At 46.7% G+C, this 251,713-nt stretch overlaps 3 protein-coding genes across 8 annotated transcripts; 1 reads left to right on the top strand and 2 right to left on the bottom strand.

Annotated features, from left to right (window-relative positions):
• Positions 1 to 9,654: 9,654 nt before the first annotated feature.
• LOC119172339 (transcription factor 4) lies at positions 9,655 to 170,274 on the bottom strand. 5 transcript variants are annotated; one of them, XM_037423393.2, is made up of 19 exons: positions 170,135 to 170,274; positions 169,204 to 169,268; positions 165,699 to 165,810; positions 158,758 to 158,783; positions 149,870 to 149,902; positions 46,164 to 46,254; positions 45,030 to 45,172; positions 43,258 to 43,653; positions 41,024 to 41,105; positions 37,291 to 37,370; positions 33,261 to 33,458; positions 32,460 to 32,544; positions 31,937 to 32,099; positions 31,071 to 31,133; positions 30,642 to 30,722; positions 29,484 to 29,629; positions 17,732 to 17,889; positions 16,505 to 16,577; positions 9,655 to 9,774 (listed from the first exon to the last, which is right to left on the bottom strand). In XM_037423393.2, the coding sequence occupies exons 1-18, from the start codon at positions 170,214 to 170,216 to the stop codon at positions 16,524 to 16,526; spliced, it is 2,058 nt and encodes a 685-aa protein (XP_037279290.2). In that variant the 5' UTR covers positions 170,217 to 170,274; the 3' UTR covers positions 9,655 to 9,774; positions 16,505 to 16,523. The 5 variants fall into 5 exon arrangements, with proteins under 5 accessions (XP_037279290.2, XP_037279293.2, XP_037279292.2 ...); XM_037423396.2 differs by having other exon boundaries at positions 17,744 to 17,889; XM_037423395.2 differs by having other exon boundaries at positions 31,943 to 32,099.
• A 585-nt stretch (positions 170,275 to 170,859) lies between these two features.
• Positions 170,860 to 183,245, top strand: ND-19 (NADH dehydrogenase [ubiquinone] 1 alpha subcomplex subunit 8). The gene is made up of 3 exons (XM_037423392.2): positions 170,860 to 171,064; positions 174,315 to 174,490; positions 182,925 to 183,245. Exons 1-3 carry the CDS (start codon positions 170,936 to 170,938, stop codon positions 183,139 to 183,141), a joined length of 522 nt encoding a protein of 173 aa, XP_037279289.2. The 5' UTR covers positions 170,860 to 170,935; the 3' UTR covers positions 183,142 to 183,245.
• An 8,368-nt stretch (positions 183,246 to 191,613) lies between these two features.
• LOC119172337 (angiotensin-converting enzyme-like) lies at positions 191,614 to 250,596 on the bottom strand. Of its 2 annotated transcripts, XM_075893614.1 has the most exons (16): positions 250,436 to 250,596; positions 250,304 to 250,361; positions 219,982 to 220,152; positions 217,954 to 218,112; positions 217,753 to 217,840; positions 213,881 to 214,024; positions 210,344 to 210,532; positions 207,512 to 207,603; positions 206,698 to 206,867; positions 205,160 to 205,284; positions 203,781 to 203,876; positions 202,388 to 202,529; positions 201,261 to 201,359; positions 199,912 to 200,043; positions 194,816 to 194,982; positions 192,605 to 193,020 (listed from the first exon to the last, which is right to left on the bottom strand). In XM_075893614.1, the coding sequence occupies exons 1-16, from the start codon at positions 250,579 to 250,581 to the stop codon at positions 192,908 to 192,910; spliced, it is 2,091 nt and encodes a 696-aa protein (XP_075749729.1). In that variant the 5' UTR covers positions 250,582 to 250,596; the 3' UTR covers positions 192,605 to 192,907. The 2 variants fall into 2 exon arrangements, with proteins under 2 accessions (XP_037279288.2, XP_075749729.1); XM_037423391.2 differs by lacking the exons at positions 250,304 to 250,361; positions 250,436 to 250,596 and adding an exon at positions 250,126 to 250,297 and having other exon boundaries at positions 191,614 to 193,020.
• Between the last annotated feature and the right edge of the window lie 1,117 nt (positions 250,597 to 251,713).

Below are 251,713 nucleotides of genomic sequence, written 5' to 3'. Positions count from 1 at the left end.
AGCTATGTCTTTTAAAAACATAGTTTTTAAGAAATAGATGACGTATAAATAAGCATGAACTAAAAAAATGATTTAATTTTTTTTTCAAGCTCAACTCGTATCTCGTGGATTAGGACATGTAGAGTTCAGGCAATAGTAGCTTCGTGCAAATAGTGGCATCTTGCATTTCGGATTTTGAGCTTGCAATAGTCCTATACTGTTCCATGCTACCCAAGACACCTTATATTTGTGTGACCACCCAATGATATTGCACGCATTTCTGCACAATTTAGGAGCTCGTGTGCGTTGCAAATTGACGTAACTTAGCCAGACATGATGTCGTTTGGTGCACGCCAAGCACATATCGACATTTGAACTCCCTCGCCTCACATTAACGTTCTCAAGAAACGAGTAACTTATTCTGGAAAGCTTGTTACGACTTTTGTACTAAGACCCATACTCGAAAATGTTTTGTGCATTAGAAAGGAAAGGTCATGGAAAGGCCATTAGAAAGGCCATGGATTGACCTTAATATTAGTTAGTCTTCCAAAATAAATGCCATAAGTAATAAAAATACTTCACTAGAAAATCTGCAAACCTTGGTGTCCGAAGCACTAGGCGAAAAATACTGCTTTATTGCTCATGCTGAATTCCAATGGCAGAGTCTGAGCAGCCGATAGTTACTGCAAACGTGCACTCGACTCTGGCGTAGAAGCGAAGCCTCCCAATCAGCAGTTGGACACCATCCGTGCTGCCGGAGCAAGCAAGGTGGAAGCAGAAGTCCTTGAGTTGCCCAGAATACCTTTCGTGTAGTTATCCCATTCCTCTAATTCCACTGGCGTATCCTGATGAATTACAGCTCGTTCGCGGTAGTTTCAGTGTCCCTGTCACTACCCAATGAAACCGCTCGAGCGGGGACCGGAGCTTTCAGAGTAGTTGCTGCTGAGCAGAGGAAGCAATTTCGCATGATATGATTGCCAAAACAAGAGACAGCAGCAGCACCCCCAAGTGGGCGAACAAGTTTAAGAGAGTACATCTCGCCGAGTTTTGGTCCACCCTGCAGATTTCGGCGGAGCAACTTTTTCTGCTCCTCGGAGCGACTCCCGCTCTCAGTGCACTCAGAGTCTCTCATTGGAACACTCGACTCCCGCCATGACTGTGCCATTGGAACACGCACTTGCTCCAAAAAGAGCAGGAAAACTTGCTCCGACTACGCCATTGGATTTATATATCGGAGTGCTTACAGCACGAGTTCGGAGACTTTTCTCATGGCATAAGAAATGGGCACCTTAGCTTAGTTGTGGGATACGAGGTACATTCCATATGTAAAGAGATATACTCATTAAGTTTGCAAATTGAATGTAGCCACTGAGTACCGAAATTTGTTACTGACACATTAAAAAGTTGGTAGTGATTACTATGCTTAAACAACTCACTATTGCGATTAGTCAAGCCACTTAAATGATAATCACTTTGCATTGGTTATCTGGGAATGGCACCCCCGTTGACTTTGCCACCAGAAACCTGCTAGAAGGAAAACTGATGGCATAATTTCTAAGTTCTGCAATAAAACTTCACTCGAGCATAATGTGCAACAATAAGTTGTCTTTTTATATTTTGGCCTTATTGGCTCAATAATTTTTCCCAAAATTTGCTCAAAATTTTTGGCTTCCTTAGATTAAAGTACAATTCACTTTTGTAGATAATGCAGGCCTTGGCAGACTATCAAAAAATTATGATCATGCGAATTGGTGCCGGAATCACACGCTGCATACCAAATGTTTTTTTGAAGCAGGGCCGATACTTTCGGGGCGGAGTACCAACAGAAATTTGTACTTTTTTGATTTGCAGTGAAGCTTATGACCCACTTGTGAAAGATTTAATTGTTGTTTGCTTCATTGCATGATGGTTAATTGTTTTGAGACAGTCGTATAGCGAACAGTTTTAGCTTCAAACAGCACCAAGAAAGGCATGACCAAGCATATTATAGAAAACACAGCAACATGTTCATGTGGCTTTATGCCAAATTCTGCAACGTGTGCACGTGAGAGCCACGTTTACAATTGTGGCAGAAAGCATGTGCAATGTGTATGACAGCACATACAAACTGGTGCTTGATTGCTTCTTTACACTGAATGTGAGTGAATGTTGATATTGTGAGGTACTACTCAGTTTCGCATAGAGCTGTGCGACATACACCTGAAAGTTGATTTTAAATGTTTTTTAGGCTGTATTTTCAGTAAACATTTTGAAGAAACATGCATGTTCACATTGACGTGCCCTACCAGTAAACTCGAATTTGAAATTTTGGGTCAATGCTACTTTAAAAGCACGTACGTGTCATGCAAGCAGAAAGAATACAACCACCACACTCTTTTTTTACGAAAAATGGCACTTTTTTTCTTTACTCTGGATGACTGGACAAAGTGTCAGCAGAGGACAACTCAAAGTGTATGTGCAAATGGTCAGCCTGAAAAAAACTCAGGAGTCAAAACAAACAGTGGGTACACATCCAACATAAATGCGCACATGGGACAACTTCGGTATACATCGATGGCCACGCTAACTCAAAGCCAATGCAGGGACAAAACTGCACTTTAAAAAATTATAATAAAAAAGCAGGCAAAAAAAGCAGGAATACTGTGTACAATAAAACTGATAACAAAAGATGATAAAAAAAGACCGATAACTTTTTCAAGTATGAAGAACACCACAGAGCAACAAAACAAAACAATGTGTTTGTAGTAGACAACAGCACAAGATACTTGGTGGTGTACGCGCATGATTCGATGTAGCTTCGATAAATTACACGATCGCAAAGTACAGAACAGAACGCCGAGCCCTATTTAAAAAGCAAATGCATCCAGTAACCAGAACATCATTTCTAATTTCTTTCTCGAATGCACTGTGGCCGAGATGCTGCACGTGCCCAATAATTGCAATAACAAAAAATGATACACCATCACGTGTTGACATGAATGTGCACATACAGCAAGTTGCCGAGAAAAGAAGACAATTTAAGGGTAAAGTGGGGAAGATGGGGTAGGGCTGCCTTAATTAAATAACTGGAAGTACATTAGCAGTGACACGATTGAACATAACTCCATCATTGAGGAAGTGCAGTGGTTCTGCATTTGGTTTTCATCCACTCTTGCAGCTTTAACAAGGCACAGGCTAGGTTTTCTTTTGTCTATGTTGCCACAATTTGAAAAGTGCCACGGCAAGATGTTCTGAATATTGCCGCAAAACGTGACGATATAAATGCCTCCACCAGCTGCACCCTCTTAAGAGGACAACAAGGAAGCTCTGCAGGCCCCCAAAACAACACAACAAGCAGGTTGAACAGTTAAGTACTCAGAATCAAACTCGGCGATGCATTTAGGTTGTTCCGCCAAAAGCCATACATAAGTGACACAAGTACATTCGACTGCTCGAAAAACAAGCAGTCGGAACATGCATTCGCGTTCTCTTTGGCATTGTAAAATTACCGAGAGTGGTGTCCCACGCAGGGAAAAAAAAAGAAAAGCAAAACAACACATGCTGTCAACTTGGTACCGAATACATCTGAAGCTGTGAAGCAGCAACCATGTGCGAGGGAAACACTGCCCCACCCCGTGGAACTGTGGTTGTTGAAATGTGTCAAAGAATGTTTACAACCCTGTTTTTGGTGAAATTCGGCACTGTCAAGTTATAGCAGCGAGACGGCATGCGCCAAAAGGGTGGATGCAGCACTGTCATTGGCATTTGTGTAGTAGAACGTGGCTGTGGTGGCATTTTTTTTTCAATAAAAAGGCCTTATTCAACATGATTCCGCAAGTGCTTTGGCCACAAAAGACAATGGCAACCTCAAACGCTTCCGATAACCAGCTTCTGTCATAGCCCTAGTGAATAGAGAAACGATATTTCGAGGCTTGCATGTGCTATAACTAAGATATTGGTTAAGGTGGTAGTGAGAAAAGCTTGAAACGCACGCAGGAAGCAACCACGATAAAGACGAGTCTAGTACGATCAACTGTAAAACTCTTGCATTGTCCCAGCGATCCGTCCCTCACCACTCGTACGACACATGGCAGACAAAGCTTGCCTAGCGGATTGGAGGGGCCTATGATGGTAACGTTGGAAAGGCGAACCACTTGAACAACTACTGTTATACACAAATGCCAATCATTTCGCGAAGGACAGAATAGTTCCCCCGCTCATAAAGTGAGTATTACAGATGGTCCAGAGAGAGTTGATTACTTTCCTTTAAATAGGCGGAACGAAATAATGCTCTCGTTTAATTGTATCGACTGGCCAACATGGATGCAAAGAGGCATACAAGATGATAGCAGCGTACTGGTTGATCTTAAGGTCTTGGTCAGAATGAAAACATTGAAGCTTAGCTCACGAGCACCTCTTGCAGCGAATGTTAACTCATTGATTTTGCACCAAAGTCAGCAGAATAATAGAGATGGAACTTATTTTCAGCAGTTGACACTTCTGACTGTTCAGATGCTACCGTAAACCATACCATCATACCATCACAAAAAAAAAAAAAAAAGAGCGAAGCACGCCTTAGTGGATGTTTACGGATACTCTTGTCTAGCCCAAATTTTCTTCTTATTAGTGTGCGCAAAGAAGCACACAACTATTTCATTACCATGCATAAAAAGGCACAGAAAATTTTATTATGTTATACAACCCGCTAAAGCGCCGTGAGATATGCGTGGCTTGGCTGCTAAACACCACAACCGAGCCATTACGGCAGTACGTCGCTTTAATATTTAGTAAATAGTGCAAAATTTCATTTAATACTTAGCCATGCTGTTTGCTATAAGATGAACAAGCAACACAGCTTTCCAATAAAGTCCTCCACTGTAAGTTACCAGCTGCATTTATCGCACCTTTATAACACGATCATCAATGCGGAAGCCCCAAGTAATGCCTACATTGACTGCGAATTCCGTCGTGAAGAAAGCCTGAAAATGCTATCAGCAAGGTGAAAAAATGTGCGCAGCTACAGGAACTAGAAGCCAGAGAGCCAGCACACACAACTTCGAACATTCTAGAAAGTCATGCATTCAACAACATAACTGCCAGATAGGCCATGCCACATAGCTACTCAAAGTAGCCACTCGCCAGTTACAGGATGTGCTCCAATTCACACCATGCGTGCAGACTGTCCGAGTCAGAACCTTAAAATTGAAGCCTCAGAACTGAACTAATCCTCGACTATTCAAACAAGTTACAGAGTAACAAATGTCACTACACAAGGGTAAACAAAGGAAGACAATTTCGAGGGCTTGTTTTTTCTTTCTTTTATACAAGCTTAGCGAAAACCAAGAGAGAACGAATGCAAGAAAGGAATAGGAGATTGTACTGTCTGAAGTGTACCGTAGTAATTATGTAAGGGTGTCTCTCATTAGGTTACAGTGCCAAATTTTCGGCAGTTCCTCGCTCAACATGCGCATGTGTTCTGATAACATAACCTTACGGTTGAGACAAGCTTCAGTCACTCGCTAATGCAGTGCGATTGAACATCGCAAAAAGTCACAGTATCCCTGTCAAAAGCTATTTCCAATTGTCCCTGTTCAGGGATCTCACTTTTAAGGATATGCTTAATGCATTGTGCAAGTAACTTACTACAGGTGCAGCTTAACTACTTGTATAATTGAAAGAAAGAATGTTTCAAAAGAACTCTCCAATGTCAGATTAGCGAAATAACAGCTCCTCAGCACAAACTCTCGAAAGCTTTTGTTGCCTTTATCCGCCAGACATGAATTCGATGTGACTACACGGTACATGAAAGAATAAGTGTTTTTTTAGTGACTAAATTAATACTTGCATAGTTTTTACAAAATTGCAGGCAAAGTATGAATAACAGCATCTACTGGAAAAAAAATAAGCCTTTCATGGCGGTTGCATTGATGAGTCAAGCGGATAAGCAAGCTTGACTTTGGAGCAGTTTCGCCAGGCATAGGTTCAGCCAATAGGCATTTTGCAAATCGCTCTTAATTTTCCACCTTATAAAACCCTGTGTAATGTCCAACTTCTTTTTGGCAACTCCACAGTGGGTGCGGAAAAAAAAAAGCTCTCCTATGTTATTGGTGTAACCCTCAGCATGGTAGAAGGAAGAATATTAAAAGAACCGTCAATGAGAAATTTTTACCTTCATCACGAGATATATATATATATATAACATATATATCTATAAATGCTGAAAAAAAAAAGCGCTATGCACAATACATAAATGCAACATTCGGAAATAGCTACTTGTACAACGTATGGGCTACCACCAAATGGTAGGAACACAAAAACACTACAGTTCAATGGTAATAATCACCATCGAAACGGGAGGGGGAAAGAAAAAGACACTCTTCAAAGAAGTATTTTTGCACATTTACAGCTGAAGACGATTTGGACACAGTCCTCGACAGCCAGAAAGTACAACAGAAGAATGGTGCAACAAATGTTTACACCAACGTGAGTGCCTTGACAGATGCCTGTCGCACGTGCATGGGAAGCCGCAATTGTTTCAGAATGTCGTAAAAGCAACACCGCTTCACCTCGATGGTATGGATCCAGCCTCATTCTGTGGCCACTTTTTCTTTCAGACCTTACTTGCAGCTGTGCAGCCAGAAGCTACACCGGCAGTGCAGCCGCTGGCAGTGACAATTTCATGTCACACATGTTTTAACAAAGCGAGTCGGGTGCGTTCTAATCTGCTGGTGGGTGTCTGACTGATATGCTTGAAAACTAAACAAGGCTGCAGTGCCTGTGACAAGCCTACCTGGTTCAGTGGTTTGAACTTGAAAGCGAGACTACAGCGCATATCTTTAGTTGTTTGCTATTAACCCTTCTGTGCTGGCACTTTGGAGCTATCTCCTTCAAGTATTCTTGTTGCACGGGTTTCAACGATTGCACAGCGTTAGTTACAAGCTATATCTGTGAGTAGGTAACGATTGCAGCTAACAATCCATATGATTTTCCTTGAAACCTTGTTCTACTGCACTCAGGCAGATGGCAGCTTATCCCCGCCTTAGATAAGAACAAGGCCGGCACAATCCCAGTCCGTCAAATGACGCAGTCTCAACTATAAGCTAGTGTCAACTGTCTTGTGTAGATTGGGGTGGAAGTCGCTGAAAAGCCAAGCCAAAACCGTCCCAACATACGAGACAGAAGCCAAGCTTTGAGACAATTATGACTGCCCATGAACGAGACAGCAGAAAGCAATGCAGGAAAAAAAAAAAAAAAGCTCAGCAGTGCAGCATCCAGACCTAAATTGTGTCGACAATAAATGCAACAGAGTGGGGAGGAAAGGCAAGGGGTGTGTGCGAGGGAGGGCAACGAGTTGTCAAGTGAAAAACAAAAAACAAACAAAAGACATCAAACACTGCCTTCAGCAAAGTGCCAAAACAGAAATCGCCATCCTTTCTATCGTTGCCCGTTTTTCAAGCATCTTCATGATCGCCAAACACTAAGCCAACACCCAAAAAAGCCTCCCGTCAAAAGTTTATACAGTAATATAGAAATGACAATGAAGAAGAAACAGATGATTCTATACATTTTTTTTTCGAGTGTCTGCGTGTATAATATATAATATATATATATTTATATTTCTTTATGTATATAACCTCGTTCGCACACACATGCACACGTCCATGAAGAGACGCATAGGCTCACAAAACAAAAGCACTCAAAAAAGGACGACAGTCATGCCACATTTCAAATTTTCCTCCTCAGAAAATGCAAAGAAGAGCGAGAAAATGAAAAAAAAAAAAATGCAGTGAGCAAAAGAGAAGCAAAATAAACGAAGCAATTGATTCCCGCAAGAATAAATTACAACAGGAGACGTAAAAATGAGACACTAAAACGAGATGGCCGTGTCACTCTGAAAACATGAAAAGTTCGTAGCAGGCAAATGGAAAGAGGAAAAATTTTTAAAAATACACAAATAATGCTATGGCTTGTCCATAAATGAATTACCCTTTGCTGAATTCTGAGACACTGGCACTGCGGATGGCGGCGGCGACATCTTTTGACTCTTTGTCAATCCACAGTCGAATATACTAGAGTTGTGCTGCAAGAGCAAAATTTTGGGTGTAGGGTAACCCTCCGCAATCACACAATACAGTTGAACCACTATATATAAGAGGCATGCTCTGTGCAGCCATTCCTGTCTTTTATGAGAGATGTATTTCATAAGCAGGGTACCTCGTGTGCGTTTTCTTAACATCCTGTATTTTGTTGTATAGTGTCTCTTATAAAGGGGTTCGACTGGAGGGGGGGTGAGCACATTTCGAAAATTTATGATGTAGTGAAAAAAAATATATAAATAAAGGCTATTCCTTTGTGCAAAGGCACCTTCACGGCAGTGCTTGAAAGTCATCCAGAAGAGCTATCTTTGCTGCAACCTGTAGGTATCATTCAGAGAAAATTCTCTTTGAACCTTTGCCGAGGGCACGGGTCATACATGAGAAAACAAGGTATAGATTACGGGTAAACATGATGACATTACCATGCCACAATGTGCTTTGCCCCTCACCAAGTCGCCCCTCAACTTCAGGTTTCAAATTTAGACATAATGGGTCGATCTACAAATGTTTAAATACAGCGGTCACTGCGCTGACCGGATGAGCGCGGAGCACGAGCGGTGGCAGCTGTTTGTCATCCTCATCAGGCACACACGTTTACGGTCCCACAAGATTGGCAATATGTGCTTAGCAATATACTCAAACCCCTCGATTATTTAAGATGTTTGCTCATGTGTATTGCAGAACTGTGGGCGTGTTAACAAGTAGAGTTTAAAAAGAAAACGGTAGAAAAGAAAGAATATTTTACGGGCTTGTTCTTTTTTATTATGCAGAACAAAAAGATTGCAGGTATGGTCCATGTCTACGGCAAATTATATGTTCGTTCGCTTTACTTTTGACATATTTCTATCGTAATTACTCCAAAATTATATCCCCCCATACTATTCTTGGCATTAATATCCATTAGTTCTCATTATTTCATCTGATCATTGTAATGTGTCACGTAAAAGGGTAATACAAGTATGGACAAGTAAGAAAGCCTCAAGCAAAGTAACAAGAAAGGTGCCTCAACGAGCTTTTCACAAGGAGGAAACAATTACAAAGGTGCGCTTCTGTTGAGCCACGTTGACAGGAGCCATCCGACGCTCCGTTGCCATTTCGCTTTAAATAGAGCACTGTCCGCCATTCTACAACAACATGTACATGGAGAGATGAAGAAAGAGAAGACGAAAGAAACAAAAAGCCATAATCGTAGTTCTAAAATCTCGCCGCCGTTGTTGCTTCTTCCTCCTCCGCCAAACATTGAAATGCATTGATCGGTGATGAGAGATGCGTTATGGTATGTATACAGGTTGCAACAGCAAAGTCCCGTCTCCCCTTGTCCAAAGAGAAAAAACCAAAAAGCACAAAGCGGCTCAAAAAGAGTCCCAGTGGCAATTAGGCCGAACCTGCGTCTCTGTGCGTTTTTTTTTTTTTTTTTGTGGGGGCAGCGGGCGTGATGAACTATGAGGGCACAAGGACCGCATCGTGTAAGAGTGAACAAGAAGAACACAATCGACTTAAAAACGCTGAGGAGGATGCAACGGGTGTCGACGAGAGAACGGTGGTGCTGGTCGGAGAGGGAAGAACGGTGGCCACTTTCCTCTTCGGCTGCTGCGGAGTAATGCGTGCCCTGTCTTACTCTTTTTTTTTTTTTTCTTGCTCGTTCATCCTAGTGGAAGCTGGAAGATATCCCTCCTTCAATAACGAAGAACTTGTGTTGGCGAACGGGTCTGGCAGAACCCTGGAAAACGAGATACGGGAAGAGAGGCGCTTCAGAACCAGACATCCGTTACAATATTGAGAACACTTACAAAACATAACACTGCAGAGTGTTTGCTTGTCCCAATGTTAGTTGAATGTTCAATCTTAATTCATTGTGGTTCACATAATCTGCAAATTCCCCTGCCGTGGTCTCAGTCTTCAAAGGATCGTTAGGTAGATCACAGGCTACCTTGACCAAGCCTTACTTATAATGGCAATAAATGTTGTTAAAACGCGTTAAGGGGAGACGCGGGTCGAAAAGTCGCGTTTTTTTTCCAAATTTCACCTTTTCTGTTTTTTGTTGCTTTATCATCTTTATACATTATATTTTGACATCTGAAAATATCACAGCGAAATAAGCATCAGAAGTCAGTGAAAAACGCGTCTGAGTGAGCGGCAGTGACGCGCGGCATCACGAAATTTACACAAAACGGGCTGCTGTTCGCGTGCTCGCGGGGCCGCGAAGAGAGCTGTCCGCCATATTGCGGCCGCTGGCTCGTGTAGAGTTGTCCTTACTCTCCACGATCCCGGTTCTTGAAGTCTCGTACGTTCACGAAAAATCTAAAAAAAAAGCAACAAAAACAGTCTTTTCCCGCCGTTTCAAACCGCGCGCCACTAACGCAGGGCCGCCATTGGCTGACAGCACCCGTGTTTTCTTGCCGTAGTTCGCTTCACTGTTTTCCGGAGTTATTTTTCGCTGTTTTCGTGCGATGGCAAGCCCGAAAAAGGCCGTTGCCGACCATCGGAAATACAGAAGTAAGAACAAGTTCAGAGGGAAGCGGCGGAGGACGTACAAGAAAGCCACCGCCAACGAAAATGTCCGCGACGGGCCAGCGGCCGGTAGGCCTAACATCGACCACGGCAACGTCGACCATGGCAACTGCGACGACGAGATCAACGCTGCAGTGAATTTTGTGAGTGCATCGCAGAAAAAGATCGCGTTATTCGAAAACGACGTCAGGCCGAATGCCGATCGTGCCGAAAGCGTAGTGCTGTGCGAGTTGGGTGCATTGACGGCCGTCGTCGCAGGCGCGGCATGCCCCGTTTGTCACGAGAGTAAACTCGCAGTTCGGGCACCGAATAAAAAGCGGAAAGGCCTTTCGGCGTTTCTGGAGCTACACTGAGAGAATGCGGAGTGCTCGGAGAGCATCCTTTCGTCCGCGTACTCGTCGAAGCGGGTCGCGTCAGATGGCGGCCGCGGTGCAAGCAGAAGCTACGACAGCGGGAGTTCGCGTGACGCCTTTGCCGTGAACCTGAAAGTGGTGCTTGCAGCGCGTGCCGTCGGTATCGGGCATGAGCAACTTTCACGATTTTGTGCAGTAGTTGGATTGCCAAACCCTATGCACCATAAGACCTTCCATGCTATCGGCAAAAAGATTCACAGTGCGGCAGTGAAGGCTGTCTGTGAAAACATGCAAAGGGCACGCAGCGTCACCAAAGAGGTGGCTGGTAACAGTGACGTGCCAGTCATGTTTGACGGCACATGGCAAAAAAGAGGCCACAAAAGCCACAATGGTGTGGGAACTGTAGTGTCCTTGGACACTGGTTTGTGCCTGGACTATGAAGTGCTTTCCAACTTCTGCCTGGCGTGCAGTTTGCATAACGACATGGGAGGCGATGAAGAAACATGGCAGGCGTTTCATCATCCCGTTTGTGAGAAGAATTGCGACTGTTCTTCGCATACCATGGAGGCCGAAGCTGCAGTGCGCATTTGGCAGAGGACTGTGGACTATGAGACACCCCTGCGGTTCACCATCTTCCTAAGCGATGGAGACAGCAAGGCCTACAACGGGGTCTGTGATGCCAACGTGTACCCTGACACTCCAATTGAAAAAGAGGAGTGCACCAACCACGTGGCGAAACGTCTGGGCACCGGCCTGCGGAAGCTGCCAACGCCACTTCCACGAGGGGAGAAGCTGAAGGACACCACCATCCAGAAGCTTCAAACTTACTTTCAGGTGGCCATTGTGAACAATCGGGGAAATGTCCACAAGATGTACACTGCCATATGGGCCTCATGTTTGCACTCGTGCTCAACAGACGGTGCTGGAAGTCACAAGTTCTGTCCTGCAGGCCCAGACTCGTGGTGCAAGCACCGACGTGCTGAGGCGCAGGGCCAGCCTGCACCGTGCCACACCCCCCTCCTGACCAAGGCCCAGGGTTTGGCAGTCCTCCCAATCTACAAGCGTCTCACAGATGCGAAGCTGCTTGCCCGGTGCCTCCACGGCAAGACACAGAACGCGGCCGAGTCCCTGAACAGCAAAATATGGCTGCTGTGTCCAAAGACCCGGTTTGCTTCCCGGACTGCTGTGGAAACAGCCACAGCCATTGCAGTCCTGTGGTTCAACCGGGGCCACGCGAGCTTTGAAAAGGTGCTGGAAGAGCTTGGGGTGCTTCCTTCGGAGGCCCTGGTTACCCTCAGCGACCGCCGAGACAGCATGCGCATGCACAAGATGAATGTGCGTCAGACCGCTGAGGCGAGGGCACACCGTCGCAGTGCAGCCAAGAGGGCCCGGGTGGAAGAGTCCTGCCGCACCAGCCGGGAAGGGAAAACCTACGGTGCTGGAGAGTTTTAGACAACTGATATTCCCTCTGGACATGTGTGTATGTGTTCAGCACAAGTTTCGTGCTACTGCGTTTTTCATTTTTGTAAATACAGACTTTCAAACTTTCAAACGCGTTTTTCTCATTTCGCAATTTTGGCCAATTTGCATTTTTTGCGGGAAGTGTTTCGGGCACTTAGAATGGTCATACGACGACGAAATTTGGCACACACATTGAGGAGAGTGCGTAGGGTGCCGATATCTACTTGAATCAGCACAACCTATCAGCTGTAAATATCTATTAATAAATTTAATGGTGGTCGAGTGGAAAAAAAAGGGTAGTTTGCTACACAGATGTTTTTTTCATAGTTTCAAAGTTGGAGCACAATTTCTAGCTAGATATCGGCACTCTATGGCTAATAGGGAGCAAAAGGAGCCATTGAACAACTCTCTGCATGAACATTTAGTATGCGCGAAAGTTCCCGGAAAACTTATCAAGTTTCACCATTACTTGAAACACAACTCCCAAACTATTGCACTTATGTAAAAACTGATTACAGATTTGGAATCAGGAGGAAAAACTGCATCAGTGGTCCAATTTCTGAAGCTCTAAGTTGAATAACAAAAAAAAAGTGCTTTCGAGGAGCGTCTCCCCTTAAGGGCAAACTTATGGCTTAGTAAGTTTAAGTTCGCAAATACCAGGATAAGAGAGTTTCTCAACTGTAAACAGGGATGTCTATAGCCACTGGCAACAGGGCAGAAATTTTGGAAGCCTAAAAACAGGACCCATTCAATGTTGATAAAATAGGGTTGTTTCACAAGGCACTTCCTACTATGACTCCATCTTATAACGACGAAACCTGTACAGGAAGAAAGCAATGCAGAAATTGTATTACGGTGGTGGTACACTCAAACCTAGACATAACGGGCCCAAATATAACAAAATATTCATTATAATGAAGTAAACAAAAAATAGTCTTGCAATAAATATAGTGCAAGGAAAATATCTTTATAACAAATTTTGGATATAAAAAAAATTACCTTTTTGTAAGACGCAACTTTGTTATAATGAGGTTTGAGAGTAGCAGGTGCCAACATGGATGGTAATGAAAAGTTGAAGAGAGCGTGTGTGGGGAAATAAAAAGTACCCTCTCTGCTTCAAAGGCATGCACATGCTGCCTGTGATGTAACACACAAATGGGAAAGCTACAAACATTTGAAATAAAGCCATATTTCGTTAATATTGTGGCATTTGCTTTAAAGGGGCCCCAAAACACTTTTAAATGCAAAGCAGCTTAGAGTCGAGCTCAATCTGGTGTGCGGCGTGACCACCCTTACAGCACATGTATGTCCACTCCCCTCTCCCTCCTCTCTACTTCCTCTTTGTCGCCTCGCAACGCCGACGCAGGGAGTGTCTGCTAACCTGTGCTCGCCCTCTCCCCCTCTCCTCTAAGCATTCCTCCGCGTGGTGTTTACATCCCCATTATGCCAGTCTCATCTTCCTCTCTCCCCTCCACTATCTCCCCCTCTCACCTCGCAACGCCAACACAGGCAGTGTCTGCTAGGGAGTTTCTTGATTGACAAAACTGACTGGTTGCGCTGCACAACTGTTCACTGGCCACTCCGTATACAGTGAAATCTCGGTATAACGAACTTCAGGGGGCCGCCGCAATTTGTTCGTTGATTTGAAAGGTCGTTATACTGAAAGCCCGAAAATTAACAATACTTATTTTCCACCGACCAAAACGACTTGGCTTTACAACTGTGGGTCCTTGAACTTCTTTTTCACGAAAAAAAAAAAAAAGCACAAATGAACACCAAAAAATGCACATTTATGTTAAAGAAGCCTGTGAATTATTATTATTATTACTTTTTTTTCTTGTGACACGTGGAGCACAAACTGTGCAGTCTGAAGGCCTCCAGTTCATCCACATTCCTGTAGTGCGATTCGGTTCTTTGTTCACAACAGCCTGCCTTTTGCCTTCCATTTGCCGAAGAATATCCACTTTCTCGCTTGGCGAAAACTGCTTCCGCTTCTTCATCGCAAGCAGAGATAAACTTATTTGTAGTAGCATCGCAGCGAGAACGCCAATTTGCTTTGCGTACGCGATAAGTAATCACCAAAAAGAGATGAACACAACTGGCAAACAAGGCCTCCTTGAGCACATGTAGAAGTGACAAAGAAAGAAAAACCCGAAGCGTCGCGGCTGTCATCGCCTCATTTGAAGGAAAAAAAAGCACTAACAAAGAAAATTCCTCGCGTTTCGTTTTCTGCTCCCACGCTGTTTCAAGTTTTCCGCCCCGCTGTTTCCAGCTCCCACTCTGCCTCCCTGACCATGCCCTCCCATGTTACCCTCGCCCCTCACCTCTGCGCTTGTACACCTGCAGCGTCAGCGTTTCAACAAAAAGAAAGAAAAGAAAGTCGCCATTTCGTCTCCCCATCCTCTGCACCGTTGCGCGTCTTCCGAGAAGGAAGGCGCCTGTTCGCTTTGTCATCTGCTCGCGTACAGCTCCAGTGGTTGCGAGACAGATTTCAGAACACAAGTTGATAGTACTGAGGCGTTAACATAACGTGGAACTAAATTAACACTCGTTATTCTGAAAAGTTTGGTATTCCGAAGTACGTAGTTGCAAAATAATTTTACATTGAAACTATAAGCAGTCGGCGCGGGATTTTTCAAACATTCGTTAATCTGAAAAGCGTTTATGCGGGGTTCGCTCTACTGAGATTTCACTGTACGTAGGCACTGGACCTTGGCGTCCAAGGTAGTGCCAGTGGAAGATTTCTTCTGTGTGTTGTTGAACAACAAAAATCCGCAGCGTGAGCGTTAACTAAAAGCGCACTGTGGGCCTCTGTGTCCAATTGAAGCCTTCTCTCTCTCATTGCCCATTAGCAGTGACTGACATGTTCCAGTAGGAAACAACGGTGGTCCATCGCTGTGTGCTTTGCGTCTCTCCAGGTTTCTCACCTATGAGACGCGGCAATGAACACCAGCGTCAACACTGCCACCAGTGTAAGTGTTAGCGCCCGCTGCTTCGCATCTACACATAGTTCCCTTTGGTGGGAGATGGTGTAAATGCTTTTCAAGTGACCGTGGAATGGATTCACTAGAAGAGTTTATTGCCTCACGGATTCAACGAAACAAAAATTTTATGAATCCATCCAATATGAGCAGAGTTGCAAAGATTTCTTGCACGCTAGTATTGCATTCTCTCTCCTCTAGTCTCGACAAAAATGCTGGAAGCTAAGCAGGGAGGGATCGCATGGGCACAGAAAGGCAGAGATGCATGGGCAAAGAAACTATCACACACGCCATGTGTGATTGAGCGTTTTCTTTCTTTTTTTTTTTTTTCATCGAATACGCGGCTCTTGCAGTGTAATCGCGCGTCCATGCACGGACAAGTCGCAGCCTCCTGCGGCAATCCCAGTAACGACCGAGCAAGCCATGTTTAAATCGGCCAATGGCTGATAGAGAGCCTTTTACGAGTGATTGTTGAGCTTCTTCTGCCATTTGTGGAGAGAAGAGAAAGCGGCTTTTAGCTGTCTTTGAAAATTTACTGTGAGTTACACGCCATGTGTGGCATATAATATTTGGCTGGCGTATTCACAGGAGCCTCTACTGATAGGCAGCGTTTTTCGACCATGCTCTAATAGTGGTGCAGGGTCCCTTCATATGAAACTTCTCATAAACAGAACAAATTTTCTTGCCGCTTCGAGTTTTATTTCCATGTAGGCGGGAGTTCGCGTACATAAAATTTATGTAAAACGCCGTGAATTCTTGCATTAGTAACCGTTAGTAACTTAGGTTACATATCAACATTGCAGCACCCGAGAAGATGTGATCGCCCGCTTCGATTCGAAGTCACGCTACTAATTATTTGCCCATTTACCTGAAGTCAATAAATAAATGGTAAAATCAGCTATTGCTTCGTCTGACCTCAAGCTGGAAATATAGCATCAATCTGATTTTACTATTCTGTGACGTCTCTCTTCTCTCAACATTCAGTACACTTCTAAGTCATGGAGAGGAGGTTGGGGTTGTCAACCTATATTTGGGTTTTATTGGTAGTGTGGTAGCTTTTGCAATGATTACATGCGCCAATTATCAATCACATATTTTATCTCACTCTTCTTGAGACTCAAGACAAACACAATAGAGTACTTGCCTGTGTAACGCTGAGAACTTCACAATTCTGAGTTGCTCGTCTCCCCATCCATGGGTTGCGAATAGTCGTTCCACTGAGAAGACAAAGGGGGAGGAGAGAGAAGAAAAGAAAACAAATGCATGATGATACTACAGCGTAAAGCTCGTGAATGAAACAATTTAATGAGCAGTTGCTTTTATTTCCACATGAACAATACACAATAGCCAAAAGAATGGACAGCACATGCTCTAGAATACAGTTAATCTCTGACAGCTTAGTCTCCGTTCTGGACAGTCGTAATGTCCCTTCGGAAATCTAATGCAAAAGCAAAGCACTGTATTACACCAGCGTCAAACTCTCATTCAATGTGCCCTGAATAAGAAAAAAATCATGAAGATTCGTGTTCATGCGAATTTCAGCTTACTTTGCGAAAACAGCACTGCTTATCTAAAGAACCATCACAGACTTTTCAGTCTAATATACACAGAAAAGCGTGGAGGATCACATTTTATCATTCTAATGAGCAGCTTCAGGCTAGACTGCTGAGGTTGCCGAGTTTTGTCTTGTCGTAAGAATGGAATTAAAGCAATGTCACGTGAGCGTTCCACAAGCAGGCAACACAAGACAAAGCACCAATACCGACTTGAACAAACTTTTAGGTTACTTGTTGGGTTAACAAATACCACTGCGTGCCATACACGTTATTTGCGGGAAGAGTACCAAGTATGTCACATCCGAGGTTCGCTGCTATGCAATACACGGGCCATTTTCAATGCTCAATTCACTTCACTTGTACCCACAGTTACACAATTGGGAATCCACTCGGATTCTACGCAAGCCACAACCCCTTTCAGAATCTTCGAGATTAAAGATCTTCTTAGCAGCTTTGCTAGAGCCTGTTTAGTACTCCAGTAACCTTTGGCATTTGTTTGTGTATGCTGGTTTTAGTCCTCAGTGTAGGCCGTGCTGCTCACAGAAAAATTATGTTTAATTAACTACCGACTCGCTCAGCTTGCCGTTCACTTGCCCAAAGAATTGCGCTCCCAATCATCTGCAGACAGTAAAAAACAAGTTCGCAAGCAAGCCAACCGTGAATGTTACGACTACGAACAAAACATTCTCTAATGGTAAAAATGTTTCGGGACCAACTACAACTCTCACCCGTAGATGCGGAATCTTGAGCTGCGCAGTGAAAAGCAGAAGAGAGAAAGAAAGAACGAGAGAGAGAGGCACGATGAGAGTACTTACTAGGGTACTTACAGGCAGCGAGCCCAGCCTCTGGTGTGCCAGTGCATCGAGCGCTTGACCCGGGTGGGCCAGGCCGTGGGCGCCCAGCTTGGCCCCCTCGTCGCTCTTTTCCTCCTCACGCCGCTTGAGGCACGCCGTCTTGGGGTTCAGGTTGCGCTCTGTACGCAAGAGCACGACAGCACTATAGCACGCACCAAGGGCGATGATGAAGTGACAGGCCACGGTTACATGACAGACCACAGTACCAATAGAGAGTTGCCTACTGAGTGAATTGATAAGATTGCACAGCCTCTACAAAGTCCCAGTGTGCCTCATTGCAGAGTACTTATGCTAACCTTAATAAGGCCACTCCGTATTACAGGATGTCCTCGTTTTGGCACTGTGTATTTATTCCGTAATGTTATACAAACTCTGCCAAGCTTCTATGCTCCTAAACACTCAATATCTTGCGCAGCTTTGCTACTCGGCCTGCTCGTCAAAGATTAGAGGCGTTCTGCATCAGTCTAGAATAAAATACCGTATTTACTCGCGTAAACCTCGCACTCGCATAATTTTCGCACCCCTCCATTGCCCCCCAAATATACAATTCTTTTTTCCTCGAGTAATTATCGCACACCCGAAAACTGCCGCAATAATGTCGTCTGCTCGTTCCAGTCATTGATGATGATAGCGCACACCATTTGGCGCCATCTCTTAAGCATCAAGCGTACTATTGCACGGTGATCCAATCCAATCCAAGCCAAGCTGAAGTGGCCAGTACGCGTTGCGGCGTGTTTTGTGTGTTGTGTCGGTAATCTTGGCACGTTATGGGGCGATACTGAAGCCACACGGCTGCTTCAAGTTGCAAGTGATAGATCATGCACTAAACAAGGGCAACAGGGCCGCCGGTAGGCCCTTCGGAGCCTACGAGTTTTGTGTTCGCTACTGGTGGCGGCAGCTGAAAGCCACCAAGGCGCGTAGGGCCTGCCGTGTGCCTAAAAATGGGATTGATGGTAAACTTGATTTCTTCAGAAGGGAACTGCGGACGATTTTGTTAAATAGCCATCAGCCCAATACCAACGTCCAACGCTTACTTTTTGAGGGCTCCTGTTGAGCGACAAACGCTACCGCTACGCCCGCAACGCCCAAAAGCTTTGCGTATGGCATTCTAATTCTCGACTATTTGCTTCCACTTTTTGTGTCTCAAATCTTGCCTTGTGTTGAACCTCTGCTTTTATTGTTGAGGTAAGTTCTAATTAGTACCGTAAAAACCCGCGTATAGCCCGGGGTTTTTTTCTAGATTTTAGGGTGCGAAATTTCGGCCCCGTACTATATGCGGGTCCCAAGAATTTTCGGCCCAAATTCAGTTTCGGTTTCGGCATAGCGCGGTGCTATCATCATCATCAGCTGTCTGCGCGCTTCTGCGCTAGGTAGTGTTAGCGGCGTTAGTCTTAACTGGTCAGTTGGTCAGTGGCCTTTGCTTCAACTTGGTGCCCATAATGACGGCCTCGATTTTGCTCCTGTGATTTTACGCCATGTCAGGACCGCGCAGGCAGTACTCTGCTGCTTTTAAAAGAAAAGTTATCGCTGCTGCCGAAACCATCGGCAACTGTGCCGCGGAGCGGCAGTTCGGAGTCAACGAGCGGAGCATTCGCGGTTGGCGGAAGCAGAAGGAAGCCCTCTTTGCATGCAGCGGCCAGCGAAAAAGTTTCCGCGGACCAAAAAATGGAGCATTTCCTGACGTGGAACGAGAACTCACAGACTTTGTGCGGGAGCAGCGAGCTGCACATCTCGCTGTCAACATCGAGCTGCTACAAGCGAAGGCAAGGGAGATCGCTCGAGACAAAGGCATTCAGCCGGAGGATTTCAAAGCGAGCAAGCATTGGGTGTCTCGCTTCATGCGCCGCGCTGGGTTCTCCCTACGTCGGCGTACGTCGATCTCCCAGAAGCTACCAGAGAGCTACGAAGAGCACCTCGTGGCTTTTCAAAGGTACATAATTGTGTTGCGAAAGGCAGTCCCCTTTCAGCTGGGCCAGATCGGCAACGCGGATCAGACGCCGGTCTACCTGGATATGCCCTCGGCGCTGACGGTGCATCAAAAAGGCTCCAGGCAAGTTATCGTGCGGTCGACTGGAAACGAAAAAACGCGGGTGACTGTAATGTTATCCTGCACGGCTGACGGTCGCAAGCTGCCACCCTACGTGGTGTTCAAACGAAAGACGCTGCCGAAGGGGGAGAAGTTCCCGAAAAATGTCGTCGTCCGCTGCCAGGACAAGGGGTGGATGGACGAATCGTTAGTCCTTGACTGGATAAAGTCCGTGTGGTGTCGACGGCCCGGAGCACTGCTGGGGCTCCCTTCGATGCTTGTGCTCGACGCGTTTCGGTGTCACCTGGCCGACTCCGTAAAGCGACTGCTGCGCGACTCCCGCACCGAGCTCGTCGTCATCCCGGGAGGGATGACATCACAGCTGCAGCCGCTTGATGTGTGCCTTAATAAGCCATTTAAGGACCATGTCAAGCGCCTGTACGTGGAGTGGATGAGGTCCGGAGAACCAGAAGTGACCCCTGCCGGACGGCTGAAACGGGCCTCGCCAGCGATGCTCTGCTCGTGGATAGTCGAGGCTTGGGCCTGCATTCCAGAGGCGCTCGTTTGCCGCGCCTTCAAAAAGTGCTCCATCTCCAACGCGCTTGATGGCACTGAGGATGATGTGCTGTGGGAGAACATTTCCGACAAGGGAGCTTCGGAAGAGAGTGCGTCCGACGACGAGGATGAATGAAATGTCAATAAATGCATTTTTTCCATTTTCCTCGGACTATATTCGGGTGAAAACTTTTTTTCTCACGTTTGCTATCCCCGAATTACACCCCGGACTATATGCGGGTCCGAGCTATATGCGGGTTTTTACGGTACTTCTTAAAACTTGCTGTAAGGTGCTTTTGTGAAAATTCCGTTTTGCGGCCACTTCGTTTTCTTTTTCACTCTCTGCGTTTTCGTCGAAAGTTTTCCCAGTGTAATTCTCGCAACCCCCAACTTTGCATTGGTTTTCTGGCAAAAAAAGTGCGAGGATTATGCCAGTAAATACGGTAAGTGTGTGAGAACACCATTGCTGGCTTTGCATTCCAAGGATAAAAAGCTTATCTGAAGGAATATTGCAGTTATTTTTGTTGATCTATACTGAGACCGACAACCACCCAGACCTTGGAATAAGATGACTCCACTAATGGAAATATTGTTCGTTGCATCAACTAAGACAGACCTTCATTTCTTTTTTTCGGAAGTGGTGAATTTGTATTTTCGTTTTTTCACTGAAAACTGCGAATAGCAGCCCGTGGCAACTCTGGCGGCAAAGACATGAGGAGTCTGATGTACCCGACCATGTGACTGGATTGTTTTATATGGTCAATTTTTTTTTGTTAGTATTGAAATAGTGTTCGTTTCTTTAGATTGAAAGACATTACTTCGTCAAAATTTACATTCAAGGCCTGCCTTAGTAGTATGCATTGACATGTTCCAGTTAAGAACAACAACTTCAGTTACCCCTTTTTTTGTCATCCTTATATATCAGTGGCGTTTGGAATTTTATTGCTAACGCACACTGAAACAGCACTGGCAAAATGCACGCAATTGTCTAACACACCTAAATTTAACACCGTGGGTCTGTGGTGTGAATAATGTTCTTGCTTGCATCAGCAATTTGCAAACTCCTCTTTGACTACAGTTAAACCTGCTTATAACGAACCTCCATATAACAAAGTTTTTCTCATTCCATGCCGTTGCTCCATAGAAGCACGCGTATTTGCGACCTCTATGTAACAAAGTAACAGTGCGAGACAACCTTGATATAACAAATTTTCCCCATGAACAACCGAAAAATTTCGCTCCGCATTTTGGCATTTTCCTAAGAGCATACATCATCCGCTGCTGCCCCGCCACCGCCGAACCTCGAAGCGGCGGACCTGGACCCTACGAGCCAGCTTTGCTGTCGTTCTCGCCGCTGCGCTCCCATGTGCGAGTGTGCCCCCCCCCCTCCCCACTCCAAACCAACATAAAAAAAGAACTACTTTTGCGTGTTGGCAGTGCCACGCTTTTAGTTAGCGTCAAATATTATAGAGCTGCCCTGCATATGGAGGGCGCTTTACTGATTAGTTTCCCCGGATATCCGTGTCCGTGTTGTTCGCTCTTCGTTTTCGACGCCGTGCGCGCGTGCATAGTTTCACTGCGTGCGCATTGTGTGGCCCCCGACGACATTCAGCTTTGCTTTTCTTTTTTATTATTGCGGTAGCAGTTATGTATATGGACAGTCTCAGCTGGTTTTTTGCCTCCGCCGCCATCATGCACGTATTATACATATATAAAAACTCAAGAAAGGGGGAAAAAAAGCCGCCCGCGCTCAGCTTGTCACGATGCGCGGATGTGCGCTTATCTCTCACGTGTACTGTGCCCCGCGAATGGGGGTGGGGGGTAGATTTTTGTGCGTGCTTATTTTTCGTTGGGTGGGTGGAATCGTGTGCCTTCGACTTTGACCGGTAAACGATTTAGTTTATTTGCCGGGAGCACAAAGATCACTTTGCTCGCTGGACAGGCACCATTTGCGAAAAGAGTGCGCTTTTCAAACACACCGAAGTAAGAACTGGAGCACTTGTTAGATTGCACACATATCTGTACCTGTGATTACATTTGTGCCTCATTTTTGTTTAAACAGCGCGTTTATCACTCTGTTTAAACAGAGCCGTAAATGTTGCTAGTTCCATCTCGTCCTGTGTATGCTGTTTTCTTGAGTCATTTGTGCATGAGCAGCGCGCTGCACGCTTCGATCTGCCTGGCCTTCTCAGTGTTACATTCCAAGAATTGTTATCGCATTCATTGCTTCGCCCTTACGGCGAAACTCTGACTTCCTTTGATTTCGGACAACCATGTCTACACCACCGAGGGGATGTCAGATTAGGCACTGATGAAAACTTTTCGACACCACGGTGACGCCAGATCTTTGGAGGTCGACTGGTCACGCGCTTTTGTTTTGCGCCCCGCCGCGAGTTCACAGGCTGGTAGCTTTCGCGATTAGCCGATTAGTTCTGGCAACAACACGACAGCATGTTGAACGCAATGCAATTTACGCGATAGCGAAAAATTGCAATGTTATAAGAACTAAGGCTGGCAGCCAACTCTTTTGAATCCGATATCGCGGAACTCCTACAAAACGCTAGTGTGAGCAAATACGACCGCTCTAGGGAGATGTGCTCTTTTCACACAGTCCCTGCGCCTTGAAACCGCACTGATAATCGCTGAGATAGCAAGCGTGCCAGCGATCACAACCGCCCTCGAAATCGTTCATTATTGCTGCTCGAGCGATCCCCCTTCCCCCTCCCCGCGTTGTTTCATGCTCGTTCAAGCCGGGTGGTTTACTTTTAATATGAACATTCGACGGCATGACGATAGTTATAGCGCGAGAACAAAACGACGACACAGAGACAAGAAGGACGTTTTGTTCTCGCGCTAACTGTCGTCATGCCATACCGACTAGCCCAAGCTGCCACACTTCTAAGTTACATTCGACGGCAGTTCTAACACGCGAGAGATGTCATGCAATTTCCAGGCGATAGGGGTGGGTCGACTCATTTTATCTCCGCTTCAGCAGCGCTTGCTGCTTTTACCCGCTTATGAAAGTTAGGATGCGTGGGGGCATGTTATCCATTTGCACTTGTTACGGAACTTGGCGGCGATGACGAAAACCCACTGAGAGTGTCCATATACAGTGGAACTTCGATTATACGTCCCCTGGTCCTACGACGACCCGCGTTTTACGACGAATATGCTTGGTCCCGGCAAAACCCCCAATACAACTAATGTATTGAAAACCTCAATTCTACGACACAATTTTACGCCGGCCCCGCCTCATACGACGCTTAGCTGGACTGTCCGAGAAAAAAGAAAAAAACCTACGGTGACGCACGCAGGCTACCATGCAAGCACACTGCGGCCAGATGAAAAAAAGTGGGGAAATCGAGGAATCGAGTTCGTTCCTCCGCACGTTCTAGCACACTATCCGCGCTGCCACCACAGGGCCTCTTCAATTCTTCGACCCGCTGTCGGCCATAGCTAGCCAGAGCCAACGTTGTCTAGAGCCAGCCGGAACGCATTCGTTTTGCTTAGTCGCATTGCACTGCGCACTTCCGTTGGGGCCTTTTTTTGTTTTGTTCTCTATCTTCTTTTGGGTGGTTTTGTAGCGACAGCTGTGAGCAGGTAACATGGCAGATAATTTCAAGCTCGCTTTCTAGTATGCGATAACTTTCACTAGATTTCGCGTCGGTGTACCGGAAGTGATGAACGGCGATTGTTGAGCCTGTCTACGTTTGGGACAGCCGCGGAAATCGGAACTAGCTGCTGTCTAGCTACCAGAGGGCTGGGGAGTTGTAGCCCCTCACGATTGGTCAAAGCTTGCACAGACGTACGCACTTGCAAAATTTGAATGGGCCCACTGCCTTGTTGCCTTTCAGCCATTCTTTCACGTGTTCGCCTCATCGGTTGGTTGTGCGCCGCAGCTGCTGGGTCTACGTGCAAAATTTTCAGTATTCGGACATAGGTGTGCGAGGAAGCTTTCGAATTCCTGGTTGCTAGTGCTGCGTCTCGCAATGTCACGGAACCGAAAACCACTGACGCTTGGAGAAAAGGTTTGCATAATCGAGGAGGCGGAGAAGCGGAACAGAGCAACAAAGGCCAGCATTGCCCGCGACCTGAACATTCCCGAGTCGTCACTGAAAACGATCCTTGCAAAGAAGGATAGCATCCTATTAAGGGGGGGCGCGGCAAGTAAAGTGCCGATTTTGGTCAAAATATGCGATTTTCTGATTTATTTTTTTTCGTAATCTTCAGACCTTCAACTTCCTTGTTCTAAAATATTACAGCGAAACGTGCGCTACAAATCCCGCAAATAGTGTTTTTGCCGAGGCTAGTCGCCAAAAAGTGCGAAAAAAAAGCCCCTGAAACGGTGTTGTTCACGCCGCACAAACGCGCCAAGTTGTTGACCGTGGGCCGCCATTTTGGTAGCTTTGGAAAGAGGAGAAAGCCGGCTTCCCGATGGTCGCGGTCTCGTATTTCGCCGAGTGAAAATAAAAGCGCGAGGAGCAAGTAAAAAAACGAAAACGAAGAACGGCAATTGGCTGCGCGGGTCACGTGGTAGCAGGCGCGACCTCTTACTGGTCAAAGCTGCGCCGCGCACCTTGGCAACCTTGGAAGCGCGAGCGCATCTGCGGCCGCCGTGTCGAGAATCATCCGGCGTGCGCTTCGTTTTTTGCCAGTTTGCTGTTTTTGTGATAGTTCGCGTGCTTTTTTTTACCAAGCTTTGTTACATCGGTGGTCTCTTCTGAGTGCTTGCTCATACTGCGGTGCTATGTTGCCGCAAAAAAAGTTCCGGAGCGTCCACAAGTACGGCAAGCGTCGGAAAGCTTGGAACAAAGGGCAGACGACTGCGGCTGCCGTCCCAGTCGCAGTTCCGGACGGAGCATGCTCTTCGAGCGTCACGGAGCCTCTACTCAGACCCTTCGCTGATTGTTGTGAGGCCGAGAGTGTGGAAGGTGCCACATCGTCGTATGTCAGACCGCCGGATGCCGTCGACCGTGATGGACGCTCTCGCGAACCCGATTGCGGTGGCACCGCGTCGGCAGCCGTTGCAACTCCGGGCGTGCGCGCGTCGAACATTCTATCGCGAGTTTCGGCCCAGATTCCGAGCAGTGAAGAAATCGCGCAGCGGGCGCAGACAAGGCGGGATGTTTTGGATGCCGTAGCATCGAAGTCCGCTTCAAAGCGGAAGCTCGAGCTTCTGAACGAAGGCTGCGACGAAAATGACGGCGGTAAGGACTCCACATTCTTCATTGTAAATAAGAAGATGCTGAACGGTCTGCTTTCGTCAGTAAAGTGCAACAAGTGCGACGAAGGGTCGATACGCCTCGAGACTACGCACTGCCTTGGACTCGCGGCGAGGATGGAACTTTTTTGTGACAATTGTGGCAGAGTGAACAGTGCGTGGTCGTCCCCGAGGTGCTCCAGGCAACAAAAAACGAACCCCTTTGAGGTAAACGTGCGTGCTTTGAGGGCTGTGCAGTCAGTTGGCAGAAAACAATCTGCCATAAATGACATTTTTTCTGCGATGGACATTTCGCATCGAGCACTGCACCACAAGTCCTACCAGAGACTGCAAAGGAAGTACAGCCACCCTGCCACCACATCAGCTGCCACCCGCATTGAAGCAGAAAGTGAACAGAAGGTGCATGACATTTACAAGGACCTAGGAGGAGTGCCAGGCAACATTGACGTCATTTACGACGGCACGTGGATGACGAGGGGGCACAGAAGTCATATTGGCGTGGGCTGTGTAATCGAGCTGTACACAGGCTTGGTCTTGGACCACTGTGTCCTGTCCAACTACTGCCAAGGCTGTGCTGTTGGCCCCAAGCCTGGTGACGACAACTATGAGGAGTGGCTTGAGAAACACAAGCCACAGTGCCAAAAGAACACCGATGCTAATGCAGGCCAAATGGAAGTAGAAGCAGCGAGGATCATGTTTGAAAGATCGTTTACCAAGTACAAGCTTCGATACATCAATGTGCTCTGCGACGGTGACAGCCGTACGTACCTTGCCCTCACGCAAGACAAGGTGTATGGCTACATGGTGATTAAGAAACAGGAGTGTGTGAACCATGTGAAAAAAAGAATGGGCACTTCCTTGCGCAACCTTCTTGATGAGCACAAATCCAAAGGCCGAGGACTGAGCATGGGTGGCAAAGGCCGGCTGACGCAGGGCCTGATAAAGAAGTTGACGAATTATTATGGCTGGGCCATTAAGAGCCACCCCAACGATGTTCCTGGCATGGAGAGGGCCATCATGGCCACTTATTACCATGTAACATCCACAGACCAGGATCCACACCACAACCTGTGCCCAAGTGGGACTGACTCCTGGTGCCCGCACAATCAGGCATTGGCCAAGGGAGAGCCGCTGCCGCCTCACAAACATAAACTGCCCCCTCACGTGCGAGTGGCACTGCTGCCAATCTACAAGCGCCTCTCGAACAAAGAGCTCCTTGAAAGGTGTGCGCAGGGAAAAACCCAGAATGCTGTGGAGAGTATGAACAGCCTCATTTGGTCACTCCAGTCCAAGAGCCAGTTCGCCTCCCTTCGAAGTGTGGAAAGTGCAGTTGCAGATGCAGTCTGCCGTTTCAATGGTGGCTGCAAGAGTGCGCTGCAAGAGATCACTGCTCAACTGGGCTTCAATCCAGGAGACTGCTCTTTGCGGCGAGCAGCCGAAAAAGATGCCAAAAGGGTAAAGAGGGCTCAAAAAGCGCATTGTTCCACGACAAAGAAGCGCAAAACTGGGTTGCGCTCTACAGAGGCCAAGGCCACAGCATCTCAGGATTACTGCCCAGGAGGATTCTGAGTGTTTTAGCCATGTTGTGAACTTCCAAACAAGAGTGAACTTTCAAAGTCAGTTTTCTCAACTCTTGATTTTCGCCTATGTGCCTTCGCTAGAACATCTGTCATTTTCTAACAAAGACTGATAGAGTCGTTCCGTTTTTTGCACTAGGCTCAGGAGGCCTTTAGCAGTGCAATAAAGCTTTATCTCTCTTCTTACTCATCATTTAAAATTTTTAGAACACATTTTATAATTACTGCGATGTGTGCGCAAAACAACATCCATGTTTTGGAAATTTTATTTATGGTTACAACTAGAAAAATCAACTAATAGCTTCTTTGCACAAGTTGATGCTTTGGGAACATAATAATATGAAAAAATAATTTCATTTAGCAATAATTATCTCTTTAAGTGTGAAGAGCATTAATTAGTATAATTATGCTTGTAACTCAAAAACTACAAGACGTATTTGAAAACGGTTTTCATATTTGGAATCCTCACAATCATCCACATACACACACCAAATTTCATCACAAACAGTACATTAATAAAAAAATTAGTTTTACTTGCCACGTCCCCCCTTAAATGCGGCAAAGTTCGGCCTGAACCGGAAGGCCGTGAAAGATGGCAAATATGCTGCCATGGAGACTGCCCTAGTTGAGTGGTTGCGTCATGCCCGCAGTTCAGGAATTGCCGTGGATGGCGCAATTTTGAAGGAGAAGGCGGAGACAGTTGCATTGCACTGCGGCATTGATGACTTTAAAGCCTCCAATGGCTGGTTGGATCGCTTTAAAAAATGCAGTGGAGTTGTATACAGCCGCTGCTGTGGAGAGAGCTTGTCCGTCAGCTTCGACACTGTCGAAAAGTGGACTGCATTGCTGCCGGAATCGATACGGCAATACAAGCCGTCCGAAGTGTTCAACGGGGACGAAACTGGATTATTTCACAATATGCAGCCAGAGCAGACATTAACATTATAAGAAGAGAGCTGTCACGGGGGTAAGCGAAGCAAAGAGCTATGTTTTCAACATATCTGCAGCAGCTGGACTCAAAAATGGAGGCTAAAAACAGAAAAGATTCTTCGTCTGCTTGACAATGCGCCATGCCATCCATTAGATACGTCGCATTTGATAAATGTGAAAGTTACATTGCTGCCCCCCCAACTGCACTAGCCAGCTGCAGCCACCTGACGCCTGCGTTATCAAGTGCATGAAGCAGAAATATCGGAAGTTTCTGGTGCAGCGTCGGCTGGCGGGCACGGAACGCAAGCAGTTGGATAAGAAGCTTTCTTTGCTTGATGCAGTGCACTACATTGCTAGTGCATAAAACGCAATCACGCCAGAAACCATTGTCAACTGCTTCAGGCACTGCGGCTTTAATAGAAGTGGTGCTTGTTCTACCAGTGAAGCTGCAGTGCCTGTAGACGACAAACCAGAGTTCGGCAACCTGGAGCTGCCTGGATCTTTAGCGGACTATGTTGGTGCCGACGACGAGGTTTGCAGTGCAGTGCCGCTGGATGACATTATCGAAACTGTGTGTCCTGACACTGCGAGAACTTCCGACGAGGAAGAGATGGATGACACTGCTGAAGCTAGTGCGTCCGTTCCGACGTACGTGGACGTGTTGTGCTACGTCAACAACATTCGGCGGTTTGCTTGCGCACACGACGAGATCGGCGACTTGCTGCCAGATGTCGCAGCTCTAGAAAGAAAGCTGATGCATCGTGGCTGGGCAAACTCGCAGAAAGAAATCACAGATTTTTTTTAAGGGTGAGAATAAATATTTGTTCCCACCTCCGATAAAATGCGTGGTTGTCATTTTTTAAGTAATTTAATCTACCTTCATCGGAGCAGCGTAGATTTGTGCCGCGGACTTTCTTACGCATTATGTGACAACTGTTGTGGGGCAACAACGACCATCAGTGCCTATATTCTTGGTTTTTCGATTATACGACGATTTTGCGTGGTCCCCTGAAAGTCGTATAATCGAAGTTCCACTGTAATTGCTATCGCGATATTATTGCGCTTTTTTACTGTAAAATAATTGTTTTTGGTTAGCTCTGCCTTTAGTCTCCCTATTGTTTAATTTGCGATTTTATTTTCCAAAGTTTCGTACTGAACCTGCATATAACGAAATCTTTTTTATAACGAATTTTTCTGGGGATATACAAATTTCGTTATATCCAGGTTTAACTGTATATGGTTGGTTTTGAGCGTGCAGTGATGGTTTTGGGAGGTACTTCATCGCTATGGTGGAACTCTTCATTTTGCTAGACACTGTACAATGACTACGCCAGGGTGAGGGATAACAGCCACATTACAAGCCAACCGGGGAGCTGTACAGAGCCCCGGAGACAGATGGCTCACCCCTGACTTGCTGCTCCAGGCTGGTGATGACCTCCACTGCCTGGTGTAGGATGTTCAGCTTTGTCTGGGCCTTGTCTGTCTTCAGGTGCATCATGCACATTCGGCCCAGCTCCTTGAACGCCTCGTTTATGTCCCTTACACGTATCCTGCAACACAGGGGAACATGCACGGTCAGTGCAACACTAGTCTTGTTCACCGGCACTGGTTCATAAATATGATGCAAAGCACAGTATCTCGAAACTTGAGAGAGGGCCAAGGCGATGTGGATGGAAACGTACAGTAGGCTCCGTTTAAATGAAACCTGAAGGGACCAGAAAAATATGTTTTTTTTAAAGAGGAGTGTCGTTTATCGAGAGATAAACAGGGGTACAATATTCAAGTACAAAACCAAACATATTAGGGGCAGTTGTTCCATTTAAGCAGCAATTTCATTTAAGAGAGTTTCGTTTAATAGGATTCTACTGTACGTGCGAGCGTTGACCAATCATGTGCATCAAAAATGTTTGTTAATTTAGAGAATGTGCACAAGACAGCGGCTCATCACCCTATGTGAAAACGAAAAGGTTGCTTACAAACAGAGACATACATTTAAGGGGGGAGATCCCACTTTAAAAAATGTTTTTTTTTTTTAACTTATGGGTGAATTTTGATCAAACTTCCATTGTTTACGTATTTCAACGTGCTGACTTCAAATGTGTGATTACTTTTTCTCTGCAACAAGCACTTTCTCAAAATATTGAGAATTCATGTTTTTCGCACTGGCTAATTTTGAGGCAAATTTTCTTTTGAATGCTTGTAGTGAACAAGGAAAGTGGCACAGGAAAACGATGTTTTATGGTCAGAACTTGCAATGCTAAAAGAATGAACACTCTACACTGATTTGGGTTAACGTTACAGCATGTCAAACTTTTGCAGAGTTCGCACACTATATTCGGCTAAAAATTCAAGGGCTTTTCAAGAATTTCAAGGCTGAAAACATGAAAAATTCATGAAGTGTTCGCCTCACAAATTCTATCGTCTATCAAGGTGAAAAAGCTCTCTGTGCCAGCACCGCTGCCATTCAAAGAGAAGGATGCGCATTAAAGTGCCTGTATGGCAATGATACTAATCCACTGGCAAGGCCCAAGATGTCGGTTGGTGTTGGAGAAACCCGCTCACCTTTCCCGCGCATTGTTCGCCTGTCTCCTCTCCTTTTCTCGCTCTGCCTTAACTTCTGGGGGCTCGTCCTCGTCTCCAGAGCTGCACAAATCACCAGAAAGAAGAGCTCGGCAAAAGAGGAAACAAGAGTGGCTTGCACAGCTTCATGCACAAACCAACAATTGATCGAATGACTGCTTCCTGAAATTTAACATCTCAAGTAACATGATCATGAACAAGAGACGTTAACTAAGCCTTATGTTCAACTCGAACTACATTGATAAAATAGCCCAATTTTTATTCGCAAAAATGATATGAAACATTTCCGCTGTACTTGACATGCGATTTCAAGCATACTGTTACGCAGACTACTTATTCTAACTGGAAATTAAGCGAAAGAAGAAAAAGAAAGGTGCTTGATCTTCGTCAAATATGGTACAGGCAACTTACCCGGTAAACGCATCGCCATGCCCACTGTTGCTATTGTTTCCAGGCACTGGTTGCCAGCGGCTCCTACGGACAAAATAATAACAACACTTACTAAGTATGGTGCGAATCTGATGCAGGGACATGAAAGAGAAAGTCAACCATAAATGCATTCATTAAAATACAACAGCCTGCTGTAGTATTTCAAAAGCTGCAGTGACTGCAAAAATGAAGGAATTCTTACACTACCCTCTTATATGAGGTGCATAGAAGGTTACCAAGTGAGAATGCACGCTACATGTAACACTAAGCAGTTTCAACCATCTAAATGCAAGACTGCAATAACTACAGTGCTGCTACCACTATAGACACACGAAGTGAATGCATTAGATTATTCTAAAAGGCGAATTGTAAAGAAAGCCTGAACATACCAAAATATGCAATTTATCATGTTCGTTGAATCACAAACATATAATGCCATTATGAGCTTTAGCTGATACACTTCTATCAGTGCTCATTAGAAACCCTCAGAGGCAGTTTCAAGAGTTCCACTATCATAAAAGTGAAGAAGATTTAAAGCGATTCGTCACTTGCTAGTTGTGATGCAAATAATTACTAGAGAAAAGGTTTGCACACACATGAACCGGGCTTTTCTAAATTGTAACACGGCCCCAAAACGTGCAGCTCTTGAACCCAGCAACATACGACAAGACTAGCTCTATTTTGTCTCTCATGAATTCGTTTCTTCGGACGGTGCTGCTCTGCCCTAATGTTTCCGTAACGTCCGTACTCTAGCTCACTTCTATCTTGACACGAAGCCTGAATCCGAAGTGGCCGTCTCTAACGACTGCCTCGGCTTCACAGACGCAGGGAGATTGCACAAAACTGACCGAGACCTCTTGCTGGACTTTCCTCCCCCAGAGGAAGACGTGGCAGTCGGGGTGGTCAGGCTGGCGCCCAGGGGACCCGGGGAGTTCGGGGGGCTGATCTTGGTGTGCTCCAGTTTGTCTGTCTCCTTGCATTTCTCCACCTTGATGCCCGGGCTGGTCTCCACTGCACGGATTTATACAAAAGTAAGACAGCGGACTTTGTTACTGCAAAGCGATAATTGAGCTGTTGACGACAATGCACTACTGGGGGAAAATGCATTAATTTCAAACTCCTAAAACTTAGAACGCACCGCTCGAACTCAAGTAAACCGGTGCTCCAACATTCTAACTGTGCAATGCCGCATCCCATTAGGCTATGCTGGACAGCATTCAGTATCATTCAAGAAAATCTTTGCACTGGTATGCTACGACTGCACAACAATTAACACATGCTATGTTACATTCCATACTTCTACGAATCCTTTAGTGCCAGAAACACACTGATGAATAAGACGGCTTGTTGTCAAAAGCACCAAGCACTTACTGTAATGAGCTGGGTTCTGGCTGCCGGGAGTCGTTAGAGACGTCCTGCTTCTCATGGAACTGTCGGAGAGGGCGGGCGGGCTTGCCTGCAGAGCGAAAATGAGCAATGAATGCACGCACAATAGCATATTTCCATGTGATCGTGACATTGAGGACGGCAGCAGAAATTCATTTTGCTGATCTAATGGTTTTTCCAATAAACTTGCTGGAGAAGAGCACTATCGTCAATAAACATTCATGGGTTCACGACATTTTCCTTCAGCACTTTTCCACAAAAAGCTTTAGCTTTAACGGAATACAAAAGAAAATTTGCGAAATCATTGAAGAAGCTGAATCAGCAGAAAATATGGAAGAGTGGACTGTACACGCAAACAGCTGTCCACAAAAGAAAAAAGAATAATTTGCAGGAAGTTTGCACAAAGCCAGGTGAAGCTTCGCATGGTGAAGCTGGTCAATCCTGAAGCCTTCTGGCTAACACCGGTTACTTTCTTTTGATTTTCTGTTGCAACAGCAATCATGTGGACCGTCTTGACGGGTTTTCGCCGTCATCATTGCCGTCATGTCACATACAAATTCTAAATTGATAAGAACCCTCAGTGCATCATATGTTCTACCTGCAGGTAATAGCGCGGGAGCACGAGTTGATTAACACGGCTGACGAGCCGGCCAGCCGGCCCATCTCCGTCGCTCATTTCTTTGGCACACACCAGCTCATGATTATGATAGTTTTCGTGGTCGTCCATTTTATTTCACGCTTTAACAGCTTCACCGCCAAAATAGAGGGCAAGGAATGGATGCTCACTCCGTGTGCGTCAAGGGTGGGCATGCCAGGCGAGAAGGGGTGTCCCGCCGTTAAGGAGGCCAGCAGTCCATTGGAGTGGGCACCAGGCGTGAGCCCCAGTGTGGGCCCCAGGTTGGGACCGACAGAGGCACCCTCGGCGTGATTCCGCAAGACGCTCAGTGCATCGTCCAGATGCTCCTCTATAACCCCTCGCGTTTGCTGCAAACCAAGCAATCACACACATCAGCGATGAACTAAAGAAAGTACATCAACAAGAAGCACACTGAACCAGACATACGAGACACTAAAAGATGACACAGCTTATTTGCGTGACAGTAGATGAGGGGAGCAAATGCTTTGGAATTCTGGCATTTCAGAATTCGAAATCCTGAACTGGCCACGAGGCAAGCCACAGTGAGAGACTTGGGATTAATTTTCACAAACTTTGGTTTCTTAATGTGAATCTAAATCTTGTTACTAGGGTATTCCTTATTGAAAGGAAGTTGCTTTGACTGGGGTCAAATTGCCACCTCTAGCTTGACAGTGAGACGTAGTCACCAAGCTAGTGCAGTGGAGCTGCAGCTACTCGACGTTACTGTGACTAACAGCCGCTGCTGCTTGTGTCAAAGTCATGACAATTATTTTGATTATTGTACATTATCACTGAATCTTCATTTTTGCCTCCACTCACAGCAATACTAAAAGACAACATAGAATGAAAAGCATCGTGTTTAACTAACCAATGCATGAGTGTTAGTTGAAGCCAATTCACAAGAAATAAAACAAGAAGAAGACATTGTGATACAGACACAGAAGGAAATACAGCGTTTTGACATGGAGCAACAAATCCACCAGAACACATAAAGCAGTACAAAGCATGTGTAAGCAATCAGCACTGTACAACAATATAAGCATGCAGCGTACTCTGCCGTTTGATAACAACGCAGTCACACCACCCGAATTACTTCCGACACTGAAACCACTCACGATGCCACTGTGATTGGCACAAACTTGACAACGATCAATTCGCAATGTCAAGGAAATCCAAATTGTGTCACTCGTAGATCAAACTAAATCGATTGATTGATATGTGGGGTTTAACGTCCCAAAACCACTATATGATTATGAGAGACGCCGTAGTGGAGGGCTCCGGAAATTTAGACCACCTGGGGTTCTTTAACGTGCACTCAAATCTGAGCACACAAGCCTACAACATCTCCGCCTCCATCGGAAATGCAGCCGCCGCAGCCGGGATTCGAACCCGCGCCCTGCGGGTCAGCAGCCGAGTACCTTAGCCACTAGACCACCGCGGCGGGGTATCAAACTAAATCTGAAAGCTACAATTAGTGGCAGTAAATGTGGTGGGAATTTCTTTGTTGCATTTTCATGGGTTGTGTGTGTGCACCTGATTATTACCTCATCTGGCTTGCCTGCACACCTAAAAGACTATTGGCCCTAGCATGTGTTCCTTGTTATGTTCGTGCCAATAAATACGCTCTACACCTTTCAATAAATGTTATGTTTATCCAACTACATTGATACTTTACTGGTCCAGCGTCGCTATGTGCACGCACGCCATGGCTATGCTACAGTCCTCGTGCTTGATAGCATTCTGGTTGGTAAGATGAAAAGACAAACTTTGCCAAGGACTCAAAAGATGATTCATACCAGCAATGTACAAAAATCAGCAATATCCAAGACAATCTCATACGCCTTAGAAGCAAGTTGAACCGAAGAATCAATTACTTTTAAGAAAAAAGCTCTCATTATCACTTGTACTAATGAAACATCTGGTAAACGTCCTACAATGTCATGATGTTCATGTCATGAAGCGCTGCTTACAAGAAATGTGAATAGAGTATGTCACGCACAAATAGCAGGCCACTCGTTTACTAATATGAGACAGTTCAGAGTGTCTGAGCTCCAGTCTCTTCGGGGGAGAGAGAAAAAAAAAAACAAAAACATCCATTTATCAGTGTTATGTGTACAACTCCACACTACAAAACTTCTCACATTTTCATGCCACCACAGCAACTGAGATGAACATTACTGCGATTTAAAGTGATATTTTACAATAAATTAATAATAAATACAATAAAGCAAAAATTTTACATATGCACCTGAACAAGATACAGCAATGAAAAAGATAACAGTGGCTTCCCACTGCAAACTTTCACGACTGAAAACTTTGTTTCTGGAAGCAGTGAAAAACTGAACTTATTGTTAGTCAGGCGCCCAAATTTACATTCATAACAGCGTGAAGTAACACTTCATCTATATGTGCTCATCAAGCTCTACTAGATGGCACATTGAAGGTTAATTACACACTCAAGATCAGTATCCAGGATCAGGCAAAAAATACTGCTACGTTTAACTAAAGCCGGCAAAGATGCAATAAGGTTGCTAGTAGCATGCTAATCTAATCTTTTAGGGGGGGGGGGGGGGGGGAAGGAATACACTACAGTCGGATACAGCTTAAGATGACCGCAAAAGTCTCGCTCAGATGACCGCATCGTGGAAGCCGATCACTTCTGTGGCTAAAAAAGGCAGTCCCACTCATGCACTATGCATGAGTGGGACTCCACTCCACTTTGGTGTTCTCCAAAGGCCGCCTGCTTATGATGTCGGTGTAGAGGGCACCTCCATTAGCGCAGGCCTGTGCGCATCCATCTTTGAGGGGGGGAATGCCACGTTATTCTAAAGTTGCAATGAACAATACATTTTTTCATAGGGGGAAAAAGTAATCACTGCCATGCTAGACTGCGCACGGGAGTACAAAGGCCGAAGTCACAACCTCGACTGTATTTTGCAGGACTCGTGCATGGCATGACATGCAGATTTTAGAGTTTAGTTTATTTTACCACATACTCCACATTACGTAACATAATCTATACATTCATGGCATTGACCGCTATGCGGCGGCGGTAGAATATGCGAAAGCATGGACAACTTCGACAGGAAACTGACCATAACTGCAACTCGTCAACACAATCTGGCAACAAAGCGTGTTCACGGACACCACAACACAGGGACAATGAATGCGAACTCAACGGACGCCACGGGACGACGCGGACATGCGGTTAGTTACCTCCACAGCGTCTCCCAAAAAATGAAAGTCATCATCACAAGCGTCGGCAGCCAGAGCCGTAGAATGGTGCTACGTCAGGAGGGTCAAGAGAACAGCAGTCAGGTCGTGCACGTGTTACGAAATCTTTGCAACCAACGATAAAGAGACCAAAAGACCGCACTTCTTTAGAGGCTGAAAACAACAGGGAGTACCCGCATTCACGGCAGAGTAGTGCGAAACGAGAATGCGCGGTGCACCCACCATCATCATCAGCCTGACTACACTTACTACAGGACAGAGGCTTCTCCCACGTTCCACCGATCAACCTGGTCCCGTGCTTGCTGCTGTCGCGTCATGCCCGCAAGCATCAACCAACCCAACTTTCTGTTTCATCCTCTCGTGTTTGTCTTTTATTGGAAACTATCACTCTTGATGACCAGCGGTTATCTTGCCAACGCGCTATGTGCTTTGCCCTTGCCCATTTCTTCTTGATTTCGGCTATGATGTCCTTACGACCTCTTTGTTCCCTGACCCACTCTGTTCTCTTCCTGTCCCTTAAAGTTACACCAATCATTTTCCTTTCCATTGGTTGTGCTGTCCTGTCGTCTTTGCTAGTGTGTACTTATGTGATAGTTTCAGTGGTTTTTTTGTTTCCATCAATATCTGTAATGAGTTCGAAATCAGCACTGCACAGTTATTTTATGATGTCTTTATTATCATTTTAATCCCACTGATTGCTACCTCAGAAAACTGCCCACGACACTTTTACTTTTTGGATGAGCTTCAAGAAAGTAGGCATATCTTGCATTCGGAGCTGTCAATAATTTTTGTTACATCCAGAATTGTCTGTATTTTCTAAGCATGAAACAATAACAGAATAAAAAAAAGAAAAACAAACAGACAGAGCAAACACGGGAATGCACAAAAGTGTTTGAGAATAAGCTCAAACTGGTCCGTTAACAACTACAACTGTCAACCACTTACCAGCTGGTGCATTGTAGCTTCCTGGAAACTAGACGGAGGTTGGCTTTGCTGCGCATTATTCCTCGACCACTGAGTTACCGCTGCAAGTGAGAACAAGGGCAGGCAGACGTCACTACATATTACAAAGGTGCAAGGCTCTGGCCTCCTTCCACTTTTTACCGTGAGGACACACGAAACCACCAATAGTCTTGTTAAAATTTGTTGGACTACTAGTTGGTAACTCGCCATGTTGAAAGTAGATCCTGCACAACTTGGAAATACCTTGAAACGCTCACACATTAAAACACTCTTCCACTCAAAATTTGGTAAGTGTAATAGGTGCTTTTTGAGTGGAATAGTGTGCGAATGTGCGAGTGTTTCAAGAGATTTTCCAAGTCGAGCTAGAGTTACCAACAATATATCACTGTTACGTACCCGCAAAGTTCTACAGATTTACAATGAGGGCAGTGCATACTGGCAAATGGCTAAGAGTCGAAACAAGGCGGGAAACAAATGACCTGCAAGGCAGTTGCACACACTCAGGTAGCCTCCAATCTGTGAAATAAACTACCCAAAATTAGGCAGAGCTACAACTAATTTAAAGGGACACTGAACTGAAACAGCAATTTCTTTTTTTAGATTGATTAGGTGCTTTCAGGCAACTCTAATATTTTTAGTCTTACCATCATCAGTTCATTTTTAGAAGAGAATATTAAGCTCAAAGTACCATTTTCGAACTACAGCAGAAATCTATACACGCGATGTCACAAATTTCGAAGTGTCCTCATCGTCTTTTGCTGGCATTGGCGCAATGAAAGTTCCCGAAACTTGGTATCTTGTGTCTCTGGCCCCATCAGCAGACACAGTGCTTTGTTTTTATCTGTTGGAAGCTATGCAGGTCTTAGTAAACACTGTCAAAACTTATGACTTCACGTTCGGAGCAGGAAATTCAAGGTGGCATCGCCGCCTCCATTTCATTTTCTTTTTTGTGCGTTTTCTCACTGACCGAGAATCTTCTCGTGGTGAATGCGGTGGTTTACGAATTGTGAAAGGGTAATTTAATGGTTGCAAATATTGTTCTTTTGAGTTCCTTTAATGTCACAAAGCAGAGTTGGTGCAATTCCTTTGCTTTCACCAAAGCAGGTCATGGAAACTCGGTGCTAGTTCCGATTTCAAGGAACATGGTTGCTCGTAGCGGTTGCCGGGCGTCCTAAGATCCCGTTGAACAGAGTGAGTTTGATGTGAATGTTTGCATTTAATGGCTTTCACAACTTCTTGCAAACAAAAAAACTTGATATTCCTCTGAGGAACTTCTCTTTTTGTTTATATGTGTTTTTCTTAATCCTTAATTTGTTAATTTTAAATCAGGCAAAGCGAGGGAAGCGACTGACTTGAGTTTGCAGCCCTTGCCTCCTCTCCTTCTTGCCCCCTCACTCAGCGATATTAGAAGTTAGATCACACTCAGTTATATCACTCAGTTGGCGTGCGTGCCAACTACGGGAAAGATAAAGGCAGCAAGTGGTGGCAGGCACAGAAGAGAAGCCGCAGTGAGCGACACCGAACAAGTGAACCCCGCATTTGTCGAAGATGGCTTGCTCGGGCAACACAAGCTTTCCACGGCTCTGCAGTGTGCTAACACGGTGATACCTAGTTCTGTGAAGGTTTCTCAGCATTTTCTAAAGATAACGGATGAGCACAAGTACTTTGACCCATTATTTGAGCAGGTATTGATTTTGCACGACGACATGAGTAAACCAAGTTCTCTGCAAGTCTGACTGGACTGACATAAGTGCGGTGTGGCTTGTTTGATTGGTGAAGACGGCAGCCAAGCTCCTATTGGGAAAATGCCTTTATTGAAAGGCTTGAATTCAAGTTGGCTCGGCTACATAGTTTTAGTTTTCTTACTTTAGGCGTATAGTTCAAATGATTTCAAGTAGTTATGCACTGCTACCCACTCATAAAATTCTTCTCGCCACTCTTTGATATCTTGCGAGTCTTTACTTCTAATACTAGCTGTCACTCAAATACACGTGATGGACTAAATGCTTATTAATATTACCACAGAGACGGTGGGTGGAGCCAACGTTTTCGCAAGTTCCTCACAACGCCGTTGCCCCGATGAGGATTCGTCAACTTGCCGAAACAATTTCCAGCAACGTTCTTTCTCGAAAAACTACTGATCGCTTCAAGCCTCTCCGTGCCTCTGAACTTCAGTCTCAATTGGTATCCAAGTTCTGTGTACGCCGGCATAACAAACGTGATTGGCTTAAATACGAGTTGTACTTGCAATTGTTGATAATTTTTCGCACTGGTAATAATATTCTGGGTTCAATGTTTTCCCATTATGCCCATTTATCAGTTGTAAGTTAAAGCTGGTTTTATAGATTGACACTTTCACACTACGTGTATGTGTTTTTTTATACGAAACTTGTAATAAAAATGTTCATTTTATTTGTGCCGATTGAGTTTCGTCTTATATTCAGACATCAATCAGCTCAACTTTCGCCTCTTCTGAACACACGAACAAAATTTGGGAAAAAATATTATACATTTTAGGAATGGCTGCATCGCCTAAGCAGCCAGCGGGCTTGAGCACGAGTGTATTCCGCTAGCGTGAAAAGTGGGGAAGGAGGGATTTTGTGGCCACTATCCTTTCAATTTTTCATCCTTTCCCTCCATTTTGGGATGTCACCACTAATGCATGAGAGAAATTTTTTGTTCGTGATTTATTTTTTGAGGATTCCCGGCAACCGTCAGTGATAAAAGCAGCGCTGCCGCTGTGTCTTAGCATGCGAGAGTGAATACATGAGAGGTATAAGAAGTTTCCGCCTCCTAACCAAAGCTCTCTGTGCCCTCCTTCCCATTTCCCCAGCACCACATCTGCTCGAGCGCACCCTCTACCTTTGGTCAGCTTCATTCACTGTCACAGCCAATCACGCTCCTGCTCTCTTTTCTCCCCAGCACCTGCTTTGCGCCTGCCGCAGCTTTGCCTTTCTGCTCCACATCGCTTCACCTTCTTTACGTCGCTACACTTTCTCCACCAGGCTTACCTCTCTACCTAGGCTTCCCTCTTACCCACATAGCTGCACAAATACTCCCCCTCTCGCCATGCTTTGCTCACACAGCTCAGCTAGAAAGTGCGAGGACAACAAATCCCAGGGATTTCTTTACTTCAACTTGAAACTCCTCTACGCTCGAACCTCATTCATAACTAAGTTGCATCTTACACACACAAAAAGTTTGTTATAACAAAAAATTCGTACTAAAGGTATATTTCTAACACTGTATCTATTGCAAGACTATTCTTCATTTGCTTCGTTATATCCAGGTTTGTTATATCGGGGTTTGAGTGTACTATTAAAATTTCATGGGCCAGAAGCAAGCAGTGAGTGGCTACCAATAGTACACTTTTATTTTTTAATAAGTAGACTGCAAGCACACACAATAGATACAAAACGGAAAACACACCCTGCCTTGACACAGTCAGCGGGTGCACACTTGCACCATAGTACTGCCTCTGGGCGACCTCCCACTCAATGTTACATAACCAAGGCCGTTTAATTCAAGTGTCCCTTATTTCATGTACAAGTGCTCCTCACAATAGATTACCAACTTGCCCAACACCTCGTTCTTTTAAAACGAATGGGGAGAAAGCCACCACGATGATTAAAAATGTAGTATTTCGATCAATGCACAATGCAGGCAACTATAATATCAACATGTGACATGCTGTCTAAGGTTAGGAGAGACTTACCACAGAGTGGGGGAGGTGAACTGACAGGTGTGGAAGACGTTGATGAAAAACTGCTTGCTTGGTGTTCGGCTGAATACATCTGCTAAAAGCCAGACACAAAAGGAAAACAATGATACGTGTAAGGATCGCGTCCAGCCACAAAAGAGGGACGGCATGAGCGTGCAACCAACTCAGCAACGAGGGGCCCTTCAACACTTTTTTTCCCAACTGATCATCAAATGACGTAATTAAGTAAATTAATCAGTTCCCAGATCGGCTACCTCAGAAATTTCTGTAAGCCACCAAGTAGGGGCGGAGTTGCCAGGCACTACACGCACCTGTGTCTCTCCTGCTCTTTTTGAATGTGTGAGCATGTTGAAAGCAACACAAGAAGGGGCACAACAGGGGGACAAGACGCAATATGACCTTAAATAAAGCTGGCATGCCTGCGTGTGTGAGTTGGTGAGAATTGTGGCGTTCTTCTCTGGCTTGTAAGTAGACGTTAAACTGGCATTGGTAGTTCATTCTTACATCGCTTAGTGTGTACCAAAACGTCGTTCCAGACCAACAAGATTTGACAGTACGTGAAGTTTGAGTGCACTACTAGTACAAGCGATCCCGAATATATCAGACTCGGATTTATCAAATTAATGGCTACATAGAATAGTTCAGAAGTCCCCTTGAATTTCCCTTCTAAACGTACGAGACCAGTAAATCTGTATGTCGAACTCCGGCACAGCGGGTCATCCGCTACTACTATATCGAACGATCTGCTGCGTCGAAGCCCAGAAAGTGCATTTTTACGAGAAAATATTGATCAATTTTCGGCCCTGTTCTAAGAAGTTGCAATTCCTGCGTAAACGCAGGTGACGTAAAGGTGGTGTTATTCTATCGCACTGATATGGTTCGTTGCGCGGCGCTTGCGAGCGCACCGGTATGTTTTATGCGCGATCTGCAGGTATTAATGCATTGGCGTAGTGTCTTTCGAGAAGACCAATATTAGAGGACACCAAAATGAGAATGCAAAGTGATTTGGTAATCTTGTTGCAATCTTTGCATTCTCTTTCTTGTTTGTAAGCGTGCTATGGCATGCGAGCCTTAAAAGCATGACCTTCAAGATTTACAACTCCGCGACATATTTTTGGTGATGCCAGTTTTAAAATGCATCTCTCCGAGGCTACGCTTTTTCTAGTTTTTCGGATCAAAGCTGGTGAAAGCAGCAGCTGCCAGCTATGAAGCCACACGTGACATCGATATCGCCAACATGTTGACGATAGGAACTCAGCGTTGTCTGTTGCGCCTTCTGGGCTTGTCTACTCGCCTCGTTCCTGATAGGTCTGCATTTGAAAGTTGAACTGAACGTTAACCCGCACATAGCGATAATATTTGACTGGCGTTTAGAGCGACTTAGAGGGACGTCAAGTGAAGCATCATCGTCAACTTTCCTAGCAAACCAGGTGACGACTTCGGGTGTGTCATGACTACTAACAACGTACGGTGCCTCAATGAATTCTGCGGCTTATGAGCATTTACAAGCACTATTTCGGACAGCAAGTGACTTCATCAATGCAAAGATCATGTCTGCCGTTGAAGAGGAAGTGTACCCATGTGGTTATCAATATGCCAGTGTCTTCTCTGCTGCCACTAACCAAGCTTGAGCCACGCTACAAAGCTTGCATCGGCGTTCTGCATCAATCAACACTGTTGTGGCCGAAGGAGCTTAATTCGACTATTTGAAAAGCTTCAATGATAATGAGGATGACTGGAACTTGACAGCTTGCAAGAAGCACGACAAGTTTATGGACAACTACAGTAGACTCACAGTAAAAAGGAACCCGGAGAGACTGGGAAAGAAAACTCGATTTAACAGGAGTTCCGCTTACCGAGAGTTGACCAGCGGTGCAGAACACAGGCACGAATCCAATTTGGCCAGAGGCAGCTATTTCGTTTAACAGATTTCCATTTACTGGTAGTAATTTCATGTTAAATAAAGTGCAGCAACTTGCAGTTCACACCTTGTTCTTTATTATACTGTGAGTGAATCATTATGTTGGCATTTCTAACGAATTCCGAGGCCCTAATGTAGATATTTTTGTATTTTGAATTATCAATATATTGAACTATGTCACAATCTCTTTGGAGCTCAATACTACTACCATGTACCACTACTACGACAACAACAGAAATTGAACCTTGGATGACTTGGTTGTAAAACACTGCATATAGCAAAAAACGCAAAGAGAAGGGTGACTGACCGAGGCGATCGCTTTGACCAGGGTGTCGCTCGCCTGCGAAGAGGCTGACGGAGGGTGTGTGGAGGAGTTCGCCGAGGCCGCGGCACCTGCCGTCCGAGACGAAAGGGCGTCGGGTGCCGTAGGCACCGGGGAAGAGCCCTGATTGGTGCTGCCGGCAGAGGTGCCGCTGGCGCCGGCAGCTGCCGCAGGAGTCGGTACTGACACAGGCACCACGGTGCCAGTGTTTGTGCTGCCTGCAGTGACGGCAGCCGTGCTACCACTGCCACTGCTGCCATTGTTCTGTTGCGAGGAGTAGAGCGGGGAGGCACCGGCCCCGCGGAAGCTCGACATGGGGGGCAGGGTGGTGGAGGACATTAGGCCTGCGGGTTCCTGGCCTGGAGACACAGTACCATACGCCTGCATGGAAGAAGGCACACCGTCAAAACGAACGTAACGTGCACGGTGAACCTTTAGAACAACCACCGCTGCTGTAGTCAACGAGGCTACAAGCAGTGTAGCTTTTCATTTAATGACACTTCGACGCAACGTCAGGGACACAACACAAGAATGCACTGGCAGCAAACTGCAAATGCACATATGTATACATAGGCTATTTTGTTGCATGCAACATGTCCAGAAAGGACATTTCAGAAGGTGGCAGCAATAAAAGCATGACTTTGGTCAATGTGCTCCTGCACCAAATATATAACCCTGCAGCATTATCAAGAGTTTTGTTTTGAATGCTGTATGAAGTGTGATGTCTTGCTTTTCAAGCTCATGTAAACAGAAATGAGAATGTGGAATTAGCTAATACAGAGCGAAACACTTTTAACAATGTTTGCCACAGTCGCAGTACTGTCAGTTTCGTTGCCCACTATGCCTACTAATACAGCGAAATGTCAGTGAAGAAAAAGCATTACTTGTAACACTCTCTGTTTTAAAAGATGGAGAAACCAACCAAGCCATTGTCAAACGTCTCTCATAGCAGTGTTGTGAGAGACATTTGACAATGGCTTGGTTAGTTTCCCCATCTTTCCCACTTTAACAACATTGCATACAAGAGACACAGTTACAAGGAACACCAAGTTACTAGTAATAACTTTCCTGGGTCCACACAAACAATTCTTGAATATTTAAAAGAGACACAAATTACACATGCCCACGCAATGCTTATCCACAGTCGGATGCCACTTCTGACGTGGTGGCGACTGCAAAGTGCACAGTACTTTCTGCCATTATGCTTTTATAATCGCTGTTCTGCTACACTACCACACTGACTTTACAAAAAAAATACACAGCATTGAAAACCAAGACAAGACGAAAAAATAGAGTGGACCCCAAGAGCACAGATTTGAAACTGAAATTTAAAACAAAAAAATGAGGCGGCTAACACTGACTACTAGGCAAAGCCAGAAGCCAGTAGTGAGTAGGCAGTGTGTGCAGTGCTGGCCATCTTGCATGCCAGTGGTATAGTAGTTGGTCTCCCTAGTCACCTCCATGTTTCCACGACAAAGCTGTCCTTGAATTGCCGACAGTGCCACTGACCCTGTTACCTTCCCGTGAATCTTTGCCACGTTAAAGTTATATCAAAAAGTGATGGAGTCATGCCCTTCAGTGTCTGCAAAATTTTCAGTTACAAGAGACCTTCAATACATGCCTCCCAGCTCCCTGGAGTATCTCTTGTAACGCGACTTTACCATACCACTACTGGCGCTGTTGCATAAACCAACATACATGAGCTCGAAGATCTGGGAACAAAAAAGAAAAGAAAAAGCCAGACAGCTGCCACCCACCATTGATTCGGGAGGGAGGTGCATGGAGGAGAAGGCAGACGATGTGGAGGGCAGGTGAGAGGTCTGGTTCCCCAGGTAAGAGTATGAAGGCTGCAGGTTTTGGGTTGAGGGCCAAGGGTCTCCTGCTCCTCCATGGCTCCCGTCTGCACAGCATCAATCCGAGCCATTACAAGCACAATTCCACCACTAATGCAACACTTTTTAAAGTGGATGTTCTTTGACTCTGAACTGGTCATTTCAGGCTTGGCTGAAAGATCCGGCTGGTACATCTTTTGAGAGACAAAGCTTTCATCACTTTAGTGCTGAAATTAACCTTCACCAATAAATTCAAACTTGGCTGGTCGTCATACACCCGCCTGATCACCACTGTAGTAGCGATCATGGCTGCTATCAGCCAATTTTCCAAAGGGAACGCGTTCAACGCATGCCACCCCTTGTTAAAATTACCAGTTTTCGATGTGCTGGCAGTTTTCGAAATTATGACATGAAAAAGGCATTCCAGAGACTGTCATCACAGAGATTACTAGGTTAAAATGACGAGAATTTGTAGTTGAGAAGTTCAATAACAGGAAGTTGGTGCTGGAGCCAACATTTTGACCAGCGAACTTGTCTTTTCGGCGCTGCAAAGTTGCAACCTTGAACAAACAAGTCCGCTTATGCACTCCCAGCCCGCCCTCCACCCCGTTTCCGAATTTCTCATTGCATGCTTCCAGCTTCTTTTTTGTCTTTCTAGAGCATTTGTACTTGCAGCTTTCGCAGAACCTGCACTCCTATTACAGAGATAGTTGCTCTTTGAAAGTGACGACTGCAGATATTTCCATTTTTTTTTTAGTCCTTTATTGAAAAACTTACCACCCTTGCACAGTATCATTTAATTTCTCAATAAAATTTGCAACATGATAGGCAACACAAAGACATACAGTTACTGACCAAAAAAATTTAAGCAATAGTGTTCATTTCCTTTTTTTTATTACTGTATTAAGCTTAAGAAAGGTTTCACAAACCCACTTAGAATATGCACTAAAGCATGATGCAAACAAAGTCACGTCGTAAAGTATTGCAAAGCCTCCCCAGCATTACATTTTATGCATTGGATGCTTAGTCGAGCAACAAGTAAAAAAAAAAAATGCTTACCAATGAAATAGGCCTCCCCATAAAGGCCCGGTGCTGCCTTCGGAGAGGAATATCGCGGTGAGGTTTGTTCGAAACCATCCGAATGGTAAGGCTGCAAAAAGAAAAAAGTGAAATGACGTTACACAGGTGCAAGGAATAAACAAGCATGAAAGTGGCTCTACGAGAACACTGTAAATGCAAGTCACAAGAACTATTGGAAGAAAGTGCACAAAAAACACATTCTGTTTTGCCTCATGAGGCACAGTGGTTACAGCATCTGGAAGCCTAGAGTTCAAAAGTCCCTGCAACTAAACCGTGGGCATTTTTGCTAATACCTAGCACTGATGTGCACTCCTTTGTGTTGCGCTCTGCAAGCTTGGGGCCCAACTAAAGTTTTGCTTACTCGCTCGCTGAGATCGTTAACACATTTACAAAATTAAACACATGGAAATGTGAAAGGAAGAAAAATTTCGATCGTTTATTGTACAATTTGGTGTCATATTGAGAGCATATTTCGCTTGGAGAACTAAGCAACGCGCTTGCGGCTGCACACCGACCCACTACGTCATGGAGGCAAAGTTGGAAAAGCACGCTGGAAAAGTGGTGCTGTATAAGAAATCGAAATACAAAGGAAGGCCAGTCTTGCAAAGAAAATGATAGCTGTATTTTACGAATAACTTCCCGCAACTGTCTTAGTATCATAATAACAAGAAAGAAAAACAGCCCTTATTTCAGCAAGGCAAAATGAAAAAATTATCAGTAAACTTAATCGAGTGTTGACACAAAATATTTTTGCATTTTTTTAAAGAGCAGTAGGTAATTTATGACCCATTATCAGGGTTGGAAACCACGTTCATGTGAGAGCACGACAGATTATCTATTTAGGGATGTGTTTAGAGCACCCAGTGGCAATTTTGCTTTGAAAAAGCATCGGGCCAGGCAGGAGCAGTTCTGGTAGTTAGGTAAATGCAGCTGGCCACATGAACCAGGCAAAACCACGCAAGACTGTCACGTAAGTGCTGCATGCAACGGAGTGTGCCACACCGACAGCCAGCCCAGCCAGCACATGCGAAGCCACAAACACAGTGGACATCGCGGCAGCTCAAGCACAATGCGTGCGCCAGCAGCTAGCAGACACAAATTCGCGACGCAGGTTTGTTTACGTTATCGCCACATCGATGTCGGGATCACGAGGGGCTCTGCACTCCGCTAAGCCACATGACATGCGCTTTAAAATCAATTTAAATCGATTCTACGCTATTTTCGCCCTTGATGCTTCGTATATGTTGTGTGTATCCCCCCAAGAATCTATCTCACTCATTATCTCGCCTTTGAAATTTTGTGTCTATGCTCCTTGAAGTGATATTTTTAGGTGTGGCAACAGGCGTGCGCTTGGGTTCTGTAGCTTCCACAGTGCTGTCAAGAAAAGTTGTCGCCGAGTGTACCCCACCTCAAGGTGCGCGGCTGCACGGTCATGTCACTTTTTGTACAACCCACTGGATTTTCATTCAGGGTTGTGTTTACGCAAAAACAGGAGTGGATACAAGCTTTTTCAGTTAAAGAAAAAAAAAATGATGTGAAATGGGGGCTTTTGGGAGGATTTGAAAGGTCCTCTTCTTTGACGTTGTACCTTCAGAAATTGGCGGAAAGCGTCAGTATCAGAACATGCAAAGCCTCCCTCCCCCTTTCCCCGGCTGCGCCGTTGCAAAAAAGAAATGGAAGGCCTTTTGCCTGCGCAGAAGGACAGAAAGCGAGCGGGATATCCTCGGCCGCCTAAAGACGGCGAGCCACGAGGCTGGGGGATCGGTCTCGTCCGCTCTGCAGGAGCGCGGGCAAATCGCTTGGGAAAATATACACGGGATCGGCCCGACGCTGCCGAAGCGTGGAGGGGGCAAATACGGTGTTCAAGCACCCCGGGGCGCGTTTGTATATAAACGCAGGGCGCGCGCACCTATGGCACGCGTGCATCGGCGACAGTGGGCGCCCTTTTATACGACGCCCCCGCCCCGTTCTCGCGAGATTTACGTGCACGTGCGAGAGGAGACGACCTTACGTAAGCAGTATGTCCGAGTGGGAACCTCTGCTACGAAGAAAGAAAGAACCGGGCGTCACAAACATGGACGGTTTCGCTGCAAGCACAGCGGCGAACCCAAACGAACCTCGGTGAACCGCAAACGTTTATGGGAGATCGGCACGCACCGAACTTTTTTTTTTTTTGCCGGTGGGTCCGAAATGCCTAGGCGCGTTGATGATTGATTAACATGTGGGGTTTAACGTCCCAAAACCACTATATGATTATGAGAGACGCCGTAGTGGAGGGCTCCGAAAATTTAGACCACCTGGGGTTCTTTAACGTGCACCCAAATCTGAGCACACGGGCCTACAACATTTCCGCCTCCATCGGAAATGCAGCCGCCGCAGCCGGGATTCGAACCCGCGCCCTGCGGGTCAGCAGCCGAGTACCTTAGCCACTAGACCACCGCGGCGGGGCTGCCTAGGCGCGTTGATAACTAATCTACCCCTTCTCTGGAGTAATGGTGGTGGTGAACTAATTGCGCATTAAAGCTGGCGCAAAAAATACATAACTGTCACTGATATATTCAAATCTGGAAGTTGAACTGCATAAGGTTTGTAGCGAGAGAGAAAGACGGGACGGCGGCCAACGTAGTCGTGTCGTTCTCTCGCCACTTTATTCCACCCCTGAAGCGGAGCCTCGTGGCTTTCCACGTCCGATACGCCAAGTGCGCTAGCTTGTTCTAATCCTCGCGCAGCTCGAGCTAGCATCAGCTGCGCGAGAGGCGCGGCGCGGTGATTGAGAAATGATGATGATGGTGATGATGGCACTACAGGTTCATTTGCCGATCGATGGGATGAGGGAGAGGGCAACCTCACGGGAGAACAAGGGCTCCCTCTCCTTCCCCGCCTGAACTGACAGCCCTACTCTTCATGAAAGGTCTCAGCCACAAACCGGGACGAAGATGAGATGAACGAGGAATATCAAAACGTCTTAACAAAACTGGTAACGGTATCAAAAACATATCATGCCTAGCTAGACTGGTAACCTAACACATGCTCTCCTGTAAGGTTGTTCCACAAGCAGGTAGGGGGAAGATAAAATAAATAAAAATCTGACACAGAGCACAGCAAAAGATATTCAGAAGGAAGCAGTTTCTTCACTCAGAATAAGCATTCATATCTAGAAAGGCGTCTTCGAACCGAATACAATTTAGTGCGAACTTCTCCCAATGTCCACGCGAAAACAGAAAAAAAAAAAGGCGCACTTCATATCCCGTACCGCCCAACCCCGTTTTCAAAAACTAAATTCAGCGCGGCAACCAAGCCTTCACAGCGACGCAGCATCACCCAATGTGTGCATCTCTTAGCTGCGCTGGTGCACAGAACGGCCCCGCACGACTCCGTATAGAGCGGCGGACGCTCTCTGCGAATCCAGCAGCCGATGCGGTGCCGCGTGCGAGATAGTTCACGTAAAAAGAAAAATAGAAGAGGAAGAAGACGACACTGCGAAACGCCATTGAGACAGACATGAAGGAAGAAAATACTTCCTCCGTGTATTCTTTCATCCATGAAGTCAGACACACAAACAAAAATGAAAAGGAACGAGAACAAGAAAAAAAAATAGCAGCTACACAGACCATGATGATGATACATAGGGAAAAAAAGGGGAGGGGGAATCTTTCTTACTCCCTCGCAAACTTTATCTCTATCTAGGCGCACTTAACAAAATAACGAAGTCAGAAGAACCCGATAGGCAGAGACAATCATACGAAAGATAAAAAAAACGATACGGTACTGCGGGCCGCGCGCGACAAATCCGGATGCGAGCAACGAAGCAGAACCGGAACACAACGATGAAGACTACACAAGGCTGCGGGTGCAGCAACAAACAGGGTGGGGGGGGGGGGGGGGAGGGAGAAGAACGTTGAGCGAAACGAAACTAGAGTAAAAAGGGAGCGCGGAACTAAAAACCCAGAACGAAACAACTACATCATCGCAAAGATAGAATGAAGCAAACTTCTTGAGGATACGATGTGCGAAGAACAAAGGAAAATAAAGGAGTAATAATATAAAGTCCGTCGAGATGGAGACGACGAGGCGGCGAAAAGCGAAGTGCGAGCAAGCGACGGCGACGACGACTGGGCACGAAAACGACAGCGATGATGAGCCCCGGAGTTCCGCTCCCCCCGGGGAAGGGTAACAAACAAACGAGGTCTGTGTTGTTGCCTGCCTGCGATCCGGCTATCGGCAAGCACAAGGACCAGGAGGGCACAAAGAAAGAAAGAAAGAAAGAAAGAAAGAAAGAAAGAAAGAAAGAAAGAAAGAAAGAAAGAAAGAAAGAAAGAAAGAAAGAAACGAGGAGAGCGCCGCGACTCGGGCTTCGCCAATTCATTGGGGATACTGCTCGCGGGGAGAAAATGACGTCGATCCAGGAGAGAGCGATTCAATCCGGGACACTTCCAGGGATGGTGATGGTGGTGGTAATGATACTCTGGCAAACGACGGCGAAGGAGAAAGAGGATGGAACAGCGTGGCTCGCTCGGCACGCTTCGAATCATAACGTCACGTTCCGCCGCTGAGGTCGTTTACGGTTGCGTTGCCACGGCTGCACAATAGCGGCACTACACAAAGTAGTTAGCAGCGAGAGTCAGATATATAGAATAGCCTAAAATCGCACAACTACGTTTCGGCGAGTAAAGTTTGATCCAGTACTGAGAATAATGCTTCGTCCCTAGTTTCCTCTAGCCATTTATTTTCGCACCTTCCCCCCTTCTTTAATTTGATTGATATGTGGGGTTTAACGTCCCAAAACCACCATATGATTATGAGCGACGCCGTAGTGGAGGGCTCCGGAAATTTCGACCACCTGGGGTTCTTTACCCCTTCTTTTAATTTCATGTAGGCGGCGCGTCAACGCTGGCTATCTTGGTGGTAGCCTAACCACATAGTCTTCTTTCGTGTGACAAACAACGTCGCACAGTCACCTGTAACGGAAAGGAATTCGCACAGACCAGTCTCTAGAAAGTACAGACCGCTATAATTTCACCGGGAGACGATCCCGCGACCATACGCTCCCACAAGGTCACAAAGGGAACGGCGACGGAAACCTAGAAGCCGACAAGTTGCACCAATGGCGCGCGAAAAATCGAAAAAAAAGGTCGAAAGAGAGCACTGAATTTCTTTCTGTCTCTCTCTCTCTCTCGAAGAATCAGCAAGGAAAAAAAAATCCTGCTGTCTGCAGACCGTTAGATAAAAAACGGGCGGCAAAACAAAGTAGCCAGCTCGCCTTCCGAAAAACACAGTGCATGCCTGCCTACACAGCAAACGTACGTTATCGAAAAAGAAATTAAAAAAAAAACTAAACAATGAAGGAACGGAAGCATTCGCAAAGCCCTCTCGGTGGCGGCTTGTTATGCGCCAGCCAGGGCTTTCTCGCCAGAGAAGGCCCGCTGGGAAGCTCGCCAAGAGAACGGATTCGATTTCCAATTCAGCGGGGCGGCGGAAAGGCGCGCAAAGTGCGCGGCCACCTTCCCCCCCTCTCTCTCTCCTTCACCGCACACTCGTAGCTTGCGCTTCTTCACCCTGGCAGGGCGGCTTCTCGGCAGCTCCGCGGTGGAAGACGCGGGGAGCGTCTTCACACGCACCGGATCGAACGAACGAAGCTCGCCAAGGGAAAAAAAGAAAGACCACGCGCGACTTTTTCTCCTTTTTATTTCCTCCCCTTCACGCCGCAAAGCCAGGTTCCCTTCGGGGATTTCCCCTTTCCCCACTCATCCTGACTTACCCCGTGCGGCCTCTTTTTTTTTTTTTTTTTTGTTGACGATGAAACCGAGGCGCATGTGCAACCTCGCGTTAGTAGTGTCTTGAAGAGAACGGGCCAAGACCAAAAAAATAAAAATAAAGAAAGCTATAAGCAAATGGGCAAACTCGCAAGTAGACACGATGACGTATCCTCAAGCAAAAAAGGACAAGAAAAAAAACGCACGAGCAAAGGTGTTACCATATCTACGAGAGAAAAAAAAAAGACGTTGCCCGTTCAAGTGCAGACCTTGCTCCCCACCTTCGAGTAGGGACCCTTCTTCTCCATGGGAAAAATAATAAATCGGAGAGCGCGTTTTGTATCGATGGCTTCGCCGGAAACAGCTCGGCGTGGGACTGTCGAGGAGTAGCGGCTCGTTGCAACTGAAGCGCGACCCGAATATTTCCGGGTCAGTTACGTAGCCGGGAGGGAAATTGCGCAAGCGGGTCGCATCCCAGCGCCGCCTCCTCGACAGCCGCGGCGACGAACGAAACGTGCGTCAGCGTTGGCACCGCGTGCTTTCAAGGTGAAGCATCAGCAGGGCTCAGCCCAAAAATAACGCTGAGTGCCCTATGGAACGCAAATGCACGTGATTACCAGCGGTGAACTCGTATTCCTGTCAAAACAGAATCGTAATAAGGCTCAGCAGGTTGAAAACATTACGTCATACGGGATCAACGTACACGCTGATCGACATGAAAGGAAAAACGCGGCATCAAAAAAGTTTCAGCCTTTCTATTTTATTATTTTTTCCCACGCAACGTTTTACTTTAAACGACATGCGAGGTGTCCGAGATGGCCGTCGCGGTAACACACACCAGTGATTAAGGTACTCTGCTGCAGATTGTAAAGACAAGGATTCGAACCTAGCCACGGCGGTAGCGTTTTCCACGGAGGCGCAAATACCACAGGTCCGTGTAAATCAATTTAGGTGCACGTTAAAGCCGCCCGAGTGCCACATTTTCCGGAGCTCTCCGCTACAGGGTGGCTACGAATCCTGTCGCCATTATTGACCGTAACACCCCTGAAATCATCAAGTACGTGTCGGAAGTCTAACGTGAGCAGATACGCAGGTTTCGGTAACTGCGCTGGTAGCACGGTACTATCGTGAATGTTAACCCGAACAGTAAACAAGATAACAAACTGTTATCAGTAGAGGCAGACGACACCGGTCGCTAACTTACACGGGGACGCTGCGCCCCAGTCGAGGCTCTGTAATACGAAACCCACCAGTCAATAAAATCGAGGCCCAGATTCCCCGCAAGCTATATAGGAGAACTAACAGGAACCAGAGAGAGATCTATAGAGGGCGTGTCTGTGTGCGTCGTCGACTGCGGTCTTACGCAAATGCGCGTTTCGAGACAGCGAGCGGAAGATCGGCACGGATCGGAGGAGCTTAGCGCACATCGTCCGCGGTGTAAACACAGAGCGCGCCCACACCAAGAAGAATCACAAAGACGGCGCGCCGGAGACTCGCAAAGAAGTGCCGCCCTCAAAGCCCGCGCCCGAGAGAATAATAACGCCACCGCCAGTACAGGAAAAAAAGAAGAAGAAAGAAAACAAGCAGCAAACGAGTGCGTACTATATACGCGAAAGGGTGCTGGCGGTCATCAGCATAAACTAACACCAAACTGGCTCAAAGGGAACGAAACTTCGACGTAGCCACGGTTTCCCCGAGCGGGAAAAAGAGGGAAAAAAATGAAAAAAAGGACGCGACCACTACGAACTTCGCATCGATAAAAGCGTGCAGTGCAGCGAGCTGCCGTTGCCGACCAATCACGAACCGAGTTTATTATGGGACAGCGGCCGCTCGGCGACATCGGAGATCGGTGCCATAATTTTGCGGACTTATCGGACTCCGTCCGATAGGATAGGTCTATCCTGCTGTAGGCCCTCAAACTGCGCGCTCGAACTTGGAAGACCAAAAAGTATAAATTGCAATAACTGGGAGATAACTAGAATGATTTTATAAAGGCTAACTAAATTATACATGTTGGGGTTACACGACGAACAGATGATCCCAGCCAACATCAGTCAAGACTAGCAATATTACTCATTATTTAGCCGATTGTGCTGCCGGGTGTGCTGAGCTGACTGCACGACCTTCGAGGTCAAGGAACACCGTAATTACACAAGTTTTAAACTTGACCACGACTGCAACGCGAGGGGCAAAATTTTAATGCGTCCAGAAAGAAAGAGAAAAATGGAACAACGGTATTCCACTGTAATGCGGGGATCCACTTAAGATGCCTATATTCTGGGGGGGGGGGGGGAGGAAAAAATGCGTTACGTTGGATTTCATGCGGTACTTTTTTTTTGTTCCTCGTCACAAGTCAGACATTGCCATACACCATTAAGAAACTGTCAGCAACAAAAACATAGGTGGACACGATGAGCCCTTTGAATAACGTGCATCCAGTGCGGGAGCTGCAAGATTCAAGTCTTCGCGCCGCACTGCACGCTTTTACCGCCGACGCAAACCATACAGGCCGCTGCCGCTGCTTCCCTTCGCATCGAGAAGCCGGGACCAAGAGACGGAGAATTCGGGAGGAAAACACCGCCACGGCACCACCACGCAATGACCGCGAGGCACCAACAACCGACCGCCCCCCGAAGGCCCGTGGAGCGGCACTCTTCATTCGATCCCAATCGGACCACCCCGCGAAAGAAAATAAAAAAGAAAAAGGTATTTTCGCTGCTCCTTTATGGGGATACGTTCGCTTTCTTTATTTCTTTCTTCGGGCAAACAGAGCGCGTTCTCTTTTATGCTCGAGTCGCCGACTCCCCCGATGGACGTTCCACCCCTTTTGTTCTTCCTCAATCGCCGCACTTTATCGTCGTTTTATTTTTTATTGACTGATTTCTTTGTTCTTTCATTCTTCACAATCATCCGGATTCCTTTTTTCTTTCTTAAAAGAGACTTTCCGGCGCACACGCCCTCACAGTTTGCCGAGTGTCTTTCGAGCACACTTTTCCCTTCTCGGTCACCTCGATAACTCCAAATCTTCTTGCTCTTTTTCGCATCTTATCCGGCTCTTTTGTCGAGAGCAACTGACGTATGCGGTTCTTTACTTTTTAAAGAAAACACACAAAAAGTCAAGATCGATTGTTCCGCTAAATAACACGAAAAATTGTACAATGGAGAGTGCAGCCCAATTTTTCTTTATGATCGAGACAACTAGGCTGTCAAGCTATTTCAAACAAGCAAGCAAGCAAGCGAGCAAGAAAGAAAGAAAGAAAGAAAGAAAGAAAGAAAGAAAGAAAGAAAGAAAGAAAGAAAGACGAGTCACACACGATGGTGTGGAATCGGCACGGCGCTAACATTGCTTTCTCCCCACGCCACTACACTCCCGTCTAATGGGGTAGACTATATGCTGCAACGGAAAACGAAATAAGTTCTACGAGTGTAACTAAACAATTTAATAATAATAAAGAGACGAGCAATAACACCTGCACTCGATTCATGCACCGCCTGCTACGTAATAAAAAGGCCGCATGAAATTCACACTCCTCGCGTTTTCGACACCGCATTGCATATAGCCGGCAATTTCTTTCGCATTTCCCAAGAGGGCACACGGCGTGGACAGCAGATTGTTTCACCATTTCAAAGAGGAAAAAAAAAAAAAAAAAAAAACGGGGGAGCCGCGGGGCGTTATACACCGAAAGCCAAGCGAAGGTGAAGAAAGAGATAAAATCGGAAAAGCTACACCACACACAAGTATACGGTCAGCGCCGCTCCGGTGCCGCTTGGTAATACACACACACACGGGTCATTAAAAAGCGGTTTCTTCAGGTCCAGTTGGGAGGAAGTGTGTTATACGCTCGTATATGATCGGCGACAGCCGGGTCCGATGAGGTACGAACGCGCAGATCGATACCGTGCGAACGTCCCGTCGAAACAAGCACGACCGAAAAAGAGGGACTCGGCGACGAAAAATAAAAGAAAAAATGATGCCTCGTAGATGGCAACTCCGCGCGAACGCCGAGATAAGCGGTTCATTCAGTGTACGAGTGTTTCCGAACACCTGATAAAGAGCAAATTGTTCGGGCACAGCGCGACTGACAGACAGGCCGATGACGGACCTAGTTCGCAACGAAATCGACATGGCTACATTTACAGCTGATACGGCCAGCGTAAGTAATCGTGTAACCTCGATTCCCTCCAGAAATAGAAATGTGGCTCATAATTCCGGGAAATTTATCGGGGCAATATCTATCTGCTGATCTTATCAGCTTCCGTTCCAGCAAAAAGTGCAAAGTCCAAGAAAGAAGAACATCTTCATTGCGTTACGGAATGAAGCAAGCCATTAGAAAGCAGCATGTATACCACCAGTACGCTCGTCAACGTTCAATCTATCAGGTACGCACGGGACGTGTGACGCAGAGGATGCGGCATCCATGTCATCGAACCCGGCACAGCAACCTTGCCGGCAAGGCCATCTCGACTGAAAATTGAATGCGCTTAAGCGTGCGTGTTGTGTGCATAAGAGAGAGAGAGAGAGAGAGAAACTCATACGACACGCACGCGTAGTAGCGAAGTATCGCGAGACTCCACGAAAAAAATGGGGAGCGCTACTGTAAGCCGAGTCGGATGTTCATCCATTCACGCAACACGAGCGAGTTGTCTCTTTTCTTCTTTTTTTTTTTCTGGCTCAACAAACGCGGCCAACTACCGCGCTGCCGCGGTTACACCACCAACGGGAAACGCGAGGAAAGATTCGGCACCGCTTTTTCACGAGTGAAACTCGGAAAGCACCAATACTCACGACAGTTTGCTTTTATTGTTATCAATACATTGTCGCACTTCTCCGGCGGGGTGTCTCAGTGATATCCAAAAAAGAGGAAGAGAGCTGCAAACAAGGTCGGAGAGGGTGGAAGTTGTCACGAATACAGAAGGAAGGGGGGGGGGGGTCGCCACTAAAAATAGCGGCTGCAAAAGACTCGGAATGAAGTGCAAACTAACCTTTCTGATTTTCTTCACGCAAGATTAAAGTACGAAACGTAGCGTCGCCAACGAACGGTTCGAAAAGAACATGTATGGTAGGTGTTAGTAATAAAAAAAAAACGGGGGGGAGGCTGGCGCATTTCCTTTCTCATGTGTCGTGTAACACATCGGCCTCTTGTGAGGCCGATGAAGCGCGGGGGACCGACTGAATACGGGCGAAATGGCGTAGCGCGCAATGATCAGTGCGCGGCGACACAGAACGTATGCTACGCAAGACACTCGATGATACGGAAGGAAGCGGACGCCCTCCCGACTTCCCTGGAGCTGTTCTTCATGCAAGTGAATAGATATAGCGACACGTCGAAAAAGATAGCCCCCAGGGAGGTGTATACTGGCGTTGGGGGGTGTTTTTGATACTTTACCGTCTTGAAAAGGCCGCTGCGTAGTAGGGGGAAATAGGCGCCGGCGGTTCACAAACGGCAGTACATATGGTAAGTAAGACGGTGTACACGAATACACGAGCGGAAAGCGTTGGCCTTCGAAGTATGTGCTCGGCGGTGAAAATGTGAGAACGCGTAAGTCGACACTCCGCACTCCATTATGGCGTAACGCCGTCGCTTGTATAGATACGTTAGGTCACGGCCACCATGATTTTTTTATTATTATCATTCATAGCCAAAGAGCCTGACGGTTAAATGAAGTTACGGCCCAATCGATCGCTGATGCGTTGCCGTTTCGTATGATTTCGCGATGCCAACGTTCGCGATATCGCAATCAAGCGAGGACACACGATGTACCACTGCATTCCGCTCTAATAGAGAGAACTCCAGCGTTACTACTGTCTGAAAAGGCCCAAGCACGGTCATTCAGAAGGAAGGAGGACGATGGCCAGAATTATTACATGGATCTGTCCAAACTTCATCCTTCAGGCTTGAAACTGCTCAGCGAATGGGCGAATCCAATCAGTTTTTTTTTTCATGTGCGCCAAGCCAATGCACAAGGTTTCCACACGTTGACGAGGTTTACAAGTGTCTCGTTGTGTTTAACAATAGAAGTGTCAGCGCCTGAATATCTAGAAATTCGAGGCGCACTAACAGGTATCGTAATAGCTTGATACCGAATTTTCGATGACCACGGCGAGCGCGAAACAGACGAAGCTATCCCGGTTCATACTCATGCGCAGAGAAAACCAGCTATATCTTCGGAAGTAGAACATGCACCACAAAAATCTTTAGTTGTAACCGCGGACGCCACACGAACAGTCATGTAGTTCCTGCATGGCTTCAAAGGACACCAATGTGAAACAATAAATCTATTCCCATTCTGGATAACCCGTTCTAAAAATACGAATGTCAAAAGTCTATACTGAGTATCGCAGTAAATTGCAGTGCTGTCCCTGAATGTCAGCGTGGCGTCACAGTTATTTTTCCCGAATATCACGACGTTAGGTCAGGCTCCCTCTCGGACTCAGCTGGAGAAACATTTACGTCCAGCAGGGCGCACTTAGCGGGCTTCTCCCACGTATATACATATAGGGACCGACAGGGGGAATACGAGGCGGCCGCTTCCTGGGTCTCTTGGAACCCGTTTGCTGGTCGGCAAGAAGCGAACTTTTCTTACTCCCATTTCGGAACACATCGGAAATAATCGCCAACAGTAAAGAATTATGTACGTTTAATTTACACGTCGTCAAAACTTGTGACGTCACGGCGAATTCATTCGGAAACCTACCGGCAATTTTGTTTTAGTACCTCATGTCGGCTAAGAAGAGTCCCCAAGTACGTGCGAGAAAAATACCATCCATTCAAGCGAGTTTTAGTGTCTACGGCGCCCACAGACCGGAAGTGTCCAGCAGACGCAGACAGCCTGACACGTACCGCACGCCCAAGCACTGCCACTACACTAAAGCACTTCGGCGGGTCCCACGCGACGCATTCCTTGGCACGCGTCTACGTCGGCGTTGCTCGCTGTGCAGCTAAGAGCGCGCCCCTGATGACGGCCCGATAAAATGTCGAGCCACGTCGTCGTGTCGCGGTCGTCGTTAATGTGTCGCGACGCGCTTTCAGAGTGACCATTTATAGGTAACCCAGATGCGCCCTGGAGTGGGGTGAGAAAAAGCAGTGCGTTTCGCGATGGGAACGACGCTACCACCGACACAAACACATGCATATCAAGAATGAATGATTAAAGTGGCGATTTGGGCTTGGCACATCATCCTGGTGCCCTACAGCGCAAAAGTAAATAAATAAAACAATAAACCGAACACAAATGACGACAACGTGCCCTGAACTTTTCAACGCGATTTTCGTGTCGTGTTTGTGATGGGGGTCTTGGTCATTAGCAAATATTATTTTCGTGTTCCTTTCTTTGTTTTTTGTTACGTACAGCACTCCCAGATTCAAACGCGGCACCAATTTTCTTTCTTTGGTACAACGATTGATACGGTATCCGCAATTACACGCAATAACTACGTCATATCGCTACGAATCTGGTCTCTACAGATAATGTTGGCTTTCATCTACGTGCTTAAGTAAACATTATGCCAATAGACCCATACAGAAGACGGTGGAATTGAATGTACGGGCGTTACTTAGCCCAATTGTCCTGTATCAATTCGCGAGTATTGCACATATAGTTTCCTCAAGGAAACACTTTATACTTGCTGAACAATCCTTGAAGACGATGACGAGCGAAAAAAAAAAACAATAATAAACTCGGAACGTTGCCCCGTAAACTGAGCAGCAGAGCCAGCTCATGCTGTCCTGACGACTCGGTCGACATGACAATCGGCTTCATCACAAAGATTAAAAAAAAACATAGTTCACATTCGGCTAGGAAAAGCTCGGCGCAGCAACTCCGTCACGATCGTGTATAGCGCCAAAGGTCAGACGTCAGACCAGCAAACGTCTTCCGCGATGTGACCGCGCACTCCACGCCCCAGAAGGCAGGCGGCCAACACTCAATGCAAAAAAAGTTCAGCTGGCCCGCTCCTCCTCCTCGAACGCGCGGGTAAAATGCCGCGAGCGAGCACCTGTTGTCACCAGAAGGCCGGCCGCACAATGCGGCCGTCGCCGACGCAAACGATCTCGAAGCATTGTCGAAACGAGGCAGACGACGCCGAAGCCAAGTCGAGCCAAGCCACTCGAGGCACGACTGCAATCAATCCCTCCCAGTCTCTTCTCTCATCCACCCAACGTCGAATGAGCGAGAAAGAACGAGAGCTTTAAGATAAATGGACCAAACGGTAAACGCAAATAAAAGCAACGCTGAAAACTTTCACGTGGACCAGCGTTTTTTTTTTTTTTTAACCGGTGGTCGTCTTGCCACGCTTCCAACACGGGCGTGCCACGTTGGCTCGCCGTGAGGGCTTCGCCGTCGCAGCCTGCGTACAGTAGCGGCCAGACTTAACCCTAACGACGAATACGCACGCTCGTGTTCCCGTTAATACGTTCGCTACGAGCGCCACACGAGACAACGCACACACACAGCTCAATAACTCCCAACAGTTTTGAAGTTCAAATTACAATCACGGTCCAAGCTGAACAGACGCGGACCGAGTTACAAATGACACGCACTAAGGAAAAAATATTAATAAAGCTCCGAACACTTTCGAGTTACCGCACTAAAAAAACATTTACTGTTTAGCTCACGCTTTACGCCAAGTGAGAGACAAGCTAAAAAAACAAACATCTAGTTAACCAGTATTATAATAAAAAAGGTCAACGGGCAAACGCGAGAGCTACGATGATTAAATATGTGTCTACGAGTACGCACCTTGAGAAGAAACAAGGCCTATAAGGCCCCCATAGTTAACGGCGATCGACTATGGTCCCAAGTAGGGTTTCTAGTCACCGACGCAGCGATTTCACGACGCACACAGTTTACAGATTTCAACGTGCCATGTCCGGCGGAGCGGGCTTCGCAGATGCACAAAAACAAACGAACGTTGTCGTGTCCCCGATGTCCTTTTTTTTTTTTTTTTTAGAAAATCATGGCCGTCAAGCTCGAAGGCGCACTGTATCCATCTATAACGACGTAGTGCAAGGCAGCCTGAAGAATCTATGACGATGATTAAAAGCGCCCCCAAGCGGCTTCCGCGCACGAAAGAGACACAAAAGAGTAACAGCAGCTTAGGCGAAGCGAGCAAGGAGCAGCCGAATGTATTCGAGCGATCACTTTTTTTTTTTCCTTTACTGCCGAGCAAAAGGTTAAAGAACACACGCGTGGAAAACAACTGCTAGTAAAGAAAAGGCGCCGGAGGCGAATGCGAAATAGCGCCTGGCTGCTGTTGGAATTTTTTTTCACTACACCTTTAAAGAATACGAATAGAAACAAATAACAAAAAAAGTGACCAGAATGGGAAGACGCGATTCCTCAATAAGAAGATAATGAGTCAAGAGTGCCGCTGCCTGCCTATAGCCGACAAAAAGCGAACGCAAGAACAATGTGACACACTATAAGTGTGCAAATATATACAGCTGTAAAGTACCGAAGCTAGCGAACACTTCTTTTTAAACGCTCCCACAGAGAGTAAGTTCACATATCGTCACCGTCAGAAATTTAAGTTTAGCGTCCCAAAGCGAATGCAGGCTAGGAGAAACGTCGTACGCGAAAGGCCACGTCGGATAATTTCGATCACTCGCGGGGTTCTTCTTCCTTAGCCAGCACTGTCGTCGCGAAGTATAGCCGGACCTTCGGCATTTTCGTCACCGCCGAAACCCGACCGCCGCCCCGAGACCGAAACGGCCTGTTTCGATGAGCAACCATGCGACACAGATCGAAAACCTTCGAATAGATGGCGTAAATCACTGTCGGTGAGATAATAATTAAATAGCACTGCTTTCATTGAGTTCTGTTCTAGTCTTGAGAAAGACAAGTCCGCTTGTCAATACGTCGGCTCGACACAATCCCTGCTTAGGATTTTTTTCCGCTACCTAGCGGTTCTTTTTTTTTTTTTTCAATTTCGCCATTTTAATTAGAACACTGCCCAGACTGAAGATATTTTGCCCAAAACGCAAGCGGCAAGAAGTCTGCGGACTAACTAAAATTCTCCAACGTCTGCCTACGCTTTCGAAAGACGGAAACAGCAACAGAAAACAGGAGAAAAAGCGAAGAAGAAAGATCCCAAACATTGGCAAATAGGGAAGAAATGAAAAAAAAAAACAGTTATATCGGAGCGCGACAAGGTGTCTACAAACGGGACGCCCCCGCTTTGTGCGGGAACGTTTCTGCGAGCAGGAGCCTCGCCACTGCATCATCGGACCACAAACTCTCACGGACGGATTCACTTTGAAATGCCGCATTTTGTGAAGCACGCGTAGTCACTTTTTTCCCCCCTTTGTTCATATTTCCCAATATTCGATTGTTTTGAAAGAGCAGCCGACTCTCACTATGACTTTTAGCAAGAGAGTCGGTACGAAGAAACTCGACGTCTTATTCAACCCGAAATGACAGATTTAAAATGAAACTTGTTGTCTGACGATACCCGCGGCTTAACGCCCCAAAGTCACGATATAATCATGCGGCGCGCCCCAGTTGAGTTCCCGGGAAATTTCGACAATCTGTTGTACATTACCGCACACCGACATAGCGCAGAACACGGGCTATGAATGAACCATTTCGCATGCACCGCAATTTCACCGTTGCGGCCGGCAGCGAACCCGCGACCTTCGCAACAGCGGTCCTGGAATCGTAACCACCGATCCGTCGCGAAGGACAAATATTTTTGACGAATGTTTTAGCCTTGGCGTCCTGCAACATGGCAGGCTGAAAACGGCCCCTCCCTATACGGCCTTCGAGCGTGCCCCATAATTGAACTTTCGACGCTAACGAATCGTCACCACCGGGAATCATTGCCATCATCGACCGTTAACGGAAGAAGTAGCAGCGGTACCGCGATGCGAACGCACTTTCTTCCGAGTTTCCGCGAACGACTATGCCGAAGAAATCGCCCAAGATTCGCGCCAAGTTGACGCTCTACTCTTCAAAAGAAAGGAGGAAAAGTGAGAAATGTAAAAAATAACCGAAACCCGGCGAGTGGCTCTCGAAGGAAGGGCCCAAGCTGCCGCTCGTCCTCAAAGTCATCCGTCACGGAGGCTTCCTCAGCCAGAGGCGCAGTCTATTCATTTACTTATATCTCTCGCTCCGTTCTGTTTCTTTACGCTGACACGGCGGCTGTCGAGCATCTCACGAAGCCATATCTCGCTCGCAGCGTTCCAAGCGCGGAGGAAGAGGGGGTCCACACTGCAAAGTGCATCATTGGCTCTCGATCACTTTAAATCTCGTTTGGCACCGACGGCACGCTCGCTTCACCTCATCGTCAAACGAACGTCGTTGTTTCTTTTTCTCTCTCACGCCTTTCTGTTTTCACTTCTGGAATTTTGTTTTCTCCACGCGTCTTCCTCGAAGCGCCAGCCACGCGCAGCCAGCCCGGCGTAACTGAGGCATCACTCACTGATCTCAGTCCCCCCCCCCTCCCCCCACCCATTTTATCGTTAACGCCTTCGAACCGAGAAAGAAAAGACTCGAGATGGTACGGGAAGGGGGAAGGTAGCAATGCTGGGATGCGTACCGCGTAGTAGTAAACGCATGCACGCGTACTGGCGCCCTTGCCTCGTTTTGCTGCTTGAGATAGAGCAAGGCTGCCACCACCCGCGAAGCTCCCGCTACAGCGTGGGCGGGTAGGTGTAAGCTCTGTGTCACAGAGGGTGGGAAACGGACCTTGAAAAAAAAAAAAAAGTTGGCTCCGATAGGCTTTCTTCTCTTCTTTTCGTAGACAACAGACCCGTCAACCTCTCTCTCGCCCACCTCACTCCCTGTCGGCAGACACGACTCGACCATGGGGAAATTCAGACGCCCCAGTTTTTTTTGTTGTTTTTATAACTTTTTTTCGAGGACTATGAGCACCTCAACTAAGACAACGGGCAAAGAAGAGTAAGGGCTAGGTTTGTCAGCGCGCGAACAAGGAAAAAAAAGATGAGGAAGAAGAGACGCTTCTGACGAGCAGAATCACGCGCCTGTATCGATTCTGAAAGGGGGATCTGAGGATTGCGCACCCCTCTCTTTATGTATTTAGTCTTTTTTTTTTTATTTCACAACGCTGAGGTCCCGAGGACAGCTCGAGTGATTAATGCGCGGATGAAGAGCTCCTGCATTAGGTGCCCCGCGCACTCACTGCAGAGTTCGATTTTAATATCCTATACGCGCGCGCCTCAGAGGTAATTAGATAACGAGAACAGTATATAGATAATAACTGCGATCGTATCATACGGGAGGCGTTGAAAGCAACAGCCCCTTGAGTAGAGCATGGTTGAAGATACGCAGCAATCCACCGATCGATGTAACACGCGGCGTAGCGGCAGGCTTCGGCCGAACTGCCAGCACCCGAGGCTCTTTTAACGGGGCACTAAAGAGAAAATGGCTTGATAAACTGCACTCTGAGAACTCTATAGTCATACGTTTCATTATAATAAGTTCATTTGTAGCGAAAAAAATCAAGGTCGAAGTCTCATTTTTTAAAATTTCAAGCCACTATCTCCGCGCGCGACGTAACAAACTTTAAATTGTATTTTTCGTATTTTCGCGACACTGGATCAATGAATTTTTTTTCGAAACTTCGTATGCTATACTTATGGCACCAGCAGAAGACAATGTGCTTAACCTTTGCCGTCTAGAGGATATGATTGATTGATTGATTTGTGGGGTTTAACGTCCCAAAACCACCATGATTATGAGAAACGCCGTAGTGGAGGGCTCCAGAAATTTTGACTACCTGGGGTTCTTTAACGTGCACTCAAATCTGAGCACACGGGCCTACAACATTTCTGCCTCCATCGGAAATGCAGCCGCCACAGCCGAGATTCGATCCCGCGACCTGCGGGTCAGCAGCCGAGTACCTTAGCCACTAGACCACCGTGGCGGGGCGTCTAGAGGATATGCAGGACCCAGTAGACGCCTCAAAGTTTGCTACGTCACGGTGTTGGGGGTCGGAAATCTCACAGTGGCGCCTCCACCCAAATTTCCGTAGCGTTTTCTCGCTTACGAATCGCCATGTCGTGGTAAGGGAGGCGCTTTCGGGATTGTGAAATTGCATACTTAACTAATACAAGTAAAATCGTTTTGTTCTTTAGTGTCCCTTTAAGTACACGCACAGACGACGAACCCACGGTCTTGTGGCGGCCTCACAGCAGCAGCCAGACACCACTATAGTCCCATCTTTTCGGTAAAAACGTATCGCATTGCGTGCGAGAAAAGGAAGCGGTGCGAGGGTGGGAGACCGAGTCGTAGAGGCGGCAATCACAGAAATAAGGTCGGTCGTTGTTTGTCCTTCGGGAACGCGCTATACTCGCTTCTTTCCCAGCCGCGCGCTCCCGTCCTGCGCAACAGTCTCTAACTAGAAGAAAAAAAAAACAATACACCAGAAACGGACAATCCCCGATGTACACTAAGCGGCGGCGTTTCTCCCCAATTTGCCGCACAACCTCCGACTCATCGAAGAAGAGAGAAGAAGCGAAGGAGACAGAGGAAGGGACCGGCTAGATGGCACCGACAAGCTGGCAATTTCGAAGCGGGACTGATCCCGACGCGGAGCTCGCTTGACCCCCGAGAACTGCGGCTCGGAAAACCGGGGCGGGGCGTTCGGGCTCCATTCTCCCCTGGGCGGGTGAAGCAAATGAGCTGTCGATAACCTGATACGCGCGGAACGACGGGGAGAGAAGCAGGGACGGAACAGGAAGCGCGGAAACCAGCCGCTGGGGCTGAGAACGAACGCGGGCTGGACTGAACTACTGCTATAAGCGAGCGGAGCACATACGCAAGACGACGGGGAACCGCGGCCCAAACCATTTCCTTTCCGTTTCCTCCCTTCTTCCGAGCAGGGGGTCTTCCGAGAAAACGACGAACCAGGGTGCGACTGTAGGGCCGGTGTTAGCGGGCTACGAGTTCAGCCCCCTCCACCAGACGGATGGAAAAAGAAGGAAGCCTCCCCTACTTCCCTACCAACCAGTGCCTCCGTGCCTGTCGGTTCGCTCCTGACGCTAACGCTAGGTGTCGCCTCAGTCACGGATGCTGGAACACGGCTTCTGAGTTGAGCAGCGACAAAGGGCAGGACAACGTAAACGTCATCAATGACATGCGTAAATTCTGGAATCTTGGCATTCCGTTGCAGCCTCCTAACACAGTACTCAACACCACGACAACACAATAGACTAGAGCAGGCGCAGTCACTATCATACTTGGCGTAGTCCTAGTCTTAGCAGCCGCAATAAGATGAAGAAAGCATCCTCGACATCCCATGCAGAAGCAGACAGACTACATTAGAATGGTGACTGCTCTGGAACCACAATTCCTATTTATTTATTCATACTACAGACCAACATGCGGTCCATGCAAGAGGGCCAATACAGTAACATTATAAATGCAACGCAAACGAAAACAGACACACACGAAACAGTAGATTGAAGTAATGAACGTGAGGTCGCGCGACTAACTTTGGGAAATAGAATAAATGCGCCAGTGGCTATTTAAATCTCGTCAAGTGCTTTAAGTTCGTTTTTTTTGGGCGAACGCGCGTGTCTGTCACTTTCTTTGTATGTATGTGTGTACGTTTGTAGATATATGATTTTCTGTCCCCCGCGTTCTTCCGCCTGAGTCCTAAACCACCTCCACTTCCCCGAGTCCACATGCCACACGCAGTATTTTGCATAACCTTAATGTGCGCATGCGTGAGCAGCAACCGAGCTCTGGAGCACTGCCCAACACCACACGTTGCCGCGTTTTTTGTTTTCCTTATTATCCTGTTCGTTCCTTCGCATTCCCACCTCCTTCCCCTTCAGACTTTCGGCAGTGCGATGCAGTACCTCGTCTCCAAAGCAAGTCACGATGCCTTCTTGCTTTCCACAATTCCTTCTCCCTCTATGTCTCGCTTTGTATTCGGTGACAGCCAATCACCCTCCTTTCCGCGGCTGTCCATCAGCAAGGCAGCACCGCTTTCTCCAGGACCTCACGAACACGGCGTCGAGCAGGAAAAAAAAAAGCTAGCCAGCGCCTCCTCTATGAGGCGCTGAGCTAGCCTAGACCCGGCAAAGCGCGGAAAAGGCAAGGCTCATGTCCACCCGACCATCAACAACAACAACAACAAACGCCTAAATAAAAACACACTGGAAGAACACGCGGCGGGGCATTCCAGGCACATTCCGCAGTGCCCACCCACTCCACTGCGGCCATATATGTACACACTTGATTGCCAGCAGGCTCGGGAGGAAACAACGCCGACAAAAAGAAAAAGTGTCGATGCAAAGCTGACCGAATCCGCAAAATACTCGCTTGCAGTCCACCGTCATCCCGGCAAATTCTTTCCTACGTACGCGGAGAAAGCACGACAGAAATAACAATAAAAAGGAAGCCCTCTCACCGATTCCTCGGTGCAAATAGATTATATGTGCGCGCTCACAAGGGAACGAGGTAAAAGAAGAACAACAAAAAAGAAGTCCGTAAACAAGAGAGAAGAGAAAGCACGAGATGCTGGCTTTTGCCGGAAGAAGAGTGCCGATCTTGCAAGATGACGGGAGAAGCCAGGGACGAATCGGGAAGACTCAGAGAGGATTGGGGAGGACGCGCGTTTCAGTGGTCGGTCGGGGATTTGGGGAAAATCGCGGCATAATCCACGCGCACGGGAGGCAAGCTGTCAAACAACGAACCAGGCGAGCTCCGCTAAAAGCTGGATCCCAAAAGGGCAGCAAGAAACGAAAAGCGCGTGCGCGCGCTGCCATGTTGACGGTGTCCACACTTCCCTGCGCACGGCAAAAGGAATGCGGGAGGCAAAAAAAAAAAGATCTCAATCAAGGAGGAAACGGGCGGTCGGGTAGCGACAGCGCGTGGCTGAAAAGAAGGGTCCCCCCACCTCCTCCACTCCTTCCTACACTTTCGTCTTCGCGCCGACGCAGGCTTTAATTAATAATCCCACGGACAAACAGGAGCAACGACACCACGTGCAAGGTCAGACCACGAAAGGCGACGTCGACAACCGAAGCTTTTGCAGGTGCGCGGAAAAGGGAAACGGGCGGGAGAAGTGGCTCGCTCGCTCGCTCGTCTTTTCGGGGTGGCTAGCCGGGCTGCTGCACCTGCGGCCGCAACCGACGACACGTTCGAATTCACCGCTCCAGTGCACCTCCCCCACCTCCCTCCCTCCCCCACCTCAGAATTGCCAGCAACCGCAGCGTTGTTCGGGACCATAGAGACTGTCCAGGCGGGCGATAACGAAAGGATGTTGCTATGTACAGGAAAATAAAAAAAGAAAGGATGGAGAAGACGGGGGAGAGGAGTGTGGTGCACCACGGCCTTCTCTATCCTGTAGTGTCCTCTTCGCGTCCAGCCAGGTGCGGCAAACCAAGCAACAGCAACGACAGAAAAAAAAAGCGTGTTCAGAGTCTGCCGACTCCAACCAAAGCCGTACCTTAGAAGTGTGGCAGCTTGGGCTAGTTGGTATGGCATGACGATAGTTATAGCACGAGAACAAAACGACGACACAGTGTCTTTCGTGTCCTTCTTGTCTCTGTGTCGTCGTTTTGTTCTCGCGCTATACATCGTAAAGCCGTACCGCTGTGAAGGTACCCGCATTGTGACGGAACACCCGACACTTCTGACGCAACATCGCGAACAGTGCCAGAACGCCAGGTCGTGCAGCTCCTTTGAGAGACTGAAGGGTCAGGCAACAATTCCTCTATGGCGGTGGCAGTGGTTTAACGAGACGCGTGGCACATTTATTTCAGGCGGGGAAGCCTTACTTTCGCGCTAAAATAATTCTGTTCGTATGGAAAATCAACAGCTAGCCACATTTACCAACCACAGAGGGCGAGGAAACTGAAGAGAAAACGGCGCACAGCTTCACAACAAACTTCAGTCATCACGAAAGAGCACACAAAAGGAATACGACAAGAAACAAAATAGAACGCGCGCCAAACCTCCAGTACCGACTAGACTATCTCTCAGTTCGCAGAAAATGACTAGCGAATCCCCGACAGACAACGAGCCCACGATGAATGAACCGGACAGAAGTTTCGGGCTACATTTTTTCAGCGACACTTCGGAAAGACAAAGCCCAGGAGGTACGCATAGATGGGAACTTGTTCGCTTCACTGAGAAGAGCTTAAAGATCACAAGTGCAGCCGCATTCGGCCAACAAAGGGCGCAGCCTTACTATCGCTCTTATTGCTTCGCAGAACGACGCACTCAAAACAGCACTGGCTTTCACTTTATTACAGAAATTTGAACTGCAGGCACAAAGACGGGCACTGGAACGACACCTTCAGCTGATAACGTCGAAGCGGTATGATGTAACACTATGTCTTGGCTGAAGTTCAGCGAGAAAAAATTTAGCAAACGTCGTGAAAGAAGCCGAGGGACAGGACAGATGAGACAACGCGCTCGTTAGTTGCTTCCATCTCGATCGAAATATTTCGTTTTCATTCCGGTGCCTTTGCTGTGAACCGACGAGCCGGTAAGTATTAACAAGTGAGAGAAAAAAATGACGCAACGCTAACGGCTCTTAGTGATTCGCCAATGACTCCTTTCTTCGCACAGCCCACGTAACCAGGTCCGAAGTACCACGACACCGATTCGCACACCAAGGCGGGTCCCCGGACGAAGTTGGCCGCCACGAAAAGCGTCCTTCTTGGCCGACCCCGCGCGAGGCGTGAACGGGGAAAAATAAAGCATCCCGACGAGGTGAAGTGATCGGCTAAAGAAGTGGCATGCCACCCACGCGCTTTTTCTCACTCTTTTTCTTCGCTGCTCGCAGGGTTCCACAAAAGGACGCACATTCCGCAGCACCACTCGGCGGCTTCAAAGGAGGAGGACTTTCCAATAGCACAGCGACGACAACGATGGACGCACAAGCCCTGTATTGAGAAAAAGGGAAAACTGGGGGAGGGAAAGGGGGACCGCGGCGAGTGACGACGCAGGTGCAGCTCGCGAGCCGACACGGCGTACCACGGCTGCAACCGGAGAACCCGAACGGCAAACCGACCGGTCATCGACGTATTCCCCTTTCCGACCTTCTCTCCCGCTGAGCTGTTGTCAGTGCGCCGCCACTGTCATCATCACACATAGGGGTTCCCCTTTGGCACGTACGCCCAGTCCTTCTTCGGCAGTTCCCACGTTTCCCGGCCTCCACCCTACTGACGAAGAGGACGAGTCAGCTGATGATGAAAGGGGGGAAAAGTCCTTCGTACCAGCGAATCTGACCGTATCAATAGACGCGTGGCCATGTACACACTCTAGCCATGGTGCGAAAGAATGCGGTCACGTTTTTCGCGCTGATGCGGGGAGGCACAACTACACAAGTTGGTGACCACATTCCGGGCACAAGTATCAACAAAATTGTTCGTCAATTTATTGTCTGGTTTGAGGTTGAGCCTTGCTGTTACAAGAGCGGATAAAATCAGCATAAGGTTGTCCAAGTATCAGGCGAATAAGTATACTAGCTGGCTGGATAAGGTACGCCACTGCTCGAGGAAATTTGAAATCGGTATACAACATTGAGGAAATTTGAAATTGGTATTCAACATTTAGCGCTTTTAGCGCAGCCGATACGTTAGCTAACCAAGTGGTGGAGAGCTATAGAAATGATGGAAGTACGAGCGCATTCTAGAGGGCACAAAGCATTGCAGGCCTCCAAGACCGATAAACCGGCTGGCAAACAGAAGCACAACGATAAGCTCGAAGGAAAGCCAGAGCTGCAAGCCTCTACCGTTGTGTTGCGATGATTACCGTTGCACACCAAGACTTCTCAGAGCAGACCGGCCGCTCTCTCCGGCTACTCGCCGAGACACAACAGTGCCACTATGCGGGGCCTGGTGACTACTTTTCCAAGAAGACACTGCACAATCGAACAGTGAAGCATTGCGTCACTCTGTATGCTATATGCCAAATGATAGCCACCATTAGGACATGCAAGTCTGTCAATGGCGATTACTGAACGGCGCCCGCTACATCATCACTCGTGCTTGCCGCTGCTCGCGTTTCACTTGACGACGACAGTACATACGCAAATAGTGATCCTGTACCATCTGCCTATCTCTCCTTGTCATTTACTCTTCCGCTCACACAGTTCACGTGTCAGCTGCCAGGGGTGGACAGTTACGGCGCGACAATCGAGACGACATTTTCGTTTTAGCCTTTTGTGCATACCTGCTGAAATAGACAACCACTCACTACTACTACGTTGCGCAAGGCGAAAGTTTACGCAGGGGAGAGATGCGAAGTGTAGCTCCTCCTGCTTAGAAGCGTCCCTGAGAACTCGCGCATCCCGCGAAACGATCACGAGCGACATCAAAATGGAAATGCAGAGTGCATGCAAGAGACGCAGCGCTTCTTCTCCTGTCATTCCGACACGGCAGCCTCGTTAAAACGAAGACCGTTTCCTGCCACCTCTAAACGAGCGGCGCGTGCGCGCAAGGGCTCGTAAAGCCACGCGATTTCTGTCTATTTTGCCCGCTGCCTTTTTTTTTTTCTTAAAACGAAAAAAGAGAAACGCTCCTCCTTTACGAGAGGGCGGCGCCTCTTTGACTTTTTAGCGCCACACGAGGCGAACGAGACGACGACGACGCCGCAACGATGTCGAAGCCAGCGCAACGAAGCTTCCCTTCCGTGCCTGCCCCCCTCCCCGCCTTTCACCCGGGTTCCCGCTCTCCTCGAAACACACAACGCCGCTACCACTTCCGTTCCGGCGCGCACCACTTTTCAGTCGTCGTCAGAAGGGCCGCCGCTTCCGTCCTCGCCGGTCGGATCGGATTTCACGCTCAGCGGGCGGCAAAAAGGCGACGGCCGGCGTGCAAAGCGAAACAAAAGCAAAGCGCCGTCGAAGCCAGCTGCAGCCGCACGACCAACGACGACACGAGTGGCCGTCGTTTGGCAGGCGGCAGTGTATACCGCACGCATCGTCCCGACACCTCCTCCCGGCCGGGAACATCAAACGTCGCCGGCAGAGAACGCGACGAAAAAAAATGCGACGCAGAAAGTTTGGGGAAAAAGTAATAGGAAGACCACCGAAACAGCGAGCAATTTAGAGCCGCACCAAGTTGTCACTCAGCGGAAACTGCCTGCTAACCTTCAACGTCAGGAGCTTCTCGGGGAGAACCAAAAGCCCGCCCCCTCGAGTTAATCGAACGCTTCATCATTCTCGCCCTATCGCAACTATGCTCGTCGAAGTCGGAATGCGAACCGGGGACATCGTGGAGCTCGGCAGCAAAGTATGTTTCCTCGCGCTGACATGTGCACGAGCGGTTGGGTAAGCAGTGACACGCGTATTCGTTTAGCATCACCAATGGCTTCTAAAATCGAAACGTGCAACAATGAAGAAGTACACTCCTCGATAATGTCAAGACTGACGCTTTAAACTGTCGTATATGAAGCGGCCGTCGAAAAGAAAAGCGCCGAACTTTCACGTTTATTCTTTCTGATAGCCGCGACTAACGTCATAGACAGCTCTGCATGATCGTCAGTAGAGATTTTACACGTCAATCATTACAGTGGAATACACAGTACGTTCACGTGTAAGTCATTATTGTACAAAATGTGTCGCGTCCCGCGAAACGTACTAGACCCTTCCCAATCCTGCTGCGCTTTGCCGCGCGACACCAGTGTAGTGCGGCGAACATGGCTTCCACGCGCTAGACTAAGGACGGGAAACACGGCCTTGGACTGCAACGAAAATTTCGCTAGACCGTGCGCACAGACTTAAGAGAGTAACAAATACTTTGTGCATGCGCAGAGGAACACAAATGCAGAGAGAAAAGAGAAGCGTATAAGAGCCGGGTACTCGTAGCACCAACACCGAGCTGAAAGTTAGATGAGACGGCCGACACGAACCCCTTTCGACAGCCAAGCAACAACAACAAAAAAAAAAAAACCGGGCGGCACGTCGCTTCATAAACCGCACAGGCAAAGCGGCGTCATATACATGGCTGCGTAGCGTGTTCTTGCACGCTCTCACCCCTGATCCGCCTCTCCTCAGCCTAAATGCAAAGCATCGAAGTGAGAGAGAGAGAGAGAGACCACGGGTGAGAGTAGCATTGCGAGGATAGGCCGACTTGGAAAATAAAATATAAAAAACACACATACGCAAACCACGGGAAGCCAGGCATCGTGGCGGGGGGAAAAGGCAATAGCGATACAGAAAAGCATCCACTGGTGGCACCAGGCTGTCTGGCACAACCGAGACCCGCTGTTATTGCTGCCGACGAGGCCTTCCCAGCTTTGTACCGCGACTGACGGCGGCGGCTTGGCTGCATTCTTCCTCCTTTTCGCGAAACGCCACAACTCAACGAAGAATGTTCGAAGAGGACCCCGGGAGGAGGGGCGGGATGCAAGGAAGGTCGACGTGACAGGGGGGTAAACAAGACACGCGAGCACGCCCCCCTGCAGCGAGAAATCGGGGAGAGAGAGGACGGGGGGGGGGGAGGAAGCGAGAGAAACCGCGTTCACCAGCCGAGGCTCTTGACGTGTTCTCTCGGGCTTAGAATACTTCTTTCTTCATTTTTGTCTGCTTAAAGGGAAAAGTACACGAATAAAAACAACGCATTGACGCGCGGAACACGAGCGTCAGGACGGCCCAAGAACCGCCGAAGAAACGCGAAGCCTGACGATCTGAACACCTCCTCTCCTATTGGGCGCTCAACCACGGCAGGCAACGATAAATACCCGCCAAGCGGAGGAGTAGAAGGAGACGCGAAATGCCAGGAAGCGATCGAGCGCCAGTAGTGGATTCGAGGAGCGCTGGGAGGGTCCGGATTCCGATCCGGGACAACCAGCAGCGTGGCCAACCTCGAGGCACAACGGCCGAGTTCCACTAGCTCAAAAAACAAAAACTGCAGGAAAATGACGCGGTAACATATTATGAACCTGCTGGAATGTGGAAAGGTAAGTAAGAGGTGGGGGAGAAAGGCGGAATTAGCTTTCCGAATAACGCGGCCGTCGAGCGAGAATACTTTTTCTTCTCTGTCTTCTCGACGGCCCTTTGACCCTTGTTCGAAAAAGGTTAATGACTGACTATGAATAGGCGATACAAAATTCGCAAAACGCTCTACACCTTGGGCGATTCCAGAGAACACTGGGAAGCTGCTTGCACTTGACGAACTTGCGGCATGTCCTATATCTGCCGGGCACTGGGTTTATCATTTCGCTGTTTGCACACCACTGCTTATGTATTCACATGCTAGACGTGATGCCAGGTCAATCTTTGCGATGGTCAAGCAAGACGCCCTGTTGTCGTTTCCGTAAGGTGGGATGTAGAGGCTAGAGCTCGCCAAGCGCGCGGAGTAGCCAGATAACACACACACACACACAGCGGTGGAATCGTTTTCCGAGCAAGCGACTTTCTCCACAGTTCCTTTGGCGGTAAATAACTCTAAATATGGGCGAAATTTCCGGAGCTTTCTACTATACGGCGGGCCACACAATCATGTGGTGGTTTTCAGAAGTAAAACCTCACGAATTCTTAATTAACGCAGAATCATGGCCGCCTCAAGTGGCCTTTCACCCCGATCGAGGCAAACGTCGGACTAAGCGTCGTCGCTTCGATGTTTCCCGTGCGAGCATCATCGCAAAAGGCGCGACGGCTGCAGCACAGCGCAGTAGTCAACAGCGGCAGCGCCCTACGGAGCTCGCCCTCCTATAAAAACGGGCGAATTACGGGCGCCACTCTTTCTCACATTTCCTTACATTTTCCCTCCGCAATAAGAAAGCATCGCTTTCTTCCCCCATTCAGGTCTTACCTTCCTTCGTGCAGAGGTCGTTACGTTGTGGGGGCTCGACCCCCGGCGACGCGGAAAAGCGCACCGCGGGGGCGGGCGGCCACGATCGCGAGCCCATGGGGCTCAACGCGAGCGGAGCGAACGCCCTCGGTTCCCGCTCGCGATTCGCTCGAGGTCACCTGACAGCAGCACTCACATGCGTTGTAAGGGTCCTGACGATCCGTTCTAAGCTGCAGAATTTCTACTGCTTCCAGAAGCTCCCCTGAGATGAAGTTCGTAAGTTCCTGACTTATCCTGAAGTCAACAGACATGCGAATACTCGCAACGATGTTCTACGCTGTAGACACTTGCCATGTTCGCCTGCTTTCTCTTCCCTTCTTTATCATTTCTTTTTAAAACCTACTCAAAAGCTAATGAATAATGACAGCAAAGAACACAATCCCCCCGTGGTAGCTTAGCAGGTTAGGTGTTCCGCTGCTCATTCCTAGGACGATGGTTCGACTCCCGGCTATGGCAGCCGCAATTAGATGTGGCTGACCACGAGATCGATTAGACGACGATATTCACACCCGTGTCGCAATTACTACAATACACTAAAGGACAGTAAAGTTAACGTCCCTTGGCTTCATTTATCTGCCGGTTTTCATTAACGTTGTACCATACATACATTGCTACATTCGTGTAAGTTCCACTGACGGCCAGCCGCTCTGTTTCACCGAGTGCGCGGCGAACACCGGAGCGTCGCTCTCTTTTTTTTCCCCCAAAAGTTCTTTCCCCGGGGCCCAAGAGTCGGTTCCCGGGTTCGCCGAGCATTGATATCGCTTTTTTTCTCCCGCCCAATCTCTCTCTCTCTCTCTCCGTGCAGCGCAGCGCTCCGGCGAAACGCGTTATTTTCGGCGCGCCCTTTACGACTTCAGCCTTTATTTATCTCCTCCTCCACGGGGCAGCCGCCACCGCTGGAACAAAGCGACGCGCGGAGACCGTTGCGCCGAGTGAACCGGAGAGACGGAAAGGAACGAAATCGGAAGACGCAGAGAGACAAAAAGAGGGGTAGGGGGCGGTGGTGGGATCCGGCGGCAATTTGGAATCGCGTCTTTTACGGTGAATAACTCTCGGGGCACGGGCGAAAAAAGAACAAAAAAAAAAGTGAAACGAGCGAGCTCAGGGGGAAGGGACGAAGAAACAATAAAGACTCCTCTCCCCGACCCCCACTCTCTCCAAGGCAAGGAGGAGGCCCCGACGCACGAGTAAAAGGGAGCACACATTCCCGCTTTATTTCTACCGATTTCACGGCTTCGCTTTATTATTATTTTTTCCTTGCCCTCGTTTCGAGCATCTCTCTAGAGCACTGCCGATGCGTCCCGTGCCGCGAGCGCCTTTTGTTTGTCGCGTTGCTGCTGCCGCCTCCTGGCGCCGACTAAAGGAAGTTTCTTCTTGCCTCCCTGGCGGAGTAATCAAAAAATAAAGATGGGAGGGAGCACAAGCTCTTCTTCTTTTCCACCCTTCTTCCATCTTCTCCTTCGAGCGCAGTGAAGCGAGCGGTAAATCCGACGCTGAGCGGCGAAATTGCGCGCACGCGGGCTGCTTGAAGCCGGTGCCAGAAGGACGCGTTTCGCTCTGCTTCCTAGCCCGCCCACTCCCCCACTTTATGCCCACCGTTCAGCAAGCGAGCACAGGCCGAGAGATACTGCGTGCCGTTCCGCGATCGTCGACGCTCGAACAAATCATTCGAACGTGATTATGTTCGCTTTCTCTTTGTTTTCTTTTTTTTAAAGTGGTAAACGAATATAAGGGGAAGGCGAAACTTACTCCCTTGCGCGAACACTCAATTCACCTGACTGATTACACGACGGGAAGCTTTTTTGTGCTTTTTTTATACTCATTTCCTTGCGGAAGAAGAACGCGTATTTCTCTTTTCCTGATAGACCAATAAATTACAAGAGAGATAGATCAGCCCAGCGAGGGGATCGAGTTCTATGAAGTTTCGCTGATACTGATCGGCCCATAGGTCGCGCGGCAAGCTTGTTATGAAGCAGAAGCGCGATGCTAAACTGACAAGCATTACATTAAATGCGTGGCGAACGGAACAACGGACACGAACTTAAAAATTGGCACATCCGTTCATTTGGCGTCCGCATGCGCCCATAACATAAAGATGCCTACTTAGTTCCTTGGTCGTACAAGATGGCATGATCGTCTCGCTCTTCTAGAACGAAAGCGTGTAATTCACAACACAACAAAAACATTGAATTTGCACACACGTTCATCAACGACGCCTCAAGTGTGCCGTAGTTGGCACTTTTGTTGATTTTTTCGCGCATTCCGGTGAAAGCTTGACATTCCTTTGGAACCCGTAAAATCTGGGTTAATTTTGATTCAGACTGCCCTTGTAGTGCATCCAATGGCGCATTCCGTGAACACAACTAACAATATATGTACAAATAAAGCAATTAAATCTCCTTTACGCAGCTCGTCAAGTGCACCAGTTATATTGCGCTAGACGTACTGAGTGCTACGATTACCGGTATGCACTGCGGCAACGGTGGCATTGTGGAACTGGCGGTAGGATCGGTCGATTGTTCGAGGTAAGTCATCTGCTAGGAGATACACAGTCTCAACTGCCAGCTGTAGTTCACACCCGATCCAGATGGCACTGACCTCCTGAATGCCATGCACTGCTCATTGAGCGGTCGGCACCTTCAAGGGTCGAGAAATCATCAAAGGGTCAACATTGAGCTGTGATGACTGGCACTGCTAAATGTGAGCAGGTTCGAGTTCGTAGACATATTTAGGCCTTCCCAAACTTCCGATTCTCAGTACGCAGCTCACACACATGAACGGGATTGAATTTTTTTTCCAAGTTACGCAACCAGATACACAATGATCGATCAGAGCATCAGTATTATCTACGTCAAAACACCTACGCCACGTCGGATGCAGTGCCAGTTCATCGTAAATGTTACTTCAGACATTCCGAAAATTCACGAACTAAAGCACAGTTCCACCTAATCAGTAAGCAAAGAAAAAAAAAAAGATGTTGCAAAGGCTAACGAAACAGCGCACACGGGACGAGGGTCTCTTCACTTTGAATTGCACGTGGGCGCCCGCCGAACCGGAAGTTATGCGAGCACGCGGGCCTGGCATGACGCAACATCCGGTTCGCAATGGACGGCACTGGTACCGCACGCGCACCCTGCAAAGCTAATGACAACGCATTGGACGGAATGGTTAAGTGCGATGGGGGTGGTGGAAGCCACAGCCGGCGGCGGGTAGGCGGCAGACGTCCGCGTTGCAACGCGACACCGGAAGCAGTGGAAACACGAGCCATCGGTAAACAGCGCGGCCTCCCTAGCCAGTCCCCCCCCTCACACTTTACAACCATTCTTGATTTCTATTTTCTCTTTCCTCCTTCCTCATCTCCCTTTAGTCTCCCATGTACTTACCAGTGAGACATAAGTGAAACAGAGAGAGAGAGGGAAAGAGAGTAAACGAGTCTCCAGCCGCGGAGCTGAAACACGTGCTCCCACGATTTAAGGACCAGACTGCCCAGGCAACCCTTACTGTCATTCACGTTCTGCCGATACTGCTTTGTTTTTTAATTCTTTCAACGGCAGCTGTGTTTAAATGCACGACACCGAAATTTCGTAACCGATGTCAGTTCATTCGAAAATACGTCACGGTCACAACGGAAGCACAACAGTGTGGACACGACGTAGTTGGGCAAAGAGCTCAATATACAGTTACTAACTGAGAAGGTTGACGGCTGGACGAGTTCGAACAAATGTGTCGACACGAACTAGAGCAGTCTGTTATCAACGCGGCAGTAAAGAGCAACAACAATTGATACGACGATAACAGAAGCATAATTCCGAAGATAGTAATATCCTTCTATCTCTCTCGAATTAAGGTATAACCAGCGGAATCAAATGAAGAAATTAAGAACTGCAGGCGACCCTCATGTACATGTCATCGTGCACAATGTAGTGATTCATAGCATCAGATACACACGCTCCCCAATAGTTCAAGCCAACTACATCACAAGAGTAACCGGTTTTTTATCAGCTGGTGAAGCGACTGCCATCGATCGAGATAGACACAGCTCAGTGATAGAAGTGACTTTTTATTTTTTTAGCATACTTTGGAGCAGGAAAAGTACTGCATCGGAGCAGACATATGTGTTTTTGAAGCAGAAAAAATGCTAGTTAGAAGAAGCTATTGATGTGTTAGAAGCCGCTATTAAATGTGCCGTACACTAGTGGGAGTTCACAGCATTGACTTCGCAACGTATAATTATTAGTATTTATGATGAAATTTATTTAGCAGACAACAATTGGTATGAATTACACGAAGCAAACAATGGCAAATTGTCAAAGATGTGCCGTGAAATGAGCTAAAGTTTAAAATACTTGTATTTGTGGCAGAAATCAAGACGAACCGGAAAAGCTGAGTGCCGCATTTGAAAGTAACCATTGTCCCACATAACTGTTGTTAAATAAGCAGTAGATAACCAGTATGAGATACAAGCAATCCTGCTCAGTTTCACATTTCACCTCACCAGTTGAGGAACAGGAAAACAACCAAATGAACTGTATGCTTAATGTGGCAGTTCTTGCTGCATAAATGGGTTCAGAGCCAATAATGCTGCACGCAAGTGGTACACTGAAAAGGTAGTTTTTTTTTTTTCGTTTCTTTAGGACTTTTGAGCCCGTCAAACCGTAAAAGTCCACTATTCTTCTCATCTAGGTGTCACATCGGAGCAGCTTGGAGCAATTATAAATAAAAATTACGGTATGAAGCAGCATTTTTATTTTGAAGCAGTTTGTAGCAATCGGAGCAGCACTCCCATCCCTGCCCAGCGAAGACGAACGGTTGCAAGGCGAGTCAGATGGGCCAAAGACTGGCTCGAAACAAAAACAGCGCACTGCACACGAGATTACAGGAGCCACCCAAAATGAAGAATCGATGCAAGAGGAAGCGGAGGAAGGCAGACTCGTCCGCGTCTTCGCAGGCAGACTGCTCAGCAGTTCACAAAGGAGCAGCGACTTGGTTGCCGGGGTGGGGTGGCTATAGCCGGTGAGAAAGAGGGGGGCGGGGGGCGGCAGCAGACACGCAACGGGGTTTCCCGGAACGGAAGCCGCTCCATCGTGGCACGGCGGCGTCCCTACTGGCGGTCACCGGGCGCCGACGACCAAGGCCCCGTTGCCGTACGCGCGTGCGCCTCGTAATCGCGAGGAGGGGTTGACGGGGCTCATCGTTTACTGGACAGGCAGTACACGAAATGCAGTACAACTTTCACCAACTGCTATTTATTGCAAGGAGTACGCTTCTTCGCTTGTGGAGCGTTCACTAGATTCCATCTTGCGGAACTTTGGTAACGCATCACCTTTCTGCAATCGCCTAAAACAACTAGGAAAGAGAAAGCCTCCTTTCTCCTAATCAGTCCATGTATTGAGGCCCCAATTCTTTTTGAAAGCTTCCTACACCTAACGTGGCTTTGTGCTGCCTCAGGTATCGACAGTCTTTAAACAAAATGCCCGATAGCGCGAGATGAACCGCTCATACTCAAGATGAAGATTCGGGCTTACTGAACCACTGCACCACAAGACGTGAATATTGAAATACCTCCGCTCCTCTGCGCGACGTAGCGCGGCGCCCCTCGCGAAGCCAGCCACTTTCGAGAAGGCACGCAAGCGGCGGCCAGGGCGTGACCACTGCCGCCCCCCTCCACGCACGAACCGACCACGATTGCGGAGAGCGCTAACAGAAAAGAGCTCGAGGCAGGCTTCGGGCGGATGGATTAGCGCCGCCGCCACGGGTCGCGTGCCGCCGGGTTCAGCTCACGGTTGCCCTCCCTCCGCCGACGTCTGGCACGGATAGCGGGGACACGGGATGAAAGAAGGCCTGCACTTGAACGACAGACCACGCTTTTTTCCCCCAGTGTGCGCCAATGTCTCACAGGCATTCGGCCGGACCGCTCCATCTTTCTCTCCTGGAGGTCGGGACCGCGCTGCTATGACGGTTAGCTGATCCGCTTAGGAACATTCGGCTGAACAGCCATGCACTACACTTTGGTGCGTCACTGGATAACGGTGAGTTATACACAGCTGGGTACGTCCGAACGCGATGGAATCCAAACAGACGGGATTTCTGTTTCAAGGATCACCTACGCAAGAAACAACTGCATATCAGCGGTAGGCGTCAAAAGTGCCCTTAAAAGCAACGTGCAACGACTTTCACGATTCTTTCTGTCCAAGATTTCACACAAGATTACAAAAACACAAGGTGACGTCACAATGACGCCCTTCCGTGACGCAATCACTTTGCGAAAAGGCAATGCCGGGGACACTGCGAAGCCGCGCTGAGCGAAAAATGTTTTTTTGTTGTTGTTGTTAGTGGGGGGGTGGGGGGGACATCGGCTGAAGACAAAAAGAACAACGCGACTTTAACCTTTGAGCCGTCTTAGATGAATGCACGAGGCACTGTACGAGTTTTATTACCTACCACATTCTTGTAAGACGCTGTAGAGCTGTAATTTAGTAACGGAGCTGCAATTCTATATCTCTTTCTCCGCCTTTCCTCTTTACAGACAAGTAAGGTGACGCAGCACTATAAGTGCTTTTACCGAAGAGGCAAATCCCCTCCTTTTTGTGCTGTTGCACTGGTGTACAAAAGATAACGTCACAGCTTCGGCCCTGCATTTTTGGTGTGTCACAGATATTAACAACAGCCCGGAGGGACTTATGGCGTCGTCCAGGGAGCCTTCAGTAAAAAGGTCTATAGCACATGGCAGCGAGCCCAACTGGCTCTCATAATTACGTCGCAGGCTTCACATCCAATAGGGTAAGACGGATTGAACCTAACCGCCTACAAATGAGGCGGCAGCCAGGTCAAGTATAGTAAGCGTATCGCTCTTGAAGTCTCTAGGCGCCTAAGCTTCCCAGCAGCCCGTTCATTACATAACGCCCCTTCTTATATAATCAGGGGTACACTTGCCAAGTACTATCTATCGACTCGCTGTAACAACGCAGTGTATACAGAGGGCGAAAAAAAAAAAAACGACTAAATATGCCGGCTGCATTCGACGACGTAGTCGCCGCAGGGGGAAATCCCCCTAGCAGCCATCGCTAGCTACCACCAACGAAGGCGCGCGCGCGGTCTCGCACCTGCTGTTATTGCGTCGCCGCGACTGCTTTTTTTGGGGCCCTATCCAAATTCCAGAAGGCGGCGACAACGCTGGAGCAGATGCTCGTATACGGGGACGGGTACAGAGAAGGGAAATATATATATATAAAGAAATTTTGAAACGAGTGGGGGTCGACCTTGGGTCGACCTCAGGGGGGGGGGGGAGGGGGGGAAAGCCGGTCGGTCCCCGTGCAGCAGCCCGACAGGTGACACCCGCGCACGTGGTCGTATGCTTAGGCGAAATCGTATCCTAATAAACCACTGGAGGCAAATCTGGCGCTAGTGTCTGTAGGAATCGCAACGGATGGCGGTGCTTCAGTCGGCGTGGTAATGACGGGTAGTAGATGGATTTCTGTGAGCGTCGTTCTTTACGGCTCTGTTAATCTACGCACGGCCTGCAGGTGCTCTCTAGCAAGACGAAGTTCAGCAAACGTTGAGCAGAACCAATCGATCCCTTTGAGCTCTATTAGGCTAGCCAATTTATATCGATTTATATCGTGTCACGGAGTTCACAACGATCCAATCTTTGATCCGAAACAAACGTCGAAGCACGAAGTTACAAGCGCCAGAAGCCACTTGTGGCTTTGTTTAGAAAAAGGCACAAGTGCATTCGACACCACAAGCACGAAAACTGGGCACGCCCACGTACCACCCATCATTCCCGTGCTGGTCAAACGACCACAGCGCCAGTGTTCCCTGTAGTAAATATGAACTCTATGCGCGAAATATACCCAGCGCTCCCTACAGTTGCTCCCGTAGCGAACTGCATATACATAGCCAACTGAAACGCGCAGGAAATGCCGAAACGTTGCCACGGATAGTGCTGGGTACTACAACCAAATCAGCGGATTCTCTGCGAGACATGTAGCCTCTTATCAAAACCGGCATAAAGGTAAAAGAGGAGACTCCATTGCCACGTCGTGACGCAACGCTTTACTCTAAAAAAAAAAAAGTTGTATTCTACCAACGAAATAAACGATCCACCGATTCACAGTCGCGATGGTAGAAAACTGCGAAATAGTGAAACACGTGAAAAGTTACGACACCCTCGCCCGAGGATGGAGAGTGTTACGGCAGTCGCATAGTTTTTTCTAAAAGCAAGTTATTCATTAAGGTCAATGCTTAATTGAGCAGCGTGGTAGCACCCTTTACTAAAATTATGCATCGAGCACGGTATGAAAAATATGTATGTGGAATACGATACAACGGTTAAGCGCGGCACCGTTACAAAACCTAATTTAGGAGGTGGATAACCATGTCGTTTCCGGTGCTCAAAGGCTGCACTGAAATACCTCTACATGCGCGAAATCGACCCTAAGGCATTGCCAGAGTCATAAAAAAAAAAGAAAACACACACGAATACGGGACGTGAAAATGCGTAGGCAGGCGATGCAGTCGGATGACTAAAGCTGGAAAATGTTCATAAGGGAAGTTGTGAACACATATTTACAATGATAATGACGATGAGCGCGCCCCTCCCGTCACATACGCCGGCACAAGCACGCCCTGACGAAAAAAAAAAAAAAAACTGCAACCGTCGATTCACGAGACTAAATCCGGTAGACGTGACGTGTCCCGCAGAGCCCCCCACGCATATGGTGGCATACACCCATGATGCAGTGTGCAGTCTCGAAAAAACATAACTTCGTAACCCGCATTACAACTCTATGGGAGAGTATAAATAGGGGCCTCGAACACAGCGCCATTGTTGCTTTTTTTTTTCTCTACTTGATCTTGCGATATTTCATACTTAAAGTTAGTGCGTACGAGCCAACACAATCGAAGACGCTAATACACGGAATTAAAGAAAGGGGCATTTTGGATTCATTTGAAACGATCAAATGAATCCAAAAGACAATTAGACCAGGGAAAGCATAGGGGACGTTAATTCTCGCATTTAAACTGAAATGTACTAATTATGACGTAAGTTGAAACGAAATAAAGCGGACCGAAAATCACCCATTCCATCGGGTGGAGTCTGAACCGACAACCTTCGAATGACGTAGGTTCGCATCGCACTTAAAGGTATAATGTCTTAAATCATTTCAATTCACAATCACTGCACTACAGTTGACAGCGATAATAACGTCGCCCATGCTTTCCCCGGCCTAATTGTCTGTCGGATTCAATATGCGACGTCGTTTTTCTTTTTGATTGCTTTTTAAAGCATCGTGCGGCAGCGACGATACCGAGCAATTAAAACGTGGTATCCGCGCGCTGGTGCGTCAACGGTGAGTCACGCGCGCGCTGGCCGCGTCGAGTTTTCCGCGAGCTTGCTTGCTTGCTCGGAACGTCGCGCACGTTTACAACGCAGGGGGGCCCCACCTCGAATGCGTTCGGAGCACTGCGCCTCGTCATGCTGCTACGCGCCCTACAGAAGTTTGTCATGAAAACCAGTGACACACGCTTCCGAGGCCCACGAAAGCGACAAGATCTCACACCCTGGCATTTCCGAAGGCGCGGTCCGACGGATTGTGCAGAAAGCCTTCTAGGAGGACACTCACAAAAATACCGTTTGAGATGAATAGGTCGAGCAATCGTTTCTCTTTTTCTTTAAATAGTGATTTACATACCAGACACTTTTTTTTCCCCTGTGCGAAGGCTGTTCTAACAAAATACAGCATGAATATATATACGGTAATGGTGCTGATGACAATGTCTTTTCTATTTATCGCTAAAGGACAGCTTTGTTTGAATAGTTAACTCATACTTTATCCGATTGTTGTAGCGTTCCTCGTTTATTATTTTTATGTATATTTCTGAATATTTGTATGCACTCTTTTGCTGTACTTGCCCGAAGTGCCTCACGAAAAGTGGGTCAAATCAGCAGATACAATCGCCTTGTGCCCCCTTCGTGGGCATTTTGGGGAAATACGCAAATAAACAAAGAAATAAAAAAAATAAAAAACACACAGAACAAATACAACTTGTTGCCTGTCAAAACTACATTTATCCTTCTGGGCAACCGCGGGTACTGGGCAACCATTTCACATTTGGTGTTCACCACTTTTTCGAGATATTTCAACATGCAAACGCTTACTGGTTGAAAGCGTCGGCCCACAATCATCGCACGCCCGATGCTGTACCGAACGGCAGAAGCTCAATACGTAGAGAGCATCGGACTCGCTATTCGAGGATTGCAGGTTCGGATCCCACAGCACAACAATTAAAAGAACTGCACAACAACTAAAAGACCAATCACTGTGTCCCACAATATGTTTGGCATTCGATTTCCCTGGATTGATCCGTTCGTGTGCAGCAAAAAGAAAGGGGACAATTTCTTCCTTTCGGAAGTGTAGTAAGAGGACAAACAGTAGACAGATTACGGCATTCAGGATCGTACGAGGCACGCGCACGAACAAACTCGGAGGTCGCGGTTTGTGCCCGAGTCGAGCACGGAAGGCGTTACGACCTCAAGAAAAAGGGGGAGTCACGCGCCGGGCGCGTGTGCTGCTTCCGGTCCTCGCGACACGCGAGCTCAGCCGTGCGAGACGGTGTCCAGCACCCCCTTCTCTGGACGGCCCCTCAGCCTAACCACGCGCTGCTTCACAGAAGGCACCACCGGACCCCCGCCACGCACGCATGCGCACACGAGAGGGAACCCCACAGGTGATGGCGGGCCAGATGCTGTTTTGAATCTCCCCGCCTCCTCCTAACCTCTTCTACGCTGGCGTGCCCCACAACAGCGGCTTTTCGAAAAGTGCCGGCGGTCCGAGCACAGGAGCCGACGCACCCCGACGGGGCTGCCGGGCAGGTGGCAATACCCCCCCCCCCCCCCCGCCCCCAATTTTCCATTCACCTACGCTTTTTGATAACCCTGCACGAAATACCAAACATGTTCAACGTGTACGTACGTCGTACACATCGATTTAAAATGTACCCCAGGCGCGTACCGTAACCGCGAAATCACCCCGGTGAAAAGTAGGAAGGAGAGCGTATACCGTTCACTTACCTCCATTCGCCTCTCGCCTATTTCGGCACGGAAAGAAACCCGCGATAGCATAAATCCTTGATGTCCCGTCAGAGCTTGTACCAGCTAATGCAGGTGACTTCACTCCTTCGCTTTTGAACGACTGAAAACACGTCGAGCGAGCCGTTTTATGTGCAACATCATCATATTGGCGTAGGTTGGTAGTTGGACTACACCATAGCGAATTAGAATATATTCTAGTGCAGTAAAATGCCACCGAAACTTTCCTTTTCTGGCACGCCCGCGCCAGAAATGGAATTCCTTTTTTCGCCCGTCACAACCCGTTGCGGCTCTCGGAGAGGCAAGGACTGCACAATGAAAGTTTCGAGATTGAAACAATAATAGAGATGAAAAAAAAGGAAATATACGTTTTCAAAAATGGTTATACAGCGAAGTATGAGTAGCGTGAACGGAATGGTTCTACAAACGCTGTCTCGAACGCGCTCAGCGCAACCACCCTCGCTGATGGGACCTCTTAGCTCGACGTTCACGCACACTTAGCTTTTGCGATTTTTTTTATAACGATAGCAATTATAAGGACTCTCTCGGCAGGATTTTGCCATCGGCGTCAGTCACCGTATATGGATACGGATCTACATGTATGTGAAAACCCAAGGAACAAAAATACTATATATAAAAAAAGTCCGACCTCTTGCTTGAGTGCGAGGCGTTAACCACCGAGCCACGAAGGAGCGCCCCCAAGGTTGAAACGGCAAGGTATTTATATAGACAACTTACCGCTGGCGACGCCCATCTCAGAGGAACTATCGTGTTTTCAGCATTACCAGCAAGATGGCGCAATGAGCGCGCGTCGCCAGATCGTCACGAAGCGGCGGCGCGCGCTCTCATCTCCCGCGTGTGCTTTGCTTAGCTGAGAGTGGCGCGGGTGGACGGACGCTCACGCGTGCGCGCGCTTGTCTCTCGCGGTGGGGAGAATCGTACGCCTTGGGCTTTCACCGGAACGATTATGTTGCAGTTACCGGGCGCACAAAGGTCACTGCACCCGCTGCAGTCTCCGTTTACGAGAAGGGCGCGCTTTTCAACACAGCGAAGTAACAACTGAGATGATTATTCGCGTGAGCAACGCGGGGCCCGTTTCGATCTGTTTGCCATTTTTCGCGCGACATTACAATTAATTGCTATCAAATTCATTGTTTCGCCTTTACGGCGAAGCTGTGGTTTTTTTTTTTTTCAGAAAGAAAGTCGGAACAATCAGAGCGGAATCAGCGGGACGACACTGCGGCAGGTGCGTGCACGAAAAAGAAGGGGAGGGAAGGGGGTAATCGAATGTAACGAACGAGGAAAAAAAAAAGTGCCGACGCTCCAGGCAGATGTGATGCAATGCACAATCGTATCGCGAGAATGAGGAAGCACTCGAACCGCAAGATGACATTGAAACACCGTGCAAGGCTTCTGCGAAATCGGCCGCAACAGGGCAGGTGTTGTACAAAACGACACTGCTCGCGGTTATTACAGCGCGAAACACAGGCGACGCCCCCCCAAGGCCGCCCGACTTCGAAGTGGTTTTTTTTTAGAGCTGCGAAAGCAGGCACGCGCGCGCCTTGGCAACTGCGAGCGGTGTGCTTGACGCAAAAGCGTGCGACACTTCTCGCTAGTCCGATAGAGCACCAACGGCGTCGCCTCTCGGCCACATGAAATGTGAACAAGTGGTACAAGGGGGATGAGATGTTACTAACTAGAATCTTTCAACTCGGCCCTGGATCCCGCACCGGTAACGTCCCTCAGACACCCCCTCCCTCCTCCTTGCACTCGTACGCAAGCAGGCAGACAGGTGCGACATGTGCTCCAAGAGTAGGAGATACGTGAACTGTGTACGTTTGTGTGAAGTAGACTTGCTTCCCCGAAGGCGAGTCGCCTGTGGTGCACTCGGAGACAAAACACCTGGCAGGCAGGCCCAATAAAAACGCGAAAAAAAAAAGACAGCGAGACGGCCATGGTAGACACACTGATATGCACGAACGGGCATATACTTGAGCAGCGCGATCTACAGAGCAGCAGAGATAAGCACGCCGGCAAGAAATCTTTCCTTCCAATGCGCTTGTGCTGTAAGCTTAAGCGCGAACACGAAAAGCACTACTGCCCGGTCATTCAGGGAACGCACATTATACACCAAACTGCACAACATTGCATCCCACCAAAACTACGTACGTATAAAATCATCACACACGGGGGAACAAATCGCAGTGGATGAGCAAAGCCACTTTGTGATTAGAAGCAGCCACCAGAGCGAGCGTAATACTGCCACTGCAAGAGATCAGAGCCGAAAGGCGCGGCCGACTCCGTGTGAATCAGCGCCTACAAGGTGGCCGCGATTGCAATAATGCGATGCCACGCACTCCGTAAGCGTACCTGGGTAATTTGTGAGCAAAGAATAACTTGCTGCAGCGTCTTTGTCATACGTGTGTTGTAGCTTTTTTATTCACTGCTCCTTTTATTTTGGAAGCTTCTTCCCGAGCAAACACGTCCAGCTGTTTCCGACAATTTTGTTCGTGTGCACTACCTGCGCACGCATACTATATATATATGGAAAGAAGTGTATACCTAAGGGCTCGTTTTTCCGTGTTATGACAGTATTAATGAGATCTAACAGACAATAATGCCAAGGAATGTATAGGGAAAGTTATTAGAACAAATGGAATGTAAATAAGAAGAAAGAAAAGTGGGTGAGAGAATAACCAGCCGTGAGCAGTGAGGAGTGCGCCATATATATATATATATATATATATATATATATATATATATATATATATATATATATATATATATATATATATATATATATATATAGGGGCACACGACGCGGCACACTCCTCACTGCCTTTCGTGTCAGGTAAAATACACATTCGCAGCTCACATTCTTCGCTCCTCTCAGAGCAGTGGGGCAAAGCACTTAGCGACGGCGAATCCGAGGTCAGCCAAGCACTCCTTCCGCAAGCCCCATCATCGCTGATATTTTCGTAGAAGACAGACTACCGAATCATTTTCCCTTCAATGGCAATAAACCTGTTCATCATTAACATATTAGGCGGTTACCACCTTCCGCCCTTGGCTGATATTATCCAGCGGTTCGTTACAAGGGACCGCTACTAACCGAAGGTTAGCCTAAAGAAGGAGGAAATGCGCTACCGTAACAGCCGGTCTTGAAGCTTACCGCGGCGCGTCGCTTCACTGCACCTCCTAATCGCTCCGATTGGTAGCAGCGCGCCATGCACGAAAATATAACATCGAACAAAAAATAACCCGGCGTACCTCCTCTTCGTGGTGTTAAGACAGGGTTGGTTTATAACGGTAGGCTTCGGCGGCGCTCCCGGTTAGCACAGCGGGCGACACCGCGAATAACAATAATACGCGCGAGAGCGCAGCACAGAGGACTCGAGATTCGGGATGAGAGACGTGCGAGTAGAACAAAGGGCGCGTGCGGCGAGCGAAGTATCGGCGCTCCATCAAGCGGAGCAAGACAAAAGGTCACCCGATATGCCGGGGGCCAGCGCGGGATACAGAGAAAGAGAGAGAGCAAAACAAGTCGGCGGCAGCGGCGAAGAGTGACGTCGCCCGCAACGCAATGAACGAGGAGGCTCCCCCGATTCGAGACCCCCGCAGAGGTCGGCCGATATTGAAAGAAGGGGGAGCAGAAGAAAGAGAGAGAGAGAAAAAAAGGACGCATTGTTTCGAGAAAACGAGACGAACGACCAGCGCGCACAGCCGAGTTGAGGTTAGTTACCGCATCCGCGCGAAAGCTAGCAGCCTTCATCTCACGTGCCGAAGGTATAGGGAAGGAATTGTAGCACGGGCAACTTTCAGCTGAAACTAAAACGAAGACGTCTTGACACGGCGTCATCACCTGGCTTGTAAGTTCTATAGTAGCTCTAGCCCACCTCGGAGAAATTAGTTTACTCCGCACGGGGCGTTGTCCTGACCCCGAATGCATGGGCGTCGGAAAAGCGGAAGGCGTGGGGGGGGGGGGGGGGAGCTGCCACTTTTCCCTGCTAAAATTTTGGTCAAGATTTTTCTATACAGTAGCAATAAGCTACATGTCTAGATTAGCAAGTTCGGGTCCCGCGTATCCGCGTGAAACAGCCTCCAGAATGGCCGGCCAACTTAGAACGTAATACGGTCATGTCACAGAACAGAAAAGCTAGCTGTGCTAAATGCAGCCCGCGTAATACACCCCCATTCCCCCCCTTGAAAGTTCTGCTAATGCCTTTGCCCATATGGCAAGCCTCCTCTTGCTTGCGTTTCCCTTGTCGAAGACTCCGCGCCGGCTACTTTATCGTGAAGAATGCTATGCCGTAAAATGTTCGCAAAGCTGGGACAACAAAACAAGCATCAAACAGTCTCAACGGTATACTCCTCAATTTGGGACGACGAACTGACGCAGGGGTGCTGCCTTTGATGGGCGACATTGGAGAAAATAAGTCCGGGCCTTCACCTCTCTTAAGCAGTTAATATTGAACTTCACAATATCAGGAAAGCGAGTGCACGCAATGTTCTGAAGACAGTGAGCAAGCGTAACACATAACGCTTCACTTAAACGCGTCTCCGGAGTACGGACGGGCGTCTCGTGCCTATCGTGTTCTTACGTAAGAAGCAGCGGCGCAGAGACAGCGAGGGAGAGATGCGACTAGAAAAAAATGGAATCACGCGGGAGGCTCGCTCCTCGGTGCGAGAGACAACGGCCCCACGTTGAAGAACAGCCAGTATGAAAAAAAGAGGGAAAGAGAGACCGGGGTCAGGCAGTGGGGCGACGCGGACCATCTGCCGCTGGCGAGAGGGCCTTGCCCCTCGATCCGTGCCACCGTTGCCCGCAGCCCGTTTCCACGCACCTCCTTCGCATGCTTTCGTGGCAGGGCTAACCGACAGAAGAGCGGAGAGACCACGTGGTAAAAGGACCGCGTTCATCATCAGCCTCTTAGTTATTATTACGACTGCTGCGGGATGGACGTCTTCCTCGACGATTTCCAATGTATTGCGCAAGCTAACTTCCATTTTATGCTTGTCAATATCATTGCTTCCATCTATCCGCACAGCCTTTTGTCCTTCTCGGCTGCGCCTCCCATACCTTGGTAATCCCATTAAAAATTTCGCCGTTCAATTGACGAAAAGTAAAAAAAGAAAAAAAAAGATTACCGATCACTCTTTTTGGTGAACCCTGCCCAGCCGCATGTATGACTACGTCTAAAGTTGCACGTTAACTCTGCTTTGGGAATCGCTATACTCCCTTAACAGAGTTGTGGGTGGCACGACTATTTAAGAGGTTCACGTGTACCTTTAAACAGACTTACACATAAGGTGGTGATAACTCGCAGAAACGAGAAACAGGTAATCTCTCTCTCTTTCTCTGATAAAAGCGTCCGCAATACGAGGCCTCCCCAGCACCATTTTTTTTAATTAATGTCAACCAGTATATCGGCTGCACTTGTTATCGCTCTGAACCATTCAGCTACCTTCTTACCATCGTTACGCCAACGACTTTCGGTTCCAACGCACGCTGCGCAGCCCTTAGGTGCCTCGTTGTTCTTGCAAACTCCTGCTTCATATGCTATAGCAGCGGACGAATGCGATCAATGCACACTTTTCGTTGCAAGGACATCGGTAATCCACCCTAAAATATATCGCAAGTGACACGGCACGGTTTTCAAGAGTAAAGAACCAAGCTGAATTAGTTAGGTGCAGTTCTACAATGCAGTGCACCTTTGACTAGGGCGACACAGCTCTCCCCTCATCTGCACGCTTGACACGAAAGACACGTGCTCGTCGCCTTCCTTCTGTGTTGCCCTTTGAGTAAAGTACAACAACAACAACAACAAAAGCAGAGGGATTCTCCCGTAGAAGCGTGGCCCAAACACTTGCGACACTCAAGTTCAGGTGTCTCGCACGTTTCGACGCTGGTGAATGCACTCCGCTCATCGATCACTGCATCCGACACACGCTTCACGAACACGTGCTATTATTTTTACTATACGCTCGTTTCATAACAGATCTATTTCTGCACCATGCTCCTTTCTATTATTACGCAGTGAGTGTACACAGAGCGGAGCCCTTCAACACGGACTCTTTGTCGTTGATACCTAAAAAGCAATCGTAAACTTTCCCAACAGGTAATGTACGGCAGTTTTTAGACGCCGCAGAACTGGGGAGATGAACTACGAAGCAGGAAGCAAGCTGGGCGGAGACCGGCTCACTTCTTAAAGGCTTTGCTAACGATTCTTTCCCACGAATGAGGCGGGGCCCGGCTCTTGGCACACCCGGCCGCACAATGAACGCGGATCGCCATATGTTTCGCGACGATACATCGGGGAATAAGTAATTGCCCACCACACGCGCTCGAGTGTGATTCCCACTCCAAGAGAGAGTTTTAACGCATGATACAATCGACGCTACCGACAGCGTCTGGCCACTGCGCAACACAGAGGCCGAACAGCGGCGATGCGTACAGTTGCGGGCGCGACGAAGGTTACAAACCTTACACAGGCAGCGCACAAACGTGCTTCAATTTATGCAGAGCTCGGTATTCAGGACACACGGCGCAACGATCGAGCGCGCATCCCGCTACCCCGACGACCATGGTGCGACCACAAACGCTCCCAAAGCTCCGTCAAAAGATCATCTCGCCGGAAATCACGTACACTCGAGTAAAGAGCTGCTCCAGACACCGCCCCGCGCTGTCTTAATTACTACAGAGCACGCGGCGACTATCCCATAAACAACGCGGATCTGTAAGTCGGCGATTTATCTTGACCGAACATGACGAATGGCCAGCCGGGTACGTAACGCACCAAGAGTCCGACGGAAAAGGAAGAGAGAGAGCACGCAAGACGCACAAAAACCGGGGCACGGAAGGCAATGCAGCTCTGTCAGTCATGACTTTTTTTGTTTTCTTTGTTCCTCTCTCCGCTTCACGAGCACTGCTCGCCTAATGGTGTGTCGGCCGAGGGGATTCAGGCGTGGGTGCTGCCCCGCACTGCATAGTGCCAGTGCACCCACACGAGTAGCGGCCGGGAAACAAAGGGAAGCCCTTGTGGCGGCAGGGTCACCCGCCCGCGCGCAGCAGGCAGATCGGAAGTCGCTAAGGGGGGGTTAGACGATGAAGAAGGACTTCGCCAACCACCAGAACGGCGGCAACGCATCGGGCACCGCCGCGATTCTGCCAGCTCGACGATGGCGACCGCGAAACGAATGCATGCTCACCGACGCGCCACTAGCCCATTTAAACAGGGCCGCGGGCAAGGGCAGGCGTTTACGGGACGGGCAACTTCTCGTGCGCGAACGGTCAGCTCTCTCTGGTATACAGGAGAGAAAGACAATGCCGCATCCGCGTATTTTAAAACAATATCTGGTTTCCTAATTATAATAAATGGCTTTAACCTCCTGAGACCGCGACATGACTGTGGGAGACGTTGTAGTGGACGCCTCCAGAAATTTCGACTGTCCGGCGTTTTTGTAAAGTGCACTGACATCGCACAGTACACGGGAGTGCAGCATTTCGCTTCCGTCGATATGCGACCGCAGCAGCCCGGGTCGAACCGACGACCTCCGTGCTTGGAGAGATCATTATTGCGCTCAAATCTTGAAGCACTGCGAAGCACACGCGAGGCACGAATCCTGCACCCACATAGCGATACCGAAAGCGCCAGTCACCGTGCGGTAAGCTGAGGGGCCCGAGAGAGGTATGTTCCGCAGCGCACAGAAGCTTTTTTTTTCCTCGGACAGCGGGAGTGTCGTGGGATAAGGAGAAAAAGGGCTGGCTGCAAGGCGACTAGCAATGGTGACAGATATAAATAACGAAACAACCAGAGAACGGTCCACGGGCGAGAAAAAAAGGACCCTGCTGAGTGCAGCAGCAGCAGCCGACGTGGGAAGCAGCAACCTACGGGCCAAGTAAAGACCATCGGCTGGCGGCCGCTTCGCCGGCGAGAACAGCCAAGAGAAGAAGCCGGAGTCGCATTTTGGCCCCAGAGTCAATTATCGATTCTCCATCTGGCGGCCATCCTCCTCCCGTTGGCCTAATGATGAGCGCTCTCTCGGCCAATCCTCTGCTCGGATGCAGCCTCTAACGACCTGTAGCCGAGCAGCTATGCCGCTACACCGCTCCACGGCCAAACCAACGGAGCCGAAAGAGAGAGAGGGGGGCGCGAACACCGACCGACCGGGGCTCGGCGACGACGAGAAAGGGTGGTTTCGCAGCGCTACTCTACCCCCATTCGTTGCAAGCTCCCCCCCCCCCCCTGCAGAACACCTACCACGCCGCGCTGCTCTTCACGCCTCTGTCTATTATAGTCGCCGAACGAAGAATAAAGAGGCGGAAGAAGAAGCGCCAGAATGGCTGCCGCAGATCTCTCACGGTGTATGCACACGGTCAATACTACAGTATATACCACCCAGACCATCGATGAAACGACCACGCGAGAGTAGTTTAGGTTAGGTCAGATTAGGTTAGCTTAGACCGGGGAAGGAATAAATCTGACCATTAAGTTTTCTAATTTCTCGCCCCTTATTAGTTTTGCACTTCGTCAACGATCTGATATTTACGCAGCTGCGGTACAACACTCGTGGCAAGCGTGATAGAAGGAATGGAAAACAACCGAAATGTTTATTTTCGTTTGGCTTTTTTTAAGCAAAACAACCAAACGAATGAGACCCTTGATATGTGTGCAGCCAATGTAATTTAATTTGATCCGTTGCCGAAATACCTGACGTTGTTACGGGTTTCCACTTCACGTTCCCTTATTTGCATTTATCAAAGCCGAGGGTTAAAACGAACTAAATACAAGACCACATGTACGGTAAGGTCACATTGAAGACGCTGTTTCTCGAATTGCAACGTGTCACGCCCGCCCACCACAAATGGGAGGAGGCACAAAAACCACCGGAAAAGAAAGACTATTCGCAGGCGTGATCACAACGTACGATGTGCTCCTCATTCCTTTTACTCTTTCACGCCATCTCGGTGGCTCTGAGCCATGCTCCCTTATGACGTGGAAAATTAAAAACGAGAGAAAAACGAAAACGTCCTCACCTCTCCCGCACCCTTTCTGCACCAAGACTACGATGAAGTGGTAACGACTGCTCTGCTGGCCTAGCGCTAATGCTCTTTACGAAGCGTGCCTCAACTAGCACCAAACCCCCCCCCCCCTCCAAAAAAAAAAAAAAAAACGGCGCCCGTGAGCGGCGGCGCCGGAACCAGGCGCGGTCGCTTCACTGCCGTCGCCACAGTCCTTGCGGGGAAGACAGACCTCGAGGGAGACAAGAGCGTACATTGCGAATCCGTTTAACCCAGTTTTTTCCGCCCGAGAGTCGATTCGGTGCGCAGGAGAAAGAAAGAAGCACACGCGCGACTGTTTCCGTAGCCAGAGCGTGGCGCGTCGGGAAGCAACACACGTTCCCTGTTGAAGATCGAGCAACCGACTCCCAGGAGGAAGCGAGCGGCGGGAAACGCACTCGAACATGACCCGAGTGCACCCTGAACTGGGATTTCAGTTCACTCGCGCGCCAATAATGTGGGCAGGAGGCCCTTAAAGAGAACGAAGGTGACGCTGTTCAGCGTTGCAACAGTTTGCTTTACAAGAAGGCGAAGCGTTTTGGAAAGAGAGTGAGAGAGCATAAGAAATTATGCATCTCCTAAGTTTCCTTTAGAGCTGCGTTCACTATTCACTACCGGCCCTGCTACCGTGGAGGACACATTTGGCAGATCATTTACTGACGGTCCTGCGGCATTTCAAAGGTGCAACTATGTAATTTAATTTGCATCGTCAAGAGTAAGTGCGATCCTATATACAGCGTTAAGTTAAGAAAGTCCTCGTAAAAATGGGTACTGACATTTTCGTGTAATATAGCTTAATTGCCGTTCATTTATCAGGCACGTGTGAGCAAGACGTCAAACAGGCACAGACGATGACACAAACGAACTATAGACGTCATTTAGAATGCTTTCGGGTGATTCTTTTTACACTGGTGGTTAAACTGGTTTAACACCAAATAATTATGAAAGACGCCGTAATAAATGGCTTCAAAACGTTATCCACTTGTGTTTCCTTTTTTTAAAGAAAAAAAGGGATCCAAGTAAACGGGACTGAAGCACATTCAGCTCAATCAAAAATATTCTCGGGTGAAACTGACAGTGTTGTGTTATAATGAGTTTTGCAGTCATTAAATTTCGACCATCGCCGAGCGATTAAAAAGGGCGGGGAAGATTGCAGAACGTAACGGCTTTAAATTTTGCCGGCTTCAAACCTGAGACAAACAGGCGCACCTTAGAAAGGGTGCTGTAGAAGACGCGCAGTTAAATTGACGCCGTGACACCATCAATACGTCGTAGTACACCAGCACCCCAAGCACAACTGGCAGCATAAGGAAATCAAAAATTGCCAAGGATATGCAGGGCCAGATAAGCACTTGATCCTCCCGACATTTTTCAACGTTGGGTTCCCCTTCGAAACTTTTACGAAAAGTGTTGCAAAAGGCAGAATTCTGGTTAGTCCGCGACAACACTCGCGAATAACAAATGGTACTGAACCAAACAATGGCGTTTCCAAACGAACAAGTCAAGAGACGCCGCGATTTCCGTATATAAGTAAAGCTCAACAAATGCGACTCGCACTCGATCAACTAAAACATATCTTTCTGCGAGGCCTGCTGATAAAGTCAAAGCGAACTTCCATCAACCTGGCGCATTGAGTCCTAAAAGCCTGTCATTAAAGAGGTGCACAGGATGTCGCACGTATGCGCGACGCCGAGCATCGAGCTGTGTTCTGAATGCGCGGAGGAGCAGCTAAGAGCTGCGGCATCGCCATTCACTCGGCCACCGAGATCTTTCCAAACGAATGCCCCCGACGACCGAGCAGGACCGTCAACAAGACAGCACCACTGTCACGCAAAAAAAAAAAAAAAAAAACTCGCGCAGCAGCCTCTCAATGAAAGCACAAGCCCTGCACCGTTATAGGCCGGCATTGCAGCAGCGACACGGCGCTTCGCCGGAGAAAGAAACGACAGTAATAAAAGAAAGTATCAACGAAGAAAAACGGCCCGCCGTCAGCGCGAACTCCCCCGAAGCATGACGCGATTTATCCCATGCACGACGGTCGCTCCCGCGAGCACCCTCCCCTCCGTATCCCTTCACATATAACAGCCGTCTATTTTCTCTTCTTACTTGGATCAACCTGCGCTAACGAATCCACGCGGCGCATGCAGCCTCCATCCCCGCGATGAGTGCCAGCTAGCTATAGCTGCAGCCATGGCGCCGGTGGATCGCCGCCATTTCCATAATGCTCCCGGGTCCCCCCGCAGAGCGTTCGGCAGAAGAGCGGACACACAAAGAAGTCATTACGGGGGCGCGCAGAGTCCGTGCCGCCTCCGGGTAGAGACGGCGCAGCACTGCGTCGCTCGTCTGTGCACCGCCGCTACTAGCAGCAGAACGGCCAGTGATCCTCGAGGAAGAAGGGTGTCGACCCTGCCTGTGTGTCTTTCTGTGTAAGTGTGAGTAGAAAAACAGCCGAAAATATATAGACGACAAAATATCGACGCTAATGCCTTATACGGGAGCTGCCACAGAAGCCAAGCTGGTGAAGTCAGCATGACAACATTGTGCGTGCGTGTGTGCGTCATTACCAATCATTGCAGTGCTAATTGCTGGCCAGCCTCGAGAGCCTGAAAGGCTGGCACCAGGCAGAGCCGATGGAAACAACCCATTACCGAGTATTTCATGGCAATTACAACACGACAAATTAACGAATTACCCAGTAATTTAGCATGCAGCGATATCAGAACTCACGTGGCTTCAAAGTTGTCGGTTCCCAGCGCATGTGACTCCGATCAGGTTTGCGTTACTAACCCACAAAATACCGCCCTATGATATGGTACACTATAAGGCGACCGAGTATGTCAAACGGCCGGCTGAAAAAAAAAAAAATCGCGCGCGATATGTGGTCTAATCGTCCCATCATTGCCGAGCAACTGTTCCTGCTCCACTGGGTCAAAGCTGCTCTGAATACGCTTTGAATCTGTGAAACTTGCTCAAAATGAAAAAAAAAAAAGAGCTTCCTCAAACTCCGCCACTGGCAATCAACATTAAAGAATCATGAATGCGATGAAATCCTTCACCGACTTTTCTGTCCGTGAACTCAAGCGTATAAGCCTGCGAAGTGCGCAGTGGCGAAACAGCACAGCAGGGGCATGGCAGAGGCTTCCCATTAAGCCAACTTGCAGATTCGCATGGCGGGCTACACAACGCACTGCAGTTGTTGAATGTGACAGATCTGGCAGTTGAATGTTACAGGTGAATGTTACAATTTCACGTCTCAACTCGCTCGAGAACCGTCTCGTCCATGCTTGAACGATGGCAGCCGTCCACGCGTGCGGATGCTAAGCACTTGACAGACAAATCAGGCGCTGGCGAGAGACTGAATGCTGCTGTAATAACAGCGCATAGTAAACTAACAAACAGTCGCTGTAACTTGCCCTACACAAACACTATCTTCAGCTTATAATAAACGGTATCAGTCGGCAAGCGCAAACGGTAGAGAGTGCGATAGAGGGCGAGTAAACACGGTAGTTGAATGTTACAGAATCTGTGTAGGAGAGCCCCGAAAAAAAAAAAGGGGGGGGGGGGACGAGAATCGGACATCATGTTGAACGCTATATGACGTTCGCAATAAACTCAATATTACGTGGATTCTACCGGCGCAAGCGCAATTACTCCGAATACGGCACTGAAAATGCAGACTACTCCTTTCTGCGCGAATATAACGGTGCACGAGTGTTACGGAGTACTCAAGATTGTCAGTGTAGGTGAGCAATGTTTTTGAAGGCACCGGGGTGCAGGCGAGACAATTAAAAAAAGAACACATAAAAAAATAAAAAGGTACCGTGCAACTGGCTGCCGAGGCAAGGCGCCTCGTATTATCGAATTCCTCAAATTAGTCAAAAAGATCCCATCTTTATCGATTACCGATCAGCAATACGACCACACTCAATGCACGCACAAAAAGCTGAGGCGACAATTAAAGCGGGTTGCCTGATATCGCAATAGTTTGGTTATTTCTTTAACGAAGCATGACAAACTTCTCCTTGCGTCTCTCTAAAAGCGTCCTAGGAGAGGCCCCTTCCCCGCTTCCTAGAAAGCACACTTCACGAAGCCTCGACGTAACGCGCGGCTTGGCTCGTTTCTAAGTTCCTGCCTCGTAAATCGTAACCGGACACGAACCCTCGACCCAGAGAGAGGGGGAAAGCAGGGCATCGCCCAAGACGAACCGCCGCGGCCTCCCGTCTTCCTCCTATAGTCCCGGAAACGCTCTCATCGCCCACGCGAGGCGAAAACGACGAACACCGGAAAGACGAAACAGTGCGCGACACAGAAGCTAAGCGAAAAGGCAAACCGATACGCACAAATCAGCTGGGTGTTCGTAGCACTCCTACGACTAAATGGGCCGTAAAGGACGCACGCTGCTAGGATTTAAGCTCCCAACACCACGATATCACTGTGAGAAGCACCAGCGCGGAGGGCTCGGGAAGTCTTGGCGACCTGCGGTTTTTTATCGTGCACCTAAATCTAAGTATGCGGGCCTCAACTACTTTAGCCACCATTACAAGTGCGGGGCCTGTAAACGAAGCATTCCTTTCGGCCCAGCGGTACTGAGAACTCTACGAAGACCGACCTTTCAAAGTGACCCTTTTAACAAGAGTATATTGAAGGTGCCCGGGGATTTCGTTTTAACTGCATTTCACAGTAGCTTAGTTTAAAAGAACGCGCCTGAGTTAGGGAAACGTGTATTTTTTTTTAATCTAGATAAGCAGCTTATTGTGCGTCAACTATACCGAAAAACATTAAAAAATATACTGGCGGCGAGCTCAACACGAGCGATGTGTTAATGCGTGATTCACTAGTCAACAATAAATAATTAAAACACTCTCGTATACATGACAAATGCATAGTAACTCTACTAAACAGAGCAAACGTACGTATACAATGGAAAAGAAAGAGAAACTATTTTCTACTGTGCATTTATGTCCTATTGTGTGAGCTCATTCCCCCCATCAGATCTCTCGGCTTTGTAAGCACATTCGAACGATCCCACGAAATAAATGCGTGTGTTCTGAATCTCCAGGTTCTGCAGTGAGCAACAGATAAACGAAAGCTTCGGAGTTCCACATGTCAAACCCAGAATATGAGGCGTGTCACATAGCAAACGAATCCAGATTAATTTTTGACCACCTAGGATCCTTTTAGGGAATCCCGAATGCGTACAAGGGTATATTCTTGCATTTCATCCCCGTCCAAATACGGCCACTGTGGCAGGCATCCGAACCGGCGTCTTCGAGCTAAACAGCGCGCCACTTGAGCCACTAAGCCTTCTCTCTCTCTCTTCTTCACGGCGACGCCGAATTGAGAGATCAAACCACGTCGCGATCGCGGTACATACACTCCCGCACTAAGCTTGCACGCCCCCTCGAGATTATATATAAAACGAAAAACTACGCTTCTTCCATTATATTCGCAAGCACCGCGGAACGCCGCCGCCCATAATGCAATCTCGGATCGGCGGCCACCGCTGTTGCGGGGTGCCAATAAATTCAGCGGGGGCCTTCCCCGTTTCACCAGGCCCGGAATAAATCAATGAGCTAACAACACGACGAGATCCTTCTTCCGACAAGGCCCCCTCTCTGCTGGCGGCGGCTGCCGATCTCGCGAGCAAACACATCGACGCCCCCGCAAAACAGCAGCGAATCTTGGAAGCGCCGCTGCACAAAGGCAGGGAGTAAGGAATAACACCATAAAGTGTGAGTTTTACGTCCCGAAACCGCGATATGATCATGACGGACGCCGCTGTGAAAAGACTCCGGAGAGCTCGACCCCCTTCCTTAATGCGCGCCTGAATCAAAGTACACGGGGCCTCTGGCATTTTCACCTAACAACGAAAATGCGCACGGCCGGGACATTTTGGTCAGCATGTCAACTAGCGGGTACTGCAGGGGAAAGAAAAGGAGAGGCTACGGTAGCACTCATCTAGAAAGCCGGACCAGGATTCGTGAAAATACATCTTACGCTAAAGATTATCCTTATATGGGAACATTTCAGCCAATCACAATGCGGAACATGCCACCGAAGCTAGCCGACCAACAGGGCGAACGCAATTACGAGAGAAATTTTGTGGGACCACAGCTAAGGGCTTATATAAGATTAGCATTTCCAGCCAACTTCGGCCAGCTTGGAGACCCACCAGGCGCTGATCGGATACGGCCGTCGCACTGCTCAGCACGTGGACGCGGGTTCGTATGAAGGCCACGGCAGTCACTTTACGATGGGGAGCAGAAATTTTAAAAAGAAGTAAACAAGAAAAAAACTATACAACCTGTGAATATAGATATGGGCGTTAGATGAGACACCAACCACGGTAAAACTGAAAGCAGCGTTTCCCAATAAGGCGTACCGGATAATCAGATTATTTCGCCTTCGCCACGTTAAAACAAAAGAAAATATGAAGAGAAAAAAAAAGAAAGAAAAATGGCCTAGAATTTATATTTTGCCCACTTTTGCGCGTCGATTCTGTTGGCCACATAAGCACTGTAACGTGACCATTTAACCAACAATAAATAAATTTAACATGACGAATCAGTTGTGCGAAGGCGTACAAGACAACGAGGGTTTCGGTTTTTTTATAAGTTTTTCGTCGTAGATACAAGTGGGGATCGCCAACACGCCCCGAGCACCTTACTAATTCCGACGCGATACGTCACCGATGGGCGGTCAAATGATGCTGCACCGCTGCCGCAGGGCGTAAATCCGCATATTTTTCTAACGCCATTTTTGACTACCACACGTCGAGTCTGAAAGCCGCTCGACTTTCTCTCCCCTTTTTAGTCCGCACTCTCATGTTACCGAAAGATATCAATTAACGATTACCCTCCTCCTAGAACAATAAACCCTTAACAGCCGCTGTCAAACGGTTAGTCTGTCACGCATCATCGCGTTTGGCACGTGCATCCGATGCCACGCCCGACTTGTCGATACCACGTAGTACAGAAAAACGGCGCGCCCGTTCAGAACAGGTGCGATCGCGCAGTCGCCGACAGGTCAACGGTCACGTGGCGGGACGAGAAGGGAACGCCATCCGCTTTATTACCGAATTTCTTTTTTTCTCGCACGGCCAAACGGAAACGCTTACGACATAGCACACACGCTCGTGCGCACATTAACACTCCGAAACTCGCATCAGCACGACATTCATGGGAGCCTGAACTATATAGCCTCCTCGTCTCCGGTGACAAAAGCTTCGTCAGGCGAGTAGGGGGAGGAGATTGCTGCAGTGTCGTTCACAACAGTGACGTCACGCAATCCAGGGGATGCACTGGGATTGCACGATTAATGAGAAGGACGTAACCCGCCGCCACACCTGTACCATCCGCTCGATCAGCGCACACGTCGTTTTACAGACTGAAGTGATCGAAGCAAACAAAACGAACGATGAAAATGCGAGGTCGACGATCTTTTTTTTTTCCCTCACCGTCCATATAAAACGAAAAGAGACAAAAACCGCCACCTGTACTTCGCTGTGTGTACGAATCATTTAAAACACGTCGTATATACACTCTAAACGTGCGGCTCACTAAGTGGACGCATAATATATGAAGGACCGTACGCTCGCCAGATACGAGCTGTCTCACAAATTAAACGCGTTTCATGTCACGTTTTTCTTTATTTCATGGGCGAAGCTCCTCTTAGTCCAACATTGGCCTGCGTCAGGCGTAATTAAGACAGAGAGACAAACAGACGAATGCTTCGTTCCACTAATCATCATTCACTCCGTGGATATGCTGCGAATTTTTTTCTCTATCTTTTGCTCTCTTTTTCTGATAGTCTCACCATACCGGCCCGATTGTCAACGGTTATCCTCAATGGAGCTCACGGCCAGTTGCCATTAGATGTCACTGCAGCGAACAAGTTAAACGATTTAAAAAAAAAAAAAGAAGGCCGAAAACGAGGCGGGTTTACGAATGACTCCCTACGCCAGGACGACAACAGAAATTTTCCAACGAACGCAAGAAAGACGCAAGCGGGTTTGAGTCAGTAGTCGACATGAGCCGGTCTACGCAAATTTACCAATCTGTTTGCGCGATTCAATCGGGCATTTGGGGTCAGTTAAACAGGAAGCTCGCATTTCCAGAAGCTCAATGACGTTTCCGGCCCCACAGTCAATATCCACACAACTAGAGTAGCTGGTACAAGGTGCTATCACCCCCCCCCCCTTTTTTCTTCTTTGATATGCGTCGATTTCCCCAGTTATAACCAATTTCCCCTGACGACTGAAGTTATTACCTTTAATGAAGTTCATCACCGCTCAAAATTCGCTTACCGTCATTCTAGCACATTTAATTTAATAATTTCAAGCTTGCAACGAGTAAACAAGACACACGAAGGCTTCAAAATTACCCAGACTGTACTCGAAAACAGTCCCCCAAACCGAAGCGCCACCGAAACAAAACGCAGGTGCACCCGCCAAACACCCTCCAGCCAGGTGTTCCAGCCCAAACATGCGCTAGATGTTTGTCGAGCGAGTTACCTGCAATGCTGCTAACCGGGCAGCAGCAGGTGTTAAGGAGTTATCAAGAGCGAGGAAGCGAGCGCATCCGGTTTTTTTGGCCCCGTATACATGCATACCTCCAGGGGCCAACGTCACACGCAATGATCAAAGCCAACGGCCGCAACGACGCATTCGGTGAGACACTAGCACAATAGACCAGGAGAATAAAAAAGAGCACTGACACAAAAATATTCCATGTTTTGTTTTATTTATTTTTTTCTAAGAATAGGTAGCTTACGACCCACTTATGACGGCTGCAAACCTCGTTTGCAGCGACGGTTATTTATTTAGAGATGTTTTTAGAGCGGCCAGTCCCAGTTTCAGTGAGCACAGAGCTAGGCAGAAGGAGTCCCCCCTCCCCCTCACACACACACAGCTTGTCACGTGACCTTGCCAAACTGTGATGTGGACGTCGAGCGCGAGCGGGGGGCGCCGCACTGACAGCCAGAAGACGCGAAGCCGCAGGCACGACGTGCACATTAAAATCGATTTTAAGTGTGTTTTACACTTTATTGGCCCTTGATATCTCGTAGCTGTCGCGTATGTCCCAACATAAATCGGCCTGACTCGTTACCTCGCCTTCGAAATTTCGTGTCAGTGCTGCTACGAAGAAATACTGAACAAAAATTGCAACTTATGAAAACAACAAAAGTTTTACCCAGAGGCCGCGTCTGTTCCGATGCGAAGAGTTAATTTCCCGTATTTTCTTCTTTAACATTTGGCTGCATTTCTGAGGGAATGTCAGCGCACGGCGGCTGCACGCAAGCTCTAGTGACGTCACAATCGTCCAGGCGCGTACAATGTGCACATGTCCCCATCCTCTTCCCTTTGTACACCTCTCCTTTCATCCCACTCTCCCCCTTCCACAAAGGCGTTTAAAGCCGAACCCCACAAGCGCGAAAACGCACAGGACAGTAACGAAACAGTGCATTCGTGCGACGAGTAGCCTGGTCGTTCTCGCGCGATCTCTCGGTTTTTTTTTTTTTTTTCAGATTAGAAAACCATCGCCCATCACCCGGAAGTGATGTACTCAAACCGTCGGAACACGATGTCCATCAGTGACGCAATGCCGGTTGTCTCCGCGTGTCTACGTTCGGCCGAGTCACGTGTGCACAGCAAATAAATAACACGGTGTTAAGGCACACGCACATAAAAAAATACTCAAAGACAATAAGAAACACATTCTTTCCCATTATGCAACAACGCAATGTATATTTTTACACTGCACGCCACTGACTACGCGGCATTTTCGGTACGAGTGGACGGCCTCACGCGAGCAACAGTGGAGTTGGCTCGCCGAAGCTGTCGCGTGAATGAGGTTTGCCTGTATGGAAACACGACTGTTCGCGCGAAAGCGGTAACATCACCTGGCTCGTTACTGTCACGTGGATTCTCGCAATTGTGGGGTTTAGCCTTCACCCCGGCCAGGAAGTACTCTTCGCATGCCGCTGCTGCTCGCAGTGGTTCTGAGAACCATGGGAGGGGGGGGGGGGGCGTTGAGACGCGGGCGACGGATAGCATTGTTGGCATGCCCGTTTCTGACGTGTTTAAAGACGCCAAACGTCAGCACTAGTTGTTCCCGGCGTGGCAGTTTGTGAAAGGCGCATTAAATTCATCGATTTCATCTAGTTTCTGCCTGAATTGGATGTGTCTATCGATTTCAGCACCCACTCTTCCAATTGACCCGAAATCTCAGTGGCAAAAATTTAGTTCAGACTCCCTTCTAAAAGTACTACTGAAATAAACTTCGAAGAGGAGATGACGTGTGGGACAGATTTCTGTGGACACACACGCACCACCTATAAGCAACGTCAACGAATAACACAGCCGGGACCACGTGTACAATCAATTTTAAGGTGCAAGTCACAGGTCCGCGCGCGAAATGGGCCTTTGCTTTTTCGTGGAACCGACTGCCACCTGCGCCACGAGTTTGTGCGACTGCCGGGATCGTTGCAAGCGCTGTCCCCCTGGCTGACCTCTTGAGCACAGAACAGGTTGGGCTAATCTCGTGAGGCGACGTGCGCGAGCATGGTTGCTGCTCTGCCACTGATGTTCCGAGAAGAAAGTTGGTTGCAAGTGACACCCTTCCTGTTTCTAATTTTTCTACCATGATAATACGCCTCTTTGTGTATTTCAGAGAGCTAGACCAGACGGGTTTCCTTCCATTTCATTTCGCTGACCTTTTTAAGGGAAAGCGCGAGCAAGCTCGCACGACAGTACAAAGGCATTGTCGCGGCAGCGCATATTTCTCTCGCGGGGGATGGGGGGGGGGGGGGGGGTGTTCGAATATTCACGTCTTCGAAGAAGTCAATAGAGAGTTTTAGCAAGCTACGAAAACAGGTTCGGAAATACGACACGGTTCCTTTCCGTACGCGCGTATAGCAACCGTGACTTTTCGTCTTATTAGTGTGTGCCACCACGGTCGTTCAGTCCGGGCGTACTTTTGCGATCTCCCCTGTTCGTCCTGTTCGCGAGGCGTACCGACAGGAAATATAAAGGAATGCGAGGGGGCAGCGACACTAAGCACGTGTCACCGTTCGACACCACCCAGCATCTTTACCAGCCGAGGGCCTAAGATGGCGGCCAAGGCGAAGTGAATGCAAACTATTCCTCAATTCCAATGGCGGAGCAAGTTTCTCTGTGCTCTTTTTCGCGGAAAGTGTGCCCTAATGACAGGGTGTAAGCGGGAGTCAAGTGTTCCAGTGAGAGAGTGTCGGAGTGGATTCAGAGCGGGAGCGACTCCGAGGGTCAGGAAAAGCTGCTCCGCCGAAATCGGTGAAGTGAACCCCCCCCCCCCCCCCACCCCCCAAGAAAAAAAAAACATTGAGTGTACCGAAAGTCGGCGTCACAGCTCCAGTTCCTGTGCGACCTGAGAAAGCTCCAGTTCCTGAGAAACGAATTGTGATCGTCGTGTTGCTGAGGCTAAAACTAATACGTATGAGCGGTAGTTAAACATGATTCGGCAGCGGAATCGAATCACTACACGCAAGGCATTCTTGGTAACTCCAGGATATTCGCTTTCCCCTTGCTTCCAGGCTTGCTCAGGCGGCGCGAATTCGGAGGTGTTGCTCAAGGCCAGAGTCGAGTGCTCGCTCAAAGAGTTAATCGACTGCTCCGACTCTGTCATTGCAGTTCAACATATGTATCGCCAAAATGAAGACCTGATATTCGTTTCGACAAGCTCGGAGACGTCGGCGCGATATTTAAAAATGACACGGCGGCCTTGCTTTTCCTCTGTATCAATAAACATACGACGGCGAAATTGACGACTTTAGATTTCACCCAGCACACTTTGTCAACGTCCCTCGTTTCACCTCAGTGAAACTTTAACGTAATAAGTACACCAACATGACGGCTTTGATGAGGTCAATGTCGCCGCTGGAACGTTTCTGGCTTATGCACACAAATAACGGAAGTGTACGCGATGTACCACCAGTGACGTCACAATGTTCACGTTTCACCGCGTTCGTACTACAACTTTGGCATTGTTTCAGTCTGTGACCGCGAATTCACGAAATACCTTTCTCACATAAGACACAGCACTGTCGTACATACGTAGTCTACACATCCACACTCACAACTGATAGACATGCGCCCGCACTAAAAACATGGCCGACAAGGAACGAATACTAGCGGTGTGCATCGGAAAAAAAGGAAGGAAACACAATGGGTTTTCGCGGGCAACCGACCGCAACGTCAGCGAGCTTCTCGGAAACGACGCAGTCGCAAACAATGGTGAAATAAGAGTCTCAGTAGTCGGCGCAACGCGTTGAGAATGCCCGGCAGCTAAAAGGAACAACGGCACAGGTATCGAGGCTGCTGTGACGACAATGGCCCGGCTTCGCTTGCCGCAACAAAAACACTGCACAAATAACGAATGACCGAAAAATAAAAATTCGGTGGTTCTAGTACCTCGAATAGAGCGTCTTTTCTCTGTCTGCGTCCTACAAAAAAAAAAACAAAAAAAAGCCGCGTACGATAGACCCGAAGACACCTAGTCGCAAAATACGCAAACGGGGTGCCGCCTCGCGTAAACGTCGGCTATTCAGACGACGTCGCCGAAGATGACTGCGGCGCGACTTCAACCCCAACAAAGGCGACGCAATCTGCACGCGAAACGCCGGTTTCTTCAAAGCATCGTGGAATCGTTTGAAAAATGCGATAGTGTTCATACAGGGCGGCCCCCTGCTTCACGCGCGACACGGTTCTACAGCAGAGGACGTGAGGTAGTAAAGCGACAAAAAAAAAAAATAACGAGCAGTAAACGCGGAGTTTCAGTGATGCTACTCCGACGTTTCAAAACTACGCGCGAGACACGACATTTTTGGGAAGGAACCGTTACAGTTTGTATACAGTAAGCCGATAACGTGTTCGGCAATCAGTGCTGTTGCGTCACCCACAGCTGGGGGTCACAAAATATGGCCCCGCATACTTTGCGAACTTCTAGTATTAGGGCTTCTAGGGCACGTCAAAGTATGAACATGTAGGACAGTGGACCTTAATCATGCGCAAAAAAAAAATCGTAACACGGCACATCACGAGGCGAGTCGTTCTTGCCGCCATTGTCGGGTAAGGAAGGCCATTAGGCAACGAAAAAAGAAGGAAAATGAAAGGTCATGCACGGTATCCTCCTCGCCCCCCAATCGTCCCCTCAATGAGCTCACCCGATAACGCGCCGTAGGAGTTTGGTGGAGTTGTGGACCAGGAGACTGGTGCTGCGCATGTTGTAGGTGTTGGTGGCCGTTGACGATGCCACCATTGCCGTTGACAAGGCCACCGTTGTCGAGGTGGTGGTGGTGCTGCTGCTGCTGGTGGTAAGCGCCGGGCGACGGCGCCATCATCAGCTGGTGTAGCTGTTGGTGCATCTGAGCGCCACCGGCTTCGAGATAGCCCTGGCTGCCGCCCCTATCGTAAGGGTACATGACGACGACGACGAGGTTGGCTCGGTAGCGCACTCGCACCACATCAAGCGCGCGCAATCACCGCGGCGTAAACATCACCACAGCGCGGCTGGACACCACAGCGCGGACGGACACCCAAGATGCGCGATCACCGATGAGAAGGTCGACAAATCTCTTCACACTTGTCGACGACGGCGAACGAAGCACTCGGGGACACTGCACCAATACTGGATACGGCCGGGAGAAATGAAAAGGCAACGACACCTTTTGACAACCGCGCAGCTTGGCCTCACCACGAGGCAGTAGAGGCGGGGGGAAATCGAGCACGTCTGCACCGCACCACGCGCTACTAGCGTTTGAGTGGAGTTTCTGCTGCTGCTGCCAGGCAAGGAGGAGTCGCTCGCTCCGACGACGTCACAGAGCACGCGGCAAGGAGGCAAAACGCTGCGGAGAAGGTGCTTTGGCCCAGCGCTGGCGCGGAAACAAAGAGAAGAGAGGAGGAGGAAAATGTCCCCCTTCTACAGCCCCCGCCCGAGCCACCTAGAAAGGAGGAAGAAATAAAAGGGGAAGGAGGAAGAGACGAAGCGTGTTTGCCGGTCGCGCTGTGGCACCCGTGCTTCGGGGAAGCCCTCTCCCCCTCCCTCTTGTTCATACTCCCGACCCGTGTGCGGCTTCGTTCGGGAGGGAGCAGCAGCGCGGTGCATTTCGGTGGTGAAGGAGGACGCGCCGGGATGAGACAGAAATACGAAGAAAAAAAACAGAATAAAAAGAGAGGAAAAAATGAAACATGTGGAGGGAGGGGGCAAAATAAAGGAAGGCGCACCGAAATCCAGGGAATAGCACGAATAGCGGGATGCAAAGGAAGACAAAAAGAAGAAAATGTCTGCCGCCGGGCCAACGAGAGTGAAACGAGACTGGGGGGGAAGCATCCGCACAGAGACGAAAATCCCTGAGCATGGAGAGAGAGCCAGAAATGCTTCGTAGGAAGGGAACAGGGTAGCGGAGGAGGGCAAAAGGCAAGCGCCACGCACGTTGCAGAGCGCAGCCTCCCGTGTTCCAACGCCTTTATAGGTCGTCGCTTTCGTTGCCTATTTTGATCTCTCGTTTTTTCTGCCTTTATTTAGCGTCCTCCCATCCCCCCTACCTAACATAATCACGCAGCTTGTGCACCCCCCCCCTCCTCTATCCATACCCCATCCTCATCCGCGCGAACCACTCTCTCTGAACCGACGCGTACGTCGCGAAGCAACCAGCGAACGAAACAGACAAACGCGAATGCGCAGCCCGCAATTAAACTAAAAAAAAAAAAAAGAAAGAAGAAACACGGCCAATTCTCGAACACGTATGTTCGAGAATTTCGGGAACACAAATACGCAGGACGAAGAAATAAATATCCGATGCGGCGCGCGGAAAGGGATACGACGAGGCCGGAGTGGGAAACGGTAATATCGACGAGGGAGTTTCTCTACGTCGCCGGCACATACACAATAAAAAAAATAATGAAGAAGAGGCGACAACGAGCGCCCGGGATTCACGAGCGAGCGTTGCGTCCCGAGGAGGGAACTCCGAGAACGGAGATGGCAGCAAAACAAAAACACCAATAACAGCTCTACGCTCTGAGAATGAGACAGGGAACAGAAAAACAAAAAAGACGAACAACACGGCAAGCCACGACGGTACCAGAGTTAAGCCCAGCCAGCGACATCGCCGTCGTCAAAGCAAGCAACAGAGGCGGCGGCGGAGGCAAGCCACGAGAGTGAAGCAGAGTTAGAGAGAGAAAGGGATCCTAAACGCGCCGACGCTGCCGTCACCATCATCGTCCTCATTTTCGTCGTCCCTCGGCTGCTGCTGCTGCATTTTCCGCGGCAATGAACTGGATCGCTGGCGCAACCCAGCGAGCGAGAAACGCAAGCACGGCACGCAACCAAGCGATCCCGAAGAGACGAAAACAAAAGTAACACCGAGGCAGCTATACCAGCGAGCGGATCCCGGGCCGGAACACAGAGCGGCCTGCAACCACCAAGAAAAAGAAAGGAGCGCGGCTGAGGCACCCGTAATTGTCTCTGGCTGTTCAGGATCGTCTTGGCCGCGTTGTAACACCATAATACACGCCGCTACAGACACCGCACTGCGGGCGCATCTTCCTTCCTTGCGATCGCTGCTCCGTCTTCCGTTCCTTCGGAAGGAAGAACGGCGGAAAGCGGCGGTTTTCGCTTTACGACTGCGTTTAAATTATCCGGCGATGCGGCCAAGAAAAGCGTATAATACGCTTTTGCGAAGAGGCTTCGAGACGATCTCTTAACGCTCGCGTTAATCTACGGGGGAATAAAAGGAACTAAGAAGCGAGCCATTCGAGCGGAAGAGCGGGCGAACGCCGCCGCCGCAGATTATCATTACGCCCAATTTCTTGTTTGTTTGCCGCGCTTATTGAGGCGTTAAACGCGGCAACTACCCGCGTTCACGCCAGAATTGAAGCCAGCACAACGAGATCGTTCAGCCAAAAAGCATCGCGGCCGACGGCGCTGGTTGCCCTCGCCAAGACGATGAAAGACACTGTGGCAGAACGCTAAGACGATAGAAGCCAGATAGAAGGATAACTAAACTACACGAAGCGATGAATTGCTGATACAAGTTAGTTTATTCTTTCTGTAGTTATACGAACAAAGCTAGTGAAAAAATGTACCAAGAAAGACGAGGCAACACACAAAAACTTTGCGGGCGCCGTTTAACAAGCTCGCGCAAGACGTCACCGGCCCCTTTAGCATTATATAGTATCTTCCAAGGCTAAAGCAATCTTTTCCCTCTCGTATTGTGCCAATTTGAAAATTTGTTATACGCATAGCGTGGTCACAAATTTTGACCATCTGTGACGTCATCACATGATGACGATATTTCTTGCACCTCTAAAGTTCATGCCGACGGTCACTTTCAGTGTTGGACGCGGCATCTAAGGCATTCCACCTTAATATGCTCGAGCCTCAGCACCAGACGACTGCGAGTCACTTCGACGCGTTCGCTAAGGTAACCCTCGCATGAATAATCAGCGCCAACACACTGTCGGCCAACGTAAATCTGGAGCCAAATCGGCAAATCGTTCTACGAAGCACAGCACGCCTTGATGGATGGGGACCACCCGGGTCTCCCCAGTGATGCGCATGTCCTGAGGCTATAAAATAGCGTGCACCGAACGTCACGCGCCCACGCAACAATAAAAGCATGTAGTCGACGCACATACTTCAGCACCTTTTTTTTGTTCCCCCCTTCCGATGGTTACGCTAAAGTGTCTATAACACCTCTCATCACGAGGTTTTTAGAGCGCGCCGAAAATCACCCTCCACCCACGCTTAATAACGCCGCCCGTTGCGTGGCGCAGCATTTTCAATAACGAAGCAACGCGCGCCCACGGGCTACTTAAACCTCGTCATCGGCCCGCCGTAATAGCACGCCTCGACTGCGTAACTATATAGAGAAGGGCTCGCTTCGTATACTTCACACCTCGCCACGATGGATATACGCAAATAAAAAATGAAAAAAAAAATGCCTCACTCCCAGAACCCGCGGCCACAAAAGCGAAGCCACGCTATAGACTCGTCGTTCTTGTGCATCACCCACGCAATCGCGAATCGGGAACTTCTAAAGAGAGCGAGAGGCGATTGCGCATGCGCCCCCCCATCTTCTAAATAAATGCAAAGCGAGCGAGCATACGCATCCGATGCGGCCGCCAGCGAGGCTCGCTTTGTCGCCACAAACGAATTCGATTCGTGGTTCTTCTACATGGCGCGCTCAAGAACGCCCACCCACCAACGCGCAATTAAGGAGGTCACTGTACGCTCGCCTGATTTGCATCCTCTTTCCGCGCGGTACACAGCGAAGGAGCTCTCTTCCACTTCATTTGGGAGCTCGAAATCGGAGCAACGTCCGCGTATACGCGATGTGTCGATGACCCTCGATTTAGAATGAAATACACATACCACCCCGCTTGCCTCCGCATTACTATTTATAAAGCGTTTCGATTAGGGACTATTGGGAATCATAGACTCTCAGAATAACTAACGTTCAGGTTTGGCGCAAAGGAGCCCGAAGGGTGCGTTTCTCTGCGCTGAACATAATGATATGTAGACTAAAGAAATACCAACTCGCCTGCAAGTCGGCTTTACTGCACCGTGGAAAATTATCAGGATAGAAATTACCTGTGGGGGAAGGGTGTTTTCTTACTTTCCCTTTGTTTATTAGTCTAAAATAGTATACCCAAGCCCAGGGGAGTGACGTACTCAACGGCGCTGGAGAACATTCGCGTTTATTTTTTAATTCCATTTTCGCTATGTTGAACACGCCCAGAGGTTCGCACTACAACCCAAATCTCTACAACGAGGTACAGTTAAGCTGCGGGAGCCATAAGGCGCGCTTCTCCGAGCCCAGTGTTACGGCTATACGCTCAGACGCTGGTCGCTGTAGAAGCCCGAGTCGGCGCACGGCAGGAACACTATGGCTTGCGACAGCACCAGAAACAAATTTTCTACAATGCGCCAATTCACGACCTCACTGCGACGGCTGTTAACGAGTGTCCGAAACAAACTGAACAGAGACTGCAGTTTCTCAAACGGTAACTAAACGACGCAAACTTATTTCAATAACCACAAGTTCAACATCATTTCGTATACACTGTCACGAAAAGGAAGCCACGAATTTGCGATTTTGCACAAGCCTGTACTGGCATAGCCACCCAATGCGGCTTTTCATCACAAGTAACCGAGTTACTGGTAACGCGTTACTTTTTAATAGCTCACAAAGGTACTGGTTACAAGTTCGGGACCGTAACGGGCAGTGCACTTACACAACAATCTTTTTTTTTTCGGTAACCCGTGGTGTCACGTTACTCGTCACTTTTAACGCGACAGCGTCAAAGAGCTCGTTTCGCAGAAATTCCGGTGTCGTGAGCGATAAATCATCATGTTGTGCGTGAACGAAAAATCGAGAAAAATGCAAATTAAACAAATAATACGAATTTCCGTGTCCGAGTGCGGAATGAACCCGGCTCGTTATTAACGTGGCAAGCGGGGCTCTATCACACAGCCACGCGTGTACAGTTGTTAATACAGTGAAAACAACTTCCTCTGCCTGAAAATGCAGTGAAAGTAACTCATGCTTAACAAACACACGCGCCCTGTATGCATACTTCGCAATACAACGTGAACTACTGCAGTAATGCGTGGTACAAACATACATTGGAATCGGGCGTCATAACATGCGACCATCCTAATGACTTCATGTTTTAATGTTAGTCGCCCACTAAGACAGGTACACACGTTACCAACGTTTATAGATACCTTGCACGTCACTGCGTCTCTTAAGATCACGTAGTGGGTGCACAGGAAGTTCGAACAAATTTCATGCACTAAGTGTTCGAAGTATGCACTAGGGGCCGGATTTCGCTATCGCGTTCAACTCTCCAAGGCGAAGCTTAAGGGTCCCACTTTTTTTTTTTCATCCACTTCTTTTCAAATGACCCCTGTGTGAGAGGAGGTTGGGCCATCGCGACACAGAGCTTGAAGCCGTGGAATTTGCCATCAGGTACTGCGCCGTGCTCCCGACAGGGTTGCAGAAATTAGGCGCCTTTTCTCATCTTCTAACCACTACCACCACCACCTCCGATTCGCCATGCGAAACTGCACGATGCTTTTCGTGGAAGTAGGTTTTTGTATAGGCTTGGGGGCAGACCGGTTTACTGCATACCAAGCGCCGAAAATGGCACAGCGTGGTGAAAGCCCACCGTATCGAATTCGCGCACGTCTTTGACTTAGAGGCCAATTACTAGAAACGCCTTCTTTGTGGAATTCCGGTTCATCGAGGAGCCTGCCCGGCCACTTGAACTGGGCCGCGAAACCTTAAATTTTGTCAGGAGCGAAAAAAAGAGAGGGGGGCGGGGTTCCCCTACCTTGACTTGTGTCCCTCCGGTTCAACTAAAGCTCATTCATATACCTCTATCACACGAGCATTAGGGCCAACAACGGTTACGGGTAAGTAGCGACACTGCAGACATGACCACAGTCAAGTCTCCTAACCATGGCTATCGCAAACAGGTGATTGCACGAGAGACTGACACGAATCCTAAAATAAATATTTTAGATTTCATTGAGTATTTTTATATATATTTTCTGCACATACCGTCCCGTAGCCCGAAGAGGAACTCGGCTTTTATTTCAAGCGCATAATTTACGAGGCCAGAAATATCGAACATATTTCAACACGCAACGACCAAGTTCATTACCCGTCGTTCTCGAAACTTCACGACAATACAACACAAATATTACCCTTACAAAGAAACACATATTGTGCATGAAATGTATGCGTAAGAGAGAGTAAATTAAGATCGTCTGAAAGTGTTAGAGAGAGAAGGCGCTAATGCGGGCCTCCACGTTTGCCTACTAACGCGCGGAGGGCGATTCCGGCGGCCACCAGTTCCGATTCCGATGATCGGAGCAGAAAAAGACCGATTTCTGTAGATTTCTCGCGAGTTCAGCGATGCTTTCTTTGCGGGTATAGCGTGGATCGTTGAATGTCAAACACTAAGAAAAATAGTTTCACCCCGTGCTACAGGGTCAGACACCATCATATATAACTCTACAGGAATCTAGGCTACTATAACATTATACTAAAGGTCCCGTACATTTGTACCAATAATTTTCGTTAAATGAGAATTAGGCTATCATCTTTCTTTTAAAGATTTAGGATGTAATCTTTGTTTTAGAGACAAGTTTATCGTCAAATATACATTTGGGATTTTAAAAAGATTGTAATTGTGGGTTGCTGCAGCAAAGACAGATTGATTAAGACTTATGATTGCAGAGTATCGGCAGAGGTACCGAATGTTTTGTTTTGCGGGAAGGAGGGGGGCGCAACGGTAAAGGTAACGCGTAACTCCTCTTTTTAGGTAACATATATAAAGGGCTCTAGCGCGTTCCTCTTTTGCTAAAAAAATAACGCGTTTAGTTACTTCTTTCGGTAACGCATAAAACACTGGTTAGAAAGCACGTCTTAGCTTACCAACAGCCCGTAGTCGCTACATGAACTAAAAATGGGTACCCACACAGATAACTTCAGTTGATGCTGTTCCGAGTCAAATGAAAGGTCTCGTCAGCGCGAACGCACCTGATGACATGTTTCCAAACGCTAGTTTCGGTTCTTACCGTACTCTAACGTCACGACATGGTATGAGCGCCTCATAACGTCTCCACGGCCACCCTGCTCTGTGGTTCCGTTCAATACAGAACAAGTGGACACCTGGTAGACGTTTTTCTGATACAGAGTCATCACAACTAACCATACTACTGGGCGGGGGTGACCAGAATTGATGCTGTAGCCTGATGTCACGCTTGTGTCCATGTCAGTAGATGCATCACGCGATAAGCGACTTCAATGTGAAAATAAAATATCCGATCAGCATTTCCTGAACCGCAAACATGCTCATAGTCATCTCTGTATACAAGTGGCATGAAGCATCTGAGCTTCGAAAAAAGAAAAAAAAAACCTGGTGTCGATATACCTGTTCGAAAGTCACTTCAGTGTTACCACTTTATCAAGGTTATAAGTGCCCCTTTTACAACGAGTCGCTGAAACAAAACCCAACCGGTTTTTATTTTTTTAATCATCCTACCTGCGACTTCCCCAAATACCCCGCGGACGTACTGCGTTCACGCGAAAAACGGTTTCAGATTCCACGCTCGCGCTATTCCGCCCTCGCTAGGCGTGAGAGAGAGAAGGGAACGGCGTCGTTCTGGTACGACCCCCATCCACACACCGGTAGAGGAAGAAGACTCGCGCAACCTCGGATGCTTGTCCGGCGAGTCTCAAAAAAAGCAGGGGGGGGGGGGGCACCGTTACGCAGCCGACGCCCGCACAGATACGCCCACCGGCCGTGTTACAGAATGGAAGCACGAACGAGGCCTTCTCTGCTATAGAGAGAAATAATGAAAGCGCCCCTCGACGACCATCCACACCCACGCGACTCCGAGAAGAAGAAGCACCGTCGGTTTTGTCGCGCCGACGATGGTCGCGGCGGTCACCGACGTCCCGAGACGCCCCGGGAGGAGTGGGCGTCCGGCACCGTCGAGCCGATTTCCCGTTCCGATAGCGGTGGAGAACATCGCGCTTGGCTTAAAATCCAGTGTGATCCCATTACGCATCTCGCGTTAGAGCTCTACTTCCATCGATTTGGAGAGTTACTAGGAAGCGACTGCGCCGCATATATTCGGCCCGGACACGATGTCAGGTAGACGCCGAACTACACACGTGCGAAACTATGTTCTAGCCAGACAGCGTTCGAGAGAAAAGTGACCCTAATTTGTCGTAGGCCGTTTAGTTGTCAATTACGAAGTACCACGCAAAACGACACGAACGGTGCCTGGTGAATTGTCAACGCCCCTGCTCACCGCACTATGTTTAATCTTGGCCTCTGCGTTATTGCGAGAAAAAGACACATTTTTCACGCCAAACTTGGGGATGTTTTCGGAAACTTTTTTTCATGTGCATGGGTGACTTCCTCCTGGAAATAACTATGGAGTTTATTTAAACAAGTCGGTCGGGCCATCGACAATGACTAAACACAACGTCAAAGAGCGCCTATTACGATGTTTGAAAAGAAATCAGCGTTAAGTTGCAACTATAAACAAATATGAATATATGACATCAGGACGATTAAAGTGAGCGCCGGCGATAATTTGTGGCGAAAAACGTTTTTTTTTTCCCGCTCGCATTTTCTTTCACAGACTACACGCAGAAAACAGGTATACAAGAGCGCTGGTACGTCATTATCGGGACTGGCTCCCCATGTGGAAGTAGTGGGGGGGGGGGGGGGAGCACCGGTAGATCCAACTTTCCTCCTAAAACGCACCTGCGCGCATTGCGGCGGGCGTCGCAGAGCGCTAGAGAGGCTCACGCTGCGGTTCAGCAAGCACTTTGTATGCGACGACCCAACGTCAACCTCTTCGTATTTTGCTTTCGCCGGTCATGTTTTTTTGTTATTATTATTATTTCTCCACCGAGGCCGGGAACAGCGAAAGAGAGAGGCGCGCGCCACAGATGATGGTTCGGCGCACCACGGGCAAGCATCCAGCTACGCGGGGACATGACGCAGGTGGATTTCATCTTCTACTTTTTTCTTTTTTTTTTTTACAGCGAAAGCTGTTATATGAGATCAGAAAGCGGGCCGCGTGCAGCGCCGTAGTTGCCCGCCGCCAGTGTCTGTAACCACTACCGCACGAAATAAGAGAAAAAAAAGTAAATAAAAACACCAAGGACACCGTGGGATTCGAAACCAGATCCCCTGCGTGCAAGTCAAGTATTTACCACTGAGCCACGCCGGAGCTTGGGACTCCTTTACAAACTGGCCTTAGGCAGGCAGGCTTCATGTCGGGAAAGGAATCGCGTTAGTATAAGTAACAAAGTGTTTTAGAACAGCAAAAACACTAATTAGGCGTCACACAATGCGACTTGCGCAACGAGTGGATCGTCGGATGCTCCCGGAACATTCACAAAAGCTTCATACTATTCACATATTAACTGTTGTACATACCAACCGTGGGGGATTGCGGTGATTACAAACGCTGCTGGCATAATTCTTCATCGTCGGCAGCCACAACACACACACACACAAAAAAAAAACTTACACAAAGTTGCTTGTTGTTCCCACGATAGGTGGATGGATTGATATGGCTGTACCCTTTTGATCGGGCGGTGGCTAACGCCACCAAGCCGTAAACACTTAGTGAACTAAAAACTATATTTTTTGTTCTTTAAATAGTGAGGTTGAGGACTCGTACTTTGCAGTGAAGGGTTTAATTTTCACTCGTGCCTTGACTTCAGCCACCAATCAGATAACCTCCTTCTAGTTGATTGTACCCGCTTAAAGCCTATTGTGCCCTCCCTGTCTCGAAACTCCTGTGCTTTCAAGAACTTTCCGCCATCATCCTGAACTATAGGGTGAAGCCCTTTAGAGAACAGTATCAAGTGTTCGGCAGTTTCTTCTTCCTCTCCATACGCACTGCATACTGTGTCTACCCCTTCGTATTTGGCCCGATATGTCTTGGTTCGCAGTACTCTAGTGCTGGCCTCAAACAGTAGAGAACTACCTTGAGTATTATCATAAATCTTTTCCTTGGCAATTTCCTGCTTAAAAGTGCGATAGATCTCTAGTGCGTACATCTTAATCATGCCAATTCTCCACAGATCAGTCTAAGCTTCCTTCACCTTCTTCTTAACCAATAATTATTTTTGGTTTGGCCCTTTGCTGTTTCCTAATTATTTACCAGTGAATTTTCTGGTTCGCTTCCTCTATTTTGTATGGACATTCTTCATGTGCAAGTAGCTGAATACCTTCCTAGCCCAACGCTCCTCCCCCATTTCCCTCAAGCGCTTCTCAAATTTTATCTTGCTGCTAGCTTCCCTGCCCTTAAATTATGTCCATCCCATATCACCTTGTACTCCCTGATTTGGTGTATTCCTTGAGCTCCTAAGGCAAGCCTACCTACTCCACGTTGCTTAATTTCCAATCTTGCTTGAACGTCTGATCTCCTGCATAAGACCGCATTGCCGAACGTCAGACCAGGAACCATGACCCCTTTCCATATTCCTCTCACAACATAATACCTATTGCAATTTTACAGTGCCCTGTTTTTCATTACTACTGCATTCCTGTTACCTTTATTCATCACGTATATTTCGTGCTCCCTTAAGTACTCGGTCCCATTGCTTATCCATACGCCCAGATATTTGTATTTATCTGTTATCTCTAGCGTGATTTCCTGTATTCTAAGCGCACTACCTTCATTATCATTAAAAATCAAGACTGCTGATTTTTCCTTACTGAATCAGAAATCCAACATATCTCCCTCATTACCGCAGATGTCCATCAATCTCCGCAAATCTTCCTTGTTGTCGGCCATTAGCACTATATCATCTGCGTACATCAATGCTGGTAGTGCCTGTTCAATGAGTTTTCCTTGTTTGACGAAAGAGAGGTTGAAGCCCAGTCCAGTTCCCAGTCCACTTCCTAGTACACTTCCCACTGCTGGACAAGAGCGCCACTCCTGCAGTTCGGTCGTGGGGGAACAATACACGAAGCGTGATAATTTTGCTGTGCGCTTTGAAAAGCTGCTTCTACACATTCGCTAGAATGAACCTACAGTAGAATGTCGAGGTTCACCACCTGCACATTCCAGTAAGCAACACCTTCACTGGAATGTGGAAGGGCGAATGTTTTTGAGCTAGAAAAGCAGTCTCGAAACAAGTGCCCGCTTGAAAAAAAAAAAAAAAAAGACGCTCCTGCGGAAAAGCCGCCTTACAGGTGTTTTCAAAGCGTGCGCGAAGGAACCCTCTGACGTGGATGTCCAGACAATGTAGCCGGTCTACGAGGGGACATTGGCCGGCTTTCGCGACCGTCTAGATTCGTCTCGGCGCGAAGATAAAGGAAAGACAGGGAGGTTCGCCAGACAAAGATTCCAGTTTGCTACCCTGTAGTACTAGTGAGCGAAAGTGAGTCCAAGGGGAGCGACGAAAACCGTATTGTTCAGTGTGCAGATCAAAAGTGACATGTTTCTTTCACAGAAATGACTAACCATATAGCGAGCCAGGGCGCATGCCGTCCCTATCTTCGGTTACGCTAACTTTTTTACTGCGAAGCGCGCACGCCGAATCGACGTACCGATGTGGCGAAGCACAAAAACAAACACATTAACTACGGCTCGTTTCGTTGTCGCACGCGCGCGAGACACTCAAGTATGCTTGTCTAAACAAGAAAATGGAGAGCCATCTCCGACATTACTTCCAACACGAAAAAAAAAAAAAAAAATTGGCCCCGTATCTGCATGTTACACTGCAAATGTCGTCGAAAGACGTTAGTCTTGCGTCTCGAGAGAGTGAACAAAACGTTTAGTTTATGCTCTCCGCAAGAGAATCGGTGAATGGTATTCTGATGTCGCTGCTTCAGTGTGCCTCGAGCGTGCAGCGGAGGCGAACGAGCGCATCGAGTCACGTCACACTTTAAGAGTCACGTGTGCGCTATCTGGCAGTTATCTTGGAACACGAAGCGCGCGGCGTGCGAGCCCATATCTTGGAGGCGATAAGGTGTAGAACGCAAGGCGGCGGGTAGGTGCCACCACCGTTTCGTCATAGCAAAGCGTTCGAAACACTTTGCCTTTTTGAGCATCGTGTTGCACTGCCAGCGCAGCGCGATAAACGGTACAGTCGTTAGAATTACGTATGTGTGCCTTCTCTAGTATAACGTCACACATATAGAACACATCGACGTGTTGTTATGGTGCCTCAGATATGCGAAATAATTGCTTTAGAATTGACAATCGCACAAGTATGAACACCAAAACTTGAGCAATATTGGTGGGTGCTGCGGATGGGGTCCGCCGTTTGGGGTACCGTTAAGGACGGTACCCCAACAAATATACAGACAGGCAAACCAAAATTTTTTGCGTCGAAGGTCCCCAAGAAAAACTATCGTCTTTAAAAATACGCGCGAGACCCGTCTCCCATCGTGATGAAGCGCTAGCGTGTCGAACTCGCAATCTAAAAGTCGTGGGTTCCAGTCTCACTCACGACCATCTTATCTTTATTTTAAAGAGGTTTTTTTTTTCTTTTTGTGGCAGCGCTCGTTATTTTTAGCCATCATTACGACCTGCACGTCATAAAAACTGTGAAAATAAATTTTGAATCCAAGTTTAACCCAATTTTTTTTTATTTCTTTACTTTTTGCGAGGCATACTACTACACGTTTCGGTAGGGTTATGTTATTCTATTAAGGTAGTGCTATGACCCTCGCTGGGGGCATTACTATACTGTGCCTCAGCAGGGGTGATTTACTCTGCCAAACAGAGCTACATATGGAACAAGACTATACTACCCAAATAGAGTGCTCAACACTCTCTTGGTTCACTAACCGCTGAACAACCGCTACAGTCTTCTACGACAGCACCGGCAACGAAGATTTCGTGGCTCATTTGCAAACTGCCGCGTGAATGTGTGCTGCAACAATATAGGCGCACTTTCGTTACCTTTGCTTTTTATTATCTTGCAATGGCTTCATCGGCGTTCGCTAACCAATTTCGGTAAGCGCATATGACGCCCGCTAGCGATAATTTCTCAACGTGTATAACCACCATACTTCACCCGCATACAACTAGCACTTACTGACTCTTTGCTATCGTGGCGCACTGTTGGCTTCTTATAATGGCAACGAATTCTCCATTAAAACGGCAACAAATTCTCCATTAAATCTCGCTTGAGCTGCGTATAATTTCTTTTTAGTAATAAGCCTTTGCCGACGAAACATCGCTCCATAGGCTCCGTGCGGAAATTCTTCCGGGGAGAATCCGCAAACTAGAACAGGTCAAGGGTAAACGCATTCGAAAGAGATCTGTCTGGCGTCGTTTAGCATATCCAAACGACACCTGGAAGTATTAGCCTGTTCAACGGGGACCCTGCCGAGTGTGCATGTACACGGTCTCCGGAACCAACGGAGGAAACAACGCAGCAACAACAAGAACGGGAAGAACGACGCTGGTCAGGGTTTCGCTATAGCTTCAGAGGCAGCCGATCAGTCACCCCCTGAAGAAGAGACCGAATGGGTCTCGAAACATAGGGCCCGATTTTAATTTTAATATCTAAACCTACAGTGACTGAAGAGCTTGCTTTATTCGTATAGAACAGGCTACGCGACTGCACAGAGTGACGAAAACACTACGCTTATCCTTCCGTATATGAACGAGTTGTCTGTATACCGGTATTGTCGAGAACATGACGAAGAGCTGAACGAAAAATAATAAGAAAACACGAAGGATTAACAACTCGCAATCACGTTAACCCTATACTGCCTCGCTATAACTCGGCGGGGACAAATCAGAGTGACCGCGCGTCCGTGGAGGATGACGTAAGCCTTCTGAATGCAGCAGCGGCGCCGCACCCCTAACGAAACTGCCGAGGGAAACGTTTCGTACAAAAACCGGGACCGGACCGGGGTGCCACGTAGTAGAGGAATAAACAATAACTCGAATGGACAGATTGGGTAAGAAGAGGGAGACGCAAATGCGTAGAGCAGCCAGGACGAGTGGAACACTTAGAGCGAGAGCGAAAAACCGCGCTACTATACGGCGCGGTGTCACTACGAACGCGGTGGTGTGTCACGTGTAGGAGAGGGGTATTATACGGGGGGGGGGGGGGGGGCAGAGCCCTAGTTCGGGCCTCAGACTAGAATTACGCACCACGGGAGGGGCCATTCAGACCTGCCATCCATAGATGTCTATATTAAAGAACGCGCGGAAGGGAACGCTTCAGCTCGCATAAAAGCGAAAGCCGACGCTTTCTCTCTCTCTTTTTTTTTCTTTTCTTGCTTACGCAGGGACCGCGGCCTTTAACTACACGTCAGTGCGTGCGTGCATTTGTACGTATGCAATCCACCAACTCTCTCTCCCTCTCTCTCTCTCTCTCACGCACACGCTAAAACACACCGCGAAGCGAATGACGCCGAGGCGAACGACAGAGGGGGTGCCAGAGCAGCGTTCACGCTGTCGGCGAACATATCTAGGAGGGAGGCAGACAAGGGGCCGAAATAACGAGGGGGCCATTCTGCGCAGCTCCCCGGAAAGAAAAACTGGCGAGCCGCAGACACGCACCGCACACGCCGACGAGACATCAAAAAGCGCGCGCTCGCATAAACGGCGCCCCCGCGCGAGATCACAAGCGCGCGTCGCTAAAGAAAGAAGGAAATAAAAGAAAAGAGCCGCACCAGAAAGCTCGCCGCTTCAACGAGCGCGGGGCCCAAAACCGGGTCGGAACTCCGGCGCGCTTTACGGGCCGAGAGAAAGAAGGCCATCATGAACTGCGAGAACACCCCCTCGCCCAGCCCTCACGACTGCAAAGTACGATGCCCGGCGGCGGGAAACAAGCGAAAAAGCCGAGCGAGCGAAGCAAAATCCCCCGACGAGCTCTTCACTCGCGGCGAGGTCAATCCCTGCCGCGTTCGTGCACTCGTAGAACAGAAGAGGGGGGGAAAAAAGAAAGCCATAGTGCAGTGGTGCTTATACGCCCCCACCACACACCGGCGCCGCACTTCTCTTCGATACCACTACGCCCATGAAATCACGCTTTCTCATTGAAAAATATCGAATCACGCCGGGCCTTCTAGACGCACGCACACACGCGGCCGGGGAGCATTGGTGGGGGAGTCTTCTCGCCTTGCCTAGACGAGCAGAATGCTCGTGGAAATTAGGGAAAGGAGAATGAAAAAATAGCTATCTCTCCCTCTCTCTCTATCTATACGAACGAGGCTCAATATGAGAAGGGCGAGGCTTTTTTCCCCCGCTATTTATACCGCCGCAGCCGAGCACGAGGCGGAGGGGGGGGGGGGGAAGGGAGGGGTGATCGAAAACTGCGCGGAATTAAATAAAGCGAGGGCGGGTGGTGACTACCACCGCCACCAAAGGTGGGGGAGATGAGAGGGAGCGGGGGGGAACGTCGCGATTGAAAGAGGGGATCAGAAAACAAGGGGAGCCAGCCCAACGATGCCCCATACAAAGGTGCCGCCTGCAAAGAGCAGCCTGTAACTGGTGTGCGTGCCCCAATAGTGAACAAAAAGTGAGAAAGAGAGAGGCTGGGGATAGAGAAGGATAAACGAAACGAGGAAGTGAGCGCGGAAACTGCCGCATCCGCGGTGGCCGTGCGATTACGCGACGCGCCCGACTCCCTCCCCGGCGCACATACATGCGTGCAGCAGCAACGACGAACAATGACACAAAACCGCGCCATAGGACGAGAGGGTGGACTCGCGTAGATTAAGCGACTCCCTCGCCCCTGCATTTCAGCCATCTCTCTCTCGGTGTTCCACACCAAGGGAAACTTCCAACATGAAGCCAGAAAGCGGGAAGGAGAGGGCGAGACAGGCCACCTGTTCCAGGATCGAAAAGCGGAAGGCAGGGGAGAGTTATCATTGGCTGGCGCCACGTGTATCGTGGATCATCGCTCTTGGTGTAAAGCACCACTGCTTCCTAACGAAAAAAAAAAAAAGGGGGGGGGGGGGGGGGGGGCTTCGCGCTACGCAACCTCCGTGTGGAGGTACACAAGGTACTACACCAGTTTTGAATGCCGCGATGGATTGTACGACTTGTATTAGAGACACGTAAATGTACGTTTGGTATGCTGTGGTGCGTAATAAGGCGACTCATGGAAACACAAGTTCTCGCACTGCAGAGCTTTCAATCACTGGTTCAATTAGCAGTAGTACTTATGTGTGTCTCTTCTCAAGCGTTGCCCTGTTTGCCAAGTTCGCGTTAGCAAGATCATTTAGTTGAATCTTTTTTCATCATGATTATTATCTATATCATACACAAGGAGATGTCGGAAACGTGAGGCGCCGGCTACTCTTTTGCCCTTGAGTATTGAGCATACAACTTTACTTTATATAAAACTTTATATAAACATGTCCGACTCTTCAAGATACGTCTGCGTGCTGCTCAATAAAAAAAAATTACAACACGGTCACTTCCTTCCGCATTCTTCACACAACGTCGATTCTCCCAAGGTACGTTGGATCTGGCGTTTTTTTTTTTTTGCGCGTGGCGAGAAAACACGAGTACTCTTTAGCAAAGTAACAAAACGTAATTACGCTTAAGTCACAAAAAAACTGAAGCAAGAAGCCGCGGGCCGCTGCCGATAGTTACGTGGGACACGTGTTCGAGACCTCTGATGTAGGAGGACTCGTCCACTATACATGAACTCGTTGCGGATGTATGGCAAAGTCGAATTGAACTACCCACAGCATTTGCATGCATCGAAACTCCGTTACGACACTTGCTCGATCTAACACGCCATCGTTCGCATCCAGATGGGGACTGTCCATCAGACCCAAAGTTTGCATTGTTCGCGTATAAAACACAGCTCTGTCAGTCAGCGGAGATCGGTTCGAGGCCAACTTAGAGAAAGAACTTTCTCGTTATTTGTCCGACGGCATTGGCAAACGGCGCCCGCACTGAAGTGAGCTGTCGCCGCACAGCAACAAAGTTGATGCGATGCAGTGTATACAAGCTTAGAGCGGCACCCCGCCCCGAGCAGGTTCGCTTCCAATTTTTTTCAAAAGGCGCGCGAGACAAAAGAGCCGCTATACGGTTTAACAGCCTTCCATCATAAGCGTGGCCGAGCGTCCACAGTTTTTGAGAGCACCTCCGCCCTTGCAGGGTGAAAGAACATTTATCAACGTCCACCCTCGACAAGCGCTGCACTGCACTGCAGGCCGCGTCCTCGTTTCGGCAGATTCATATCTGCGTCGTCATCATCGCCGCAGTGGCGCTCGGAGCACGCCCATACATGCAGATCGAGGAAGAAGAGCAGTCCCGCTACACACAAGGCCTTCCGCAAAAGTAACTTTCCACCACCTCCCACGCTTCTGGACAACGAAGGAAGAATAAAGGACGATTTCACGCGCAGCCACTCTCTCCCGGTGGGGCCGGCATTAATTACGCGTTCAGCCCACGCCTCCGAGCACGCGTTGCAAAGGAACCAGTCGCAGTGGCCTCTGCAGCCCGCTTCGCCGAGGCGAAACTTTTTTTTTTCATCACCATAACAACAGCTATGAAGAAGCAAACAAAAGTTGGTTGTCCTCGTTCGCAACTATAGCAAGCATCGTTTAGTGGACAAATAAGTCAAGGTACTAATTGAAAGAACTGCCCGCCATGTTGACTGTAGTCGCCGGAGACATCATTCCGCGAAAAGAAGCACTTTTATTTCTTATGGCTACTAGTTAACGTTGTTGCTGTTTTCATTTTTTAAATCTAATCAGCATGCACTATAGATGGTTTACACTGGCGCCACTTATAGAGCCACGTAGGGGCACCAACATGGCGATATATATATATGCATTGGCGGACCATTGATTTCACGTAACTTCATGGACGCAGAGAACACGAATCCGACGTGGCAGCTGAGATGACGTTAAGGTCGCATAATCACGTGGCAATTGACCTGCTCCAGTGTGATAACGACGTCGCTATATATATATATATATATATATATATATATATATATATATATATATATATATATATATATATATGTGCAACTGACTACCTGAGACTTTCGTGCTTCTTTTGGCTGAACGATCATCGTTTCATTGGATTATAGTACTAAGCCATTCGTCTCTCTCTCTCTCACGCCTCCATTCTAATCTTTAGCTCACCTTTTTATTTTCCTTTTTTTTCCAGAGCTTGGATGTCCTTCAATCATACTGTTTCTCTGTCTGCATTTCATTCATTACCACCCTCTTCCTTCCTGACGGCCACCAACCGTTCCTCAGGTGCACACGTTTTCGAGTTACAGATATAGAGCGCGACGTCCTATAGTGACACCCGTAACTTGTGGTCTTTGCTATGCCGATTCATATTTCTTTCAAACAAACTTAGCCACGCGTGTTTCCTCCCGAGTCAGAAAAGAATAACTACAGTAACACCTAGGGTTTCACGTTCCAAAACCACGATATGATCGAGAGGGACGCCGTGTAGTGGAGGACTCCGGAAATTTGACCACCTCGTGGTCTTTAACGCGCCCTGCCTTCGCACAGTGAGTACACAGACGGCCAAAACTTTAACTATTGTGCGGAGCGGCCACTTTCTCTTTTTTTGTCTCTCAGCGCCATATTATGGAACCAAGTTACAAAAAAAATATATATTGCTTCGTGGACATGTGCTTTGTGGGCATACACTTGGCCTCACCTTTTGTGAAGCTTAATTCAATCGTATGGCAAAGATAAGATACGCAGAACATTGATTGATTGATTTGTGGGGTTTAACGTCCCAAAACCACCATTTGATTATGAGAGACGCCGTAGTGGAGGGCTCGGGAAATTTCGACCACCTGGGGTTCTTTAACGTGCACCCAAATCTGAGTACACGGGCCTACAACATTTCCGCCTCCATCGGAAATGCAGCCGCCACAGCCGGGATTTGATCCCGCGACCTGCGGGTCAGCAGCCGAGTACCTTAGCCACTAGACCACCGTGGCGGGGCAAGATACGCAGAACAAACAGCCACTTATGCACGGTTGCTGATTATTTGGCCGACTGTACACGGTCGTCTAGCGTCCGGCCTCCATCGAAATTAGACCACAGCGTCCGGCATCCAACCCTCGTTTCAAGAGAGGCAGGACGCAAACAATGCGTCAGTGTAAGACTTCATTCTATGATATTCCTTACAAAAGTCTGCGTAATTCTGTTTATTATTTATTTATTGTTTATCTACCGTTTTCAACAGACCCTCTGTTGGCGTGCAACCGAGTACCATGTGCGATATCTTAAAGGAAAGGGCATTCGAAACAAAGGACATTTCACTCGCTTAACCTCCCTCCACCCCTGACAGATCTTGTTTGGCGTGTACCGTTGCGGCTCTCAAGTATAAAACGACTATTTTATGAAGCTCCGAAAGAAACGATAGAAACGCGAGAAGGCTCGAGAAATGTCACAAAATACAGAAGGAATGGCTCAGAAAAAAAAAAAAAGACGATCTACAATATTTTCATCGGGTGCGGACAGAAAGAACAAAAAATACAAAAAAAGGAAGTAGGGAGTCTCGAGAAGATCTGTTTGAAGGTCTCGATATATAATAACGCCGACCGAAGAGGGACAATCAACGCCCCGTTAAATCCCCCCCCCCCCCCCCGTCACCTCCCCGAAAGCGGCGGACCAAGAAAACTCCGCTGCTCCACGGTCGACGACGAATACAGACGGAGCAGGAAAAAAAAAAGAAAAAAAAAGGAGGACTTGAGAGGGGAAATCTCAATCCAGGCGACGTAGAAGAGAAACCGCGGAAACTTCTTTCTTTCTTATTATTTCGAAGGTATAGCATTATTTGGCTAAAGCGCGCCGAAGCAAAATAAACACGGCAAAGTAGCCGCGAAATAAAAAAATAGGAAAAAAAATTAAAAAGCAAAGAGAAGGCGGCGGCTCCAGAGGAAATCATGCAGTTCGTGAGCGATGTCCCTTACCCAACCCCAAATATACGCACGTCCTCCGAGTTCTCGCGTTGTGTGTAAATAAATGATCAAAACGAGGGAACAAAAAAAAAATAAACGCAGACCAAAAGCAAGAGACGTGGCGCCGATTCAAACGGAGCGGCGGCGGGAACCTTGAAAAGCGCGGCTAGAGGGAATCCTCTTCTTCATCCTCCATAAGCTCTTATTTATTTGCTTATTTCTCGTCGCCAAGCTTGAGAGAGTCTTCATTTCTACAAAGGCGGAGATTGAAGAGGGCGCTCTTGTCCCTCGCCGAGGGCACTGCGTACAAGCTACGCCTCGCAGGGGTGTTTTCATTTATCTCTTTTTTTTCGTATAAGGCAATAGTCACACTACGTTGCAATTTGAGCGTGAGCGCGTCGAAACCGGAAGTTGGGCGTTGCCGCTGACACTCCCGGGAGTCGGGATCGAGCAGAGGGGGAGGACAATAAAAAATAAAACGAGAAGCTGCCCGGTGAATACGACACGCAGCGCAATACCAAGAAAAACAGAAGAGTTTGCGAGTGGCCACGCCATGTCAACAAGGAAGAATAAGAAGTTAAAAAAAAAAGGAAGATAGCCGAGGAAAGAGGAACGCTATAGATGCATGTTGGGGGTCACAGCAACAACAAACAGCTAACGCGGAGCGGTCTCGCGAAAATTGCGTGATCAGCTACCCAGACGGCGTCGCGCATCATAAGCACTCTATGCGCGAAACAGTTAACTGTTGCACGTTGCATCACACAGTGCACGCACATCAGGGTATTTTAGCAGGGTATTTTAGGGACACTGACGGCCCCTATTAACTCGACGTCGATTGTTGAAATAGCGGTCCGGAAACCCCGTGGTGTTACTTTTGTGCCCAGTAGGGGCTTATTTTGAAATAAAATCACGCTTTAGTGGTCCGCATCGCATTAGCGCACTTAATATTACCCGCCTAGAGAGCGAGAGAGAGAACAACTTTATTTAAAAATAAAAAAAGCCCAGTCCGGGTCTACTAAAAAAAACCTACTAAAGAAGCGGACCATCTTACGTCACAGTTGCCGTGCACAACATTGCCCGGCTTTACTGTGCGGCCACCGACACCAGTAGCGGCAGAACGAAAGCTGATTGATTGATATATGTGGGGTTTAACGTCCTATGTGGGGTTTAACGTCCCACAACCACTATATGATTATGAGAGACGTCGTAGTGGCGGGCTCCATATTGCCAAGACGTCTGCACCGTAGTTGTGATACAGACGTCTTGGCAAAATGGACGAAAAGACACCTCACCGCAGGCAGGGAACGATCCTGCAACCTTAGGGTTGCACAAGGGACGGACAAGTGCGACTGTCGCTGCAGCGCTAACGGTCCAGGCGAAGGTCATTTGTCGGGTGATGTACACATCACCTGACAAATGGCCGCAATCTTGTGTTTCGCTAAATTGTATTGAAAGAACTGCTATCTGCCCTGCACAGCGAGTGAATACACGAAAAAAAGAAAAAAAAAAGAGCCGCCACAGTCAAATGAAACGCGCTACGTTCATTCTCTTTTCCTCGTACTTTCATGTATGTAGAGGGGGGGGGGGGGGGGGAGGGGTGTTCAGGAAAGTAAAAGACGCAAGTTCTGCAACCCTAACTGGAAGCACAGTTCAGCGCCCGTAGGGGTTGGCTGAGGGTATTAAAGATGTTTCCGAGACAAGAGACTCCGACATCCCTCTCTCCACTCATTAGATCAAATCTGATCTCCGAGAGAGGCAGTGTGAATAGAATAATACATTGTTTCATTTTTCCTACTGCAATTGTTGCGGCGCTGAGCCACGCTTTATTTATTTTATGGGATCCAGGACACACACTGCACGCTATATATAGGGCGCGCACCGCACGACCTTATTAAAGTTGTTTTCAATCAGTCAATCCAGACCAGTGTCCCCCTTTTTTTATGAATAAGTAACCACCTTACACTTCCATCGTGCGCCTGTTCCATGGAGGCTTCGGTGTGCAGCACGTGTGTACAGGTACAACCGGTGCACCAGAACAGCGCGCGCGTATACCAAGCCGTATTATATCCGAGGTCGGAGACTGACGTACTCCAGACCAATCTCTCTACGCATGCGCTGGTACAGTGCTCGCAACAGTATCGCAGAGAGAGGGGAGCGTACAATGCGAATTTCGCCAGCGGCATTGCGAAGCAAGGGTGGCGAACGAGCCCGGTCAGAGTGACCTAGAATGGCCCGGTTCACGATATACGCGCGCGCGAATGCGCCTACGCACGAAGGCGGCGGGCGCCGCCACGTGTCCGCTATACAGCTAAACGCACAAAAATTCAAGAAGCAAGGTCAAAGGGAGCCGGCATAGCACTACTCGAGTTGGCCTGCACCGTAGAGTCTCGGGAAGGAACTCTGGCGCCAGTGTCCACGGGAGCTGCAATTAATGCACGGCGCTTCAGCGGACGTGGATGATAGGTATACTATACACAAATTTGTCTGATCATCGTACTTTCGGCTTCGTTTGTCTTCGCGTGGCTCGGAGCTGCTTTGTCACGAAACGACAACCTGCAAGTGTTCAGCAGTTGCACTTTCGCCAGCTTAACCTTTCTAGGCTCACCGATTCGAATCGGCTCACCAAGTTCGGAAAGGTCCGTTGTTTCACTCGAAACAGAACCAAAACACTGCAACAAACAAAACTGGAAGCGCGTTCAAAGCCCGCAAACACGAAGAATAAGCAAATTTGACATGTACTACCAATCATTCCCCCATGGTCGCTGAACGATCGCAGCGCCCCCGATCCCTTCCAGTTAATTTTAGGAAATTCCGAAGGACCTGTATGCCAACAGGACTCGTTGACATCTGCGATACGACATGCGACACAAGCCCGTTAATTGGTGGTGGGGACGAGCGACGCTGGCGAAGCACCGATACACATCGCAGGTTCGGGCAGGCGCATATATACACGCGACAGAGCCGACACTTTTACATGGTACGCGCATATACGCGCCAAAGAACGCAGCAGCCCATTAATCAAAGTAATAATGCGCGCGGCTGACGCTTTGCGGATCGACCCACGCAGTGTCGCGAGTACGAATGTGCGCCGGTGGCGTTGGTTGCGCACTGTAGGAATCTAACCAGAAAAGAGTTTATGCAAGAAGCGGACACAATCTAACGAGAAAAGAGTTTATGCGAGAAGAAGTGGACACAATCTAACGAGAAAAGAGTTTATGCGAGAAGAAGCGGACACGGCTACGAGTTACCGCAAACGGCTCCACGCGTAACTGCGCACGAGATTACAAAGCGCGGCGAACGAGAACGACGGGTTATCGCCTGCGGGGAATATACGTCGACTGCGCGTCCAACTGGGTATAAATCGAGCCGCCGCCGGCGGCGAAAGGAACGGTGTCAATGGCACCAACGCGCGTGGGCCGCGCGATACGCGCCGAAAGAGATACACAGTCGCGCTCCTCCCTCGAAGGAGGACGATGAAAAGAAAAAGAAGTCAGTAACGGATAACTGTATCAATTCTCAAGAGTGTTATCGGCGCTCCTGCAAAAAAGCAAGACGACCGCAATTACAGCGACAGCACGCCCCGGAAAATATTCCTTCCACGAGCGATATATACTCGAGATAAGACCGGTGCGGATGCCCACCGCAGAAACGGCGCGCCGGCGGCTCCCATGGTGACGTCACCGAATTGAACGGCGCGCGTAACTCCTTTGAACGTGGCATTCGACCTGCGGGCACTTCTCATTCACGGGTGTTCCGCAGTGTGTAGACAAGACGACACACGCGGAGGCACTGCAGTTTATTTTTTCGTGCCATTCACACAGTCGTTAGAGAACACTCATTCATCAGCCCGGTGAACCTTCAAGACTTACTTCACGTAGCACGTATATGAGACAGATTGCTTGTGAATGACTTAATGCGCTGGCAAGCGAGTACACGAGTAAACCTGTAGGCATGTCGCTGTTTCGACACGTAGAACGAAATATTATAATAACTGCGTATGGAAGCGACTAAGAATGCAGCCTGAGTGTTCGTGAGCACCCGAGCAGGGACATTAATGTTGCATGTGTGAGGACGCATGTATACGAACACGAGTTGGGTACATAACAAACGCGATCAGAGACGAGTGAGCAGCCGTGAACTCCATTGATCTATGTATATGCACCCATTACAATAGCTTCTATCCAAACGATTCAGAGCCGTAGAACAGGCACGTCATCTAACAGCGACGGGACAACCTGCACAAGAGTTAAAAAGCGAGCAGCTGTGTCCTCAAAAAAACCATATACACGACGTCGCCTTCGCAATGTCGCCCCGACAATGCAGCGCACTGATAAGAGAGGTAGCTCCGACGTATAACATCGCATATGCGCTATCATACTCCCGCCACAGCGACAGGAAGATGTCGCAACAGCGCCTCCCGACTGCCTCGCTTTCATCCCCAAGCAATATCACATGCGGCAACTGACTTCGATGCGTCAAGGGTATTAAGACGTAACAGTAAATCAGATTGGAAGTGATACGCGGACACTTTGCTGCAAAAAAATAAAGAAGTCACTCCGCACGCCCCAGCAAGCCCGATTTCCAAACAAGCAGCCTCGACGACAAGCTCAAGCGGAACAAACTATTCCAACTCCAACACTCCGCTGGCATTGCTTTGTTTATTCTTCCACCTCTGCACAACAAGGAGCCTAGAATTACTGGAAAGCCTTCCTGGTATGCGCGCAATTTTTTTTTTAGAATGCCACTGAGAAGAAAAACAAAAAACGGGGGGGGGGGGGGGGGGGCACGTTTTTCGAGCGGGGAGAAAGGCAGTCCAGGAACGAGAGGTTTCCCGCGAAAAAATATTCTTTCGCAAAAGCCAACTCACATCTAACGCTAGGGCAGCGCTTTACTGCTTTGCAAAAAAGCCAACTAACCCAATCGTCTCAAAATTTACGATGAAATGTCGAAATTTCGCAGCTTCACACGAGACGAGAAAAATGAAAGTCAATGGTTCATATTTTTTTTCTTTAATTATTTCACGCCCAGGCCACAGTTCGTTCCTCAATATCAGCATGACACCGCTGTTCTCAATGAACGAAAGAAGGTAAATTATAAGCGCTTGTTCACTTTTAAAGACAACACTAATGAGAACAAAGAAACAGACAACCAAGCCAAGGAGGATATTCCTTGTACAGTAATTGTGACATAAATGAGAATTTAGATTGGGCGAAAATGTAACTCACCGCCGGCAGAGACCCAGCCAGCAACCATCGAATAGTGCGTGCGATGCACTGAGCTACGGTATCGGTCATCCCCCCCCCCCCCCGTGCACTCCATAGGGTATTATTATCTGTGAGCATTCAAACGTGGGAGCGTCAGTTGCTATCAAAGTGGACGATCGGGCAAGTTGGCGATTCACGATCTCGTTATATATATACTACGAGAAAGAAAAACGGGTACGACATCCGCCACTCAATACTGGACGGTAGCACACGTGAACACTATAATTATTCGAAAATCCCGCCGAAGACCGCGAGTTGTATACGAGTTCGGAATATTGGAAGACCACCGACCACCTTTAAATGTAGGCGCAAAGACAGGGTAAAATGAATGTCGTCGCCTTCACCATGCAATAAACGCACGTCACACTTACGACGAAACGATTAATCAATCGAAAAATATTTTATTTTCACCATTTGCGCACCCGAGGCGCACGGGAGAAAAAGCTGAAAGCTCTTCGGCTTGACAGAGCCCCGGCGCCCCAGGCAGGCAGTGGTGAACTTGAAGTAGAGTTATTAATGCATGGAATTTTTGTTAAGTTTTTGTTTCAATATCATTTGTATCCTATAAAAACGGTTACATCAAACAATTACCGCTTTTTTACCCTTTTTTGTTTTTGTGAGGGTTTTTCGTAACATTAGCGTATGAACACAAAAATGCCGTTTCAAGCGCACATAAAATAGACATGAAAGAATAGCAGTTAAAAAATATATAGTTGAAGCAAAATACGATCGAGGAACTCTTTTTTGTTAATAAAACAAAAACAAAAGTACAAAGAGAGCAACATACATTCAAATAAAAACGTCTTTTTTTTTCTGATCACATGTTAAAGATGACGAAAACCAAAGGAAACAAAACAGTTTGTTTTGTGTTTATTCTCCAGATTCTCGGATTAATTGCTGCAAATGTAATAGTTTTTTTTTATTCTTAACTCTTCTTCGTTTATACTACTTCTGAGTTAATGATTCCAAGTTTCGAAGTTTTAATTTCGTAATTTCCTTTCTAAACTAACGGGCTCTTGGTCGATCGCCCAGTGTGGGCACGAGCCGCAGTGTCAATGCTCTACTTTACGCTACTCATAACGATGTTGAAAAGCTCGATTAATCGCCTCAGCTGGGAAGTTTTCGGCAGCCAGTAGTCGAGTCTGTAGTGCACCCATGACACGCGTTAGACACCGACACGGTCACATGGCGAGGACCCCCCCACACAACGGGCATCACAAAGGGGAACATACGTGGACAAGCTGATTGCCAAACAACTTAGGCGCGTCGACCGCTGCCCATCGTCGCCGAGACAACCGGCAAGTGCGTGGCCGAAAAGGGGGGGAAGAAGCCGTGGCTCGTGGAAAATGAATAAACAACGTAATAGAAGAACCACGCGAACGTGGGTGGGCATCATAGGCCGCCGTTGTGTTGTCAAGGTCTTCCGGTGTCTCGTCCGCACAAGAGGCGGCGCCGCCGCCGCCTCTTCTTCTCAGACACCGCGAACAAGACGGCCCATTACTTACCACTCAACAAAGGCCGTGGTCTCCGGCGACGTTTCGACCAGAAACGCGAGGGGGAAGGGTTGGATAAAAAATAAAAGAAAAAGACGACGACGCACGGTAGCCCTTCCACACACGGTAGTAGACTTTCACGAGATTCCCAATTTTCACAAGATTCGCAAGTCTTATATAAAACCGCATATTATTATTTGAGAAACGATGCCAACCTGGTGATACCAGTTTTTGCTACACTCAATACGCGTCAGAAACGTTTCTATTTTTTTTTTTTTTTTTGCTGTTCATTTCCGTCTTTGCTGCATCGCGATGGCCATCAACTGCAAATGACTATGTCTTGCCGTGTACCAGCGCTCAGCACTTATTGTCATTGAATGTGTCGAGTGTCGTTAGACAAAAAAATGACATTAAACCCCTCTCGTGAGGCAGGGTTTAATGACTGGTGAATGCCGAAGGTCGCTAGTGCCATATTCACGCGGCGTACGAAGTTCGAACACGAAGCGTTGGCGATTCGCGTGCATGCGTATGAAATGCTTCGTCGCAAGTTTTTCTCGAAAGCTTCAAAATTTATGTTCTTACGAAACTTTCCCACGCTCAATAACAGTTACAACAAGCTGCATGTGCTCAAAATGGCGTCAAAGCTGCAAAGTGGCACCCACACAAGACAAAAAAAAAACATATTTGTGAATGAAGTATAAACTCTCTCAATTATCGGTACTTTCCGAACTAATTGAACGTTTGTCGGTGGCTTCGTGTCACTTTAAGCCACAGCCAGAGAGTCGCAACTCATATTGAACGTTGTTTATTCTCATCATTTCATATTTCCTTCGTTGCACAGTTACGCAGTCTCCAACGAAAGCAGGACATGTTCCCGTGTGTCTGCCGTCTTTCGAAGAAGCGAAATCAGTGGACCATTCCGTACTCCGCGCTGGGTAACCGAAAGCGGTCGCACTTGACAACGCGTACACACCCGATCATCGAAAAAATTGTTTTCAAACAAAAACCTCGTACCTGGTCGCCCACCCGCTACGGTGGTGGCCCAGTGTTTATGGGGATCGATATCTGACCCGAAGGTCACGGGATCTAATCCCAGCCGCATTTTCGATGGCGGGTAAAGAAACCCCAAGTGGTCGAAGTTTCCAGAGCCCTCCACTACGGAGTCCCTCACTTATCATAAGGGACGTAAAACCTTTTTTTATTAATTTATCATCACTATTATTAACGACCTTGCCGCCCGTCAGAACACTGACTGATTAACGACACGAGCTACTAACCCCGTCCGCGCGCGGTATGGACAGGATAACCGCCGCCTTAATGGGAAAATATGGTGGTTAGGGGTAAGTAAAGACACCTGTTTCTGCAGTCCGTGCGGTAGCACGACGAGTCTCATCGCGGTGGAAGATGGAGAAAAAAAAGACGCCGCCGTTTAAAAGATTCAACTATACCCGCAACAATACACACGCGCTACCCTATCGTCCCATTACAAAAAGGCGGCGGGCGCTTTGCGGCACCGGGAATCGAAATCAGTGCCTCCCGCATTGGAGGCAGGCGGTCGCTTTGACCACTTGACCACCACTGCGGCGACAAAAAAGAAGCGACGACCATCGGCGTTGGACGTGACGTCCTTATCTCGCATTACTATTCTTTTACGCTCGACTCGTGGCGCCTCGGCTCGTTTCCCGTCATCGATCAATACAGCAACAGTCTCGGCGACAAAGAAAAAAAAAAACGGTAGTCACCGGGCCGAACAAGCGTCAAGAAGGCCATTAATTAGGCACGACGTAGACCAACAACAATACTCGAAGCACGCAGATCGTCAAGCTCCTCCATGTGCCGCAGAACACACACAACGGCGGCTTCTTCTGGCCACGCGAGATTGATGACCGAGGTTCGTTGAACAAGCGTTGCCAGATGACGAAGAAAAACGTACGAAGGGAGGAAAGCTAACGAAGGCTACGATAGGTGCGGCTATACCGCAAGGCAGCAAGGTGAAGCCAGGTAGAGAGAGAGAGAGCATGGGAGGAGGGTGTGCCCGGCGTAAGCCGCGTGGGTTGCTCAGAAATGCAGCGGCGACCAACCAACCGGGCGAACTGACACGCGAGGAAACGCGCCGCCGGTGAGTCTGAAGCCGGGGTCACGCAAACACCCGTTTGTGGCCAGCCAACCAGCGCTGGCCGCCGGCTAGTGGCCGGCCGCCGTTGCCGCAACCGGTAGCTAGCCGCGGTTGAGCCCGAGGCGGGCAGAACCGATAGGCACGCCAGGGGAGGGACACCCAAATCCCCGCCAAAGCTCAGCCGCTCGAAGCTAAAGGAGCGAACGAACGAGGAGGAGGAGGAAAGGATCAGAGATGATGAAGAGGCGGCGGCGAACGAGTGAGAAAAAAAGAAAGAAAAAAGGGGCCTCGCCAACCTCGTTTCCGCCTCGTAGCCGAGCCAAGGTACACACAGCACTGAATCTCGCTGAGCTAGGCGCGGGGCAGGGCAAGCACTCCGGGAGTGCGTAGGTAGACGCGAGGAAGGAAGCAGCACAGTGGTACCTGCGCACGTACGCGAAACACGGCAGAGGAAAGAAAGCAGCGAGAGAGAGATCACAAAGCAGGTCGCAATGATCACAGACGATACGTGCGGGAGGAAATCGACTGCTACAACGTAACCCCCCTCTTCTCCTTCACAGGAAAGCAGGGGAGAAGAGAGAGAGATGGAGATAGGACTAAATGTAAGAGAAATGATAAAATAAAAAATGCGAATCGCGAAGCGGTGAAGGACGAAAGCTTTGAATGCGCCCGTTCCGAACGTCGTGTCCTAGGGCGCTGCCGCTGCTCGACGGGATGAATGAAAACTCGCACGTAGTATACGTAGATAGGAGAGAGAGAGAGGCCAAGGCCGAGCGCGCTCGCTGCTGCAGTGACGGGCACCGAAGAAACGGCGTTCTAGCGGGTGAAAAATGGGAGTGCTTTTTTTCGCGCAAACTTGTTCTCACTGTGTACGCACGAGGCCGCGGTACACGGGTTGTTGCAGGGGGGCACGGCTAAGAACTGCTGGAGTGTAATACAGTTCAGTTACACAGTCGTGACAAACGCGAGCCTTACTTCTTCGTAAAAAATCTAAAGCATTCTGCGCGACAAGATTTCTAGTAGACTATTTTATTTATTTATTTCGACATTTGCAAAAAATGCCCACCAAGGGGGCCAAAAAGAGAGCGTGTCTCCTGACTTGGCCCACTCTTCGCGAGGCAAAATTAATTACTATAACCCTTTATTGACGAAGGAAACGACAGGAGGGCCAGGAAAGGCCGGCATCTTGACCAGTTCAGAACGTCTAATGATCAAGCAGCCCCATATCACATCGAACATAACACCAACACTTCTATTTCTGGTCACGTTGGAAATCAACTTGTTCACCTGAAAAAACATTAATAGTGCAGCGACTAAATAAGTAAGCAGGGAGGTGAACAAAAAGAAAACGTTCAGCCGTGCCAGAAACATTGCTGTAGTCTGTGCGTAAACTCTCCTACACTCAAGTCAGAATTCAGAGACAGTGTACATCGTTGCAGGAAATATACGTAAATAATAACAATAAAAATATTTAATAAGGATGTCAAGCAGCACTTGTTTTACTGGAAGACCGGGAAAAAGCGTACGCCACACGAGCACATAGCTGTTCAGCGACAAAATTACTGCAAAAATATGCAACGGTCCCTCCTATTTTAAGATTGCATAAAGTCTCAAACAACGGCAGTAATGCCTGAACCACAAGGAGCACTACAAAAGGTTGTAAGTTCTGGCGACGGAATTCAATAGCGGTACCTCCTAGGACGTACAGAGCTGCTCAAACGTTCTGAAGCCACTACCCTGTGTATTCCTATGGCAGCGTGGCCTGGCAAGCTTTCACCTCTCCCCCCCACCCCTTTCCATCAACACTTGGCGCGCCGTTAGCCCACTCACGCAGCTACACGCATGAAACATGCTTCATTTCGTGGGTCGTGGAGCCAGCACTGTCGAACCACGACCCTGACCGTATGTAATAAACGGCGATTCACCAAATGCCGTGGAACGTAATCAATCTTGCTAGGAAGCGCAGCCCACTATTACAAAGAACACACAACACAAGCGCTTAACTTCAACTAAACGTTTATTGCAAACGTCAGAGTTCCTCTGACGTTTGCAAAAATAAAAAATGGTAGACAACAAAAAGCACACGTGCCAGTCCCGTACATTACTATCCGTTATTGTCTATCACAACATCCAAAAAACATAGTTCTTTACGCGTGAGCGAGATGTGTTGTCTGTTCTTTGTAATAGTGGCTGCGCTTCCTAGCAAGATGGATCCTTACCAACTGGCCCGATACAATTGTTTATTGAACGTAATCAAGTGCGGTTGTCTGACACTTTCATTAGCACTTTACCCCTTCTCGATCGATATGTTACGTTTCTTGAACTTATGAACTAAATTAACTTTATTATTATCAGCAGATTCATATTATTATTAGCTTAAAGGCCAAACCTTCATAACCAAGAAAGTGCACGCATCAGCAACGAGCGACGCGACGTAAATCGCCTTCGTGCGAACAGTCGCTTACGCTGGCAAACCTCATTCACGCGACGGCTTCGGCGAGCGCAATCCACTGTTGCTGGCACGAGGTAGTCTATACTCCTACGAAAAAAATACAGCGAAGTTGGCAGCATACGACGTAAAAAATAAAATGTGTTATTGCATAATGAAACAGAAACTGATTGTTTATTGTTGCCTGGCAGCACTTCGTTTTTTATGCTCGTTCATAAACGTTATTTCTTCGTTTTGCACACTTCACTCGGGAAGAGAGGAGGTCGTGATTTCGCGACACACGCGGAGAACCGACAGTACGCCAGTCACCAACATCCTGTAGCGGCGATTTGAGCACATCACTTCCAGGCGATGAACGACGGTTTCCAAATATAAAAAAAAAACCGAGCGACCGCGCGAAACGTCACGCGAACACCCCGGTTCGTCGCTCGTCGATGTCGCGTGCATTTTCGCCCTTATGGGGTTTGGCCTGGGGGGTAGAAAAAGTGGGGTTTAGCCTTAACTCTTTTAGGGGCGAAGCTCCTTAAAACGGCACCCGTTCGCCCCTCGTAGTAGTGTGTAACATGTCTTCTTACGCTTTGACCTGCAAGGTGGTGCCGGTGGGAAATTTCTTCTGTGCGTTGTTGAACAATAAAAAATTCGCAGTGTGCGCGTTAACTAAAAGCCGAATTCTCATGTCTCTCATTCCCCGTTAGCAGCCATTGGCATGTACATTGAGCCCTATCTCACAAGAAAGGTTTGCTACGTTATACTCGCTGGGCATAACCTTTTTGGTTTTAGAAAGGTTTAGCGAGTGTTGTGCCGCAGTGCTATGAATACAGTGAACTAGTATATACCATGAACTCGAGGTGGTTAAAGGTGGGAAGTAGACAGGAAGCGCAAGCCGTAAGAATGTGCGTGCTGCTACCTCTCGTTTAGTCCTTGGAATGGCCGCTGGATAGCGGTGCTTCTATATGCGGAATATATGATGAAAAGATGCGAGATGGTGGTACTTGGAGTGTTAAATAGGTGGACGAATGAACACACAGACATATGCATGGACGGACGCACGGATTGACGTGCGGACGCACGGACGGACGGAAGCAAGAACGAATGGACGCACGGATGCTTCGCCTCACTCTCCATCATTTACCCCGTAGATATGCTGCCATTTTTTTTTATTTCCCACTAAACACGCTTCAATTCGTTCTCCCAATTATTCGGCATCAGCACATCCGTACATACCGTCACCGACTCACGAGACTTCCGGAACCATCTGTGTTCACGACACAACCGGATGGATGAACCATATTTGGTCCTTCGGAACGTGCACGTTGCGGGCTGCTCCCACGTCGGAACAGAAAGACCAAGTCTCTCTGCTGCGTCGCGGACCCGGTGGGACTGTTAGTACCCATAGGTGTTGTTCGAGTGCGGAGCTTGCAATAGCATCCTCCCATTTGGACTGCGTGATGACTTACTTCCCCACAGCGAAACGCGGGGCACCGCCAGAGCATACGTCCCAAGGTAGCTATGTCGTGCCAGAAGGACACAACCGGACGCCGAATTTTTCGAGCGCGATGAGCGTTGCGAAGACGGTTCGCCTTATAAACTCCGCTTCGATATCCGCGCGATTTGAAGGACCGGCAACGCATCTCGCTACTTTCTCCACAACGAAAGAAGCGCCGTGAAGTGGGGCGAAAGCGAGTGAGTGAACGGTGGCGCCACCGCGTTTTCCGAGCCTCTCCACACGTGCCAGTCAGCTTTCTCGCTTCGGATAACGAAGCGCGATTACACGCAAATCCAAAACGCCCCAAGGACGACCACACGGACGCTGCCGAACAGCGCGCATATAATTATGACTGCCATCGAAAGGAAGTCGACAAGTAACGGCCGTGGTATCGCGTGGGCGCAAAGTGTTAGCGTCGACGAGTCGAAACAGATGGCGCAGTCCGAGTTTAATTACACACCGTATACAGCGTCAAATAATGACTACAGAATGATTAAGAGAACTTGACACGATGCGCAAAATACTGCTATCCAACGAACAATTAAAACGCGGACTTTCGCTCCCGCCCCATTCACCGCGCACCCCGTCCTTGCGTTTCTACCCTTTCCCCTACTGTCCTTTTTGGCGAACATAGATGCTGATATCTTCTTGTCTTCTCGTGTACGCCTCTATACTAGTTCTTATGTACCCTCCTATGCCATGACTTGTTAAGTAAGCGTCCTTAAGGGGCCTCTAACAAGAAGAACGATTTTTTTCATATAAGAAAATTACACTTTTACAGTTTCGAAATCATCACGCTTGTCGAAAAAAAAAAGCGCTTCGTAAACGAGAAAATTCGCAAAAAAAGAAATAGTTCCCGCATCAAACGCCATGACGGCACACATTCTGGCGGCGTCCGCTAGGTCCTAGGTAGTTCTTCAATGAGTAAAAATCAAATACATCTTCCTCGGGGGGGGGGGGGGGGGTCCTACTGATTCGTAATCTTAAATTTCAGGAAATTTCATTGAGCCAATAACACTCCCATAGGAAAAATAAACTCTGAAATCCGAAACGTCAAGCGCGGAGCTAGGGGCACAAAATCCAAACACGAAACTGATTTTCTGATCCGTTAATAAACCTACCATGCGTGAAAGTAACGACAATAGACTTCACAGAGAAAACGTCATTCATCTAAACTAACTATTCACTTCGCCCTGTAAGGACAAATTAACGATGACTACTATAAAACTGCCTCAGAATACGGCGGCCCCTGGTCTATTGACTATATTACGGATTGGTTTCAGTGCCGCCAAAGTGGGCTGTTAACCTTTGTGTTTGACATCTATAACAACTAAACGAACAGTGTTACGGTGTAGACTCGCACAAGCATGAAAACGATTAGGTTGGTGCATACGATGTGTCGTCGTGGCCTAATTATTTCGCGTCGCAATATGCAAGAACAAGAAAAAAACATCGGCTTAACAACGACCCAATATGGCGGCGTCCAGGTTGTCGCGATAATACGCGCTTGTCGAGCCTGTTGCACCTGCGGGCCCCGCAGAGCGGAAGAAGGACACCTCGGGGACACCACGCGAACCTGCGGACAGGAAACGCGGCAGTGCAAGTCCGGCACGGAGCGACGACCGGAGGCAGTTCGCTCCAAAAGAAACCGCGTGCTCTCTGCACGGGCCGCTGCGGGCGGACGTCCGCTTCCAGAAAGAGGCGGGGGCGATTCGCGGCCGCTCGAAATACTCGTGCGGTGTTCCATGGTTGAGGCGGTTTTGCAGGAAAGGGTATATACCGCTGTCTATACGGCATTTCGTATTCGACTCGTTATTCCATCGCCTCGGCCACGGCAAACAGACTATAACTATCCGTTATACTTTGACGACTGTGCGAGCTCCAACGACAAATGTACGGAATAGCTTTTGCGTATAGCTTAACGTGTAAGGTTTCAGCAAAACATCGTCAATCCATACCGACTTTCAGTTTTCGCTAACAAACTTTTCCACCTCCATGCAGCACCTAAAACGTCCCCGAAAAATGACAGTAATACAACGAAAGGCCGCGCCGAGACAAGACCTCGACGTCCCAACGAGGGAGGACTGAGCCCGAGTCGCGTAAAACCCTGCTGGACAACCTATTCCATATAGTTACAAGCACGAAGCGCTCTACACACCTGCCAATCTGCCAGTCCACTCCACGCACTGAAGACATGCAGGTCTCGAAATATGGCGACGTTCGTGAAGGTGATAGTCCGCGCCCCGATGTCGCATCAATTCTACACCACTGGTTAGCGCCTTCTAAACCGTATCTCTTTTTTCAAAATTTGGAAGTGCATTTCCCTGAGGTGCATACTCGCCCAACCAATGGCGGCCCCTGTCACCCTTCGAATTGAGGTCTATCGGAGTTTCTCTATCGTGCGCGTTTCTGTCAAGAGCAGGCGTAATCAGCGTCACAGCACCGTCAAAGTGCGCTGTTTGCGGTAAGCTAGTAGCCGCCATTAGTTGGGCTAACTGCATCGCTTGAAAGCTCGCCTCACAGTTGTGAAAAGGGATCTGTTGCTAAGGTTTTGCTCATCAAAAGCACGATAATAAAATGAGATACGCCGTAGTGAGATATATATACTAAATTTCGGCCACATGGGATTCCTTAGCGAGCACTTGTATCTAAGTACACGGTCATCTATAGCATCTGCAGCCTCCACCGAAATGCGACCACCGTTGCCAAGATCGATTGATTGATATGTGGGGTTTAACATCCCAAAACCAGCATATGATTATGAGAGACGCCGTAGTGGAGGGCTCCGGAAATTTCGACCACCTGGGGTTCTTTAACGTGCACCCAAATCTGAGCACACGGGCCTACAACATTTCCGCCGCCATCGGAAATGCAGCCGCCGCAGCCGGGATTCCATCCCCGCGATCTGCGGGTCAGCAGCCGAGTGTCTTAGCCAATAGACCACCGCGGCGGGGCACTGTTGCCGAGATCGAGCCTGCGTCTTTAGGGCCAACGGCCGATCGAGCCCCGTAACCAGTGTACCATGAAACGCAAGGGCTACGCAAACATTGTATCCACATCCTGTCCGCTCTTTTACTTCTCGCCTAAATCGTCGCGCTGTATACCAAAAGTGCGTCGTGAGCAATTATGCCGACGAAGATGATTTGCGCCCGAACGCAATTGCTGTACTTACTCGCGCACGGCTACAACAGTCTAATTGAGGTTCGCAAAATACAAACGAATATCAACTAACGTTAACACGCTATCCGCTGTTATTGCAGCATCTGCGCTGTCTCAAGCCAATTTAAAAAAAAAAAGAAGAAACGAGAGAAAAAAGCCGACTGCGCAGTTTACCTCTCACTCCCTTCATTATGGGCCCGGCAGCCGCAACGTCAAAAAAAAAAAAAATGCTTTTTTCAAATATGTACAAGTGTAGAATTCCCAATTAACGTGGCTGTTGAAAAAACGTTAATGGAATAGCGGAGCCCGAGTTTCCGAACGGTTTAACGTTGACGCCAACGCAAAACGGAACATTCCCAATAGCGCTGGACTCGTCAATGCTTTCGTCGTAATTTCTCCCTAGACCACGGACGGAATTCCGCGACGGCTGTGACTGAGATTCGAACCTGCGACCTCGCCGCGCTCGGCAATGGAATCAAGCGCAATCGCTTTGTCTCCGCTGGGAAGGGAAAAAAAACGCCGTCCAGATAAAAGACCGACGGCACTATCCGGCGTAGGAGGTGAAGAAAAGAGGAAGAAGAAGAAATGGACGAACTATACGCTTTCGCATTGTCGCCGTCCATCCTCCCTCCCCGCCAGCAGCAGACCCCCTCCCACGCCCGACGGTGCAAGAGCGAACCCCTGAGCCAAGCGAGCGCAGTCACGCGGGCGCCAAACGCAGGAAGGCGCTTTACATTCCTCCGAGCTCTTCGTCACGCGATCCCACGTCCCGAAGACAAGCAATATGGCACGCGCGATGCAGCAGCAACAACAACGACGATAGGGCGCCTACAACGACGACGTCCGCAATCCGGGTTGCTCGCTCGCATGCTCTCTCCGTCTTTCTCGGTACAGCCCCGCAAACGTCTTGTTGCCCACGAACGGCTACACGCTTTGTTTTTTTTATTGCTATGCCCCTTCGTTAGCTGGCGTCGTCCGGCCCAGAAAGACATCACACATTCACACCTGAGCGCGCACGGCACTCCCGAAGGCGCGCGTGATTTGTAGCCGCAGCCTTTGTCCACCCGCCAACGCGAAAGAAGCCACGGACCCCGCACGCGGATATCTGCTACCATATACACCGGTGACGACGACGGCCGCTGTCCCTTATCGTCCTAGTTGCTATATATTTTTTTTTCTTTTAGACCAAAAGTAACGTCAACCAACACCCGCGCGTCTGCTCTAGAGAAGAGAGGGAACAAGAACGCCCAACGCCGCTTTTTGGGGATTTGTGTAGGTAAAAAAAAAAAACGCACTCCTAGGCTTATAAGCAGTTAAAGTGCCGCTAAACGTCCATGTAGCGAAGTCGGTTAAAAACGATAAATTCACATCGACCGCAGTTTGATATTGCGCCGGCGAAGAAGTCCTCATCACAGCGGCCGAACGCCGTGCGTGAATTTGAAAGAAATGCAGGTCTAACGCAATGTGGTGATGCTCGATAAGCGTTTCCTCTTACCAACCTCCCCCCCCCCACCCCCATCCACAAAAAAAAAATCGCAATTTCAATTTATCATCTCGATCTTCGCGAGGAGTGGCAGCGTTATAATCACGGATTGCAATCACGGATAACACACTTCTTCACACTGAGGCTCGCAGGTTTGTGTTCAAAAAAACACAAACCTGCGAGGAGTAAAAGACTTCGATAGGTCGAGAGTTTCGTTATATTGAAGTTCTCCATATTAAGATCATAACTACAATGTACTTCACTTTTAAAAGTACATGACTAGAAACACGACCGACAAACGGGTGATGGACGATGGAACTCGTACTGTCCTTCCATTTCCAGTCGTGCCGACATTATTATTATTATTATTATTATTATTATTATGCGCGTGTGTATGCACAGAAATCACAAATATGGATGGAATACGGAGGGAACAGGCTGACAACTGCCACAAATCACATAAACCGCTAGCTCGCTTCCCTGCACTGCATATTCAGCACCTGTCGTGCTTCGAGCGAAGACGAGGTACTAGCACGTCCTGTGTCCCGCATATTGCGCGCGTTCACGTCAAGAGAGCCGGGTCTTCGTTTCCCGCGTACCCGCGCAAGCAAACTGTTCCCGAACATGCAATCGAAAGATTTTTCATTCGTTAACGCACGACGACCACGTTCGACTCGTGTGGCCCAAGGCCGCGAACGCCCGGTCGAAAATGCAGGCGGTTCACCTTGCAGACGTGAAATCTGCCGCGGATGACGAGGCCCTCCTACAATGACGAGCGAGCAGGCGCGATATAGTGTACTTCGCGCAGACGCTACTCGGGACACCGGCGGGCACCCCGATCGGCAGCTGCCTCTGTCCGCGTGCCAACTCGGTAGCCGGCAGATCCCGCACCTCGTTTACTCCAGTTAAAATATATGCGGCCGCCGATCGAAATCGACGGCGGATCTATCTTAAACGCCCCCAAAAGTAACTTCCCGATTGAGCGCATCAAGATTTGGCCGCGCGCCCGCCGCCACCTTTCACGCCATCTCCGAAGCGTAATTCGCTTCCAAGGATTCGAGAATGAACGCTTCGCCGCCTCTTCCAAAAGAGGCGACGTGGCGGTAGATATCCGCGGCACATCGCACACCGTGGCTACTCCTTCTACGCGTGCCGCTAGCTGCCTTGGTCGGTCGTCTCGCGCGCTGCATGCTCGCCAGGGATGCGCGTATTTTCCATCAAAGGGACGCTAAAATGAAAAACAATCTGTCTCGTATTATTTTAAATTACTCTTTCACAATTTTAAAATCAAGGCGCTTGCCGCGAGACGACGCTTGATAAGAGAACGGGGGAAAAAACGCGAAAAAAAATATGAGTGTGGCACCAAACGCCGTGCATTTTGACGGAGTCTGCAAGGGCGTTCGAGTTCCTAATCACTAACAACGACGACATTACCCTTAGAACGAATCGTTGACTACGAGAGGAATGCACTCCATACAGACTTCCGCGCCTTTCTTATCACTCTCTATCAATCATTATATCTACGATGCTGCATCCTTACAATCATTGAAATGCACTGGCACGTAGCAATATAGTGCTTCAACACAGTTTATATCGCCGTCAAATGAATGTCTGCTAATAAGCTATTCATTTACTATGAATCACTATTTGACCAAAGGTACATTTCCAATGTGCTGCATGGCTTCAACAAGACGTCCCCCCCCCCCCCCCCCACTCGAAGGTTGAAACAAAAAGGCAGCGATCAGCCACACTATGAGGGAGGCGCGTCCGAGGATCAAGGGCAGTCCATCCGATTTCTCGCCGGCGGGAAAGGTGCGCGAACCCTTGACCTCTAGCATCACGCCCCTGCGCGGGGTCGTTCGGGCCCGCAACATCGGCGCGGTCGTCGCCGCTGGCGGCCGAAGGTGTAAGCACGTCACCGCCAGCAGACCCCAGGGGCGCCGATGGGCAGCTGCCGTGTCGGATCGCGCCGGGGACAGCTGTTCTTCGGCAGCGCCAGAGGAGGGGTGTCGGTGGATAGATCTACAAGGTCGTCGCTGGCGAGCGCTGCCACACACAGTACATCGGTGCGACTCCCCCCCCTCAACTCGAGGCTGATGTGAGCCCGCGACTACTTGTCGACCGGTTGCGTTTGAGCGAGAAATTTTATGGCTCAACGAGAGGCACGCGAACGGCAAGAGCGAAGGGGGGGAGGGGACAGAAGGCCGACCGACCACGCAGGGCACACGGCGCCCGACGTATCCTGGAAATAATCGCATACGAACGCGACTCCGAAAACAGGCCACAAGTTGGTTCAGCGATTTCCGACAACAGTGTTTTACGAAGACTATACCTATGAATAATAGACCTTTACACAGAAGGCCTTCGTTATACACTTTAGGTTGCTTGAAATAGGCATGACCCTCCAAAAATGCACTGCCGAAGCCTTCGCACACCGCTGCCACTGTCCAGAAAGGAGGTGTTCATTCTTTTGCGTGAAAAAGTGTATAGAAGCGCAAATCGTTCGGTACAGTTGGCGCAACCTTTTCAAGTGAGTACGGAGGTACGAGGCAGCCCTGTCAACACCGACGCGGTCATCCAGTTCACGGCCTTTTTTCAACGGCGGCCGTATATCCAACGTCCCGAACACACACACCCCTTGCTAACCACGGGATAAAGAACGGGCGCGCGCTAGAGAGTTGCCGAGTTTCAAACGGGCCATCGTAACATTTGCTTCTCTTGTAGAACGGCTATAGCTCACGACAACGCAAATCGACTGCAGATAAAGGCTACAACACCGCGAAAGGTAATACAGTCTTATAGAACGCGAAAGCCACCTTCATACTCTTGACCCTTTTTCGACTAATGACGGTGACGACAACACCCCTAGAGCTCGTACACACACGCGCGATCTCGTGTCCTTCGTTGTCAGTACAGCACCGCGGTTACAGCAGCAATACGTCAACCGTCCGACTGAATGCGTACGTGACTCTAGTTCAGGGTCGATTCACGCAATTACTTGAGTACACACATGCCATAAAGGGGGAAAAAAATATGTAAATGTGAAAAAGAAAAATTGAAATGCCGCCCAGTTCGCAGCCCGGGCAGGTGCATGCATGCTAGTAGTAATAAGGAATCATCGCCATCAATCATGTCGCCCTGCAAAGGCAGCAGAAAGGTCACTGCCTTTAAGAAAAAGAAAAATAAAGAAGCTGAAGATCAGCAGCAACGCCCAGATGTTCGAAAGAACGCTACGGTGTGAGAGCGCAAGTCTACGGCACACAAAACTAATTAAGTAGGTTCACCCCGTGCTGCACAAGCACGGTTATGCACTGAGCCTTGATCCCCAAGGGGGGCACAGCACCATCGCCAGGCCATGTTGAAGGTCCGCTTAAGCGTGCCGTCCTGGTGTTGGCGCTTCGGCGTGCAGGATGTGTTCCGGAAGTCTCTAGACATCCAAGTAGCCGTACGGATCTCGGACACAGCGCGTGCAGCGAGCGCGCGGTCCTCCAAAATAGCGGCCCCCATGATCCTTGCAGATGACTTCAAGTGCATAGCAGTGTTTAATTCATTCAGTAGACGCCATCAAAACATCAGACGCAGTGAAGTAGGAAGTTCCTGACACTACGCCACTGGGATATCAATCTCTTAACTACGTTACAGGCCGCACAGGAACGTCTAGCACGACGATGACCAATCAGCGTGAACACACGAGCCCTTTTTCATTTCTTTTTCCACACGGCATCACCAACGTCTGCCTCGCGTAACATTTTTGCACGCGTTCAACGCAGCAACGAAAAAAAAAAAATCCGCGGTCAACAACCACAGCGGCCGTGGCATTCGGCCAAGAACACGCTACACGAAGCGTTGTCCTGAGAGATCGTATTCTGTAACAATTCGGCTTCCGAAGAGCTCGCTTTACCAACGCGCGATTGGGTGAAGCCGTCGCCGAAGGGGCGTGGCCGAAGTCTGACAATGGCGTCATCCAATCGCGCGTTGGCAAAGCGCGCTCTTCGGAAACCGAATCGCTGCAGAATAGGACACTTCTACGGCGCCAGTATCAGTCCTAAAAATAAAGTTCGAAGTTGCAGAGGAGAAGACGTGCGGTTCCATGCAGTCACTCACCCAATGGACGTCCAAATCTTCTGGCTCAATGACCTGTCCGTAAAACAAAGGGGACACTGGTCAGACGGCGCCACCCCGCAAAAAGCCATCAGGGGCGTGAAACGATGGCATCGTTTCCCATAAGTACCCAGAAGATGGCTTAAGTGACATAACGACCCTGACAGCGCATTCAGAAACGAGCTCCGACCGCTTTAGTTACCGCGCTAGAAATTCGTCGAATGCGCTGGTGCACGGTGACCTCGCACATGACACGGCCGAAGGAAAGGAATCATACGCAGCATCGCTTATTAAACACAGGAAGGGGTATCAAAACAGTGTGAACCAGGCCTTATGTGTGTTCCTGCATGTCTCTCTCTGTCTGTATGTTTCTCGCTCTCTCTCTCTGTGTGTTTGTGTGTGCGTGTGTACATACACATGCAAAATTTTAAAAATTTCGGAAAAAACTTGTACCCTGGCCCCCCTTCCCGCTCTCTCTGACTATATGCCAATGACTAAGTACTGCCCAGCCTTTCCCATGTATGCGATATTTTGAAGAGCAGTTTTTTTTATGCAGATGGAACAATGGCCACGTCAAGCTAGCAGAGCAGCCACTTGCCTTTGCACGTGGTTTCCGCTTCATTTATGATCCCGCGCGTGTATTTCCCACGTTTTGTTTGTATACGTTGCACCATTCTCTTCTTGCCAGTAGCCTCTGTAGTCAACGTGTACTGCACTGCTCAATTCGCGATGTATCTTCACTACACAAGATCCCCTCCTCCCAATATCTAATCGCTCCAATGCCTACATGCGATGCATGTGTGGACAGAAAACAAAGAAAGGGAATTTTACTTCTGAAATGCCAAAGCGGCACACACAGCTCGACGCTGCCAACTTACTAGAACGCGAAATGAGAAGTGCAGCATGACGCTCTGCTCCAAAGCGCAAACTCATTAAAAATGGCGGTGTAGACAGTTGCCTCAGGACAGGGCAGAATGTTGCACAATAGCAAAGTTGTTTTTTTTTCATGTTCCACTTTCATTGATGTACTCATATATTTTTTTTCTTCTACAGGGCTGACACTTGTTGACCATCTCCCAAATTAACAGGATGTAAATTTAACAAAAACAGGTTTACTCCCTCAATTTTTCATGGCCTCAGATGTCCAACAGCTTGTTACGCACTTGCGATTCACTCGATTTATGTTTTCTTTTTTTTTTACACTCATGGCAAGGTATAGCGCATTGACGAACTAAGTATAAAGAAACACAGTGCTACCAAGGACATCTTTTGAGAGTAATGCCCAACTGCAGCATTTCATTCTACACATATGACAAGGTACGAAATGGGGGACAAAGTGAAACTATTCTACAAAAGGAAATATTTATGGTACCAACTTTTAATTTTCCATCCCTATTTTTACTGAAGCAAAATGGAGAGCATACTGGTGTGTCCAATACTGACTGCACTGGTACTGTGAATAGCTTTATAGAGCATTACTCTGAACTTTGTGATCTGGGCTTGCGATTAGGTTTGGCAATTATTAGAACAGAAACAACAAGGAGGGCACGTGATAGCAGAGTAATTAAAACATTTTTCACACCCTAGCAAATGTGCAGTAAGGTGAATGAAGACTAGCCTGGATATAATTTTAAAAAGTAAGTTACATAGCTTCATCAAAAGCTGCAGATATTTATGTAGCACAAAATAAACTTATTATTTGCCTTTCCTGTGAATATGGGTTACTTTTTTATGATAATGAACTATTACTCTTAAGGGGACACTAAAAGAAAAACAATGACTTGGTTTAGATAGACAAACTGCTCTCTGAAAACTCTAATGCCATATGTTTCACTATCGCAAGTTGGTTATTAGCAGTGAAAATTAAGGTTGAAGTTTGCAAAGCTTCACGCCGAAATCTCCGCGCATGATTTCGAAAATTTTAAAATGTATTTTTTGCATTTTCGCGACATTGGCCAGATGAAATTTCCCGAACTTTCGTATGCTAGGTCTATGAAACCTACAGACGACAATATGCTTCATTTTTATAGCAGACGACTTAAACATCTATGACATCACAGCGTTTGGTGCGGGAATCTCAAAATGGCATCTTTATCCACATTTCCTTTTAGCGCATTTTTTCTCACTTACCAACCGTCGTGCCATGGTAAGAGCGGAGTTTTAGGAATTGTGAAATTGTACTTCACTGATATGCAAAAAATCACCTTGCTCTTTAGCATGCCTTTGAAAATAATAAAAGCTGCTGAAATTCTGCTTCTTTCATAAAACTTTTTTTTGGGGGGAAGGGTGGGGGGGTTTGTCTGTTAGCATGGTGGCCCTCAGAAACTGATGCCATGTCTTTAGGCACAGTCGATTGCATTTCAACACATGATAACCTGTTTTGGATGTTCTAGTTCTGAAGCATGTAGATCTATGGACAAACAAAGAAAGTCGAAGTAAAATGTTTTGCTTGAATGTACAATCAGGCCACTCTCTAGATGACCCAGCACGGAAATCTCCATAATGTCTTCTGTGATTGAAATGCCTCAGTTGTACTCCTTGCCAATAACACGGTAGCACACGCAAGCGTGAACTTGGTTTGAATTGTAATACTCATATAATAAAAGTCCAAGTCCGTAGTGTTTTGTGTTCAATCAATCTACATGGCAATGCTTAGCATCAACCTACTTGGGTACACCCATTCACAGTTACACGGGCAATAATACAGCCTTGGTAACATAGTTCAATCACTATTCCTAGTTGTTGTGCAGGATGCATCTTTATCCTATAGCTATGAATAGCACATCTACTGACAAAATCTCGTGCTCCGCTCAAGTAAGTTCTCGGACTCTTGAATTAAAGTTTGTGCTAAGCAAACACACATTATGTACTAGGATATGAATGAAACCCCCTAACATTATCATTTACTTTGTAAATGTAATTGTAAGGAACACAGCAATATGGCTATTGCTGATTTTGTTAGTTATATCAGATTTTATGGTGCAACAGCAACTGAGACTATTATGCATTCGCCAAAGCCATTCATAATAAATAGCAAAGAACCATGCAATTGTAACGTTTATTTAAAAGGCAATTTTCTTTAAAAACTGAGAACATTTGACAGGGACAAAGTGAAGGCTAACATTTCGTACTTAATATGGACATCAAAATTTCTCTTCGCGGATGTTAGTATAACGTCGAAAATTTTAAAATGGCTTTTCACATTTTAGATAGCCACATTGGTTCAAGGATTCTGAAACTTGGTGTGTTAAGTCTCTAGCTTCATTTTTCATCATCTAAGAACTATGCAGACCCCCGTAGACATAGATGGTGTCAAAATCTGCGATGTCACAACAAGCGTGCCTGGGAACTACAAACAGATGGAGTTGCCGCCAGTCTTTCTTAACATACAGGTGTACTCAGTACAAGTGCAGCCGTCACTTGCATTTCTTTTTGAACATTTTATGGCTTAACACGGGTTTTCTCGCTGCAAGCCTTGTGCTGTGAAAGGGTAATTTATTTACTAACATAAAATAAATCTATTTTGTTTAGTGCCCCTTTAGCAGTCGTTAAAAAGGTCCTTAGCTGACATTGTAGCTAATGCTCTGCCCAACGACCCGGGCCGCAAACTCCTGTGACGCTGATATGTACATTCGAAATTATGATCTTGTCAAGCTTCGCTCCTGAATAGCAGAACATTAGGATGAAGTGCTATACAGTTATGATAACAGTAACAACTGTTTCTTGTGAACTATTCCCAAAACATTCATGTCAAAAGTTAAAAGTTTGCATATACACTCTTTTATATTTGGGCCATTGAAAGGTAGGCTTTTTACAATTATCATTGCACTTGGTCTTGCAATGTTTACCCACCGTTAATGTGCGCTAAATGCTAACAGTACTGATAAATAAACTTAGGCAGAATTTTAAACAAGAATATTTATTTATTTATTTTCCAGAGGGTTGACACTGTTTTAAAGATAATATGATCTTTCAAAAAGAAAGACAGATAATTATATTATTTAAATTTTTTAGTGTGAACGAGTCAATCAAAGTAAAAGAAAATATCTGTTGATTATAGGCCACTTACCAAATAGTCTTTTATTTATGAGCTCCAGTGGTGATATGTGTGAATAATGAATAATGGACTTTGTTTTTACGTTCCTTCATGGACTAATTTAGTTTTAGACAGCCCTGTTCCAAATGAAATTTAGTTCTCAATGTTGAGAGCCAGAAAACAAAAGTACAATATTGACAATTACAAAACTTCCCAGCCACACAACTTGACTTGGTTTTAACAATGTGTATTAGTCTGACCCTGCTACATCTGCTTGAAGTTTGCGAGAAGGCATGGACACTATGTGGAACTGCCCCCTCACAAACTTCGAACATCATAAAGTTGATTTGATGGCCAAACGAATCAAGGAGTGTCATGCCACAAGTCAACAGAGGAAGATGATCTTGCAAGCACATTTACTAGAAAATATATGTTTTCGTCACAAGCGCAACATTTTTCAAGATGATGACAGTGTATTCAATTAGTCTTGAGCGAGTAACTTCCCAGTCTGGTTGGATGGCCAGCCAAGGTAAAGCTTAGCACAATTTGTGCGAGTAAATTAGGGCTTTGTGCAACCTCATTTTTGTTCTTGAATACTTTAGTATATTTGGGTACTTCAATTCTACGGGAACACTAATGTCTGTGGTTGAATTTCCATCAAGCAGCAGTCGATATTTTGAACAGAGATCCTGCGATCACTTGTAACAAGATTACACAGCACCTTTGTCTCGACAGGAGAGACTTTCTTCTTCCTAACAAGAAGTTAAATCGAGCGCAGGCTTTGACTGTCAGACTACTGCAGACAGGTTCGTATCCCAGCCCAGCTTTCTTGCGTAAAAATTATCCCGACATTTATCCTAACAGCTCCCGCAAGCGCTGCAACGAATTCGCTGGCCTAGACCACATGCTCTGGCATTTCCCCTCGTTACAGGACACAAACTAATCCAATGAAGACAAGTGGCTATCCTCTATCAAGAACCCCAATGTGGGGGACCACTGTGGGCTGGCTGTCCAGAGGGGCCACGATGTGGCGGCGGTCGGGCTCTGCCCGACTGTCCCGGCGTGGGAACAACCTGCTGCGCGTTGACTCGTGCACCTCAGGACTTACAATCAAGTTTTGCATCCAATCATTTGTTGTGGCCGCGGTCACATTTCATATTTGAGATAGCATTTGTGAAAATCTGGAGATTAAGTCAGAATTCAAGAGTCACCCAGACAATTCGAGAGAGCTGGCAAGTATGTGTAATATTACATAGTAGTTATCATTGAATAGCTACAGATTGTGTAAAAATTACAAGTGACCGCTGTGATTATCCCCAAGTAAATGTGCGGCCTCACTAAACTGCATGTAACAGGTTACAGTAGAATTTAAAAAATCAATAATCTGCACACACCCTTTTTGACAAAACCATTAATAGGGGAGAGAACGAAACTTCCCCTAGGAATGTGAAATCTAATAGTGATGGCACTCGTTGCCATCAAATTTCAGCCCGATTTTCAGAAAGCAAACCTGATCCTACAATGATCATATCATAGTTAAATCAGAATGAAAATGAGAATAAGTTTGTTTGTGTTAATAAACAGTGATAATTACATCACATCCATATACAGAAGGATATCTTGCAGTTAGAAACTGATTCTGGCAATCGTTCTATTATAATAATGATTGTTAATGGAGCTAACAATTTTTGGCGACCCTTCTAACGTTGCAATACATGAGCATGGGGCAAGATTGAAATAATTATGACAGCACACAGCTCAAACCAACTGGCAAGTACAATCTGTACTTGAAATCATTATGGTGTTTGTAAATTGGAAATAGAAAATATTCCGAGGAGCCAAAGAAGCAATACGATTGACACCACATGCAAGTGAGATGCAGGCATCATTCAGTGTCTGCACCGAGCAGGCTACGTTACAGGGAAAGCAAACTGCTATAAACCCTTTAGAAACCCTACCAAAGCTCACAATTTGGCATTTAAACATTATATGCCTGCCTGCCAACCTGGGGACCTTGAAATTTGAGAGATTCATGAAGAAAAAGAGGGAGAAAAAAAGATGGAAAAAACAAACAAAAAAGGCTGCCTTTGGCAGTGCCACAACAACATCTATTGTCACTGCACAGCACAAGGGCTAGATAATCGCAAAGCAACATGTGCTACGCTCCACAACAGTGGACCCCTTTTCTATTCTTAGTGTCGATGCACGTGTCGACACCACCATACTGCAATGAATTAGGAATGCACATTAAACCTTTACATCATCATCATCATTTTCAGCCTGTGCTAGTCCACTGCAGGACGAAGACCTTTCTCAATGATCGCCAGTTTACCCTATCCTGTGCGAGCTCATTCCATTTCATCCCGGCAAAACTTCCCGATTTCATCAATCCATCTAACTCTCTGCCTTTGCTGACTGTATTTTTCACTCCTTGATAACCATTTTGTTGCACTTTCTGTTCACCGATTCTGTTGTTTTGTTTTGTTTTTTTTTTTTTGCATTATGTGACCAGTTCAGGTCCTCCCCCCCCCCCACCTTTTTTTTAGTGACGCCAGCTAGGATATTTGGAACTCCTGTCTGTTCTCTTACCCATTCTGCCGTCTTCCGATCTCTCAATGTTATTCCTATCATTCTATGTTCCATTAGACGCTGATGATCCTCAGCTTTCACTCTAGTTGCCTGGTCAATCTCTACGTTTCAGCCCCGTATGTCAGAACTGGCAGTATGCAGTGGTTGTATACTTCTTGCTTTTATGATAGTGGCTGATTTCCAGGCACTATTTGGAAGTGTGTGCCAAACGTGCTCCAGCCCATCCGTATTCTTCAGTGAATTTCTTTTCTGTGATTAGGTACTCCCGTGAGCAGTTATGCAAGGTATAAATATCCTTGTATAAACTCCAAATGTATAGTGTTCTACCTTAAGTTATTTGTTTTTCCAGGCCATTCCCCACTACTTGTTTTCCCCATATTCATTTTGAGGCCTAACTTCATACTTTCACCGTTGAATTCCTCAATCACCTTTTGCAATACGTTGCTGTCGTTACTGATGAACACAATGTCATCACCAAATCGTAGGTTGTTCAGCCATTCTCTGTCAAACTTTATTCCTGGTTCCTTCAAGCTTAACTTTTCAAACACTTCCTTCAAGCATGCATTCAATGACACTGGGGCATAGTATCTCATTTTACTCCTTTGTCGATCGCAATTTTATCATTTTCCTTGTGAAGAGTTATCGCAGCAGTGGAGTCTTCATAGATGTCAGCTAAGGTATCGACGTAATGTTTGGGTACTTCTTGTCGATTTAATGCTTTTGAAACTGCAGATATCTCTACAGAGTCAAATGCCTTTTCACAGTCTATGAAGGCTAAGGGTTTTGTTGTACTGAGCGGCTTTCTCCAATACCTGATTTATCGCATGAATGTGATCCGTTGCAGAGTGCCCTTTCCTGAACCCAGCTTGCTTTTTGGGTTGGTTGAAATCAAGTGTTTCTATTGTTTTGTTTAAGATTACTTGCCTTAATATTTTGTATATCGCCGAAAGTAAGCTGATAAGCCTGCAGTTCTTCTAGTCTCTGATGCCTCCTTTCTTACTTATTAGTGTAATCTTGGCATATTTCCAGCTAGCTGGAACCACTGTTATCTTGAGCCCTTAGTATAATGCATAGCTAATTACTTCCAAGTAGATTCCCCTAACAAAATCTACTGTTATTTTGTCATTACCAGCTGCTTTTCCATGTGTGACATATCTTGTATGGCTTTTCTTCCTCATCGGTAGTTACACATGAGACTTCCACTAGATGTTAGATGACTTACTTCAAACTATATATATTACATATCTCCACATAGAATTCCCCTGCCACTCGAACCATGTCCTCCAAATTTGATAATATTTCCCTGCTTGTCCTTGAGAGCGTGCATTTCATTTCTTCCTATACAATGTCTCTTAGCACTTTTAAATGCATATTTCAAACTGGAGCAAACTAAGTAAGACCTTGACAAAAGTGGCTTAGATTTAAACATGACTTTGGTTAGCTAATTAAACTAGTAGCCTATATGGCAATTAAGATTAAGACACAGCATTTTTTCGGAATTTAAATTTTTTCGCAATGAGGCCATAGCACTCTATCGGAAGATTAGTTGCTGTATCTGTGCAAACAAAAACATTAATCTGAATTTAACAATATTCCAACAAAGTGAGAAAGATGGCAATTATGTGCACAGCGCTCTGAGGGGGACATTGTTGTGAAGGGCTATGAACTGATTTTGACCAAATAGTGATTTCTTTAATGTGCACTGCTAAAGGATACAAACATTTGCATTTTTTTCATTCTGAACCAATAATTACCCAGCCAAAGACCAGCCATAAAAGCTTTATTTCAAGTTAAAACATATGATATATCTGCATGTGTTCGTCTACCAAGTTAGCGGCTGTGACCATTCTTGGAGCATCCCAGAAGCATGTATGCAGCAAGATATCATGAAATATTTCGAAGTGATACAACAAATGGCAAGTAAACCTACATTGGCTGTAAATTTCTAGCATTTTTTTCTTTTATTATATTATGTGAACAGTGCCTGCCTTGGTGTATGTATTCAGTTTTCAGCACTAATTTCTCTGGGGGCCCCTGATCCCATCATAAATACCTATGCTTCAACAACAGTTAAACGTCTATTTTAAAACTACCAGCACGCCATGATAAGGCGGATTCAGATGAAACAAGCACAGAACCACGCTTTACAGTTTGGCACTCTTTCCTGATATTTACGGCATTCACAAAGCCATCCGAGACTTCAAAACCTAAGGGCCCTCGTCCACAGAACAGTCAACTTATAATGAATAAATGGAAATGTACTCACGTCTCTTTTCCTTTTGTTCGTGATACCTGCAAAGGACAAGCATGCTTTAAAAAAAAAAAATTCAGGTATTGCACAATACAATATTTATTAGACCTGGTGGCTGCATGCACTCTCTACAAGGCAAAATGAGAGACACCGAACCAAGATGTGAGGGTTAATGTGTCAAAAGTAAACATAGAGCATAGGCTATAGTATAAGCCACGTTTGTAAGATATTGGTAAGCCCCGATTTTAGCAGTGCAGTGAGGGACGACGGCTAGAAAAAGAAGGTGCACAACACGGGAGCTGACTCGCAACTGGAACGTATTAAGAAAAAAAAAAACATTCAGATATAGAGGTGAAGTAAAAAATAGAATAAAAAACAGATAATTTGTGTAATCAACATGTGCAGGTTGCACCTAGGTATTGAAATTTCGTATCACTTGGCAGTACAGAAGGTAGACTGATACATTTTTCTCCTTTGGATGATGTGAAACGCTTCGATGACTTCTCTTGGGATTGGTGAGTCATGACTCATAGTAAGCGCACATGCTGAACAAGTAAGACATACCCCCATATGTGTGTCTCACGGATTCTTTCACGTCTTAACGTGATTGTGCACGCAAACTCAATTAGTTACAATAGATGCAATATCATAGGTCAGCCACTTGCATTTGCTTAACCCTTTCACAGTTTCTGATGCCTTCATTTCATCAAAAGCGATTAGCAGTTTCTGCACTATGACGAATTGGTTTTGCCATTGGCGTATCAACACTTTCTACGTGGCACCCTGTGGTCGTCGAAAGGTGTTTTTTACGCGCCATACATGTATGACATCACCACTTTTGTTCTCGGCGTCTTTATTGAAAAGTTTATTTCTTTTAAACAACATGGCAGCAGGTGTAATGCTAGACATACTTTCTCTCTTCTCGCGATATTTCTCCAACCCCCTTCAACGAGTGCAGAATCATTCGTACAATGTTTTAGTGTGGTGGATTACAACTCATCTACAGATGACTGAAAGCGGTGAGTATGTTAGCTTTGTGTTTCATTCCTCAAGCCAAGAATAGTGTAACAACACTTTAAAACAACAGTGAGTATGAAGACTAAGGAATTGGCGATAAAAAAAGTTGCCAGCTACTACAAATCAAGTTTTTCGATTATCGTTTTGCACCCTAAACATGCCACTGAAATGTTTTCCACCATAAAAAGATTGGACCAGAGCATAGCCACCAGTTTGACATTAGTAGAATGGGCTTAACGTCAAAATGCGAAGAAATTCCACCGTGCAAAATTGCACGCGAATAAGCAGGCTGTGCCATTAGAGCAGTCTTGGCACAAGGCTGATGAATACTGAATTCGAACACCGGAAAACCTTCAAACAGCGGCCTAAAAGCAGGTGGTATGGGCACGTGATGGTCACAGATACGATGCAAATAATGAAAGCGTGCCACATTCGAGGACCGCTTGTATTTGACTGTCATACTGGAAAGCTGCAACACTTCTCAATGTTTCAAGTTACGGGTCATTTTCAGCAAGAAATTATCTTCCTTTACTTCCTTCTCTCTATTTTCTCAGATTCAGAATAAAAAATGTGAATTTCTATAAGTGCTCTATGATGCATTCACTCATATTTCAAACTTGAGGAGAACCTATAACAAACAGCTCGATTCGGAGCACAGTCTTTTACACATTCTATAAACAAATGTACCTTTTCACTTATAGTCGAGGCCCATTTGAACACTAAGAAAGGGTGAGAGAAAGATAATGAGAGATAATAAAATGAGGAATAGACTGCGAGGTCAGCCACATTTATAGCCTCGCATTTGCTAAGTGGATGGAGAAAAGAAAAGAAGGATGGAAACCAAAAAAAAAAAAAGAGAGATAAGCAGGTGCATGAAAACGATGGTGAGAAGCCACTATTCAATAGGCCACTGGCAAGCAAGAAATTCAATAAGGCCTTCGGTGATTTTCTATATGATATAGTTTAGGAGACATAAGCACAAACGTCAACCAACCATGTGCAGCAAGAGTTTTAGTTCATCAATAGGATGCACACAAGATGCAGAACGCTGTGAGCTACAATGACATGTTCAAGCATCCTTTTCACTGAGTAAGATTTTTTTCTTTAACTGCAACTAAAAGTCACGAAAAACTTGGCACAATGCACAGCCCAATTCAAAAGCCATGATGCGGCACTATGGAGACATTCCATGTGATTTAGTGAGGTGCTTCTTATGTGCCCCTTTAATTAATGCTAAAAATTTAAGTAGTATCCATCCTTCATATATTTTTTACTGTTTATGCTCTGCTTTTGCCACACTATTGGAACAGGTGGAGAAGCAGTGCATGCGCGGCAAGCTGCAGCCCACCAACACGAACCGCAACATGTGTTGCGAGTGCCACCTAGCAGTCACCCACAAAAAAAATTTTAAAAATAAATGTTACACGGAGCTTCTGGCATTACCGTGACGTGGTCGGATGCTCTGATCAGTGAGCGTTTTGTCGCGACAAAGAAAACAGGTAACACAGAAGTGTGTTGTTGGTCCCGTTACTTTAAACAAAAATTCTGTTAATACTTCAACGTGCTTCAGCAAGTTGACAGATCCTACAGGCTGCTGGAACAGTTGTTCAAAAAAGAAAGAAAAATATGCCAAGAATTTTAGGAAATCTTCTAAGGTCCCAAAAAAGCTCTTTCAAGAGCTGAAGTTTTGAAGCAACAGCATGCCTGACTGCCCTAAAGCATGTGGTACAATATGCCAAAAGCTTTTCTATCATTAAAAAAAAAACAAATATAAAATAGAGCCAGGAAGGCTTTTGCTATCAGAATAAGGTTCGGTTAATTGCTCTATCACACTTTTCTAACTTCAGACATGCCCCTTTCACTGTGAGAAGAGAGCTGATGATAATAACTAAAAAAGAAATGAGTATGAAAGCCAAGTGGTAATGACCCCCTGCAGTACCCACACTTGCTGGTCACGATGCCACTGATTTGGTCAGCATCTGCTTATGTACAGATGGTCTTTCACAAGCTAAAGACAGACTGAGCACAAGATCGAGCTTCAGTTTTGAGAACCTTCGGGACTCTAGACGACCAGAACACTTTTCTCGATTTAATCCACCCCTGCATATAATCCACATCATTAACTTTACGAAAAAGAAAAAAATATATATGCATTTCATCGCAGCTTTTAACCTGCACACCCACTTTTTTAAACACAATTTCCCTTTTTTTTTGTGCTAGTAACAATGAAAAAATACAGTATATATTCTTCAACATTTATAACCTGAGGCTGGCATACCAAACTAGGGCTTCAGTATGAAAAAAAAAAAATTTGCTTTACCTTCGTTACTTGTTTAGCACTCTTCCTTCAGGATTAATTATGCCTTGGAAATAATTCGTTCTTAATAGGCTTGGTATTTATATTAGTAAGACTTTGATGCAAACAAGAAAACTCCATCACGCATTCCTCTTCCCATTATTAAATGGCTCAACAAACAACCCACTGTAAGCACACTCAACAATACAATTTAGGAGTTTTATGTGCCGAAATAGCCATATAATTAATAGATCTGCCCTAGTGCAGGGCTTCAGGTTAATTTCGAGCAACTGGAATTAGTTAATGTGTACCTAAATCCAATTACATGGGTGTTTATGCATTTTGGCCCCTCTGCAATGTGGCCGCTGTGGTCAGCAAGCGAACCTGCCACCTCACGATTCTCTTTGGTATACTCCATTTTACAACTACTTTGCAGCCCCGCCATAGCTTCAAGGAGTACACAGGCCGCATCCCTGCGCGGCACATAATATAGTTCTGGGCGTGACTGTTTCATTATTAACGAGATACAAGAGTGTTAACAGTGCTTCGTGCACGACATGTTACAGCACTCCCTGTTACGTTAGGCCCTTCGCGCATGCACTTCACATTTTCTCAATTACTGCTGCGATTACCGGCCGGTAACTGTAATAACCACCTTAACTGCGATGCCATACAGCAACATGGCAGACCTGATAGAGACTAGACCATGCGCTTCTGTCTGAGTTCGTGCTTTTTACTGGCTCTCTCCCCAGGGGGAAAGAAGGGGTATTATCTGTCATTAAGTAAGCCTCATCTAAAGTTGAATGTAAAGCATCAGGTATGTTTCTGTAGTCGTTATTCAAATCACTCGTTTGTCTTGATGCTGTTAGGACTACCGAGGTGGCGCCGAGCCATAAAAGTGGTTTGATGTCAACTGAACAGATGGCACCCCAACATTCGCGCAGGTGATGCGTTGACAATGCGAAACAGCCTGAATGTCTACATTGTTTTCTGTGCCAATTATTTGCTGTACCACTCTAGAACGGTGTGTTATAGCAGCTGAAAGTGGATTGACTGAATCTGCGGAGCGCTGTAAAGCAAACATCTGGTACATTCCGAAATAGGCAAGATTAGGAAGGCTCAATGCGTTGGGCTCCGTAGAAAAAAAAAGAGAGCAGTGATAGAAACAGTGTGAACACTGTTATAAAAAGAACCTCATTCCTCACAAATGCCAGAAAACACACCCCGTACAAGTGGGTTTCTGGACATCAAAGCAATTGCGAGGTCGCATTTCCAAAGAGATATTATGTGTTACATTAACTGCAAGGAGCAAATGTTGACAATGATTGATTGATATGCGGAGTTTAACGTCCCAAAACCACTGTATGATTATGAGAGATGGTTTACTGGAAGACTTCAGTAAATTTTAACACATGGGGTTCTTTAAAAGGGTACTGACACAAAATTTCGCGGCCGAGATAACCTGCACAATCGGTTCCCAGGAACATAGATATATCATCTGCAAAGTATCACCAGCGAATATAGCTTGGAAGGTATTTTAAATCAATTTTGAAGTTTGCATGATCTCCTGACTCCGTCGTCTCGTTAACACCCTCGAAGAGGACCCTTTGGGGACCCCCTACTTCGTTCCGGTCACCACCCTGCAGTCAATAAAATAAGTTACGACGACGTCACTACGACCATTTTTTTCCACGTTAGTTTTCATAGTCTACAGTTCTCGGCAACTGGTTGCCGTGGCGCACGTTTTGAAAATTTCGCGTTTGGCGACACTGCAGTCTTATTTCCTATTCGAAAATGATTCTTGATGCGGACCGTGCGAAAGTGTGTCACAGTTCTGCATGCTGACGGCGTCAAGAGCTGCACATGCAAAGTGGCGATAGTTGCACCCGGTTTTTGGAGCTCTCTCAAACCGGAATGAAAACTGCTTGATAATGAGGGGCCTGAAACCAATTATCTGTTGCGCGCTGCAGCAAACGATGAGCCGTGTCATGAATAACAGGCCTCCAGCAACACATTGCAGCATAAAAATGCGAGGCTAATGTTTTTGTGTCAATACCCCTTTAACATGCACCCTAATCTGAGCACGCGGGCCTACAGCATTTTTGCCGGCATCGAAAATGCAGCCGCCGCAGCCCTGATTTGATCCCACGACCTGTGGGGTCAGCAACCACAAATATTGACAAGGTGGGTAAGCCAACGCCATAAAGACGATGAGCAAATGAAGCAACGCGGATGAACACGCCCTGAAGGGGCTTTCGTCTTTCCTATTGGCTAACAAGTCCTGTAGCTTCCGCAGTAGTGCGACGTACTACTGAGGTGGCGTATAGTTATAAATTAACAATAACGAGACAGCTGAAGCCCAGTCAATTGCTCAATTTTCTCCCTAAACACAAGTTGTGCCTAAGCAGACATAGGTACACTTAGCATACAAGATAGTAATAATAGACAGATGAATTTTGGGACTTTCCTGGAATTTTTTTTATGGCCTAGGCTGTAAGTTGGTTCTCAATCTCAGTGTACTGTGGTTACCTTAATGGGGAACCACATCAACATAAAAAAGATAATTCAGTTGAGAAAACTATGACAACGTCCAGACGACTTTAATACTTCACGTTTCTGGTAGCATGTGATGATAGACTAATTTCTGTGGTATTCAGTGAAAACAGCAATTATTTAGTAATTTACCTGATGAGTTATAATGGACATAAAACTCACTTAAAAAATATCAACAATGTTGTAACAGTCTTCGTGCATAGTTTTACTAAATCTTACTTTGCACATAAAATTTAATGCTCAAGTGCCATATAAAAGAAAGTCCAACAAATGACCAGCCCTTTATTTTTGTGAAGATTGCTTGGACTCAATGAACAACAGGAAATACAGGCGGGCACCTACAACACTGTTTGCTAATCATTTCAATTTTCCACACAACGCAGAAACCAATGCGGAGTCAAACTTCCATCCCCTGGCTCTGAAGAATCATCATAGCTGGCAATATTCAAGCAGATTCAACAAATCCATTAGATGACATGCACTTCATGCCTCATCTTGCGTGTGGTCAGGTCACATAAAGATCTCCGCACAGCGATGATACTGTAATGGCACAAGACCTCGTTGTTCGAGTTGACCAGGCTCAAGCAGCTCCAAAGCACAAGCACAGCAATTGAGAACAGAGCCCATTCAATATATTCCAAGACAAACGCAAGGACAAGGTGCGCCCTAGCAGCGCTTCACTCTTCCATTTGCGCCAACGAGACTGACCCCCTCCTCAGTCTGATTAGAGGGACTTCCCTTTTTGCAGTAGGTGTGCATCATCGACACTCCCGATGGTCACCGGGAAGAAAACAGTCCATCGCTGCCACCATCATATCCACCACTGTTTGCAGTCTGGTCGTGATGATCCCAACAGCATGACCTGTTCCAGTTGTCCGCCGAGACTGGTGCTTCCGATGGTGTTAACAGTTTTGCATGTTGCCGCGGCGATGCTCCGTCTTTTCTTCTTGCACTCCGCGGAGTTCGCACGGCACAAGCTTCCGAATAAAGTTTGACAAGCCACTTCCACCCACGTGTCGGCGAGGAAGGCGACCTTTATCGCGCACAGGGTCTGAACTCGACTGTAACAGATACGTAAAGGTCACCATACCTCTGCTGGTGTCCGCTGGTAGTAGCCGTTGCTGAGCTGCACTGCCATATTGGAAGTAGGCTGGATCGTTTGGTGCTATTGGCTCTGCGCCGGGAAAGTTGCCCAGGCCATCCTGCATCAAGCAAAAAAAAAAGGGGGGGGGGGGGGAAAGATTTTAACATACATCCAAGAAAAAAATAAGCTCTGATGCAGGATGGCAGCAGATTAAAAAGAAATCCATCAGAACAGCAGCACAATTTCGAAGGAAAGTTGTAAGTACAATCGAACGATGTCAACGCTCCCCAATGTCGCAGATTAAGGAATTTCATGAAGTGAATCTAACATGTACCCCAAACTTGATAGCAGGCAGGCTAGGGACTGGTGCCGGTTGCAAACACCTATCCTAATCTACTAATTCTCAACAAAATCCGCTTAACGGAGTACCCGGACACATGTCTGTAGTGTTCGAAGCGGCCATCTCTTACCCACATAACGTGGACATGTAGACTCGTGCCACCCAAAATTATTTCACCTTTATTAGGAAAAACCCACTTGAGAGGCAGTGGGGAGGTCTGGCTTGCGAGCAAGGATCGAGAGAGCCAAGTTGCTCTGCTCGATCAGGCCCAGCGAGCCGCAAAAGTCAGTGAGGCCCTGGACTAGGGGAACCACCCACCTTCTTCCGAATTCCCTCTAGTACAATATAGTTTCTACTACTACTAATCTAGCATGTACTTGCCAGTATATTGACGTAACGAATAATTGCTTATAACAAAAACACGTTTCTGTGTTAACTGTGCCAGTCCTGGAAAACAAGGTTTAGCTGTGCTTTCGCATTCTGCGCCAAATGTTGCCACAGGCGAGGTGGCTTCTGTAATAACAAATAACACTCTATAGGGGGGGGGCGGGGCTTAGCATAACTATAGGCTTCGAGAAGGCTGAAATTTTAGCCTTTCTGCCATTTGCAGACAGTTTCTGGTAAAACATGCCTGTGTCTATGGTTCTCTTCCTTGCTCAACTTTTACAATCAGAGGTGACTCTCCCAGAGCCCAGTGCTATAGTGACACCGCCGGTCACCAAGATCATGCTTCTATTTCAAACTGTGATTATCAAAATTGAGCTACATATTCTAAGTTATGCTCCAACACAGCTCCTTTGCTATAATTTGGGTAGATAAATATTTATTACAAATGCAAGTGTAAGCCACTGATCTGGTAAGGATTTCAAATCGTCAAAAAGTACGGGAGTCTGATAGCATGACACTAGGGTTTCTCAAGGCAAACGCCAAAGTTCGCCTGTAGACACTAACCATCACTGAAAGGGTGTTTAGAGGTGCCAATTGAATGAGAACACAGTGACAAAGCACAGCGGCTTGCCATCGATCAAAGTTATGCACACACTGAAAGATTGAAGGCAGCGACATTTTTTCTTTTAGCTTTTGAATTATGCTTCACAACCCCTCCCTTTTCATTATTGCAAGTAAGTGTGCTTCTGCACACTGCAGATCTACCCTATTAGTGATTCATGTCATCAGACAAGCCCACAAATACCGAGTGGAACACAATGACTGCAATGACACTAATCTTGACAAACTGCCTAGTGAACAAACTGACCTTACAATAGTGAAACATCCCAACCATGAATTACAGTCCGAGTGGTGCGAAAATGGCTTAAACATAATGATATGGCCTAAACGTAACAGCTTCTTTCCTATCCTGTTGGTTTTTCTGTATAATTTAGTTTGAATTCAATTTTCATACTATGCTGAACTTCCTGAATCATACACAACAAGAAAACCTTTCTACTATTACGTAAGGCTTAGCTAAGGCCCCGTTGCTACTGTTCGCAGTGGTGCCTCGGTAGGTATGGCCCATTGCCATCGATGTCATGAATTCTAACTCCTTGCCCTGATGACGGCACCGTATTTATGGAAACATGTTCATATCTCTATAAATGAAGCTTTTGGTGCATGTTGATATGATGTGTGGGATTTAACGTCCCAAAACCACCATATGATTATGAGGAACGCCGTAGTGGAGGGCTCCGGAAATTTCGACCACCTGGGGTTCTTTAACGTGCACCCAAATCTGAGCACACGGGCCTACAACATTTCCGCCTCCATCGGAAATGCAGCCGCTGCAGCCGGGATTCGATCCCGCGACCTGCGGGTCAGCAGCCGTGTACCTTAGCCACTAGACCACCGCGGAGGGGCTTTGGTGCATGTTAGTCTCCCATGAATTCTAAGCTTATATGACATCTTCAGCACAGCAGCGCTGAAATCTGGTGCATTGATTTGATGAATTGTAGTGTTGATCAATGCACCTTTAAATTATGACAAGGCACTCAATTAATAGAAGTCTCACTAGGACATTGCATGCAAGCATGGCATTAAGTAAGACATGCAAGCTTATGTAATAAACAGCCAACACTGAAGGAAATGCATTAGAATAATTGTCTATACATATGCTCATGCATTGTTTAGCACACAACACACATGGGAATAGATACAGCCTGTTGCTAATGCTCATTTAAGCATCGCTTTTTTAATGTTCCTGCCCTCATCAATCAACAACCTGCTCTTTCATACTCGACAATAGAAGGAAAGGCCTTGGCATTTTAGTGGCGTTGCCCCTTCTCAATTGAAATGACTAACCCAGAAATAAAACTAAATGTTTTTTTTTTCTAATATTTACAAAAGAAAACAATCCTTTCTATAAATATCAATGACTTCTGTCTCAATGTAACCGTGTCATCTGAGGCGTGCAGCTGCAGTGAAATGTGTATTGCGAGCTTTCAAATTGAAGTTTTCCACAATGTTTTGTTTCATCAAACACAGCAATGATAGGAAGAGGAGCCCCAGAAAGTTCAGTCAAGTGTACTTCGTAATTTTCTCAACATTTCACATGCCCCCACATTTTGTCCGAACATTTCACAGCCAAAAAACTTGGCTGTCATCTTAGAAGTAAGCATCACTACCATAGTAAGCGAGGAGTATTCCAAACAAGCAATTAAAAAGCCTTCATGCACTTGCAATCATACTGAACAGATCAGAGTTGCTCTTCTATAGTGTGAATGTGCAGAAAGTAAAATATTAATGGCTGCCAGCAACAAAACTGCTGACAACTGACTTCATGAACACCAAGAGGAAGATTCAATTCCAATGTGAACTTTCCTTCAAATGAAAAATTCGAAATTTCCTCGTCAGCATAGATATTCGCACACCCACCTTACTTCCGAAACATTTATTTTGCTCCCAAGATGAACTTCTGAACACTCCACTGAGCATAACGCGACACGAACCGAGTTCTTACGGAAATAATCGCGACGGCAGCTGGCATCCTACAAAACTATCGAGTGCTCCTTTACGAAAGTAATGCTTTGAGACTTCGGAAGTTGAAACATCACAAAGCCTGCGTATCATCAGCTTCCAAGTATGGCAAGAAGGCGAACACATGGGCGCTCTTTTGCCGGGCATTAGCCGTTACGCTGAAGTTACAACACAGAACACAAGGCGAAAGCGAATACTCACATGTTGTAGTGCATCTTCCCCTTGAGTGGAGTAAGGCATTCCATAAGGCATTTCTCGACTTTTTTCTGGAAGGGCAAACAATCACGCATTCTGAGCGGTCCCAATAGGCCAAGAGAAGCACGAGCACGATTCCACGCGGAGCAGACACACGAAACCGAATGCGTTCGGCGTATCCTCTCATTGACAAAATGCGAGCGCCAGTGTAAAAAGCGTGAAAATGCGCGCTAGAAGTGCGTAAAGCTCGCGACGCGAAAGCTATCGCAGGCGTTTTAAGTTTAATGACAAGATGGAACTCATGCTCTCGCTTAAAGTAAGTTTGCAACACACGAAAAGTAACTCGGAGGGTAGCACGAAGACACGCAAGTCTATCCGCGTCCAAGGCTTTACGGCGAGAACTGAGAGAAAAGTCTCTCTCGACTGTCAAGTGTAAACAAAAAAATGGCACAAACACTCTCGCGAGCGCGTGCAAGCCGTAACGTAAACTGCCGCGTGAAAGCCCAGAGAAAACGCTATCAAGCTTTTTCGGAGGTTACCGCCGTGGCTCGACCCACAAGCCGGTGAGAAATATCGGCGCGAAGAAGAAGAAAAAAAAAGTTTCGCTATCCACTGTCTCCTCCAAGCGGCGTTGGGAGCTCGGGACACACAAGCGCCGATCGGAGCTCGCCTCCTACGGGACAACGTCATCCGTTGACCCGTTCCCCAGCTAACGTTAGCATTCCGAGACAAAATACTCGCTAAACCAACGGCCCGCAACGCTTTGCAACGCAAATTAACGTCTTTTCCTCGCCTAATACGTTCGTTAAGCCTCACTGGTGATGCTTTTGTCCGCAAAGAGCGTCTTCCGTGCATGCCCTATCCGCGCGGCCTCCGAGAGGCAACCGAGCGAAACCGTCAGCAGCGCGATGGGAACAAAGACCGCTGGTCTACTCACCTGGCTGTTTATTCGCTATCTTATTGAAACAATTTTGAAACACTTCATACAAATGCATCGGCTCATCGTCGTTTGTCGCCATGATAACACCAACATTGACACTCTCGACCTAAACAAGTGCGAGCTGAGCGAGAAACGGAGTAGAGGTCGCTGCTGATCGAAAAAACGTCTAAGATGGCGGCTCAAATGTTTCCTCAAACGGCGCTGGTTTCGTTTTTATCCGAAATCGCTACATTATCGTGGTTCGCTGCTCGAGATTCTTCAAATAAATCTTGTAGTTCACTAGACACTGTGTACGTATTTTTTCTCACGCTTTTAAGGAAGGTAATTAACGGAATAAGTTTCTAATTACCGAAATACGATGTTTTCAAGCTCATTACAAAATACGGTGGTAAAACGAGCACACTCGAACGTGGTTGAACCCCAATCAGCATTGAACTGCTGGATTTTTTTCAACCTCCTTCCGTATATTATGCAAATGAGCCAATCGCTATTGAGACACACTATCTCGATTGAACTCAATTGCGATGTAAACTGCTACGTTTGGCACCCGTACAATATTTTGTGCAGGTTTAATACTTTGTATATAAACCACCACTAAAGTATTTTATTTTTATGCCGTTTACTTTTGCTAGAGCGTACTTTGACCACTATCATTTACGCAAATATATTAACTACAGCTACATGGCGGCGCTAGTCACCATGCCAACGATAGCGTACTTGATTGCTGAGTCTAGGTGGTCGGTGAGCTGAGTTCGTTCCTTCTGTGCGCGCTGCTTCTGCATCTGTGCGGTCATCGAGATGCCGTTTACTGATGGATATCAATTTCCAAGTGACAGCGAGCTAAATATTGAAGAAGTCAACATCTCGACGCCCGCACTACGTGCCGGAGCGTATTATTTTGGGAAGGTCTGCGAGGAACCGAGCAAGGTAGCGTATGGGTAAACGATGGCCGTATGCGTTCGTTAATCGCTCAGATTATCGTTATGCTTGGCGTCTACTGATAGTGTGCATGTGATAAAAATCGAGTATACCCTTAAGGTTTGTAACTACGACCGTAGTATGTGCACTGGCCGTTTGCATCTCTGCGAAGAACCCGAAACTGCCTAGTGTGACCTTCCGCTTTCTCTAAAGGCCGAAACCGGCGTGTGTAATTTGTATCGATGATTTGCGCGTCAGGTCCAGCAGTGATTGCGCCGGACCGGATTAAACAGGGCCCAGCAAAACACGTGGCATTTCACATGAAAGATCTGTTAAATTTTTCTTCGTGTCTCATCTGCAGGCATTACTTTCACGTCTCATTTTCTAGCAAGCGTAGCGAAAGCCTCATGCCAAGAAAACAAGCATTGGCGCGATCGCTCGATTATATTTAGTTAGTCGTTGTATCCAACGCCTTATAACATGTTTTATGTCTTGTCTAGTCAAGAAAGGCCACATTTTTATAGCAACGGTGAGGCCATGCTGTACTGCTTCTTCCGCAAAGCAACCTGGCCGGAATCCACGTTTTGAAACCTCTACGAATGCCGCGGGCGCAGCTCTCCGAGAAAGGTTTCTTGATTGGTGGCACCCCTTCAATTGCTTCTAGCGTCACTTCGCACAGCAACAAGCTGTCGGATTTGTCTGAACGTGCCCGTTAATGTTGCCGGCAGAGTAGGCTGCACATTGCGCCGCCTTTGGCTAGCGCCGCCGTGAGACCAAACTGTCGTCATTTGCTTTGAACGAGAGTCAACAGTGCCGGCACGATTCTACTGATGCGAAAATGCCGGTGATTTGTGGACAGCGAGCCAACGGGGGTCAAGTGCTGCAAACGTCGATTTTATATTATATGTGGGGTTTAACGTCCCAAAACCGCCATATGATTATGAGACACGCCGTAGTGGAGGGCTCCAGAAATTTCGACCACCTGGGGCTCTTTAACGTGCACCCAAATCTGAGCACACGGGCCTACAACATTTCCGCCTCCATCGGAAATGCAGCCGCCACAGCCAGGATTCGAACCCGCGACCTGCGGGTCAGCAGCCGAGTACCTTAGCCACTAGACCACCGTGGCGGGGCAATGCAAACGTTGGTAGTTCCTTAGTTATTTGGCACGAAACTCATTCATTCGCTGTTGAGTACTGAACTTGGGCATACCACCAGTTGTTAGCCAATGTGTAAGCAGCTCGTCTATCGTGGTACAACGGCATTTGTTAAATGGACCAATTTTACCAGGCACGGAATGCAGGTGCCCAGCAGGCCCGGCTAGTGTTGTGATGACAGTTCTCACTGCTTTCATGTCGTGGTTAAGTTTTTGACGACAACCTGTCATGGTAGTTCAGTAGCTGAAGTCCCAAGACTCCTAAATTCAGAGATGCCAACTCAATTCCTGGTTTGAGGCAGAGTGCAAATACGCCCTGTACATTGCTTTAGATGGACATTAAAGAACCCAATTCTAGTACTCCAATACGGCATACTTCGTAATGGTGTCAAGGTTCTGGCTTGTAAAGCAGCAGAAGTTCTAGTCGACATAGTGGGGATTGCTGCAAAATTTGTTCGTTCTGTGTTTTAGCAATAGCTTATGGCAGCACACATAAAAGACAAGGGGGACACAGAAACATAAGAATTGACAAAAAACTTTGGCAGGGAGGTAGTTTATGGTAGATAGTCCGCCAACCATTGTCTTCTAGCGTACCACTCTTTTGATTCTAATCGCTCAATAAAATTGACATTTCGGACCAAGCGAGCTGTCAATGCAACAACCAGGGATGTCCTAAAACAGAATTTAGTCGGATCTACGTTGCCAAGTGTAGTCTTGATCACAGCCAGACCACAGCTATCTCATTCGCAATGGTACCAGCAAAATGTCAAACTGTTTTGGCACTTGGAAATGGTACGTCTGGTTATTTGTCCTGCAGTCTTCAGGATCCTGTTTACTGATGGGTATCAATTTCTAAGTTACAGCGATCTAATGTTCAAGAAATTGACGGCATTAGGCCGCATATTGAGTTATAGCATGGCGGATGACCTGACGTGCCAAGCCAAGTTTTGGAATGTAATTCTCGCTAAATTCACTCCCTCTGACACAATCACTGTCTGTGTGTTGCACCATACGTCTATAAAACTACACTGACACTAATTCATAAACAGACAGATATAGTGCAGAGTTTTCCAAGTGTTTCCTGTAGTTTCAATGTTAAACACCTGTATTTTTAAGCGAGAGTAAATGAAACGCAAGTCAGATGCCATTGTATTAGGCATCGCAGATGGCTGCATCTGTGATCGACCTTTTTTTTTCTAGAGAATACATTAGCGAGAGCATGGTTGCCTGATTTTTACGATTTGCATACCGTAGCTAGAGCACGCACTATTTGTGATTGAGCAGCGGTATCCAGGCCTACCTTATTTACTCACATACTAAACACGCTGGTTAGCACTGGATAGTCATAGTTAATGAGGGTGATAAGTTAGTGATAGCTAGCAGTAAAGACACTGTGTTAAAGGCCTACTTTATTTGCAAAATATACAGGCCTATGTGACCACCTTTAACTTTTGTGTAGTGCCACCGCTGCATACACGCCAGCCGATTTACTGACAATCCTCCTTTTTTTTCTCTCTCTCTCTCTCTTTCTCTTCTCTTTCCTCTCTCTCTCATCTTTATGCCCCCTTCCTATTCCCCCAGCATAGGGTAGCAAACCGGGCATGTGCCTAGTTAACCTCCCTGCCTTCCATCTCGTTGTTTATTCCCCCCCCCCCCCCTCCCTATATTGGTAATCTACCTTCTGCACCTTTCCTTGCTTCTCTGTCGCCCATCCAAACCACTGGGTGGCAAATGGTGTGCGCATCATTAGCATGACACAGCATTCTTGATGGCATAGTAGCGAGTGCAGAGTTTTACATAATGGAAATGCTAGTGAGCCAGATGATTGTAAATGCTCTGTGATAAATAAGTGTCCCAAACAGTGCCACTGTTTTTGACCATATCATGGTGACTTACGACGACTGCTGACGGGCTAAATCCTGGATGATGTTGATTAGTGTTGACTAAATTGCAGTGATTGTTGGTTGTTAATGTATAATATTATTTAATGTAGGCCATATGCTGCCATAACTAGAATGTTCTATTTTAAATTAATTATGATCTTGTATACACACAAGCAACAATTTTTGTTGGATCTGTCCGAGTTTATTTTATTCTTTTCAGGAGTTTATGCTTTGCCGGAGTGAGGAGAGAGACCCACGCAAGTGCCTTGCCGAGGGACGCGAAGTGACCAAGTGCGCCCTGGACTTCTTCCGCAAGGCCAAGAAGGCCTGCCGAAAGCAATTTGACGAGTACGCCACCTGCCTTGAGTGGAGCAGCTCCGAAATGGATTATTACCAGTGAGTACCTTGATCGAAATCTACTTACAGGCCAGGCAGAGCACTGCAACAGCTTGTTGTACTCTTCCTGGCAGTGCATTGGCCATTCTTTGTCCACTGTGGGAGGAAAGCCTTTCCAGTTTGGCCTCTAAACTTCCTTTGTCTTGATACCCCTGCTTTCATTCAGTTCCTGTGCATCTTCTAAGCTCACCATCACACCTAACTCCCCGCTGGCTTTAACTGCATTTCTTGTCCCTTAGTACCTGTGGAGTAGCCAGAGAGAAGCACATCAGGCCCATGCCCCCCCCCACTGAAAACTTTTTTGTTGTGGCATACAAAGTGAAAAATTACTGTTTCAAGGAAGTGCCCCCACTATCTCTCGAAATCAAGGAGGTGCCCTCCCCCCGGAAAAAAAAAAATTGTGTCTATGCCCCTTCTCAGTATTCATCCAATCGTTCGCACTCACCATCAATTGTCTGCGTTGCTCGTCAGGTAACTTGCTCATGTCCAATTTTTTTTCTTGCAATGCAGGCAAAACACAAACACTTGCGCGCTGAAAGACAGTTGCAGGGGAAAGAACACCCACTGGTCAAAATGATACGAAGTCCCTTACTACGGCATAACTCATGGTCATGTCCACGTTTTCACATGTAGAGACTTTCTTTTTTCATGTGTTCAAAGTGACAAGTGCGCCACACAACGTCAAATTTAGCAATACATCTCCAGTTCCTCCCTAGTACGATCTCTAGCCCAGTTTCACATTTATTTTGCATTAGCAAGGAGAGCAGAAAAGCATGAAATAGAGGATTGTTTTGGTTCAGAAAGGACACTTCTGCTAGATGATAACCAGAACGAATGTGTTCAACAGAACACTTTTGAACAAACATGTTCAACAGAAAACACCAAAAGTGTTCAAAACAGGACACTTTTGATGGATGAATATCTGGAATACCATTGTAAAAACAAATATTAACACAAAACACAAGAAATTCAACGTTTGACTTGGTAGAAAGACCTGTAGCTGCATAAGAGCATTTGGGGAAAAAAAGATGTGCCCACTGTTGCAGTGGCTTTAAAAGGGTAGCAAGACTGTGTGTATTACCACTGTCCCGTATGCATTCAAAGGTGCCTGGAACTCTGCTTGCTTTTCTGACGAATAATTCTATGCCTTTTAACACCCCCTTGCACAACTGAGCTAAACCATCCCAACTGCTTTGCCTTTACTAATAACACCAAGTAATAACACCAACTTTGCCTAAATTAAACATAAATCACTACATGTGCTCTTGAAGTAGTCGTGGACAAAATGAAGAAACTAATTGTTTAATTTATTTTATTAACACTCATTAATCAGCACAGCAGCAGGTCATGTCAGTACCGTGTGATTCACCGACGTCACACAGATACGAGAAGGTGGTGCTTACCATCCACTGTGTCATGCAGGGCACTGGACCTCATGAGTTCCAACCAGTTTTAATGGTAGGTTTATAACACATTGACATCAGGATAGGTAAAAATTCAGGGACCAATCATTTTTGAATGCGCCACGAGATACAAGCTAAAGCACAATTCCCCGCACATGCAGCACAGTCACGGTGTGGCACGGAAGGACGTGGGCTATTGTTCAAGAAGGCACATCCTGCTGCGTACCACGCGATAGATCTGTTGATGGCTTAAGCAGACCGTCTCATTTTGAAAAGGAATGCTTCAGTAATTTATTATTATTTTGTACTCTGGAAGAGCACGGGTCGATAATGGCTAGTGATTTAGCTTCATTTTTTGCTTTGTATTTCATGTTGTTTACTTACCGTACTTTCTTCTTTGGTGTTGCTTATATACGCCCATTTAAAAAAAAAAAAAACTAAGTCAGTTGTAATGCGGAACCTTGTTTGTCCTTCTTTTCATCTGCATCTTAGTAGTTGCACTGTAGTTCATCATGCACTATCAACTCATCAAAATTTTTGCATTGCTATGCTTTCATCAGCTCTCTCGTGCCTTCAATTTAGCTGTTACTGAGAATCTTAATTCATATGAAGCATGGCACATGTAAGCTAGCTTGGTAACATGCAAGAAGAATAGCATTTTCACTTTCTTTCATTAATGTTAGTGTACTTCATTAATTGATCGCTGATTAGGCGTTCTTTTGCATAATAAAAGGCCTGCTGCAGCTCATGACAATTCCTGAGCACAGTGCGTGCAGAGTTAGGCATGCTTCTGCTGGAATCACAAGCAACGTAGAGGCACAAATGTGCCAACTTGCTGAGAGTCAGAAAAGTAATGTATTCTGTACATGGTAGCCACCTCTATGTTACGTTGCATATGGTGCACATTAGGCACTGTCTACCTGAGGTTTTTCACGCTCCCGATGCTTTGATTATGGATTCACATGCACAGCACTTATTTCCACAGGTACTCTGACATAAATCAAGACCAATCAAAGGAAGCCAGAACTTGGGAAGAGGCTTGAGCGCCACCCTATTTCTTTATTTATTCCATACTGTGGGCCTTTTCAGGCTTATGCAGGAGGGGGCATACGAAGCATATGCGACTTCATATTGCTGAATAGAATAGTCCAGGCCGGGAATATCTTGGTTAGTCTGAGTCCAACTGAGTCTGGCTGAAGAAAAATTTCGCGAGTGTGAGTTTGAGTGAGTTCGACCCAGCATTTTTTCGGTGAGTCTGAGTCCGCATGAGTCCAAAGCGCAAGATATATATCTCGTGAGTGTGTCTGGGTGAGTTCCATTTTCTTTTGCTGACTTATGGTCCGTTCTATATATTCTTCAGCATTACTATCAGTCTTACCTGGACTTACGACTACCTTACTTCCACACATTTCAAAGCAGTGTCCTTCATACACCATTTCAATATTCAGTCATCAGAAGCGTGAATTAGGTAGCGGGGTGTCTTGATCTCCCCCCCCCCCCCCACCAAGTCCTCGAGGAAGTTCTTGATAAGTATATCTTATGCTGCCAGCTCTTCCAAGAAAAATAACCTTGCTCATAACTCACTCGTATTCGAAGGTACTATATCAATCAGCGCCAAGAAGAGTACCGATTATATGAGGTATTGGCGTTGAAGAGCATAAACACCAGGTTTGAAAACGTTAGTTCAAGACTTAACGTAATCACTCACACCCGGACCAAGCCGTGAGTTTGAGTTCGGGTGAGTAATGCTTTGGTGATTTGACTCTGAGTGAGCACGTCTCAGCAAAATTTTGGTGAGTGCGAGCCGGAGTGAGTCTAAAGCACAAGATATGTTTAACGAGCGAGTCTGAGTGAGCTCTACAAGTTTTGCCGACCTTTGATATGGGCAGTACGATTGTACACACTTCTGAGAACTCATCAAATCACAACTGTATCGTTTTAATAATGTCCTTTGCATTCGCCTAATACATAGAGGTCCTCAAAAGCAACGTGTTTTGCTGTTGAGCACACGAGATGTATGCATAGCACATGCAGTTGTCTTGTCGCTCACAGCGCCAGTTGTCACGGTCAGTCTTGTCAGGGCTGAAGGCTGTCGGTGAAGCAGTTCTTCCAAAGGCAGTCAGTCTGCCAGCCGAGCACGCCAGCTGGCCGACCGTACCTTGGTGCTTGCTGTTCCATTGCGACTCTAAGACCAGGTTACGACAGCTGGTGAGGAGTGGACTAGTAAGCGGCCTGAGCACATCAAGGACATATCCAGGACACAGGGGCGAGTGTCACAACAGATTGATGGCTGCTGCAGTCTTCTAGATCCTCTTTTATGTGCTTTTTTTGTGTGGCAGTTTAAATAATTTCTTCCATCATGAGAGCTTGGGAGTAATGGCAATATTTAGCATGTGGCTTTGGTGAACTATCATGGGAAATTCAGTGAACTTTAGACAATTAGCTCTTTATAGTTTTAACAGCCTCCTTGTGCTCTTTAAAGACGATTTTAACCGATGTTGTGCTTAATTACAACCATGACTTTCTTGGCATAAAAGTAGAAATACTAACTTTGCAAAAGAAAGTAAAAGCAAAATATATATAATTTTAGCAAATACTTGTATTTCTCGAGTAGCATCTCCTCTTTATGGTAACTAGACGGCCAGGGAATCGTGTGGTCGCGGGATCGAATCCCGGCTGCGGCGACTGCATTTTCGATGGAGGCGAAAATGCTGTTGGTTTGTGTGCTCAGATTTGGGTGCTCGTCAAAGAACCCCAGGTGGTCGTAATTTCCGGAGCCCTGCTCTACGGCGTCTCTCATAATCATATGGTGGTTTTGGGACGTTACACCCCACATATCAGTCAAGGGAATTGTGTGGGCACACCAAGAGTTGCAGGGGTGGGTGCCACGACAGCCCGACAACTGCTGGGGTCTCCCATTACCTCTTCTGCTGTTTTCTCTCATAGGCCAAACATCACTTTTTTTCCGCCTTGTGCTCCCCACACGGGGTGTTTCTGTGCATCATCGCAGCCATTTTGTTGTTTTCATAGTCCCCAGGCAAAAATTACCCTCCCTTATGACCCTCTCATACTACACAGGTGAGGTGCTTCTGAGAGATAACTCCTTGGCCCAACACCTTGAGTAGCCAAAAACACTCTCCAAGCTTTGTTGATTCAGGTTGGATGCCAGAATAGAGCAGTGTGACGCTTTGACTGTCTGATTAGAGTTTCACCTAGCAACAGCAACAACAGAATGCTGTTGTTCACTAGAGAAAGCTTTTGAAGACATTGCACAGCCTAAACAGTGCCAGAATCATGCGGGGACAAGTATAGAAAAGATACATTGAAGCTTCCTATCAGAGAGATACCCACATCTTACCTGTGGCGACCTTTCCAATAACAAGGGCATCGGTAATATTCTGGGAGCCCAGCCTGCGTCATAATTATCACAATATTATCAGGCGGTGCGAATCAATTATTATAATTGATTCACAATATTATCAGGTGGTGTCATGATTCTACACTTGAGTTCAGCTCACTGTTCATGGTGCTGCATTGATAAAAAGCAGTCAGCAACACAAAAATGCATGCAGTGGGGGCTAGTTGCGTAAGTATTGTCTTGGATAGGCATGTGCGAATATTCAACTGCTTGAAATATTCAACCGAATAATGCAGTATTCGAATTCACTTCGAATCAAATTCAATTTAGTCAAAATTTCGAATTATTCGAGGCGTACGAGTAGGTGTATATTAGCCCATGTGTAACATCATATTATTTAGAAAGAAGGGCTAAAAGAAAAAATTCGCTTAAAGAGTTTCACGAACTGCACAATAAGGAGTTTCGCAAGATTCTAAAGCATGTTCCAACCAGATTGCTTTCGCTGGGAAAATGTCTGAAAAGGCTCCTATATCAGTGGGCACCGCTCGTGAGTTTTTTCCTTCAAGAAGTGAAAATAGATGCCACTACAGGCTCCCAATTTCTGATCTACTAGGACATTCCCAAAATGCCAGCACAAACTGAAGACACTGAGCAGCACCAGTTCAGACAGAAAAGAAAGAAGTCTGTTGAATCAACACCTGTGCCCGTGAAAAAGGTTAAGGCTACTGATGTGTGCAAGACTGGATCAACTTGTATAACACGCGAGGAACGACTGTTCGTGTTTTTGAGCTCGGAGCTTAGAAAAGCTTGCTGTCTGTTTTTAAATAACATTATTCCTGCTTTTGAGACAGTCAACTGCCGCCTGCAAGCACAGGCACCCCTAATACACAAGCTACAGCCTATACTTCTAAACCTTCTTGAGGACATCCTTTCAAGGTTTGCTAGGCCAGCACTGCTGAAGCAGCACAATGACATCTGTTTGAGAGACTACCACAGCAGAAATGTGCAAAAGGATGACCAAGGCTTGCTAATTGGACACCAAGCTAATTGTGTTGTTAAAAAGCTCAAGCCAAGTGACAAGAAGGAATTTTTTGAGGCTGTTAGAAGGTACATGGTTGCTGCATGCGACTACATGCACCTCAAATTTCCTTTTAGAAATGAGGCTTTGATCAATGCATGTGTTGCGGATATTGACGCTATGGATAACATGTCATTTAAGAATGTCCTTTTCTTTGTTGAGCGGTTTCCAGCGTTATTGCCACAAAACGAGCAAGAGACCAGAGATCAAGTTATTAATGCACTGGAAATGGAATTTGTGAAGATGCAGTCTTTTGAAATTCCTACAAATATACTGGATGAGGAACGGGCCTATGTGCAGTGGAGAAAAATCTCGCTGCTGAAAGGCGAAGATGGACTTATGAAATTCAGTCGCATTGCTCAAGCGGTGCTGGGAATCCTTTCAGTACCGCACAGCAATGCGGAATGCGAGCGGCAGTTCAGCGTTGTGAGGAAGACTCGAACAGAGTTCCGTGCTTCCATGGCAAACAAGACACTTGGGCAGCTACTTCAGGCCAAATGCCATAGCCGCGGACCGTGTTATTCACAGGTATATTCTGAGGAGTTCTTCAAGACGGCCAAATCTGTCACAACAAAAATTGGGCAGTAATGTAACTGCGAGTGACACAGCTTGGACTGTTCTTTAAGTGAAAGCTTGGACTAGCATGGTGCTAAGGTTTGACTCCTTGTGCAGTTTTGCCGTGCAAAAAAACATTCTTTTGGCAAAGTGTTGGAGTGGCAGCGGTGAACATTGTTATGCCTGACAGTGCTCGAAGGACTTCTCGAGAAAGGTGGCTTCAGCCACGTCGAAGATTTGGTGGTGGTGACCACAGCGGGGTAGGTTGTTGGCGGTTTACAAAAACTATACCATTATTGTGCCATGATAACTCCATAAAAATTCAATCTTGAGAAAAAGCGTGTGAAAAATTCCATTCCCCCGTGCCCCCGCCCCCCAGTTGCATCTTCCTAATGCCTGCGCTGCCAACCTGGCAGGTATGCAACTGCCATCTGTCAGTTTTCTGCCTCTGCATAGGCATCTTAATGTGCACAAATTCTTGCTTGTGATTTGTATGAGTGTAGTGGCCGGTGGTTATCAGTCATCGACTCCACTAACATTACCTCTGACCGAGGGGCAAAATGAAAGACTAACTTCGCAGTTGTACGCAAATCTCGGTGCTGTACACTAGATTAAAGACAGCAAAGCTGTATAGCAGAGTTCTCGCAAGCAGTACTGGGGTTGTGTTCCTTGGCTTTTCAAAACTATGATAAAGCCCTGATAGCCTGGTTATGTGGCTTTCATGTTCAGGTAGCATTGCTGGATACAGCTTTTGCTTCTGCAGCTGTATATGCAAACTTTCAGCAAACTTTTAGCTGAGCCTGTTAAATTGCATGTGTTGGTAACATCGTTTGGTATTCTTCATTTCTTCACCCTGTTATTGTATTCAAATATGTGGAGCTTTTCTTCTGTGCTGTTTAAAGGGGCTGACAACTGGATAGAATTTGTGATTAGATTCAGGTAGAAATGAAATGACCACGAAATATAATGACAGATTCCAGCGTCTTTTTCACTATGTGAATAGGATTTATATTTTGAAACAGTGTCTAAAAATAAGAAAAATTAGTATGTCCCACAACTTGGCGGTCGAGCCTTGAAGCTGGAAATATGGAGTCAATCACTTTTCTGTACGTGGCCACCTAGTCTGATGCAATCACGCGTGCCATGATTAGTTCTGAAAATTAGAGTAAGTATAAACTTAATCCGGCTCTACATTGAGCTGCTTACTAGGTAAAAGGTGTTCCCTGGTGAGAAGTGGCGCTGCCTTCGCGGTAGCTCGTGAAATATGCCGAGCCCCGGCACATGCGTAACGTGTGCACCGTAAACCATTCAGCTCGAACACGAACTGCTCTCGCACTCACTGTTTACAGCATGGGCTGTCTCATGTTTTAGTACTTCATGTTTGGCCCAGATGGAAAAATTCTGGTTACAAATGTTTCACGGCATTTTCTGCATTGCCTTTTCATTGCGCCAAAGAAAATGTGTGCCATAAAAATTGGCTCTCAGTCTTTAACATATGCAGGGTCCTTTTTTTTTTTTAGTAATAGAAACTTTCTTTTTAATGGCATGACAGCCAGGCCTCCATCGTCTTCTCACACAAACTGTATGCCAAGGTGAAGAAAGCTGCCACACCTAAAGTTACGTTAAGATAAGTATGTAACAAAAGCTAGTTAATTAATTTTTATTTTGAGGTAGGGGGCAGCTGTTTGTGTGAAAAAATTGTAGGCTGGACTATTTATTGGGTACTCATTTTTAAAAACCTTAAAAAATATGTAACTAATAGTATCAACGATATTCAAGACCCCGATTGCAGCAATATCAAAACTAAGTGTGCCGGGCGCAGAGTAAATGTGACGGCTGTGTTGTGTCAGCCCGGAAGCTCCTGTGACAAACATTGAAAAAAGGGGCATTGCAGCAGAATCTGGTTACAAAAAACAGCAAGTCATTTTAAATACTTGATTGCGTCACTTATTTTGTGTACTTGATAGTATTTTTTGTTGTGTTAATCTTGGTACATGCCTTTGCAATATGCTGACCCTTAATTTCGATGTTCGTTCGCAGCTGCCGGAAAACGCAGGCAGCATTGGATTCCTGCATGCTCGACAAACTGGGCATTGAACGGCCGCACCTTGGGTATTTCTCGATGCCTCGCATTCACCACACGGAGCGGCCGAGACCGGAAAAGGGCTATCGCGACGACTACCCCCAGACACCGAAAGTGGAAGATGACTTTCCAAGGACCCCTGCGAGGTTCGGGACTCGTTCCATCATAACGTAATTGTTGGAACCACCTTGTGGTACACCTGCAATAGATTGTTCGGTGGTATCACTTGGAGATAGCTGTAGAAGGTATAGATATAAAGTTTCATTAAGATCCCGGGAGTGTGTTTGCTTCTTTCGTGCTTTTTTTCTGCAGATGCACTTGCGAGTACATTTTCTGCAGCTTTGGTGAGTTTCAGCCAACTTTAAATAGGATAGACATAAAGGCTTCTGGGTGTATTCTTGATTAATTCACACGGATGGAACAGTTGCACCATTGTGCGCCAAACCTGTTTACCTGGGCCATCCTGTGCTGAACCACCTTTTCTGCGCCACACTCGTTTCTCAGCGCCGTACTGAGCCGTAGCGTTCGAATTTAGCCACAAGTTGTGATGGCCATCAAGCCCCGTGCCCAAAAACAAGGCTGATACATTGTGTTTTCAGTTTCATTGAAATCATTTAGTTTTTGTTTCGTTACGGCAGTGAGAACTGGCACGTGCGCCAACTTAGCTGCGATCAGCTTATATGCCTCATAACCCCTTCTAATTGCTGTGCTCTCAACGCGAATAGACAGTGCGAAAAGAGCATCTCTCCAGTAGAATGGAAAGTTGGGCTAATTGTAATTCTGGCATGGTTGACGCAGCACTGAAGACTCAAAAGTACATAGGACACAAAATACACAGCCACGCAAAGTACACAGGACAGGCACTCTGTTGCAACAGAAAGAGTTATTTTAAAAAACTATTGCTGTTGTGAAACAGTGCCCATCCTGTGCACTCTTGTATTCCTTTTGTCTTCAGTCTCTAAAGCTGCGTCTGTCATGAAGACCATTTCTCCGTGGCACAGCAGTATTCTCTTACACCAGCGTTTCGTGGAGCTACGTCTTGTCGGATCCAAGCGAGTTGGCTGCCAGAATTACTTTGTGTAACATTACTGTGATTGTTTTATAACTTGATAGCAGCGTTCATGTAAGCAAAAAGGATGATGTTAACAGTGCTCAAAAAAAAAAGAAGGATGGTGTCTGGTTTTTAGAAGAACAGCCTAGCATAGAGGCAGCACATGCTGTTCATCAAGCACATGTGCATATTCTCATTAGTTTCGCCGCTACGCTATTATCGACTCAGCGATTCATGCTCGCCCGTTCGGGTACACAAAGAAAAAAAGGGCGGCTGTACATAACTAAGAAATCATAGTTGCTACACAAGAAGTAAGAAATGAATACAATAGCACCAAAAATTGTGATGTTTTACAAAGTGAGGCTGGCAACTAATCCTTTCAGATCATATTTCGCGTAACTATATAAACTGTTGTAAAAGGACATGGCCGTGCCAGGGAGAGCTTCATTTTACGTGCAGTCTTTCCACGATGAGAGCCTTGTGGGCCGAAGTATATGCGAGCCGCCTGCTTATAACTGTTGAGCTAGCATGTTCGCCAGTGCTTTTAGAAGGAAAGTTCACAGTTGCTGCTCAGCGACACCCCCTCCCACACTCCCCTCCCTGGTGTATTTTCGTGCTCGTTTAAGACGGCTGGGGGCTACCCCTCTGCTTCGACGGCAAGTATTCCAAGCAACGTAAAGGGGTCAGCTCATTATATCTGTATTTCAGCTGCGTTTACCCACAGGTAGAGCATACAATGCAGTGAGATGTGTTAATGATTTAAATTTTATACGTGACATGACATAGTCGTCATCATTTCAACTATAGCCGATCATGATGGCGGCTATAGCATAGTTGCCGTCATCGAATATGGCCTGGCACCATCATCAAATGATGGCGACAAGTCATAGTCACCATCATTCGTCAAAATAGGAAAGAATCACTGCACCATGATTTGTCTTGTGAACTAGCAAGCTATCTATTACACATCTGTGAGCCATATCAGCTGCCACTTCAGTTCAAACCTGAGCAGTGCTGGGATATAGCGTGCAACTGCAGTGATTACAAGACGTAGGCTTGCCGGTGGTACGCTAGCGTGGCATTCATAAAATTGGCTAATACTTCTGGTGCCTCCCTGTTGCATAGTTTATTACAGCGTTGTGCGAGAGAGAGATGAAGTGATATAGTGTTGTTTCTTAAGGCAACTCTTAAATTCTATAATGTGTGCAATGCAGTCTAACTACATGGCTCACACATTCAGAGGAACATTGAGTAAGTACACTTTGGCAGTGTTTTCTATGTCAAGAAAATGTTGCAGGACCCTTCTAACGAGTATGTCTGAAACAACTGGTGCAATACTGCAACCAGGGTAGTTTTCCAAAATCATTGGGTTTATGTGAAGTCCACTGGATACATATGCCACGCCTGCACACAGCACTCGCATTTGGCGCACTACCTTTATCTTCGATGGGAGCTCACTCTGTGAACACTCTTCATTACCACTCCGCAACATGAACACCTCAGAAGCCATGGCAGCAGCAGCAGCTCGGGCTCACCGCCAGGATCTTGTGGTGAAAGCCCGGGAGACGGAAGCGAAGAGGGCAGACCGTCAAGCAAACCTCGCCGGAGCTGTGAGCCAGCGAAGCAGAAGCGCAGTGGGTGCACCGTCACGCAAACCTGACACGTGTTTATATGATGGTACAGGAATGTGTATGGAGAATTCGCGGGTTACACGATCACCTTCAGGCAAACTTCTCTTACATCAGTTACTTTGTGAATATGACGGTGTTTGTTTTTCTCCTAAGTCGATGTATTAACCTCCCATGTCGTTCTCCGAAAGCTTTCTGCAACTATCATGGTCTTGCAATGCCTCATGCATCGGTGACATTGCAAGCTTTCTGCACCTCACCTTGCTTTGCATGGCCTCCGGGATCGGCCCACCTTTGACGAAGTGGCGATGTCTTGTTATGGCGTCACTGTATGACGTGACATATGACATCATAACGACATCACAAATTTTGGCGATCTATGACGTCATCGGTGGTGGAATCATCGGGTGAATATTTTTTGCATCACTCATGTTGATGCCGATGACGTGGAACAGCTGTAAGTTTTCACGTTTGATGAGACATTTAAAGCTTTTGCTTTAAAAACTCCATTTTTGCCCATTCCTTTTACACAGCTCACGCAGGATATTTTGAGCCCATCACCTCCGTTGTTAGCCGCCTTCACACAGTGGACAACACCGAGTCTTTAGGAACCAAGCTCCTTAGGCTCTCACGATGTCCGTTGATGCTGTTTTCGCAGCTTCCCATTGGACCGAAACACTGGTGTTGAACATACTGCACATAAAGCATTCTCAGTGCACATATTGGTTAAACATAGACCAACCGTCCGTTTGTCTGGGCATCTGCTCATGCGTATGTGCACCCGTCCGTTCGTGCATCCGTTCGTCTGTCTGTCCTTTACACTGGTCAGCGTCTTCAACGTAGACATTATGGACGTTAAGGCCTAGCTTCACTTCATTAGCATTAACTTCATGGGACTGCTGTAATTTTTCGTTGACACAGTTATACGAACCCAAGTAAAACAAAGTACTCACAATGTATACTGAAATACAAAAATATGCGTACCGTTAAGGAAGAAAAATTAAGGACACAATAGAAAGGGCGTCCTGGACGCCCTTTTTGTTCTGTCCTTAATTTTTCTTCCTTTATGGTATGTGTTTTTTTTTTGTATTTCAGTAAGCGTATACCAATTAGCCCAACAAAAAGTTTTATTACGCGCAATGTGCAGTTCTCGTTATATATACATTGACTATAAATGTGGGATAAAGGAAAATAAAGGTGGGTGAAATGGAACACCTTGCCACCATAGAAGGACGAAGCTGCAGCATTCGCATTTTGTGGACCTTGATATGGATAAGTTCAGCACCAGCAATAAACTCATGGTGGCGCAAAAACAAGTTGATCCGTATCGTTCACGCATTGCGCTCGCTTCCTGTGTTGTTCAGGATGCCCCCCATAACCTTGTGTCTGTTTTTAGGACTTACTCTCCCCAAGGAGTTTTTAAAAAAATTGCTGGAGTGGAAATTTGTGCCCACGAGTGAAGCAGTACCATCCACAAAATGGCGGCTGGGGCAGTCATCTTACTAGGGGCATAATTAGCTGTTAGCGTTCAGCGATTGGGAAAGAGCGTTTTCCTCGCATGCCCGGCGAGTTTAACGTGGCAATCTTTTCGACTCGGGTATATCTCAAAGTACGTCCTTGTGGTAATGGTTTTCTTTAGTAAGCCTCGAATTCAAGGAAAATTTTATTGAAGATGAAGTCACCAATACTAGTCTCTGCGAATTATTTCTTTGGAAACAACTATCAATTAATTTATATTTAACGTAGCCTTAATCAAAGCTGCTTGATGTCTAAGTGGGCACCACCAGAAAATAGCATGTTTCTGAGATCTTTTAAGGGCGAAACCTGGCTTCACTACTGCTAGCAAAGCATTGTGGGAGCTTCCGCTGGAGAAATATTTTTTTAAACCTCCTTGGCTCTTCTATAGTGGAGTACATTGTACTCTAAATCGTTAAACACTTTTTCTTAACACGATTATCGTGCTCTCTTGTAGCAGGGTAGATTGTCCTGTAAATTACATAACAATTGTTTTAAGCGCAGCTTTTCACTTTACCGGAGTGTCTCCTAACAGCTCTCCCACTGTCACTGTGCCCACAGTAGAGTACGATTATAGTACTCTGAATAGTTCATAGTTATGAACATGGTAGTATCATATGAACCGGCCTGAGAGGGTGAGATGCCTGATCACCATAAGTTTCAAGGATAATTGCAGGGTTTTTTGTCAACTGATCTGTGTTTGTATGCGAGCAAACTTAGTCTGCCTTTTTTTTTTTTCCATCAGAGATCAGTCATCTATGATGGTGTGTGAGTGCCGTAAGCTACATCATGTCTGTGCCCTCGTGTTAATTGTACATGTCATTAGAGTAATATTTGTTAACCGGTGCAGTTGTACTCCCTTGAGCTTCTGTTACTAGTATGCAATAAGCTTCCCTGTGTATGTATGTTGCGATCCGATGCATGTCGTCGCTGGTTACCACTCCTCGCCAAAGAGGATAGAAATCTTGTGTAGTCTTCAAGCATCAGAGAATACCTTGTTGCGCACCTGACCAAAACAACTTGTGCTATTAGGGCAAAAACCTCACATGTCTCATGAAATGCGAAAATTGACTGTCGGCACCCACCCGAGTGATGCAAAAAGTTATAACGTGATGGTGTAATCCTGTGGTGTCATCATGATGATGCATGATGACGTCATGGCATGAAGTCGTTGTAGATCAAAGATGGGTCCATCCCGAACGCACTACAACATCCCTAAGTAGGGTATGCAGGCAGAAATGTCCACCCCCTGAGAACGTGCCCCCGTGAATATGCCCACTTTCATTTTTTTTTTTTTCGAAGGGTGGGCCTCCTTTTCATTTGAAGTGGGGGCTAGGTAGGCGGATTTGGTCGAACGTCATTTGGGCCCTGTCATCATCATTATCATCATCAGCCTGACTACGTGCACTGCAGGACAAAGGCCTCTCCCATGTTCCGCCAGTTAACCCAGTCCTGTGCTTGCTGCTGCCAATTTACACCCGCAAGCTTCTTGATCTCATCTGCCCACCTAATCTTCTGTCTCCCCCTAACGCGCTTGCCTTCTCTGGGAACCCAGTAAGTTACCCTTAGTGACCAGCGGTTATCCTGTCTACGCGCTACTTGCCCGGCCCATGTCCATTTCTTCTTCTTGATTTCAACTTTGATATCCTTAACCACCGTTTGTTCCCTAATCCACTCTGCTCTCTTCTCGTCTCTTAAGGTTAAACCTACCATTTTTCTTTCCATTGCTCGCTGCGTCGTCCTCAACTTAAGCTGAAACCTCTTTGTATGTCTCCCGGTTCGCAACCTAGTGGAGCTAGGTTGCAAATTTGTTCAATTTTAAAACGACCACAATTGTAACATAAGGGGTGGCATTTGATTACATCTAGGAAGAAAGAAAAATAGAATTTCGGTACTCGGTATGAGAGGGTCGACATTAGTAGCAAAAATCTGAAAGAAAAAAACCTCGCGTCTCATTCGAGTAAATACGGTATTATATCTGACTGTCATGTGCACAGCTCCAGAAAGGTACAAAGTGATGACTCCAAGAATAACGGGAATGATCTACCCATGTTAGACTACTCATTACAGACTGTATGTCAACAATGGAACCATCACGAAGTCATTACCATCAGGTTCTTCAAAGGCATTTTTTGAAGTATCAGGCTTAGACGACGACCGACCGCAAGCTTGCAAACGTTCTGCTGACGATGGGGAGTCGACTTCGTGAAAGCACAACCGCCGCGACATGTTGGCGTTTCTGCTGACACCACTAATCTCTGCTTTACACTGGCCTTTCATGTGAAGGTTGCCTTAGATATTTATTTTACGATTCACCGTCAGGTTCGAAAACTTACTTTAAAGGCAGCGATACGAGCATTTTGTGGGTTCACGCTAGCCGTTGAACACACTGTAGAAACAGCTTTTGTAATATATAGTGCAAGAACTGCAACTACCAACTATATAAATAATATGTTCTAGCTCAGAACAGCTGTCACTGGGCTGAATGCTACCTCCATGCTTTTGCATGGAGGGGCTGAATGCTACCTCCATGCAGTTTAGTTCAAAGCGGGCGCATTATGTGCAATCTGCATGCTACGTCGAGCTTCACAAGTGCTATCTGAACACACTTATGTGTAACTTTACGCCGTACAATGCTTGGCACTACGTCGAAAGGTCACACTGTTTCTTCCGCGTCATCAATGTACTTCATATCAAACAGCGTCCGCCCTTTCGACAAAAAGTCTTGCAAAGGTATCCGACCGCACACACCACATCGCTGAAACTGTAGAGGTGAATAATCGCTGCCATCGCATCTAGCTCGCTGGGCCGCAGTTTTCAGCGAAGTGTCCAAATCTTCGCTGGTCTTGCACATTCCAAAGTACCTACAACACGACGCACATCGGGGAAAGCAGAAAGTAGTGTCCCATGACGTTCATCATGCGTTTCAGCATGCGGGCGTTTGTGCACTTCGTAGTGGCTCTGTCCTACTAGCTGGTTCTCTGCCAGCTCGACAGGACGGCACATCGGGTAAATTATAGGCGCGCCACCTGGGCAGCGCTGGCTTCTCATAGACGCCAGTGCCCGTACGTGCGAGAAGCTTATATTGCCTGCAACTGCAGAAGCAGCGCAAAGCCTCGTTAAGTGAATAGAGCTTTGGAGAAAAGGGTTGGGAACAATGCAGTTCACTGAGAAGAAAAAAAAAGAATATGGATTTGACCTTCGAGACGCTGTAGGCGAATTCATAAGGGACCGCGCGTGTTTTTCCGCGCATAATATGCGCTCAATTTGGAACAAGGTTGACAGTTCGAGCGCAAAGCACCATCAGGACATCCGCAGTGCTCGAGTGCGACAGTGGTCGAGTGGTGGCACAGCTAAGGGAGTAACAAAGCCCACTCTTCACTCTAACGGCAGTCTCTTTTTTTTTTAAAGTGTAGTTGAGCAACAAAGATATTGAAAATATGACAGTCTTTATTCCAGTTTATTTTAGCCAATACAGCACACACAATTCAAGAAGCTCTTAATATGACAGTCTAGAAATGACTACAAAGCATTTTCTTTCACTGGAACTTTGTACAAATACAAGTAATTGTCTAAATGACTGGTTACATATTGGCTCAAGAATCTGTCATTCATCATAAAAAAACTAGTGACAAAGTTGCAGTAAACCGAACAAATTTTCTGTCATGCACTACCGCATCAAACGGCGTATGGATTTTATTGTGGAACAATGAGAGCATTGCATACGGCATCTGCTTCTCATGGCGTTTTTGCAAACGTTCGTTTGTGCTACAATTTCGACATTCTCATGCGTGCACTTCAAACTCTCTGTATATTACGCTTGCATATACTTTCTAAGGAAGCAGCATGTTTGCAGAAGGATTTCTAGGAATATGTTCTGAAGGCGAGACATGACAGCGCATGGTATGCTACACACAGATCTGCTTCTGATACTGATTTACCGGGTGACCTTAGTGCTGAATCCCCTTGATATTTCTGCACTGCTCCACAAGAATGCAGGTATATTTCAGCGAGAAGTTGAATTGTGGAACAGAATTTGTGTGCACAGAAGTGCGCGTAGGAACTTATGAAAAAAACTAAGCTTATGCGAATACTCGAACGAGTAATACGATATTCGAATTTGCTTCAATTCGAATTTAAATTACTGAAGATTTCGAAGAATCAAAATGAGTAAATAGGTGTGTATGAATCTGAATGTAACCTCCTGTAGAGATAGTTTGGTGGAAGTATAGAAGTATCAAGCTGTGAAAACACCTAACTAGAGAGCATCTGCACTGCCACAAAACCTCATTTCAAGCTTAAATGAACTTATCACCCTCACACCGATTAATCATTTTTTTTAAGTTTAAAAGCTTGTTACCCCGGTTTATATGTCTGACGTATAGTAATTTTTTCAGAGTAACATACTTTACAGGTAATAACTTGCATTTTACCGAAAGTCAAATCCTGCTACTGTTCAAAGTTGTTTCTACTTCTTCTGAACCAATAAAACAAAACAAAAAAGGCACTTGCACGAGCTTTGTTTCAATTTTTTAAGATCAATATTGTGCACATTCGTTTGGTGATGACAAATATGCCTATGTTTAAAATAATATTTATAAAAAGTGAGATATAATATTTTATTTGATTCAAAATAATTTGACCAAAATCACTATTCGTTTCAAATTCGCTACGAGCCTAAAATTCACTATTCGCACAAGCGTAAAAAAAAAGTTAATGTTAGACGCATATTGCTATATTAGAGATAGTAAAGCCTACTTATAAAATATAACACATACTTCCTGGGAACAGGTATATTGTTGTGAAGATCGTGTAGCCTTATATGGTAAAATTTTGGCAAGTGCGGGCTCACACTCACGGTTATTCTTTGAAGCAAAGTAACAAATCCCAACTTGCTGAGCTTGAGCTTCTTTTCTTATCGCACGTCCACATTGGGATCGGAGATGTGATTAGGAGGTTCCTAAGTTCACTTGAAAACTGTCAGGGTCTGGCCGTGTAATACCTGCTATGGCCAGACCTGTTATATTGTATACCTGTTATTTCCTTTGAGGCACGAAACATCAAATTAACGCTAGAATGTCCAATAATGCTCAATGCACAATCTTAAAAAAAAAGGCTGCAAACACACTCGCACAGCAAAACGATTTTACCAGGATACTGCGACCGATACGGTTGTCCAAATGCTTTTACACTTTTCTGATACTTCGAGAAGCGCGCTTTAAGTAGGGAAAGGAATAACAGTAGATTGCAAGATACGCCTATATAATTAGGAAGGTCACGTTGCCGTATTTCTTGGTCCATTACCAGCATACCATATGTTTATGAAAAATGCATTGATTATTATGATTTTGCTTGAAAAATTATGACCTAGAAAAATGAAATGGAAGCCGCATATTGTGGGATTCCTAAGAACTGGTTTGCTACGATTCAAAGCATTCTGGTGATTAAAAAAATGAAGTGAAAAAAGAATCACGAGGAGGACTAGATGCTTGAACATAATTATGATTTTCGAAACAAGATGCATGCGTTGAAAACCCGTGAAATCATTTGTCATGATTTAACAATTTCTTTTTTTTTTTGCAAAATGAAAATGATGCGTGGACATGAGGACGAGGAGACAAACAATATTCAGATAAGATATGTCATCCGATGCTATCCCTGCGATAGATGCCGGCAACATCAGACTTCGGGCTGCCATATTTTGACTCTGGGAACGGCAGTTGGGCAGCATCCAATGAATGCCGCATCATAACGAGATGTTTTTCCAGCAGAACAGGATGACACCGATGGAGGCGAGCACGGCGGCTGCTGAAAAATCAACCTTGTTGGCGAATGATGGCATGCCCATGTAGTCTTGGACTGCGAAAGCAAACAAAACGAACTAGGTAAGCCGGTTGCAGTTTGAAGTAATCGATTAAACTAAAGCACTCTTAATTTTAGTGACAAGGCAAAATTATATATTATAATATACAGATGAGTTTTGAGTAATCGTTGGGCGTCCTTCAAGATCAAGAGTGACGCCAAAGGAACCATACAAATTAGAACAAGACGACAATAATGGGCCGGAGGTTGATAACTATTTCGTTTTATGTGGTTGGACGATGTTGCTTCTGTGCCGATGACTTAACACGCTATATAGCTAAGGTTCGAGTGCCAAGGCGGATAAACCTGAGGTTAGGGGGAAGGGAAGCAAAATTATTTTACTAAGTCGCGAGCTAACATACTTCAGGGATTAATAGCGATATGACCACAGTTACACCAATATGATCTTTCGTAAGCCGTATAAATAACTAATAAAGTCTTTGGCCTGCATCATTACAGACATATACATGCGTAGGTGAATCTTGTTTCCCACAAGCTGTAAATAATTGCTTTATTTTCTACAGTAAATTACTCATTCTCTGGTGGCTAGGCTGTTAAACATTAACTTATTCACATAGATCTTCAAGCTTGCTCTAATACTTTAGGATAATGTTCTTAATTGATCAATAGCATCCTTAAAAGCAAAGGCATCAAAGTGAATAGGCCGTATGCAGGGATTTCAGAGCAAACGCTGAGGTATTATCTATTGCTTCATATGTTTCATGGGTCAATCCCCCGTGCATCGCTGGGTGCGCATAGTAAAAGACGTTTGTACGACTTAAAAAAAGCCCATGTTACACTAAAACACACGCTGTTGTAGCTTGTTCAGTTGCTTCTGTTTTATTAAAAGAATACACACGTGAGATGCAATCAGTGCAATGACAGAATTTTTCTGTAAGTTTCATAATGTTTCATGTTGGAGAGAATACTTGAGGGGCAGTTATGTTCTCATGGACAATTAACCCTTAGTAGCACACTGCCCAAGGCAAGTCATCAGATTTTGCGGGGCATGAAAGCAGAAGATAAAAAAGAACAATTACACAAACTTAAGACAAAAGAAAAACACGAGACAAGACATCTAACAAAAGCAATACACCCTTGTCGTCTCATTTCATGTCCCTGTCATTATGTTTAAAATGTGACTCTAAAATGGCCGATATGTTGGCTGCCGCATGAATTCTGTTGCTCAAAAAACGCTGTTCGCTCAAGATTTGAATTTTCCTTAATTAAAACATTCCACTGTAGTGACTGAAACGCAGAACTGTGATGGGCGTCATTTAAGCGGGTATTTTCTCGCGTTATTCAACAGAAATTCACGGTAACGTCTTGCTCCGCAAACACGTATGATGTGCAAGTGAAATCGTGTTATTGTTTTGTACATTGCTCGTAGAACGTTCGTTTACGTTGACCACAGTGGCTTTGGCCAATTGCATGGCAGCGATTTGACAAACAATGCATTCACGCTTTTCCCAAGCAACGACAAGTTCTAACAGATAAGTGATTTACTCAGGAAAAGAATCCTTCTATGGTCTTCTAGCCAATTTCTTATTTTAGGCCGAAATCCGATGCAACCGCTACGTTTACCTTTCCAGAGCACAAGTCTGCCTGCATAGCTAACTCAGAATGTAAATGAGGTATGGCACAAGTGTGGGGATCGAAAAGCCAAACTATTCCCAAATTGGCCAAATGACTCGAGGGCAAGTCTCAGCAATTGTGAACTTCACGTGAAAGCACTTGTCAGAAAAGTGCGCGAATAAGTGTTATATAATTGATTTCGCCTCTATATACATACCGTTGGCCTTGTCCCATCCGACTACCTCATTCTTGATGCGCTCGTCAAGCCATTTCTCGAGCGGCTCGTAGTACTTCTTTAAGGATACAGCTGACATCTGCCGCGTGCCAGCCATGATCTCGAGGACATCGGGCCAAGGCTTAGAGCGACCCAGCGACAGTCCCTTCCTATAAAAAACATAATGCAGTAACAAAAAATACATGAATACATAATGTATGTAGCATATTACATACTTTATAAATGCATAAATATGGATACATAAATACATTATGTATAAATATATAACGAAACAAAAGCATCGGACTACTTTTTGGAAAGCCAAATGGTAAAAATCAAGACAAATGCCAAGGATTTTTTTTTCGCTATACTACAAAGCTTTGCCAATTCGCGATAGCGAGATGCAAGCGCCCTTTCCAGCTTTTTATTAAACCTGTTTCCGTACTGTGGAAAAAGCTTCCAGTGACATCTTTCTGTGTTTTATCATTTTACAACAGTGATTCAAGAAGTAAGGGCATTTCCTAATGTTTAAAAAGTTATTCGTCAGAATAAGGATTTATTTGTGCGGAGCCATATGTTCATTTTACGGCAAGGTGCTGAAGTTATTGTTCTAGTCTTGTTGTCGTCTGCTTCATCGGCAACGGAAATGAAACTGTCCACGAGAATCGTTTCTCGTGCCAGTTGTGAAGTGCAAGCTCTAATTCGATTTTTGAAGTCAGAAAGTCGTCACCTTCTCAAATTAACGGGGAGTTCTGGCTAGCTTATGGACCTACAGGAATGAGTGAAGGATAGGTCAGAAAATGGCACCGACACTTCACAAATGGCTGCATTCATTTTCGTGACAAAGAGCGGAATGGAAAGCTCAGCCTCAAGACTAATGAAACTGTTCAGCAACTGAACGAAAAAAAAATTGTGATTAAATTGAGAACTGACAGTTTGCAGTCTGTCCGATAGATTTTATCTTGTTGAACGCTACATTTCGCACGATTACAACTGAAAAGCTCGAAATTCACAAAGCGTGTGCAAGTTGGGTACCAAGGAATGCTCATCGACCGACTAAAATAGCGAAAAATTCTGAGGTGGAGAAACTTTGTGCAGAGGCACTGTATAAACTGGTGAAGCGGTATGATGAGTGTTTTAAAGTTTATGGTGATTATGTAAAAAGTCTGCTAGAGATGTAATAAAACTAAATTCATGAATATTTAGCTTTTGGGAATTTTAAGACCCTTACTTATTGAATGGCCCTCTTATATACTAGTACTATATACTGCGGCGCTATACATTGTACATCAATCCCAGATATGTCGGGCCTGATAAAACGGTCAGTTGTTGGCAGACGTTGGTTTGACACTTTTATTTCAGATAAGTGACCCCATAGAAAATGTGGCAATAATCTAAGTGACTGTATTTCATGAAAACAAAAGAAGGTATGAAATGAACAAAATTATCTGGTGTTACCCTTGCTTTTTTTCAAATGTTCTAATTTAAACGAGCCTGACCAGTTACCTACGTTTTACTGAAGCCGTGTTCTTGGAAGCGATGTTGGTGCTACGCTATAAAGTTAACGTGCAAAAAGCAGTCGTGAATATACTATAAAGGCAAAAAAAGTTTATTTTTTTTTTTGTCATGAGCATTGATTTACTTCCATGAGTTTTTTTTCTGTTTTTGAAAAAAATTATTATATGGAGCTGGGGGAGGGGCAACTTTCTTTCGTTTGAATAAACGAGCTACAAAAATCTTGGCTGTTCTCTTGATAGAAAAATCAGTACAGCATTAAATTTAAACCTGTCTTTACATGGGTAGTCGAGCATTTATCGTGCATTGTTTGAGCAACAGCAACAAATCGCAAAGCTATGTTAAGAACGGCAAGCAGGTCGAAACTTGCAGCGCACACCTCAAGCAGAAAGCATGCACGAAATTGGAATACACAGGACGAGCGCCGATGAACAACTGTTACAGCTTGACACTTCAAGTGCGCTGCTCAAACAGAAAGTGCCACGAAGCGAGCGCACAAGTATGTACAGGACAAGCGCGAACAACTGTCACAACAGACCTTTTTCAAGCAATTCCACAACGCCCCGCGGGCGCGCAGAGCACTATGGGAAAAGTTGGTACGCCGAGAGAACCGGCTCTTTCTCTGCCCACTGCTTGTTGGAGCCGTGCGAGCACAAAATGAAAAGAATGTGCCGCCGCTTTTTAAATACGGTCCAAGCACACCTGCACGTATATCTATGCATGAAATGTGAAATTAATAATGCAGTCGGTGTAAATATCACTGAACGGGTGTACGTCATGAGCAGCATGCGAGTTGTTGCGTACCGATGCATGTGGTCAACACATGCTATCGTGAGGAATGTGAGCTGGAACACTGAATTCATAATTATTCAACGATGAACTCTTCGTAAAGTGCTGTGGCTTTTATTACCATTGAGGTTTGATTGGGTCGTTTAGACAAGACTACAGAGAAGTGTTACAGCTATAGAATTTTGAAATTTTTATCAACAAGTCACGCACTGGAAAAAAAAGTAAACACATTCTAAAAGTGGTTAAGGACGAAGGGTTGGAACTAGAATTCACGTGCGATATGGCTTGCTCTAATAATTTGCGGTTTCTTATAAGATGCTTAATTGTCTGCGGAGCATGTGTGCTTGCAGTATATTCTGCATTGAGTCAGACCACTATTGAATTTCGCGTTGGAGCATTCAAATGTTGTTCAGTGAGGAATGATGATATATAACTTACGCTCGGCGGAAAAAAAAACAAACAAACTTGGGCACGTTACATGAGCAATAGTTTGCAACTGCAAGAAGGCACGCTGTCCTGCTTATTACATATTGCATCGGTTTGTGAACAGCTCATTCGCACTGAAAAAAAAGGAAAGATGAATTTGGGCGACCTTCACCCGTGAAAAAACTAGGAATGTTGCAGTTAATCCATGCATACGTTTCGCACAGTCTGAAAGGAAATTGTGAAGCGATACGAGATGAGCGTAGTGTTTTCCGCACCATATACGCTTAGTAACATTTCTTTCGTAGAGCGCAAAAGGACACAGGGGTATGCAGTATGCGGAAAGATAAGAGTACTATGAGAGGCATGCCAATTGTTCTTTCGATTGTTGTGTAAGAGTTGCTAACCAAATTGCTCTTGTGTTAACATATATAGATCGGCCAGACTGGTTGATGTATCAACACAAGCACATAGCATCAAAATTCATTGAATGAAGCCATCTGATCTCGCCTTGCATCTTCAGTTATTCAAATGCAATTTCACCAAGCGAGAAATCTTGGAGACATGTCATAAAGAACACTGCACCTCATTTAACCCAATTAACCTTCGCCATCACTGCAACACAAGAAACTTAACTTCACTGATCAACTATAAACACGTGCCTCGGTTGTTAGTCTTTTTGTACCTCTTTGTGACATGCGCGATGCACCCCAATTTTCATATATATGTTTGCAACACGTGCGATAACCTTTTAGTCATGGGTGAGCGTTTCTGGGGAGCGCATTTCTTTCCTGGTCGTACTTTTTTTTGCACTGTAGGCTTTATTCCAACCTTCAGTTACAGTGCCAAGAGAAGTTAATAGATGCATATGCTGTGAGCGGCGTGCACTGGTCTAGTCAATGTATTTTATTTTAAGAAGTTGCATTTATTTCTAAAGCTCTCTTCAAATATACCATAACTGTACAATTTACTCGAAACAGCATCAAAGGACAATAATTGATTCCTAATGCATCCGTGAATTTATAAACAGTGCTCGCACTTTTTAGGCAATGAAGTTGAACTGTTTTTTATTTGTGTGGAAGATGGACTGACCCTAAAGGATAATAATAATTAACAGACGGGTTCACTGACACTTCTCAGCTCCCCTGCTGGTTGAGCGCACAAGTATCCATGCTCAACCAAGGTTCCCATGCTCAACATGACAAGGTCCCTTGCTCAACGGCCCAGCTGGTTGAGCATAGGAAAAAGTACAAATCCTTGACATGCCATCGCACCCAAACACTGCCGTTTGTTACATTAGGCATCTTAGGCATTACATTAGGCATTAGGCATTACATTAGGCATCTCTTTCATTTGACCTGAACCCACTATTCTGCAAATTAACCAACTTTTCTGAAAATATGGTTCTGTTGCACTCAAAGCAGACATAAATTTGGAGGCGTCACCATAGATGTCACACCAGGTAATTGAGTGATTCTGAAAATGTGTCATCAGCAACCACTGCTCAGCGATACCTGTATTTTTCTTTAAATTGGCTAGTAGTGTCTGCAACTGTTTTCACACGAAACTGACAAGATTCAAGTGCATCATTTCCTGTTTTTGGACAATGCTATTTCTTTCGTCAAGTGCAAGTCTTGTACAAGCTTCTTTGACATGTCATCTGATAAGAATTATAATTATGAATACGCGTATCTTTTGCTTGGACCTTCCGTTGTCGTTCTGCAAGAATGTTTTTGCTTGGAAAAGATAAAACCTGACGTGAGATCAGCGAAAAATATTGGTTCTGCTGTCTGTATGTTGGCAATGTCCGTGTGTTCTTGAGTCTAACAAAGAAACAAGGTCACCATAGCGTGTGAGACGGCATTTATTGTTCAGCTGCCGCCCTGTGCAACGATCATGATACACTTGGCATTCTGTAGCGAAAAGCGTAATAGAAACTCACTACCTTAAAACGAGGGCACTGGTTAAAAATTGCATTGTTTCCCCATACATCAAAATAGACGGGAAAGTGCCTTCTGCCCTAGCTCAATCGGCAGAGCCTCACACGTTATATTTCAAAGGTCATGGGTTTGGATACCACTGACGGAAAGGGGGCACCTCGAATCATTTAAATTCTTTTCAAGTTATGCCATAATTATTATATTACAGTTAAAGAAAGATAAAATAATGTCCCTCTACTTTCCTTGCCTTAATTCGTTCTTGGATTTTTTAATTGTATTAGTTTAGTAATTGAAATCTTGCATAATCAGTTGTGTCTGTTGTGGAGTTGGCGTAGGTCGCTGCTAATTACACGCCTTTTGATAGGACAAAAAATGAATGAGCTTATCGAGCTTAAGTGGCCGTGAGTGTTAGCGATGCTTAGCAGCCCTTACTTGAGGACGTCGCCAGCGGCCTTCTCTCCGTAAATGTCGCATTCATGGAATGGGTGCTGTTCGTCCATCTTCTTTGCGACTGTGCATAAATGCTCGTGGAACTGGAACTGAAGGATGAATGCCACGAAATATCTGAAAAGGAGAAACAGACAGCCAGGTAGGTGGAATTGAATTGTGTGTAGCTCTAATATGTCACATGTGCATCAAATTCCTAGAAAAGAACAGCATGGCCAGAGTTGCTAGCTCCACTTATAATAAACGGACTTGGGCATCTTTTTTCAGAGTCGCCAGTAAAATTTTCCTGTCGCTTGTCGCGTTTCGTTTAGAGCTTATTGCTTTTTTCAAGCAAATGTAGTAATTAAGAGTGAAGCATTTCTCAGCGTAATGCAGGCATTTTATCATGCATCTATCTATCTATCTATCTATCTATCTATCTATCTATCTATCTATCTATCTATCTATCTATCTATCTATCTATCTATCTACCTATCTATCTATCTATTGATCGATCGATCGATCGATCGATCGATCCAGCCTGCGAGCCGCCTACGTTTGGGTGCTCTCGTGATGTTTTGATGCTCTCGTGATGAATTTAGTATGGGAGGGTCAGATGGTTTGTCCAATACGACTCGCTGGTCATGGCATGGATAATGTCATAATCCCGTCGCCTACGTCATCCAACTCTTTCATGCAGACAGTGGCACATTCCGGCGGGTGCGTGTGTGCCACATGTTATTGACAGATTATATCTCCCCAGGAACGACGAAAACAGAGATGGGTAATTTTAACGCGTGGGCGTTCGAAAATGCTGACATCGGCAGCGTCGACCCAACGAATGCAAAGAATAAATGTCAGGGTCTCAGCAGGAATCAAACACCAGCATTCAGCGTGGCGTGGCAAGTATTCTATCACAGAGCCATGCCCGGCCTTGCATATGATTTTCAAATAGACAATTATGTTGGTGAAACGTCGATTGTGGTTGCAGTGCTGGCTATTCAATTTTATAAAAATATTACATATGTACATTTATTATACAGCTGTCACGTCGGGTTATGTCACTTGTAGCTAGGCGCCATCCACTTAACTTGATCAATGTAGCAATATCCGGGGCTACCATCCTCACGAGCACCAGCGCTTCATATCAGCTTACCGCTTCTGATGTTGCTGATATACATGTTGCTGTTGGCACGGTTACGCAACTGCAAACAACTGATTATAGTATAAAAATATGCGACTGTTTAATGTATGTCTGCGCGTCCATTTTACAAATCTCTAGCGCTACTTTGTAACGTTTTTCGACTCAGTAAAAATTACAGTTACTGACATTTTTTTCGGATCAGTTCGCTCACCTCAGGTACGGAACGTGCAAAGCCACGTGGTACTTAGCTCCACCGTCAAAAAAGGACTCGTTGCGCTTTACCGGAGGCGACACGCCTTGGTATTTTATCCTGCGGGAGAAAAGGATTCGTCAAATAAACTAAAACTGCCTTGATCGAACGAGATAACTAAAGAAAGTCTTGTCGATCGTTCAAAAGTTTAGCGCTGAGAATGCATGCATGATTGCCGCTTTCCAATTAGCATGAAAAAGAAGAACCCGTTGCATGACGTCCACGGGCAGTGCCAGAATTTTCTCACTGGGAATATTTCTCACCCGTGTACGACAAGTGAGTTCGTCCAGGGGGGCAGGATCATGGGAAACTCATGCATTCTCTTTGACTATGCTTGCTCAGGGGGAGGGGGGGGGGTGCTATACTGTTGCAGCCATCACGCTTATTCACAGCAAAGCTAATGGGCCGGAGTGGTTCCCGCTAAATTTGGTTTGAGCAGTGAACTACTTGTACTGAGTGCTTAAATGAGTGAAGTGTACTTAAAGGAACACTAGGGTGAAACAATGGCTTGCTCCATCCCCCCCCTCCCGTAACTCCGCTAGCACTGCCCTTGATGACGCCATTTAACAACGAAGAATATAACATGACAAAAATCTCGGATGTACCTGGCTGCGGCGGCTGCATTTTCGATGTAGGTGAAAATGCTGAAGGCCCGTGTGCTCAGATTAAGGCGCACGCTAAAGAGTCACATGTGGTCGAAATTTCCGGAACCCTGGACTACGGCGTCTCTCATAATCATATGTTGGTTTTGGAACGTCAAACCTCACATATCAATCATCGAAACAGTCTCGTAAGTAGATCTCTTTCAAGTACCACTTGATGCTTACTAACCAAAGAGTACATATTTTATCGCAATTGTGTTCCGACTTGTACCATGCATTGGGACAAAAAAAAACAATTTTTTATGTTTTTGTCACATGTCTGAACGAAAATGATCCAAGATGCGAGCTCTGTCATACGCAATAGCAGCACTGAGTGAGGACAGTAGTGGTACTCTTCAGTAATCACGAGTACCTGTCTTCTTTTTCGGCTGGTGTTATTTCTCACCAACCAACTCTTGCACTTCTGTTCACGTCGTGGAGACGCACCTGTATTCCCAGAACTTCTCGTTCATCTTGTCGAACGGCGTCTCGCCGGTGAATATGGTCCAGCGCCACTTGTCCAACAGGTATCCGAATGGCAAGAAGGCGATCTTGTCAAGCGCCGACATCAGCAGGAGGTCAACAGCATCTGCAGGAAAAATGCTGCCATCAGAATGAGCAAGCCTCGCGTGCTTTTACCCACGCACCACAATGGGATGCCGCACGGAACAGTGTCCAAGAAATTGCTGAACAGAGCACAAATGATGGCATGAAAAAGGGCTGCACATGGACAGAAAGACAAGGGTGTCTATAGAAAAGCACTCCACGCATATATATATATATATATATATATATATATATATATATATATATATATATATATATATATATATATATATATATATATATATATATATATATCCTCCTCTTTCTTTCCTTTCTCCGTGGTCTCGTGGGGTGACGCGCCATCATTTCAATTACGTAAAGGGAAGTTCTTGCGTGACGCATCACAGGTGCCGCCCTTCCGGCGCACTCGGTGCGTTTAGTTTCGGTTTCTCCTGCATCGCGGTCCGGAAATTCAATGATGGATCTCCGAAACTATAAGCATGATACATTCTATTTTGAAAAAAAAAAAAAACTCTGCTGGCCATAATTCGTGACGTAAAACAACTTCTCTTTATAAACAAGCACCCTGAGATTGATAGTTAAAAGCTAATTAAACTAATTTTCTTAATCAATCTTGTCTGAGCGATCTAATTAGGGGCAAAATCTGTCTGTCTCGGTCTAGAAATCATCTGCGAAGACAGCGAGTGCCTAAATATTGGAGTTTTTGAGAAAAAAATATGAACTTCGGATACTAGTTTTGTAATGCAGTAGCAGTAATCTGCGTACAGCTTGACTAGCACTCTCAGGCTTCACATGTTCACGTGAAACCTCCTTCAGGGTTACTGACTAATCTTGCCGGTTATGCCACGGCAGTGAAACAAACGCTGCCTGTGTTATGACCCTCCCTTCCCCCTGCCCTACTTGTGGATGCAGCCCCCTCCTCCCTGCAAGAAGTTCGCGGACGCCCTTGCACAAGGGATGAAATATTGTCGACCAAGGAGGAGTGCCGGTGGAGCCGACGTTACAGCATGGGATCGAATTTACTCTTGTCATGGCCACGGCTGTTGCTGCCCTCAAAGTGACAAATCCCATTGCTAGAGTGTGGGCTCTATTGGTATTTTGTTCTTTTGATTGTTTCTCATTACTTGAAGCTTGCGCATTCTCCCGTTTTGTTTGAAAGAAAACACATTCTGTACATTTTTAACTCCTTGACGACGAACAAAGTAGGATTCTTTCAAATGAAGACTGAACATATACGCTCGATCAACAGATACAATTGAAAACCGCTACTCACTGTATTTATCCGTTGGTTTCAGCAAGTTAAGCTTTTCGTAATGTGTTTTCGTGGCAACTGAAAGGGCTATCAGATCTCCGACGGCCTCGTGGAAACCTGCGCAGAGGGAGGAAAACATGTTAGGCACGTTTGTTGCATTTCTAACCAAGTAAGGCTCTTTACAATCTCCGAACGAGATTTGTTTATGTGTATCCGAAGGGAAAGACTCGTCCCGGTAGCCTGGGCCGGTAACCTTGCAGGTGCTTATTTAATAAAATTTTTTTATCAGTTTTGAAAATAAATCGTCAGCTTTTTGCCGTTTTCAAGCGGGTTCAGGTGTATCCTTCTGTCGGACAATGCTGAAAGTGCGTCCTTCAAGCAGACATATAAAATGAATGTGCTTTTTTGTAAATACTGCAATTTTTTTCAACTTCGTAAATTCGGTACCTGCCTAGGCAAAATCAAATTTATATGTGTGAATTGCTTCATGTTCATGCAAAACATAATTTCTTCGTTTTTTAAAAAATTTTCATCACAAATGCCTACAAAATGAATGACCTAGACTATTTATACTTAAAGTACATGTTGGCCATTCATTCTTTTGCTATGGCTGCGTGCGATGACTGGAGCGACGTAAACCTGTCTCTTTCTGTTTTCGGTACATCATGGGCGCGCAGCTGCGACTCATTGTCTGTATTGTTCCGCGTCAGAGTATGAGCTTGGTGACTTCAATCTCTTGCCGCAGCTGTTTATTCAATCTCGCATGTACCTAACAAGAAGTGGGTGGAAACAATTTTATTATTGGATGGATTGAAACAACTTTATAGGGATGACTGGAAGCAAATGCATTGTTCAACAAGAACAAGTTAACGTGATCGCAAGAAAAACGGACACAGTTTAATTGATTTATATGTGGGGTTTAACGTCCCAAAACCACCATATGATTATGAGAGATGCCGTATTGGAGGGCTCCGGAAATTTCGACCACCTGGGGTTCTTTAACGTGCACCCAAATCTGAGAACACGGGCTTACAACATTTCCGCCTCCATTGGAAATGCAGCCGCCGCAGCGAGGATTCCATCCCGTGACCTGCGGGTCAGCAGCCGAGTACCTTCGTCACTAGACCGCCGTGGCGGGGCATTCGCGAGTGCATGAGTGACACCATTTAGTCGCTGAGGCGATCGGCTTCCGCACGTCGGTCATCTGGGAGGAGCCCTTCCTGACTTACGTAGTATCCGTCTATAGCGTACTCTCTTTGTGACGCCATTTCCGTCACGGAAGGGATGACGTACATTGGTGGAGCGTGCTATAAAAAAGATAAACTCCTAAATCTGCAATCGCGCGGTTGATTTAAATGTAATAAAGGCGAGAAAACATGTGAATCAGTAGATGGGACAACCTTCGTTGGCTCCCTCTTGCAGCAGGACGTGCAGGTGCTTGTACTGCATGTAGTACTCGATGTGGCCCATCTCGTGGTGGACAGTGCGCAGTTGCTCGATGCTGGGGTCAGTGCACATCTTTATTCTGCAATCGTAAAGCCGGGACAAAGCTTTCAGTCGTGCTAAAATACGTTGAAGAGGTAAAAGTACATATTTGTCAAGTCTCAGCTGAAAACTGTGCAGTATTTCTCGTCATCTAGAGAGAATAAAATGAGGGAAAGGCAGGGAGGTTAACCAGAAAATGGAGCATCTGGTTTGCTACCCTGCACTAGGGGAAGGGGGAATGGGGAAGAAAAATTGGAAAGAAAGCGAAGAGGGAAATAGACACGCGCGAAAAAAAAAGGAGGGGGGGGGGAGCTGGGGTGCTACAGTCTATACAATAGGCCGCTGCCACGCAAAAAGTTCAGTAAGGCGTTCACTGATTTTCTGTGAGCACACAAATCAAGTCGTCTCGTCATCTAGAAGTGGGAAGGAGTACTGGGGGTGGGAGGACGGATGGATTATACGATTATACGGGAGTGACAGTTTTAGCGTTGCGGAACTCAGTATCATGTTCACCGATATTGCGAAGGCGTCATGAAGGTATACTCATTGGGCCTGTTGGTGTGTGTGTGTGTGTGTGTGTGTGTGTGTGTGCGTGTGTGTGTGTGTGTGTGCGTGTGTGCGTGTGTGTGTGTGTGTGGAAGAAGTGTTTACCTAAGGGCTCGTTTTTCCGTGTTTTGACGCAATAATAATTAGATATGACAGACAATAATGCCAAAGAATGTATAGGGAAGTTAGGCCAAATTTTATTGTAATTGAAGAAAAGTGAGTGAAAAGGTTTGGATCCTGCCCACTCGCCGTGGGCAGGATCCAAACCTGCGACCTTCGAATAACGTGTTCGATGCTCTACCACTGAGCTACCACGGCGGCTATCATCTCACTTTTTTTGGGTATATATGTGAATTTAAACGTGGGAGTGTCAGCCAGCGCCACCATGCCATGGCGGCGACTGTGGCTCGCCCGCCGCCATGGCTACTATATATATATATATATATATATATATATATATATATATATATATATATATATATATATAGTTTCGCATACTAAGTTTTACCTATGTCTCTCGCTAAGGGTTGTTAGACAATTGCAAAACCCTGCTTTAGCCAGGCTGTCGATTGTTTTCATTTATATGTCGCCCTATTTTAATACTTTTTTCAATTTGTCGGTCTAGCTTTTTTTTTACTTGCATAGGCCTCTGTGGTAACTCGGTGGTTACGATCGCTAGACTGCTGACTCGAATGACAATCTCGGCCATGCCATTCGCATTTTCATTAAGACGAAAGGCTAGAGGCACCTGCATTGTGGGGTCATATTAGCGCGCGTTGGAGAACTACGGGCGGACGAAATCAACAGGAGCGCTGCAGTATATAGGACGTCCCTCATAGCCTGTGTCGCTTCGGAAGCCCTCAAAACAAACCAGGAGTGGAGCTATATAGCGAGTGCCGCTTCGTACCTGAAGTCGTCGCCGTTGTACATGTTCCAGGCCGAGGCGTGGCACTGGATCTCTCGGTCTTTGGGCTTTGTAAGGATGGACTTGCTCCAAAACTCGCTGGTCATGTTGTCCAGGCCCAGACTCGTAAAGAAGTCCTCCGCTGCGTGGAACATCTTTTGGGCATCCCATTTCTGGAAGAGCGGCCACATCAACTGAGTTGGAGCGATCAATAGTGCAGAGACACAGATGGCGCAGCCGCATGGAAGTACACTGCGGTATTCTTGGCGCACCATCTCTACGACAGCTATAGTATTTGTCAAATACGTTTGGCGCGGTGAGAGGCGATGTATTCTGTATGCGGATCCATTACGAAAAACTTCTAAACGCACATTATTGAGTTCGTACCACGCAATAGAAGATCTGCAAGTGTTAAAACATCAGCTATAAATTCCAGTGCTAACCTGCGGTGGAGGTGTTTCATAATAGCGGAAAATCACTTTTGAAGGTGCTTTGACATGGCGTCATGGGATCAACGTCTGTTCGCTCTACGGGCGAGAGTATAAGCTCGCTTAGTGCCGTCCAATCACGACGGGAGAAAGTAAGCAACTGGTGAGCTGCTTGCTAAATGGCTGGTTGCATGCAGCTGAAGCACTTCACACTGGTCTGATGCGGACTAATGCGGTGATTCGTTGCTACCTCGGAACGCAGCGGAAAGCGTTAGCTCTTTTTAAACGTAAGTTTAAAACTTCATTTTTTAGTGTTTCTTTCCGGTGCACTTCAGCTTTGAAGCCAATACAACCTTTTCATGAAGACTAAACACAGTTCTTATACCGACCTCTTCCACCATGGTCTTCGAGATGTCCAAAGGTTTGTCTTCCATCGTTAGGTGAGGGTATAGTGTGCCCCACTCTTGCGCCCACATGTTTCCTGCACAACGGAATATGTGGGGCAGGCATAGTTAAATACTGTCCGAAAAGAATTAACTGTATATGTTATCCTTTAATCGTTTAAGCAATCATGCATCTTGCAACCATTGTTACGAAATTTGACTAAATATTTGTTTCAGTTTAATTAGCGCCAAATTTGCTATTCACAAACGCATAGCAATCGCGACGTCGGTTTAAAAAGTGACAGAACTGATTGCAGGTCCTCAGCGATACTCTTTATGTTCATTTATCTCCCGGACAAATCAACGCGTGGGCTGGTTTGGTTTCCACAATATACCTGAATTGTCCTGAAGTTTTGTTTTTTAATTATGGAAAACGCACACAAAAGACCGCGAAGTTGTGATCAAGTAAATGATTATAACTAGGCCAACGTCGGTGCTCTTGTTTCAATTTACAGTTTTTTTATCTAACGAAGTGCTGCATGACACATGCAGTAGCGGTATACCGATAACACCACGTTTTTACAGAAGCACGTTTTTTTTCGAAGATGTACTGGCACGATCAAGTTAATCATACTATCTGGGGTTTTGCGTTCCAAAACCATGGAATGTGAGTATCAGAAACGCCATAGTGGAGTGCCCCGGAAATTTCTACGATTAGGCGTTCTTTAACGCGCAATGACATTGCGCGGCACACGGGCCTCCGGAATTTCCGCCTCCATCGCAATTCAACTTACAGCAGTTAGCCGGGATCGAAACCGCGACCTTCCGGCCGAGGCACCGCAAACACAGCTCCACTGTGGTGGAAAGTCATAATAGAATTAAGCTAATTTCTATTTTAATACCGTGTTCACACGGGCACCTTAATCTGTTTAACTCGTGCGTCGCGACGCCAAGAAAGATGCGGTCCGTGCCACAGTGTCTTCCTTACGTCGAGGAAGTTAAAACGGAGCGTTTCGCGAAGATGTTTGACAATCTCAGCTGGAGGAGGAACGGAGGACTCTTGTCCTCAGCATTATTCAGTTACGAAAAAAAATCTGTAAACTCAAGCGAGCTGCAGCCAACATATTAACAAATTTTATCTACTTAAAAAGTTCTCTCGCTGCATAATTCCTTTCATAGCGTTGTTTTAACGGCAACAAAAATACGCGCTCAAGTTTCGCATTAGATGTGAAATCTTTCGTGCAGACATAGGGGCAACAGTTCCTATAATGAAGCCCTTGCGGCTTCTGTTCAAAGTTTGCGAAATTTCCGGGTGACTTGAGCATCGAAATCCCTAATGGAGTTCAGGTGATTTCCGTGGTGGCCGGTCGTATGGCTCGGGTATAATAATAATAATAATAATAATAATAATAATAATAATAATAATAATAATAATAATAATAATAATAATAATAATAATAATAATAATAATAAAATAACGCTCTCGCTTTTACTTGTCGATACGTGATTTTGCTATCGTATATATATATATATATATATATATATATATATATATATATATATATATATATATATATATATATATATATATATATATATATATATATATATATATATATATATATATATTATTTGTAAAGGTTTGCGTGCCTTGTGCAGGCGCTATTCGAGCAAAAAACTTGGTCGGCGAACCTCGAGAATTGTTATGAGCACATATTTGAACTGCAGGAGAATCCACGGCGCACTTTCTTCGAGTACAAAATGTTTCTGGGGGATTTCAACGTTGTCATATCGTCTACACAACACTTCCCTTTGCGTTGTTGCATAAAACAGAAAAGACGTATATACAAAAACTTCGAGCTTCGCCTTCAGGTGTAGAACGCGGCAGCGTAATCGGACTCCGTGCGCACGTCGCCTTCAACCATGCGGCACGCAAAGAATTCGCCTGTGTGCGTAATGCTGCGCATTTCAAAATATACCTTACAGACTACCCATTGGATGTGCAGTTGGCAAGCGCCCACTGTATACGCCATAATTCTGCCTTTCACGAAATGGCGAAGTACCCATCTACACGCCCGAGGGGCCGCTGCGCACTCAGTAATGGGTAAGCAGCTTTAAACCGCCCACGTGGTGCGCAGTTCACTTGTTCTGACTCCTGGTGCTGTTCTACCATTCCGCTACGCAGTATTACCGGCGCTAAGCAGAGTATGTATACAAAACAGTCCTTAGCATTTTTTCACGAAGTCAAGCGCTGGCGTACGTGGATCAATGTATAAAATCTGCTTGCACCGCAGAAGGCGTAGGTTCGATTCTCACTGCAGACCGTACATTTTTGTTATTTATTCTTTCTTGCATCTATTTATAATTGCCACTCACGGACAATTGATTGATTGATTGATTGATTGATTGATTGATTGAAACTTTATTTTGGTCCTGAGAGGACGCAAGGGAGACCCCCCGTCACCCAGCTAATCCCACGTAGTGACCGTCAAGCCTAGCTTGGCGGCCCGTTCACGGGCACTCTGGACGGCCAGGGTTTGATCGTTAAGTTCGTGGGCTGCGCAAGAGTGCTGCCCACCTGTCTTTGCTGAAGGCAGCTGGTGGCTTCACATTCCCACGACACAGGCTCACGGACAACGCTGGTTTTTCTGACTCAACCAACCACACCGATGCCAAAACTGGCACGGGATCATTTCTACGAAACGAGCGCTTTAACGCTGTCGCGTTAAGAAGGACAATCCTCGGTATACGCACATTTCCGCTTCGAAATTTTCGCCCCCACACTAAAGCTTATAAACGAAAATGTCGATACCCAGTGCTGGACGTATGCGGACTTACCTAACAGATGGGCTGGTATCGTGCCATCTTCGGGCAGGCGTCCAGGATAAATCTCCTTGAGCTTCATTCTCACGTAGGCGTGCAGCTTTTTGTACAGCGGAGACAGCTCTTCCCAGAGTTTGTCGACAATCTCGGTCATGTTTTCCGTCTCGTAGTCACTGAGCCAGGCGCTCTTGAGATTGTCGTAACCTGCCATTAAGGCGCAAAAGAGCAGTCAGCGCCGTAGAACACAATGAGCATTCTGTCTCATCCCAGCTTTGCATTAATGCACAAAGCAATGATAGCGGCCTCTTTTGAATGCCTGCCTCTGCCATATCACTGCGAAGTTCACACCCGTGCCTATGAGGGATTGAATCTAGATAAATAAAGTGTGCTGCACAATTTCGTTAGTATACTATCTGTCTTCAGAGACTTGCAGGATGTACGCGGTCATTAAGCTCATTGGTCACCATTGATGTTATGCCACATTGTTTTTGAAAAATAAAATTGTGTATATTTTTTTGCTTCCTTCAACTTGGCGCAATTCTTTTGACGGAACTGACTGATGTTGTTAACTGTCTCTGTGAAGTTTATCTAAAAAGCTAAATTATTTCGGGGTGGTATGTGCTGAGGGGTATCCGTGTAGATCTCTTTCTTTCTCTCTTTTTGTACATGCGTGTGTCGAGTATAGAAGAAAGACAGCAAAGTCAACCAGACGTCATCCTCGAGGACGTCATCCTGGAGAGAATTGAGTTTTGGTATGGGCACCCGACAGTATAGACCAGCGGGCGCGACGAAGCTTATTGGGGTGCCTCAGCGTTGTTGGTACCGACCGCCAGGGTAACCAAGAAAATGAAACTCTCGCTGAACACATTGAGACGCTGAAGTGTCAATGCCCTTTTTGGCTCGTTTTCAAAGAACGCTTTCTGGGCGCTTACATAATCAGCCGTGATACCTCTGCTCACTACTAAAAAGAAAATGATACGCACTCGCAAGTCCGTTTTTGCTGCGTCTACTCGCTATATAGGCTACGCATTGGAACACTCAGTTTTGTTGCGCCTATATACTCGCTAGGCTGTATGTTTTGGCGCTACCATCAGATCTCGTGAACTGCATTGCCGGGTGCCTTTTGCAGACACGTAGCTTCAAAGGGCACCGTCGAAATATTTTAATATATGTATACTTGTGTTTGTTCAGTGGTCATGTGCGGTGCTCCAGTCACTCGCCAGCGCATATTAGTGTGTGTGCTCACGTGTGCGCGACGCACAGAAGAAAACCCCACGCATATCCACGAAGTAAATACCGATGGAGGCAGTCTGCGGCGAACCATGAATCGTGGCTTTCTATTTCGTTGTGGTGGACAGCTTTCGTTTTTGTTAACTTTTTGTTTTGTCATATGCTGTGATTGATCACGTGGCTAAATGTCGATGTTTTTTACATTGTTGTGGCCTCTTATTTTGTTTGTTCTGGTTAATAGCATTCTGATAAGCTTTTGTGTTGTTCACAGATGTTTCGGTTTGTTCACGTGCACCTGCGCTACATCTGGTGTAGACGCCAAATGGCATGTTACGCACATTGTGTAGTTCTAAGGGGCTTCGCCCCTAAGAACAGTAAAGTTAACCGGAGGTCATTCTGCTTTTTTAAGAGTCATATAGCAGATGGAATGGACAGGACAATAAAAATAGATAGAAAACTATTGTAAAGGCCAACAGCCGAGATCACACAAAATGATGGCTTGTGCTGGTGCTCATCTTCGGCTTTCATAATTGTCACCGCCAATGAGTGGCGTTCGTGGCAATTAATAAACACATATTACCGCTTTTTTATACCTTGTCATACATAACAGCGCCTCTTTGTTAGAAGCATACTCAGGTGTCTACATCATGCACGTCTGAGGGATACGAAAATGGAAGTCAAATGAGAGCCTAACCTTAATAAATTTCTAAATAAACAAGTAAACAAAAAAAGGCTGAACGCTTGTACTCAACGTCAACGTATCTATCGCAACAGAGGACAACTGTAAGCATACTTTGTTTTATTATTGAAGTAAAAAAATAAACTAAGGAGTTCCTGTCACCATTACTTGGTGACGGCTACTCCTTTCCACTTGATTGTTGCCAAAAAAAGAATTAAAAAACAAAATAGAACATATGCATATCAGCATTATATACGCTTACTTTTGTAGGCGTACTTAGCATTCTTTATTCTAACCATAAGTGTATGGGGAGGTGTATTTCTACCGACAAACAAACTCGTTCTGACATCAAAGCTTGCGAAATTGGGAACGCAGCTTCAGAAGTTATCTTTAGCTCTTAGTTCCTCATTGGCGCTCAAATAGCGGTGCACATTTTTCATTGTTTAGAAAATGTGCACAAAACTCATCTAGAAGGATAGCATAGCTCCTTTTGTTCCATGTTATTCTTTTAGGCGAACTTTCTCACTCTTTCCGGCGTTTCCGTATCATGGATTAGCGAAATTCTCTTACCAAAAGCTATTTTGTTTAGTGCTGCAGTTTCACTCAAAACCGGAGCGCTTTACATGTGTAGGTTTGCCGGCGACAGCGCGTCCGCACAGGTATCTTCTAACACCATGGGTGCATCAAAAGCTGTACCGAAAGTTGCCAAGCACACTATCTTTTTCGTTTGTTTCTCTAAAAACGTGACGGCAAATGTGCACCTGTGATCTGAAGCGTCTCTATGATTGGCTACGGCAATGAAATACATCTTGGCCTAAATTGTTGGCATTGTATAGAACACATCCTAAGAAACTTAAGACTTACGTTAAATATGCGCTTAAAATTATAATCTTCGTTTTTCATATAAGATATAAACAAAATGTTCCCGTCATACACACCTTTCACGGACCAATTTGCCGTAATTTTTTACAGTGATTAATTGAAAACTGCTGAGCTTTATTTTTTTACCTGCACACAGTGCGACGTAATTGTGAAGAAAGCCGCGGTAATTTTAATTCAATCATCCGGCGTTCTTTAACGCACAGTGAAAAAAACTTCAAGCAGAGCGGTGGTAGCTTCCTTAATGTGATTGTGCAAGTGGCGATGAATTTGGCACGTCTGCATTCATATTTCCGAAGGAGGAGGACAACAACAAGAGAGAAGGCAGGGATGTTCACCAGGCACATGCACGGTTTGCTACCTTACGCTGAGCGAATGGGGAGTATAAAGCATTACAACACAAATATTGAGGATGTTTTCATTATAGCATATGCATAAAGAGCAGTTCTACTGGCGTATAAACCGTACGGAAAGCTCGGATTTCACTGGCACAGAGAATACCCGTGCTTCACAATTACTCAGAATGGTTTGTACGTACTGATTCAAAAACATTGTCACAATTACAGTAAAGCTAGAGCTTTCCGATGACCAACTTAGTTTGTGCGAAATGTAAACTTCATGGGCCACTAAGTGCATATTCGTACATATAGAATCAGTTTCATACACGCAGAAACAGGGTCACGTAATACCTTGATAAAGCTCTTTGAGCGTCAATAAATCATGATGATGGTAGAAAAGGTTCGGGAAAAGAGTACCATACTCACCGTCCAGAGACGCTGCTTCATTGGACAGCTTGATGTAGGGAATGTAGTACTGTTTTATAGCCGTACCAACTGCGTTATGCCATGCCAGCCAAGTTTGCAGTAATTTATCGTAATTGCCAACTTCCTTCATATTCCGGGTGAGATCTGCACGAAAAGTGCGGGATCAAAGTCAGGCAGAGCTTTCCGGCTCCACAAGGGTCCCGAGAAGTTAATCTGTAATCCTCTATTTGCAAGCATTGGGTGAATTGGTGCAGACACATGATCGAAATTAAAACAGCCATACAACGATCACTCTATTAACAACAACAACAACGACAACAACAACGACGACGACAACAACAACAACAAAGACGATGCAGCTTACTTACAAGTGGCAAAGGAGCTCACTACATGTACGTTCAAAAGTAAAGCGCGTCACGTGCAACTTTGTGAATAATGGGTTGTGTTAACCTTTATAAAAGATTGATAAACTACAGCCTTTCTACAGAAACTCTGTCAATCCTGAATACGCAGTATGCAAAGTACTTTGAAGACAAATCACAGAATTCGTGTCACCATTCATCTTCCAGTGGGCAATTGCATGGCACACCTTTTTTTTTTTTTTTTACGGTGGCAGTCCCACTCCGGCGGCATTCACTCCACATTTTACGCATTGTTTGTGGACGCACTGTGCTAGCTGCGATCGACGAATAAATTTCAATTGTTGAAATTCATAAAGCTTACGATCGATTCTTTCCAATGGCACTTGGTGTTAATGGCTGGTCTGAAGCGTTATTTAATTGCGATGAAGATAGTGTGAGCAACAAAAAGCCCTATCGTTGCACAAGCCTCCGTTCTACTGCGAGTACGGCGAAACTGATCAACATAACAGTGCGAAATTCGCTGTGCATTTAGATCAAGTGTTATTCAAGGTTTTCAGCAAGAGATATTGAATATAAACAAATTAGTAATTTATTTACTCTCCATTCAAAGAGGGCAAAATGATGAAAGTTTGTCTGTGAATATTTTTTTCCAAAGCAGAATCATAATATTTAGTGGTTCTGTAGAGTACAATACACCTACTCGCCACGCATAGTTTTTTTTGTGTGTGTGTGTGTGTGCTCTGACGAAACCTTGATGAATTATATATGTGTCAATGCGGCAGTGCTGGTGTTCCTGCCAACTGAGTCTCCGGTTCACGGATTATGTGTTGCGTCTCTTGCCATATACATGACTCAACCGCACCGGGGATATACTCGACCAGTGGCGCACACACACTGAGACCATCAGGACTCGCTGCCGTGAGTGCTATACAAACACTAATTTCTTCGTGCCTTGATTCCTGGCCATGTGCTTCGTGCGCTCACATCATTTAATGCGCCGCCTCGGCTCATCATTGTTCTTCGGCGAATATCTTCCTCGGCCTTTTCGGCGGGTTTTTCGCACGGATCCTATCCATTTCATTCTATTTTCCCCATCCCATTGCCGACCTAATGAGGTGTCAGCTAACGGTAGACAGTTGCGGGCGGCACTTTTCTTTTCATTATTATAATCACTTATTAGAATAACTTTTCCTTATTATAATCACGTGGCAAAAATGTATAGAAAAAATTGTTAACGATTGAAAGTACGAGGTACTCTACTATGAGAGAGCATGAAGCCCGTGAAATTTCCGAAGTGATTCAAACATTAAGTTTGAAACACATGCGTGGCAATCTTAAACTAATATTCATGAAGGCGCCACGGTGACCTTGGTTTTTTAGGTGAACACAGTAAAAGAAAAACACCGGTCGAGAATAGAGCCACTGAAGGAGGAAAAATCGCGAATGCTGCTCCAATCTCGCTTAGAACTGTTATTCAAACTATATATATGGTCGGAACCTGACAATGTCCTGTTTAGCAAGGCTCTAAATGAGTTGTGTCAAATTATTCGAGGCTTTAGCTATGAAAATGTTCGATTAGTGTTAACAACAGGTGTGTAGACAATAAAGGTAATGTGTAAACAATGTGGATGTCAACTTCTAGCGCCAGAGTACATTGTTCCCAGGTTAATTACTTAGGTTACTTAGCGACCGCAATCAAGCGAAGAAAATGCTGGATGAATATAAATTGGTCTAAACGTACGCGATAGGCATTATCCGGTCACGCAAGGATTGTACAGTTATTGCATTCTATATCCCTGCTGTCTACTGAGTTATCGGAACTAGTGGGTCAAAAAAAAAACACACTTGAGGCTAAGTGAGGACTGCGCAGCGAGTAACTACGCCAAGAGTGATGACGTAAGCGACAGAAAAACAGTGATGCGAAAATGGAGGGAAAACGAGCGGTGCCTTTATTCTGTTGGCGGTGCATTGAAATAAAAAAAAATGACAGCATATCCACGGGGTGAATGACGGAGAATGGAGCGAACCTGGGTCCGCACGCCGCTGCCGTGCCGCTTCGACAAGATCGCGGGGTTCTCGTGCGCCGGGATCTTCTTGGCGCCGCCGCGCAGCTTGACGGCACGCTTCTGCCTCGCGCGCTCGCTCATCGGGGTTTCGTCTTCGAGGGCGAGCCGCCACCGCCTTGCGCGCGCACGCCGCTCTGCAACCATGTCCACCCGCAGGCCTTCTGAACACGCGAGGGTGGCAAAACGGCTTTTATTTTACTACACCGCGCCCCCTAGCGTACGGTGCCGCCGACGAACACGCGATCGCCCACGTCTTCGTGTGACGTCATTCCTATTTTCTCGCGTGCTCACACATCGGGGTTCCCTCTTCGAACGCGAGCCGCCACCTCCTTGCACGTATCATACTTTTTATTGACAAACCGTGAATCATCCGCTGGGCGCGTCCGTCCGTTGTCTGTCTGTCTGTCTGTCTGACGCACGGACGGCGGACGCTTGGACGAACGCAGGGACAAACGCACGGACAGACGGCCGCACGAGAGGACGGCGGACGGATGTGCACGGATGGACGGACGCACGGATGGACGAACGGACGCATGGACTAACGCAAAAATGGACGGATGGGCGCTTTGCCCCACTCATCATCATTCACTCAATGGATATGCTGTGATATTTATTATTTATCATACTACAAGTAACGTCCTCTAGTATCATACCATTTGCCATTTTCAGCATATATGCGTTTCATTGTATGTACATGTACCGCCCTCTACGGCCAATTCAAGAACTAACGAGAGGTGGTTACATACGATTATGACGGAACGTTATGTTCATGCCTTAAGGAGCTAAAAAAAAGGTGGAGGCGGGGTGGACTGAGCAGGGCACGCTATACTGTAGAGCAGGTGATCGGTTGTAGGTTGAAATTACATAATCAGGTATCAATGAAAGACTGCAGCATTGGAGAATGACAGATTTTTGGTATTTTGAAATTGCGGAACTGGCAGCCACAATTAGCGCAAAGCAAAGGAATGGGATAAAATGGCAGAACAGTGCAAAATAATGGTCAGTGTAACACACAGTACAGCACGCTTTGCCTATCAATGTATACGTAGTCTGCGATGCTCTGTCATAATGCTCACGTACCATACCCAGGAATCCTTGTGCATTGGACAACCTCATGTTGGCAGTGAAGCGAAATATATGTTGGTTATGGTGATGATCATGGTGATCCCAACTTGAACTAAATTAAAGTTTATTTGTCCTGAATTCTTACAGGATAGGGAGCAGTGGCTAAAGTCTCTACAGCCTTACCTGAGGCCTTTACTCCTAAATACAGTTTGGCATGCAGACCGCTCAGCGTCTCAATACATCACAAAACTTATGTCAGTCGCAGTCACAACAGATATCTAATCTGCGAGGCCATGCCTTCAGGGGCAACACAAGTGCTATGTCTGAAATTAAAGTTTGTTCTCGCTCTCTCTTGTGAGGTGCTTCTTATTGTTCTTACCTGGTTCCAGAGGAAGGTCCTTGTCCTTGCCAACGGTCACCTTGGTCGATCCATATATGGCGGCCATCTTCGAACTGAGACTGGTCGCCTGAAAGCAGTAAAAAAATGCGTGAACTTGGTCAACGTTTTGGCTTCTTAGAAGGTTAAATGCATAACGTCTAACAAGTGTTTGGATGAAGGAAGGTTAGCTTGTGCACTAACATTCTCAAGCTTGTCGTCGGGAAGAGCTGCCAGGCCAATGGTAGCGACGTGCCTGAATAGTCGTTTGAGCGAATCATTTTTAAAATTGTGCCAGTCGAAACGCTTCGCCGTGATTCCAAACTGCCGCTCCATTTTCGAGACTTCGGTGGAGACCTTATTCTGAAAAGCGCAAACAAAGAAGGAGAGCTCTGTTAATTCAGCAGTGAAGAACAAACAACTTAGTAGCTAGGAGGTAAAGAGCAACTAAGGATCAAGAAGTAAGATGGCCGCTGCGTTCGGCGATTGAGAAGAAGCGTTTTCCTTACACGCCCACCAAGTTTAACGTGGCAACCTTTCCGGGTCAGATAGTGCTCAAAGTGCGGTCTTGTGTTACTAGTTTTCTTTAGTAAACCTCAAATTCAAGGCAAATTTTATAGGAGATTGAGTCACCAATACTAGTATCGGCAGAATATCTCTTCAGAAATAACTCGTTTAATTTATAACCATTGTGTCATTTATACTAACAAATCAAAGTCACTTGATGTCTAAGTGGGCACCACTAGAAAATAAAATGTTTTTGACACCTTTGGAGGGCAAAATCTGGCTTCACTACTGCTGGCAAATCATTCCGGAAGCTTCCACTCCAATTTTTTTTTTAAACCGCCTTGCTCATGAGTGTCGGTAGCCACCGCAGAAGTGAGTTTTCAGAGTACCGCCTAAATAACGCGCTAGAAAGAAGATTTATCAGCATAAGGTAATGGCAAGTTGTAACGCGTTGTCGCACTTTAACGAGAAAAACGGGTTCTTTCGTGGGATTTGGGGACATCTGTACGTGGTGCCATCTGTCGGCGGCAGCAATGGCGTCCTGCCGTAACTGACTGGAAAGCAGAGGGGAAAAAAAGATATATCTAACGAAAAAACCTAGTTGCTCCCGGTTGTATGCAGTGGAGACACACTCAAACATTATGGTTAAACCGTAGTACTGCGAAAAACATCGTGCGAATTTTCAGGACAATTGAACGACGCTAATTATAAACAAATGCCTCATTGTAAAACATCAAATGCTCTGAGAAGCCACGCGGTTTGTAGTGTGGCAGTAATTTTACCAGCATGTTCCAGCGGGTGTTTGCTGCATATAACCAGGCGTCGTTGCATTGCAAGGCAGCCTTTTTCGTCATATATATATATATATATATATATATATATATATATATATATATATATATATATATATATATATATATATATATATATATATAAAGATATATATATATATATATATATATATATATATATATATATATATATATATATTGTCTATTTTCCCTTCCGTCACCGAAGGCCACCACTATCACCGACAAGAGATGCATATGTCTCCAAATACTAGTCACAAAAAATGAGCAAAAAAAGTAGAGAAAAAAAAGACGTGGTCTCTTTGTTAACATTTTTTCTAATACATTTCACTTCGTGAGTCTGGTGTTCGCCGGTAGTAAGATAACTCACCGTGATTAGGCGAACAATTTGAGTATTTTTCTTCGCCGAAATTGAGTGCGCGCATGACAACCCTTCTTACTCATTTGGCAGTGGAAGAAGTTTGCAAAGTGCGATGCAACCAACCAATAATTTATTCTTGTCCTGACTCATGTAACGCTAAGTTGCCGTGTTTAGGCAACGTTCACGTGAAATAAACTTTCACGGGATGTTAAGCGCTATTTATTTTACTCACTGACTCCGCAAATCAGTTGAAGAAATAATGCGAAGCCACACACACTGAACATGAATACCCGAATTAGAAGTGAGTATTCACGCACCAGAATACAATGACAGTTCCAAGCAATGTCATTACCCTCACTATATTCTACGTACAAATGTTTGTACGACAGCAGAGAACTTCACACAGACATTCAGCGCTGGATTCAAAACGCTAGCATCTAATTGATTATTCGACCCTTACTTTGTATGTTTCTCGTGCGCTGCACAAGATTGAGGCACTTTGCTTCCACCCTAAAAATGCAAAAGAAAAATCCGCAACGTTTCATTTGAGCTTACCGACATGTTTTGGTTGTAATCGGTGATGTTGGTAGCATAGTCCCAACTAGAAGATGAGTCCACGTTGTTAATCGTTGTATATGGGTCATTCAAGCCTTCTATAAAGGCAACGCCCATTGCTTCATCTTTTATCAAGGCTGATACATTCGATAAAGTTGCCAAGTAGGTGTCCTGCAATGCAAGCAAAACAATGCGTTTATGCCAGGCCATTTGGTTTCTGCGACAACGTGACCAATCGTCAGCTCACATACAAAGCCACCAAGGCTTTGTATGTGATCTAAATTGGCAAACGCTTTCTTTTTTTTTTTAAGTGTGAATACACTTATAAGCGACCCCAAACCATCCACCGCCGTCGGCGGCGTCCGCAGTCTTCTCTCTATCTTTAAAAGAAAGATGACTTGGCGGGCCGCAGTGCGACGCTCTACCGAATAAGCCACGGACGCGACGCTGATATCGGTGTCGCTCCTGCGCTCTCCTCGCTCGCTGCAGCGGCGCGCGCACCTCTCTCTCTCGCGCGCCCGCCTTCTCTCTCAGTCTCCCGTCGAGAGCGGGTCGCGCGATGGATGTCCCGGAGGCAACGCTACCATCTGGATATAAGGCGCATTACTGACAGCAATATATATATATATATATATATATATATATATATATATATATATATATATATATTGTGGGCATTTGTAACTTACATCGTCCTCATCCCTGCATAATCACAATCACCATCATCCGCTTGTCTCTTTGCCCTCATTGCCACTCTGGTTCATCATCATCGTCATCGGCTGTGTGCTGGCTCTGCCCGTTCGTTTTGCGAGGTCTTTCCTCAAATAAACGCTGTCGCAGCCAAGACTACCAAGACTTCATACGTGGTGGAGGTGGATTTTCGGTCCTCTGACCTCCCGCAGCCCGCTATACCCCCTGGAGCTTCGTTCAGGCCGCCGCTTGCTCCCACAGTCAGGCAGCATGTCCCAGACCGAGCCTGCCGGCACTGATGTCATCAACCACGCACCGCCGCAAGCTGCCCCTCCTACTTACATACACGGACATCAGCGGGAACCCCCGCTCTTCGCTGGTAGTCGTGGAGAAGACGTAGAAGACTGGATCGACGACTACGACCGCGTAAGTGTCGCTAATCGGTGGGACGAGGCCGCCAAACTGCGTTACGTCCCATTTTATCTGACCGGAGTCGCAAAGACATGGTATTTTAACCACGTCATTGACTTACCCGACTGGGCTACCTTCCAGCAGCAGCTGCGGCACGTCTTTGGGACACCAGACATTCGATCCGCCGTCGCGAAGAGGACACTCGATACTCGCCGACAACATCGCGGTGAATCGTACACTTCATACATCGAGGATGTCCTCGCACTCTGCCGGCGTGTCAATAAATCCATGCCGAAATCGGACAAAGTGCGCCACATATTGAAAGGCATTGGGCCTGTTGCCTTTAATGCCCTCGCTGTGCAAAACCCAGCTACCATCGCTGATGTCGTTGCGACATGCCAGCGCATTGATGCGCTGGACTCCGTCCGCCTTCAACCAGACATCGGTGACCACCACTCCACGTCAGATGGCCATCTGCGTGACCTCATCCGGGACATTATACGCGAAGAATTGCGGTCCATGGGCTTCACACCTCCTACACCGCGACCTACTCAGCCTTCGGGAATGCCCTTACGTGACATCATCAGGGAGGAACTTACATCCCTGACTGGCTCTGCACCCGTACAGCCACCTGCTTCTCACCCTTTAGCCACGTACCCTCAAGTTGCTGCCGTGCCTCCCAGCGACGCCCACGCGACATTGCCACGTCCATCCTACGCGTCAGTTGCTGCCGCTACCCCTGTGAACTACCATTCCGTGCCCCCTGACCCTTCGGCCCACCTGACCGCGCTATCTCCAAGTGCCCCGAATGCCTTCTATTCTCCACCGTGGCGCTCGTCTCGCCCTGTATGCTTCTACTGTGGCTATCACGGCCACATATCCCGTTTCTGCCGGAAGCGCCAGCAAGATGAGCGTCGGAACGATGTGCGTGAACGGGATTTGTACAACGGGGCGTCTTATCAAGGTCGGCGTTATTCGTCTCCCCCGCACCGGTCTCCATCTCCTCCTGCATCGACTGCACCACGAAACAGCCGAAACACGAGACGCCGCTCGCCTTCGCCCTTCCGCCGTTCCACTTCTCCACTTCTGCCCGCCTCATTCGCCTCTGATATTCGTTCGGAAAACTAAGTGATGCAGTTTGTGGAGGAAAAACTGCATTCGGAATTAGAACTGAAATTCCTCCATTAGGCCCGTGTAACATGGTTTCTGTGGAAGTGGAAGGAGTGCGAGTCGATGCTTTGGTGGACACAGGTGCGACATTGTCTGTGATACGTGCTGATTTGTGTGAACATTTAAGGAAAGTAATGACGCCTTACGATGGTCCCACGTTAGTTGCTGCCCAGGGGAACATCATTCGCCCTTCCGCGCTTTGTACTGTGCGTGTTTTCACCGACGGCATCCGCCATCATGTCCAGTTTGCTGTCCTGTCCCGCTGCTCTCACCAACTAATTTTAGGGTGGGATTTTCTATCATCTGCTTCCGCGGCGATTTGTTGTGGACAACGCGTCGTTCACCTCGCTGACACCGACTACATGCTTGACGACGATAATCAGAAGCCACTTCGTCTGGTCGCTGCGAAAGACATCGAACTCCCGCCACTACAAGAGCAAATTGTCACCATTACGTCCAACGGCGTCTATCACGGGGATGTATTGGTCTCACCGTCACCACTTTGCGTTCGCAAAGGTATAGTTCTTCCGTCCGCTGTCGTTCGTTTTTGCAATGGCTCGGCACTTGTCACCGCTGTCAACTCTACACCGGAGAAGATCTTACTGCCACAGGGCACTACTGTGGCCCGTGTTGCTGACTTCGAGCCTGTACTCGTCACGCCACTTCAGGCCATCGCATCCAAAGAACCTTGCCTCGGTGAGCATGTTTCTTCCTCCGCCTTTACCACCACTATCAGCAGCGAATTGACATATTCACAGAGGCAGCAGTTGCTCGCATTTTTACAGAAACATGCAAATTCTTTCGATATTTGCTCGTCTAAGCTGGGCCGCACTAATACTACAGCACATCGAATTCAAACTGTTGGGACATCTATTGTACACCGCCGACCCTACCGCGTGTCTCTAACTGAAAGAAAAATTATAGAAGAAAACGTTGCGGACATGCTTAAACGGGAAGTCAAGAATGCCAAACAGCATTCGACCTGTTGAAGCGGGCACTCACGTCTGAACCTCTGCTCTGCCACTTTGACGAAGCCGCACCAACTATCCTCCATACCGACGCTAGCGGCCTTGGTATAGGAGCCGTACTTCTACAACGCGACAAGTCTTCCCTAGAGAAAGTTATTGCATATGCCAGTCGCGTACTCACCGCTGCTGAAAAGAACTACACTATAACTGAGCAAGAGTGTTTGGCTGTAGTTTGGTCGGTTCAGAAGTTCCGTCCCTATCTCCACGGGCGTCACTTCACAATCGTTACGGACCACCATGCCTTATGCTGGCTTTCTACACTGAAGAACTTGTCCGGACGCTTGGGTCGGTGGATACTACGCTTGCAGGAGTACGACTTTGATATAACTTACAAGTCAGGCAGAAGACATCAAGACGCCGATGCTTTATCTCGTTGCCCGCTTCTAACTACCCATATGAGCGTTGGTGAGAACTCAACCACCACATCTACCAAAGTTCATACGCTCGCATCAATAACGCAACCCTTTTCGGATGACGAGCCAACATTTATCTCCCGCCAGCGGTCCGATTCATACTGCAGACGCATCATGGACCACCTTTCGGGAGTTTCTCATCCACCAAACGCGCGACTCCGTCGTCAACTCCTGCACTTTAGGCTGGACAATGGGGTTCTCCACCGCCACGTCTACCACCCTGACGGTCAGCGCTAGGTTCCTGTACTGCCACGCTTTCTCCGACTTCAGGTGCTCGAAGCCTTCCACGACGACTTGACTGCTGGTCATCTTGGTTTTAAAAAAAACTCTTGACCGCATTCGATGTCGTTATTACTGGCCTGGCCTTTCTTCTAGTGTAGCTCAGTACGTCGGTTCCTGCTACCCATGCCAGCGTCGTAAACTCCCCACGTCGGCACCTGCTGGACCTCTACAGCCACTTCCGTGCCCTTCAATGCCGTTCGAGGTTGTAGGTGTTGACCTTTACGGGCCTCTCCCCGTCACATCTGCTGGCAAACGATGGATAGTGACCGCCGTGGACCACCTGACACGCTACGCTGAGACTTCCTCTGTTATTACCGGCTCAGCTGTGGAAGTTGCAGACTTTATTCTTCACGCAATAATATTGCGTCATGGGGCTCCTCGTGTACTGCTTAGTGACCGCGGCAAAGTGTTCCTGTCACAAGTTGTAAATGAAGTACTGCGCGCATCTGGAACTACTCACAAGACAGCTTCAAGCTACCACCCCCAGACAAATGGTCTCACAGAAAGATTTCACCGAACCCTTGCAGACATGATAGCCGTTTACGTCCAACCCGACCACAAAAACTGGGACACTCTTTTACCATTCCTGACATTCGCTTACAACACCGCCGTTCAGCGAACAACTTGCTACTCACCGTTTTACCTCGTGTACGGACGCACCCCGACTACTTTTCTCGACGTCTCCTTCTTTAGCAGCCATGGGAATTCATGTCAGTCTTCTAGCGAAGAATACATTTCCCGCCTGGCCCAGTCTCGCCATCAGGCTCGCATCAATACTGAAGCGAGACAGCACGAGCGGAAGATCATCTATGACGAATCCCACCGCGTTGTGTCTTTCCAACCTGGTGACGAGGTGCTGCTTTTGACACCTATTCGCACTCCTGGTCTCTGTGACAAATTCCAACCACGCTTCATCGGGCCATACATTGTTTTAGAACAGACTTCGCCGGTTAATTATCGTGTGACACCACTCGTCGCCCCAACAGACCGCCGCTACCGCAGCACAGAGATTGTACACGTTTGTCGCATGAAACCTTTCACGCGACGTTCCCCATCACTTTGACTTACGGCGGCCAGGGTGTCCGCTTTCAAGTGGGGGGGAATTAGTGTGGGCATTTGTAACTTACATCGTCCTCATCCCTGCATAATCACAATCACCATCATCCGCTTGTCTCTTTGCCCTCATTGCCACTCTGGTTCATCATCATCGTCATCGGCTGTGTGCTGGCTCTGCCCGTTCGTTTTGCGAGGTCTTTCCTCAAATAAACGCTGTCGCAGCCAAGACTACCAAGACTTCATAATATATATATATATATATATATATATAGAGAGAGAGAGAGAGAGAGAGAGAAAGAGAGAGAGAGAGAGAGAAGACTGCGGACGCTGCCGACGGCGGTGGCTGGTTTGGGGTCGCTTTTAAAGTGTATTCACACTTTATATATATATATATATATATATATATATATATATATATATATATATATATATATATATATATATATATAAATATATATATATATATATATAAATATATATATATATATATATATATATATATATATATATATATATATATATATATATATATATATATATACTGGTTTTTTTTACGCAAAGCCCAGGGGGCTTCCTTATGCCGGCTACAAACTGACTGGTACCCTTCACTTTCCCGATCTCACAAGATTTGCCCCGACATACACTACGAACATTTGTGAGATATGCACGACATCAACGCGGTGGTGTGCAAACAAGTCTACGTCACGAGTTTGTGTTGGCTATTTGCTTGCACGCGCCTTGCTCTTGCGCTATCTTCGGCACTCTTCTATACGTGCCTGCGGCTTTGCGCGTGTGCTGGCTGTGTTGGCTGTCAGTGAGGCGCTCACTCGCGTGTACATGCTCTCTCGCGCGCCCACGTCACAGTTTTGCGTGGCCACGTGATCAGCTGTGTTTACCTTCCCGCCCAGCTCGGTTCTCTTCGAAACCGAAACTGTGACTGAGCGCTCTGCAAACGTCTCTAAATAAATAACCGACGCACACTCGCGCAATGCCGTAATAAGTGGGTGATAAGCGCTGCCTTTTGCAAAACACACACACAACACATACGCACAAACACACACTTGAACAACCATACACGTGGAGGAAAACTTTTTACCCTGCCACGGCGGTCTAGTGGCTAAGGTACTCGGCTGCTGACCCGCAGGTCGCGGGTTCAATTCCCGGCTGCGGCAGCTGCATTTCCGATGGAGGCGAAAATGCCGTAGGCCCGTGTGCTCAGATTTGGGTGCACGTTAAAGATCCCCAGGTGGTCAAAATTTACGCAGCCCTCTACTACGGCGTCTCTCTCATAATAATATGGTGGTTTCGGGACGTTAAATCTCCCATATCAATCAATCGAAATTTTGTGTCAGCGCTTCTTTGAAAAAACCCCGGTGGGATAAATTTATCTCGAGTCTTTCTCGGCACCGTGTCCCGTGATCGTATTTATAGTTTTCGTACGTGCATGAAGGAGGAGCACTATTTTCGCGCATAGCTTTGCAGCCTTCCTTTACGATTACATAAGGGTTGCAACGCTAGCTACCTTGGTTGAAGTATTCCGTGTGCTCTCGCCATCCAGTTGCTAAAACATCCGTCGAATGAGGCAGTGCTTGTCTTATCTTCTGTTTACCTTCCCCACATTCCCTTGTCAAAGCCCACCGTGGTGGTTATGATGCTCGGCTGCTGACTCGAAGGTCGCGAGTTCGATCCCTGCTGCGAGGATCGAGTTTCGACGGAGACGAAATGCCACAGGCCCGTGTATACACGGCGTGATGTCAGTAAACGTTAAAGAACACCAGTTAATCAAAATTTCTGGAGGCCTCCTCAAAGGCGTCTCCCATAAACATATTGTTGTTTTGGAACGTAAAACCCCGGATAGGGTTAATTCTTTGTTGAAGCTTGCGCAGCGAGTAAATAACAAAGATAACGAACAGTTGTCAATACTGCTTTCAGCGCAGAGAAGAATATTGCGCCGTGCTCTGCTCGAGGAAGCTCGTTGATATCGCCGCGAACGGTTAGAGCTTGTGGAGATAATATTCGTCGAATGCGAGCATAAGCACTCTACGGCATCGTCAAACAAATAAAAGATAATTCTCTGCAAGGCTCAGATAAGATTGCATTGGAAAGTAAACAAAGTTGTATCGATGATGCACTCATTTCGGTGTGTACCACAAACGATAGCTTCAGTGGTTCCGTGAGAAGTACATACGAGGCACGATAACCTGAGAGCGTTCTCGCGACAAGCTTGTAAAAGAATATTACGCCGTATACTTTCGCGGGCCAGCATCTGATTAAACTTTGTGCAACTGTTATCGTCCAACGACAACACTGTCGAACCAGTGCTTCAGAACCGGTAATCACAATCACAACAAATGGTTAACTTCCCAAAACCACAATATGATTATTAGGTATACGGCGTAGTGTAGGGCTCTGGAAATTTCACGAATGAGGTATTCTTCAATGTGCACTGACATGGCGAAGTATGCACGGGCCCATTTCGCCTCTCTCGAAACACGATCGTCGGGACCGGGATCGAACCGGCAGCCTTTGGGTGAGCCCCCTCCTATAGCCACTAGTACCGGCCCTTACGGAAACGCCATACATGGCCCATATATAAGTTATATCTGGCCATATATAAGCATATATGGCAGCATATGTGGCCACATATAAGCATATATGGATGTATATCTGGCGGAGTCGGTTCATGTATGGGCTGTTCCACCGCGGAGGACAAGTTTCGGAAGATAACGACAAAACAGCTATTAAAGCGGTTTGTTCGCAGCCTTGTCATTGCGTACGTGTACCTCACTGATCAGCTTCGAAAATGTTGATCTGGAAGATCGAATATTCACTCTTTTCGCAATTGTTTAGGTGTGCACACACACCGTAAAGCCTCCTTTGCGTTCACTGATGTAAAAGTAGATGCTCGCAAACAAAGTACAGCGCCAGCCATTACGCTCTTCAAAGGGTGACGGTGTTGTTGTTGTGCTCGCATAGATTCTTCGTTCACGTGGTGTTTCAGACGAAACAGGGAAATAGTAAACGAACATGCAGCGACGTTGTCCAGCTATAGCTGTCCACATCGCGACATTGTTCTTACGTGCTTCTTCCTGTTATGGGCCTTCTCGAGACTGCATAAACGCATGCTTTTTCTTACATCGGCAACTGCAAGGAAGTCGCAGCCAGACAGGCAACCGTATGCCTTTACTAACTCTAATAAATCTTCAGCGACTGTCTTAGACACCGACTGCTATTTTCGGTAAAAAGGGATGACATTTGGGCACGTTGGTAGTTCATCTTGGATTACAAATGATAGCATTGCTAGATAATTTTGTTAACGCTGATGTTAATATTTGTGAGGTGACATGACAACTTCTCCGATCTCTGTTGTTCACGCGTTCTTTGTAATGCGCGTAATGGTATTTCTTGGTGATTTGCTCTGACCTCGTTGTCCATCAGAAGACGCGGTATTCTATTTAAACAAACTTCAGTTATCAAACAGTGCCTATATGCCATGTCGCCGTGTCTTCTTCTCCAAGTCCAGGTTTCTTCACACCACGTCCGGACATAAACCGAGTACATTACTTTAATTCAGCCGTCACCGCAGTCACAACCTCTTCAGCCACCGCTTCAGTTTTACTTCCCCAAAACAACTGCTAACTAAAAGGAGTTGAACGTCCGCAAAGCTTCATAATATCTGCTGTTTAACGTCCCAAAAACTACGATATGAATACGAGTGGCGCTGTAGTAGAGTGCTTCGGAAATTTTGACCAAATGGTGTTCTTAAACGTGCGCTAACATCGCACAGTTCACGTGCCTTTAGCACGCCTGCTCACTTCAAAGGAACCGCAATTAACAAGTGACAGCCTTTTCCACAACACTATAGAGTTCCGAAGCGTCGATTCGTACATGTCACATGCTAGGAACGCCCTTACTTTGAGAGAGAGAGAGAGAGAGAGAGAGAAAGGAAGAGGAAGCTACTGAACAGGTCTGGTCGAGGCACGGAGTTGCTGCTGGTGCATCTCTTGGGTCCCCCTTATCAGTGACCCCTCAAGAAGCCACTGATGCCCAGGCGGTCGCTTATCTTCGGGTGTGGCCGGTCGTTCACCGTATGGTGCCCGCCGCGTCTAAAGGCAATAAACTCAAGGGTCCGGAAATCGGCCTGTTGAAAACGCACGCTGAGCGATGAGCCCAAGTTTGACGAAGCTCTCTCATGCCAAAGGTGCTTAGAGGAGAAGGCGCTCGTACACACCAGCAGCCATATCATTTTGCTCTGCCTCTCGACAAAATGGACCCGTGGGCGCGTATCTATAGTCGTGAGAACAATGCAGATATTGCACCGCCAATGCGGACCGGTTGTCACATTCCACAGCTCGGGCCAGCTTGACCGAGAAATCGGGCATACGTGTTCCGAAATCAGGATACAGCGCTTTAATTCCACGATGATGTTCACCCCACCATGAAAATTTAGGGAACGCTTTAAATGAACTTTCAATCTCAAAGCATTTATGTGAACTTCTTGCTCTTGCTGCCAAGTTCTCTTCCTATCCTGCCGCGTTAGCTTTTCGAAAGAAGAAAATGAAGTAGTAAGGATACGGAAAATAACGAGTAGTTATTGAGGTTCGGGTCTAATTTGATATCCTCCACAAGCCATGAAAGTTGTTGAGGCTAGAATTCGAAAGAATGAAGAAAGAAGTGCTTGAGGTCTGCTGGCAAGCATGTGGTCAAAAAGGAATAAACCTTTTTTTTTTAAGTCATAGGTACCTGTCAGGGTGGATGTTCATGGGCTGGGTCCTCACCACAAGACCCCTTAAGCTGTGGCCGCCAAACACACCCTTTCAACCAGCTTTTGTAGGTTATGTGAATTGTTGAAGGTAACCGAGGATTCCCATTCCTTTACGTTTTTTCATGTGTAAGACGGTAAGTTGGGCCAGTTGGTTGGGATCCATCGTGAACTTACAGCGCAACACCAGAAAAAATACAGGACAGGGAAGGAGCAAAAAGGAGCGCCGTCTTTTCTTTTTTTCTTCCTCTTTTGCTCCTTCCCTGTCCTGTATTTTTTCTGGTGTTGCGCTGTAAGTTCACGATTTTTCATGTGTGTTAGGGTCCAGCCGAATGCCGTGGCGTAGTATCGCTGGTGACACGCCGTCCGAGAAGGCAGTGAAACTTTGCCGTGATTTGTATGTTGGCCGTGTTGTACATAAGAATTCATTCATTTCCAGCCAGGGCAGCCGCTTTAAGGTGAAAAGAAAATGCGGGAATGTTCTCATACCCACGTTCCTAATGCATTGTACACTTTCGGTTCGTTACAACCGTGCTAAGATACGACGAGTAAGCTTATCTCAGTAACATTATCAATTTTCATGCGCATGCCTTCTCTACCTGGTGGGGCAGGGGCACGTTACATTTTTTTCTTGTGAAATCGGGATTGGGAAGGTGCGTTGAAGTGGCCAGCTCTTCGGCGTTAGCGGAACGTTACCTCGTAGATTTACATTCACGTTGCGGTCTTTTGCCTAGACATTCACAATATGCTTGCATTCGCTTGTGGGAGTGAATATACCGTGCGGGTGCCCGTTTTTCTAGTAACTGTTGTACATTGAAGGGCAAACAGTTATCATGCATGTGCGGTCACATAAACGTATACTACGTCCGAGGTGACATGGACAGAGTGCTATAGAGCATAAAATGTACGGCGTCGGGATGCGGTTCTACTGCCACATGTGTATAACTGCTACCCTGTCATTATAGCGGAGTTCATAAAGTGACAGTCCCTCTAAACGTAGTGAGGACCTTTGCTTATAAAGACCTTGTTTCGCGCTTGTTACGCAACAACATCGCCAGCTTGCGTACACGCTAGCCAGCGTTCCCAGATCCTGCGTATAGCTCTAGTATAGCACAAGAAGTCTACGGTTTTAACGTGGCTGCATTCTGACACAATTAGACAGCTGGTACATATCACTTGGACGAAAACACAAGCTATTTCAGGGGAAAAGAGAAGAACAGAGAAAGGATCGCCACACTACAAGGAAAGCACGAACACGGGGATATAGGAAGACCGCAACGCACGAGTTAACGTGGGCTAAAATGTTTGAGCATCGTGTTTCTCCTGCGCCAATTCTTCACGCGTTACTTCCATTGTGCTCCTAATTTCGACCTTTATCAAGGCGTTATCGTTGGCTACGCTGCGACAACTCTATTTTATTCTTCAACAAACAGCGCTGGAGCTGACAACAAACAAAGAAAGGAACGATTGTATTTGTTGCCTTGTTTGTTCGTTGCCTCTCCTGCGCTGTTTGTTGGAGATTGATTATCGTTCAGCGCAATCTCAAACCTTGCGTCAACCTATTCGAAGAAATGACCTGCTTATTTACCACATACAGATGGGTCAGCGCCAACCACTAGGTTGCGGTGCAAGACAGCAGTTAGCAAGACACCGTCTTATGCGCAGTGTCACGCCCTTGGTCGCCATGAACCTTTCTTATTATGATATTTGGAATTCCACGCAGAACTAAAATGTTGACGGATGCACAGGAGCACAACAGAATTCTTCCCTCAATCACACTTGACATTTTGTTTCCGCAGGGACATTGTACAATTAGGAGAGAGGTGCCGCCGCTTCTTCTGAAGTTTGTCCACGTGAGTGATGAAATGGTTTGGTTAGCCTGGCATGGATAAAGCCAAACGTTAATTAATGAGTAGCTGTGATGAATTTCGAGCTGTATATAGTGTTTGATGGATGACAACTTGGTGAAGCTGTTGCAGGAAAACTTTCAGCAAACAATGCTCCTCATCCTTTCCCGCCTCCTGCCATCTTAGACATTTTTTTTTAAATATCGAAAGCCTGCCCATATACATGGTGCGACGCGGTCATGTCAATACGCACACAAATTTTCTTCAGGTGGTAAGTCTCAGTTTAAGCTGCGGAACTGTCCGTGAGCCTTTCTTAAAGGGGCGGCGACACCAAATTTGTGGAATGCGTGCTCTTTGCTGCAAGCGTTTCCTTCAGCTCCAGGAAGCATGATGCACGCACCAAGATTCCCGTATTCTCGCTAAATAGTTTAATATTGCTCTGGTTTCGGTTTCGCGGCGCCGAGTCGGGCACTGACGTTGATGAATAGGTGGCTTGGTCATGTGACCACACAAAGCTGTGACGCACATCGCGCTGAGTTTCGTCTGCTCTCATACGCACGTGCCACACAAGAGCCAGCAAAATAATTGCTCTGACAGTATATAGCTATGGGCAGAGGCAGTAGCATCCAGGCAGTTGCAAGGAAAAAGGTAGCCAAAAGGAAACAAAGCGTTTATGTTTACAACTTGTCTGTGTACTGAACGTGGACGATGAACACTGAATGAGCAGCTGGGGGGCAGCCCTGCTGTTGGATTCGCGCGGCGTCTCTGGGAGACAAGGACGCGTCGAGTGTCGTCTCTTCGAAAGCACCCAGTGTCCTTGACGGACACACAGTAAAGTGCAAGGAACGCCATCACACTTGTCACTACAGATCTGGTGTGACGTCACGACAACTGCCGTTGCTTCTGCTATTCTGAAACTTCAGGAAAGGAAGGAAAATAGGAAGAAAAGAACGGCAGGGAGGTTAACCAGCCTATAGGCAGCCGGTTTGCTACCCTGTGCATGGGAGGGGGATGGGGGAGATGAAAGATAGAGAACAGAAAAGGAAGAGAGATAAACGTCAGTGTTGCTGAGCAAGCGATGGGTCTAGATCGTGAGAGCGGGCGTTCAGTCGCACTTTTAAGAGTGAATTAAAATATATTCTACGCGTTTTTTTTCGTCCGACCCTTCGTGTGGAGAGTCCTTGCATACAGAGGAAACCCACAGCAAGCTTGAGATAACCTCGAAATTTGGTAGCACCATTCCTTTAGCGCTCATCAGAAGCATGGAACTGTCAAATGGCATCGTGAATTGCGGGTGCGTGATACGTCAACAATATTGTTGCTTCTGCAATTTCGAAAGTCATAATCTTTGTGTTTTAAAGCATTCATTCCAACTCACAATGTGGCAGCTAGCGAACAAAGTTGACAGCAACACATTTCGAAATCTACAAATGACTGCTGGTAGCCGATTTGTTATGCCAACTCAGTCGCAATCACTAATCAACAGCCTAAAGCAGCACAACGGTTGCGTATTTCTTCTTTTCGGAGCAATTATATTTTGTTACGAAAGGAAAGACGACACAAGAAAGTAAGTGGTAAACTAACTAAGGGGATGATGGCACTGGTTGTAGTGTTATAGTATGTCGAATGAACTCATGTAAAATAGAACTGAAGCGATTGTCTTTACACATGTTGAGAACATATATAGGCAGCGGAAAAATAATTCTGGAAAAAGGCCGCAAGGTCGTTTCTATGTCTTCTACATTCCATAAGGTCAGTGAAAGAACAGGTAATCCATCACGGACGGTCTTCTAGCATAGCGTATAGCTACTACACGGGCGTATTGTACAGGGGCGTAACTAAATTTAAAGCACTGCACAGCTGGCGTATGAGCTGTTTTATTATTCTATTACTGCTGTCCGTCACATCATTCCTCGTTGCTGCAGATGCTTCCGCCCGCTGTGGCTGTATAATATGCGTCACGTTGTTCCGTATATATGTTAAACGTGCGGACAGGACGAAGTGCGACTTGCCTCAGGTTTCACAGCGCGCAACCGCTGTCCGTGTCTTCCGTACGAAACGGCATTGTATGCGGGAAATTTTCTTAGTGGTTCTAGCAACGAATCGGACACTGTCCTTTCTTTTCCAAGCACTTCTGTTGGAGCACTTACTCCGGTTTTCCGAATATTCAGAAAGTGTGTTAAAAACACGAGAGTCGCCCCGCCGCGGTGGTCTAGTGGCTAAGGTACTCGGCTGCTGACCCGCAGGGCGCGGGTTCGAATCCCGGCTGCGGCGGCTGCATTTTCGATGGAGGCGGAAATGTTGTAGGCCCGTGTGCTCAGATTTGGGTGCACGTTAAACAACCCCAGGTGGTCTAAATTTCCGGAGTCCTCCACTACGGCGTCTCTCATAATCATATAGTGGTTTTGGGACGTTAAACCCCACATATCAATCAATCAATCAATCAAAACACAAGTGCGAAATCGATGGTTCCAGTTTAATTGAAGCGTCATATTGGATGCATGTGATGATTGAGCATAAGGTTGCTTAGTACGAGGAACATTTAACTGTCAGTATAAGCAAAGAGAATTAATTGAATGTTGTATGATCATATTTCAAAGCTCACTAAAAAGCAGACGTGTTTGGAGGTTTGGTTTCGTTTGGAAAAACTTTGTTAATAAAAGTCCGTAAGCGCGTGCACGTGGTGGGTCACTCCCACGACGGGACAGCCGGGCCGAGACCTGCCGCCATATTGTGGGCCCTCTGGACAGCCCAAAGTTGAGAGCGTATGACGAGACTCCTCCGAGCGGAGTCCCACTTGCTGGCCGATGCTGTATCAGTGCTACGTACCGAACGGTTTGAGGAATAAACTTTATTAATCAAAAACAGGAGTCGGAATAGGTCAGCCTGGTTGGACGGTGGGCTAGTTTTTTGACAAGAAAAGCGTCAGCTTGCGGGCCCCCTGTGTCCCAAACTAGCAGATGCTTTTCCTGGACCGTTCTGGCACCTGGCATAGCAGGTCTCTACCACGCACTTCTTTCTGCGTGTCCTCGGAGATACTTTTCGGCGGTGCGATTATATATAAACACAACCCAAGGAATACACTATAAAGCACGTGAACACCGACATGCCAGGATCACTACCAGACACGCGGTTCAAAGGTTAGCATTGCCGCCATTATTTTTTAGACAACGTAGATTTCTAAAAAATAAACATTATAAAAGTGAAGCACTTGTCATTTTTGACTGAGTTGCGTGTCTGTAGACTGGGTTGCGTGTCTATGTACATCATGTCCGTTACTTTCCTTGGGTTCTTGTGTGTGTTAGCGCAGTTAAAACTTTCAAGAGTGGACATTAACCAACTAGCGCAACTTGGTGCTTTTCTGAAGGACTGTCCGGATCACTCGGCGCGCCTGGTTCCGACATCACCGCTCAGATTCGATTACGAATATCTGAAATTACGTGCGACTTCTTGGATGTCGATAAAACGAACATGCCCCACATTGTGACGTCCTGTACGCAACTTTTCCATGTAAGCAACTACACTCAACTTGATTATCAGAACGTTTATTCTCTTTAATAAGTTATTTCACTGTATCTCCAGCAATGGAAGACTATTTTTGCCTCGATTTCGCCTATGAAGAGGACCTGTTCCTGACTGTCAAAGCGCTCTTATAGGAAAAACAAAACATTTATATTATCACATCAGAACAGCCTGTATCGAAGCGTAAGTTGGTCCTTGCCCACCATATTGAGCTGTTTTTGTCCGCTAGCCAGTGTAACGCATCGTTCTCTTGACTATTGCAGAGCCATTACCGCTCATGATCATCAAATGTCATTTGACAACTCCGTCTGATGACGCGTGCTCGGAGAGGAAGTCATTGTCACCAGCTTTTTTTATTCGCATCGCGATTAAACTTTATCACAAAGATTCAAGTGCTGAAACGACAGCCTAATTACGACAACATGGCATTATTATACATCGCCTGCGGTTGTTCAACGTACCAAAAACGTGCCCAGCATAACAGTGCCATCTATTGCTGCGATATCGTCAACCGCAACTGTTGCCGACAACGCTGATTCGTGAAACTTACCACAGTACATGCACAGCTTGCTCAGTTTCTGGCCCGAAAGACGTGGTTTCGATCCCGGCCGTGGCGGTCGCATTTCCAATGTGGCGAAATGCTGCAGGTACATGCGCTTTGCGGTTTAAGTGCATGTTAGGGAACACCAGGTGGCGGAAAATCGCCGGAACCTCCTTTACGGCGTTTCGCATAGCTTGGGGCGCTTTAGAGATGTTAAAGGGGCCCTACGACGCCTTTTCGTCAGCACTCCGCTGTGCTGGAATTTGGAAAGTGCTGAATATTGATGGATGGATGGAAAGAATAATATTTATACGTTCTCTACGGTGTGTTGCCAGCCACCTGGCTAACACCACGTAGGGACCTGGAGGTCGAGCCTCCTGGCCTTGTCATGGGCGTACTGGACATAGAAGTGTGGTAGCTTGGACTATAGTTGGTATGGCATGCCGATAGTTATAGCGCGATAACAGAACGACAGAGCGCTTGTGTCCTTCGTGTCCTTCTTGTCTCTGTGTCGTCGTTCTGTTCTCGCGCTATAGCTATCGTCGTACTGGACAGCTTGGACTTGGGCGATATGGTCATGAGACTTTATCATCCCTATAAACCGTTCCCTGTAAATGCCAGGGCCAAGTGACCCACACTCCCAGAGCATATGCTCGACCGTGCTTACTTGTTCATGAGTGCAAAAATAATTATTAAGATTGGTATACAGTAACAGAAGTTATTAGTCTTCATACTTCAATACCCCGGAAGATCGACGACGGGGAGAAACGTTTTCTTGCGCAGTTCCCTCTCCCACTCACGTCAAAGGTGTTTCCAATCACCACTCGCCTGTAACAGAGGTTTATACCGGGTTCATAATGAAATAATGACTCCTCTCGTAATGGCCGTTGTGCAGCGTTCCTAGCGCCGTTTTCTGATTTCATGCTGATATAAACGGAAATTCTTTTGTGCCTGAGAAATAAGTATAAGAAGTGCTTTTACAATTTTTCACACACAATAGTGTAGCCTATATCTGGGACCATTAGAGTATTACGAGTGACTTGTCAGGCTGAACCAATCAAAACGCACGGGCTACGTGGTCACTCCTAGATGGTGAAGCGTCACTCGTGATGATGAAAATGGCTGGTGTGCGTTGCTCTAGTTTGAAAATAGTGTGGTTTCTTTCTAGAAATAAAACAGCTTTGTTTTTGGCGTTGTTACTCGCCCAATAAGAATGTCGGTGCATTCCACACTTTGAGAGGAAGCGATGAAAATAAATTAACACGCTTAATTTGTGTGACAGGGTCCCTTTAACTAAACCAGCTTCGCGCTGTATTCGTGTAAGTGGTGGTGGCAACGTCCATCTATCTTTATCGCTGTTTTTCGGTACCATTTTATTCCCCCAGCTTTACGACGATCGCAACGATGCATGTCGTAAGCTGCACGTTTATCGCATTTGTGGCTCCAGCATTCGCTACATCGCGCGAAGTTTTCGCGGAAATCAGCTTCGCCGTTATGACCCCTATGCTTGTGATCACATTTTACTTCAACAGAGGGGAAAAAGAAAAGAAAAGCTTTGGAGCTTAAGTTGTGGTATTTTTTTATTTGAGACTCTTCGCAAAGGGCTATTTATAAGACAGAGGTCCACGCTCGCGCTCCTTCGCGTTCTGCAATGCTTTGGCTACTGATGTGCGTTATTTTAGCAAAACCTCGACTCGGTCTAGTGAAAACGTATTCATCTTAATGGCCTTGTTCAAGCACATGGATACAAAGCCCATGTGTCTTCCTCTTCTGTGAGGGGGAACTGCTTGCGTCTGCAGGAAATGCCCGTGTTGCGGTCGAGAGTGAGCGTGACTACATGTGCGAGGTTTGATTGGTATCCGGGACGGTTCTACAACGTAACTGTTTCAGACTGCTTCATTGGCTTGCCTAGATTTCGCTTGACAGTGTGTCCTCTTCGCTTCACCCTCCCAGGCTGTCACCGCGGGGTCATAGCGGCGATTCCGAGCTGCTGCTGTGTTGCGAGCCCTCCACGCTGCTGCCTTGGTTTCTGAGGTCTTTATGCAGCCTCGCGGTAACAAAGAGCATTCACTGCGTGAGTTCGCGATGAAAAGAAAGGTAGCACACCTGCCGTGAGTGTTTCCGCAATTACTGTAGAAGTGTACACGCCGCCGCCGGAAAAGGTGTGAGCATAAGAAGCTTGCCGAGCAAGCGCTTAAAAGGACAAGATGGCTCTCTCCTCAAGGTCGTCCAAGACAAATGTTTGTATTAGAGACCTCGTGAGTTTTTTTTAGTGATAATGTTATTCATAGCAGATCCTAACGAGGATTTCTTCGTTTCTACGTAATTGAAACGGCACGTACGTAGTATATGTACAGGTGCATAGGACAGTAATAAACGCCATCTCCGGACATTGTATAGCGACCGAATCTCGGAGACTTTCGTCGAAATGTGCGTATACATCACTTACAACGTGCGCACACGTCGTGTCTTCGAGGCTTCTGAGCCGAAGCGCCGTTCTTATCGGAGAAGAGCTGAACAAAGAAATGGAGAAGTCACGTGTCAAAAAATGCCGAACATGCACGTCTTGAGACCTGCTTCACGTAGCGCGGAGATTCTTGGCGTACGGCGCTTCCGACGTCAAACAGAAAGGCAAAAGAGCCGAGAATGACAAATAAAGCAAAAAAAAATAAAGAAATACATATTCCTGACGATTGCCGCCGTGAAGTGTCTCTGGAATTTCTCCGCCTCGGTCCTAATAAAGGTCGGCCTCCCTGCACGCTGCAGCTGTGCGTGTTTTCTGAAACGCAGCCATCTCGTTCGCTGTCTTTTTCGGTTCGATGACATCGATAACATCAATTATGAAGAAGTCATTCACTCCGTCGATCGTTATGTGCACGTTTTTCCTATACAGGAAATGTGTGAGAGGCTTTGCCTCCTATAACGCCAGTCATGGCGGCTTAGCGCTTAATTTGCTAAGCGCTCAGCTTGAAAAGTTGAAAAGCCTCAACTTGACGGATTAGAAATGCATGCATGGATCCCTTGTGTAACCGTATTTGAACGCAGATTAAGTGGTTCATATGTGTTCGGTGTGGCCTGCTATCACGCCATTATTTACAATGTAAAAGCCATTTCTCGAGGGCCAGTCGTCTTTTCTCGCATACTTAGTTCGGCTTTCTCTCTCATTTATAAACGCAAGATATGTTGCTCCATTTGAAAGAGCAGGTCTTGAGTCCATCGCGGGGTGTCCAAACCCACGCTTTGCTTGTGCTGAATCTAAAACCGACCTTTGACTTCGTGAAGCACGACCTCATCCCGAATCACGCTGCCGCGTTCTAGTTCATAACTACATCCGAGCCTTCGTGATCATATGGCAACAATTGATATAGGCTCTGATCGCTCGACTATCATCTACCTACCGGACAGATACACCCCTCAAGGAGCTGGGATTTCACCAGCACTTTTTAATATCGCTGTATTCCTAAACAACTTGAGCAAGTTGAGGATCTATACCCTGCTATCTATGTCGTTGATATCGCGTTGTGGATGGTGTGGAGTTCAGACACCTCCATTCTAGACTAACTTTAACAGACGATAGAGGTGTCAGACTATATCAATATACTCGACGGGGTGGCCTCACTTGTGACCAACACAAGTCTGAGTTCCTTGTTTGTTTGTTTTTTGCGACTGCAGTAAAAAAATTTTTCACGCCACATCCGTGTACTCATTGATGAAACACCTATCCCTCATGTAGTGTGAGGACGCATCCTGTGACTTTACAGTCAAGTTGATGGCAGGGCAAAACACACCATCTCCCTACTCGCGTACCAGGCGGACCAGGTCATTGTCATGATTCGACGTGTAGGTAACCGACGATTGGGACTTGGGGAGCGAGACATGCTTCGACTAATGGACACGTGTATCCGCTTCAGTTATCACCTTCCATTTCTCCGGCTAAGGCAAGGACAGCATGAACGGGTGGACACGCTCATTCGTAAGGCCATCAAGGTTGCTTTGGGCGTTCAACACTGTACTTCTACGCAGCGCCTTTTGTCTCTAGGAGGGCACAATACCCTCGTTGAAGTGCTCGAGGCCCAGTGAATTAGTCAGCGCCAAGGCCTTTATCTCACACCAACGAGTAAACTGGTACTTCACCGCCTGGGTCACCCCGTCCCCTCTGAACCTCCGGAAACGCAGAGAACTTCCGGATCACTTTAAATGGCTCGAGTGCTTCGCGTTTATCTTCGGCTACGCAACATGCTCCCCGAGTGTAACATCGGTCGTCGGCGGACACAGGTGACATACCTGAATCGCAGTCTCAGCGAGACTGAGGAGAATAGGGTCTTCTACATGGACACGGCTCGCACGACAAACTGAGCGGAGGAGGTTAGCGGCACTAATGAGATAGTAAGTGCTCCCTCGACCTCTTCCCCACCTTCAGCCATCGACTCGGGCGATATCCTGGTGGTTACCTTGGCCATTCGACACACCTTGAGCCTCCCCGCGGAAACATATACATACTCACCGATTGGCAAGTGGCATTGCGGGCTTTCTTAACAGGTCGCGGCATTCCCAAAACCTCTCATTCTATTCTTTAACGTGCATCAACAGTGGCTTCACACAACAGCCACATCATACACTTGCTCTAGACTCCTGGTCATGCCTCACTGTCGGGTAATGAACGGGCTCATGCGGCCGCCCGAGAACTCACCCTCCGAGCAGCCCCACGAAGTGAAGTGGCCAACACAAAGCCAAGTTCCCCGCTTCTCACATATTACGAAGTCACATAACATTACATACGCCAACAACAGCAGTGCTAACTCCCACCAGACTCCTCCACACGCGAGTAGGCTGTCGCACTTCGCCGACTGCAGACCCGCACTTTCCCGAACCCCCACTTCATGCATGAAATATATATCCAACTCGATGTACTGACACCTGCCCAGGCTTTGGCGCACATTTCACGTTACCGTAGAGTGCACCGCCGCCTACATCCCTCCCCTCCCTCCAAACCCCAGAGCAGTGGGAAGGCACCCTTCACGACAGCGCCTCCGAGGTCTCCCGGGTGTTCGTTCTGCGGACCTGGGCTGTCGCAGAAGTTGCCATAGGTGTCCCGGAATAGGGACTTTCTCACTTTTCTTTGAAAATCAAATAATAAAATGTTTTCATCAAATGTTTGCTTATTTTTCGAATCATTCTTTAGAAGCGCTGATTTCCACGACGGCCACATCGCTATAGCAGACTTGTAATGACGCTGTTTGGTGTCACTGAGTTCAACAAATTTTTAAGCTAGTAAGGGCTCTTTCTCATTGGCCAGACGATTTTCGTAACGACAATCTCAGCAGCGGCTAATGCTTTTTCAGAACAGTACCTTAATGAGGGTAAGGGCCCTAAGCTCGACATAGAGGACTCAATCCAGGCCACGGCAGCTATGCACTTATTTCCGTGGTGCCGGAATGAGGAACTCTCGGCGCGACGCCTGGGGAGCAGCACGCCCTCTACCCTGGAGGGGTGCGTCTCTCCGCAACCAGACATTCGGACCGGGAGGATGTTGCCGCACGTGACAGCGGCCCTGCTGGCCTACTCTTCCGCGACTCCGAAGGACATGGCCTCTTGGTTTTCCTTTACCGACATCGCGATGAAACATGGATATGAAGGCCACGGCAGCAGCGTTGCTCACCACAGGACAAACGCCTGCTTTTTGCTGGGCGTACACATTATTGAGAAAAGAGAGAGGAATGAAGTATCTGGATAGGTCAGCAAACTCACTTATGAGTCAAATCACTCGAACTCACTCAGGCTCAAACCAAGCCGTGAGTCCGAGTGGGTCCGGGTAAGTAATACATTCGTGATCGTGAAACCAATTGAGTGCGGCTCAGGAACGTTTGGTGACTCTGTGTCCAAGTGAGTTCAAAGCGCAAGCTATATTTCTTGTGTTAGCCTGAGTGAGTTCCACTTTTTTTGCCGACCTAGGACCCAATCTACTTATCTTCAGCGTTACTGTCAGCCTTTCCAGCCAAGATTCACGTTTATGCTTACGTATACTTACAGATATCACAAAGCATGTATCGTTCACACATCATTTTAATATTTATTCATCATCAGAGATACAAATTACGTAGGAGAAAGCCTTGGACTTGCCCCCCCTCTCTCTCTCCGCAAAGTTTAGCATATAAATATTTGATAAATATATCGTATGTTTTGATCTCTTTCAAGAAAAGTGCCCTTACTCGCCTGTAATATCACTCACAATTTGTATTCTAAGGTACTATATCAAAAGACGCCAAGAAGGGCTCCGATTAGGTGAGATAATTGTAAATAACACTGACAAGATAGTCGAACAAGATAATTTTGGGCTAACAGACTCATGAGTCGACTCACTCTAACTCACTCCGACTCAAATCGAGCCGTGAGGCTGAGTGAGTCGGGGCGATAAACATTTTGGTGAGTTTGATCCCGAGTGAGTCCGGCTGAGGAAAAGTTTGGTCAGTGCGAGTCCAACTTAACCCAGAATGCAAAATACATTTTATGAGTGTGTCTTCTTGAAGTCCATAACTTTTGCTGACATATATGAAAGGTATTTCAGGGTGCTTTGTAATTGAAGGGTGTTTTGTATTTGGTGGCCCTTTAGATCAACCACTCTTTGAGCTATTCACATGTTTTGACGCTTGGCACGATTCTCTGCCGTGCATTAAGTGCCTGCTAAGACTATACGTGACATTTATATAGCGTTTTCCTCGGAATCAATTGCGAGCACGGGCATGGCTTGGACTTCTGGACGCTTATGTTTGTGTACCGGACGTTTGATGTTTCGTCGGACTGCGTGAGATTGTGTGCTTTGTACGTATGCGTATGTGAGCGTCGTTCTGAAGCGATGAATTGTATTGGAATATATGACAAGACATATATTGCCGATGACATGCCGATGACATTGCGTTGCTGAGTAACTCAGGGGATGAATTGCAACTCATGATTACGGAGTTAGACAAGAAGAGCAGAAAGGTGGGTCTTAAAATTAATCTGCAGAAAACGAAAGTAATGTACAACAACCTCGGAAAGGAGCAGCGCTTCGAGATAGATAATAGTGCACTGAACTTTTAAAAGACTATGTCTACTTAGGGCAGGTAATAACCGCTGAGACTAACCACGAGATTGAAGTAACTAGAAGAATAAGAATGGGGTGGAGCACATTCGGCAAGCACTCTCAAATTATGACAGGTAGATTGCCACTATCCCTCAAGAGGAAGGTATATAACAGCTGTATCTTGCCGGTACTTAGCTACGGAGCAGAAACCTGGAGACTTACAAAGAGGGTTCAGCTTAAATTGAGGACGACGCAGCGAGCAATGGAAAGAAAAACGGTAGGTGTAACCTTAAGAGACAAGAAGAGAGCAGAGTGGATTAGGGAACAAACGGGGGTTAAGGATATCATAGCTGAAATCAAGAAGAAATGGACATGGGCCGGGCATGTAGCGCGTAGACAGGATAACCGCTGGTCGTTAAGGGTAACTAACTGGACTTTCAGAGAAGGGAAGCGGGTTAGGGGGAGACAGAAAGTTAGGTGGGCAGACGAGATTAAGAAGTTTGCAAGTATAAATTGGCAGCAGCAAGCACAGGACCGGGTTAACTGGCGGAACATGGGAGATGCCTTTGTCCTGCAGTGGACGTAGTCAGGCTGATGATGATGATGATGATGATGATGATGATATGACAAGATGTGATGGCATTCTTTCCATGCAGAAAAAGGTGGAGAGAGAGAAAAAAAAAGCACCGGGCGTGGCTTTGTGATAGAACACCCGCTTTCCAGGTTGAAGTTCAGGGTTCGATTCCCTCTCTATGTCCGACGTTTTCTTTTTTCCCCCGGCATCTATCTCAAATTCTCGCTCACGAAGACGCCGTTTTTTGCTTCACAACCAACGACGTCGACAATGGAATTACTGCGAAACGTTTCTGTTATCGCTATGGTTTTAAACCTGCAATTGATGCTAATAAGTGTTCTATACAACTATCGAAGCAAACGTCCTAGATAGTATTGTGCGGCGAAACTTAGTATAAATAGTTAGGCGTGGTTCAGGATTGTAATTGTTTAGAGCACTTGAATGTTCACGTATTTTTTACGAAGTGCCGATTGTACACGCAACAGATCCACATGCAGCGACAGAGTTGGAAATTAGCGCTAACTGAACTAAAAGTTGACTGAATATCTCCTTTTTTTCTTATTTTATTAAACCTATAAGGGGACTATACATTATATTTGTGTGAATGTGACGACTGAATGCTGCAAAAATAGTTTTGATGTGAACGCTGACTTTTGTGCAGCTGTTGCCCTAACTACAGACTGACCGTTTAAATTTCTTTTTATTTAGATGATATAAAGAGATGTTGGACACAGCTACTCCGCAGCTCATGGGGGTCAACATAGAACATGCTGGGTCCAACAAATGCATACAAAACAGCGTTTTTCAAGTAATTCCAGAACATAACAAATACGCAGCGCGTTATACAACTTGACCAAGAGCATGACATTCCTATATGACGTGTCAAAAATACAAAGAATACTTTCCATCTGCATGAAGCACTGAAGTCAGCAGGTGGCACATACATCTAAAAATTCAGTACATTTCAGCATCTGCTACTGTACAACTTCTTTTTAAAACTAACAGAACTGAGAAAGACATAAACAGCCATACAAGCCGCCTCATGCGTGTTTACTTAAATCAGTAGTGCATGGTCTCTCTACTTTATGTTCCCAAATTAAGCAAAAGAGAAAAACTCGAACGCCGACGACTAAGATGAACTGCAGGAGACTATATGCCATAAACTGGAACCAACACTTATTACACCCCTCCAGCGTCAGACTTTTCTTGTTCTGGCTCACAGCATTGCAGCACTGTATACAGACACACCAGCTGCACGGTCTCATTAATTGCGTAAGCACCATGCCCCCGACGAGGCAAGCCCTGCTAACGATGACTGTGCCCACATTGCGCCCACACTCACTGCAGTCAACATGATGCGTATACCGAGCTTCTTTGAGGCTGCAAATAGTAATGGCTGCATTGCTGTCTCTTGATTGTTGCAGTGCATTTGCTGCATGCAAGTCGCTTTTCAGTTGCAGTTCTGACCACTGTTGACTCAATACTCCACTGTACACCGACGCAGAAGTCATTTCATTCGTGTTTAAAAAAAAGTCAAGTTTACAGTACATATGTTATTTTCCCGGTAGAATCTAACTTTCTCCTTTCTTTCTGTGTGCTTTGTTGTTTCGCTTGCGTGCGTTGCGGATGACTCTTTCGAATTTTCGCTGGTTTTAGGCGTGACGTTGAACGTTAATCGATTGTAATAACAGAATGAAATAACGCTTATGGGAGCATGTCGAAATAACTCAACCGAAAGTAACTTGTAGACTACCCAGTTTACTGTCCTACCCAAATAGAGCATTTAATCACTCTGGTGGAGGCTTACGTTTTAATGGTCGCAGCTGCATCATCTGGCCGACTACAGAGGCATAGCCAAGGTATCATTTCTGGGGGAGGAGATGAAGGAAGTGAGAGAATTTATTCTTTATATGTGGGGGTTAACTTCCCAAAACCACCATTTTATTATGAAAGACGCCGTAGTGGAGCGCTCGAGAAATTTCGACCACCTGGGATTCTTTAACGTGCACCGAAATCCGAGCACACGGGCCAACAGCATTTTCTTTTCCATCGAAAATGCAGCCGCCACAGCCGGGATTCGATCGCGCGACTTGCGGGTCAGCAGCCGAGTACCTTAGCTACTAGACCACCGTGGCGGGGCGAAACGAGGGAAAAAAGATTCAACTCCACAGTTATGCGGGTTCGTGAGTGTGTTTGCACGTGCGCGTGCATGGATATATACACATATAAGAAACTAGATTTTGGGGACAAAAATGAATTCCCCCGTCCTGGCTGCGTCGATAGCTGGCTATAAGTTCTGATGGTGAGCAATGCAATCAGGTAGAAAGATGGGGGAAGAACGCAAGAACTGCAATAATGCGAGAAAACCACACACGTGTGTTTATGCACGCGTACACAGACGCCTACAAATAGGTGCATGCGCTAAAAGAACGTTTTGATAAGAACGAGGACAATGATAAACGGTGTTGCGATGGCTTTTATCATTTTGTGTAAAGCGGATGCTTGTCCGCTCGAGCAGATATATCCGACGTACATTTTTCACGAGTAAGGTTTCTAATTGCGACAGACGAACGATTAGCACCCGTATTTGCCCAATGCACGCGGCCAGGACAAACTGCTGCCGTAGAGCGAATGTAGAATCTTTATCGTCGCTCGAAAATGCCGCGAAAAGATGCTATCAGATATAATAGACAGAAATAAACAAATACATTGATAAGCTCAGTGGTCACACGACGTGACAGTATATATCGGGCACGTGTAAGTGCCAAAATCAGGGAGATTAGATATCCAGAAAGCTCTTGGGCACTATCTGTGCTGTGCACATAGGGTGGTCTGAGTACTCATTGGCTACATGGAAAGACGTACCACGAAACGCGCGGAAATTTTCCTAGCACCAGAAGCAGGCATGCAACAGAATGTTTTGCCCCTTCCGCACTTTAGTTAATTTATTTATTCTGTGCATAGCTTGGTTGCTAAAGTTTATGAATGGTGACAACTTCTGCAGCAGCGTGTACCGACTTTTTGGCGAGTTAGTTAGTTGAGTTCGGCTGAGTATACATATTATTGCGTTGCGTTAGATAAATGGCAAAGTACCGATGAATGGCCAAGCATATCAGAGACGACGGAGAGTGCGCTCTTAACATATTTATTTGAGAAATGTAGGTACATATGTGGGCATAACGAACACGAAGAAAAGTAATCGCACTTCGATACCGTGCACCATTTTCTAGGTAGGGTGTTTCTCTCGTCTGCTCAATATAATGTACAGTACACTGACGCAGGTAGCGCACTCTTTTTCAGTCAAGAATTTATTATCGTGAATTTACCTGATAATTTATTACTATTTGGTTCGCTTATCAGAATCACTATATTGGCTGTGTGTCTTCACTGGTGCTGCCGTTACTGCCGTGCTTTTCAGGGATATGCTGTATAGCAGTACTTCGCGTGACAGTCCCTTATGGACACGTTCAAAAATTCGTATAACGTCATCGAATCTTTGTCACGTACTCTGCAACCATAAGACGCCCAGTACCTCGATAGACAGCGTCTGCATCTTCGGCAAGAAACGCAGTTTTAAAAGGCTACAAAGAGTGTCAATAATGGGGGAATGCTCGATTTGTAACCGCGTCCTCATGCGCTTCCTTTGGGGAAACGACAACACATTGGTACCTCATTATTTTTGGACGCCAAACGATTCGTTGCTTTAACATATGGCGTGTGTGCTGTACGCTACCTTTTTTCTATATGTGCATGCGTAAATATGACGTAACGATCTTGGTTGTGAGTAGTTTATTTATCCATATGATTTCCAGCGGGGTATGTACCATAAAATTTAAAAAAAGCATCTTACAGGACTCTTCGCAGTTACAAAAGAGTCTCATAGGGTTAACCGATTGCTAAAACAATTCAGTATTTTTTGTAGCTTAGAAGTAACTTTTGGTATTTATAAATCACGAGTCATATCAACTGTCTTCTGTCTCTTGTTTTCATATAAATGTGCTGCAATATGTTAATTTTGTTGAAGATTTAGCTGAACTGAATAAAATTGTGCATGGGAATAAACTAATTTAACATTGCCCGGATGACAGTGAAAATGTTTTAATTGGGTCATGATAGCGTATTTGCACAGTAAAAGCACTTCACGTCAGCGGGCAAGATTTCTGTACCAACGTTTATGAAACTTCCAGACATGAAATCTGAGCCCACTTGACAGTTGTAATTTTAATCGCCCGTATGCTCGAAGCACACCGTCGGCGTTGCCGTGCTGTCTCCGACTATCAACAGGTGTCTCGCTCGTGCAAAGAAACTCTGATGCGAGAGGGGCGCGCTTGGTTGCAAAAGAGGTGAAGCGAAAATGGTGCTCCGTTACTGCTTGGCTCAACTCGTTATTCTTTGCGTTATTCGTTATACTTTAAAGCGTTATTTTTCGTTAAAGCGTTATTCTTTGCGTTCCTTATATAAAGGCTGTGCGTAAGGTTACTAAAGGCATGACATGGCACTCCTTCTGGGCTGATGTCTATATGGAGTGGTCTCAGCATAACGTACAGTAAATGTTATGGCACGCTATGTCACGTTTATCATAGCCTAAGTTTTCTGTTCCGTCTCGTCGCGTAAGTTCCTTGAAACAGCTTATAGGTTTGTGCGAAGTTGCTCAGCGTGTTGTTCTACCTGCTGAGGTTCGCGGGGCTTTTAGCGGGACGGCTCAGTGCTCTCCCATAGTTGAGTACGAAGTACTCGAAATCGTTAAACATTTTTTTTTTCTAAGCACAAGTGCTCTCCCATAGTAGAGTACCAAGTACTCAAAATCGTTCACCACTTTTTCAAGCACACAGCGTAGTGCTGTGCATGACATGAAAAGCTATCAATCTTGGTATGCAGTGCTATCAAGCTTGTTAGCTTGATAGCCCTGAATAGCGTGATAGCTTGTGATGCACAAGCTATCAACTTGGCGGTCACTGATAGTCGTATGCTACTGCAAGCTATCAGTACTGCATGTACTCTATAATTTGAGATTTTAAAACAACTTCATTAGTTCAATGGGCTCCTGCACTGTTTATCGGGACTTGAAATGTTGAGCACAGCGTTGCCTCTTTAGCGCCTCTTGATGATAGTGTGCCCTGACTTCATTGTGGCCGCCTTGTTAGCGTTGTAGTACGTTCGCAAGCAAAAATAAAAGAAGAAAAATGAAAATGTCAAACACAGAACAAAGTGCACACGTGAGTGTACTGTTTGCTGACGTCGTCGCGCCCGCCATGTTTGGGTTCGGTGACAAAGGGCTTTCGTGAAGTCACACTCTACGCAACCAGTAGAAACGCACTGACGGATGGCACCTGCACCACGCTTCGTGCGAATGCCACAGAAGAAAGCACCGAACCCTGCCCCATCTTCTTGGAGGTGACGATGAGATATCGAAGGCTTCCACCAATATCGAAGGCGCCATCACGAGGCCTTCACGCATTTGCTTGCTGATAACTGCAACCATTACCAGAGGCCACACGTATCGTGTTATTTCCAGTATACATGTGTCTGCTCAAGAAGCAAGCTACCGGAAATCGCTCGCGCTTATTCACCACTATAGCTGCATCTCAGCACCACGTAGACACCCTGTACAAATTTTGCTCATCGTTCTGAATCACGTCAGCACTAACGAAACTGCCGACGCGTCAGAAAATCGCGCCTTCGAGGAATCGTCGCGCTGAGTCGGTCTCGGCATTTGACTGCCTGGGTGCCGGCCGCGGAAGACAATACCTGTGCATTAGAATACGTGGGCGGCGACCTTTTAAGCACTCACGTATTGATCCGAAGAGAGAAAAAAACAAGAAACAAAAAGGAACATGCGCCTATATGTTAAAAGTTAAGAATGAATACCAACAAAAAGCACGCAGCAAGTTCGGGCTGGCAGCGATAAATGTTCCTCAAACCTGCCCTCTCCATTTTAATCTATTAAGATGAAAAACAGGAACCACGTCAGTCTCTCCAGGTATGCTACAGATGCATCTGCACCTTTGCTTCGGTCGCTATATTAAACGGAAGCGTTCGATGAACGTTGCGCATATATGTGTCGTTTACGAAAGGACCTTAAACGAGAATGATGTTTATTTACCAAGTAAAGTATGGCTTTTGTTTTTTCACGATGGCAGTCAGGAAGCCCACCTCGAAGCGAATATAGAATTCTCATTCTGCCGATGACTCGACGCTATACGTTCCCCGCGAAAACTGGAATCGCACGCGCAAATATAATAGGACCGTAATAAGAGCAGTATAAAAAGTGGCTTTTATACGTGTCATCTTAAGGTACGCCAAGATTGTGAAAGTTAAGTGGTATTTCAGTATCCCCTGCTTAACAAAAGCAGTCCACGGTTGAAGCGCACGTAGCAAGAGACATTCATTTTCTGTTATTTGCAAGCTGCGTGACACGACAGGTGGCCGGCACACGAGGACGTTCATACTCATACAAAATAAATTTAAAGAAAAAAAAACACGCGATAGAGAGGATAATTTCTCCAGCTAGACAACTCGGAAGAGGTGGTAATACTGGCATACACAAACGGAACAGTCAAGCAACATTAATGACTAATTAGGCGCAATATACTTATTAACTCTCTCTATTTTAGTGTAATACGGCAGTAATTGCAAGTGGGGAGTCGTAGGTGAAGTGCCTCTTCGATTGACTCACTCCGAGCGCGTGTCCGGCCCGTGCAGTGCGGCGCGCTTCGAATCACTGTAGAGAAGCCGCATCTCCGGAAAGTAAACGAAAGCAACGCGCAAATCAAGAAGTCACTCACGAAGTTGTCTGCGGCTGCCGTCGCGTACAGCGCGGTGGCCAGGAGAGCGACGGCCACGAGGCGATCGGCAGCCGACGATTTCGGTCGAGCAGCCATGTCGGGCCGTTTCGGTTCCCGCTCGAAGCTCCGCAGCTGTTCTGGTTTGTTGAGGATGTTGCGCGCGCTCTTCGCTACTCACCGACGAGAGCGCACTCGCTATCCCATGTGGAGAGGCAGCTGCTGTCGGCGGCGTTGTCCTGCACGGGAACGCGACGGCGGCGTGGATAAGGGGCGCTCGCTCGCTCCGCAATGTATGGAACTGCGTGCGTACCTGCCTCTCCGAGGTATGTACGGGCATGCACGCGCGCGCCGGTAGAGAACAAGCAACGCCGCCGCCAGGCCGTAGTCAAGGTGGTGCCCGATCGACAACGCGTCAGTTGTAGCCGCGCTGTGCACCTGTGTTTCGGAATGAATCATTACATACCGAATGATCTTGAAGGTATGTGTGGTGAACGACCTTCTTGGCAATGTCGGCATACTCGTGGTAGTAAACAAAAAAAAAAAAAGGCGTGGCTACTGTCACGGCCCCTCCATCTGAGGTCGAGCGGCCGTGCTACTGTACGTCTCGCTTTACCTGGCAGCTTCTGCAGCGGTAACCTCCCGTTTTTCTCCAAAGGGGGTACCTCTTCTTGTGCCCCTGCCGCTGGGAAAAAGTAGAATCGACCACTAAGATAAATGCTTCTCAAAGAGCGCGCAATGGCTGCACCACATAATCATACGGCATTGAGAGAGAGACAGAGAGATAATGAGAAAGGAGAAGGGTGTGGCACAGCAATCGCTTTGTTCGTTTAGGAACGAGCTACAGGTCTTGAACAGTGGTCGGCAATCCATTCAGGAAGTCAAGGTTAAAGGACAGCGGCTGCTATATATCTGCGATGGCAGCCATGCTTTTCTGAGCGTTAGGGCTCTTGTTATCACGATTTTTTTTTTTTGGCAGTGAAACTCAATCAAAATTTGAGCAGCTGCCATGGCGTAACCTTGTAGCGTGTTTTTTTCTGTTCATGTATTTTAAATAGCGTGGATCACAAAGAAAGATGTGCGAAAGCATGGCTATTGAGTGGCCGTTAGCCGAATAATTTTAACAAACATTGTTTTTGTCGTTAGCACCAGTCCACCTGAAATTTTCAATTTCATTACGGAGTATTCGAGCGTAAATTGTCTACAAGCTTCCGAGCACCTGCAAAGTGCATTTTAAGCACTCAATTTTACAGTGGGATGCAATGCTGTTACCAGTTGCCTAAATCCAGAAAAATCACCCGGAGGTGGGGGTGGGGGGGACCCAGTGTGCGATTGGGCAGCCAATTTGTTTTTATAAAATATTTTGTTTTTATTACATCAAAAATAAAACGATACTTTCTAATCAAATTGACACGGAGATTTAGTTTCTAATCGTAACTCTGTGGCGTCATTCTAGGTCCCTCTTTTTTTTCATACCTCTTTCAAACTGCCCTCTCTTTGCCCAGGGTAGGGTAGCATACCAGTTACCCTAGACTGGTTAACATTCCCGCGTTTCCTCCACATTCTCTCCCTGCCTGCCTGCCTGCCTGGC

Source organism: Rhipicephalus microplus, chromosome 4 (genome assembly GCF_043290135.1).
Source record: "Rhipicephalus microplus isolate Deutch F79 chromosome 4, USDA_Rmic, whole genome shotgun sequence".
Lineage (NCBI taxonomy): Eukaryota > Metazoa > Arthropoda > Arachnida > Ixodida > Ixodidae > Rhipicephalus > Rhipicephalus microplus.
The sequence above is the reverse complement of the archived record's forward strand: the minus strand, read 5'-3'. Positions and strand labels throughout refer to the sequence as shown.

Excerpts from the sequence above, each read along its gene's own strand:
- LOC119172339 (XM_037423393.2), bottom strand. The coding sequence starts at position 170,216 with ATGGCGACAAACGACGATGAGCCGATGCATTTGTATGAAGTGTTTCAA. Across the intron at positions 45,173-46,163 it reads TGGGGAGGCCTATTTCATTG|ACGGGAGCCATGGAGGAGCA; the intron begins GTAAGCATTTTT and ends GATGCTGTGCAG. Across the intron at positions 16,578-17,731 it reads CGCTGCCTGTAAGTACCCTA|TGGAACGACTATTCGCAACC; the intron begins GTAAGTACTCTC and ends TTGTCTTCTCAG.
- ND-19 (XM_037423392.2), top strand. The coding sequence starts at position 170,936 with ATGCCGTTTACTGATGGATATCAATTTCCAAGTGACAGCGAGCTAAAT. Across the intron at positions 171,065-174,314 it reads TCTGCGAGGAACCGAGCAAG|GAGTTTATGCTTTGCCGGAG; the intron begins GTAGCGTATGGG and ends TATTCTTTTCAG. Across the intron at positions 174,491-182,924 it reads TCCGAAATGGATTATTACCA|CTGCCGGAAAACGCAGGCAG; the intron begins GTGAGTACCTTG and ends GTTCGTTCGCAG.
- LOC119172337 (XM_075893614.1), bottom strand. The coding sequence starts at position 250,581 with ATGATTCATTCCGAAACACAGGTGCACAGCGCGGCTACAACTGACGCG. Across the intron at positions 203,877-205,159 it reads GCAAGAGGGAGCCAACGAAG|GTTTCCACGAGGCCGTCGGA; the intron begins GTTGTCCCATCT and ends CCCTCTGCGCAG. Across the intron at positions 201,360-202,387 it reads GAGAAGTTCTGGGAATACAG|GATAAAATACCAAGGCGTGT; the intron begins GTGCGTCTCCAC and ends TTTCTCCCGCAG.